Source organism: Erinaceus europaeus, chromosome 17 (assembly GCF_950295315.1).
Source record: "Erinaceus europaeus chromosome 17, mEriEur2.1, whole genome shotgun sequence".
NCBI lineage: Eukaryota > Metazoa > Chordata > Mammalia > Eulipotyphla > Erinaceidae > Erinaceus > Erinaceus europaeus.
In genome coordinates, this window is record NC_080178.1 from 64,880,573 (window position 1) to 65,083,149 (window position 202,577).

Consider the following 202,577-nt stretch of genomic DNA (forward strand, 5'->3'; position numbering starts at 1 on the left):
CCCAAGAGCGATATCTTGTACCTCAGGGGCCGAGTGGTGGCACCTGGTTGGGCACACATGTCATCTTTTATCTCCAATACTTTTTTTTTTGCTCCTCTCACTCCTGCTGCCCAAATTTCCTTCCCCATCCCACACTCCAATCTATCCCAGTCTCCACCAACCGAAGCGTTAGTTCCCTATTTATCTTGCAACAACCTTCACTTGTCACCTCCTTGAGGGAGGCCTCCCTTCTCCCAATAAGAACTGTATCCTCCCGAGACTGCATTTTTATGTCCTAACTGTGCCAAGCACCGGAGTAGCACGGGCTAGATGCTAATTGATGCTCATTAAACTATACAGGTGAACATTCCCAGTTTACAGATGAGGAAACTGAAATCCCCAAAGAAAGAAATCCTCCACCATGCAAACTCCTGGTCTGATGCCTCTGCTGCTTGTGTCCATGGGCCTCGTGAAAGCAGTTCAGGTAAGGCCCTTGCACTGACCCTGCCCGAGGGAGTGGAGCTGTGTGCTGCTTCTGCATACGGGGAGCAGCGGAGGAAGCAGAGCAACCTGGTGCCTCTGGCCTTTGGGGACCGTCCCTGCACAGGGGACAGCCACAGATGCTGATCCTGAGGAGTTTGCAGCTGCCAGTTTCCATCCTATCTCCTCCAGGTGAATCTGGGATCCTGTCTTACTTAGCTCAGTGGAGGAGATGCTGGCTGATGAGGTGCCTGGGTCATGCCCCCACTCCAACCCCCTTTCTCTAGGCCTGTCCCCAGGAATTCATAGGTCAGGAGCTGACACAGAAACGTGAGGTAGCACTTTATGCTTAGAACAGGAGCAGAGGAGCAGGACACACACATTACCATGTGCAAGGCCCAGATTCAAGTCCTCAGCCTTACCTGCAGGGGAAGAAGCTTCACAAGTCTCTCTCCCACTCTCTCATTCTACATATGTATTGCCTCCAGGATTGTTGCTGGGGCTCAGTGCTGGACTATGAATCCAATGCTCCTGGTGGCTATTTTTTCCATTTTATTGGATAGGAGAGGGAAATTGGGGCAGGGGAGAGAGAGGGAAAGAAAAAGACACCTGTAGAGCTGCTTCGCTGCTTGTGTGGGGAGCCAGGGGCTCCAACTCGGATCCTTGAGCAGGTCTTGAGCTAGGATTATGTGTGCCTAACCAGGTGCACCAAGGCTGGGCCTCTCTCTTAAACATTTTTTAAAAATTTTATTTATTTTCTCTTTTGTTGCCCTTGTTTTTCATTGTTGTTGCAGTTATTGATGTCGTTGTTGTTGGATAGGACAGAGAGAAATGGAGACAGGAGGGGAAGACAGAGGGGGAGAGAAAGGCAGACACCTTCAGACCTGCTTCACCGCCTGTGAAGCAAATCCCCTGCTGGTTGGGAGGAGGGGGTGCTCGAACTGGGATCCTCACACCAACCACTTAACCCAATGCCTGACTCCCTCTCTTATTCTTTTTTATTGACCTCAGGGTTATCGCTGGTGACCAGTGCCTGCACAAGAAATCCACTACTCCTTGCGGGCCTTTAAATTATTTTATTTATTTATTTATGTTTGTTTTGTAGATGGAGAACAGAGTCTTGAATTCAGGTCCTTGTGCACTGTAATTAATGTGTGCACTCAAGGTGCCCCTGTCTCTCCCCCGTTCTATCACCCCTTCTCTTCTCAATTAAAAAAAAATTATATTTATTCATTCCCTTTTGTTGCCCTTGTTTTACTGCTGTAGTTATAGTGTTGTTGTTATTGATGTTGTCGTCGGATAGAACAGAGAGAAATGGAGAGGGGAAGACAGAGAGAGGGAGAGGCCTCCGCCTGCCGATCCTCTACTCAATGTCTGGCCTGTTAAAGAGAAAAAGGGCAGAGAGATGGCATAACAGTTATGCAAAAAGACTCTAATGCATGAGGCGCCAAAGGTACCAGGTTCAGTTCACCAACATAAACCAGAGCTGAGCAGTGCTCTAGTGTGAAAAAGAAAACAAGGGAGTCGTGGTCCGGGAGGTGGCGCAGTGGATAAAGCATCGGACTCTCAGGCATGAGGTCCTGAGTTCGATCCCCAGCAGCACATGTATCAGAGTGATGTCTGGTTCTTTCTCTCAAAAAAAAAAAAGGGGGGGGGGAGGAGTTGGGCGGTAGTGCAGCGGGTTAAGCGCATGGGGCGCAAAGCTTAAGGATCCCGGTTCGAGCCCCCGGCTCCCCACCTGCAGGGGAGTCGCTTCACAGGCGGTGAAGCAGGTCTGCAGGTGTCTGTCTTTCTCTCCCCCTCTCTGTCTTCCCCTCCTCTCTCCATTTCTCTCTGTCCTAGCCAACAACCACGACAATAATAACCACGATAGTAACCATCCTGCAGGCACAGAAGCCTGCTGCCCTAATCAAATCAAATGCAGTCAACACGGGCGCCCCAGGGAGTGAGGCAGCTTCCGCAGGGGTGACCGCTGCTTTCCCCCAGGCCCAGCATCTCGCCGTCACACGCCGCGATCTCTTCTCCCAAGAGACGCCCCTGGACATGGCCCCGGCCTCCTTTGACGACCAGTACGCCGGCTGCTCGGCAGCCATGACGGCCGCCCTGGCGGAGCTCAACCGCACCGAGTTCCAGACCAACCAGGTCTACGCCGACGGCTGGGCCATGGCCAGCGGCCAGTGGCGGGAGCGCCGGGCCTGGGGGCCCGAGTGGGGGCTCAGCCCGCCGCGCCCGCCGCCCGCGCCGCCCGGCTTCCGCGAGGAGCACGGCGTGGCCCTGCTGGCCTACACGGCCAACACGCCGCTGCACAGGGAGTTCAACGCGGCGGTGCGCCAGGCCGGCCGCTCCCGCGCGCACTACCTGCAGCACTTCCGCTTCAAGGCGCTGCACTTCCTGCTGACCGACGCGCTGCGGCTGCTGCGCGGGGCCCCGGCGGCCGGCTGCCGCCAGGTGTTCCGCGGGGTGCATGGCCTGCGCTTCCGGCCCGCGGGGCCCGGCGCCACCGTGAGGCTGGGCGGCTTCGCCTCGGCGTCTCTGCAGAACGTGGCCGCCCAGCAGTTCGGCCAGGACACCTTCTTCGGCATCTGGACCTGCCTCGGGGCGCCCATCGGGGGCTACTCCTTCTTCCCCGGCGAGGAGGAGGTGCTCATCCCCCCCTTCGAGACCTTCCAGGTGGTGAACGCCAGCAGGCCCCCGCACGGCCCCGCGCGCATCTACCTGCGGGCCCTGGGCACGCGCAGCACCTACAACTGCGAGTACATCCGAGGTGCGCACGGCCGCCCGCACTAGTGGCGGGGGACGGAACCACCCGGGTGGGAGACGCGCGCACGCGCACGCGGTGCCCGAGGCCGGGGTTCGAGCCCCAGCACCACCTGGGAGCTCCGTGGATGGTGGAGCTGTGCTGGGCGGTCCCTCTGCTCTGTCTCTGCTGGAAAAAATGCAAGAACTGGGCCCGGGAGTCAGCGAAGCAGTTCCACGCGTGAGAAATGCTCTGGCACTGCCAAAAAACAAAGGAACCAAGAGGCCAGGACCCAAGTCCATCTTCCCCACCTGCCTTATAAAGCATAGCTTTTTGAGGTGGCACACTTATTATTTTCTTAAAAAGATTATTTAATTACATGAGAGAGGAAGAGAGGGAGTATCTGCAGGAGAAAGAAGAGAATCAGATTATCACTGGCACGTGCGCTGTCAGGGACAGAGCTGGGACCTCATGCCGCCAGGCCCAGGGCCCTAAGCCACTCTGCCACCTCTTGGGCAAAGGTGTTTTGTCCTTCCTTCCTCCTTTTTTTTTTTTTTGTTTGTAATTTTTAAAAATATTTATTTTCCCTTTTGTTGCCCTTGTTGATTTTTATTGTTGTTGTAGTTATTATTGTTACTGATGTTGTCGTTATTGGATAGGATGGAGAGAAGTGACTCTACTCTCCTGCAGGTGGGGAGCTGGGGGCTTGAACCAGGATCCTTAAAGGTCCTTGTGCTTCACACCATGTGCGCTTAAAAACAGTGCACTGTCCAAGTGAGCTATTTTGTCAGATACTTACTTTTAAAAAAATTCTCGCTTTATTTTTTATTTTTATTTATTTATTTTTGCTTCCAGGGTTATCACTGGAGCTCGGTGCCTGCACTACAAATCCACTGCTCCTGGAGTCCGTTTTTTCCCACTTTTGTTGCCTTTGTTGTAGTGGTTGTTGCTGTAGTTGGATATGACAGAGAGAAATCGAGAGAGGAGGGGAAGATAGAGGGGGAGAAAAACAGACACCTGCAGACCTGCTTCCCCGCTTGTGAAGCGACTCCTCTGCAGGTGGGGAGCCGGGGGCTCGAACTGGGATCCATGAGCCAGTCCTTGTGCTTTGCGCCGTGTGCTTAACCTGCTGCACCACTGCCCAGCCCCCATCAGACACTTTTAAAATAAGAGTTCTTTCCTCAGTGGGCAGGGAGGTAACTCGCCCAGTAGAGCACACTTTGGTCATGCACTGTGTTCCTCATTGATGAGCAGTGAGGAACATGCACCAAAAACATCCTTGGCCAGGACTAAGCGTAGGAGCAGGAGAGTAGGGTGAGCAGTCCCAGCAGAGGTAATAGTCAGAAACCCCAGAACAGACCAAATGAGGATCATTTTGAGGACTTTTTCTGCTCTGTCCCTGCTGATCATGGGCCAAGACAAACCTAGACAAGGGAGGCTCTCCCAAGGAAGAATTGGAAAGGGTACACCAGCATTGCCTAGACTAAGCTGAAGATGAACCACAGGAATGTGGACTCCTTCCTGTCCTGAAACCCATTGAGTCATTTGTTTATTTATTTACTTATTTATTTATTTATTTACTGGAGCACTGCTCAGCTCTGTTTTATGGTGGGGCTGGGGATTGAACCAGGGACCTTTGCTGCTTCAGGCATGAACATCTTTTTGCATAACCACTATGCTAACTCCATCCCAAGCCTTTGACTCTTTGCTGTTCTTCCCTGCAGATAAGGAGTGCAGGTCAGGGCGCTGCCATCTGGATAACTCAGGTAAGGGTTGTGGGCATTGGTGCCAGTCAGTTTAGGTGTAAGAAGGCCCTTACCTGGAGATTAAAAGAAAAAGGAGGTGGCGGTGTAGCCCAGGTGGTGGTTCAGCACTTGCCCTGTGAGCATGACATCCTGAGTTTGATCCCCAACATTCCATGTGCCAAAGAGATACTCTGGCTCTCTCTCTCACTCGTTAATAAATACTTTTAAAAATTACGTTCATTGGAGCCCCCAGCTCCCCACCTGCAGGGAAGTCGCTTCATAGGTGGTGAAGCAGGTCTGCAGGTGTCTTATCTTTCTCTCCCCCTCTCTGTCTTCCTCTCCTCTCTCCATTTCTCTCTGTCCTATCCAGCAACGAACAACATCAACAGTGGCAATAATAATAACCACAATGAGGCTACAACAACAAGGGCAACAAAAGGGGGAAAAATGGCCTCCAGGAGCGGTGGATTCATGGTGCAGGCACCGAACCCAGCAATAACCCTGGAGAAAAGAAAAAATTACATTCAAAGGAGAGGGGAGGAGAGAGCACAAGATAGCACACCCAGATAGGGAACTGTTCCATCATGCACAGAAGTAAGGCTCCAGCCAAGCCCCCTCCCATGCTTCTGTGCTATGGAATCCTTCCCTCTGTCTCTGTCTGTCTGATAAAGTCAACCTGGAGCAGTGAGGCCCCGTGACTGCACACAAAACAAAAACAAACAACAAAGCGTGGAGGTTTGGAAATAGTTTACATAATAGGGCACACATTTTGTCATTCTTGAGAGGCCCAGGTTCAAGCCCTGAGCCGCCATGCAAAGGGAAGATTCATGAGCGCCTGCCCCGACCCACAGCAGCCAGCCGGCCCCCAGACAGCCAGGGCTCACTTCCTCGTGTGCTTCACTTCTGCTCTGTTTCTGTCTCTGTCCCCTGCAGCCACCGGTCAGGGTTCCCTTTCCTTGGTCTGGTCACTTCTACTGCTGCTCTGGTTCCTTGAGTGGGCGCCCTTCCAGGAAGTCCAGACCCCTGATCTGCCGCATGGAAGAGCCCACCTGCCATCTGTGCCCCATACCAGGACTCTGGCCACCGCCAGTGACCCAAGTGCACTGGGTCTGTGCCAGCTCCATATCGCGGAACTCTGGAGCCTTCTTAGGTGGCTGCCAGGCTTTGCTGGTGGAGATAGAGGAGACCATTCGGTCCTGAGCTTTTCCTAGGGCTCTTCGAATGAGAGCTGAACTGAGGGGCATATGTGTATATGTATAACTGAGGCCTGGCCCATGTGTTCTTACACTGCACACACACGCTCGTGTGCACACACACACACACACACACACACACACGGAGACACAACACAGCACTAAAGCTTCTCTGTTGCCTTAGCACCTCCCCACCCCATTGTGGGTCTGGGTCTGGGGCTGGGGCTGGGTCTGGGGCTGGGGCTGGGGCTGGGGCTGGGGCTGGGGCTGGGGCTGGGGCTGGGGCTGGGGCTGGGGCTGGAACTTGAGTCTTACATATGGAAATGCTGGCACCCTCCCCGGTGTGAGCTCTCTTTCTGGCTGGCCCTCACACTTCTCTGTAACACAGGTCCTTGTCTATCTCCTTCACCAGTGGCAGGGTCTGAAGCACAGATGTGGTGCCAGGAAAGGTGGAAACCAGAAAAGAATAAATACCTTGTGGGTGGCCGGTCTCCACTGTCTCTACCCTCACACGCCTCCAGATGTCATGTGTGGGAACGGTCAACTGGTTCTAACTCTAGAGAATGGAAAGCAGGAGAGGGGACTGGGCGGTAGCGCAGTGGGTTTAGCACACTTGGCATGAAGCAAAAGGACTGGCACCTGCGGGTGTGGGGGGGTGTCACTTCACAAGCAGTGAAGCAGGTCTGCAGGTGTCTATCTTTCTGTCCCCCTCTGTCTTCCCCTCCTCTCTCGATGTCTCTTTGTCCTATCCAATAACGACAGCAATAACTACAACAACAATAATAACGATAAACAACAAGGGCAACAAAGGGGGAAAAACTAGCCTTCAGGAGCAGTGGATTCATAGTGCATGCACTGCCCCAGCGAAAACCCTGGAGGCAAAAAAGAAAGGAAGGAAGGAAGGTATGGCAGGAGATCTGGGGCCTCTGCTAGGGGCTCTGTCAAACCACACTCAAGAGTAATTTCTGCTCTGACCTATAAGCCCTAAGCTTCCCCTCTCTAGAGAGACAAACCTGGGTCACCAGCTTCCTTATGTATTCATATGGCACTGGAATGAACCCAAGGTTTTGTGCATATGTGAAACCATTACTGAGCAGTCTCCCTGGCCAATCATTTTTAAAATTTTATTTACTTATTGACTAGAGAAAGAGAGTCATCAAGAGGGAAGGTAGAGATAGAGAAAGAGACATCTACAACACTGCTCATGAGGCTTTCCCTTTGCAGGTGTGAACCAAGGGCTTGAACCTGGGTCCTTGCAAACTGTAACAAGACTGCTGTACTGAGTGCACCGCCTCCTCACCCCTGCCCCCCCCCCATGGTTTTCATTATTTCTTAGAGAGAGAGAGAAAAACAGATAAGAGACACTGTAGCACTGCTCCTCTGTCCATGGTACTCCCAATGTTCTTTTTTTAATATTAAATTTATTTATTTACTTACTTATTTATTTGGATAGAAACAGCCGGAAATTGAGAGAGAAGGGGGATAATAGAGAGGATGTGAGACAGGTGGTCCGGGAGGTGGCGCAGTGGCTAAGGCACTAGACTCTCAAGCATGAGGTCCTGAGTTCAGTCCCTGGCAGCACATGTACCAGAGTGATGTCTGGTTCTTTCTTTCTCTCCTATCTTTCTCATTAACAAATAAATAAAATCTTTAAAAAAAAAAAAAGAGGATATAAGACAGAGAGATACCTGCAATACTGTTTCACCACTCGCAAAGCTTCCCCCTGCAGGTGGGGACTGGGGGCTCAAACCTGGGTCCTTACACATTGTAACGTGCACCCCTCTCCCCTTTTTAAACTAGCTCTGGTTTATGGTGGTGCAGGGGATTAAACTTGGGACTCTGGAGCCTCAGGCATGAGAGTCTCTTTGCATAACCATTATGCTATCTACCCCCTGCCCTTCCCTGATAATCTTCATCTGGTGCTTGGGCTTAAAGTCAAAGCCTCAGTTATGGCAAGGTGTGGGCTCTACCAGATAGGCTATTTCCCATCTCTGTGTCCCCAAGTTCTCCCATCATGGGTCCCAAGGGTTAGGGTCCCAAGACAGGACAGGGAGGAGAGCCACCAAGGGTGAGACAGGACATTATTATGACTTACAGCTTTGGAGGCAAACCAGTTACTCCAGAAGCTAGACCATGAGTCCTCGCTCTGACTCCTCAAGCAGGAACAGGCAAGACCCATAAGTCTCTGTGACAGAAGACAGGAGGTGTGGGAGTTCTATTTCTTTTCTGCTCTTTTTCTTCTTTTTATTAGTGACTTAATATTGATTTACCAGTTTGTAAGGTGATCAGGGTGCGGTTCTATTTCTTACATAACCTGCACTTCCACCTGAAAGCTCTGGCTCCCGCTTCAGGGTCAGTTCCCCCACTCCAACACCGGGCTTTGATTTTGATTCATGGTTCCCCCTCTTTCGGAATTAAGGAGCTCAGACAAGCTCTGGATTTTCCTTAGAAGTTAGGGTACACAGACACCAGGTGTTTGTGATGCTAGCAGTGCTGACTCTGGAGAGCGGGCATCTCCAGCTCTTAGGATGTGGGGAGAGAGAGGAGGGTCCACCCCAGGACCAGTCATGGGCCAAAGAAAACCTCTGCTCATTCCCTCTCTGGCTGGGTGTGCTGGGCCAGCTGGGCCTCACAGGGCCTGAACCAGCACCAGCAGGCTCATGACCAGGGCCATGGAGAAGAAGATGCCCAGGAAGAAGCGGTCCATCACCCGGGCCAGGCGTTTCCAGTCCTCGTGGCGGCGCTGGGCAGCCCGGTGGCTGCGGAAGGTGTTGGCAATAGTGGCCACGTGGCGCAGCAGCGCTTCATGGTGACACAGACACCTGGGCTCCAGGCAAGGGCCTGCTGGGGGGCCAGCCCCTCCCTCAGAAGGCTGGGGGCTGGGGGGTGACTCAGGTGGCCTAGCCTGCCCACAGGGCTCCCCCCGCTCCCGCACGCACAGGCCCCTGGCCAGGTGTCCCAGCAGGAGGACCCGAGCCCAGGCTGGCACTGGACGGGCACTAGGACCACAATAATGCAGGTTCATGATGAGTATGGTGAGTGCCGTGGAGAAGGTGACCATGGTCATGGTGGCCATGTAGTACTTCCCTGAAAAATGGGAGAGGGAGGGGAGGGAGAGAGAGGCTTTGACTGGATCCAAAACAGAAACTCAGAGTCCTGAGTTCCCCCACACAACTCAGCACACATGGAACCAATTTCAGAAGCAGGAAGGTTAGGGGTGAGGTCTCCCACCCTGCCCTGCTACAAAGGGGCCCTCTGAAGCCACCTGCTCCCCCAACTGTCCTCATAGCTAGAGGCTGCACTCACCCACAGTCTACCCAAGTCAAACTCAAATAGCACTGCCATGACCTGAGACAAGCCAGCCATTCGTTTTGGTATACTGTTCATGGTGATGCTCTTTAGGTTAAGAAAGGTGAGGTAGGAATTAAGGAGTCAGCCTAATGGTTATGCAAAAGGACTTTCATGTGGGAGGCTCTGAGTTCCTAGATTCAATCCCAACTATCATCATAAGCCAGAGCTGAGCAGTCCTCTGGTAAAAATATATGTATATTTATTCATTCATTTTATAAAGACAGAAATTGAGAGGGGAGGGGGAGGTAGAAAGGGAAAGACACCTGCAGCACTGCTTTACCAATTACAAAGCTTCCCCTCTGCACGTCGGGACCAGAGGATCTGAATCCAGGTCCTTGTGCATTGTAATGTGCACTCAACCGGTGAGCCACCCCCAGACCCCTAAGCGTTAAGCACACTTGGTGCAGAGCGCAGGGACCTGCATAAGGATCTAGGGTTCCCCACCTGCAGGGGAGTTGCTTCACAGGCGGTGAAGCAGGTCTGCAGGTGTCTGTCTGTCTCTCCCCCCCCTGTCTTCCCCTCCTCTCTCCATTTCTCTCTGTCCTATCCAACAACCAACGACATCATCAACAACAATAATAACCACAACAAGGCTACAACAACAAAGGCAACAAAAGGGAAAAATGGCCTCCAGGAGCAGTGGACTCATAGTGCAGGCACTGAGCCCCAGCAATAACCCTGGAGGCAAATAAATAAATAAAAATAAGTAAATAAGTGGTCAGGTTGGCGGTGCAGTGGATAAGGTGCTGGATTCTCTCAAGAAGGAGACCCCCAATTTGATCCCTGACAGCACATGTACCAGAGAACCATGGTCTGGTTCTCATTCTCTCTTCTTTCCTAGATCTCTCAATAACTAAGATACTGGAGGACCTAAGCTGGAAGTGAGAATGTTCTGCAGAAAACTAAGAAATTTTACACATGTACCAACAATTGTATTTACTGTAAACCATTAATTGGTCCCCCAATAAAAGAAAAAGAAGGGGGCCGGGCGGTGGTGCACGGGGTTAAGTGTACATGGTACTAAGTACAAGGATCTCGGTTCGAGCCCCCCACTCCCCACCTGCAGGGGGGACGTTTCACAGGCGGTGAAGCAGGTCTGTGGGTGTCTGTCTTCCTCCCACCCACCCCCAATTTCTCTCTATCCTAATAAAATGGGGAAAAAATGGCCTCCGGGAGCAGTGGATTTGTAGTGCCAGCACCGAGCCCTAGCGATAACCCTGGAGGCAAGAAATAATAATAGTCAAGTGCCTTCACCCAGCCAGCCTCAGCTGCGACACCCTTTGGGGTGGTGGGGATGCTGCCTGCCCCTAGCCCCAGAGCAAAGCGTGACGCCCTCGGGAGCGGCGTCCTCCGGGGCCCGCTGGCGCCCCCTGCAGGCGGGCGGAGGGGCGGGCGCGGCGGGGCTCACCGATGAGCGGCACGCTCTCCGCGGGCGGCATGCTCTCCGCCAGGATCAGCTGGAAGACGGTGAGCGCCAGCAGCACGGTGACGCCCAGCGACACCTTCTCGCCCGAGTCGGCGGGCAGGTGGAAGGCGAGCGGCGCGAGCAGCGAGATGAGCACGCAGGGCAGCAGCAGGTTGCACACGTAGGCGGCGGCGCGGCGGCGCAGCAGCAGCGTGAAGGTCACGTCGGGGTAGGGCTCGGAGCAGCAGCCGTAGGTGAGCACGCGCCGCCGCGCCGGCATGCCCAGCACGCGCCACTCCACGTTCTCCACGAAGTCGGCCAGGCTGGCGGCCGCGCCGCGGGGACGCACGTCCAGCTGGTGGCCGCCGTGTGTCCACGAGCCGAACGTCAGGCCGCAGCGCTGCGCGTCGAACGGGAAGGCCGCCACGTCCACGCGGCACGAGCTGCGCGTGATGGCGGGCGCGTCCCAGCGCACGGCGCCGTCGTGCCGCAGCACCACGTTGGTGCTGGCCGCGGCGGGCGGCTGCGCGTCGGCCCTGGGGAGGGGGGGTCTCGCTGAGGCGGCGCCCGGGCCGGGGGACACCCGCCCCCACCCTGGGGGACACCCGTGGGGGAGAGGTCGCTCCCAGCCCTGCCGCCTGCCGCCTGCCGCAGCCGGAGCAGAGCTCACGGGCGCCCTCTAGGCTCAGGCCCTGGAAGCGGCGCGGACCCCCCCCACCGGGGCGGAAGGGCGACGGCAAAGCTCGCGGGGGAGGCCAAGCACCAGGGGAGCGCCGTGGACGGAGGGACGGTGCTACAGTGTCTCGTCTGTTACTCCCCAATGTCTGTCTCTTTTTCTGTCTGTCTGTCACTCTCAGAGGAGCCCGGGGTGTGGGAGGCAGCTGATCTGGGCCGAGGGGGAGGCCCCGAGACAGGCCCGGAGGACACCCCAGAGTCACGGCCAGTCTGGAGGGGCGCAGGGTGTCATTAAGACACTGATGTCGAGCCCCCGGCTTCCTACCTGCGGGGGGGGGGGGTTGCTTCACAAGCAGTGAAGCAGGTCTGCAGGTGTCTGTCTTTCTCTCCCCCTGTCTTCCCCTCCTCTCTCCATTTCTGTCCTATCCAACAACAACGACATCAGTCATAACAATAATAACCGCAACAACGATATAAAAAAAAAAGGGCAACAAAAGGGGGAAGGAAAAAGCCTCCAGGAGCAGTGGATTTGTGGTGCAGGCACTGAGCCCCAGTGATCACCCTGGAGGCAAAAAAAAAAAAAAAGACACATGTCCTTACAATCTCGTAAACCACTGTTAATCACAAATAAAAAATGGCGGGAGGCAGGGGGAGAGTAGGGGACAATCAGAACCCTCAGAGATACAGAACTAGCTCACGGGCTTCCAGGGGACATTCAGCTTTGGTTAGATGGGACCAGCCAAAAGTGAGGGTCCTCTGAGGAAGCTGTGAGCTCCCTGCAGGTTTGAAGGGTCCATGTGGAAGGCCCCAAGGGCAGCCTAGCTACACACTTAGATGGATGGGATGGGGCAGGCTCAGCGCATTGCCTGCCCAGGACCAAGGGCATCCAGTGGGGAGGGGCGCCCAGGCAGCCAGTACTTATTATAGAGCACAATGTCTGGCCGCCACACGAGACTGCTGGGGATGCGGATGGCATCCAGGCCGCCATAGGCACTGGGGTCCCACCGCAGGTAGGCATCTGTCCACTCCTGGCGGATCCACAGGTACAGGGTGAGCACCTGGTTCCGCTCATCCTAGTGGGAAGTGAAGAGAGAGCACAGGTGTGGACACATGTAGGTGGGCACTCTCCCGTGTGCACCCATTCACCCACAGAACTCTTGTCAGCACCCACAAACTCGCACAGTCTGCTTCCCACAGAGGTCTGCCAATGCTCTGTGACCTCAGCAGGCTCTGTGTTCTCAACTTTGGCCTTGGTGGTAGTTCCTGCTAGGCAGGAACCAGGGATTTGGACCTGCAGAGTTTTGGGCTCACCTTGAGCACTCAACAGTTAATATCCAATCCATGAGGAAGCAGCTGTCATTATTGCTGGGTTGTTTTGTTTTTTTTTTAAGATTTTTTTATTCCCTTTTGTTGCCCTTGTTGTTTTATTGTTGTAGTTGTTGTTGGACAGGAGAGAGAGAAATGGAGAGAGGAGGGGAAGACAGAGAAGGGGAGAGAAAGACAGACACCTGCAGACCTGCTTCACTGCTTGTGAAGCGACTCTCCTGCAGGTAGGGAGCTGGGGGCTCGAACTTAACTCGATCCTTAACTCCAGTCCTTGTGCTTTGTGCCACGACTCCCGTCATTGTTGATGTTAATATTAATATTTACATAAAATAATTGTTCAGAGAGGGAGTCGGGCGGTAGCGCAGCGGGTTAAGCGCAGGTGGCGCCAATGCAAGGACCAGTGAAAGGATCCCGGTTTGAGCCCCCGGCTCCCCACCTGCAGGGGAGTTGCTTCACAGGTGGTGAAGCAGGTCTGCCAGTGTCTATCTTTCTCTCCTCTTCTCTGTCTTCCCCTCCTCTCTCCATTTCTCTCTGTCCTATCCAACAACAGTGACATCGATAATAACTACAACAATAAAACAACAAGGGCAACAAAAGGGAATAAATAAATAAATATAAAAAATTAAAAAAAAGATTGTTCAGAGAGTAGTCCAACACACACACACACACACACACACACACACACACACACACACACACACACACACACACACACCTTTCCTGGACACTGTTACAGGCACACTCCACAGTGCTACCACCACCTCAACGCACCATATCGATGATCTGGGACAGTGTCACCTCCAGGGTCACATTCAGAGCCTGGTCTGTGTCCGCCACAGGTCTCAGGGCACTTGTGTAGTTGGTGAAGAGGTCTCGGAACAGCTTGTGTGCCAGCCTGCCCTCAGCTCCCAGGCACTCTGGGAGGTACAAGAAAGGTTGTTCCTTGCGACTTAGAGCCTCTGCTGGATCACACCCCTAACTCTGAAGTCGAGGACTTGTCCCCTGCTCCATCATTTTACAGCTGTCTGGTGGTGGACCCTCTGGCTGTGGCTCTTGTTCCTCGCTGGCTTGCCTCCAGGAATGAAGGCCTGAAGGCCAGAGGGATTGGTCCTGTCCTCTGGAGCAAGCCTATAGGTTCCCCACCTTACACGTCATTGCGCTTTGAGCCATGTGCACTTAACCGGCTGCGCTACCGCCCGACCCCCAACCTCTGGATATCTTACAGGCACCTTGAAGCCCTGTAGGTCCAGAATATGAACTCAGTTCTTCCCTGTCATGTTCTGATCATTGGTTCTGCCCTGCTCCCTATCTCCGCAAGCAGGGAATGAAGCCTACTCTTTCTTTCTCTTGCCCCTTCCCCTGCAGTCCATCCATGCCCAGGTCTCATCAGGCTGTTCCCCGTCTCTGGATTGTGTCATCCTTGCAGCTCAGGCCTCATAGCAGAGTTGTTTCCTCACTGCACCCCACCTCACACTTGGTCTGTCATCATCCTCCACTCTCAGGATGTGTCAAGCTTTTTCCTTCAGTTTTTTTTTTTTTTTTAAACAGAGCACTGGCTGCCCAGCTGTGTTGTGGTGGTACTGGGATAGAACCTGACACCTCTGGTGCCTCAGATATGAAAGTCTGTTGCGTTCCCTATGGAATGATCTACCTGGTCCTGAAGATTTTTTTTTTTTTTGGTATCCCAGTGCCTGGGATGAAGACAGACTTATGCTGACCTCTTAAGCAGCCTTCCCAGCCCAATCTTCATTATTTCAATTGTGAGAGGAGAGAAGAGAGAAGAGAGGAAAGATAACACACCTACCCACCATCCATGACGCCTTCCTTTTGCTATCCACAGAGTACCAATGTGGTGCTTGGGAGTTTGAATCCAGGGTTTCAGGCATGGAAGATATGAGCTCTCTTCTGGCTCCCATTCACTTTTCTTTTCTTTCTTTTTTAATATTTATTTACTCCCTTTTGTTGCCCTTTTTATTTTTTAAATGTTCATTTATTCCCTTTTGTTGCCTTTGTTGCTTTATTGTTGTAGTTATTGTTATTGTTGTCGTTGTTGGATAGGACAGAGAGAAATGGAGAGAGGAGGGGAAGACAGAGAGGGGGAGAGAAAGATAGACACCTGCAGACCTGCTTCACCGCCTGTGAAGTGACTCCCCTGCAGGTGGGGAGCCGGGAGCTCGAACCGGGATCCTTATACCGGTCCTTGCGCTTTATGCCACCTGCGCTTACTTAACCCGCTGCGCTACCGCCCGGCTCCCCACGTTTCATTTTCATGAGACCAGAGCATCACTCTCCATCTTATGAGGCACCAGAGGTCAAATTCAGAGCCTCCATCACTGCAGGAAATCCAAGTTGAACCACCTCTCCAGGCCTTGATTCATCACGTTTATTTTTTGCCCATTTAGGCTTTGTGCCTGCCCGACTTCAGTGGTCCTGGTGGATTTTTTGTTTCCCCTTTTAATTTCAGATAGAGACAGGGAGGGAAAGGAGAGACATCACAGCATCATGAAGATTCACCTATACTGCTGGGTCTTTGAACCCAGGTCCTTGTACAGGACAAAGCATGTACTCTACCCGGTGAGGACAGAGCATGTACTCTACCCGGTGAACCATCTCCTGATCCTACATCAAACACGTCCAGTCAGGCCAGCCAGTAGCTGCTTAATATCATTCAGTAGCGGGGCCAGGCAGTAGTGCAGCGGGTTAAGCACACAAGGCATAAAGTATAAGGATCCCGGTTCAAGACCCTAGCTCCCCACCTGCAGGGGGCTTGCTTCACTGCTTTTCTGATTTCCCCTTTTCCGTTTTCCCCTTCTCTCTCGATTTGTTTGTCCTATCCAGCAATAATAACAAGGGCAACAAAATAGAAAAGATGGCATCCAGGAGCAGTGGATTTATAGTGCAGGCACCGAGCCCCAGCGATAGCCCTGGAGGAAAAAAAAATTCAGTAGCTTCCCAGAGCCAATTGAATAAAGTCTCTCAGAGAACTGCAACCTCCACCACCACCACTTTTTTGTTTATTTATTGCCTCCAGGATTATTGCTAGGGCTCAGTGCTGAATCCACTGCACCCGGTGGCCATTTTTAATTTTTATTGGATAGGACAGAGAGGAATTGAGAGGGTGAGGGGAAGATACTTGCAAAGAAAGACACCTGCAGTCCTGCTTCACTGCTTGTGAAGTGACACCCCCACCCACCCCACCACAGGTGGGGAGCCAGGGGCTCAAACCAAGATTCTTGCATGGGTCCTTAACACTTGGTACTATGTGCACTTAATCCGATGCTTCCCTGCCCAGCCCTCCCTCCCCCCAACTTCATACCTGGGAGGAGTGGGAGCAGAAGCATAAGGCCCAGACTGGAGACAGAGTAGCTGAGGCTGAAGTGGTGGTCCCAAGGCCCCATGACCCTGTCACATCAAGAGGCGGTCGAATCTCTAGGTGTGAATCTCCTGGGGCAGCTTCAGCCTGTGCTGGAGAGGGTTGTGTGGACAGTGTCTAAAACCAGAAGACTGCAAGGTTGGGCCTTCTAGTCCTCTGCTTGCCTGCAGGGACCCGCCCTTGGATTCTACTTGGTCTTGACAGCTACCCTGCCCCCCTCCCCGCAGGCCCTTCCTTCTGGCCTCTGCCCGTCAATCACTCCGTTCCTATCTTTCCTTCCATCACCCTTTCTTGATCTCTCATTGCTTTCCTCACTAGGATTTCCTCTGCGCTATTCTCTCTTCTTATAGCTCATCCCCATCTTCCCTCCCTCCATCCCCCAGACCTGGGTTCTGGATGAGCCTGGTCCATCGTTACTCATTAAGGGCAAGGGCATCTGTAAACCCTGAGCCTTCTGAGGCACCAGTTTCCATGAGCTTCATTACAGGGTTGGTACACCGGTGCCCTTGTGACCAGAACAACTGAAACTGACACCACAGGCCACTGGCCCTTGAATTATTCAGATTCTGTAAGTGGCACCCAGGTTCACCTCAGTCCGAGCAACTGGAAGGTATGGGGGTGCTGGGCCAGGTAACTATTCTTTATTTAAAATAGCTTTAAACTAGACAAGTGTACAATTAGAAAAATGTGATTTTAAAAAAAGCAGAAAATAGCAATATACCTACAAGCACATTCAAATGAACCAGTGTCGTTGACAGTAATTTAGGCTTCAGTTGATTCTGCAGAAAGGAAGCAAAGGTGTAGTATGTTTTTAGTAGCTCTGAATAGACTGTTTTCTGGTGACACGTGCCCAACTATTCTCCCGAAACATGGAGCCTTGAGAGGTTGGCAGTATTGTTTCTGACAGTAACCAGCCTCAGTTCTTAATGCTGAATCACAAGGGAGCCCCAGCCATATATAATGGAGCAGACAGTGAAGGCGCAAGGGAGAGAGAACATGTAAGATAGGGATTTTTTTTTTTTTTTTCCTCCTCCAGGGTTATTGCTGGGCTCGGTGCCTGCACCATGAATCCACCGCTCCTGGAGGCCATTTTTTTTCCCCCTTTTGTTGCCCTTGTTGTACCTTCGTTGTGGTTATTATTATTGCCCTTGTTGATGCAGTTCGTTGTTGGATAGGACAGAGAGAAATGGAGAGAGGAGGGGAAGACAGAGAGGGGGAGAGAAAGATAGACACCTGCAGACCTGCTTCACCGCCTGTGAAGCGACTCCCCTGCAGGTGGGGAGCCGGGGGCTCGAACCGGGATCCTTACTCCGATCCCTGCACTTTGCGCCACATGCGCTTAACCCACTGCGCCACCGCCCGACCCCCAATATAGGGATTTTTTATCTCTTTCAAAAACAGATAATAAAGGAAGGATTGGCCTTGAGTCTATCCAACACTAAGAGCTGCATTGTAGAGGCATTTTCAGTTTAAGGATCATCGGTAACAATTTGTATTCTGAAGCATAGTAGTACAATTCTATCAGAGTATATAATGCAAAGCAAATAACCACCATGGAGTTTATTAGAAGTAAAATCCTTTAGCGAGAGAATAAACTGGAACTATGGGTCAGATGGACAAAATAGCATTAAGTGCCTTAGTGGACATCATTGGATAAGAATGTCCAAACTCATGATCCAACAGTGGTTTTAATGAACATGTTGTCATAAGTTTTATTTTTCTTTTAAAAATAGATGATTTGAAGATAAAGGGAAGGATCACAGACATGCTGAAACAGCCAGAAGCAGATGCTGCACAGAAGAGGGGTGTGTGGTATGCAACAGAAAATGTAATTCTAACGTCAAAACCCAATTTGTTGCTTTGGACAAGGTCACCATAAACACAGTGGGAATGGTTATAAGGTTCTTCATTTGGTTAGCTAGGAGCTACTTCTCTTCTAATGAAAACCCAGAGTTTTTTTTTTTTTAAATTCCTAAGAATGGGACCTTCTCTTTAGTGGAGTAATTTTTCCCGAGGTATTTATTCTTTCCCTAAAATCTGCTGTGAGCTCACTGATTCCACAGCTTCAACTTACAAACAAACAAACAAAAAGGCACAGAGAGACTTGGGACAGAGATGGAAAATGCCCATGTACTGAACAAAGTTCTCTGCTGCAGGGCTAATTCATCTGACAAATTTCTGCAAGAGTAACAAAAATATTCACTGGGGTCTGCCATCTTTGTTGTTCTGAGATAATGTCTTTTCCTAAAGCAAGTTGAAAAATCAATATATATATTTTTCTAACTGAAAACCAACTTAGCATTGCTACAGAGATTAAAATAAGAAGCATCTAATTAGTGACAACCAAAATAGCTGTGGGATTCTTTTTAAAAAAATATTATTTTATAAAAAGTTTTCACAGCAAAACCGCAACTTGGGTCGTGGTATGGGGGTGCTTGGGACAGTAACTATTCTTCCAGCCTTCACTGTTGAACTCCAGGGATCCTCTTTATTTATTGTTTTTTAAAGAGTTTATATATGAAAAAGATGGGGTGATAGAGAGAGAGAACCAGGCATCACTCTGGTACATGTGTTGCAAGGGATTGAACTCGGGACCTCAAGATTGAGAATGCAATGCTTTATCCATTGCACCACCTGCCAGACCATAGGATCTCCTTTAAACAGATAACTCTGTCCCCTCTGATGGACTAGACAGACCCATCAGGCATGAGGCTTTCTGCCAAGCAAGCTCTCCCCTGCCGGTGATCGTAGTACTGAGCTTCAGGCCATTTCTAGTTGTCCCATAAAGCAGGAGACAGCTCTCTCCACCAAGTCCTTATAGCCAGGTCAGCTCAAGCCTGTTTCTCCCTGTACCCAAATGGCAGTGTGGGCAGTAGTGAAAGCAGAGGCTCTAGTCACCGTAAACTGTCTGGGTTTCAATTTTCTCAAATTAGATTAAGACTAACAGTATTCATTCCAAAAGTCGTAAGGATTACATGAGATAACCCAACAATGCAAGGCAGGCAGCCACCTCTGGCTGATGCACGCAATCAAGTTTGTACTGTTGAGTACGAATACCAAAGGTTGGTGGTTTCTGGGTGTCCATGACAGCATACATGCAAGGCACAGACTTCACCACAGAACTACAGTTCCAGGCCCTGGTCAAGGGGATCTCTAGCGACAAGCCTCCGGCTGCTGGAGACCATTCTACTTTCTTTCTTTTTAAATTTTTATTTATAAAATGGAAACACTGACAAGACCATAGGGTAAGAGGGGTACAACTCCACACAATTCCCAAAACCAGAACTCCATATCCCATCCCCTCCCCTGATAGCTTTCCCGTTCTCTATCCCTCTGGGAGTATGGACCCAGGGTCGTTGTGGGTTGCAGAAAGTAGAAGGTCTGGCTTCTGTAATTGCTTCCCCACTGAACATGGGTGTTGATAGGTCGATCCATACTCCCAGTTGTCTCTCTCTTTCCCTAGTAGGGTGGAGCTCTGGGGAGGTGGGGCTCCAGGACACATTGGTGAGGTCGTTCGCCCACAGGAGTCCGTTTGGCATCATGGCAGCACCTGATGGCTGAAGACCATTCTACTTTCTTAGTCAAAATAGCTTACATTAAGTACAGATTCTGCCCTTTAAAAAAAAACAAAACAGTAGTTTACATTCTAAATATCTTTTAAAAAAAATATTCCCTTTTGTTGCCCTTGTTTTACTGTTGTAGTTATTATTGTTGTTGTTGTTGGATAGAACAGAGAGAAGTGGAGAGAGGAGGGGAGACAGAGAGGGAGAAAGATAGACACCCGCAGACCTGCTTCATAGCCTGTGAAGTGACTCCCCTACAGGTGGGGAGCCGGGGGCTAGAACCCAGATCCTTGTGCTTTGCGCCAGGTGCGCTTAACCCGCTGTACTACCGCCCGACTCCCACAGATTCTGCCCTTCTGAAACAGGCTTACTGCACTAACACAATGTCCCAGAGGCTCTGGCATACTGCAGCAACTGTTGTGCCTGCTTAGATCTCCACATGATCCCATCCAGTGAATTTTTACTTTAGCTACTGTAGTTTTCTATTCCAGAATCTTTCACTTACTTATTGATTTGCCTCCAGGGTTATCGCTGGGGCTCGGTGCCTGCACTTCGAATCCATTGCTCCTGGCGGCCATCTTTTTCCTTTCATTTTTTAATTTTTAAGTACTTATTTCCTTTTTGTTGCCCTTGTTGTTGTTGGATAGGACAGAGAGAAATGGAGAGGGGAGGGGAAGACAGAGAGAGGAAGAGAAAGACAGACACCTGCTTCACTGCTTGTGAAGCAACCCCCCTGCAGGTGGGGAGCCGGGAGCTCAAACCCGGATTATTGTGCCGGTCTTTGCACTTTGCACCATGTGCGCTTAACCCGCTGCGCTAGCGACGGAACTCCCTTTTTCTTTATTGAATAGAATAGAGAAATTGAGAGGGAAGTGGGGGAGAGAGAGAGAGAGACAGACACTTGCAGACCTGCTTCATCACTTGTGAAGCAGCTCCCCTGCAGGTGGGGAGCCGGGGGCTCGAACCGGGATCTTTGTGCTTAATACTATGTGCATTTAACCAAGTGTTCCACCGTCTGGCCACCTGTTCCAGAATCTTGAGAAGGAAGTGGGAGACAGAGAGGGAGAAAAATCTACACCCCTATCGCACTGCTCATGAAGCTTCCTCCCTGTGAAGAGACAGGGCTTGAACCTAGGTCTGTGCGCATGGTGACATATGCATTCTACCAGGAGTGCCAGCACCTGGGCCCCCCTTTTAGGTTTCTTTATATCTCTTCATTGCTATTTCCATGCTGTTTATACATTTTCCCCTCTAGAGCAGAAAATCACATTTCCCCTGAGCTGGCTTTTTCATTCACTTAGACACCATAGCACCCTGGTGCCACGGTGACACTTTCAAAATATGGGAATATCATGAACAAATTTAAGGGTAAGATGTCTAAAAGCAGTTATTCTGCAGGCTTTGGCTCCACTAACCCAACATTCAGTCTCCAAGCCTCTGTTAAATTTGGCTTTTGGCATTACTTCAGCATTCTGCAGATGAAATACCCTTAATTGCTTTTATGCTTTTTACCAGAGCATTGTTCAGTTCTGGTTTATGGTGATGCAGGGGGACTGAACCTGGGGCCTTGGGGCCTCAGGCATGAGAGTGTCTTTTCATAACCATTATGCTATCTTGCCCAGCTGAAATACACTTAATTGTGGATTCCACACTTTCAGTGGATTTAGGGAGACATGAGTTTTTTTTTTCTTATATTTATTTTTTCCCTTTTGTTGCCCTTGTTGTTTTATTGTTGTAAGTTATTATTGTTGTTGTTGTTGGATAGGACAAAGAGAAATGGAGAGAGGGAGGGGAAGACAGAGAGGAGGAGAGAAAGATAGACACCTGCAGACCTGCTTCACCGCCTGTGAAGCGACTCCCCTGCAGGTGGGGAGCCGGGGTTCGAACCGGGATCCTTATGCCGGTCTTTGTGCTTTGCGCCACCTGCGCTAAGCCCGCTGCGCTACAGCCCGACTCCCGAGACATGAGTTTTTGTTTCTCGTATAGAAACTTTGAAATGTACAGGGAACTGTTCATCATCCTTATCACTTACTACGATGTGACTTAGAAGTCTATTTTCTTCCTCTTATTGGGGAGGTGGTTAATGAATTAAAGTAATTTGTCTACACATATGTATGGCTTCCCAGTTCTGCATAACAGAGAGATGTCTGCTAACTACTCTAGCTACCCAGTAAGGATTCCAAATTACCTCTCTTCCAAGCCCACTTATTCTATTCCCTCCCCAGAGTGCACTGATGAAAGTGTATTCTTTGTGCGATACAACAGAGCTGTTATGACACATATCTGAAGTGTGTGTACACACTTTTGTCCTAAGAGGAAGCAGAAATACTGTTCTGAAGATCGGTCATTTATATAACACACTGACTTTTCACAGTGCCCTTCTGGTAAGGAAGCCAGAACAGCAACTCTTTGGTGGAGAAAACATGACTGCTCTTCGCCAACCTCATGGGATCCTCTCAGAACAGCCCTGTGATGCCCCATGGGACCCTCTCAGAACAGTCCTGTGATGCCCCAGAAGGCGACACAGTGGCCAGAGCAAGAGGTCCTAGGTTCGAATTCTGGAACTGTATGTGCCAGAATGATGCTCTGATTTTTCCTCTTTTGTGTCAATCATTAAAACAAACCACAGCTCTGTGAAGCTGAAAAAGCAGGGGTCACTATCCACCCCCCCCCCCACACACACACAATAGAAACGAAGATTTAGAAAGCTCAAGTGTAGGATCAGGGAGATAGCAGGAGTTATACAAAAACACTTTCCTGTCTGAGGCCCCAAAGTCCCAGGTCCAATCCCTGGCAACACAAGCTAGAGATGAGCAGTGCTCTGGTGGAAGAAAGAAAGAAAGGAAGGAAGGAAAGGAAGGAAGGAAGGAAGAAAGAGAAAGAGAGGAAGAAAGAGGAAGGAAGGGAGGGAGGGAGGGAGGGAGGAAGGATAAGTCGCGTGTGAATGAAGACTTCAAAAACAAAGACTTCAGAGCAGACAGACAGGGAGGCTTTGAATAAGCACTATTTAACTGGACAGTGAGTCCCTTCCCATACTCTCAAGACTGAAAAAGTCAAATGCATAAAGATATGTATATTAGTCAGGATTAACCAACAATCAACTTTCACACACTAAACTGTCCTTAAAAATTTAGGCTGGGGGAGTCATGTGGTAGCGCAGTGGGTTAAGTGCAGGTGGCACAAAGCACAAGGACCGGCGTAAGGATCCTGGTTCGAGCCTCTGGCTTCCCACCTGCAGGGGAGTCGCTTTACAAGCAGTGAAGCAGGTCTGCAGGTATCTATCTTTCTCTCCCCTCTCTGTCTTCCCCTCCTCTCTCCATTTCTCTCTGTCCTATCCAACAACAACAACATCAATAACTACAACAAGGGCAACAAAAGGGAATAAATAAATATTAAAAAAAAAAAAATCTAGGCTGTTTCCCAGTTTAGCACCAAATTGTTACAGCAAAGCCACCTGACCTGTTCCCTGGATCAAGGAGGCTCAAAATCACAAAAGCAAAGTCAATACCACAAATGCTATAAACATTTCATTTTATTTTTTTTTTTATAAGAAAGTAGTTTCGGAAAAAGAAAATAATCTAGATCATTTATTTATATATATATACTTTTTTCTTTAATAAAAACCTTTACATAATCTTCATGCATAAAGACCCAGGGGTGACAAGATGTCTCTGTCAGCTGTCGCAGCCATTACCTGGGACTTCCCGCAGCTGGCAGAAGTGCAGGAAAGGCTCTCTGCCCGTTTGCTCCTACAATCCAGTTCCCCGTTTGCCTTACTGATGGTGTTAACTCTGGTACCGCAGATGGAGAGTGGGAAATGCTTTGGATTAGAACAACAGAGACATGCTTTATCCAAACTATAGGCAAATCCAGACAGAAGGCCTAGCAAGGTCTCTGAAAACCAGAGGTCATACTGAGTTTTGAGAGCTTTCCACAAACATGGGATCTGTGATGAAGGGCTCTTGCATGTAAGGGAGGTTTGGTGTCCATGGAACATTCAAGGCAGGAACAAATTCCTCCTTGGCAGGCACTCAACTACCCTTTGAGTCAAAAAGACCCTTCTGTGTTGTAAATCAGTCTAGCCCTCTTTTGACTCCACAAGTCATGTAAACTCATTAACCTATATAAAGGACAGTCTTCCTTCCTTCTCTCAAGAAGGAAGGTCCTAGGTCAGCACATGTGGTTTAATCACTAGTCCTTGTAAGATTTCTACTATAAAAAGGTTGGGGAAAACAGTAGGGTAGCAGGTTGGCATTGATGGTCACAAGATCCAGGATGGCTGGAGGTGGAAAAGGATTCCCTGGTTCTCCGGCAGGTAACCCGCCAAAGGTGTTTCACTGTCCAATTAAGGGGGAAAAAAAAGAGAGACGTGGCTTGTTTTTGGGTTCCAAACTCCTTATACTACGTTCAGTATCAAGTCCTGAACAACAGGACAATGCTGCTTGGGGAAGCAACAAGGCAGGTAGAGGAAAACCCAGATGACATCAACAGGGCCAATCAACTCAGTGTCGGGGGACCTGTGTGTGGTGAGTGTGAAAGTTGTGAGTGTGGCGGGAGGAGGTCTGGGCTCAGTGGGTCACAAAAGTAAGTTCTCGCAAGTAAGACTGTGTGAGGCTGCGCAGTTCCTCCAAGGCGTAGTCTTCAGGCATAGGGAGCCGGCCGATGTGGGGAGCTAAGAGGCGCAATGGGACTCTCTGAGGGTCTGGTGTGGACTCGGAGGCTGCATCAGGGGTGTGCTGAAGGCTCAGTACTACCCGAAGCAAATTGGCTACACGTTTGGCCATGTCTGCAAAGAAGAAATGGAGTAAACACCAAGGACGGAGTGCAAAGGCTCTCAGTCACAGAGATAAAGCAGGCAACACACTGAACGCTGCTAGAGGCTTACCTGACTGAGCCAGGCGGTCCTTGGCATTATAACACTGTATCTGCTCTATTCGGCTGCATAGTGAGATTACTTTGGTGTGTAACTGCTCCAGCTCATAACCAGAACAATCCACCTGCAAAGAAGCAGAAAAACCAATGAGGCCAAGAGATGCTCCCTCCACCTCTATCCAATGCACAAGCTATGAAAAACTCTGGAACAGAGACCATTCCAAAAGCTGAGGGTAGCGTCACATGGCCACCATCCAGCCTAGTCAGGAAGGATAGACACTAGCTCAGCAGTGAGATACTGGCAAGATAGTGCACAGAGGAGGCTTGGGGCTAGTGAAGTTTCACATCACCATCTCGGAACTTGTTAACTAGCTAGCTTTAACATGACAGAAAAAGGCTAACTAATCTGGGCTCAGAAAGGTGATATATACATAAATATACTATTTTTTGAGAGCTCTGAAAGATACCAGCACATCATTTTATCATTTTCTGCAACGCCTGAGACTGAACCAAATATCGTAGTCATGCAAGGGATGTACTCTACTGCAGAGTTAGCACCGTGGCATTTTACCTTAACTTTAAAAGCTGGTAAAAACACGAGATGAAGTCTTTGCTCTCGCAAAAATCTGGCTACGTCTTCATATTGGGAATAGGGAAAGGCTTTTGTTTTGTGAAGCAGGTCTTATCTGAGTAGAAACCTGAACAATAACAAAAATAGGTCAAGCTTTCCAGGCGAGGACATAGGTTTATGTGGTGACAAAGGGGATTAAGAGAATTCATAGAGGGGCAAAGCAGAACACAGTGACTAAGATCCTAGTGTGCATGAATTAAAGAGTAAAATAAGAAACGTTACAAATAATTTAGAGTAAGCAGAGCAAGCTTGGCAAGGCTGAAGTGTGGGATAATAGGAGAAGTTACAGCACAAATGAAAGAAGATCGTCCCTCACAGTACTTAAATCCTGCTCACAAATTTGGTCTCAGAGCTGTAAGCAATTTAAAAAATATTATTAAGTGGTTCTGGAGGTGGTGCAGTGGATGAAGCATTGGATTCTCAACCATGAGGTCCTGAGTTCGATCCCCAGCAGTACATGTGCCAGAGTGATGTCTGGTTCTTTCTGTCCTCCTATCTTCCGCATGAATAAATAAATACATTCAAAAAAATATCATCAACACGGATAGGGAGAAGGAACTACAACACCACTCATGTGAAACTATAGCACACACACGTGAAATCTCTTTTTTTTTTACACTTGTGTGTGTTTTAGCATTTATTTACTGGATAGAGACAGAGAGAAACAGATGGAAGGGTGAGACAGAGAGAGACACCTACAGCACTGCTTCATCACTAGTGAAGCTTCTTTGCTACAGGGACTTGAACCTGGGTCCATGCACATGTGCTTAACCAGGTGTGCCACCATCTGGCCCCAGGACTTCTTGTTTTTAAATCTAAAGCTTTCACTATTGCACCATTTCCCAAGGCCCACTGAATCAAGGTATTTTAAAGAAAAACAAAGACCAACAAAACCCCAAAACTGTAATACTTGCTATTTATATTTACAACATGCCAAATGATTAATGAAACAATTACCCTCGTCAAATCTGATGTTAGCTTTCTCATTTCTCACCCAAACTAGGACTACATAAGGGGAAGGAGAGTGACTATGCACAATCCTTAGAGATATCTACTATAAAGACTACTTGCTAATCAGTACCAGAGAGATGTGAAGTTTTGATACAGCTGTCAAAATGGCTATATCAAAACAGCCTCGTGAAAATGCTCCTCCTGCACTGACAGTGCTAGTTCTTTACAGTGAGTGTTGCAAGTGATTATTCAAGTCTTTTGAGGTGCAGGAAAAGGGAAGCTGGGTGGTGGTGCACCAGTTAAGTGCACACATTATCATGCATGAGGACCAGGGTTCCAGTCCACATTCTCTACCTGTAGGGCAGAAGCTTCACAAGTGGTGAAGTAGAGGTGCAGGGTGTCTGTCTCCCTATCTCCCCGCCCTCTACTTCTGTCCTATTAAAAAACCGAATAAACAAGTAAGTGGAAAGGGAAGGAGGTAAGGAAGAGAAAAAGTTAGGAGTGGTGGACTCACCAAGACCTACAGCTTAACTCCAGTGGCAGTTAAAAAAAAGAAAAAAAGGTCTGGGTGTCGGGCGGTAGCGCAGCAGGTAGCGGCATAAGGATCCCGGTTCGAGCCCCCGGCTCCCCACTTGCAGGGGAGTCGCTTCACAGGCGGTGAAGCAGGTCTGCAGGTGTCTATCTTTCTCTCCCCCTCTCTCTGTCTTCCCCTCCTCTCTCCATTTCTCTCTGTCCTATCTAACAACGACGACATCAATTAGAACTACAACAATAAAACAACAAGGACAGGAAAAGGGAATAAATATTTAAAAAAAAAAAAAGTAAGATACAGGAAAACAAAAACCAGTCATCGGGTCACTGGGGTTTAAAAGAACTTGGGGAGGCCTGGGGTCTGGGGCAGTGGATAAAGTGTTGTTAGACTCGAGGGTCGGGCGGTGGCGCAGTGGGTTAAGCGCACGTGGCACAAAGCGCAGGGACCGGCGTAAGGATCCCGGTTCGAGCCCCCAGCTCCCCACCTGCAGGGGAGTCGCTTCACAGGCGGTGAAGCGGGTCTGCAGGTGTCTATCTTTCTCTCCCCCTCTCTCTCTGTCCTATCCAACAACAAAGCAACGTAAACAATGGCAATAATAACCGCAATGAGGCTGCAACAACTAGGGCAACAAAAAGGGGGAAAAATGGCCTCCAGGAGCGGTGGATTCATGGTGCAGGCACCGAGCCCAGCAATAACCCTGGAGGGAAAAAAAAAAAAAAAAAGTGTTGTTAGACTCTCAAGCTTGCGGTCCTGAGTTCACTCCCTGGCATTAGATGTGCCAGAGTGATAAACTCTTATTTCTCTAGCCATACAGCCCGTTAATAAGTAAACGCAATTTTATTCAAGCCCCATATAGGACAAAAGCCTCTACTAAAGGGGTGATGCAATACTGTACGTATCTCTCCTTTTCTCCTATATCCTTCTTACCTCTCAATTTCTGTTTCTATCCTATATATGAGATTAAAAATTAATAATAAAAATAACAAAAGAATAGGAGTACCTGCTGTATGTGGTGCAGCATTTCAATCATCCGGATATAGTCCAGGTAAACAAGCCCAGAGGTTTCCCAGTCCTGGATTAAGCCACTGCGCTCCGGAGGTGCCAGATCTTCCAAAAAACCCTTCAGGTAGTCATAGTTCTCATTAATGATGGCATCTAAAGAAAGAAAATATGAACACTGTCTCCACACAACTATATGGTTCCCAAAAGTGCAAAGGACAGGGCAAAATTGAAAACAGAAAGGAAGGGGAAATGAAGTTGGGTCAGATTTGGTAACTGTTAAGATGCTTTGAAATTCTTTAAAGTATTTCTGGTGTCAGTTCCCCCAACAGATTGTTTTCAGTACTGTTGAATAAAATTCTCTCAATAAACAAACCATTTAATGTAATTAGTACATATCTAGGGTATCCCTAGTAGGTCCAGGAGATGAGATGACCCAGCAGGTAAAGTGCATGCTTTACCATGTGTAAGGCTCTGGGCTCAATCCACTGGCACCACATAGGAGAAAACTCCATGGATGTTAAAGTGTCGTGTGTGTGTGTGTGTGTGTGTGTGTGTGTGTGTGTGTGTGTGTGTGTGTGTGTGAAGGAAAAAAGCAGGGTAAAAAGTGGGTCAAAGGATGGCTCTGTGGTATCATATGTAAAAACTGCATAATTCCTGGCAAATGATAATATAGTAGTATTAATAACCCTGCCTTCCAGACCCTCACCCTAACTAGGCTCTTCTGCACTGTTTGATTTGATTCAACTCTGCCATTTCTTGCATTCAGTATTTTCTCTGGCAAAGGACATCATGGGGATTAGAGGCTGGAAATATTGGGGATGATTTGAGGAACTACATCTATAGGTCCTATCCTGAAGTACTCACCAGAAGCGAGGTGTCGGATAACAAGTTTGTGGCAGGGATTCCAGTGCCCAGCTTTAAATAAATAGAGGGCCTCCAAGTGCTTATCAGATTCCATATGTGCCCGTATTGCTTTGGCTTCATGAATCCACTCAGCAGGCACACAGAGTTTCTGGGTTAGAAAAGTCTCCTTAGCCCAAGATTCAGGGGTCTCCACTAGTTGGCAATGGCGAGTAAGTAGCTCTCGAACAGCTTTCTCACGCATACTAGGGGGAAAGAAAAAGGAAGGAAACTGGACTCAGTCACACTCACTGATGGAAAAGGCTGCCTTGGTCTTGAAACAGTCTGTTACGTCTTAAAACTTAAGAGAATCAAGACTTCTGACCAAGATATCAGCATACTAAGTCTGTTTGCTCATGCTACCACTAACACAATAACTAAAACATGAAAAAACCATCATAGAAACAGACTTGAAACTCAGATGAACAAGCAACAGAAGGAAAAGCCCCGAATTCACACAGGGAGGAATCAGGAACCCACAAGGCAGACTTTGAATACTACTGTGGCATCTGTACTATTTCGTTGATAGCCACTGTAGGGGAAGGTAACAAGAAAGAGAGTGACATCTCCAGCACTGCTTTACAGCCTGTGAGGCCCAACCCAGGTCTGGGAAACATCTGAACTTGTTCATCTGGACTACATCTGGATGACTGAAATGCCGCACCACATACAACAGGTACTTCAATTCTCTATTACTTTTATTATTGATTTTTAATGTTATATATAGGATAGCATCTACAGGACTGAGGGCTTTGTGAATGGAAACGTGTTCTGCCAGGTGCATCACCATCTGTCCTTCCATCTCAACTGAACTGTTTTTGTTTTTTTTTCTCCTCCAGGGTTATTGCTGGGCTCGGTGCCTGCACCATGAATCCACCGCTCCTGGAGGCCATTTTTCCCCCTTTTTGTTGCCCTAGTTGTTGCAGCCTCGTTGCGGTTATTATTGCCATTGTTTACGTTGCTTTGTTGTTGGATAGGACAGAGAGAAATGGGAGAGAGGAGGGGAAGACAGAGAGAGAGGACAGAGAAAGATAGACACCTGCAGACTCGCTTCACCGCCTGTGACTCCCCTGCAGGTGGGGAGCCGGGGGCTCGAACCGGGATCCTTACGCCGGTCCCTGCGCTTTGTGCCACGTGCGCTTAACCCACTACGCCACCGCCCGACCCCCCTGAACTGTCTTTTAAGATTTGTAAAAAGAATCGATTCAAACTTTATATATATTTTTAAAGATTTTACCTATGTGACAACCATCTTGTAAATTATTATTTCCCTAATAAAATGTGGGAAAAAAAATACTTTCCATGTTTCATGTAAGAGAATGAGAGAGCATGGAAATAGCATAATGGTTATGGCAAAGAGTCTCTCAAGCTTGAGCCTCTGAAGTCCCAGGTTCAATCCCCTGTACTACAATGAGTCAGAGCTGAACAGTGCTCTGGCTAAAGAGAGAAAGATAGACACACACAGAGAGAGAATATGAGAGAACCAGAACACCACTCTGGCATATGCAATGCTAAGGATCAAACATGGGATTTCATGCTTCCAAGTCCAAAATTCTACCACTGTGCCACATTCCAGATTGCTACCCAAAACAGAGAACTAGAGCTGAGTCTGGCATATGCAGTGCTGAGGACTGAACGGTGGTTCCAATACATGAAAGTCTCCACATCTACCAGTGACCCAGCCTCCCATGTCACTCAAAATACATTTTGAACATTTCCTTGGTAAACAGAACCCTAACAGACTGATTCTTTTGCCATTACAGTGCTAGACACAACCAGTAGCTTCAAGGGTTTCTCACCTTGAGTTTTCAATGTGCAGGAGGACAAAGATGGCCCATTCCCAGAGGCCCTCACTTTCCAGTTGGCCAGCGTAACTGGTTTGCAGCATACCCTCACACTGCTCTGAGAGATGAGTATAGTTAAGAGCACGGAGCACTTCCCACAAATGCCAGCTTAGGCGGTAATCCAAAGGATCTGAGGTTATGCTTTGAGGCTCCAATAGTTGGTTGAGATCATAATGTCTGCAATGGAAAATGTACTGAAAGTTACCATCAATGAATTCCACCTGCAATGAGTAAGTCAACAATGCTGACTGGCTAAGAAGGACAACAGAGCCAGGCATCTGAGAGCATTAAGTATTACAGATCTCACAGTATCCCTCTGAGACTATGTTGAATTTCTACATCTGGGTTAAGCCAGACTCTAGATCAAACAGAGGTAACAAAAACCAAGCAAGACATATGTCCTTCTGTACATATCTGATATGCCAGGTTTGCTAGTAGGTCTTAATACCCATGAGTCTTCACAACTCTCACCCTCCCATTGGCTGGTTGATTGATTGATTTTGTGTTGTGTGACTGAGGTTTCAGTCATGCCTGATTGCACCGCTCCTGGTAGCCTCTCTTCCCCACCCCCTTTATTTTCACAGAGAGAGACAGGGAGAGAGGAGACACCCACAGGGCTGGCAAAAGAGCTCACCTACAGTGTGCTGCTTTGTCATATGCATGACCCATGGGACTGAAGGAAGTTTGGCACTTTCGTCTCTTTCTTTCTCTTGAAGTTAATTAATTAAATGAAAAGGAGGAGGAGAACATGAGATAACACAGCACTGCCTGGCTGCTTGTGCATGGTGTTCCCATGTGGTTCTAGGGGTCAAACCTGGGTTCCCAAAGGTAGTAAAGTGTGCATTCTAACAGGTGTTTTATTTCTGCACATGCCACTATAAACAAACCTAAAACCAAAAAACCTGTAAAAACCAGATGCCACACCTGTAAGTTTTAAAGATATGAGTTTCCTTTTACTTTTAGGGACTTTAATCCCAGGAAACATATAATTTCCTGACACTTCTCTGAATAATGGGGTTTTTCTTGCTTAGAGCCATAAAATTAAACTTCCTATAATGATGGAAAAGATAAAACTTACAAACTACACACTTATTACATGTAAGCTGCTATTTCACTCAAGTTGATTACAATAATTTTTAGAATCCAAACTATCTCCAATGCTCTTTGTGTTCTGTTCTACTTTGCTAAATTCACAATCATGGTAATTTCGGAGTACATATAAGGAAAAAAGGAGCCCGTAAGACACACTCAAGCTGTGCACTGGTGGTCAGGTATGGCCTTATCTGTCACTGTTACCTGTCACTGTAGAGCTTTAGAAGATGAAAACACACATCTTGAAGTGGTCTCTCTGATTCTTGTTCTTCTTCTAGCACATAGCCCGAGCCCTCCAGGTATGAAGGAAGTGGGGAGCAAGCATATCTGTTGCCCTCAGAGGTATTCTGGCAGAAGGAATGTGATAAAAACAGTGCGTGAGCTGCTGGTATGTTTTACCAGATATTACCATGTCTCAATCACTAAGACATATATGTTATATAGCATGGAAGATTCCTTTGGTGCTGTGTTATCTGTCTGAATGAAAATGTAGCCTGATCAGTAAAATCACACGTGCAAAATAAAATGATAGGAAGCAGGAAGGTGGCTTAATGGTTATTTGCATGCATGAGAACCTTGGATGAATCTACTGCACTTTAGTATTGAAAAATTTGTTTTATGCTGTATTACTTAGCCTAAAGGTGAGGGGGGTGTCCTTTCTCTGTCAAAGGTCATTTGGATATCTATGATATCATTCAAAGATCATACAAAATTATCAATTAGAAAATTAGCAATCACTGTTGCTATGAACAAAAGGCTACTAAAAAAAATAATTTTTTAAAATTTTTACCAGAGCACTGATCAGCTCTGGTTTACAGTGGTACAGGGGATTGAATCTGGGACTTCAAAGTCTCAGGGATGACAGTCTGTTTGCATAACTATTATGCAATCTACCCCTGCCCAATATTGATTTTGAGTCTTGTCTGTAGGGGGGAAGAGGGAGAAAAGGGGGGAAAGGGGGGAAATCAAATGATTTCACAGCGGAAAATGGTCCTTGAGTTGGGATAATCCCCACCCCTACTCTAAAAAAAATGTATCAAAGATTTTATTTTCCCTTTGTTGCCCTTGTTTTATTGTTGTAGTTATTATTGCTGTTGTTACTGATGTTGTTGTTGTTGGACAGGACAGAGAAGTGGAGAGAGGAGGGGAAGACAGAGAGAGGGAGAGAAAGACAGATACCTGTAGACCTGCTTCACCACCTGTGAAGCGACCCCCCTGCAGGTGGGGAGCCGGGGCTCGAACCGGGATCCTAAAGCCAGTTCTGAGCTTCATGCCATGTGCGCTTAACTCACCGCGCTACTGCCTGACTCCCCTGTATCAAATATTTTAAACATAATTTGATCAATGATATATTCTAACTGTTTTCAATGAACTGGGAAAGAGGTAAGTTAGCTCTCACTAATCCTCCATAACTTTATTTACTTAGTATGGGGCTTGGAGGTGGCACAGTGGTTTAAGTACTGACTTTCAAACATGAGGCTATGCATTCCACTCCTACTATCCACGTGCTAGAGTGAAGCTACAGTTCTCTTCTTCCCTCCTCTCTTTCTCAAAAAATAAACTAATAAATCTTTAAAAAATGGGTTCCCCTCCTGGGGATATATCCTAAGGAACCCAACACAACTATCCAAAAAGATCTGTGTACACATATGTTCTTAGCAGCACAATTTGTAATAGCCAAAACCTGGAAGCAACCCAGGTGTCCAACAACAGACTAGTGGCTGAGAAAGTTGTGGTCTATACACAAAATGGAATACTACTCAGCTATTAAAAATGGTGACTTCACTGCTTTCAGCCGATCTTGGATGGACCTTGAAAAATTCATGTTAAGTGAAATAAGTCAGAAACAGGAGGATAAATATGGGATGACCTCAACTCTCAGGCAGATGTTGAAAAACAAGATCAGAAGAGAAAACACAAGTAGAACCTGAACTGGAATTGGCATATTGCACCGAAGTAAAAGACTCTGAGGTGTGAGGGAGTTGGGGGAGAGTACAGGTCCAAGAAGGATGTCAGAGGACCTAGTGGGGGTTGTATTGTTATATGGAAAACTGAGAAATGTTATGCATGTACAAACTATTGTATTTACTGTCAAATGTAAAACATTAATTCCCCAATAAAGAAATTTAAAAAAAAAAGGCAAGAAGGGGTAGATAACATAATGGTTATGCAAAGAGACACTCATCCCTGAGACTCCAAAGTCCCAGGTTCAGTCCCTTACACCACCATAAGCCAGAGCTGAACAGTGCTTTGGTTAATTAAAAAAAATTTTTTAAATGGGCTGGGAAGATATCTTAATAGTTTTATACAAGACTTTCATATCTGAGGCTCCAAGGTCAATTCCTAGCAGCAGCTTAAGCCAGAGTTCAGCAGTGCTCTGTTCCTTCTTTTTATGTCCCTCTCTCATTAAAATAAATATTAAATCTTGAAAATAAGAAACTGGACAATAAGAACTGGGGGAAAGATATCTGTAAAGTTAAAAAAAAAAGGAATCAAGGGTAAGGGACATACCATAATGATTATGTATACACTCATATGCCTGACCTGAGTTTCCGAAGCCCCAGGATTAATTCCCACCACAACAATATAAACCACAGCTGAGCAGTGCTCCCGAACGAGGGGAAAAAAAAAAAGGAAACAAAAGCAGTGATAAGAGGATGGGAGGTAGCACAGTGAGCATTGAACTTGTAAGTACAAGATTACAAGTTTGAGCCCCGCTACTATATATGCCATAGTAATATTCCTATTCTCTGTCTCAAACCAACATTAAAAAAAAATTCAGTACTGACAGAAATATAAAATATAGAAGCCCTCAATCAGGACTTGCATGGGTCTACTGGACACATACCTGAAATGCTTCTTCATACATGCTGAGTGCCTGGGAAATGGAAGCTGTTGGTGGGAGCAAATACCAAAGATGGACAGCCAGGGAGCGCTTCCAATCCAACTGAGAGCACACATTGATTTGCTTCTGCTCTGAGAGCTGCCACACCTGCCAGGGAAAAAAAAAAAAAGCATCATCATATCTATACATTGCTCATGATCTTATTATTGCCCAGGCCGGCAAATTAGTCATTCCTAAAAGTAGTCTGTTAGGGGGCCAGGCATAAGCATAGCAAGTTAAGTGCACATGGCGCGAAGCACAAGGGTTGGTGTAAGGATCCCGGTTCCAGCCCCCGGCTCCCCACCTGCAGGGGGGTCATTTCACAGGTGGTGAAGCAGGTCTGCAGGTGTCTCTCTTGCTCTCCCCCTCTCTGTCTTCCCCTCTTCTCTTCATTTCTCTCTATCCTATCCAATGACAATGACAGCAATAACAATAACAACAACAATGATAAACAAACAAGGGCATCAAAAGGGAAAAAGCTAGCCTCCAGGAGCAGTGGATTCATAGTGCAGGCACCAAGCCCGAGCAATAACCCCGGAGGCAAAAAAAAAAAAAAAAGTAGTATGTTAGCTGGTCTAGATAGTAACAATACAGATGAAAATATATAGTCTCTTGGTGCCAAGTGAGAGTGAGTAACTATGTTTTAATTTGAAAGCTGCCACATATTACAGTGCACAAGGACCCAGGTTCCAGCCCCTGGTCCCCACCTACAGAGGGAAAGCTTCATGAGTGGTGGAAAAGGCCTGTAGGTGTCTCTCTCCCTCTCCTCACAATTTCTGGCTGTCTCTATCCAATAAAAATAAAGACAATTAAAATAAATAAATAAAATGAACGCCACAAAGTAAAGATGATCTAACTGCTTACAGTGGTTAACTTACAAAATTTAAGGTGTGAAAAAATCATAACCAGTAATTTCATTTTAAAGCTCAATTTAAAATGGCAGCCAAGTGGGAATCAAAAAAGAATCTACTTAATAATTATAGGAATATAAAGTGGAAGAGAAGTGAGCATTAGAAGCAGCATGTGTAGTCCAGGAGGTGGCACAGTGAATAAAGCACCGGACTCTCAAGCACGAGATCCTGGGTTTCATCCGCAGCAGCAATATCTCAAGAGTGGTACTCTGATTCTTCTAACTCTCTCATTATAAATAATCTAAAAAAAAAAAAAACCACCAAACAACTTAGCCAAGGGATGTATAGCTCAGTGGCAGAAAATGTGCCCTGATTTGAAACCACAATTTGATTCTTGATACCAAAACCAAATAAATACAGTGATGGCATGGGGGAAAAGTTCTTCTACAGAAAGCTTGAAAAAGAAAAAAAGAAAAGGTATAGAACAGCCACATATATTTTACTTGGACACATATATTTTGATATAACATAAAGTATATCTACAAAGACAATTATTTGTTTTTACACTAATACACACACACACACACACACACACACACACACACACACACACATTTTTTTTTTGCCTCAGGGTTAATGCTGGGGCTCGGTACCTGCACTACGAATCCACTGCTCCTGGTGGCCACTTTTTGCGCCATGTGCACTTAACCCAATGTGTCATTGCCAGCACCCCTCTTTTTTTATTATCTTTATTCATTTATTGGATAGAGACAGGCAGAAATCGAGAGGGAGGGGGGTAACAGGGATAAAGACAGAGAGACCCCTGCAGTCCTGCTTCACTACTTGTAAAGCTTTCCCCATGCAGGTGGGGATAAGGGGATCCAACCCAAGTCTTTGCACATTGTAACATGTGTGCTCAACCAGGTGCACCACCATCCGGCTCCTACATTTTATACAAGATACTACAGCTTTGAAAATATTTTCATTAGAGCTAGGGAGACAGCATAATGGCTCTGCAAAACATCTTTCATGCCTGAGGTTCTGAGATCCTAGGATCAAACCCTAGCACAACCATAAGCTAGAGCTGATCCATGCTCTGGTTTAAAAAAAAAAAAAATCAATAATAATTTCCATTGAAATCAATTGTATGTTTGTCTTAGCTATAATTTTGAATTTATAAGAATATTTATGTGAGCTTATAAGAAAAGAGGCAAATACCGGCTTTCCAGCTAACAGGGCATAGATTCGTAGTCTCTCATCCTGGATGAAGCAGTCAGCCTGGAGCTGATGCCAGTCTATCAGCTGCAGTGTAAGTAGCTCCCGGACTGACTGACTCCCCACCAACTGGGATAAAAGAAGGGCAAGACGATGATCACCTACAAGAGAAACGGAGTTCTTTGGTGATTACTGACGGTGCAGAACTTGCAGAAACACATGGGAATACTGTGTTATTCTGTCAATCTTCAAGAGGAAGATATGTAACACTGATTTTTTTCGACATTAATGCTAAGATACTGATCCAAGAACTTACCATGTTCTGACTGGGTAGACAATTTTCATTGTTTAATCTAGTTAATTCTGCAGCCTGGCAAGGCACAATATCAAGAGTGGTGAAAGCAGTGCTGCAGAAATCTTCCTCTCTCGCTCGTTATCTCCCCTTCCCCTTTCTTCGCACTGTCTCTAACCAATAAATCAATCAATAAAGTATTTAAAAAGCAAAATTCCTAAAGACAAAGAGATAAAAACAGATTTATCTTAAGGAAACAAAAATTCAAAGAAATCTATGAACTCCTATGTTCATAGCAGAACGATTTGTAACGGCCAAAACCTGGAAGCAACCCAATGTCCAATGATAGATGAGTGGTTACGAAAGCTGAGGTGTAGCTGAACAGTGGAATACTACTACGCAGTTATTAAAAATGATAAAATCACCTCTGCTTTATCTTGGATGGAACTTAAAGTCATTATGCCACAAAGAGGACAAATACTACGTGGAATTTAAGGAATTTATAGGTGGAATTTAAGAAAAAGGACAGGAGAACACAAAGCTTAACTTGGACTGAGTGGGGTGTATTACACGAAAGCAAAAGATTCTGAGGAAAGAAGGGAAGGGATGAAGTTTCCAGTATATAAATCTTAGCATTATTATTATTTATATTTAAGTTGTTTTTTAAAATGTTATTGCAAATGCAATTTTAATGCTTTCATTTTTAGACTGTTACTAATACATAGAAATATAATTTAATTTTGTAAGCTGGTTATAAGTCACAAGATGTTCCTTAACACTACAACAATAAAATCAACAAGGGCAAAAAAAGGTAATGAATAAATTAAAAATAAAAAAAAGATGTCCCTTAACTACTTTCTAACAGGGCTTGACTCATAGATTAAATCAAACTATGGCATCCTTTATTTTTATCAAGACTTCTAAGTAGTTATTAAGTACTTGCTGAATGGTCCTCAATAAATGAAAGAGAACTAAAAAGGAACATACATTGGGAGCATCTTAGGAGGTAGCAAGAAGGCATGAGTTCACTTTCCGGTAGCACATATGCCAGAGTGATGGTCTGGTTTTCACCTCTCTTAAATAAATAAATCTTAAAATGAAAATACACAGGGCTGGTGAGACAGCATCATGACTACGCAAATATACTTTCATGCCTGAGGCATCAAAGGTCTGAGGTTCAAGCCCTAGTACTACCAGAAACCAGAGCGGAGCAATACTCTGGTAATAAAAAAGAAAGAAAAGGGAAGAGGAGAGGAGGGGAGGGAAACACATGGGAAGTTTTTAAAGAGAAAAAAGTTGAGAAATCTCAACTCAGAAATTAAAGTATTAGGGTATCAGCTTTAAACATTTTAAATAAATATTTACTCTGAATACATACCTTTACACAGACTCTAGATACTACAAGTAAACAGCACTATTTGCACACTGAAATGTTTACAGTGAATGGCAGCAAAAAATTAAAGGTATTTTTGGGTGATTGCTTTTCAATTTCCTAGTTTTATTTCAAATGCAAATATAGCAAATACAATTACTTTAAAAGGTGACTTAGTGTGCCAGATTCTAAAGAGAAAATCAGAAGACAAATGCAAATCCATAATGAATAGATAGGAAAAGTAAAAAGGTAGGCAGGAAGGAAGAGAAGGCTCATATAACCTACCTGACTGCTGGGCCAGAGAGCAGGCCTCACTGATCCTCTTGCCCGTGAGATAGCTGAAGACAGCTTCCACCGGACTGTCTTTCCGGGTTAAGGAGACTTCCTCCTCAATTTGAGGTGCAGCAGTATGGGATAACCATCGAGAAAAAGCTCTTCTTCGCTCTAAAATCTGCATGTATTCACTGGGTTCTTCCTGCTGGCCATCAAGCTCCTTCAGATGACCCCAGAGAGCTTCACACAAGGTCCATGTTAGGCTCCAGTGTTTCACAACTATGGAAGAAGAAAAACATTAACAAAATCATGACACATTTAAAAAAGAATTCTACCAGGGATACTGCTGGGGCTTGGAGCTGGCACTACAAATCCATGACTCCTAGATATTTTTTTTTTAAACAAGTAATTACAACTTTCTAAATTTTTCTATTTCATTTGACACCAGTGAAGCATCACGCATGTAGACAGGGAGCGCGGGCTCAAACCCGGTTATTCCTCCAGTAGCAATGTGCTCTCAACTGGGCGTGCCAATACCTGGCTCCCGGTGACATAGACTGTTATATAATCCCAGAGAGGAGGCCATTATAATTTTGACGTAAGAATACATAAATTAATAAGCTCAAGTGGGTTTCCCTTGCCCTGTATCCACCTGACTCAGCTATTTTTTTATTTATTCTCTTTTTGTTGTCCATTTTTTATTGTTGTAGTTATTATTTTTTTAATATTTATTTCCTTTTGTTGCCTTTGTTGTTTTACTGTTGTAGTTGTTATTGATGTTGTCGTCATTGGATAGGAGAGAGAAATGGAGAGAGGAAGGGAAGACAGAGAGAGGGACAGAGAGAGAGAGAGGGAGAGAGAGAAAGACTCCTGCAGACATGCTTCACCACCTGTGAAGGACTCCCCTGCAGGTGGGAAGTTGGGGGCTTTGTGCCACCTGCGCTTAACCCGCTGCGCTACAGCCCGACTGACTCCCTGTTGTAGTATTATTGTTATTGATGTAGTTGTTGTATAGGACAGAGAGAAATGGAGAGATGGGGAAGAGAGGGGGAGAGCAAGATAGACACCTGTAGACCCCATGCAGGTGGGGAGCCGGGGGCTCAAACCAGGATCCTTATGCCAGTCCTTGCTCTTTGCACCACGTACTCTTAGCCTGCTGCGCTACTGCCCGACTCCCGGTTCAGCTATTTCTTACAAGCTCCAATGGCATGTGATATACCTGCTTATTTCATGTTTGTGTGAAATATTATTCTATGCTTAATCAAATAGGATTCTTTAACTGAGAACAGTGATCTGCTCAAACCCATAAGCAATATGAAACAGAGTCAAAAGATTTAAATCAAAGTAGTTTGAATCCAACTCTATATCCTCAACCACTATGGATAAAGGCCCTTAAGAAGGAAAACAAAGGTTTAGAATTTTACATCAGTTTTTTAACCCATTCCCTTTGAGGAAAAAAAAAAAAGTGCAGTTTTGTCAGTGATCATTTAATTCTACACAAACTTGCTGAGACTGAAGCAAATCTGGAGTTCTTTCTTTCTTTCTTTCTTTCTTTCTTTCTTTCTTTCTTTCTTTCTTTCTTTCTTTCTTTCTTTCTTTCTTTCTTTCTTTCTTTCTAACAGACAAGCTGCAGTCCAAGCTCAGGCATCCGCCTGGTATACTGACACAAAGAAATGTGTCCTCCTACGAACATGTGCGTAATCTGTTCCTGGGACATCCAGCGATGACTAGCAACAGCGCGTACTCACTTTGTACTTCCTGTAAATCTTGTGAGGCTTCTTTAACCCAATCCGCATAATCATGAATGACAGCAACTCCTGGGTTTGGGACAATGAGAGGACACAGCTCATCCACATGGACAGTGCTATGCTTTAATTTAAGCTCCAGAGGTATTTGGTATAGTTGCAGGTCTTCATCCAGTTTCTTCTGTCTCAAACTGAGTTTCTCCAAGTGAACTTTGAATGGGGACTCAGTTAAACTACAATGGCAAGTGAAGACAGAAAATGAAGATAAGATAGATGCTATCAGGTCCCTATAGCAAACTTGTAATTTTAACTGTTTTTTTATATTTATTTATTCATTTTCCCTTTGTTTTTGCCCTTGTTGTTTTATTGTTGTAGTTATTATTGTTGTTGTTATTGATGTCTTCATTGTAGGATAGGACAGAGAGAAATGGAGAGAGGAGGGGGAGATAGAGAGGGAAGAGAAAGACAGACACCTGCAGACCTGCTTCACTGCTTGTGAAACGACTCCCCTGCAGGTGGGGAGCCGGGGGCTTGAACCGGGATCCTCTCGCTGGTCATTGTGCTTTGCGCCACCTGCGCTTAACCACTGTGCTACCACCCGACTCCCCTATAGCAAACTTCTGTCTCATGTTATGACCAGCAGAATACAAAACATTTTGTTGGGATTTTTAAGACACTACGATTCCCACAGTCAAACTTTAAGAGCCTACTCTCTACATATACTGAGTAAACATAATTTGATCTATGCATACAGAAACTCAAGGGCAAAAATGCACAGGAATCAGTACCATTCATTAGACATGGAACTAACTTCAGTGTATGTAGATATTATGAAACGCAAGGCCCAAAAGCTATTTCTCAAATTATTCTTCATTATCAAAAACCACAAAGCTAACCTTATAAACATTAAAGAACTTAAATATGGGGAGTCGGGCGGTAGCACAGTGGGTTAAGCGCAGGTGGCGCGAAGCGCAAGGACTGGCAGTAAGGATCCCGGTTTGAGCCCCCGGCTCCCCATCTGTAGGGGAGTCACTTAACAGGCATTGAAGCAGGTCTGCAGGTGTCTATCTTTCTCTCCCCCTCTCTGTCTTGCCATCCTCTCTCCATTTCTCTCTGTCCTATCCAGCAATGACGACATCAATAACAACAATAACTACAACAATAAAAAAGGACAACAAAAGGGAAAAGAAAGAAAGAGCTTAAATATACAGTACTTTGGCCTTACGTATGCTCATGTCCACAGCTCCCAAGGTGATGTTTTTCAAAATCTTTCTTTCCTTTTTTTTTTTTTTTCAACTTCAGGTAAACAGAAAAAAAGGAAGAGACACCACAGCTCTGCTGCTCCTCCCAGGGAGCTCCTCCCAAGTTGTGGTACTTCCCTCTGGTGTTAGGATTAGAATCTGGCTAGGAGTATGGATCGACATGTCAACGCCCATGCTCAGCGGAAAAGCAGCTACAGAAGCCAGAACTCCTACCTTCTGTTCCCCATAAACAGCCCTGATCCATACTCCCAGCGGGGGGGAAAAGTGATAGAATGAAGATAAGAGGATTCTGCACTCCAGCTCCACCAGGACCCGGAGAGAGAGAAGAAAAGGAGAGGGAAGTAGCTTTGATGTCATGAGGGCTTAGAAGGAAATAGGACTGAATAAGAAAAAGAAGGGGCAACTACGTATAAATGTGGACAGATAGTTTAAGAGAAGATGGTTGGCCCATGTCTAAATCTTTAGGGGAACTGTGGTGGGTTACAGTAGGGAGAGTTAAGATTCAGAACTCTGGTGGTGGGAGTGGTGTAGATTCAAATCGCTGTCGACATGTAATTCTGTAGTATAAAAAATAAATATATAAATAAAAAAAAAGGAATCCCGATTTGAGCCACTGACTCACCTGCAGAGGTGGTCACTTCACAGGCAGTGAAGCAGGTCTGCAGGTATCTATCTTTCTCTCCCCCTTTCTGTCTTCTTCTCCTTTCTCAATTTCTCTGTCCTATCCAATAATAATAACAACAATAAACAACAAGGGCAATAAAACGGGAAAAATGGCCTCCAGGAACAGTGGATTGGTAGTGCAGGCACAGAGCCCTAGTGATAACACTGGAGGTAAAAAAGAGAGAGAGAAAAAGAAAGGAAAATAAAGAAACAGAGGGAGAAAATACTATGCATTTGCAGGCAGTGAAGCAGGTCTACAGGTGCCTCTCTCTCTCTGTCTTCCCCATCGCTCTCGAATTCTCTCTGACTTATTCAGCAACAAGGGCAACAAAAAAAAAGGGGGGGGGATGGCCTCCAGGAGCAGTGGATTCATAGTGCAGGCACGAAGCTCCATCGATAACCCTAGAGGCAAAAAAAAAATCACTTTAAAAGGTAAGGATAGGGGAGTCGGGCTGTAGCGCAGTGGGTTAAGCGCATGTGGCGCAAAGCACAAGGACCAACGTAAGGATCCCGGTTCGAGCCCCGGCTCCCCACCTGCAGGGGAGTCGCTTCACAGGTGGTGAAGCAGATCTGCAGGTGTCTGTCTTTCTCTCCTCCTCTCTGTCTTCCCCTCCTCTCTCCATTTCTCTCTGTCCTATCCAACAACGACAACAACAATAATAACTACAACAATAAAACAACAAGGGCAACAAAGGGAATAAATAAATAAAATAAATATTTAAAAAAAAAAAAAAGGTAAGGATAGGCAACCTAAGAGGTGGTATACTGGATTCATCACTGGACTCTTAAGCTTGAGATCTTGAGTTTGATCTCACCTTCCAATAAATAGGTAAATATTAAACAAAAATACTAAAGATAGGTGAGGAGGTGGCTCAATGTTGACAACTGACCTCACATGTATGAGGCCCTGGGTTTGATTCCGCAGACAGGAGACTTCCATAGATTATGGGGTAGTGCTTTGCTCTCTTTCATTGTAAAGAATAGAAAAAAGCTGTGCTATGAGACAAGTCAGTGGGAATGCACAGAGACCCTAGGTTTGATCTCTACCACCATGAAGAAAAAAAAGAAAAAAAAAAACAGCAAGCAATTTAATGTACAACTGAGAGACAACAAGTGGGACCTGGGTGGTGGCACACCTGGTTAAGTGCACGTTGCCATGAATAAGACCTGGGTTCAACTTCCTGTTCCCTACCGGTGGGGGAAACCTTTATGAAATAAATACTATAGGTCTCTCTCTCTCCTCCCCCTCTCAATTTTTGTTCTATTCAATAAAAAAGATTAAATAAACAAACAAACAAGTGGTAGCATAAGCTTTTGGCCTGACGGTGGTACAGGGGTACTGGACTTGCAGGCATGAGGTCTAGGTACTAATTCAATAGGGCATCTATAATAGTTCTCTCCCCTCTTCTAATTAATTGATTCCAAATATAGCTACAGTGTCACCTCCTGGGCTATGATAGCATGATTTTCTACAATTCTAAGAACTACACAGCAAAATGTTACATATTTCACATAAAGCAGCATGTGAACTACACAGTAACTTTTGGGAACACTATGGATGTATAAAAAGTCTGAATGGCGGGTGGGGGTAAATAACATAATGATTATGCAAACAGACTCTCAAGACTCAAAGACTCAGGCTCCAAAGTCCCAGGTTCAATCCCCCACACAATAAGCCAGAGCTGAGCAGAGCTCTGGTTAAAAAGTCTGTATGACATGCATCTGCTTGTATATAAAATATACACACACAGAGCTCTGTGCGGTACCAATGACTTGTCTTTCATTTACTTATGTGACTCTTAGGGATTGGGATCAATAGGACACAACCTATATAGATATCAAACATCACCTCACTTCCAAATACTTCAGGATTATTCACATTCTTGACTGATATAATATACAAATATTCACCAAAGTATAAGATATAGGAAATGTGGGAGTCGGGCGCAAGGACCGGCTTGAGCCCCTGGCTCCCCACCTGCAGGGGAGTCGCTTCACAAATGGTGAAGCAGGTCTGCAGGTGTCTGTCTTTCTCTCCCTCTCTCTGTCTTCCTCTCCTCTCTCCATTTCACTCTGTCCTATCCAGCAATGACGACGACAACAATACAACAAGGGCAACAAAAGGGAATAAATATATATTTTAAAAAAAGATATAGGAAATGTGCTTACTTGAGAATACGACATATATGGAGGAACAGTAAATATCTAAGCAAGAAAATGATTAATGCAACAACAGCAACAACAAGAAAAAGATAATGAAAACCCAGACCGCGCTAAATAGTATTATACAAAGAGACTCTCATGCTGGAGGTTCCAAAGTCCCAGGCTCAATTCTCAGCAATACCATAAGCCAAAGCGTAGAAGTGCTCTGGTAAAAAAAAAAAATAATAATAATAATAAAAAGAGAGAGAAGAAAACTCAAGAAGTATTTCAACGTTAACTTTGAGTTTATAACATTAACTTTGAGTTTATAACGTTAACTTTGAGTTTATAACTCTTCTAATGATCAAATATGATTTGTTCCAACTTGATAGTAGATAGTCATCTTATTAATCACTTTTTTTTAACCAGAACACTGCTCAGCTCTAGCTTATGATGGTGTGTGGGGTGGACTGAACCTGGTTCTTCGGAGCCTCAGGCATGAGTCTCCTTACATAACCATTATGCTATCTACCCTCCACTACCACTTTAGTTTTTAATTATGTAAATATATCTTCTACTACCTAAAACTATGCTACAAATGTGTTAAAGTCCAGAAAGCAGGTCCCTAAGGCTGGGTTAACTGGTAAGTATTTTTTTAAAAATATTTATTTATTTATTTTCCCTTTTGTTGCCCTTGTCGTTATAGTTATTGATGTCACTGTTAGACAGGACAGAGAGAAATGGAGAGGGGGGGGGAAGGCAGAGAGGAGGAGAGATAGACACCTGCAGACCTGCTTCACCCCCTGCAGGTGGGGAGCCGGGGGCTTCTACTGATCCTTGTGCTTTGCGCCATGTGCACTTAACCCGCTGTGCTACCGCCAGACTCCCTACTGATAAGTATTTTTATCACCTATATTAAAAAAAAAAAAAAAAAAAAAACACTCACGATTTAACAGCCATTGGATTAGGCAGGAATCCATATTCCAAAGAGTTAGTATTTTGGTGATTTTCCAGTTCATGAGAGCCACTCAGCTGTTCTCCACTATTTACAAGAGTCCAGTTTGGGCCCCAGCCAACCCTAAATGAGCGTCCCATAAACAGGGCCATGTCCATCAAAAGTTTCCCTTTGCCATAGGTGACAGATTTTTCAAGAGGGACAAGGCCTGGTTGTCTACGTGTGCCCACAGTTTTCAACTGGACCTCAGGGGCTGGACTAGGAACTGTAAACACAGAAGTGAGGGCTGGAGGGAGAGACCAAGGAGACGTGGATGCAATATTCAACAAAGATGATGCTTTGGGAGTGTGGCATTCTTGCACAGAGGCACTTGGTGAAAGAAAAGCTCCATTTGTAAATTTTGATTGTAGTAATCCACCAACTAAAACAAAGGGGTAAAAGACAATTAGAAAACACAGGCTATGGCTTTTTGAGTAACAATCAGTGAGGCTGACCATACAGCTTAATCAAACCAATTGGATCAATTTCATGAACAAAAAGCAGGTCAAGTCAGAATCTGCAGAAATATTTTAACCAGAAAATCAAGGTTAGAATGCTAGGTGATGTGAACAATATTAACAAAAATACCACCGCCAGCATCATTCAAATTATCTGGAGACTTTCATGGTGGCTCAGCGGGTAGAGTTCATGTGTTCCATACACGAGGCTTTGGGTTTAATAATAAAAAAATGAGTGGACTGGAACATGAGGGAAGAGGACCTACTGGGGGTTGAATTGTCAAAAACTAGGAAATGTTGGGAGTCGGGCTGTAGCGCAGCGGGTTAAGCGCAGGTGGCGCAAAGCACAAGGACCGGCATAAGGGTCCCGGTTCGAACCCCGGCTCCCCGCCTGCAGGGGAGTCGCTTCACAGGCGGTGAAGCAGGTCTGCAGGTGTCTATCTTTCTCTCCTCCTCTCTGTCTTCCCCTCCTCTCTCCATTTCTCTCTGTCCTATCCAACAACGACAACAACAATAATAACTACAACAATAAAACAACAAGGGCAACAAAAGGGAATAAATAAATTAAAAAAAAAACTAGGAAATGTTATGCGTGTACTTACTGTCAACTGTTAAAACATTAATCCTCAAATAATTACAAAAAAAAAAAAGTGGAATCCCACAAATGATGGAACTGTTTTAGTGTTTCTTCCTCTCCCTTGTTTTTACAGAGCCAGGGCCTCACACATGCACAATTTTATTGTACCTGGGCTAACTTTTTCATTCAGAGTGAGGCAGAAAAGCTAGGGTCGATTTCTCAGTGAAGAAACATGCGGGTGGGAGGGTTCAGTGGTGGCACACCCAGTTAAGCGCACATAGTACTTTAACCTGTGCGAGGACCCAGGGCCGAGCCCCTACTTGCCATATGCAGTGGGAATATTACACGCGTGGTGAAGCAAGTCTACAGGCATCTATCTTTCTCACCTTCTCTATCTACTCCCTCCCCTCTCAACTTCTCTCTAATGAGTGGCGGATTTGTAGTGCTGGCACCAAGCCCCGGCAATAACCCTGGAAGTGAAAAAGGAAGGAAGGAAGGAAGGAAGGGAGGAAGGGAGGGAGGAAAAAAGCAGATAATAGCGATCTTTCCCCTCCTCTCATCATAAACAGGGCTTTGTACAGCTGTAATGAAAGTGGCCTTGACTAGTGGCCTTAGACGTTGTTACTTCTGCCCGTAAGTATGCTGATAATCCAAACAAGTATTACTCTCTTTATATAAAAAGAAAGAAAAAACCCTGTTAAGCTTGTTACTGCAGAGAAGCTGATAACTGTATAAAAGGGCAAGCACCATCACACTCAGGGCTCAGCTTCTTTATGGACATGTGTCTGCTGAGCTTGCTGGCATTAAGTAATAAGCACTGCTCCCTGCATAAAGTCTCGGTATATCCCAGCTCTCTTCATGAGAACCATGCAACAAGAAACACCACAGCACTAGTGTGTCCCCTGGTGCCAGAGGACTCCCAAGAGGTACCAGGGCTCAAACCCGGGCTGAGTGCCCAGCCAAGGGAGATACACTATCGAGTAAGCATACTTCACATTAACATACAGACTAAAAATTGGGCCAGGAAGTTAAGCCAAGTGCTAGATGTGTGCCTGATGTACTTGGATCAATCCCTAATAAAAGCTTTATCTAGCACTTGACTGTGGAATCACTCTTTATATGCCATTTGCATACCTTGTATACACTTTAATTTGACCCTCAATAACTCTCTTTTGAGGGGGGACATAGTGAGGGAGAAAGACATCTGCAGGCCTGCTTCACAGCTTGTGAAACACCACCCCTGGCAGGTGGGGAGCAGAGGCTTGAACCCCAATCCACGCACATGGTAATGTCTGTTCTTAGCTGGGCATTCCACTGTTACCCCCCATCACACTCATTCTACAGGTGAGAAAACAAGTCCCATGTGACCGGTTCAAATGCACGAGCTACTTTGTGGAAGGACTGAGAGATAAACTCGGGTTAAGTTTGACACCAAAGCTCATTCTGGAATTAGAACACCATTTGCCTTTCTTAGCTAATATGGGGGGGGGGGGGGAGAGGGAGTCAGGCAGTAGCACAGGAGGTTAAGCACACATGGCGTGAAGCACAAGGACTGGCCTAAGGATCCTGGTTTGAGCTCCCGGCTCCCCACTTGCAGGAGAGTCACTTCACAGGCGGTGAAGCAGATCTGCGGGTATCTGTCTTTCTCTTGCCCTGTCTTCGCCTCCTCTCTCCATTTCTTTCTGTCCTGTCTAACAACCACGACATCAATAACAACAATAACTACTAAAAAAAAAGGGGGGGGGACAACAAAGGGGTGAAAAAAAAGACAAACTAGTAAACTCAAACTTTAAATTCCTCTAGTCAAATGTTCAAGACTCAAATGGCCAGGGCAAAAAAATACTATTACAGACGCGCTTTTCAGAAGAACAGTGCTTTGTGCCATCTTTCTTTTTTTCACGCCAAAGCACTTTTCTGCTCAGACTTATGGTGGTGTTGGGCATTGAATCTGGGACTTTGTTGCCCCAGGCAATAAATTCTTTCTGTACAATAAATTCTTTATGTTATCTCTTCAGCCCCAAATACCAAGTTTTCATGTAGTAGCCATTATGACAAAAATTATAGAAGTGTAAATTATGCTTATTTGTGCACCAGGGCTTGGTGCCTTGTACACTGTTCCTGAAGGGCTTGAGAGAGAGACAGAGAAGGGAGAAATGACAACACAATATCAGCTGTAAATGGCGCCCCTTTGTGATGGGGGGGCTTAAATTCAGGCCTTCAGGAATGGTAAAGTGTATGTTTTGCTGGACAATCTAATAGCACTTCAAATCTATCTAGAAAAGTGAAAATATGATCCTAATGGGATCTAAGATGGCTCAGTGGATAATGTGTGTATCTAATTATGTCTGAATCCTATGTTCCCAAGTCTGTGATCACATGGAAGCACCAAGGGCACTCAGATGAATAGGATGCTGCTTTCATTTTCCCAACAACCCTTTCGCTCAAAGGATATAGAAGGAAAACTAGTCGGGGAGAGAGCTTGGTGTTATTACATGTACAAGGCTGAAGGTTCATGTCCTGTTACTGCCGTAAAAATGACAAAAATAGATAACAGCAATTTTGTTCATTTCCTCTTGTCCTATCTTTAGGAAAAGATTCGCAAAAGAAGGTGGCTCAGAAGATATGTGAACGTGGGAGTTTACAGCTTTCTTGTAAACGAGCATCTATTACAGTACCTAATAAGCGGGATTTTGATGAGTGGGATGCAGAAATGGGGAGTCTGGGAGAACAAATTTCTTGAGAAGTATCTGCTTTAGAGGGAAGGCGACTGAAGCGCTGATCCAGGGTCATATCTACATCTTCTTCATCAGCAAGCAATGATGCTTTCATGATCTAAAAAGGCAACACCTACAAAATCAATGTGATCCCCCAAATCCAAAGGATTAAAAAAAAAAAAAAAAAAAAAAAGCAAAGCTGTCACAACAAGTAAATAACCCTGCCTCAAGGCTGTTATACTTTATGTCCCAATATTCCACTTGATTTTTTTATTGCCACCAGTGTTACTGCTAGGGTTGTGCCTGAATGGCAAATCCTTCTTTCCCAGAGGCCATTTCCCCTCCTCCCCACCCCACGCCCTTTTCTTTGCTTGAAAGGAGACACTTGCACTTGTAAAGCTCCTCTCCTGCATATGGAGACCAAGGACGGTAACATGTGCATTAAACTGGGCGCATCAAAGCCCGGCCCCAAAATATTACTTGTTTTTTTATTAGGGTCCTCCCATATATAGCTTCCCACATAGCAGTTACTCACATATCTCCTGAATGAATAATGTTAAAGTTAAACATTAATTAAACCAGATGCTAAACTCGTAACACGTCAAAAGCCTGGGTACAGAAAAGTTGAGAGTACAGAACTTCTTACTTGTAAATATTTTTTTAAACTTTTGTGGTGTACCTTCTAAAGCCTTGGACCAGGCTGTGATAAAAACAAGTGATATTTTAAAGGGGGGGGGGAATGTTCACCGATGTTAAATGATTTGTTCAAACCAACAGTGAGAGAATGAAGATTAGATTCTATTCTCGGGAATCGGGCGGTGGCGCAAAGTGCAAGGACCGGCATAAGGATCCCGGTTCGAGCCTCCGGCTCCCCACCTGCAGGGCAGTCGCTTCACAAGTGGTGAAGCAGGTCTGCAGGTGTCTCTCTCTCTCCCCCCTCTGTCTTCCCCTCCTCTCTCCATTTCTCTCTGTGCTATCCAACAACAACGACATCAATAACCACAACAATGTTAAACAACAAGGGCAACAAAATGGAAAAGAAATAAATATAAAAGATTCTATTTCTCAACACATTCTCCCTTCCATGAATGGGAAAATGAGGCCCAACAACTGGCCACATTTCTTTATGTATCAATCCAGTGAGTAATCAATGCTCTGAAGGGAATAATCACAAGTTTTATGTTATACAAAGGAGATACTTAGTTTGTGTCCTCTAAGTAGAAAGAATGGGGTAGGACGTCACCTGTAATACATGTGGATTAATTCCCAGTGAAGACGCAATGTGTGTTGAAGCAGACACAGGTTCCTGATCTTCAGGAACATTCTCTTCTAGCATGGAATCCAACGCCGGCTCCTGGGTGATATCAACCATGTCACTATCCAGTTCCACAACCCTTCCTAACTGTTCCACTTCTGGACTCTGGCTCTGTAGACAGCAGAAAGATCAAGAAAGCAAGATTAAATAGTACCAGACAGTTTTCAGAATGCGACAGCACAGTATTAGGTTCTGCTCATTTGGTCACAACGTAAAGTAGCATAATTGCTAAACAACAAATACTCCACAAAATTCTCCTGGAAGTACCTAGTATCCAAACAAGGGTTAAGGAAGTTTTGTTTTTGTTTTTAAATTTAGTATCTTTATTTATTGGATAGAGACAGCCAGAAATGGAGAGGGAGACAGAAAAAGAAAGAGACAGAGAGACAACTGCAGCCCTGTTTCACCATTTGCAAAGCTTTCTCCCTGCAGATGGGGACCAGAGGCTTGAACAAGGGTCCTTGCACACTGTGACACTCAACCAGGCGCACCACCACCTGGTCCCATTTTTTTTTTTTTAATATTATGATACAATGTATGAAATCTAGGCCAGCATTCATACAGAAGAAATGGTGGTCTTCAGACACTGAGATTATGCCTATGTGATTTAGCTAGCAACTACAATTTTCCACTTTACATCAGGTCACCCTGCTCTCATGGTCTTATATGTAGGATCCACTGGGAAATGAAAATACAGTTTGGGGTCTGAAATTTATCTTTTTGGGAGACTGAATACTAAGTTTTGCTGGCATCTAATTGTGTGGTACCATGGCATATGAGTAGTGTCTACTCTAATTTCCAAAAAGAAAAAGTAATAATTAAGAATAATTTAAACACAGAACGACTCATTTACATTTTTACTTGTCAAGAGTTGTATTTATTAAGTTGTTTTAAACAGTCATAGAGCGGATTATTTAAAAAAAGGTACTGTTTTAAAAGTGAATTTATTTTATTATGGAGAAAGAATTTAAGGAGAGAGAGATGAGATATGCAGGGTCAAAGTGAGGAATTCATGCTTAAGAGTTCCAATGCTGGCAGCCACGGCCGTGTACTACCCGATGACCGTTGGCCTTAACAAGGGCCAAAAAGTCACCAAGAACATCAGCAAGCCACCACTGTGGGTGCCTCACCAAGCACACCACGTTCATGTGGGACATGATCCAGGAGGTCTGTGGTTTTGACCCCTGATGAGCGTCGTGTGATGGAACTGCTCAAGGTCTCCAAGGACAAGTGGGCGCTCAGATTCATGAAGTGTCTGGGGAGACCTCACCAATGTGCCCTGGAGCCCCATTTGTCTGGAGCCCTGCTCCACTAAGGAAAGAAACAGGCTGGGAATATGGATCAACCTGCCAACCCCCATGGTTCAGCGGAGAAGCAATTATAGAAGCCAGACCTTTCACCTTCTGCTCCCCATAAAGACCCTGGGTTCATACTTCCAAAGGGATAAAGTATAGGAAATCTAACAATGGAGGGGATGGGATATGGAACTCTGGTGGTGGGATATATGGAATTGTAACCCTCTTATTCTATGGTTTTGTTGCTATTTTGCAATTTATAAATAAATTTTAAAAAAGAAGTGGTTGGGGGACCCACATCCACGCTAAGAGGAAGCGGAAGGAACTGAGCAAAGTACTGGCCAATGACTGATCCCCATTTTTCTAAGGAAAAAAAAATCTAGAGTTCAATGCTTTATCCAGCAAGTCATCTCCTTGGCTGCAAAGGCAAACACTCTTTAAAAGCACACTGCAAAATAACTCATTCAGTACAAATCCATTAAATACGCCCTAAACTTCCTATGACTTAGTAAAGTAGGAACAAGTGGCAATTTATGAAAAGTTCTGAAAAAAGGTTCTAATATTCCATATTATATCTATCACCTATTAACCTTCTAGGATTCTGGCTTAGTTTTCTTTTCATTTATTTTTATTATTGGGGTTTGGTGATGAGAAGAGTACACAACCATCTACTCCAGCACATGGTGATGTGGAGACTGAACCCAGGACCTCATGCTATGAAGCCCAGTGCTTTACCCACTGTGCCACTCCCAGGTCTTGGCCTATTTCTTCCACAAGTATCTTACTTTATGCCAAAATGAAGGCAGATAGCATAATGGTTATGCAAAGAGACTCTCATGCCTGAGACTCCAAAATCCCAGGTTCAATCAAGAGTTCAATAAATCAGAACTCTGGTTAAAAAAAAAAAAAAAAAAAGAAAATCACACACAGCCAAAACTTTTCAAATGGGTCACATTACAGAAAGTAGCTAAGGAAGACTTCATGATTTCTTTGAAAACTAAACTGTCAGTGAAACTGTTTCATCTTTAGGTAGCAAATTTGCTACTGTTCCCTAGCTTGCCGGCCTCGACACCAGGGTCATCGCTGGGGTTCGGTGCCAGTGCCCCCCCTTTTATTTGCTAGGACAGAGAAATTGAGAAAGGAGGGGTAAGCGCTATCTGCAAACCTGCTTCACTGCTTGTGAGCAGCATTTTAATTCTAATTCTCCCTTTCCAATACTGTAATATCTTCAAAGTAGGCTGTGTTCATATCTAAATGCCAGCACAGTACCACAGTACTGTGGTACAATAACCACAGTACTGGTTATTGTAACCAGTAAGTACACAAGCAATATCAGGCAAGATGACTAAATTTAGATAAATGAAGAGTGAAGATTCACAATCAAATCCTTCAAAAGATTTGAGAAATTTTCCACTCTTCTGCTCCAGAACTCTCATCAGAAAGCTAATGATGCCATAAAAATAAGGCGCCTCAACACGGAAGGTAACGTAAACCAAGAAGCTCTTAACCAACAAAGTGTGGCTGGTCAGCCGGCAACATCTTTAAACGATTCATAACTGCCCAGCCGCCACACTGCACTGAAGGTGGCTTTGGTGCTGGGCTCTCTCTAACACAGACGGTCTCTCTTTTCCTCAAAAATTAATTATAAGTACCATTCTTGCCTGTCTCTTTAAAAAAGTACTTTCTCACATGAACCCGACAAAGGAAAATAAGTAGTTAACTCATTTCTCAGACTCTGAGGAAACTGTGGTGGTGGTGATTATGGGGCGTGGGCACAGAACTTTAGTGGGTGGAGTAGTATGGAACTACACACCGATTATCTTACAATCTTGAAATTACTATTAAATCACTAATTAAAAAATTTTATTAGAAATAAATTGAGATGGGGGAGATGTAGAGGGAGACAGACAGACACACACATACATACACACACACACACACACACACACACACACACACACTTGCAGCACCCACTTCACTATTTGTGTAGGTGGACACCAGGGGCTTGAAAGCTGGATCCCTGTGCATGGTAACACGTGCAATCGGGTGTGGTGTGCTACTGCCTGGTGCCCACTAGTACTTTTTTTTTTTTGGTGCCTCCAAGGTTATTGCTGGATAACTGCACTACTACAAATCCTATGCTCCTAGTGGCCATGTTTTCAATTTTTTGTATAGGAAAGAGAGAAATGGAAATGGAAAAGGAAATTAAGAGAGGGAGAAAGATAGACACCTACAGACTAGCTTCACCGCTTGTGAAAGAACCATCCTGGAGGTGGGGAGCCAGGGGCTTGAACCAGGATCCTTATTCTGGCCCTTATGCTTTGCACCATGTGTGCTAAACCACTGTGCTACCACTCAGCCACCAAAATATACTGATTTTTAAAGTAAGCTTAAAATGTTATTTATTTTAAATCTATACATAAAATGAAGTTGTTTTTTTTTAAAAAAAAGAATCCTAATAACTTTTTTTTAAATTGGTGGAACTGTAACTGAGGCCTTAAGCACACAAACTTTACTAATCTCAAGCAGAGTTTTTAAAATGACATAGAGTTAAAAGGAAAACAAGAGGTGTGTGTGCATGGGGGCTAATGATTATGCAAACAGACTCTCATGCCTGAAACTCCAGGTCGCAGGTCCAATCTCCCATACCACCATAGGCCAGAACTAAGCACTGGTTAAAAAACAGAAGACATTAAGAGGAAAGAACAAACCACCAAATCCAGGTAGTCTCAGGACTCAAACCAGGGCCATAGGCATGGCGAGGCAAGCACTTTCTCTCTCTGGCCTTTTCCTTTGAAATTTTTACAACTTATTTGGATGAATTCACCAAGCTGGTGATAATTACAACTAGTCAGCCTCAATAGTACTGAAAAAAATATAAGGCTGTGAAAATGGGTGCTACCGCCCGACTCCCAACAATAAACCTTTAAATTATCGGGAGTTGGGCAGTATAAGGATCCCGGTTGCAGGGAAGTCGCTTCACAGGCGGTGAAGCAGGTCTGCAGGTGTCTATCTTTCTTTTCCTGTCTCTGTCTTCCTCTCCTCTCTCCATTTCTCTCTGTCCTATCCAAAAACAAGGACATAAAAAACAACAATTACAACAATAAAAAAACAAGGGCGACAAAAGGGAAGAAAGAAAGAAAAAAAATTTTTTTTTAATTTTTTTAAGAGTTAAAAAAAAAAAGCAGCCCACAGGACCGGGAAATAGCTTGCCTCCTATAGCGTACATTATACTGAGCAACAGTCCAAGCTGAACATCACGTGCAAGCACCAGGGCCAGGGGACATTTCCTGAATGGTAGAGCAGTGCTATGGCACCGCTCCACTATCTGAGCAAATAAAAGCAATCTTCTGGCAGTGTTCCAAGTTGCACAAGTGCAAAGCACCAGCAGAAAAAAGAACAACCTGGAAAGAGGTAACAGAGGATATCTAAAAATTAGTGGAGGGGGGGCGGTGGTACCCTCAGAGGCAGGTTACCATGCTCAAGGACCTGCGTTCAAACCACGGTGTCCACACACAGGGAGCTAGTTTCCCAAGTAGTGAAGCAGTGGTGCAAGTCTGTGTCTTTCCTCTATCTCAGGTCACCGACCTTTGCAATTTCTATTGCTATAAAAAGCAGCAAAAAGGGAGGGCAGGAAATGAGGGAGGGGGAAAAAGGCCACCGGGAACAGTAGAGTCACCACACAGGCACCAAATCTCAGTGATAACCCTGGTGGCAACCAAATTAAAAATGGAAGGAAGGAAGGAAGGAAGGAAGGAAGGAAGGAAGGAAGGAAGGAAGGAAGGACAAAATACGCAGTACAATAAAATGAAGGGGGAGAAAAAAAAATTTTCCCTCAGTAAAGTTTATATGTAAGGGCTGCTGAAACAGTTTACATGAATAAGCACTCAGTACTCAGCTGTAAAAAATGGCGACTTAAACGTTTTCAGCTGATCTTGGATGGACCTTGAAAAATTCATGTTATGTGAAATAAGTCAGAAACAGAAGGATGAATATGGGATGATCTCACTCTCAGGCAGAAGTTGAAAAACAAGATCAGAAAAGAAAACACAAGTAGGGGAGTCGGGCTGTAGCACAGCGGGTTAAGCGCAGGTGGCGCAAAGCACAAGGACCGGCATAAGGATCCCGGTTCGAACCCCGGCTCCCCACCTGCAGGTGAGTCGCTTCACAGGCGGTGAAGCAGGTCTGCAGGTGTCCATCTTTCTCTCCTCCTCTCTGTCTTCCCCTCCTCTCTCCATTTCTCTCTGTCCTATCCAACAACGACAACAACAATAATAACTACAACAATAAAACAACAAGGGCAACAAAAGGGAATAAATAAATAAAACAAATATTTAAAAAAAGAAAAAAGAAAACACAAGTAGAACCTGAAATGGAATTGGCGTATCGCACCCAAGTAAAAGACTCTGTCTGGGGTGGGTGGGCGGGGAGAATACAGGTCCATGTAGGATGATAAATGACATAGTGGGGGTTGTATTGTTAAATGGGAAACTGGGGAATGTTATGCATGTACAAACTATTGTATTTACTGTTGAATGTAAAACATTAATTCCCCAAAAAAGAAATAAATTTAAAAAATAATAATAAGTACTCAGGAGTGCCATTGTGTGAGACCCAGGTTCCAGTCTGGCCCTGCAACTGCATTGGTGCTGTAGTCCTTTCAATCTCTCAGTGTCTGCCTTTCTTTCTGTTTCTATCTTTTGGGGAAAAAAAAAAAAGATATATAAAGCTTGTATGTAAAAGGAAGGCTTAAAGAAATGGGTTTTCTACAATTTTTACACAAAAGGATTTTTTAATAGTAGTTATGCATACATTTATGTGTATATTGACATCTAAAGCTCAAACCAGTTTATAAAATAGCCAACAAGACATACTTAAAACAGGTCATTCATTCAGTATTCTGTTAAGGACCTGAACTGACATTCTCTGATCATAAACATCGACGATGGGAATTTAGTATTGTCTAAGTAGTAATTTGCAGCTCCCCACTGAGTTTTAGAAAACAACCCAAATCTCTAGCTTTGTTCTACTACACTATACTGTCTATTTTTGTCTTCTCTTCAAGGAGGTGTGTGATCAGTGAACATGATCAGGAAAAGTCATTCCCCAGGTCCTAAAGCAAGTGGATCAATAACCAGTCACTGATCAGACTGAGATAAATTTCATATAAAGAGAAAAGGGAGGTGGCTTAGTGGGTAAAGTGTTGACTCTCAAGCATGAGGTCCTGAGTTCAATCCCCAGCAACACATGTGCCAGAGTGGTGTCTGGTTCTTATCCTGTCTCCTCCTACTTTCTCATTAATTAATAAAATCTTAAAAAAAAAAAAAAAAAAAAGTGTGGCCCATGAGGTGGTGCAGTGGATAAAGCATTGACTCTCAAGCAAGAGGTCCTGAGTTTGATCCCTGGTAGCACATGGACCAGAGTGATGTCTGGTTCTTTCTCTCCTCCTATCTTTCTCATTAATAAATAAAATATTTTTAAAAAGATTTTAATTTAATTTTAATAATTAATAATAATTTTAATTTAATTTTAATAATTGTTGATCACAATTTCTGACTAAAATGAACTTTCTAAAGAAAATTTATTTTGTGTGGCATACTGCACCAAAGTAAGACTCTGGGGTGGGGGTTGGGGGAGAATACAGGTCCAAAAAGGATGACAGAGGACCTATTGTGGGTTGTACTGTCATATGGGAAACTGGGAAATGTTATGCATGTACAAACTACTGTATTTACTGTCAAATGTAAAACATTAATTCCCCAATAAAGAAATTAAAAAAAAAAAAAACTCCCTAGAACCGTAAGAACAAACCCCAACCCAAGTCAGAACATAAGAAAAAATTTTACAATAGACTGAATGAAATCAAACTCTCGAGGGGCCAGTTGACAGTGAAATGGCAATTGTCTTGACACATGTATAAGACTATGCTGTCCATTTCTTTTTCATTCACTTAAGCTCTAAGATCTTCCTCATTCCAGGTAAAATGTAGGATTCTGATGTTAATAACTAAGAATTTTATTACCCCAGCTTTTCCTTACACCTTACCCAAGCTTCTGGCTAACAAAAATAATGTCCCCATGTCCCACATTCATGCTATATAGCGTATTAGTCTAAACAGCGGAGTATCTCTTACTCAATTCTCTGCTTTCTGAATCTAAATGTCAATGACTACCATTCCCCTAAAGGCAGTACATGAAAAAGACCCCTGATTACTGCATTCTATTTTCCGATTTGATCCATAACACCTCCCTTTTTCAGAGAATCTTGTTCTTATAATTCTTCTCATCTTTTTGGTAAAAACACTACGTACGCTCTGGCTATTGGTATTGGAAGTTGAACTGAAAAGTACATGTGTAAACTACTTTTGTAAGTATCTCTAAATTTCTTGCTCTTGTCACTGGGACTTCATCCCAGAGGGCTAAGTTTTTCAGCTAGAAAGAAGGTAAAACATAGTATTATAGCACTGAAAAACTTCCCCAGTGCAGCTGGGACTGGGGTGTGAACCAGGATTTTATGCATGGCAAAGCAGGCACCCTCCCAGGTAAGCATACAGATTACTTTGTTGGGGAGTCGGGCAGTAGCGCACTGGGTTAAGCACATGTGGTGCGAAGCGTAAGAACGGGCGTAAGGATCCCGGTTTGAGGCCCCAGTCCACCACTTCACAGGCGGTGAGACAGGTCTGAAGGTGTCTGTCTTCCTCTCCTCTCTCCATTTCTCTCTGTCCTATCTACCAATGATGACATCAATAACAACAACATCTATAACAACAATAAAAAACAAGGGTAACAGATTACTTTATTGGCAGAAAAATAAGCTACCTGACCCCTTATGAAATCTCTATGATAGAAAACAGCATCAGACATATGTGCATATATAAAAATGCATGTTTCAAAAAAAATTAACATGGACAATCCAAGTCCATTTATAGCTTTCGCTTAGAAGAGATTTCTCAGGATAGTCTAAAAACAGAGAATTCAACATTCCGTTTTCTAGTCTATCACACCCACCTTCACCATGTGCGCGCATAAATGAAAATACATACACAATGTCAAGAAAATGCCTCCCAAGCAATTATTTAATAAATCATAATAAAATTGCACATTTTAGCAGCCATTAGAATTGTAGCAAGGAAAACTTCACAAGTCCTGCTTTTAGCAGTCAAGAGGTAGAGGATGCTTTACAAAGAAATTCTGTATTAAGAACTCTTCTTTGAGGGAGAGTATGGCAGCAAAGAAAAAAATTTTAATCACTTGATTGAATTAAAAGGACGTACAAATTAAAGACTCCTTATAAATTGGGGTTCAGATAACCAGTATGTAAATCACAGATCTTTCCCTACAAGAAAACGGTTGTTAGCTTAACAAACTGAAAAAAAAAATGAAGTTGTAATATAATACAAGTAAACTGCAGTACACAATGCAGCCTCTATGCTCTCCCAATCAAGTAACGCTATCTGCATTCTAGAATGTTAGCTACTTGCATAAATATTACTTTGTGAAAATGTACACGCTAAAGTTACTACTGCCTTTCATGCATGATCCCTGGAAGATGCAACTGCAAGTACTCCCGTGTGCGTACACTGTACAGACAGACGCACACACACCCACATATGTGGTGACCGGAAGTATAAGCAAATATCTTGAGAAAAATAGAATTAAAACTTTTATGGTGGACAAACTCGAATTGCACATCATCAAAAGTAGAATTTATGTTGCACACAGACAAAAATGCTAATTAATTCTGATCACTGAGAAGAACATTTAGTAAGTCCAAATAGGAGGAGGAGGAGGCTAAGAATGAGTCTGTAGAAGGGATGATCCAAAGAACAATAAAATGCTTTCAATTTCTTAAGAAAAAAAATAGATGCCACTACTACCTCCCCCCCTCCCCCCTCATATTGATCTCAACATGATTGCTAATACATCTGTACTCTTCAAGGTTCCAGAGATCATAAAACAGATTTATGATCTGTAACAGCTGAATGACTTGCTTTCAACTTCCGTATCACGATTCTGTTCAAACTCACTGTCCTTTCTCTACCTGGGGTGGGGGTGCTGGTTTGCCATTTACAGCCATCTGGAATGGGGTGGCCTGGCCTGCAGGAGGCAAAGGAGCAGTCTTCAACTTCTTCATACTAGTTTTAGAAGGCCGTTCCTCATCCTCTTCATCAGAATCCTGAAGGCCATACTTAGAAAAGTGGGAGACCTAAAAAAGAATCCAACAAAATCAATTTTATCAATGCTATATTCAGAAAAATCTTTTAAATAATAATTAAAAAAAACAGTGGCCAGGTGGTGGCACACTTGGTTAAGCACACACATTACAGTGCACAAAGTCCCAGGCTCAAGCCACTGGTCCCCACCTGCAGGGAGAAAGCTTCGCAAATGTTGAAGCAGGGCTGCAGGTGAGTCTCTGTCTCTTTCCCTCTCTATCTCTGTCTTTATCCAATAATAAATAATTTTTTTTAAATCTTGTAAAGTTACCTTTAAAAAAAAATAGGAAGAGGAACCTGGATGCTTTAAACAAAATTAACTATGAACTATGACAATTTACCACTTTCCCAAGATTTAAATACCTGGTACATACACAAGATGCTCATATAACTATAAATTAATTAAACTAACATAAGAAACTTAACCGAAAACACTTGTTACTGTTTTCACATCTATATAAAGTCTAACTTGTTCCTACCCACACAAGGGGATTCAAAAAATTAAATATTCTGAATACCCTAGAAAAAGAAACCACTGGACTAAACTAACGAAGTAAGAAAGAAGTCTATCTCTGCACCTGCAGAAGGTATTAAAAGTCAATTACTAAGTTAAGGGTTCACCTAGCAGAAGACAAAATTTCTGAAGCTATTCCTAAGTATTACTATAAAACAGAAAAAGGTATTATCTTAGAAGTATATCTAAATGTTCACAGGCAACAAGGATGATGGAGTTATGCTATAATATCTCTGTCCCAGAAAGAAGAAAGAACCAAAGAACAAAGATAAATAGATTGGTCTGGAGCAGTACTGTTCATCATGAGTCTAACCTTATCATCACATTTTAAAAAATGCTCAGGAGGGACTGGGTGGTGGTACACCTAGTAAGCACGTTACCATGTGCAAGGACCCAGGTTCAAGCCCTCAGTGCCTCCCTACCTGCAGGGGGAAACCTTCACACGTGAAGCCGTACTGTAGGTATTTGTCTCTCCCCCGTCTTATCTCCACCTTTCTCTTAATTTCTGGCTGTCTCTATCCAATAAATGATTATAAAAAATTTTCTTTAAATGTGCTGGGCGGCAGCACACTTAAGTGCACACAGTATGAAGTGCAAAGGACCTGTGCAAGAATCCTAGTTCAAGCCTCCACCTACCTGCCCAAAGAAGAGTCAATTCACAAGCAGTGAAGCAGGTCTGCAGGTGTCCATTTTTCTCCTGCACTATTTTCCCCTCCCAATTTCTGTCTTATCCAAAAAAAATCAGATAAAAGTAAGTACAAGTGGTGAAAAGCACAAGGACTGGCATAAGGATTCCGGTTCGAGCCACAAGCTCCCCACCTGGAGAGGTGTTGTTTCACAGGCGGTAAAGCAGGTCTGCAGATGTCTATCTTTTTCTCCCCCTGTCTTCCCCTCCTCTCTCCATTTCTATCAACATCAGTAACAATAATAATTGCAACAACAACAAAAAAAGGGCAGCAACAAAAGGGAAAACAAGTAAATAAATAAATAATAAGGTCACCAGGAGTAGTGGATTTGTACACAGTGCAGACACCAAGCCCCAGCAATAGCACCAGAGGTTTAAAAAAAAAAAAAAAAAAAAACATGGGCTGGGGACACAGCGTAATGGTATGCAAAAATATTCTTAAGCCTGAGACTCTAAGGTCCTAGGTTCAATGTGAGCCCCACCGTAAGCCAGAGCTGAATAGTGCTCAGGAGATGGCAGCAAGGATTTGAATCATGAGTCCAGGAAGTTTAGATTGTTTAAGTCTTTAACTACTTAGAAGGTTCACTAGATGTGAGTCGGGCAGTAGTGCAGCAGGTTAAGCACAAGTGGAGCGAAACACAAGGACTGGTGTAAGGATCCCGGTTTGAGCCCCCGGTTGCCCACCTGCAGGGGCGTCATTTCACAGGCGGTGAAACAGGTCTGCAGGTGTCTATCTTTCTCTCCCCTCTCTGTCTTCCCTTCCTCTCTCTCCATTTCTCTCTGTTCTATCCAACAACAAGAACATCAATAACAATAATAATAATAACTGTAACAAAAAAACAAGGGCAACAAAAGGGAATAAATATTAAAAATGTTTTTTAAAAGTTCACTAGAGGGAGTCGGGCTGTAGCGCAGCGGGTTAAGCGCAGGTGGCGCAAAGCACAAGGACCAGCATAAAGATCCCAGTTCGAACCCCGGCTCCCCACCTGCAGGGGAGTCGCTTCACAGGCGGTGAAGCAGGTCTGCAGGTGTCTATCTTTCTCTCCCCCTCTGTCTTCCCCTCCTCTCTCCGTTTCTCTCTGTCCTATCCAACAACGACGACAACAACAATAATAACTACAACAATAAAACAACAAGGGCAACAAAAGGGAATAAATAAAATAAAATATTAAAAAAAAAAGTTCACTAGATATAAAGCTGACAGCAAACCATGATAAATATCTATGCCATTTATCTAATTTGTAAGACAAAAGAGAATTTAAAAGAGAAGTTTCTTCAAACACAAACATTCTGTGATTCTTTATCTCTAAAAAAAAAGCCAGAGACTACACTATACCTTAAACACCCAAGACCCTGTTTCTGGACGGTATTCTTTGAACTGAGCTCCCTGTTTTCTTGAGACTGCTTCCAGTCTTCCCTCATAGTTTATATCAGCAAGTCGATCTGGGCTCTTTATTAAACAACGAGATGTTTTATCTGTTGGCCAAACTCCATCCAGTGTAACTTCAGCTTTCCTGTAACATATAAAAAGTACATTATAACCAAGAGCAGGAAAACTTAACAGTAAAGAAAGCTATTAATAATATATAGTTTGTTTGTTTGTTTGAAAACAGAGTATGGTGAATGTAGATAGCATAATGGTTATGCAAAGGGACGCTCATGCTTGTTGAGGGTTTGAAGTCCCAGGTTCAATCCCTCATACCACCGTAAGCCAGAGCTGAGCAGTGCTCTGGGAAAAAGGAAAGGAAAAAAAAGTAAAGGGAGTCAGGTGGTAGCACAGTGGGTTAAGCGCACAAATGACCAGCGTTAGGAGGTTCGAGCCCCCAGATCCCCACCTGCAGGGAGTCGCTCACAGGCGGTGAAACACATCTGCAGGTGTCTATCTTTCTCTCCCCTTCTGTCTGCCCCTCTTCTCTTCATTTCTCTCTGTCCTATCTAACAATGACGACATCAGTAACAACAATAATAACTACAACAACAATAAAAAACAAGGGCAACAAAAGGGAAAATATTAAAAAAGAAAAAAAGTAAGAATCCCTATGGTAGTTTAGATCGAATATAGTACAGAAGGTGGACCAGTCCTTCTGTGTCTCTTCATTTCTCTCCCCGTCTCAAAGTTAAGTACATAAATATTAAATACTGAGGGGGAGGCAGTTTCACAGAATCATGAATATGTTAAGTCCAGGATTCATTCCTTGTCACAGCATTGAAGAAGATTCAAAGCATATTTTCCCCCTAACTACTATGGTACAACTCTTCCTCCCTCCCTCCTTCCTTATTTTAACCAAAGCAATCAGTTCTGCAGGTGGGGAGCCAGGGGCTCAAACCAGGATCCTTACGCCATGTGCGCTTAACTGGCTGTGCTACCGCCCAACTTCCAACAATAAACCTTTAAATTTTCGGGAAGTTGCACAGTAGTGCAGCGGGTTAAGCGAACTTGGTGCAAAGCACAAGGACCGGCATAAGGATCCCGGTTCGAGCCCCCGGCTCCCCACCTGCAGGGGAGTTGCTTCACAAGCAGTAAAGCAGGTCTGCAGGTGTCTATCTTTCTCTCCCCCTCTCTGCATTTCTCTCTGTCCTATCCAACAACTACAACAATAAAACAAGAGGAACAAAAGGGAATAAAGAAATATTTAAAAAATAAACCACTATTAGTCATTAATCATAAACAATAGCTTAGAAAAAACAAAAACAAAACAGATGGAGAGGGGTATGAGGTGACGCACCTGGGTAAGTGTACAGGCCCCAGGATCAGGGCCCCTGATCCTCACCAGCAGGGGTAAGCTTTATGCTGGTGTCTCTCTGTCTCTCCTTCTGTATTCACCCCCTCCCTTCAATTTCTGTCTACTCAGAATCAATAAAAAGTATTTAAAAAAGAAAGCTAACAGGTCTAATAAGGAAAAGATGTGGAAAGTCAGAGTAGCATGTAGTTATTTATATTTTTAAATGTGGAAAAACAAAAATTACATAAGAAAACCAAATAACAGAGAATATACTATAAACACTTTTTATAGAAAAAATTTTATAGAAAAAAATGATTGTTTTCTAAATAAGTACATCAAGTCATACCTATTTAGCCCTTCACCCACAGGTGGTTTTAGGTTATCATCTAAGTAGACAATCACTTCTTTCCTTCGGATATGCACAATTTCATCCAAATTTAGATTTGTTAAATTCACATCTCCTTCAAAATAGATTGAGCCATAACCTAAAAGATAGAGCAAAGAATTAAAGTGATTAATCAGAGGAAATTAGCAGCTATCAACATAATATTTTTAAAATACTTATTTATTCCCTTCTGTTGCCCTTGTAGTTGTTGTTATTGATGTTGTTGTTGTTGGATAGGACAGAGAGAAATGGAGAGAGGAAGGAAGGACAGAGAGGGGGAGAGAAAGAGAGACACCCGCAGACCTGCTTCACCACCTGTAAAGCGACCCCCTGCAGGTGGGGAGCTCAGGCTCGAACAGGGATCCTTACGCTGGTCCTTGAGGTTTGCACGACTTAGCCTAACCCACTGTGCTGCCGCCCAACTCCCTACAAATTGCTCTTTTTTTCCTTTTCTTTTTATTGTTGTAGTTATTATTGTTGCTATTATTGATGCTGTCAGTTGTTAGAAAGGACAGACAGAAATGGATAGAGATGGGGGACACAGGGGAGGTTGTGTGTGTGTGTGTAGACAGACACCTGCACATAACTCGCTGTGCTACTTACTGCCCAACTCCCAGTAAATTGCTATTTTTAAAGTACTGAGCAATACCTTGGATCTGTATTTCCTCAATAATTGCTATTAGCGACAATGATATTGTCCCATGGTTTGACGTAGTTTACAGCATAGTCATCCTCAAAGCAGTATTCTTTTGTTTAAATAGCTGTTTATTTTTCCCTTTTGTTGCCCTTATTTTTATTGTTGATATCGTCGTTGTTAGATAGAACAGAGAGAAATGGAGAGGAGGGGACGACAAGAGAGAGAGAGAGAGAAAGTGAGACACCTGCAGACCTGCTTCACAACTCCCATGCAGGTGGGGAGCCCGGGCCTCAAACTAGGATCCTTACGCTGGTCACCTCCCCAGTGTTTTATTTTATTTATTAATCCCCTTTTGTTGCCCTTGTTGTTTTATTGTTGTAGTTATCATTGCTGTCGTCGTTGTTGGATAGGACAGAGAGAAATGGAGAGAGATGGGGAAGACAGAAAGAGAGGGGGAGAGAAAGACAGACACCTGGAGATCTGCTTCACCGCTTGTGAAGTGACTGCCCTGCAGGTGGGGAGCCGGGGCTCGAACCGGGATGTTTATGCCAGTGCTTGTGCTTTGCGCCACCTGCGCTACAAGCCTGACTCCCTCAACTCGGTATTCTAAAAACTTGTTTCCGGGAGTAGGGTGGTAGCGCAGTGGGTTAAGTGTAGGTGGCACAAAGCACAAGAACCAGCGTAAGGATCCCGGTCCGAACGCCGGCAACCCACCTGCAGGAGAGTGCCTTCACAGGCAGTGAAGCAAGTTTGCAGGTGTCTGTCTTTCTCTCCCCCTCTGTCTTCCCCATCTCTCTCCATTTATCTCTGTCCTATCTAGAAATAACAGCAACAATAATAGCTACAACAATAAAAAAGCGGATTCGACTTCCGGAGGCGGAGCTACGAGCAGCAGATCGCTTTCTCTTCTCTCCTCTCCTCTCCCGGATCAACTAGGAATACCAAAGGAGACCACCTGGACTGAAACAAGACAGGACTAGAATGACCACAGAAACCCAGTAAATCACCCGTGAGTACAAACACGCGTGGCTGGTGACAGAGAGGAGAGAGGGGCCTAAGGAGAGATTAAGTGACTGCTAACAGTTCGACAGTCTGTCAGTGGAGACACCACCTCCAGTCTGCTCCACCAACAAGGGGACAGCTGAAGGGAGGAAAGGACTCCCCAGAGACTCACCAAGTACAACTCTGAGTCTCCATTGCTACTACCCTCAGAATCTGGAGCAGCAACAGGGAGGGACACCAGGGAACAGAGATCTAACCGGGAAACTCAGGAGAAGACCTATACCTCGGTGGCATAGCTGAAGGGCTGTGAAAGTCTCTTTGCATAACCACTGGATTATCTCTGCCACACCCTGCTTTATCTCTTGGTCAGGAGTCATTGATTAAGCCAAGAAGCCTATTGATAGTTTAAAAGCCCTCAGGCTACCATAGCCTACAGGGGAAAAAAAAAAAAAAAGGCTTTTACACCACTGAACTGCAACTCAGGGATTGAAAAAACTGTTAACTTATATAAAATGGTTAAAACAACAAGAAAAAATAATGGAGACTCGAACCAGGACAAGAGTCCAGCTAAAAGTCCTCCAGAGGGCGAAGCACAAAACAACGAGTTCAACATCCAAACATTAGCTAAGGAAATAATAACAGGAGTGAGTAAAGAATTTGAAAAAATTGTAATCAGAACTGCAGGAACAACAAATGAGAATATGGAAGAAAATTCTAATTATCTCATGGTTATTAGAGAGCTGAAAGCTGAAATTGCTGAGCTAAGAAGGCAACTAGCTGAACAAGCTAAAACAGTATCAGAGCAGGGCAACAAAATAGATGAACTCCAGAAAGCAGTAGAGGGCAGAGAGAATAGAATCAATGAGGCTGAAGACAGAATTAGCAAGATTGAGGATGAATTAGAGACAACTAAAGAAGAAGTAAGAGATCTCAAAAAGAGATTAAGAGATGCTGAAAACAACAACAGAGTCCTATGGGATGACTTCAAAAGAAACAATATACGCATTATTGGCTTACCAGAGGAAGAAAGAGAAGGGGAGGAAGAAAGCGTTCTCCAGGCCATAATAGCTGAAAATTTCTCTAGTCTAGACAACACCAAAGACATAAAGATTCAAGAAGCCCAGAGGGTCCCAAACAGAATTAACCCAGACCTAAAGACACCAAGACATGTCATACTTAGATTGGAAAGGAATAAGGATAAAGAAAGGATCCTCAAGGCTGCAAGAGAAAAACAAAGAGTCACCTACAAAGGAAAACCCATAAGATTAGCAGCAGACTTCTCCATACAAACACTACAGGCCAGAAGAGAATGGCAAGATATCTATCGAGTGCTCAATGAGAAAGGCTTTCAGCCAAGAATACTATATCCTGCTAGATTGTCATTCAGACTAGATGGAAGCATCAAAACCTTCTCAGACAAGCAACAGTTGAAGGAAGCAACCATCACCAAGCCTGCCTTGAAAGAAGTTCTGAAAGGTTTCCTATAAACAACCAGACCACCACAAATAGAACATATATCAAAACACTCTAAAACTCTACAAGAATGGCGTTAAAATATCTTCAATCTTTGATATCAATAAATGTGAATGGCCTGAATTCACCTATTAAAAGACACAGAGTAGGAAGATGGATCAGAAAACACAACCCAACAATATGTTGTCTACAGGAAACTCACCTAACGCAACAAGACAAACACAGACTTAAAGTGAAAGGATGGAAAACTATCATACAAGCCAATGGCCCACAAAAAAGGGCAGGAACAGCTATTCTCATATCTGACATGATAGACTTTAAAATACATAAGATTAAAAAAGATAGGAATGGACACTACTTAATGCTCAGAGGATCAGTCAATCAAGAGGACTTAACAATTATTAATATCTATGCACCCAATGAGAAGCCATCTAAATACATCAAACTTCTACTGAAAGAGCTACAGCAATATATTAACAGTAACACAATCATAGTAGGGGACTTCAACACCCCACTATCTCAACTTGACAGATCATCCAGAAAGAAAATCAGTAAAGACATAAGGGAGCTAAATGAAGAGATAGATAAACTAGAACTATTGGACATTTTCAGAGTCATTCATCCCAAGAAACTGGAATACACATTTTACTCAAATCCACATGGATCATTCTCAAGGATAGACCATATGTTAGGCCACAAAGACAGCATCAGCCAATTCAAGAGCACTGAAATCATCCCAAGCATCTTCTCAGACCACAGTGGAATTAAACTAACACTTAACAATCAACAAAAGATTAGTAACAGTGCCAAAATGTGGAAGCTAAACAGTACACTTCTTAACAACTTCTGGGTCAAAGAGGAAATCAAGGAAGAAATCAAAATGTTTCGAGAGTTCAATGAAAATGAAGACACAAGCTATCAAAATATTTGGGACACAGCTAAAGCAGTCCTAAGAGGGAAGTTCATAGCTATACAAGCACACATTAGGAAACAAGAAAAGGCACAAATAAACAGCCTGATTGCACATCTTAAAGAACTAGAAGAAGAACAACAAAGGAACCCTAAAGCAACCAGAAGGACAGAAATTACTAAAGTTAGGGCAGAAATAAATAACATTGAGAATAGGAAAACCATACAAAAGATCAATGAAAGTAAATGTTGGTTCTTCGAAAGAGTAAACAAAATCGACAAACCTTTAGCCAGACTCACAAAACAAAAAAGGGAGAAGACCCAAATAAATCGGATAGTCAATGAAACAGGAGATATCACAACAGACACTGCAGAAATTCAACATATCATGCGAGGCTTCTATGAACAACTATATGCCACCAAGTTAGAGAACCTGGAAGAAATGAATGATTTCCTAGATACCTACCAACTTCCAAAACTAAGTAAAGAGGAAGTGGACAACATGAACAGGCCCATCACAGCTAATGAAATTGAAACAGTTATCAAAAATCTTCCCAAAAATAAAAGTCCTGGACCAGATGGTTTTACAAATGAATTCTACAAAACTTTCAAAGAAGAACTAATACCTCTACTTTTAAAAGTCTTCCAGAAGATTGAAGACACTGGAATACTCCCTGCCAGCTTCTATGAAGCCAACATCACTCTGATACCAAAAGCAGACAGGGACACAACCAAAAAAGAAAACTACAGACCAATATCTCTGATGAACATAGATGCGAAAATATTGAACAAAATTCTAGCCAACCGGATACAGCAGTATATCAAAAAGATTGTTCATCATGACCAAGTGGGGTTTATCCCAGGCATGCAAGGTTGGTTTAATATACGTAAATCAATCAATGTGATCCACCACATCAACAAAAGCAAGACCAAAAACCACATGGTCATATCAATAGATGCAGAGAAAGCCTTTGACAAAATACAACATCCCTTTATGATCAAAACACTACAAAAAATAGGAATAGATGGAAAATTCCTGAAGATAGTGGAGTCTATATATAGCAAACCTACAGCCAACATCATACTCAATGGTGAAAAACTGGAAGCATTTCCCCTCAGATCAGGTACCAGACAGGGCTGCCCACTATCACCATTACTATTCAACATAGTGTTGGAAGTTCTTGCCATAGCAATCAGGCAGGAGCAAGGAATTAAAGGAATACAGATTGGAAGAGAAGAAGTCAAACTCTCCTTATTTGCAGATGACATGATAGTATACATGGAAAAACCTAAGGAATCTAGCAAGAAGCTTTTGGAAATCATCAGGCAATACAGTAATGTGTCAGGCTATAAAATTAACATTCAAAAGTCAGTGGCATTCCTCTATGCAAACACTAGGTTAGAAGAAATTGAAATCCAGAAATCAGTTCCTTTTTCTATAGCAACAAAAACAATAAAATATCTAGGAATAAACCTAACCAAAGAAGTGAAAGACTTGTATACTGAAAATTATGAGTCACTACTCAAAGAAATTGAAAAAGACACAAAGAAGTGGAAAGATATTCCATGCTCATGGGTTGGAAGAATTAACATCATCAAAATGAATATATTACCCAGAGCCATCTACAAATTTAATGCTATCCCCATCAAGATACCAAGCACATTTTTTAGGAGAATAGAACAAATGCTACAAATGTTTATCTGGAACCAGAAAAGACCTAGAATTGCCAAAACAATCTTGAGAAAAAAGAACAGAACCGGAGGCATCACACTGCCAGATCTCAAACTGTATTATAGGGCCATTGTCATCAAAACTGCTTGGTACTGGAACATGAACAGACACACTGAACAGTGGAATAGAATTGAGAGCCCAGAAATGAGGCCCCACACCTATGGACATCTAATCTTTGACAAAGGGGCCCAGACTATTACATGGGGAAAGCAGAGTCTCTTCAACAAATGGTGTTGGAAACAATGGGTTGAAACATGCAGAAGAATGAAGCTGAATCACTGTATTTCACCAAATACAAAAGTAAATTCCAAGTGGATCAAGGACTTGGATGTTAGACCAGAAACTATCAGATACTTAGAGGAAAATATTGGCAGAACTTTTTTCCGCATAAATTTTAAAGACATTTTCAATGAAACGAATCCAATTACAAGTAAGACTAAGGCAAGTATAAACCTATGGGACTACATCAAATTAAAAAGCTTCTTCACAGCAAAAGAAACCACTACCCAAATCAAGAGACCCCTCACAGAATGGGAGAAGATCTTTACATGCCATACATCAGATAAGAGTTTAATAACCAACATATATAAGGAGCTTACCAGACTCAACAACAAGACAACAAATAACCCCATCCAAAAATGGGGGGAGGAATTGGACAGAATATTCACCACAGAAGAGATCCAAAAGGCCGAGAAACACATGAAAAAATGCTCCAAGTCTCTGATTGTCAGAGAAATGCAAATCAAGACAACAATGAGATATCACTTCACTCCTGTGAGAATGTCACACATCAGAAAAGGTAACAGCAGCAAATGCTGGAGAGGATGTGGGGTCAAAGGAACCCTCCTGCACTGCTGGTGGGAATGTCAATTGGTCCAACCTCTGTGGAGAACAGTCTGGAGAACTCTCAGAAGGCTAGAAATGGACCTACCCTATGACCCTGCAATTCCCCTCCTGGGGATATATCCTAAGGAACCCAACACATCCATCCAAAAACATCTGTGTACACATATGTTCTTGGCAGCACAATTTGTAATAGCCAAAACCTGGAAGCAACCCAGGTGTCCAACAACAGATGAGTGGCTGAGCAAGTTGTGGTATATATACACAATGGAATACTACTCAGCTGTAAAAAATGGTGACTTCACCGTTTTCAGCCGATCTTGGATGGACCTTGAAAAAATCATGTTGAGTGAAATAAGTCAGAAACAGAAGGATGAATATGGGATGATCTCACTCTCAGGCCGAAGTTGAAAAACAAGATTAGAAAAAAAAAACACAAGTCGAACCTGAAATGGAATTGGAGTATTACACCAAAGCAAAAGACTCTGGGGTGGGTGGGTGGGTGGGTGGGGAGAATACAGGTCCATGAAAAATGATGAATGAAATAGTGGGGGTTGTATTGTTAAATGGGAATCTGGGGAATGTTATGCATGTAAAAAAAAAAAAAAGAAGAAGAAGTAGAAACGCAAAGCAGAAATTGACTGAGTTTGGAGTATGGCACCAAAGTAAGAAAGCAGAAGTACACTAGAGTTTGCAGTGAGTACCTCCCTAATACTACCTCTCCACTTTTCCAAGCTTTGGGTCCATGATTGCACAACAATTTGTTTGGCTTTGTATGTTAACTCTCTTTTCAGTCACCAGGTTCCAGGTGTCATCAGGATGCCGGCCAGACTTCCCTAGATTGAAGACACCACCAATGTGTCCTGGAGCTCAGCTTCCCCAGAGACCCATCCTACTAGGGAAAGAGAGAGGCAGACTGGGAGTATGGACCGACCAGTCAACGCCCATGTTCAGCGAGGAAGCAATTACAGAAGCCAGACCTTCTACCTTCTGCAACCCTCAATGACCCTGGGTCCATGCTCCCAGAGGGATAGAGAATGGGAAAGCTATCGGGGGAGGGGGTGGGATATGGAGATTGGGCGGTGGGAATTGTGTGGAGTTGTACCCCTCCTACCCTATGGTTTTGTTAATTAATCCTTTCTTAAATAAAAAATTAAAAAAAAAAAAAAAAAAAAACAATAAAAAAGCAACAAGGGCTACAAAAGGGAATAAATAAATATTAAAAAAAGAAGAAACTTAAGTAAAAGTAACGCTGTTACATAAATAACCCTTAGCCCCTAGTCAGCAGTATGAGTTGAAACGTTTAGCATTTAAAATTTTTTATTTGCTTTTATACTTGTTTTTTTATTTGCTTTTTTTTTTTTTTTAAATATATTAACGAGAAAGATAGAAGAAGAGAATCAGACATCAGTCTGGTACAGGCACTGCCACTGATCGAACCCAGGACCTTATGCTAGAGAGTCCAACACTTTATCCACTGGAACACCTCCTGGACTGCTATACTTTGAATTTTTCCATTTTTTAAATTATCTTTAATTTCTTTATTGGATAGAGACAGCCAGAAATTGAGAAGGAAGGGGATAATGGAGAGGGAGAGAGACAAAGAGACATCTGTACCCTGCTTCACCACTAGCAAAGCTTTTCTTCTGCATGCAGGTGGGGACCAGGAACTCGAACCTGGGTTCCTTAGCATTCTAACATTTGCGCTCAAGCAGGAGCACCACCACCTGCCCCCCACTTTTTATTCTGAGAGAGAAACAGGTGGGCTGAGCAGTGGCACACCTGGATAAGAGCAAATAATACTATGAACAAAGAACCACATTCAAGCCCCACTCCCCACCTGCAGTGGGATGATTCACAGGCAATGAAGCAAGCCTGCAGATGCCTATCTTTCCTCTCTCTCTCTCTCTCTCTCTCTCTCTCTCTCTCTCTCTCTCTCCCTTTCTCTCTCCCCCCTCCCGTCTCAATTTCTCTGTCCAGAACAAAATGGGAGGGTGGTGGAGGTGGTGGAGAAGCAGAGACAACAGAGCCCACTCTAATATATGAAGTGCTGGGGTGAAAACCAGGGCCCACACGCATTCTGCTCACCGATCTACCTAGCTGCTGGGACATTTTTTTAATAAAAAACAAGATGAGATTCGTACAGGGAAAAAATTTCTTCCTGTAATAACTTGAGTATTATTAATCTTTTATCAACCACTCAATAGCATATTTCCAGTATTTTATTTAATTATAAGCAATAAACTGAAGTTACCAAAGAATATTTATGGTTGGAGTATTTATCAATCATTCCATTCCAGAGAGTGAACAGGACCTCACTTGTGTGGGATACCAATTAGCATTTACCTTTTTTTTTTTCCCCCTGCCACCAGGGTTATCATGGGGGCTCAGTGTCTGCACTTTGAATCCACTGCTCCTGGAAGACATCCCCTCCCTCCCTCATTGCTGCTGCTGCTGCTGCTGCTGCTGCTGTTGCTGGATAGGACAGAGAGAAACTGAGAGAGGAGGAAAAAGAGAGAGGGAGAGAAAGATAAGATACCTGCAGACCTACCTCACCGCATGAGAAGTGACCCCCTGCAGGCGGGGAGCCAGTGGTTTGAACCAGGATCCCGGTGCAGGTTCCTGTGCTTCGCACTATATGCTTTTAACCTGGTGCACTACCACCACCCCCCACCTGCCAATTGTTTTATTTTCTTGTATTTGAAAGAACAGAGAAATTGAGCGAGAGAGGAAGGAAGGAGACACACCTGAAGCACTACTTCACCACTTGTGAAGCTTTAGCCCTGCGGGGGGAGCAGGACACAACAGACACCAGAAGCTCGAGACCCCGTCCTTGTACATTTGAAACTTGTGCCATCAATCAGGTGTGCCACTGCCCAATCTGCACGGGACAGTTTCTTATTCTTTATGCTTTGACAGAAGCAGGAGAGAAGAGGGAGGAAAGGTATACAGAGAGGAGGGATTTCACTGCTCTACCACAAAGAGAACTCCACTAGCTCAAGCCCGCATCTAACAGAGTAAGATGTGACATGCTTCAAGACAGTGGTCTCCTAGATGCCTCATGTTTCTTCTCGCTATGTCAAGTGCTCAGGCCAAGATGGTTCCAATATAGAGGAAAGGGCTGAATTCAGGAGCTGGTGCAATGACTCACTAGGACAGGGTATGCCGTATGTATGACCCAGGGGCAAGCCTGGCCGAAACAGCACTGAATGAAGCTTCAATGCTATGGTGCCGCTCTCACTCTGTGTCTTTCTACATATCGTTAACAAAATAAAATAAAACGGACTGAATTAAGATCTCAAGCTAATTTCAAAGCCAAAGTGCAGGTCTCTGGCTTAGGACACAATAAACTCCAAACCTCACTCACCTTTACGACCAATCGTGAAATCAGAGACAATGCATTCTCCTTTGTCATTGGTGATTTTTGCAAGGTCGCTCATAGATGGAATAGTGTAGTAACCAACCTTAGTGAGAACAATGCCTGTAACAAAAGAAAGAGAAAATAATTTTCCCTGTAGGAATTTTCAGTAATGTTTATTTCACTATTTTTTTTTTACTTTAAATCACTTTGTACAAAATATGAAGTGAGCTTAAATAATCAATACCTAGCAGTCAGCAGCTGGTACAGTGGCTAGAATATTGGGCTTTTCTTCTTTCTCCCATATCTGTGATTAGATCTTTAACAACTCGACACTGTATCCAGAGAACCACCTACTGGGCCTCACACATGCAAGCTCTGCTAAAATACCTAGATGATGGCTCCCTTACAAAATGCTTTATTTTTATTATTAATACTATTATTTTATTCTACAACATAGGAAATCTGACGTGCAATGCCTCAAATGAATAGGGGGAAAGGACCCATGTACCACTGAATCTGACCTGCTGGATGCATGTGGCAAGAACTGTTTTCTGCTTCTTCTCGATCATCCTGCAGTGACTCTTCGTGAAAAGAGGCCTCTTCGCTGCTTCCTTCCAGCCCGTTTCTTAGGGCAGCACGCATGTTTAATGCAACGATGGTATCATCCACACTGCTGCTATTGTCCTGCTTATTTCCAGCACTCTCTGGGGTTTGAGGAATAGGTTTGGCAATAGGATTAGTATAAAAACGTGATACAAGAGAATCATCATCTACGTCCTGCTGGTGGTTCTCATCAACAGGTTTGCTCAGGAAACTGAATCTGAAATGGGAGAAAAAGAAACAATCTCTTAAATCTCTGGTAGTACTTGTACCAAAAACAACAGTTACACTTTTGCTATGATGTTATTAAGTGTCTAACACTGCTAGTTAATGCTACATACTGAAAATTCATTTCAGACAGATAGTAATCCTGCTAACGTTGATACTGTTCTTGTATAGAACACTAGTTCAAAACATGAAGCAGGTTAAGATGACAAAGCTTCATACATTAATTTATATATGTTTTTTTATCGTTGTAGTTATTGTTGTTATTGATGTTGTCATTGTTAGATAGGACAGAGAGAAATGAAGAGAGGAGAAGACAGAGAGAGGGAGAGAAAGATAGACACCTGCAGACCTACTTCACTGCCTGTGAAGTGACCCCCATGCAGGTGGGAAGCCAGGGCTCAAACCTGGATCCTTAACACTGGTCCCTGCACTTTGTGCCATGTGCGCTTAACCTCATGCGCTACCGCCCAACTCCCCTATGTTTTTGTTTGTTTGTTTGTTTTTTATATATAGTTTTAAATAATGAGAAAGACAGGAAGGGAAAGAAAGAACCAGACATCACTGGTACACGTGCTGCCGGGGACTGAACTCAGGACCTCATGGTTGAGAATCCAGTGCTTTATCCACTGCAACACCTCCTGGACCACTATGCGTTTATTTATACCACAGTGCTGCCCAGCTCTAGTTCACTTAGAGGTTAGTGCAGGGAATGAACCTGAGACTCTGGAGCCTGACATGAGAGTCTCTTTGTATAACCATTATGCCATATCTCCTAGGATTTAACTTTTTTAAAATTTATTTTTAGTATTTATTTATTCCCTTTTGTTGCCCTTGTTTTTTATTGTTGCAGTTATTATTGTTGATGATGTCACCATTGTCGTCGTTGGATAGGACTGAGAGAAATGGAGACAGGAGGGGAAGACAGAGAGGGGGAGAGAAAGACAGACGCCTGCAGACCTGCTTCACCGCCTGTGAAGTGACTGTGGAGAGCCAGGGGCTCAAACCACTCGTGAAGCTTTCCCCTGCAGGTGGGGACCAGGGGTTTTGACTTGGGTCCTTGTGCACTGTGATGTGAGCACTTAACCAGGTGCGCCACGACCTGGCCCCCTGTGCTACTGCTCCTTTATATCTTTCTCTCTGCTGCTATCTGAAAAATCAGCCAGAATGGTAAAACCCAGGAGACAGCCCCAACCCTGTTCTCCCCCCGCAACCCACCATCTAAAAGTGCTTATGCTACTACCTTCTCCTTTAAGCATTTCTCCAATAATCTTGACTTGGTGTGGCCCCATGTGAGTAAGTATCACTACAATAATTATCAAAGCATAATTTTTTTTAATGGAGTGGACAAATTCTTCTACTTCTTTTTAAATACTTTTGCCAGGGTTATTGCTGGGGCTCATTACCAGCACTATGAATCTACAACACCTGATGGCCAACTTTATTTATTTAAAAAAATTTTTTTTCCTTCCCTGTTTGATAAAGATTGAAAAAGGGGGGTAGATCCACCTGCAGGGGGAAAGCTTCATAAGTGGTGAAGTAGTGCTGTAGGTGTCTCTCTGCCTCTCGCCTTGTCTATCACCCTCTTCCCTCTCAATTTCTGGATGTGTCTAGCCAATAAATAATAAAAAAAAAATTTAATTTAGGGGAAAAGGGGGAGTAGACAGGGAGAGTGAAAAGAGACACCTGCAGACCTGCTTGATGGCTCCTGCAGTGTTCGTGCTACAGGTGGGGGTTAGGGGCTTGAACTTGGATCCTTCTGACAGAATGTTCAGCTTACCTCTCTCCATTTTCTGGATAATCAGATGGTGAGGCTAGATCTTCTGAATCTCGATTAACAGGAGAGAAGAGGCTGCTATTGTTAAGGTTTTTTAAAACCAACTTCTTAATGCTCTTCCTATAAAGATCAAAAGGAGGGGGAATAATCAAATACTGTTATCTGTGTACAAGTCTGGAAGCTTACCTGCTGAACCCCACCACCACATAATACATTTAAAATTGGAATAGAAAAGAGCATTCTTGAATGACATAACAATTCTACTTCACAAACTCTTCCTTAGAATACAAAAAGCATAGTAACAAATAATGCACACAGCTGTTTGGAAGAAGAAAGCTAAATACATTCAAAGTATGTAGGGAATGCTGTTATTTTTTTCTTTTCATTTTTGTTATACGGCTCAACTCTGGTTTATGGTGGTACTATATTGTGACTGGTGACTTCAGAGCCTTAGGCATTTAAGTCTTTTGCATAACAAAGGCCAAAGCATTATTAAGGTTCTCAGACTTAGTCAATCTACTAAACCCATCTTTGGAAAGCAAAGTACTATTGTAGTGTTAACCATAGTCATAAAAGTCCTTCATGAATGCTTTACCACCTATGGTATAATAGTTTTATCTAAAAACTGGAGCAATACACAGATTAGTATGGTCCCTGCACAAGGTGGACAGAAAAATCCATGAAGTGTCCTATATATTTTAAAATGAGAGTACAAGAAAAACAAAAAACCATACTTTCCCATTTAATCCTTGCTGCTTGAAGATTTCAGAGAGGGAGGGGGGTTAAGCACAGCATATTGGTTATGCAAACAGACTATCATACCTGAGGCTTTGAGGACCCTGGTTAAATTTCATCACACCATCTTAAGCCGCAGCTGAGCAGTGGTGCTCTGGCTAACATACACAACTACAAATACTAAGGGATCGGTTGCAATTTACCTCAGAGTTGATCCCAAAGCCCTTTCAATCTATGTCAAACAGCTTGCTAAATCCAAAATAAAACAATGAGGCTCAAAGAATGTTGTTTAAACTCTTAGTGAACCTGCCACGGGCCAGCTGGATATCAAATACAAGGAAGGACGTGGATTCAAGACCCTGGTCCTCACCTGCCAGGATGTGTGCGCATGGAGGGGTAAGAGGAGAAGAGGACTGTACTGTGTGTGTCTCCATGGGATCAAAGATGATGGTAGACTATTGGTTTGCTGGAAAAGCCATGACAATATTTGGTTGTTTTTTTTTTTCCATGTCTTTTTTTGTTTTTCTTTTCGTTTTGTTACCAGAGCACTGCTCAGCTCTAGCTTATGGAAATGCATCAGGACTTTTCTGATAAACCAATACTTGCACACACACACCCTTCAGCTTCAAATAACATCATATAAGCACTGGGGCTGGGCGGTAGCGCAGCTGGTTAAGCAGGCAAGGACTGGCGGACTGGCATACGGTCCCAGTTCCCAACCTGTGGCGGGGGGGGGGGGGGGGGGAAGGTCCGCTTCAGTAGTGGTGAAGCAGGTCTACAGGTGTCTTATCTCTCTCCCCCTCTCCTCTCTCGATTTCTCTCTGTCCTGTCCAATAATAATAAACAACAAGGGCAACAAAAAGGAAAAATAGCCTCCAGAAGCAGTGGATTTGTAGTGCAGGCACGGAGCCCAGCAACAACTCTGGAGGCAAAAAAAAAAAAAAAAAAATCATACAAGCACTATTTAAAAGAACTTTAAAGTGATGCATTTAGAAAGCTGAAAGCATATTAAAGTATTTTTACTATATATAGTTACTCCCTAGGAAGATCAGGTTTTTTTTTTTAAATATTTATTTATTCCCTTTTATTGGCCTTGTTTTTTACTTTTGTGGTTGTTGTTGTTGTTGTTGTTGATGTCATCATTGTTGGATAGGACAGAAAGAAATGGGGGGGGGGAAGACAGAGGTGGGGGGAGAAAAAGAGACTCCTGCAGACCTGCTTCACTGCTTGTGAAGTGACTCCCCTGCAGGTGGGGAGTCTGGGGCTCTAACCCAGATCCTAACACCAGTCCTTGCGCTTAACCCGCAGCGCTACCGCCCGACTCCCGAGATAAGTTCATTTTTACACTTCCCTGTGATCTAGTTTTCAAATGAAACACAGTAACTTATACTAACAGAAGTGTATATTAAGAAAATAATAATTATATATATTTTATAGTAGTATTTTATATTAATTTGTTTCAACAAAAGTAGACTTACTTGGGCATAAATGCTCCATTGGCTAAGGATGGTTCATCATCATCCAGTCCATCAAAGAGCTGCGATTTGGCTGTCCCTGTGGTTTGTAAAGCCTTTGGTCGAACTCGGGTAGCAGGGCGAGGTGTTAGTTTATAATGTGTGGGTGTAGTGAGAGCTTTCTGAGCTGCTGGATTTGTTGGTTTCAATCTCTGAAAAACGAAATCATTGAAGAACATTAAAAGTTAAAGGAAATGGTTCTGACCTTAATCAGAAGACTCCAAATATTATTACTGTACTTTAATATATTCGTGATGAAATCTAGACAACATTTTTTTATTTTGCCGCTTAAAGGCAATATTATTTTAAGGAAAATCAAGTCTTTATGAAATGTATATTTGCTCAAATATAAAAATAAGAACAATATCTGACTTATTTCAAGGATGCTAAAAGGTTTACACCTTTGTTTCTATTTCACTGCTTATATTATGGTTAGTCGTGCTGTCTTGTGTAAACAGGGAAAATAATTTTACTCCTAGCGCAGTGAAAAATAATGTGGTTTCCAAGCTTTGGGTCCATGATTGCTCAACAATTTGTTTGGCTTTGTATGTTAACTCTCTTTTCAGTCACCAGGTTCCAGGTGTCATCAGGATGCCGGCCAGACTTCCCTGGATTGAAGACCCCACCAATGTGTCCTGGAGCTCAGCTTCCCCAGAGACCCACCCTACTAGGGAAAGAGAGAGGCAGACTGGGAGTATGGACCGACCAGTCAACGCCCATGTTCAGCGGGGAAGCAATTACAGAAGCCAGACCTTCTACCTTCTGCAACCCACAATGACCCTGGGTCCATGCTCCCAGAGGGATAGAGAATGGGAAAGCTATCGGAGGAGGGGGTGGGATATGGAGATTGGGCGGTGGGAATTGTGTGGGGTTGTACCCCTCCTACCCTATGGTTTTGTTAATTAATCCTTTCTTAAATAAAAAAGAAAAAAAAAAAAAGAAAAATAATGTGGGAGGCCAGGAGGTGATGCACCTGGTTAAACGCACACATTATAGTATACAAGGAGCTGGGTTCAAGCCCCTGTTCCCCACCTGTAGAGGGAAAGCTTCCGGTGAGGCAGAGCTGCAGGTGTCTTTCTGTCTCTTTCCCTCTCTACGGCCCCCTCCCCTCTCAATTTCCTCAATTTTCCAATAATAAATTAAGGAGCTAGGTGGTGGCATACTTGGTGGTGTGCACACGTTACAATGTGCAAGACCCAGATATGAGCCCCTGATCCCCACCTGCAGGGTAAAAGCTTTGCTAGTGGCGAAGTAGGGCTGCAGGTATCTCTTTCCCTCTCAATTTTGGCTGTCTCTATCCAATAAGTAAATAAGGATAATTTAAAAATCTTTAAAAATCTATCAGTTAATTAATTAAAATATTTTTTTAAATAGGGGAAAAAAACATAATGTGTAATAAAAAAGTACCCCTAACATTCCTTGGCACATACTAGGTAAGGAATTACATTCTGTACATTATTCTCCTGTTCTGAGAATACATTTTACAGAAACATTCTTAAGATTACCTCTTCTTTTTTCTTGGGATCTGACATGGGATTTCGAAAGAGAGGCGAGTCTCCAAAAGGTGAGTACGTTAGACTATTGATGTGCTGCTGAAGAGCTGCCTGCTGGGCAGCAGAAGCATTCGGATCTGTCAGAGCTTTCAGAAAAGAGAAAACATGGTGTCAATCTAAGGGCGCAGTTTGCTGAGAGCAAAATAAAGCAACACTTCTGAAGATGTTCTTTACAAAACATTAAGATTTATTCAATGAGGACCAGAAAAGTAAACTGAAGAAAAAAAGCAAAGGGATGTGTCAAAAACATGAAGAGGCATTTCACACATGGGTAATTTCTCTTGGGTATTCACCATTACTAATAAAGAATGAATTGAAATAACCTTGAAGAGGCACTTTCTACTTATACCTCATTATAGCTGTTGTACAATTAGCAATTATGACAGTACTCAGGTAAGTGAGATTTTTTAATCTTTTGGTTTAGTAACTAGGCATGCTGATTTAACTGAAGGGTTTAAACTAACAAATATGAGCAGATGTTTAAATATGTTTAAATGAGGGGGTCAGGTGGCTGCCAGGTACCCATAACTCCAAATTTCTGTCTGCTACCAAGATCTGCATGGAGCACAAAACAGAGAAAATAATTTGTACTAATAAATCAAGGCAGAAGCCTAAAAACAAAACAAAAAAATAAATGAAACCAAATAAAACTGTGCTACATAAACTCATGAATAAGACTTTTAAAGCACAGCTCGAGAGCTCACCACACAGGCCCTGGCAACCTGACTCCATGCCTGACACCACCATATGTCTGAGCTGAGCAGAGCTCTGATCTCACCCTTCCTGCCCTCCATCATAAAAATATATGTGAACAAAATTATAAACTGGATGCCTTATAAGGAAGCCAACAAAACCAATGTGTTTGGTTTGGCTGCTCCCCCTCCATTCCTGGATAGAAGAGGAGAAAGAAGAGAACAAGGAGGAGGAAGGGAGAGAAAGAGATAGAAAGAAAGAACACTGGTAGGGAGTCGGGCTGTAGCGCAGCGGGTTAAGCGCAGGTGGCGCAAAGCACAAGAACCGGCATAAGGATCACGGTTCAAGCCCCCGGCTCCCCACCTGCAGGGGAGTCGCTTCACAGGCGGTGAAGCAGGTCTGCAGGTGTCTATCTTTCTCTCCTCCTCTCTGTCTTCCCCTCCACTCTCCATTTCTCTCTGTCCTATCCAACAATGACAACAACAACAATAACTACAACAATTAAAAAAAAAAAAAGAAAGAAAGAACACTGGTATTTTCAGTAAGAGTGGACTCACATGAGCACCTTACAACTAAGATTCTAAAAAATAATTATAAAAGTCAACACAAGGGTAAGGGAGAAAGCATAATGGTTATGCAGAAGGGCCTTCATGCCTGAGGCTCCAAACTTGCAGTTTCTGTCCTGTACCCTGTACCACTACTATTACTACAAAGCACAGCTGACCAGTGCTCCAGTAAAGGAAGGAAAGAAACTACTCCGCTATTAAGAATGATAAATTCACCTAATTCACATCATTTTAGATGGAACTTGAAGGAATCATGTTAAGTGAGATATGCCAGAAAGAGAAGGATGAATATGGGATGACCACATTCATAGATATAAGAACAGAGTGTTCTGGAGCTGACACAGTGTAGATAAAGCATTGGACTCTCAAGCATGAGGTCCTGAGTTCAATCCCCAGCAGCACAAGTATCAGAGTGATGTTTGGTCCTTTCTCTCTCTCCTTCTATCTTCATCAATAAATAAACTAAATCTTTAAAGAGAGAGAGAGAGAAAGAAAGAAAGAAAGAAAGAAAGAAAGAAAGAAAGAAAGAAAGAAAGAAAGAGAAGGGAGGAAGAGAAGGAAGGAAGAGAAAGAAAAGATAAACACAAGGTAAAGCTCGGACTAGGTTTAGTGTACTGTACTAAACTAAGACTGGGGGAGGAGGGGCACTTTCAGGTCCAGGTGCACGAAAGGGGAGGACCTAGGCTGGGGGTAAGATTGCTTTGCTGAGCCTGTGCCGAAATAGCTCAGTTGGGAGAGTGTTAGACTGAACAAGATTGCTTTGCTGGAAAAAAATTTTACATATGTATCAACAACTATTTATTGTAAACCATTAACCCCCACGGCACTTAAAAAAAAAAAGAGAGAAAGTTTTTTTTTCCTAATGTTTTTTTAAAAATATTTATTTATTCCCCTTTGTTGTCCTTGTTGTAGTTATTGTTGTCATCATTGTTGGACAGGACAGAGAGAAATGGAGATAGAAAGGGGAGTCAGAGGGGGAGAGAAAGACAGACACCTGCAGACCCGCTTCACTACCTGTGAAGGGACTCCCCTGCAGGTGGGGAGCCAGGGTCTCGAACCAGGATCCTTATGCTGATCCTTGTGCTTTGCGCCAGTGCGCTTAACCAGCTGTGCTACCTGCAGCGCTACCGCCTGACTCCCATTTTTTTTCTTTTTAACCAGATCACTGCTGAGGTTCTCTATTTCTCTCTGTCCTATCCTACAACAGCAGCAGCAGCAATGACAAGGGCAACAGTAAGAGCAACAAAATGGGAAAATGGCCTCCAGGAGTGGTATATTAGTGTAGGGAGAGCCCCAGTGATAACCCTGGAGGCAAAAAAAAAAAAAGAGGATGCAATACAGAGATACAGATAGATTAGGAAGGCAGGCAGACCAATAGAGGAGCTGGGTGGTGATATTCTTTTTTGAGCACAATGTGCAAGGATCCAAGTTTAAGGTGAAGCACTGCTGCAGTTGTCTCTTTATCTGAATACAATATAGTACTTCATTGAAAGGTAAGAACTTAGCTATCAGTTAAGTTGTAGTTATAAACTGTAACAAAAATGGGCATATTTGAGAAACTAGGCCCAGGATCCGGGAAGCAGTCTAAGTTAGGATCTAGTATGAGCTCTCCTACTGCAGGATTGTTCAATGACAAGCATGTGTGCACTATTTTGGTATGGACGGTACAATGATGGCGTAGAAAAATCAGGTCAGTCAGTATTAACAAGAAATAAAGGGTAGGGGTAGATAGCGTAATGATTATGCAAACAAACTCATGCCTGAGGCTCCAAAGTCCCAGGTTCAATCCCCTATAATACCATAAACCAGAGCTGAGCAGTGCTCTGGTGAGAGAGAGAGAGAGAGAGAGAGAAAAGAAATTCAGTGAAGCCTTTTAAAGTGACTGAAACTTACCGACTGGAGCCTGGGGGGCTCCAAAGCCCAAACTAGCTGTTGTGGTATTAAACCCAGTGGTCCCAAAGGCTCCTGTCCCAAGAGGCGCTCCAATCTTAGGCTGGCTGTTCCCAAACAAAGATGCCTGTCCAGTACCAAGAGCTATATAAAGAAGAAAGAGATCCCTGAAATTGTTTTCTTGCACTTCATACCACATGTGCTTAACCTGGTGAGCCACTGCCAGATGCCAGAAGTTGTTTTCTTACAAGTTTTCTTAACCATACACAGTGCTCCAGGAGGTAGCACAAAGGCTAAAGTAGTGAGGTCTTCAATTCAATTCAATCTCTGGCACTGCATGTACCAGACAGAATCTGTTTTCCTCTCCCTCTCTAATAACTCAATCTTTTAAAAACACAATTAGGTACTTCATAATTATCACTTAATTAACAAAAACAAAGAAATAACAGTAAATACTGACTACATACCAGGCACTGAACTGAGTATTCTGCATACTTCAGGGCTAAATTAACAGCTCTATATACTTCAGTTACCTTGACTATATAACATGTAAGTTATCTACCCTAAGATCAAAATAAATATGTATTAAAGAAGTTAGTACGGGGGAGTCGGGCAGTGGTGCAGCGGGTTAAGCGCATGTGGCGCAAAGCGCAAGGACCGGCATTAGGATCCCAGTTCTAGCCCCTGGCCCCCCACCTGCAGGGGAATCGCTTCACAAGTGGTGAAGCAGGTCTGCAGGTGTCTCTTTCTCTCCCCCTCTCTGCCTTCCCCATCTCTTTCCTTTTCTCTCTGTCCTATCCAATAACAACGTTAAAACAACAATGTTAAAACAAGGGCAACAAAAAGGGAAAATAAATAAATAAATAAATAAATAAATAAATAAAAATTGAAAAAGTACTGGCACAAGTTCCAGGAATAATCCTGGTATCAAAATAAAAAAGTAGGGGCTGGGTGGTGGTGTACCTGGTTGAGTGCACACATTACAGTGTGCAAGGACCCAGATTCGAGCCCCTGGTCCCCACCTGCAAGGAAAAGCTTTGCAAGTGGTGAGGCAGTGTTGCAGGTGTCTTTCTCCCTCTCTATCTCCCCCTTCTCTCTTGATTCCTGGCTGTTTCTATCAAATAAAAGATAATTTAAAAAAATTAAAAGTAGAAAGTCAAGTTATACCTGACATTCATGTTGAGACCCTTACCTGTCCCGAATCCTGGAGCAAGGCCAGTTCCCAGAGTCCCTTGTCCTGGTTTACTTCCAAAAATACTACTACCACTGGTATTTGTGTTGAAACCTGAAAGTACAAAAGAATAAATGGACTGTACTTTTTACATAAGTCTCAGTCAACTGTATAAGGGAATTTAAATAAAAGCAGTCTGACCTTAAGTTGTTCATCCTTTCAGTTATTGATACTGAGAAACCCCATATGGCAAGCTTTTTTTTTTTTTAGAGACCCAGAACCCTTCCTATTTACATATATATATATATATATATCTCAGGCATAAAATATCAATTCAATAAAGACCTAATATTAAAAAGCAAAGTGATTGTGCTTGAGCATTGGGAAAATTTCCTTTGTATGACTTTAAGCTTCTATCTGATGTGTTATGTGTAAATACTGGAAAACTCAAGTTTCAAACCTTGTTAAAAATAAAATAATTCAGGTTAGAGAGACCTCAGCCAGTGGAGTACATACTTTACTATGTGAGACAGTTCTCATGTGGACTCCCTATCTCCCTCAAACTTACACATATGAAAGAGGAGAGAGAGAGAGAGAAAGAAAGAAAAGAGGTAAAGAGGTGCCAGGTGGTGGCACACCTGGTTAAGTGCACAAGGACACAGGTTCAAGTCCCTGGTCCCACCTGCAGGAGGGAAGCTTCAGGAGTGGGAAAGCAAGGCAGCAGGTGTCTCTCTCTCTCCCTCTCCCCTCTCAATTGCTGTTTCTATCCAATAATAAGTAAACTATTTTTAAAATATAAAGTAAAAATATAAAAATAAATGAAAAGAAGAGAGGAAGGCGAGGGGAAGAGAAAAGAAATCTACTGAAAGTTGTAGAGTTGCTTGCGCTCTAAGCCTCAAGACTCAGCGTGCTAAAAGTAAGTCGACAAGTAAAGGCACTTTGTAAAGTCATACCTAAAGTTCTTAAAAACAAACAAAAACAAACAAAAAAAAACCCTCAACCGCTTTTAAATTTTGAACCAGTATAAATAGTAATGTGTGGTTCACTCTGTGAGGATTTGTAGCGATAAAAAATTTAATCATATAATAATAATAATCATATAATTGAGCTGATACTAAAAACAGAAAATGATGTCTGAGTAACTTCATAAATTGAACTTTTTTAGTATCAGAAATGAGTTTTTAAAAGCCACCGTCTTTCATACTGAGCCCCATAAAGAGAAAAATCTTACAATTTCCCAAGTCTAACCATAAAAGTATCTACACTGAACTACTATTTCTCTTATTTCTCTTATTTATACAGGTTCAATATTTTCCAATAAGGAGAGAGAAATCAATTGTTGGTTAGCAAATCTTCTTTTACAACAATTTAAAAGTATAATGGGCAACATCACAAAAGAAAAAAACCTGGCAGTGGCACACCCAGTTAAGCACACAAGTTACCTGGGTTTGAGCCTCTGCTCCCCACCTGCATGGGGATGTAATAGGTCAGCAGGTGTTTATCTTTCTCTCTATCTCCTGTTCCCGTCTCAATTTCTCTGTGTCCTATCCAATTAAAAAATAGAATGAAGGAAGGAAGGAAGGAAGGAAGGAAGGAAGGAAGGAAGGAAGGAAGGAAAGAATTGTCACTGGGAATGGTACATTCGTAGTACAGGCACTGAGCCCCAGCGATAAACCTGATGGCAGGGAGAAAAATTAAATAAATATATAAAATAAAAAGTTAAAGACAGTTCATTTAAAACTCCACGGAAGTAATTAACTGTGGTGACACAGTATACCAGTCAGCACAGTGCTGACTTCAGCCTTGCCGAGAGAGCATGCAGTGTTCTGCAGAGGCGCATGGTAGACTGTGGGAGGACCCAGTCTGTGCTGGTGTACAAAGCATTGTGGGGATGAACAGACTTAAAAAGTACAGCCAGCTGGAAGTCCGGTCTCTCTGGAGGCTGCTGCTTCTCCTGGTCAGAAACATCTTGGCGGAGGTGCTCCAGGTATCCACCATGGCTACTTCTGGGAATGGAACATGTGTGACTCTGCTAACCAGGAAACTCTTAAGACTTACCTACAGCCAGAAGCAATCTTATACCTCGGCTGATAATTGTTTATCTCAGGAGACTGAACTTTTGATAACTATTCATAGACTTTATAGACTTAGCGTATTCTTACCCCCTGATAATTGCTTATTTTGTGTATCTAAAAAATATGTCCCATACTTTTGTACTGCCCTTATAAACCTCTCTTTTGCTTTACCTTAAATGAAATCACTCATTTGCAGCACCTAGATAAATGTTTGTCTTTTACGGGATTAGCCCAAAGAAAACCTCTATTGTTTAAACCTGTTCTCAGCTCCCCTCTGTGAATCTGTGAATTGCGCTCTGCTCCCCAAACCCTTTTTAAGTTAAATTACAAGTAACCTAACTCAATCGCAACACTTTTAAATCATGAGTTCATTAAATCTGTTCTTCAGTTGTGCCAAACATGACACACTGCCTACTCAAGCACAACCAGCTTTCTTTATAGAAAATATACTTGAGAAATTCTTTTTCTTTTTGAGTTAAAATTTAACCAGGATCTTCCAATCCCATAAACCACAGAAGACACAGTATTTGTGAACTACCTCAAACCCATGAGGGAAATAAGTCCCCAACTTACACTGTTTATACCACACATTTTCTCTGATTTGTACTGACAAAACATTATCAAAATTAAAATTGCAGACTATTTAATTAACATTCAATTGATTTATGACAAGAGTCAAGACTACATAAAGAGAAAAGAACAGATCCTATAATAAGTAGTACAGGAACACTGGATGGCTAGATGAAAAAGAATGAAGTTGGAACTCTTACACAACACAAAACAATTTACTGACAATGCATTATAGAACTGAATGTGAGATAAGAAACATCTAAAAGAAAATACAGGCAACAAATTCCCAGGTTCAATAAGCCAGAGTTGATCAGTGCTCTGGTTAAAAAAAAAAGGGGGGGGGGGAGGCAGTAGTACAGCGGGTTAAGCACGCATGGCACAAAGCTCAAGGACTGGCGGTAAGGACCCTGGTTTGAGCCCCCGGGTCCCCACCTGCAGGGGTGTCGCTTCACAAGCAGAGAAGCAGGTCTGCAGGTATCTCTCTTTCTCTACCCCTCTCTGTCTTCCCCTCCTCTCTCCATTACTCCCTGTCCTATCTAACAACGACAACATCAATAACAACAACAATAATAACTACAATAATATTTAATAAATATTAAATTTAACTGTTTAAAAATGGGCAATGGTTTAAACACATTTTTTTCAGAGGCAACCTTCAGACGGCCAAAAGGTATATGAAGATGCTGAGCAGAACTAGCCATCAGAGAAAAATCAAAGTGATAATATGATATCAACTGGTAACTCTGAGCCAGCAAATAGCTTACCAAGAAAAGCATACCCCTATCATGTATGAGAAGCTGCGCTCAAACCCTTGGCCACCACACTGAAATGTACCACCATGTAAAGGGGTGCTCCACAACTAGTAAAGCCTTGCTTCTCTCTCTCCCCGAGAGGAAAAAGTTTGCCAGAAGTGCTATAATCATGCAAGCATAAAGCCCCAGCAGTAAGCCTAGTGGCCAAAAAAAATAATCTTTTGTAGGAATGCAAACAGATGTAACTAACTATGGATAACAATACACAGTTTTCTCAAAATATTAAGAACAGAACTATGACAGGATCCAGCAATCCTAGATCTGGATATTCTCTTTAATTTGAAATAAAAAAATATTAGCAAGATATTAGCACTAAACAAGACATGTACACCTATGCTGACAGTATTATTTAAAATAACCAAGATACAATGACAAATGGTAACTAAGAGGACGTGTCCATCTCACAACATACAGATACACTCGATCTTGTTATACACAGTGAACAAAATGTCTATCAGATTAAAAAAGTCAATTAAAAAATGTATGATCGAGTGTAAAAAGCGATTCCTAAACTGCTCCCTCAACCATACAGCACAGAAGATCTGGTGATTCACACTCTAGCTCCATCTTAATATCCAAAGAATATTCAACCTCTTTATTGGTTACTGTCCAATGTTAGCATCCTGTATATAACTTTTTCTCTTAAAACAATACCATTCCATTCATTTAAAGTCAGATAATTTCATATACTCAACCTTAAAACTTGTGTCTGTCAGAAATATTTACTAAGAAACTGAACTAAAAAGTGAAGACTGACCTACACCATCAACAGTAGCTGATAAACCACCAACACACTGAAAGACAACTCCATACAGGATACTGTGACATGAGATAACAGTACTACAAACTTCTGTATACCCTTACTTCATTTCAATATTCTTATGTCATGTTTCCAAATCAGAAGATAATTTTGTGCACAAAATTGAGTTTCCTAAGAAAGCAGGAACATCAAAGAAAACCTTACTGGTATCTATTGGGGTGTCAGAAGTCATGTGTATTTCTGCATAGAAAAACATTTAGGTGGGCCAGGTAGTGACGCACCTGGTTAAGCATACACACCACAGAGTGCAAGGACCTAGGTTCAAGCCCCTGGTTCACACCTGCAAGGGGAAAGTTTCACAAGGTGTGAAGCAGGGCTGGAGATGTCACTCTGTCTGTATCTAATAATAAATAAATAAATTTATTTAAAAGAAAAGCAGTGGGGGAGGGACCTGGAAGGGTTTACATGTTAAAATATAAGTTTCTCTGTCATTGTACAAACAAACAATGTAGAAGGGGTCCGCGTGGTAGTGTGCCCAGTACAGCACACACTGACATGCTCAAGGGTCCGCGTGGTAGTGTGCCCAGTACAGCACACACTGACATGCTCAAGGGCCCGGGTTTGGGCCTCTGCTCTCCACTTGCAGGGGGGAGGGAGGAAAACTTCACAAGATATGAAGCAGGTCTACAAATGTTAAGTTTCTTACTCCCTCTCTAACCCCCAATTTCTCTGTCTCCGGTCAAATAGGGAAAAAAAAAAAAAAAGAATGAAAGAAAAAAGGAAGAATGGTTGCAGGAGCAGCAGATTCATAGTGTTGGCAATGAATCCCAGCAATAACCCTAGCGGCAATAAAAACTAGATAAATAAATTTAAAAAGAAAAAGAAAAAAGAAAAACCAGAAATATATGTCGTAACTTTTCTGGCAACCCAATAGATCCCTCATGGACAATAATGGAGTAAGCTCAATAAGAATGTTTAAAAAAAAAATTGGGGGAGTCGTGTGGTAGCGCAGCAGGTTAAGCGCAGGTGGCGCAAAGCACAAGGACCAGTGTAAGGATCCCCGTTTGAGCCCCTGGCTCCCCACCTGCAGGGGAATTGTTTCACAAGTGGTAAAGCAGGTCTGCAGATGTCTATCTTAGTCTCCCCCTCTCTGTCTTCCCCTCCTCTCTCCCTTATCTACGATGACATCAATAACTACAACAATAAAAAACCAACAAGGAAAACGAAAAATAAAAATAATAAATAAAAAGATTCAGCATTTAAGGTATTATCAGATAAAAATGAGAGCACTTTTTCAATTCACTGAACACTAGTATCAATATATTCAGGCAACAAAAAAATCTCCATATAGTCCAGAAATCTGCAACTCTGAAAAAATAAACATATTTCAAAAATCCAGTCCATTTCATCAAATTTAGTCTACACAAATATTAATCACATAGAAGTAAAAATTCTGAATATAAAGTATGTCATAAAAAACATGAATTTTTAAAGGTTCTTTAAACTGATTCTAAGGGGGTTAAAATTTTCTACATACTGGCATATGGTCCAGGAAGTTGAGAGTAAATAATTAGTAAGTTAACAATACAATCTCAAAAGGCAGTGAAGCAGGTCTGCAGGTGTCTATCTTTCTCTCCCTGTCTTCCCCATCTCTTTCCATTAATCTCTGTCCTATCCAACAACAAAACCATCAATTACAACAATAAAACAAGGGCACAAAAGGGAATAAATAAATAAATTTAAAAAAAAAAAAAAAAAGGGGTCAGGTGGTAGCGCAGTGGGTTAAGCATACCAGACGTGAGGAGCAAGGTTCAAGCCCCTGGCTCCCCACCTTCAGGGGAGTCATTTCACAGGTGGTGAAGCAGGTCTGCAGGTGTCTTTCTCTCCCCGTCTTCCCCTCCTTTCTCTATTTCTCTCTGTCCTGTCCAACAACATCATTATCAATGACAACAATAATAACCACAACAACGATAAAACAAGGGCAGCAAAGGGGAAGAAAAAAATAGCCTCCAGGAGCAGTGGATCCATGCTGAAGGCCCCAAACCCCAGCGATAACCCTGGAGGCCAAAAGAAAATACAATCTCAGAAATAATGGAGAGAAAAAATGACTTACTAAGTCTTATACTCCTGTGCAGTCTAGAAAGCTGTGCAGTGAATGAATTGCTGGGCTATTAAAATAAAATCCCAAGTTCCACCACAACCATCTAAGTATCAGAGTGATACACTGGCAATCTCTTTCTCCCTCTCCTATGAAGGGGTGGGGGGAAGCGTGCATGCACGAGGGAGAGGGAGAGGGAGAGGGAGAGGGAGAGGGAGAGGGAGAGGGAGAGGGAGAGGGAGAGGGAGAGGGAGAGGGAGAGGAGAGGGAGAGAGCGCACAGCTAATCGGGAGATGGTAATTGGGAGATGATAAAGCATTGGAATCTCACGCATAAGGTCCCACGTTCAATCCACAGCAGCACATGTACCAGTGTGATGTCTGGTTCTTTCTCTCTCTCTCTACATGTCTTTCTCATTAATAAAATCTTTAAAGATAGAGAGAGAAAAGTAACAGTCCAGGCCATACAGGAGATAAAAACACTGGACACTCTTGGGGCCAGGTGGTGGCGCACCAGGTTGAGTGCACATGTTGCACTGTACAAGGACCTGTGTTCCAGTCCCTGGCCCCCACCTGCAGGGGGAAAGCTTCACAAGTGTTCTAGAACTCTGGCAAGGTTTCTAGCATTTATTTCACATCTCTATCATTAAAAAGCTGCAGGAACAAAATAGTAATAGGATTAGGTGACAGGATTTTTGTCCAGGCTGGCACCTGCTTGACAAATACAAAGTTACATATTTTCTGCAGTATATTGTCATGTAGTATATGTCTTTCTACATAAAGTTCTGTCTCTTCTGTGGTTCCCTGTCATGTAGAAGATGTCTCTATGTCCTGACTACATAGACAGCTGAGTTTTAGTCCTTCCTATGAATGCATTGCTGAAACCCAAAGCAATTTCTTTTCTTTTTTATTTAAGTATTTTATTTAGCTCTATTTTAATGAGATAGACAGACATTTGCTCAGCTCTGGTTGAAGCTGGACTCTCAGACTCTCAGGCATGAGACTCTTTTGCATAACCATTATCTATCTACCCCAAGCCAATTTCCACACAGTCTTCCATTCCCACAGTAGAGAAGGAAAACAGATCTGCTGTTTCTTTGTCTCAATCCTGCCCAAACAATGTCTCTATTAAAGAGCTCGGTCTTTCCTACACATTTGAATTTTTTTCTTTTTTTTTTCTTTTTTTTAAGATTTTATTAATTTTATGAGAAAGGAGGAGAGAGAAAAAACCAGGCATCACTCTGGCACATGTGCTGCCGGGGATTGAACTCAGGACCTTGTGCTTAGAGTCCAAAGCTTTATCACTGCACTACCTCCCGGACCACCATTATTTTTATTTTTTTATTTATTTATTTTTGAGGAAACAGAACCTCACCCATTCCTCATTTCACAGCTCCAGAGAGAATGCTTTTTTTTTCCCCAGATATGTAAATTGAAAGCCACAGAAATTAAAAAATAAACAAGAAAGCCACAGAAAGGGAGAAAGAGAGGGAGAGACAACATAATACTGATTTTCTATCTCTGCTGCATCCCTCCAAGTCATGGTCATAGAACCCCCATACTGCCAGAGTGTAGACCTGGGACTTCAAGGTATTTGCTATATCCCAGTCACTAAGGCTCTTTATTGCCAATCTTTGAGTTATTTTCCACACTTTTTCTTCTTATACAGCTAGGCAAGTACTGAATAATGCCCTAGATTGGAAAGGCCTCAACTTTAGATAAGAATCATCAAATCTCAAAGACAACAAAATTGTAAATCAAATGTCACCTATGCACAAATTTCCAAGTTTAAGGCCTGATCTAACATTATGTTATCACAATCAAAAGTACTTCATTTATGGTCTCTTTAATCATTGCTGAGAAAATCCAGTAAAAATGATGCTTCCTTTTAACCCATCTGCATTAGAGAAACAACTTTCTGCAAAGTAACTAGCACATATGTTGAATGGCCCATTTTATCCAAAGCAAAAAGTCAAGAGAAAATGAGTAAAGAAAGTCAATTTAAATATCTTCTAAGTATCAGACCATGTTCATGATTTTAAACTTTTCCGTCTGGAACCCCACATCAAGTCACAGCTTACCTGAGAAATTTTAAATATTCTCAAATCTATGGATCAGGAGAATGATGTGTGGTATAGTCAGTGTAACTTTAAGAGAGTCAAGCCTGCTTTTTATATGTACCAAAATTAGAAGTGTTTGTATTGGTTCCTAAAGTCAGGGTTGGTTTGTTACCAAAGAGCCCGCCACTGGTTGTGCCAAATGAAGGAGCACTGGTCGTGCTGGTTCCAAATGAAGTAAGCTTGTTATTGGCAAACAGGGTCTAAAAAGAACAGAATACAGGAGAATTTAAAGTGATGTAAAGATACACTTCAAACAGTAAACAGTTACCTTAGGTATACTAGATTTGGTGTGGTGCAAGAGAGAGAAGTCATGACATCTATGAAAAAAGATAGACAGGTAGGGTTGGAGAAACAGCATATGATTATACAAAAGATTTTCAAGCCTGAGACAAACCCCAGCACCACCACAAGCCAAAGATGAGCAGTGCTTTGGTCTCTTTCTCTCAATTAACCATAAGTGAGAGTTGAACAATGCTCTGGTAAAAAATAAAATTGGGGGCAGGGAGACAGCATAATGGTTATGCAAACAGATTCTCATGCCTGAGGCTCTTAAGTCCCAGGTTCAATTCCCCACACCACTATAAGCCAGAGCTGAGCAGTGCTCTCGTATTTCTCTGTGTGTGTCTCTCTGTACCTCTCTCAAAAATAAAATTTTTTAAAAAGTTTAAAAAAATAAAATTGAGGGTGGGGCATTCTGGGCAGTAACACAGTGGGTTAAGAGCACATGATGCATAGTGCAAGGAACAGTTTAAGGATCCAGGTTTGAATTCCCAGCTCACCACCTGCAGGGGGATTGCTATGCAGGCAATGAAGCAGGTCTGCATGTATCTTTTCTGTCTTCCACGATGCAGGAGTCTTTATTTATAAATCAAATACTTCCATAATTGTAATACAGGGGTGTGTAACTGACTCTGAGTGCATGCTGTGTCATTTTCAGTCTTGATCAACATTTTAATGAATATATTTGAAAAAAAAAACCATGATAAGAATAAAGCCATGGAAGCTGAAGCATCAAGTGGCAAGGGAAGATTTTTTTTTTTTTAATTTACCTTCCCTTTTGTTGACCTTGTTGTTGTTGTAGTTATTATTATTGTTGTTGTTGATGATGTTGTCATTAGAAAGGACAGAGTAATGGAGAGAGGAGGGGAAGACAGAGAGGGGGAGAGAATTATAAGACACCTGAAGACCTATTTCACCACCTGTGAAGCGACTCCCCTGCAGGTGGGGAGCCGGGGGCTCAAACCAGGATCCTTATGGCGGTTTTTGCACTTTGCGCCACCTGCACTTAACCCGCTGTGCTACCACCCGACTCCCAGAAGACTTTTTTTTTTTTTATTGCCACTAGGGCTGTCACTGGGGGTGGTGATGGCACTATAAATCCACTGCTGTTGGGGCCATTTTTCCTTTTTTTTTTCTTTTCTACTTTTACTTTATACGATAGAACAGAGAAAAACTGAGATGGGAGGGAGGGAGAGAGAAAGAGACAGCTGCAGACCTGCTTTCAACACTGGTGAAGCATGCCCCCTGCAGATGGAGAGAAGGGGCTCAAGCCCAGGTCCTCATGGTACACTCAGCCGGGTACACCACTGCCCAGCCCAGACAACTGTTTACTATTGCTTCAACAAATTATAACCAACTGTAAAAACCTACCGAACTGACAGCACCAAATGCAGCATTGGTTGGCCCAAAGAGGCCTGTTCCTGTTCCAAATGCTGTCCCGCTGCTGGTGTTTGTAGATGTCCCAAAGAGACCTCCCGGCTGTGACGCTTGTGTTACTCCAAATAAACCCTACAAAAAGTTAATCAAGGTTAAAAGATATTCTATAAGTAGGTTTTTTTTTATGATTTAGGTCTGTGACAAGTATTATGCTAATTACTTTACATAGGCCATTTCTCTACTTCTCACTAACACCGAAAAGCATGACCAGACTCCAATAAAATAAAATTCAGTTTAAAAAAAAAAGCACTCACGAGATTTCACAACTACTGAAAAGAACTAGAATCACACCAAGGGAACTCAGAAGGCTTTGCTGTTGTGCTCTGTAAGATACCACAGTCACAACACACACACACAAAAAAGTGTGACAAGGTGATTCATTTTCAAAGAATCATGCCAAACAGGTTTATAATGAAATACATGTTTAATCATCTAACTAAAATATTCCAACTGATCTGGAGGCATGATTGTGGTGTTAAAAAGTATTCACAAGGAGCTGGGCGGTAGTGCAGTGGGTTAAGCGCAAAGGACCAGCATAAGGACACCGGTTCGAGCCCCCAGCTCCCCACCTGCAGGGGAGTTGCTTCACAAGCAATGAAGCAGGTCTGCAGGTGTCTTTCTCTCCCCTCTGTGTCTTCCCCTCCTCTCTCCGTTATTCTCTGTCCTACCTAACAATGAGGACATCAACAACAACAGCAATAATAACTACAGTAACAATAAAAAAGGGCAACAAAAGGGAAAATAAATATAAAAAAAAGTATTCACAATTCAAGTGGAGTGACTATTCTCATTTCAAATAAGCAGAGTTTACACAATGCTTAAGATATTTCATTCATGTGTTAGTCAACAAAAGGTAAATGAACTGTTCAGTGAAGTATCTTTTAAGTTGTTAAAGCATAATTCGCATACCATAAAATGTATTCATCTGGGAGACAGTTGGTGGCACACCTGGTTAAGCACAAATATTACTATGTGCAAGGGCTGGGGTTCAAACCCCCCCCCCTTCCCACATGCAGGGGCAGACTTCACAAGTGGTGAAACAGGTCTGCAGGTGTCTGTCACTTTTCCTCCCCTCTCAAAAACAAACAAACAAACAAATAAATAAATGATCTGGGTCTCTTCCCTGATGCTGTAAAAGATTCTCTGGATCTCTTTCCCTTGTTCTCCTCCCATTAGCTTTTTTTTTTTTTTTTTTTTTTTTTAGGAAACAAGCTGATAAGATTATTCTGAAATACAGCCAGTTAATTTAGAAGTACTTTCTTCAGGGTCAGGTGGCAAAGCACCTAGCTAAGCACCCATATTACAAATGCACAGGACCCGAGTTCAAGCCCCTCCCTGCTCCCCACCTGCAGGGGGAAGCTTCCTAAGTGGTGAGGCAGAGTTACAAGTGTTTCTCTTTGTGTCTCACTCTACCTGTCCCTTCCCCCTCAATTTCTGTCTTTATCCAACAAACATATTTATTTTTTAAAAAGAACTTTCTTCTACTTTCTTACTTCTACCCTTTAACAGCTATTAAGTGTCAAAATCCGCTAGGAAAGGACAATGACCCACTCAATGGCCCATCAATGATTATAAAGGCTGAACTAGAATCAAGGATTTCAATTTTCAAAGACTTTTGCTTTCTTCCATTCATTACACACTATCATTTTTTAAAAATATTTATTTCCTTTTTGTTGCCGTTTTTTTTTTTTTTTTTTTTGGTTGTTGTACTTATTGTTGTTGAATAGGTCAGAGAGAAATGGAGAGAGGATGGGAAGACAGAGAGGGAGAGAAAGACACCTACAGACCTGCTTCACCGCCTGTGAAGCGACTCTCCTGCAGTTGGGGAGCCAGGGGCTCGAACCAGGATCCTTACGCCAGTCCTTGTGCTTTGTGCCACATGCACTTAACCTGCTGCGTTACCACCAATTTTAAGAATATAGTAGGGGGGCCAAGAGGTGGCACACCTAGTTAAGTACACACATTACAGTGCACAAGGATCTGGGTTCAAGCCCCTGGCCCCCACCTGCAGGGTGAGAGCTTCACAAGTGGTGAAGGAAGGCTGCAGATGTCTCTGTCTCTCCTTCTCTGTCTCCCTCATCCTCAATTTCTCTCTGACTCTATCTAGTAATAAATAAAGGGATTACATTTTTTAAAAAAGAATACAGTAGGAGTAAATCTTATTTTGCATCGTGAGAAGGCTCCTTACTTATCTCGACAAATAAGAACTAGAGTTAAGTAAGGGTAGATCCTTACCATGGAATTGGTGCTTGGCTGCCCTAGAGTACCGGTATTACCAAATGAAAAGCTGGTGTTCTGAGTAGTTGTGGTCTGTCCAAATGGTTTGCTGAAGAGGCTTGATGTCTGCTGATTTGGCTGGCCAAACAGATTACCTGGATTTGTCCCAAATCCAGAGGTACCTTTCAAGAAAAAGAGATAAAGGAAAAATAAGTGGGGCCAGGGTGGGGAACCCTACACAATCTAGTAATTTTAACGATTTGATATTGACTGCATATGTAACCTAATCCTATATTCACTGAGTACTCAAACTGGATAATGGTTTACAATATATTTCCCCAATATCCCCATCACTAAGTCTGTGTCACATCCCTACACCATAACCAGTTTCTCCCACAACCTTAGATACAAGTTGACTTTTTTCTTCCACTTTCATGTGTTCAATTCTCTATATTCCACATACGAGGAAAACCACTCTGTAGTTGTTCTCCACCTCCTTATTTGATGCACTGAGAATAATCTTCTCCAATGTCATCCACTTTATCCCAGAGGATTCAATCTCATCTTTTTCACTGCGGAATAACTGTTGAGTATATGCTCCATACTTTTTTTATCTAGTCATCTTTCTGCTAATCTTTTCTGTTGCTGTTGTTTGTCTTTTATTTTTTAAAGAATTTATTTGTTGTGGTCAGGGAGATGGCACAGTGGGTAAAGCATTAGACTCTCAAGGATGAGGTCCTGATTTCAATTCCCTAGCAGCACATGTACCAGGGTGATACATAGTTCTTTCTCTCTCCTCTTATCTTCCTAATAAATTATTTGTTTTTTTTACCAGAGCACTACTCAGCTCTGGCTTGGGGGGGGGGGTTTTTGAACCTAGGACTTTGGTGCCATAGGCATATGAGTCTCTTTGGAGAACCATTATGCTATCCTCCCCCCACCCAGTCATCTTTCTACAGGCATTTTGGTTGTTTGCAAGTTTTTGCTATTGTGAACAAAACCACTATGAATATGGAGGTGCATATATCTCTTTGAATCAATGTTATTGTATCTTTTGGGTAAATGCCTAGGAGAGGAATTGCTGGATCATAAGGCATTTCCATTTGTATTTGTCTAAGGATTCTCCACACTGTTCATAATGGCTGCACCAATCTGCACTCCCACCAGCAGTGTAGTCGAGTCCCTCTCTCTCCACATCTTCTCCAACACCCATCTTCTCGTTTTATTCATAAAGCCTATTCTCACAGGTGTGAGGTGGTTTTCATTTGCATTTCTCAAATGACTGGAGCATTTCCACAGAGGTCTGTGGGCCCATGTGTATCTATCTCTTTATTAGAGAACTGTTCATTTATAAATCTTCTGCACACTTTTTATTGGGTTGTTCTTTTTCTTTTTGGTGAGCTGTTTGAGTTCTTTATAGATGTTTGATATCAACCGCCTGTCTGAAGTGTAGGCACAGAGACAATTTGCTATTGATTACATATCTAAAATCATCCCATATTCATTCAGCACTCACACTGGTTAATAGTAAAGTTTTCCTTCATTTTTCGTGTAACTCCAGAAATGTGGTTCAGATTTTAATTCCTACAATACTCATATTCCAAGAATCTTTCTGGGATGAATGATTTTTATTTTAACCTTGTTGTACTAAGTTTTGTTTGAGAAGAATGTATCTGATATAGAATGTCAAAGAATAATACCTAATAACATGTGCTCTGGGATGCGGATGATAGGATGGACACTAAACTGCAGGCAGATTTACAGAGACCAGGGGCGGAGGTGGTATGGGGCAGGGCTTTAGGCATGCACGCATGAGGTGGCAAGTTCAGACCCTAGCGTCATATAAGCCAGAGTGCTATCCTGACCTCCAATTCATGAAATCTTTTGAGTATTAATTACTACTTATTTGTGTTAAGTATATATACATCTCTAGAAGGATACAAAAAAAAAAAAAAAGCTAACTTCTGCTTGTTTCTAGAGACAAGGTGTTGGCTGAGGTAGGAAAAGAAGATATTTTAGTTACACACACACACACACACATTTTAATTTCATGGAACTGATACCACATATAAATATATTCAATACTGGGTATATTAAATTTGCAAAAGCGCATTTTTTTTAAGGGTAAGAGAGAGATATCTGCAGTCCTACTCCACTACTCATGAAGCTTTCCCCCTGCAGGTGGGGGTCAGAGGCTTCACCCTGTGAACTGAATGTGAGGGCTGAACTGGGTGAGCCACCACCTGGCCCCACAAAAGGAAAAATTTTTTAAAGATTTACTTTCCTACTTATGAGAGATAAGCTGCGCATCATTCTGAATGCAGGGAATAGAGCTCAGGTTCTTGTGCCTGAGTCCAACATTCTGCCTACTGAACTGCCTTCCAGGCTGAGGAAAAACTGAATTTTGTAAAATAACTAGTCTTTTTTTTTTTTTTTTTTTTTTGCCTCTAGGCTTATTGCTGGGGCTCGGTGCCTGCACCACAAATCCACTGCTCCTAGAGGTCATTTTTTCCCTTTTGTTGCCCTGGTTGTTTTATCATTGTTGTGGTTATTATTATCGCTGTTATTTATGCTGTTGTTTTTTTGGATAGGACAGAGAGAAATGGAGAGAGGAGGGGAAGACAGAGGAGAGAAAGATAGACACTGCAGACCTGCTTTATTGCCTATGAAGTGACTCCCCTGCAGGTGGGAAGCCGGGGGCTCAAACCGGGATCCTTATGCCAGTCCTTGCGCTTTGAACCACATGCGCTTAACCCGCTGCCCTACCGCCCAACCCCCAAAATAGCTATTCTAACCATCTGTGTATTTCCAAATCAAATAATTCCACTTTTCAATATTCATATTCGGTCGAATATCTGGCATTTTTACTACTCTATAGCACTAATACATGAGCCATCATTCTCTCTCATGTGGACAAGGCTCTGTGACTTGTTTCTTTCCTTCGGTGTCTTTACTATCGATTTTCACAATAATCCTTTACTAGTAATCAGGACGTCTCTTTCTAAACCCTAAGTGGCTCTCCAACTAAAACTTCTCATCTTGGGCCTGGGAGACAGCACATGGAATGAGCAAGGTAGCAGGTTTAATTCAACAACAGCCAGTGCTATGCAGTACTCTCGTCTCTAAAATAAAAGTAAAATATTGACTTCTTCCCCTATACCGTACAGTTCCTAACTGCCACAGTACTTCACCTTGCCCTTTCCTCTTTGCAAAAACCAAGAGGTGTTTTTTTTAGCTCTGGAAGTAGATAAATGTGGTGCCGACTCAATCCCCAGCATCACAAAGCCAGAAAGATGCTCTGGTTTTCTCTCTCATTAATAAATGATCTTTAAAAATTAGAGAGATTTTAGATTTATAATCTTAAGATGTTCTTCTCCCAGAAAACCATACATCTTTATCCATCTCTCAACCCTTTTTTTTAAATTTAAAGTTTTTTTTTCCCCCCTTTTGTTGTCCTTGCTGTTTTTCATTATTGTGGTTATTGATGTCGTTGTTGTTAGATAGGACAGAGAGAAATGGGGAATGGAGGGGAAGACAGAGAAGGAAGGGAAAGATAGACACCTGCAGACCTGCTTCCCAACTTGTGAAGCGACTCCCCTGCAGGTGGGGAGCCGGGGGCTTGAAACAGGATCCTTTCGCCGCTGCGCTACTGCCTGACTCTTGAACCTTTTTTTTTTTTGCTGCTCAAATGTCATCTAATAAAGTGTCACATGGATCATACAAAGACGTGTTTGCCAGTCCCCCCAAATAAGGCCTAGACTGATGTCAAGTACTTACTAGTTCCAAACGCTGTTTTATTCTGACCATACGCAAAGCCCGAATTTGTAGTTGAAGAGCTAAAGAGTCCTGTGGCACTGGAGGTGGCTGGAGAAGACCCAAACAGGCCAGGTGTGGTGCCCGCCCCCACCTGATTCTGTGGGCCTTTCCGGTTCGCTTGATAGTCTTCTAAACGAAGTTCCTAAAAACAAGAAAATCGTGTGTCTGATATTACTATATATCCAAAAACAGTTATTTAAAGTACTTAGGTTCTATATTCACATAGAAAGCTGTTTTCCAATAGAATACAAAGAACAGACTGATGTTCTGTATTGCAGTTTACTAACCTCTAGTGACTTGCTTTCATATTCTTTCATAGCAGTAATACACTGGTGCTTGGTACTTATGTTAGTGCTAACTCCAGCTTTAACCATAGTATCTGTACCAGTTGGAGGCTGCAAAGAAAGATAAAAAGACAAATTCAAAAGTCTGAAGCAAATCTGTAAGTCCAAGTTCACTTACACAGACACAATTTTTCAGCCACCTAGAGGGGTGGATTCACTGTACTGGCCCCCAAACCTTAGTGGAAAATCTGATAGGAAAAAAAAATCTATTATTATCAGTTTTCTTGATTAAATAACTAAGACAATAAACAATATCCTTAACTATCAGCCCCCTTGTAGGCAAGGAAGAGGGGGAAATCAAGCCCAGGTCTTTTGCATGGTAATATTCGCACTTCAGTGTGCACTGCCACCCTGATCCCTAAGGATTAAAAATTTAGCATAATGGTCCCAGCCCTGCCTAAGAAAATACTTCATTTTCTGGAATAACTTTTATTGGGGTGGAACTGGGGCCTGTTCATGTGTAATTTCACTGCTTCAGGCCACTTTCTCATTCAAAGAGGGACAGCACAGTACTGAAGTTTATTATGTAGAACATTATCTCGCCTGAGGTGTCAGGGCTCAAACATGGGTCAAGCACATGGAATGTAGACAGCTTGCCCAGTGAGTTATCACTCCAGGTCTCTAGAATTAGTTTTGCCAAGCCTTATTCTAGCCAGAAAGTTCTGCTAGCAAAATTACCTACATATCCTAAGTATTTTCCAATTAATCACAAATGGTATTACAAGTAGTTCTATAAAAAAAAAATCCTCTACTCTCAAACTTTTCCCCCTCTTCGTTACCAATGTTATCTTTGGAACTTCATGCCTACACAACTCCACCACTCAGTATAATTATTTTCTTTAATGGGGTGACAAGGAGAAGGTGGAGATATACCACAGATCTGTGCAACACTTAAAAAGTATCCACTGTGAAGGTGCTCCTATGTGTTGGCCAGAGACAAGAACCCAACTCCCTGCATATAGTGAAATATGCATTCTTTCAGGTTACCTAGCTCCCAACTCCTTCAAATACATGTATTTTATTTTCATTTAAAAAAACACATATATGTCTATGGTGTACCTTCTTCATGTCTTCACTTCTGTAACAAATGGTAGGTCAAATAACTAGATATAAATACAGTAAATATATATATATATACTTCTAGTACAATTAACCTAAATACAAATTTGATTGGGTTGTGCATATTTTCTTTTTTAAAAAAAATGTATTTATTCCTTTCTGTTGCCCTTGTGCTTTACCCGCTGTGCTACCACCCGACTCCCTGGATTGTGCATATTATATATATATATATATATATATATATATATATATATATATATATTTCAAGACTTTTCCCGTGAATAGAACTATTCACAGATTGTGTTACCATATTTTTCAGGAAGTTTTGAGACCAAGCTGTAAGTAATTGAAAAAAGGGAAATTCTGTGATTCAGCCTACAAAGAAGTAACACAAATGAGAAACACATTCCATAAAGATTAGATGAAAAAACTTACATTAAATTTAATAGTTGTCCCAGTAGGAGCAGCTGTAAAACTACTTGGCCCAAAGAGGGAACCAGATGTGCTACCAAAAGGGTTGGAAGTGGTATTTGTAGTTCCAAAGAGTCCCCCACTGCTAGTACTTGTTCCAAAATCTGCAATTCAGAAAGAAAAATGAGATGGCAACAATGAAGAGTGTAAGAATCTATAAATATCTTAGAACTGATCTGTGGTACTAAAGCATGTATTTTTTATTCTCAAATCCCCTATCATTCATATGAACAGAAGCAAAATTCTAGGCTCACAATTTTTAAATCAAATAAAATCTGAATCCTTTAGTTAGTTAAGTGTCTGTAAACAAACAGCAGTTTCCTTCATCAAAAAATGTTATCTCCCCACTAGGGAAAGAGAGAGGCAGACTGGGAGTATGGATCAACCTGTCAACGCCCATGCTCAGCGGGGAAGCAGTTACAGAAGCCAGACCTTCCACCTTCTGTACCCCATAGTGACCCTGGGTCCATGCTCCCAGAGAGAGAAAGAACTGGAAAGCTATCAGGGGAGGGGATGGGATATGGAGCTCCTGTGGCGAGAAATGTGTGGAACTGTACCCATCTTATCCTCTGGTCTTATCAGTGTTTCCATTTTAAATAAAAATTGAAAAAAAAATTATATCTCCAATAGCCAACAAGGTAGTTAGTTCAGCGACTAGAGTGCAAGACTTGTAAGCATGAGGCTCTGGGTTTGATCCTTCATACCACACATGGTGAAGTTGAGTTCTGGTCTTTCCATCTTACTCCAATCATAAATAACCCTCTAAATATAAATAATTTCTTTCAACCCACAATGAATGACCCTGGGTCCATACTCGCAGAGGGATAGAGAGTGGGAAAGCTATCAGGGGAGGGGATTGGATATGGAGATCGGGTGGTGGGAATTGTGTGGAGTTGTACCCCTCTTATCCTACAGTTTTGTTAATGTCTCCTTTCTTAAAAAAATTTAAAAAATTACTTTCATCTGTATATGCGTGTGTGTGTGTGTGTGTGTGTGTGTGTGTGTGTGTGTGTGTGTGTGTATGTGTGTATGTGTACCTAGGTCACTAGGACCTTATACATATACAACTAAATCACACCCAGATTGAGTTTTTTCTTTTTACTTGGGGGGGGGGAAGAGAATCATCTGGAGCTTCCCTTAATGTCACAGCACTCTCGTGTGGTGCCAGGGCTGAAAACAGGCCACATACATGGCACGCATCCCCCTAGGTGAGCAACCCCTTGGCCTCCAGAACTGTCATTAATACACACATCCATGTGTGTGCATGTGGAGCCAGGGCCTCCCTTTTTATTTTATTTATTCATTCCCTTTTGTTGCCCTTGTTTTATTGTTGTGGTTATTACTGTTGTTGTTGCTGGATAGGACAGAAAAATTTAGAGAAAACAGGACGACAGAGGGGGAGAGAAAGATAGACACCTGCAGACCTGCTTCACTGCTTGTGAAGCAACTCCCCTGCAGGTGGGGAATCGGGGGCTCAAACCAGGATCTTTAGGATCTTTATGCAGGTCCTTGCACCTTGCACCACGTGTGCTTAACTCGCTGCACTACTGTCCAACTCCTGAGGGCCTTCCTTTTGTGATTTCACTGCTCTGGTCCAGTTTGTTTCTATCACCAGAGTACTGCTAAACTCTGGCTTTTGGTGGTATCAGGGACTAAATTTGAGATCTCAGAGCCTCAGGCAAAAACATCTTTTTGCACAACTATTATGCTATCTCCCTACTCTGGGCTGTTTTTTTCCCCTCATTATAGAGGAACAGAAGTCTTGCCTATAACCCTTCTCTTTCTCCCTCATGTATTCAAAAAAGGTGGTTCAGTGGATCAAGCACTAGACTCTTGAGCATGAGGTTCTGAGTTTGATCCCTGGCAGCACATGTACCAGACTGATGCCTGGTTCTTTCTCTCTCTCCTCCTGCCTTTCTCATTAATAACTAACTGGATAAAATCTTTAAAAAAAAAAGAAGTTTGCCAAGCACCAGTAAAGTCTTATGACCACCATGAATAAGTCACAATACTAGAGGAAGAGAGAAGGGGAAAAAAAAAAAAAAAAAACACCACATGCTCTGAGTCAGAATGATAGCTCTCACTGGGTACAGTGCCAAAACTGTCATGGACATAACTCAGCTTCAGGTTTGAAGCCCAACACATGGGAGCTGCTATAACTATGAAGAAGCTGAATTTGTGTGGCTGTTTCTCCTCCTCCTGCTCTGTATCTGAAAAAAAAAAAAAAAAAAAGCTGTAAAACAGCACGTGTGCAAGGAAGGAAGGAACTGTATGTTAAACTTACTAGTCTACTTGGGGGAAAAAAAAAACAAACCTAACAATAGACGTCTACATTGGTGACTATATATTTTACTAATTTAATGTTTCTTTCTAAACTCAAACTATAGAATTTAACACATGTTTTATCCCTGGCATCATTTATGCCACAGCTACTGAATAGTATTCTCATCTGATGGAAAATAAACTTCATTTTTTGGCCACTAAGGTTATAACCAGGGCTTGGTGCCAGCACTATTCTCAACGACTTTTTTTTTTTTTTTAAGAGAAAGAAAAATCTTGAGTCCCAGTACTACATGAGAGCATCACAGATGACCCAAGAAGCTAGAGCAGTGCTACTGTGTCTCTACTCATAATGGAACAATGAGTTGAGGAAAGTCACTCAGCAATGTTACTGAACATGAACAGTGGTTCTGGCACCTCATATAAATAACAAAATAAATATATCTTCTGTCTTAGTAGCCAAGATGCTATCCTGACTTGGTTTTGGTGCTTGTTTTACTGATTAGAGACAAAGAGAAACCAAGATGGAAGCTGGAGTCAGGGATGGGGGAGGGGAAAATATAGGCATCCCAGGGGGCTTGAACCTGAGTCCTTGCACATAGAAAGCTGTGCATACACCAGGTGGGCCGCCACCTGTCCCTTGACCTAGTTTTTCGTCTATACCCAGGTTTCTTTATCAGGTACTTCCCTCTATAGCTTATTCCTTAATACTAGCACTCTCCCCGTTTTTAAAAAGGATACATTTTTTCCATTTTTAAAAGAGATAATAAGCATCTCACCTCATTTCTAGCCTATTTAACACTTTGTCAAGTTTCCCTCTCCCTAGATTGCCATCTGATGAGGGGAAAGTTGCTAAGCAAAGAAAAAAGGAGAAAAGCAAATATTCAACACATATATCAAATGGTTAGCTGCTGAAATCCAGTGATGTCCTACTTACTCCCAAAACCAGTTGGTTTGTTTTGTGCAAAGGCATTGTTTTGGGATGAGAAGAGACTGGTTCCTGTGCTTGCAGTTCCAAATAAGCTATTTGATGTCCCTGTAGATGTGCCAAACCCAAAACCAGTACTTGTGGATGTGGCTGGCTGACTAAATGAATTGGTGCCAAATAATCCTCCTGGGAAGATGGAGAAGAAAAGAAACAGTTAAACAGACATACTGGCACTACTACATTACATCCTATACAAGTTACACTGGTCCCAGTCAGTGACAGAACCAGAAAAGTGTATAAGTTACAACTACAGATAAACTGGACTCCAATATAAGACCTTACCTGGCTTGGTTTGTGAATTTCCAAACAAGCCTCCAGTATTGTTGGTAGAACCAAACGCAGATGTTCCAAATGCCCCTCCACTAGTAGTACCAAAACCAGTATCTGAAAAAACAAAATGCAGGATCAGAATCAAATCTAAATTAGGTGACACAACAAAATAAAGAGCTGAATATTTCAATGTTCTCACTTACATGGCTATGGAATTAGTTTAGTGGAAAAGCCCAGGACTTGTGTGTGTAAAGGTCTCAGGTTCAATAGCTGGCAATGCATGTGCCAGAGTACCCCTCCACTGAAGTCCACCGGACCTTCTCTGCCCCTGCATACCCCATCTTACCATCTGTTTCCCCTACTTCACACTCTCATTATAAATAAAGTTAAAATTGGAAATTGGACCAGCAAGGAATACATGGGAATGGATATATACATATGCACACATATTTTTAAATACCTTCACCAACAATCTTAGAAAAAGCATGAAAACTGGGCTGGGCTGGGCTGGGCAGGGGAGACAGCAAAATGGTTCTGTAAGAGACTTTCATGCCTGAGACTCTGAGACCCCAGATTCAGTCATCAGCACCACCATAAGCCAGAGCTGAGCAGTGCTCTGGTGTGTCTCTCTGTATCTTCCTCTCTGCATCTCATCAAAATTGAGTAAATAGGGGAGTCGGGCGGTAGCGCAGCAGGTTAAGCGCAGGTGGCGCAAGCACAAGGACCAGCGTAAGGATCCCGGTTCGAGCCCCTGGCTCCCCACCTGCAAGGGGATCGCTTCATAGGCAGTGGAGCAGGTCTGCAGGTGTCTATCTTTCTCTCCCCCTCTCTGTCTTCCCCTCCTCTCTCCATTTCTCTCTGTCCTATCCAACAACGATGACATCAATAACAACAATAATGACTATAGCAATAAAACAAGGGCAACAAAAAGGAATAAATAAATATTTTTAATAATTGAGTAAATATTTTAAGAGAAAAGGTATGAAACTCATTAATTTACCACCATGTTCTTAGACAATTTTAACAAGAGCTTATCCTGATCATTTTTCAAGAAGACTTTATTGTGAAAACCCAAGTATTGTTGAGGGAAACAGGTTTTCCTGGCTAGAGGGGGTAGGGGTGGGGGTGCCACTTGCTCAGGGACTCAAAAGCCCTCCTGAGTGCTTCCAAGCTTCCTGATGTGCCCTCGAGGATAAGTGGTGCAGCTCTTTTAGGAAAAACCCTAATGGGCCTCCTCTCAAAAGTCAGGTCTATCATAGGAGAGTCAGAGGGACCCCATGAGTCAGGAAAGACAAATTTCAATAGCCAAGATGGACAGAAACATAAAAAGACATGCACAGTCACAGCCGCCACCACAGGCAGCGACCAGCCTGTCGCTGGGCAGCTCCTTTTCAGTATTTTCTTGTTTTTTTTAACCACAGCATTGATCAGCTCTGGCTTATCTTTCGGTATTGCCAAGGACTGAACCGGTGACTTAGGAGCCTCAAGCATGAGAGTCTCTTTGCATAACCATTATGCTATCTACCCCCACCCCAGGACAGTTCCTTTTATTTCATGTGTTGTTTCCCCCTACCCCCCCCCCAGGTTGTTGATGGACTCAAGAACCTTCAGGAACCTCAGTCACTGGTCCTTTACAACCAACTGAAACTGCAACTTTATAATCCCTTGGGTTATCTTGGGGCACTTTGCACCTCAACCCGTAATAGCAATAGTTGTTCTTGGTCAGTGCCTCTGGGGTTTTCAAGTTGCTGGGACTGGAAATTGTGCCCTAAATGATATCAAGGCCTGCAAGATCAGGTAACGTCCCGTGTCCTCCTAACCCTTACCTGCCCCTAACATTGTATATTAAATTCCTAACTGAACCTACACAGTGGACTTATTCTTAAGAATATTGATTTCCCCCCACGTTTTTAAAAACTTACTCTGTCCAAATGTGGAAGTTGTGCCAAAGCCACCTGTGCCACCCCCAAAGGGTGTTCCAAATGATTTATTAAACATCTTCAAAGTAAGTCCTTGCTTCAGAAAACTGACAAGAAAACACAACATTTTTAGGAGTTAGAGAATGGAAAACTGAATGATTCTACAAACTTAGCTAACTCTGTTTAAACCGTTAACATGATGACTCTCATTCAATATATAAAACTGTATGATGAAAAACATACACAACTGAGTTGAATTAGTACCATAATTTGAACTTAGAAATCAAGGGGTCAGGCAATGGTGCACATGGTTAAGTGCACACATTACAGTACACAAGGACCCAGGTTCAAGCCCCTAGTCCCCACCTGCAGGGGGAAAGCTTCATGAGTAGTGAAGCAGGGCTGCAGGGGTCTCTCTCCCTCTCTATCACTCCCTCCTTTCTCAATTTCTGGCTGTCTATATCCAATAAATAAAGATAATTTTTAAAAATTAAAAAAAAAACCTCAGAAATCAACAATCATCCCTTTAAAACAGTTTTCGACCTTTTTTAAAGAGTTACTTCCCCCTGACCCCCCCCCCTTTTCGTTCTACTATTTGGTAAGACAGAGAAAATGTGGGGGGGGGGGGAGATACCTGCACCACTGCGTCACCCACCATGAAGCATTCCTCTTGCAAGTGGGGACATGGGGCTTAGACTCAGATTCTTGTGCAGGGTAACATGTGAGCTCAACCAATGCACATGCCCTCAACCCTTCACCCTTCTTCTTTTTTTTAATTGATATCTCTTTTATTTATTTATTTATTTATTTTTTACCAAACCACTGCTCAGCTCTGGTTGATGGTGGTGCAGGGATTGAACCTGGGGCTTTGGAGCCTCAGGCATGAGGGTCTCTTTGCATACTCATTATGGCATCTATCTCCGTGCTTGATATCCCTTTTAAACGGAGGTCTTAACAGCGAGAGAGCTGGCTCAGTGGTAGTGCACAGGACTTGCATACATAAAGTTCCAAGCTGACTGCTGCACTTCACGTAGCAGAGTAGCAGAGTGATGTTCTTGTTTTTAGCCTTCCAACAATTTTTTTTAAGTAAAGTTATTTATGAGCAAAAGAGAAGAGAAACACAGCATCACTCTAGCATATATGATACAGGGATCAAACTCAGGCCCTCATGTTGAGAGTCCAACACTTTATCCACTGTGCCACCTCCTAGGTCACAAAATCTGTTTAAAAAGTAAATCCTGGATGGAAGAAATAACATAATGATTAAAAGAGACAGACTCTCAGGCCTGAGGTTCCAAAGTTGCAGATTCAATCCCCCACACAACCATAAACCACCATCAACCAGAGCAGGCCAGTGCTTTGGTAAAAAATGTAAATCCGGGGAGTAGTGCAGCGGGTTAAGCGCACGTGGCACAAAGCATTAATGGACCGGTGTAAGGGTACCAGTTCAAGCCCCCGGCTCCCCACCTGCAGGGGAGTCGATTCACAACCGGTGAAGCAAGTCTGCAGGTGTCTGTCTTTCTCTCCCCGTCTTCCCCTCCGCTCTCCATTTCTCTCTGTCCTATCTAACAACGATGACATCAAGAACAATAATAACTACAATAATAAAACAACAAGGGCAACAAAAGGGAAAACAAATATCAAAAAAGGAAGAAAGAAATCAAGATTTTTGGAAAGATACTCATGATTTTTTAACCAGAGCACTGCTGGAAACTGAACCTGGCGGTTGAGCTTCGGGCATATGAATTTTTATAATTGCTAGAAATCGTTTTTTCCCATCTCAAAACTGCTAGAAATTAAGAGTGGTTAATACAATCAATCCTTTGCTCTTCAAACAATTTTAATTTCCTGACTGCTAAAGTGTCACTGACTCACTGGAAAAAAGCTCCCATCTCCACTACTGCTCTACCAAGTAACAAATTTCATTTTCCCAAGTCTAGCTCAGACCTTGTCTATAAGCTTCCTAACTCCCTCCAGTCAGTCCCTCCTCTGGGTTTCCACAACACATTATGATTGTTTACACGTATCTATCTTGGTCCTGAATTCCTATGGCAGGCACTATGCTAACACCAATGACAAAGATCTCTTTTTACGACACAGCTATTTGTCCCAACTGCTAAAAAGAACAACCAGGAAGTCAGCACCCAGCTGTCAGTCCTCTTCAGAACTGCCTAAGCTGAAGAGTTACCTCAGGCAAAGTCATATCCACTTCCTAGGATAGCATGACCATTATAGTTATGTCCCCCTGACATAATGTGAGTTAACCAAAGTGTGGGCCAACAGTCAGAAGAGGGACAGCATCAGGGGACATACTATAATGGTCATGCCATTATGCCAGAGCCTCTGACATCCCAGGCTGAATCAATAAACCAGGACTGAGCAGTGATTTGGTTCACCCTAGGTTTTTTGTTTGTTTGTTTGTTTGTTTTGCCTCCAGGATTATTTTTGAGGCTGGTTGCCTGCACTATGAATCCACTGCTCCTAGAGGCTATTTTTTCCCTTTTGTTGCCCTTGTTTTTTGTCGTTGGTGTGGTTATTGTTATTGTTGTTGTATAGAACAGAGAGAAATCTAAAGAGGGAAAGACAGAGAGGATGACAGAAAGATAGATACCTGCAAACCTGCTTTACCGCTTGTGAAGTGACCCCTGCCCCCGCAGGTGGAGAGCAGGGGCTCGAACCAGGATCCTTACACCTGTCCTTGTGCTTTGCGCCATGTGCAGGGAGGTCACTTCATAAGCAATGAAACAGGTCTGCAGGTGTCTTTCTCTCCCTCTATCTTCCCCTCCCCTCTCATTTTCTCTGTCTTGTCAAAAATAAATAAATAAAAGGGGGGGAATCAGGAGGTAGCACAGCGGGTTAAGCGCAGGTGGCGCTAAGCACAAGGACCAGTGTAAGGATCCCAGTGTGAGCCCCCGGCTCCCCACCTGCAGGGGAGTTGTTTCACAGGCGGTGAAGCAGGTCTGCAGGTGTCTTTCTCTCTCTCTCTCTCTCTCTGTCTTCCCCTCCCCTCTCCATTTCTCTCTGTTCTATCCAATAACTACAACAATAAAACAACAAGGGCAACAAAAGGGAATAAATAAATAAATATTAAAAATAAGGAAAAAAAACACAAAAGCAGTGGATTCACAGAGCAGGCACCAGAACCCCAGTGATAACCCTGGAGGCAAAAAAAAAAAATAACCCTAGAGATTAAAATGTGGAAATTACTAAATCTATTCAAAACTAGATATCACACCTTCAAGTCTTTATTCTTTGTAATATATTAGCTAAACTGAAGGGAAAATCCTAGATTATTAGCTAACATCTGAGCTCTCACTATGTCCCAGGTACTGTTCTAAGTAAGCACCGTCTATAAATCATCCTGGGGCAGGGCAGTAGAGCACACACACTGCCATGTGCAAAGACATGGGCTCAAGTCCTCAGTCCCCACCTACAGGGGACGTTTCATAAGCAGTGCTGAGTGCTGCAGGTGTCTGTCCCCTATTCACTCTCAAGTACTCCGTCTTTATATAAAAAGGGGGGTGGTGACACCAGACGCCTTGGATTCATTATGCTGATACCGAGCCCAAGAGATTTCCTGAAACAACGAAGATAATCTCACATAAATCTTCCAAGCACCCAATACTTTTTAAAAATATTTATTTCCTTTTGTTGCCCTTGTTGTTTTATTGTTGTAGTTAGTGTTGTTGTTGATGTCATCATCACTGCATAGGACAGAGAGAAATGGAGAGAGGAGGGGAGCACAGAGGGGGTAAGGGAGATAGACACCTGCAGACCTGCTTCACCACTTGTGAAGCGACACCCCTGCAGGTGGGGAGTCCAGGCTCAAACTGGGATCCTTACGCTGGTCCTTGTGCTTTGCGCCACCTGTGCTACCACCCAACACCCATAATTTTTTTAAAAAAAACCATTAATGCACAAAATGAAGCCAAGGCACAACTTACCCAAGATTACAAAGCAACTGCTAATGCTAGAAGCTGTGCCACAAGAGCAGTGGAGTCACAGTGCAGGCACCTGGGGACAGGGTAGGTGGTATAGTGCTCAGAGAAAAACACTGGCAGCTAAAGGGAAGTAACTGTGCATCCAGGGGAAGCTGATAAAGCCAAATTTGGCAGTGTTGACTCAGCACTATCAAAGGAAAGAAACAGTTCTCTAGCAAACATGAGTGGTTTTATTACCAGCAAAATAGCCCATGGGGCTGGGGAAATATCTTAATTATGAAAATATCTTAATTTTTGAAAAAAAGACTTTCATGCCTGAGGGACCAAAGGTCCCAGGTTAAATCCCCAGCACCACTATAAGTGAGAACTGAGTGGTGCTCTGGAGTAAAATACATAAATAAAATAACATCCATTTAAAAAATGTAACTGAAGGGGCCGGGTGGTAGCGCACCTGGTTGAGCGCACATGTTACAATGCACAAGGACCCAGGTTCAAGTCCCCGGTCCCCACCTGCAGGGGGAAAGCTTCACCAGTGGTGAAGCAGTGCTGCAGGTGTCTCTGTCTCTCTTCCTCTCTATCCAACCCTCCCCTCTCGATTTCTGGTAGTCTCTAATCAATAAATAAAGATAATAAAAATTTTTTAAAATGTAACTGAACATATGTGAATTTGTAAGAAAGGCATCCCATGACCTTTACTATAAAGATGACTTCATCTATGTAGGAGTTTAATTATACTCAGAATGCTAATGCTTTTTTCATATAACACTTAAATAACACTGAAATAGGGCTGCTATACAAACAAAAGACAATGCTCTTAAATTCACTCTGCTCTCGGGAGTCGGGCAGTAGCATAGCCAGCGGGTTAAGCGCAGGTGGCGCAAGGCACAAGGACAGGCATAAGGATCCTGGTTCGAGCCCCTGGCTCCCCACCTGCAGGTGGTGAAGCAGGTCTGCAGGTGTCTATCTTTCTCTCCCCGTCTTCCCCTTCTCTCTTCATTTCTCTCTGTCCTAACAACGACATCAATAACAACAACAACAATAACTACAACAATAAAACAACAAGGGCAACAAAAAGGAATGAATACTTAAAAAAAACAAATTCACTCCGGGATAAGCGCAGGTGGCGCAAAGCACAAAGACTGGCATAAGGATCCCGGTTTGAGCCCTGGCTCCCTCCCACCTGCAGGGGAGTCGCTTCACAAGTGGTGAAGCAGGTCTGCAGGTGTCTCTCTCTCTCTCCCCCCTATGTCTTCCCCCTCCTCTCTCCATTTCTCTCTGTCCTATCCAACAACAACTACAACAATAAAACAACAAGGGCAACAAAAGGAATAAATAAAATATAGCAAAAAAATTCACTCTGCTCTCTATGCTCAGTCTTCTAATGAAAAATTCAGGTTGACTTAACAGACACCAGTAAGTACATATACTTGAGGAAACAGGTTCTAGCATATATGTCCACTATTCCCCACTGAAAACTGAAAGTCAATAAAAAAATATCCTCTTCATACATTCAAACCTTTTTAAGTTTTGTGGGCTCTGGCACAATGCTAAAAACCTTAGTTTTCCTCCAGAAAGTGGTGGGCAGATCCTGACATGAAGTTAACCACCTAACAACTGGCAACTTCTGTTATCTGAATGACTAAGCAGGCTTGCAGTTCTCTGACAACATAAAGTTACACAAGTGGGAAGTGACTTTTTTTCTTTCTACTTCACTAAATTCCTTTGGATGGACTCAGTAAAGAGCAAAAAACAAAAACAAACAAACAAAAAACCTGTGTGTCAGATAAATAGACTAGTACAATACTTTCCGAAGTCCTGCTTTTCAGTTTACAAATTACTTTTTCACAGTCTCTAGACTAGCCTTCACAAAATTACAAGGAAATACAGGGATTATCATTCAGTTACTGTTAAATTGGAGAGCAAAATAACCCGCTTTTTTTTCTTGAGTGATAGGTAGAATTCCATGATTATGAGACTAGCCTTATCTTAAACACCTAATATCAAAGTCCAACAAAACTATCTGCTATACTTGTCTTACAATATTGTGAGATTCCCATATCAAGTCTTATCGTTGGCTAATCTTTCTTTGTTTTCATTATCTTTATTTATTTATTGGATAGAGACAGCCAGTATTGAAAAGGAAGGGGTGATAGAGAGGGAGAGAGAGTGGTCCAGGAGGAGGAGCAATGGATAAAGTACTGGATTCTTCAAGCATGAGGTTCCAAGTTCAATCCTCGGCAGCACATGTACCAGAGTGATAACTGGTTCTTTCTCTCTCTCGTCCTATCTTTCTCATTAATAAGTAATATCTTTAATAAAAAAAAAATTTTTAAAAACCCTGTGAAGCTTTCCCCCTGCAGGTGGGGACTGGGTGTTCGAACCTGGGTCCTCATGCACTGTAGTATGCGCATTAACCACATGCACCACCACCCGGCCGGCCCCCCCATGGGCTAATCTTTCTAAAAATTACGTCTCCTTTTCTAAAAAGTGCTGCTCATGCCTAACTTAAAAATCTCTCAGAGTAAGGGGGCCAGGCAGTAGCGCAGTGGGTTAAGTGCACATGGCACAAAGAGCAAGGACTGGCCAAGGAATCCAGTTCGAGCCCCTGGTTCCCCACCTGCAGAGGGGTCACTTCACAAGTGATGAAGCAGGACTGCAGGTGTTTATTTCTCTCTCCCCCTGTCTTCCTTTCCTCTCCATTTCTCTCTGTCCTATCCAAAAACAATGACAGCATTAACAACAATAATAACAATAAACAACAAGGGCAACAAAAGGGGGAAAACAGCCTCCAGGAGGAGTAGATTCAGAGTGCAGGCCTGAGCCCTAGCGATAAACCTAGAGGCAAACAAACAAAAAAAAACCTCCTAGAGTAGACCTGTCAGACTCTTAGAATAAATTATTTCCCTCCTCTCTTCAAATCTTATTACATAAGCTTGTGACTCCCAGCTGTTTTAGTTATACATTTGTTGTTCTACCTGTTATTTGAAGCTGTTTGGTACTCTAATTAAAAAAAAAAAAAAATTTAAAAAAAAACCTTGATTTTGCTCTATTTCACCCACTTATATAAATCTGAACTAATCCAAAGACCTAATAGAGCTCCTTTTTCATAATGCTCAATACCATTTTTTCATCACATTAGAATAACAAACATTTTACAAACAAAATAGTAAGAAAGGATTCTAAATTGTACTGTGTCACTGAATTCTTACAACACATACCAAAAATGTACTTTAGGGATTTGGGAAGTGGCTCACCATTAAGTGTACATGAGTGAAGACCCTGGTTCAAGCCTCCAGTTCCCAGCTGCAGGGGAGAAGCTTCTCAAATGGTTGGAGTAGGGCTGCAGGTGTCTCTCTTACTTTCTGACCTTCTCTCCCCCTCTCCCATCTCTATTTCTGTCTCTATGAAATAAGAGAAAGTAACTAATGGTCCCTAGGAGAGATGTACTTCTTGCCTCAGTGATAATTCTGGTGGCAAAAATAAGAACAAATTAACTAAAATAAAGGTCTACCTCGAAAAATCCACTCTCACCTGAATGCCCTTGATAAAGGGCTAGAGAGAGGGCAGGGGGTAGATAGCATAACGGTTATGCAAAAAGACTCTCATGTCTGAGGCTCCAAAATCCCAGGTTCAATCCCCTGCACCAACCATAAGCCACAGCTGAGCAGCACTCTGGTTAAAAAAAAAAAAGTCAAGCTGGAGCAGTGGAGCCCCAGTGATAACGAGAGAATAAAAGAGGAGAGACAAGCACTTATCTCAGGCATACAAGTTCCGTGTTCTAATTAGCTAAGCAATCTACCTAGCCCTGTTATTTTTAAGAAAGCTGAACACCTATGTTCATAGCAGCACAATTCACAATAGCTAAAACCTGGAAGCAACCCAGGTAGGTGCCCAACAACAGATGAGTGGCTGAGAAAGCTGTGGTACATATACACAATGGAATACTGTGCAGCTATTAAAAACAATGGACCCACCTTCTCTGACCCATCTTGGACAGAGCTAGAAGGAATTATGTTAAATGAGCTAAGTCAGAAAGATAAAGATGAGTATGGGATGATCCCACTCATCAACAGAAGTTGAGAAAGAAGAACAGAAAGGGAAACTAAAAGCAGGATTTGACTAAATTGAAAGTAGGGCACCAAAGTAAAAACCCTGTGTGTGTGTGTGTGGGGGGGGTGGACATTCGGCTTCCCAGGACGGCAGGGGGGCGAGGGTGGGGGTGGGTGGGTGAAATGTGACATAGTCTTTTGGTGGTGGGAATGGTGTTTATATACACTCCTAATAAACTGTAGTCATATAAATCACTATTTAATTAATATGAGAGGGGAAAATTCATTGTATGTCTCCAACTTTTTAAAACACAGACTGAATCTTTTTAATACATAGGCTGAGTCTTTGATATGTTGACTCTCTCAAAAGCCTAGACCAGGGAGAACAGAAGCAACTGGTGGCACAGCTATATACAAGATGCTGGGTACTATACAGCAAACCCTAACAAAGGGGCATTTCAAAGTTAACCCAATCACCAATGTGATGATAACAATAACTGTCCATTGTCTTCTTGAACCTTAAGACAGCAGGAACCCCATATTTCCATTATAGAGCCTATATTTCTCTCAGTCCTGGAACCTTAGGGTGGGGAGCACTTTCCTGCATGCTTCTCTCATTTCATATCAATAATATTGCATCTGCCGATCGCAACCTACTCAACGCAACGAGTGCCACCCCAGCATGCTTCACTTCAGACTGTGTCCAGAGACTTCAGGTGTGGAATGACAACCCTTCAGCTTCATTACTCAGGTGAGACCTTTCCTTTCATAGTATTCTCTAATTCCATTCCAGGTGGTCCACTTCTTAACAAAGTCCCAAAACCTTGATATAGACCAGGTCCCCTGAGATAGAACATATGTTCACACGTATACATAAACTATAAATTTCAGGCAAAATATATACCTGAAAGCAGAAATACACAATACTCTGCAGTGAGTTTCCCCCAACACTTCATCTGCACTATTCCAGCCTTCAGGTCCATAATGGTTCAACAATTTGTTTGGCTTTACATGTTAACTCTCTTTTCAGCCACCAGGTTCCAGATGCTAGCAAGATGCTGACCAGACTTCTCTGGACAGACATCAATATGTCCTGGAGCTCCGGTTCCCCAGAGCCCCACCCTACTAGGGAAAGAGAGAGACAGACTGGGAGTATGGATTGACCTGTCAACGCCCATGATCAGCGGGGAAGCAATTACAGAAGCCAGACCTTCCACCTTCTACAACCCCCACAATGACCTTGGGTCCATACTCCCAGAGGGATAGAGAATGGGAAAGCTATCAGGGGAGGGGATGGGATAATATAGAGACCAGGTGGTGGGAATTGTGTAGAGTTGTACCCCTCCTATCCTACGATTTTGTTAATGTCTCCTTTTTTTAATAAATAAATAAATAAATAAATAAATAAATAAATAAATAAATAAGAAAGATGAATTAGTAGGTCAGGCAGTGGCACACCTGGTTAAACCCACACCCTACAGTGAGCAGAGACCCAGATTCAAGCCTAGTCCCCACCTGTAGGGGGGTCACTTCACAGGAAGTGAAGCGGGTCTGCAGGTGTTTATCTTTCTCTCCACCTCTGTCTTCCCCTACTCTCTTGATTACTGTCTGTCCTATCCAACTACAAGACAACAATAAAACAATAATAACAACAATGATAAACAAAGGCAACAAAAGGGAAAAATAGCCTCCAGGAGCAGTGGATTCCTTCGTAGTACAGGCACCAAGCCCCAGCGATAACCCTGGAAGCAATAAATAAATAAATAAAATCTTAAAATCTTAAAAAAAAAAGAAATCTGAATTAGCTGATTTTCTCATGGATCACTATACTTATTAAATAAATAAACAAGCAAACAAACATGGATGATGAGACTGGGGGCCGGGGTGGCACATCCAGTTAAGTGCACATATATCTATGCACAAGGACCCAGGTTCAAGCTCCTGCTCCCTACCTGCAGGGGGAAATTTCCTGAGCAGTGAAGCAGGTCTGCATATGTTTATCTTTCTCCCTAGCTCCCCTGCCCCTCTCAATTTCTCTGTCCTATGCAATAAAATGAAAAAAAATTTCATAGTGCAAGAACCAAACCCCAGAAATTACTCTTTGAGGGGGAAAAAGGGATTAAAAACAAAAAGCCCTATGTTTCCTGGGACCTCACCTCTCCAGAGCCCTACCCCACTAAAGATAAAAACAGACAGGCTGGATGATGGATGAGCCTGCCAACATCCATGTCCAGAAGAGAAACAATTAGAAAAGCCAGAACTCCCACCTTTTACACCCCATAAAGAATTCTGATTTAGGGGCAGGGGTAGATAGCATAATGGTTATGCAAACAGACTGTCATGCTTGAAGCTTCAAAGTCTCAGGTTCAATCCCCTACACCACTGTAAACCAGAGCTGATCAGTGTTCTTGGTAAAAAAAAAAAAAAAATTATATCTATATCTATATATATCTGATTTTGGTCCATACCCCAGAGGGGGAAAAATGTTAGGGGAAGATAACCAGAGGGCTCTGAACTCAATTCAATCAAGACCCAGAAAGTGAAGAGAGTAAAAAAGGACATTCAGAAGTATTAACAGATATAGGCAAGACCATAGAAAAAAATGGGCAAAGGGGCCAGGCAGTGGTGCACAGTGCACAAGGACCCAGGTTCAAGTACCTGGTCCCCAACTGCAGAAGGAAAGCTTCATGTGTGGTGAAGAAAAGCTGCATGTGTCTCTCTGTCTCTTTCCCTATCTCCCTGCCCCATCAATTTCTCTCTGTCCAATAATACAACCCTTGCCATGTGCGCTTAGCCTGCTGTGTTACCGCCCAGCCCTCTTGCAGCCATTTTTTCTTTCTTTCTTTTTTTAACTGGATAGGACAGAAAGAAATTGAGAGAGGGAGGGGGAGATAGAGAGGGAAAGAGAGAGATAATGGTCTGGGAGGTAGTGCAATGGATAAAGCATTCGACTCTCAACCATGAGGTCCCAAGTTCAATCCCCAGCAGCACATATACCAGAGTGCTATCTGGCTCTTTCTATCTCTTCTATATTTCTCATTAATAAATAAATAAAATCTTAAAAAAAAAAAAAAGAAGAGAGAGAGATACTTGCAGGTGGGGAGCCTGGGCTCAAACCTGGGTTCTTGCACTTTGTACTATGTGCATGTAACCCAATGTGCTACTGCCCAACCCCTGTGAACTAGTGATTTCCAAACGACCAATGCAAGTTGCAAAAATCATACACAGGTAAAAAATATTGCTCTAAGTTTAAGAGAGGTGCCAGTGATGTAGATGGTTCAATTTAGTACAGAACTTGGATATGATCTCCCTGGCAACACACAAGGTATTATTTGGTCTTTCTCAAATATTATAAATAAATAAATGCGCTGTAGAGGTAGTATAATGTTTATGCAAAAGCACTTATGGGGCCAGGTGGTGGTGGCTCACCTGGTTGAACACACATTACCATGTGCAAAGGAGCCAGTTTCAAGCCCTCAGTCCCCATCTGCAGGAGGAGAGCTATGCAAATGTAAAACAAAGAAAAGAACCCTCATGTCTGAAGTTCTGAGGTCCTAGGTTCAATCCCCAGTAACACTGTAAGTCAGAGCTAAGTGTATTCTGGGGAAAGAAAATGAGTGGAGAAGCAGGCATGATAGCACATCCGGTGGGGTGAGCCCCTTGCCATTCACAAGACCTAGGTTTGAACCCCAGATGCCAGGGGCCAGCCTCGACAGGTCACTAGGGTCCCTGAAGGATGAGGGCGAGGCACATCAGCTGCTTCAGGAGCAGGAGAGAGGCATCTTGCTTTCTCTCCGCAGAGCTTTCTTATGTTTTCCACCCCGATGCAACATTCATTATTTTCGCAGAATTCTTTGCACAACTGTTTACCAGAAAATTCATTTAAGCAGTTAATAATACAAACTTTTATTGTTACCTATTGATCTATAAATTATAAGCTATTTTTCTTGAGCAAGCTTCTTGGAATATCATGAGGTTGCTGTAAAGCATCTATTTTTTTTTTAATTTATTCCCCTTGTTTTACTGTTGTAGTTATTATTGTTATTCATGTTGGTGTTGTTGGATAGAACAGAGAAAAATGGAGAGAAGAGAAAGCTAGACACCTGCAGGCAGACCTGCTTCACCCCCTGTGAAGTGACTGCACCTACAGGTGGGGATCCTTACACCAGTCCTTGCAACTTTGCACCACCTGCTCTTAACCCACTGAGCTACCGCCCAACTCCCCTATTTTTTTTTTTTTGCCTCCAGGGTTATTGCTGGGCCTGCACTAAGAATCCACTGCTCCTGGAGGCTATTTTTCCATTTTGTTGCCCTTGTTGTAGTTATTACCTGCTGTTGTTGGATAGGATAGAGAAAAACAAGAGAGACTGGACAGACAGAGAGGAGAGGAGAAAGATAAGACACTTGCAGACCTGCTTCACCACCTGTGAGGCGACCCCTGCAGGTGGGGAGCTGGGGGCTCGAACCAATAGGATCCTTAATGTCGTCCCTTGCACTTTGCGCCATTTGCGCTCAACAGGCTGCACTACCGCCCAGCCCCAGCATCTATTGTTTCTAAAAGGTCAGTTTCTACAAAGCAAGTTATCTTGTTTATAGCCTCTCGATTAATGTCTATTTATGAACTCTTCTGTTTCAGGTAAGCGATAGATGTCACATCCCTGCCTTTCATAGTATTTATTTAATATTTTTTAATATTTAATTATTTTCACTTTGTTGCCCTTTTTTTGTTCTAGTTATTGTTACTGATGTCGTCATTGGATAGGACAGAGAGAAATGGAGAGAGGAGGGGGAGACAAAGAGGGGGAGAGAAAGACAGACACCTGCAGACCTGCTTCACCGTCTGTGAAGCGACTCCCCTGCAGGTGGGGAGCCGGGGGCTGGAACCAGGATCCTTCCGCCTGTTCTTGCGCTTTGCACCACGTGCTCTTAACCCGCTGCACTACTGCTGGACTCCCCACAGTATTTATTAACCTGTTTAATGGTATCCATTTTCTGTTCTTGGGAAAGCAAACACCAAGGGGGACGGGACCTTGCTAGTCTATTTAGAAATGGCAACTTATTAACCTCGACCCATTTGCCCTTAATGTTTAACCACCTGACCACAGTATTCATCACAGATGCCTGTACACCGAAGTAGGTGTACTTTGTGTAGGGGACAGTTGGTAAGGGTCCTTATACTTTGGGGAAAACCACAGTCTACCGCCTATTCTATAAGCTACCTAAGGCAGCACTTGTGCCGTGGGAAAAACCCAGCGCTCTCTGTATTTCTCCTGGCCTTTTCTGCCAGGGATGTAGGTACTGGGGAGCAAATAATTCTTTCAGTCAGCTTATCTGAAAACTGGCCAACTGTTATGTTTTGGACCTCTTTAGTCTGGGGAGGTCTTTAAGGGTTGGGTTTTTTGCTAAACAGCATTCCCTTATGGAACTTTCTTTTTCCTCAGGTGTCATTTGGAAATAACCAATATGTCCTATAAAATAGCCAATAATACCCAATGCTAACAATATGAGTAATGGAACAAAAAGGCAGAGTGGTGTCGGTTCAGTCCAGGGCCTCTCACCTTGCGGAGGTCCCCACCATGCTTGGACCTTGTCAGACAGCTGGTGTGACATCGCCTTCGCCACCCAGAACCATATGGAAACAATATAGCACACCAAAAGATGATTTTCTTTCCTATTCTACATGTAAAAGTGAAAAAGTCATCCGAGGGGTGCGAGGTGATGGCGCACCTGGTTAAGCACACAGGTTAAAAATGTGCCCCAGATGGGATCGGGTTAAATGCACGCGGCGCCAAGCGCGAGGACCGCATAAGGATCTCCTTGAAGCCGCCGGCTCCCCACCTGCAGGGGAGTCGCTTCACAAGTAGTGAAGCAGGTCTGCAGGTGTCTATCTTTCTCTCCCCGTCTTCTCCTCTCTCCATTTCTCTCTGTCCTGCCCAACAACGATGATATCATCAACAACAACAATTATAACTACAACAATAAAACAAGGGCAGCTCTTTGGCTGCTGCCGCTGCTTCTCCTGTGGTCAGAAGCATGTCAGCAGAGCCAGGTATCGCATATGGCTACTGCTCCTGGAACTGGACACGTGTGACTCCGCTAGCCGGTGAACTTTTAGACCCCTCTACAGCCATGAACAACCTTTGCCAGAGCTGATAATTGTTTATCTTATGGGACTAAACTTTTGATAACTATACTCAGACTTCATGGACCTAGAGTACTTCGTAACCTTTCATGATAAGTGCTTATTTTGCCTTTTACCTGTTTCACCCTAATAAACCTTGTATTGTGTTAAAAAAAAAGGGAGTCAGGTTAAGCGCAAGTGGCGCAAAGCGTTAATGGACCGGCATAAGGATCCCAGTTCAAGCCCCCGGCTCCCCACCTGCAGAGGAGTTGCTTTACAGGCGATGAAGCAGGTCTGCAGGTGTCTCTCTCTCTCTCCCCCTGTCTTCCCCTCCTCTCTCCATTTCTCTCTGTCCTATCCAACAACATCAATAACAACAACAATAACTACAACAATAAAACAACAAAGGCAAAAAAAGGGAATAAAATTTTTAAAAAGGGAATAAATATATAGTTTTTCAAATGTGCCCCCAGTTCCCACCTGCAGGGGGAAAGCTTTGCAAGTGGTGAAGCAGTGCTGCAGGTGTCTCTCACTCGCTCACTCTCCTCTCTTGATTTCTAGCTTTCTCTGACCAATCAATAAGTACAATTTTTTTAAATGAAAAAAAAAAAAAAAAGTAAGAGTCAGCCCAGGAGCAATGGAGAATCACTTGTATGTGGCCTCAGTGGGGGTTGGGGGTAATTAATTAAAAGAAAAATTTTGCAGCCCAGAGGTGGCAGCGGATACAATGCTGGACTTGAAGCATGATCCTGAACTCAATCTCTACCTTGCATGTGCCAGAATGATACTCTGGCTCTCTCTCATTAATATATAAAAAATTATATACTTATTTATTGGATTGCACTTGGTTAAGTGTACATGTACAATACACAAGGGTCTAGGTTCAAGTCCCTGCTCCCTGCCTGCAGGGGGGGGAGCTCTGTAAGCAGCAGAATCAGATCTGCAAGTTACTCTCTCTCTCCCTCCTCTCTCAATTTCTCTGTTCTATCCAATAAAAAAAAAAAATATACTGCCAAGAGCAGTGGATTCATAGTGCAGGCACTGAACGTTCACCCAGTGATTTTGCAGGCCAAAAAAAGTTTTAAAAAAAATTATGGGAAAAGGGCAGGCGTACATAGCATAATGGTTATGCAAAGAGACTCTCAAAGTTACTCTCAAATGGTTATGCAAAGAGACCCTGAGGGTCCAAAGTCCCAGGTTCAGTCCCCTGCACCACCATAAGCCAGAGCTGAGCAGTGCTCTGGTGTTTCTCTCTGTCTTTCTCTCTCTTCATCTTATTCAAAAATAAAAAAATAAAATACTTTTAAAAAATTGTTAAATCGGGGAGTCAGGCTGTAGCGCAGTGGGTTAAGCGCAGGTGGCGCAAAGCACAAGGACCGGCATAAGGATCCCGGTTCGAGCCCCGGCTCCCCACCTGCAGGGAAGTCGCTTCACAGGCGGTGAAGCAGGTCTGCAGGTGTCTATCTTTCTCTCTCCTCCTCTCTGTCTTCCCCTCCTCTCTCCATTTCTCTCTGTCCTATCCAACAACAATAACTACAACAATAAAAACAACAAGGGCAACAAAAGGGAATAAATAAAAATAAATATTAAAAAAAAGAAAAAAAATTGTTAAATCGTGGGAAAAAAAGAAAATTTTTATATCCAACTGGTTCCTAGTTTGATTTCAGTACTAAAGTGTTGCTCTGGCTTGTCTCTCTCCCTCTCTGGTCTCATGTGAATCACTCTCTTATCTGTATTAAACAAAAAATGATTTTTTTAACTTGTTTTGTTTACCAGAGCACTACTTAACCCTGGTTTAAAAAATAATAATAATGGCAACGGCAACAAAATGAAAGAAATGGCCTCCAGGAGCAGTGGATTTGTGGTGCAGGCACCAAGCCCCCGCAATAACACTTGAGGTAAAAAAAAAAAAAATCATTTATCCATTTTTTCAAAAATTTTTTTTTATTAATTTTTTTTATTTTTGAGAGAGATGCAGAGAGAGAGAGAGAAACACCAGAGCACTGCTCAGCTCAGGCTTATAGTGGTGTGGGGGATTGAGCCTGGGATTTAGGAGCCTCAGGCATGAGAGTCTGTTTGCATAACCATTATGCTGTCTCCCCCGCCCCCATTTATCCACTTATTAAAGAGATTTGGAGCTTACTGTTCTGTACAATGTCAAAGGTCAAACTCAGGACCTTGATCATTCGACCTGCTGTACCACCTCTTGAACCACAGAAAGTAAATAGGGTAAGACTGGCAAATAACTTTTAGATAATGTTTTGCTTTACCACATGCAAGACCCAAGTTCAAGCCCAGCCCACTCTGAATTTCAGTGCTGCAGTGTCTTTCCTTCTATTTCTTTTCTTTCAATTTTTTAAATTTCTTTATCTTTTTATTTATTCCCTTTTGTTGTCCTTGTTTTATTGTTGTAGTCATTACTGTTGTTATTGATGTCGTTGTTGGATAGGACAGAGAGAAATGGAGAGAGGAGGGGAAGACAGAGGAGGAGAGAAAGACACCTGCAGACCTGTTTCACTGCTTGTGAAGCCATTCCCTTGCAGGTGGGGAGCCAGGGGCTCGAACCGGGATCCTCATACTGGTCCTTGCGCTTTGTGCCACGTATGCTTAACCCACTGTGCTACCACCCAACTCCCTTTATTTCTTATTGGATAGAGACAGAGAGAAATTGAGAGGGAAAGGGAGATAGAGAAGGAGACAGACACCTGCAGCACTGCTTCACCACTCAGGAAGCTTTCCCCCTGCAGGTGAGGACTAGGGGCTCGAACATGGTCCTTGTGCAATGAAGTATGTGCGCTCAGCCCGGTAGCCACTCCTCCTCTGTTTCTATATGAAAAGTCAATCTAGAATAAAGGCCCAGAGGCTGGGAAGAAAAGGAAAAAAAAAAGTTGTTTTTTTTTTTGCTTTCCTTCTGTAAGGAGGGGTGGGAGAACCCTACCAGGCTCAACCAGTGAGACAAATTTACCATGCTGTATATGTATGGCTCAAGTACAAACCCCGAACAGACTGACGTGCCAAAGCCCATGTCCGGCAGAGAATACAGAAGTCAGACCTCCTACCTTCTGTATCCCCATAAAAGAATTTTGGTCCATACTGGGGGGGAGGGGGTTTGTTAGGGGAAAATGACTACAGGGCTCTGAAACCCAACTCCATTAGGACCCATAGTGAAAAGAGGGAAAAATGAAAGACATTTGGAAGTAGTTATAGATACTGATGTGATTTAGAAGGCAGGACCATAGAAAAAAATGAGCAGAAACATATATACAGTTATAGAAATGAGTCAATCCAGGGAGTCGGGTGGTAGCACAGCAGGTTAAGCACACTGGTGCAAAGCACGCGGACCAGTGTAAGGATCCTGGTTCGAGTCCCTGGCTCCCCACCTACAGGAGAGTGGCTTCACAAGCAGTGAAGCAGGTCTGCAAGAGTCTGTCTTTCTCTCCCCCTCTCTATCTTCCCCTGCTCTCTCCATTTCTCTCTGTCCTATCCAACAACGACGACATCAACAACAATAACTACAACAATTAAAAAAAAGGGGGGCAACAAAAGGGAATAGATAAATATTAAAAAAAAAAAAAAAGAAAGAAGAGTCAATCCATGTCTATCCTTGAGAGAACCAATGCAGTTTCCAATGGAGAGAATGGGGACACAGAACTCTGATGGTGGGAATGGTGTGGAACTGTACCCCTATTATTGTGTAATTCTGTAAAATCATTAAGAGAAAAAAGTACAAACCCCCCTACTCCACGTGGCACATGGGGAGGGTCTGGCAATGTGGTGTCTATCTGGAATGAAAAAGTTAGGTGGGGGAGATGGCATAATGGTTACGGAGACTCTCATATGCCTGCAGCTCCAAAGTCCCAGGTTCAATCCCCCATAACAGTGTAAATCAGAGCTCTAGTAAAAATAATAATAAATAAATTAGCTGGGTGTGGTCAAGATGCTCATGTGAGTGGTCCGGGAGGTAGCGCAGTGATAAAGCTTTGGACTCTCAAGCATGAGGTCCTGAGTTCAATCCCTGGCAGCACATGTACCAGAATGGTGTCTGGTTCTTTCTCTCTCCTCCTCTCTTTCTCATAAATAAAAATCTTAAACAAATAAATAAATAAAAAGATACTCATGTGAAATCAAGAAAAGAGTGGTCCAGGTCGTGTGCAGTGTATAAAGTATGAGTTTCCAAGTTTGCTCCCTGCCATCACATGTGACAGTGGTGCTCTGGTTCTCTTTCTCTCATTTAGACATCTTCAGTGGGGCGTCGGGCGGTGGCGCAAAGCACGGGTTTGAGCCCCCGGCTCCCCACCTGCAGGGGAGTTGCTTCACTGGTGGTGAAGCAGGTCTGCAAGTGTCTTTCTCTCCCCCTCTCTGTCTTCCCCTCCTCTCTCCATTTCTCTCTGTCCTGTCCAACAACGAACAACATAAACAATGGTAATAACGATGACCACAACAACAAGGGCAACAAAAAAGGGGGGGGAAATGGCCTCCAAGAGCTGTGGATTCATGGTGCAGCCACCGAGCCCAGCAATAACCCTGGAGGAAAAAAAAAAGAAAAGAAATCTTCAGTGGTTCGGGAGGTGGCGCAGTGGATAAAGCATTGGACTCTCAAGCATGAGGTCCTGAGTTCAATCCCTGGCAGCATATGTACCAGAGTAATATCTGGTTCTTTCTCTCTCCTCCTATCTTTCTCATGATTAAATAAATAAAATTTTTTTAAATCTTATAAAAAAAGAAATCTTCAAAAAATAAAATAAAATAAATTAATAACAAGTGGCTCCCAGCTCTGCACAGAAAACAGCAGTCAAGGATTGGCAGGATATCAATAGCTCACCCAGATGGTGCACCTGCTTTGTCATGCGCAGTGGAGGAAGCTTCAGTGCTATGGTCTTTCCCAAGCTCCCACTGTGTCCCTGTCTATCTGTAATAAGCTGACCCAGAGCACTGAAGCTCCAGTGATGACAAAAATAAGTAACATTCGTGTGCGTGTGTGTAAGATAAAGACTAAAAGGGGCCGAGTGGTGGCATACCTGGTTGAGCACACATTACAATGCTTAAGGACGCAGGTTCGGTTCGAGCCCCCCGTCCCCACCTGCAGGGGGAAAGTCATGAGTGACGAGGCAGAGCTGCAGGTGTCTCTCTCTTTCCCTCTCAATTTCTGGCTGCTTCTAGCCAATAAATAAATTAAAATTTTTTTTCAAAAAAAAGATAAAGACTAAAGACAGAGGCAGAAAGAGTTAGATCACAATGAACCTTCCTTCCTTCAATGCAGTGGGAGGGAGCCGGGTTCGAGCCCGAACAGCACGCTGGCAACTACTGATATTCCACCAGTCCTCTCTGCTGGTGATTTCAACATCTCAACTTCTCCCACCAAACTCACACAACACAAACTAGCCAGCCTGTCACAGGACACAATCACTGCTTGCTCTTTCCTTCCAGTTAAGTCTCTTCTTCCAAAACGCTGGGAGATTCGACTATCTCAGCTTATTCCGCTACAACACTTGGAATCCTAAGCCGGACAGGAACGTGTCCGTCGGTCTTTCCAGCCCTGTCCGTGTACTCTGTCCCGCTTTCTGCCCCTGCACTGTGGGCTCCCTAACTGGACCCGCAGAGTCACCGCCGGCGCTGGGACATTTGCTACGGGCGACGACGGGCCGATGGCCTGCTTTCCTCATTTGTGCCCAACACTTCACATCACTTTCTTTTTCTTTCTTTCTTTCTTTCTCTCTAGCGCAGCCCATGAGGACACTTGGGCCCTGATGAAATGGGGATCCCTAGCGAGGCGGCCACGGGACCCAGACCCTCGGCGGCGGCGGGAGCCCCGGGCCGACCCCGCCCCGGAGCGTGCGGCCAGGACGGTGTTGGCGGCCGCCCGGGCCCTTGGCGGGGCCTCGGCTGCTCCAGCTTTTCAACCTGCCGCCGACCGCCGCGGGGGGGTGGCCACAGGGACCCCGAAACCGCATCTGCCAGAAGCTCGCGCTTCACGTCCACCACGTGGGGCCCGAGAAGAGTCGCCGCGCACAGCCACCTCCCTTCTCGGAGACTTTTTGTTTTTTTCCCTTGAAACCCAAACAAACTCCCGACCCAGCCATTCTTAAGCCACGGGCGAGTAAATCGTCCCGAGCAGAAGAGACAGCGGGGAGCACAGTCGAGCCCGGTCTACACGGCGGCCGGGGGGTCCCCGAGGGGAGGGGCGGCCGCCGGCGCAATGAATGAGGGCGGCCGGACAAATGGAGGTTCTCACAGAGGCGGCGGCGGCGGCGGGGACCGGGGACCGGGGACCGGGGACCGGGGACCGGGGCTGCCCGGCCCAGACCTCCCCGACCTAACGTCTCCCGCCCCGCGGCGCCCGCCCAGACCCGGGGCCCAGGGTCGCCAGCCCCGCCCCTCCATCCCCTCCCTCCGGGCGGAAGGTGCGCGCCCCGGCGCGGGGTTCCGGCGCCGAGAAGGCCTCGGACGCCCCGCTCCCTCGCCCGCCCTGGATGGAGGAGGAGCCTACCGCCCCCGCCGCCGCCCCGCCGCCCCGCTGCCCGACTTACCGCGCCGCGGTGGGGGAAGGGAAGTGTCAGAATCGAGGGCCCGGGCCCGCCCGCCACACGCCGCTCAGAGAGCAGCGCGCGGCCGCCACGAAACCGTCGCCGCTGCCGCTGCCGCCGCCGCCGCTGCAGCAGCCGCTACCGACCGCAGCTTCGGGCGCAGCGCGCACAGGGCCCGACTGCGTCACACGCCGCCCGCCGTCACAGGCTCGCACCGGGGCTCCGCCTTCGCTGCCTGGGCATTGGCGGACGTCGCCGCCACTCCAGGCCCGCCCTGCTAGTCATTGGGCAGCCAGTCTTTTGAAACCGAACGTGAGGGGCCGTCGTCGGGAGAAGGGGAGAAGGGGAAGAGGAGGAGTTGGGGAAAGGAAAGGGGAGAGGCGACGGGAGGGACGTGGAGTCCCGCCCCTCACCGCGGCAGTTGGCTGAGACAGAGTCGTGACGTCACACAAGGCCTCTCGAAGGGGGTCGGTGACTGGCTGCCGTGGGAGACGAGCGGTGACGCTCCTAGCAGGCTCCGCCCCCTTCCTTGGCGGGGAGAGACGCTGGCTGCTGAAGCTCGGGCCAATCAGAGGGGAGGCTGCGGGATGGCATGGTAACTATTCTACCCTTTCCCGGCCCGGGTCCGCAGGCAGTGATGGGAAGGCATCCCCGCGGTCCTGCCCGCAGGACCCAGCCAGACCACCAGTAGGAGCTGGAGGGTCATTCTGGGTGTCCCTCTGTCCACCTGGAAGGCGGCTTTGGAGGCCCTAAAATCTGCCCTACTCTCCTGACCTCTTGCAAGCGCTGCACATGCTTTTCCTCAATGAATTCCTAGAATAAATAGACATAATGAGCAGTAGAGATGTCCTAAGGGATTGGTCCAAAGTACGATCTTGAAACAGTTTTCCCATCTACATTTTTAAAAGCCTGTTTGGGGGGCTAGGGAGATCCGCAGCAGTTAAGCACAATATTTGCATGGGAAAGGTCCTAGGTTTGGGGCGAGGAAGACAGCATAATAGTTATGAAAAAAACTTCCTTTCCTCTCTCCATTTCTCTCTCATATCCAACAACGATGACATCAATAACAACAATAACAACAACAATAAAACAAGGGCAACAAAAAAGGGAATAAATAAATATTTTTTAAAAAGGAAAAAAATAACAACACCCCCCAAAAAAAGATAGTCTTTTTTTGCCTCTGGGGTTATCATGGGGGCTCGGTGCCAGGACTACAAATCCACTGCTTCTGCTTCTGGTCGCCATTTTTTCCACTTTTATTGAATAGGGCAGAGGAAATTGAGAGAGGAGAGTGAGGTAGAGAGGGAGAGAGAAGGATAGACACCTACAGACCTGTTTCACTGCTTGTGGGGTGACCCCCTCCAGGTGAGGAACCAGGGGATCCTTATGCATTTTGGTAATTTGTGCGCTTAACCCAGTGTGCCACCATCCAGTCTCCCCCCCCCCCCAGCAACCACCACCAAAAATAAAGACTATTTTTTATTACTGAAGAGCTCCTTACTACACATTTGTGGAGATTTCCCAGGGAGTTGTGCTAAAACTCAAGGGCAACCTTCTGTTACAAACTTTTTACTTTGTATCCAACTATTTACTTGCCTATTTCTATGTCTGAGATCTCAGAGTGCTGAGCTTAACTTGGTGTTCCTTCTGACTAGGCCAGAACAGAAACCTGATACTACAAGGAAGATTGAGAATGTTCTAGAAACTATACCTAGTGATTAAGAGGTCCATTTAGGACATGAGGAATTGTATTCGGAGTATTCAGTCTGTGGCTCCACCACCATCTCCTCCTGGGACATCAATATAAAATTCAAATGGGCTCTGCCAGAACTTGAGTTAATTTAAAAACAGTCTAAGTTAGAGAAATATGTGACTAAGTTGCCAAAAACTGGCTGATAGTAATTATGAAATAAAAATGGTGAGGGGTGGGCTGGGGAGACAGCATAATGGCTATGCAGCTTTCCTGTCTGAAGCTCAGAGGGCTCAGGTTCAGTCCTAAACTCTACCATAAACCAGAACTGAACAGTGCACTGGTCTCTCTCTCTCTTTCATTAAAAATAAATACTGGGGAGTGGGGAGAGGAAGAGAGACACCTGCAGACCTGCTTCACTGCCTGTGAAGCTACTCCCCTGCAGGTGGGGAGCCGGGGGTTTGAACGGGGATCCTTAGGCCAGTCCCTGTGCTTTGCGCCACTTGCACTTAACCCACTGTGCTACCCGCCCAACTCCCCTACATTTTTTTAAACATTATTATTTATTTATGGGATAGAGACAACCAGAAATTGAAAGGAAGGGAGAGGGAGAGAGACAGAGAGACACCTGCAAACCTGCTTCACCATTCACATAGCTTTCCCCCTGCAGCTGGGAACTGGGGACTCAAACCTGCATTGTAAGACGTGCATTCAATCAGGTGCACCACCACCCGGCCCCTAAAATAAATGTTTTTAATTATTCATTTATGAGAAAGAACCAGACTATCACTCTGGCACATTTAGTGGTAGGAATTGAACTTGAGACCGTATCTGAGAGTTCAATGTGCCAACTCCCAGGCTAATTGTTGTAGTATTATTGTTGTTATTGATGTCATTATTGTTGGATAGGACAGAGAGAAATGGAGAGAGGAGGGGAAGACAGAGAGGGGCAGAGAAAGATAGACACCTGCAGACCTGCTTCACCGCCCGTGAAGCGACTCCCCTGCAGGTGGGGAGCCAGGGGCTCAAACAGGGATCCTTACGCCAGTCTTTGCGCTTTGCTCCACGTGCACTTAACCTGCTGTGCTACCGCCCAACTCCCAAATCTTTTTTAAAAAAATTATTTATTTATTCTCTCTTGTTGCCCTTGTTGTTTTATTGTTTTAGTTATTTTTTTAAAGATTTTATTTATTAATGAGAAAGATAGGAGGAGAGAGAAAGAACCAGATATCACTCTGGCACGTGTGCTGCCGGGGATCGAACTCAGGACCTCCTGCTTGAGAGTCTGATGCTTTATCACTGCACCACCTCCCGGACCACTGTTTTAGTTATTGTTGTTGGATAGGACAGAGAGAAATGGAGAGAGAGAAGGGGAAGACAGAGACGGGGAGAGAAAGACAAGACACCTGCAGACCTGCTTCACCGCCTGTGAAGCGACTCCCCTGCGGTGGGGAGCCGGGGGCTTGAACTGGGATCTTACGCCTGTCCTTGTGCTTTGCACCACGTGCGCTTAACTTCACAAGCGAGGAAGCAGGTCTGCACGTGTCTATATTTGTGTCCCCCTGTCTGTCTTCCCCTCCTTTCTCGATTTCTCTCTATCCTATCCAACAACAACGATGGCGACAACAGCAACAAAATGTAAAAAATGGCCGCCAGGAGCAGTGGGTTCGTAGTGCAGGCACAGAGCCCCAGCGATAACCCTGGAGGCAAAAAAGAAAGAAAAAAAGATAGATAGATAGATAGAAAGAAAGAAAGAAGAGACAAAACTAGAGCATCACTGGCACATACAATGCCTTCAAGTCCACCTTCCAGACCACACACAAAGTGATACCTAAGAATGGCCTCTGCTCAGCACTCTAGTAGTCACGTGACCAGAAGACTCATTCTCAGAGAGTTTTGCCCGAGTAATGACTGCTTTAGGGCTCAAAGGTCCCTAGATCCATATACTCTTATTCTACCTCATTTTCCTAATATACCTCCCACCCACACATTCTCATCTTCCTCTCTCTCTCTCTCTTGTTTCCTCCTTCCCCTCCAGAGCCAAGCAGTTTGGTGTGTGTTTATTAAACTGCAAGGCTTCACCCTTTCGTAGACAGAAGGTGCACAGAGTACAAGTCAGCACTCTGTGCCGGCAAAGAAAGAGCGAAGTCCAGCTTTGTCCTGGCTGCTGCCAATGTCAGTCTCTCACAGACATGCCCTGAGAACTCTCTGCAGCTGTAAAGGACTGGTGTGCAGAGAGGAGACAAACTAGACTCCTGGAAGAGCCAGAGATTTCTTTGCAAACAGTGGTGCTCTTGATAGATCCGTGGTGCCCCAGAAAAAGCAGCAAGAGGGGATGAGTCTGGCAGTAGTGCAGCGAGTTATGCGTACATGGCGTGTGAAGCGCCAGGACCGGCCTAAGGATCCCGGTTCGAGCCTCCTGCAGGGGGATGAAGGAGGTCTGCAAGTGTCTGTCTTTCTGTCCCCCTCTCTGTCTTCCCCTCCTCTCTCCACTTCTCTCTGTCCTATCCAACAATAAGGACATCAATAACAACAATAAAAACAAAAGGGAAAAAAAATATCCTCCAGGAGCAATGGGGTGCAGGCACCGAGCCCTAGAAGCAAAAAAAAAAAAAAAAGTTTTAGGGAGTCGAGCTGTAGCGCAGCAGGTTAAGCGCACATGACACAAAGCTCAAGGACCCACGTAAGAATTCCGGTTGGGGGGGGGGGGGGGGGGTCGGGCGGTGGCGCAGTGGGTTAAGCGCACGTGGCGCAAAGCGCAGGGATCGGCGTAAGGATCCCGGTTCGAGCCCCCGGCTCCCCACCTGCAGGGGAGTCACTTCATGGGCGGTGAAGCAGGTCTGCAGGTGTCTATCTTTCTCTCCCCTTCTCTGTCTTCCCCTCCTCTCTCCATTTCTCTCTGTCCTATCCAACAACAAAGCAACGTCAACAATGGCAATAATAACCGCAAGGAGGCTGCAACAACTAGGGCAACAAAAAGGGGGAAAAATGGCCTCCAAGGAGCGGTGGATTCATGGTGCAGGCACCGAGCCCAGTAATAACCCTGGAGGAAAAAAAAAAAAAAAGAATTCCGGTTTGAGCCCCTGGCTCCCCACCTGCAGGGAAGTCACTTAACAGGCAGTGAAGCAGGTCTGCAGGTGTCTATCTTTCTCTGCTCCTCTCTGTCTTCCCCTCCTCTCTCCATTTCTCTCTGTCCTATCCAACAATGACGACTTCAATAACAACAATAATAATAACTACAACAATAAAAAACAAGGGCAACAAAAGGGAATAAATAAATAGATATAAAAATACTTAATGAAATCCCATAACAAATATATATATATATATATATTACATCCCATGGGCTGGCAAAATAGTTCATTCGGATATGTGCTGCTTTGCCATGTATTTGACCCAGGATCAATAATAGTCCCCACTGCGGGAGTCGGGCTGTAGTGCAGCGGGTTAAGCGCAGGTGGCGCAAAGCACTGCATTGAGGAAGCCTCTACAGTGGTCTCTCTCATTCTCCCTTTGCCGCTCTCCCTCTTTGTCTCTGTCTTAAAAATTAAAGATAGAAGAAAAAAATAAAAAATAAAAAATAAAAAAAAAAATAAAAAAAAAATAAAAAAAAAAAAATAAAAAAAAAAAAATTAAAGATAGATTAAGTGCACGTGGTGTGAAGCACAAGGACCAGCATAAGGATCTCGGTTCGAGCCCCCAGCTCCCCACCTGCAGGAGGGGTCGTTTCACAGACAGTGAAGCAGATCTGCAGGTGTCTATCTTTCTCTCCCCATCTGTGTTCCTTTCCTCTCTCCATTTCTCTCTGTCCTATCTAACGATGACGAGGACATCAACAACAATAATACAACAACAATAAAAAAGAACAAGAGCAACAAAAGGGAAAAATAAATATAAATAAATATTTTTTAAATTAAAGATAATTGTCAGGGAGGTGGTCCAGTGGATTAAGAATTGGACTCTCAAACATGAGATTCTGAGTTCAATCCCCGGGTGCACATGTACGAGAATGATGTCTGATTTTTTCTCTCTCTCCTCCTATCTTACTCATTAATAAACACATAAAATCTTTTTTTAAAAAAATAAAGATAGGGCGGAGGGTAGATAGCATAATGGTTATGTAAACAGACTCTCATGCCTGAGGCTCCAAAGTCCCAGGTTCAGTCCCTCACACTGCCATAAGCCAGAGCTGAACAGAGCTCTGGTTAAAAAAAAAAAAGCTTTAAAATAAAAAATAAAGATAATAGGAGGCCAGTCTGTGGTGCACCTTGTTGAGCACACACGTTACCAAGGACCAAGATTTAAGCTGCTGTTCCCCACCACAGATGAACAGGCTTGAAAGTAGTTCTATCTCTCCTTTTTTTTTTTTTTTTGCCTCCAGGGTTATTGCTGGGTCTCAGTGTCTGCACTACATATCCACTGCTCCTGGAGGCTATTTTCCCCATTTTGTTGTAGCCCTTATTGTTGTTATTGTTGTTATAGCTATTGTTGTTGTTGGATAGGACAGAGAGAGGAGGGGAAGACGGAGTGGGGAGAGAAAGAAAGACACCTACAGACCTGCTTCACCACTTGTGAAGCGGCTCCCCACCTGCGGGATTTAAAATTTTTTTTTTAATTTATTTATTCCCTTTGTTGCCCTTGTTGTTTTATTGTTGTAGTTATTATTGTTGTTGTCATTGTTGGATAGGACAGAGAGAAATGGAGAGAGGAAGGGAAGACAGAGAGGAGGAGAGAAAGATAGACACCTGCAGACCTACTTCACCGCCTGTGAAGCGACTCCCCTGCAGGTGGGGAGCCGGGGCTCGAACCGGGATCCTTATGCCGGTCCTGCTTTGCGCCACCTGCGCTTAACCCACTACGCTACAGCCCGACTCCCTAGGGATTTAAAAATTTTTTAAAAATTTTTTAATGTTTATTTTCCCTTTTGCTGCCCTTGTTGTGGTTATTGATGTCATTGTTGTTGGATAGGACAGAGAGAAATGGAGAGAGGAGGGGAAGACAGAGAAGGGGAGAGAAAGACAGACACCTGCAAGACCTGCTTCACCGCCTGTGAAGCAACTCCCCTGCAGGTGGGGAGCCAGGGCTCGAACTGGGATCCTTACGCTGGTTTGGCCTTGTCTCTCCTTTTCTACCTCCTCCTCGCCTCTCAATTTATCTTTGTCCTATAAAATTAAAAAAAAATGTAAAAAATGATTGCTGGGAGTGGTGGATTCCTAGATTTGTCACTAAGTTCCAGTGATAACCCTAGAGGAAATAATAATAATAATAATAATAATAATAATAATAATTTAAAAACAGTGGTAAAAATTACAGCCCATATTCAGTTCCCCTCTTCTCTCTCCATCATGCTACTGGAAGTGGGAACATGCTTATAAACCCTTTGGGTCCCACAGCCAGGAGTGGCCAATGTTTGTGTGTGGGTAAGGGAGGAGGGTAAGAGCTGTCATGTGGTTAAAACTGAAAACTGATGGTGCTGTTCCAGGCACAGGCCTCTGTGAGTGATGTCCGAGCAGCAGAAAACCAGGCAGGAGGGCAGGAGCCACTGGGAGGCTTCAAGTGTGGCAACAGCAGCAGCTGCAGCTCCTTGGACAGAGGACAGATGCCAAGTCGGCAAGCACTGAGTGCCAACTGGATGAAGGCAAGGCTGGCTGCTTAAACACTTGTTTGACTTCTTTTACTGTTAAAGAATATTTTCCCAGGGCCATGTGATGGTGCACCTGATTGAACGCACACATGACAGTGCAAAAGGACCCAGGTGCAAGCCCCTGCTCTTCCCTAACTGCAAGGGGAAATCTTCATGAACAGTGAAGCACGTCTGCAGCGCTCTCTCCATGTTGTTGTTGTTTTTAAATGTAAGTTTTCTTTCTTTTTTAAATTTTTTTTATTATCTTTATTTGCTTATTGGATAGAGACAGCCAGAAATTGAGAGGATGGGGGAGAGAGAGGGAGAGAGAGAGAGACACCTGCAGCACTGCTTCACCTCTCGTGAAGCTTTCCCCCTGCAGTTAGGGGCTGGAGACTCGAACTCAGGTCCTTGTGCACTGTAATATGTGCACTCAACCAGGTGAACCACCACCCGGCCCCTGTTTTTTTTTTTTTTTTTTTTAACCAAAGCACTGCTCAGCTCTGGCTTATGGTGATACAGGGGATGGAAGTCCGGAGCCTCAAGCATGCGAGTCTCTTTGCATAACCATCATGCTATCTACCCTGCCCTCTCTCTCCCTATCTCCTTCTCTCTCAATTTCTGTCTCTATTCATAATAAATAAATACATACATAAAATAAAGGATATTTCCCATCACATTTAGTTTACCAGATTGTTGACAGGATCAAGTAAAAGATGTACATAACAGCCTGGAAGGTACAGTGGTGGGTACAGTGCTGGCATTGCAAGCATGAAGTCCTGAGTTCAATCCCTGCTACCTCATGTGTGCTAGAGCAATATTATGGGCTCTCTCTCTCTCTCTCTCTCTCTCTTTCTCTCTTGTGTACACATGCTTCTCGTAAAATGGAGCCTTTTCATTGTATGTATTTTAAAAATCTATTTATTATTGGATAGAGGCAGAAATTGAGAGGGGAGGGGGAGATAGAGAGAGAAGGTGAAAAACAGATGCCTGCAGTCCTGCTTTACCACTTGTGAAGCTTGCCCCCTGCAGGTGGGGACCAGGGGCTTGAACTTGAGTCCTTATTTAATGTACTGTGTGTGCTTAACCAGGGCACCACTGCCTGGTCCCTTAAAATTGAGCCTTTTCAAAATGAGAATGTTCAGGGGGTCAGGAGATGACTCATTCAACTCAGTGGAGTTCACACACTTTGCCAGGTGTGAGGACCAAGTTTTGAGCCCCCACTACCATACAGGAACAACATGTAAAGGGAAGTTTCATAAGCTATGGAACAGTTCTGTTGTGTCTCTCCTCCTGTCTTGTCTGTCTTTCACCTGCTACCTTATTTATTTATATATTTTGCCTTCAGGGTTATCTGGGACTCAGTGCCGGCACTACAAATCCACTGCTCCTGGTAGGTATTTTCCCCCCTATTTATTAAAATAGGATAGGACAGAAAGAAATTGAGGGGTGTGGGGGGGGGAGAAGGAGAGAGTGGGGCTGGGTAGTGGTGCACCAGGTTAAGCACACATAGTACAAAGTGTAAGGACCGCACACATGAAAGTTGTTTTCACATTATGCTGTCTTCCAACTTGTGCATGTTTTTTTCATGCGATAACTAGAGACTAGAGCCTGGGTCTTTGAGCATGGTAACGTGGCTACTCTACCAGGTGAACTATATCCTGGCCCCATGGAAGTAGTTTTTAGGATAAGACTTGGGTTCCCTGAGATCCCTCTGGGTCTCCTGACCTTACCCAGTCCAGGACTTGCCGCAGATTGAGAGAATGAACAAGAATGAATGCATACAAAAAGAACTCTGGCAAGTGATCAGACCTGAGCCTCTTTCCCATCTGAAAGTAATTATAGCTAGCCCGTGAGATGAACAGTGCATAGTGATTAATAGAATGAACAGAGGTGCTGACTGAGAATCCTGGTTCTGGGGCAGGGGAAATAGTGTAATGACTATATATAAAGACTTTCATGCTTCAGGCTCTGAAGTCCCAGATTCAATCCCTCACACCATCATAAGCCAGAGTTGTGCAGTGTTCTAGGGGGGAAAAGAAAAAAAAATTCTCGACAACAAGGGTAACAACAAGGGCAACAAAAATGGGAAAAATGGCCTCCAGGATCAGTGGATTTGTAGTGCAGGCACTGAGCCCCAGCAATAACCCTGGAGACAAAAAAAAAAAAAATTCTGACATTCACTAGTTATCTGAGCAGGGGGCTGGGTGGTGATGCACCTGGTTGAGCGCACACGTTACATACAGTACACAAGGGCCCGGCTTCGGGCTCCCGGTTCCCACCTGTAGGGGGAAAGCTTTGCGAGTGGTGAAGCAGGGCTGCAGGTATCTCTCTGTCTCTTTCCTTCTGTCTCCCTCTTCCCTCTCAATTTCTGGCTGTTTTTTAAAAAATTATCTGAGCAGGTATTTCTCATTCTTTCTTTCTTTCTTTCTTTATTTCCTTTTGTTGCCATTGTTATTTTTTTATTGTTGTAGTTATTATTGTTGTTGTTGTCCATGTCGTTGGATAGGACAGAGAGAAGTGGAGAGAGGAGGGAAGACAGAAAGGGGGACAGAAAGACACCTGCAGACCTGCTTCACCACCTATGAAGTGACTCCCCTGCAGATGGGGGGAGGGTCTCGAACCAGGATCCTTGTGCTTTGCGCCACCTGCGCTTAAGCTGCTGCACTACCACCCAGCTCCCTCATTCTCTCTCTTTATTTTTACCAGAGCATTGTTCAGGTCTGGTTTGTAGTGGTGTGGGGGATTGAACCTGGGACTTTATAGAGTCTCAGGCATGAAAGTCTCTTTGTGTAACCATTATGCTATCTACCCCCACCCACTCTTTTTCCTTTTGCCACCAGGTTGTCACTGTGGCTTGGTGCCAGCACTACGAGTCCACTACTACTGATCGCCAATTTTTTCCTTTTTTTTTTTTAATTTAAAAAAATAGTTATGTATTTATTCCCTTTTGTTGCCCTTGTTGTTTTATTGTTGTAAATATTATTATAGTTGTTGATGTCATCGTTGTTGGATAGGAAAGAGAGAAATGGAGAGAGGAAGGAAAGACAGAGAGAGGGAGAGAAAGATAGACACCTGCAGACCTGCTTCACCGCCTGTGAAGCGACTCCCCTGTGGGTGGGGAGCCAGGGGCTCAAACCCAGATCCTTACTCTGGTCCTTGCACTTTGCGCCACCTGTGCTTAACCCGCTGCGCTACCACTCGACTCCCTTTCTTTTTTTTAACTGGGTAGGACAGAGAGAAACTGAAAAGGGAGGGGAGATAGAGAGAGGAAGAAAAGATAGACATCTGCAGACGTGCTTCACCACTAGTGAAATGTCACCTCTGCAGATGGGGGAATAGAGGCTCGAAACTTGGTCCTTGTGCTTGTTAATATGTGTCACCACCCAGCCCCCTCTCTGTTTTCCATTGCCAAAACGAGGATATGAACAACGTGTACATTAAGTTTTTAATTCTATTTATTGTTGCCCTTGTTACCTTTTTATTGTTGTAGTTATTGATGTCGTTCGTTGTTAGATAGGACAGGGAGAAATGGAGAGAAGAGGGGAAGTCACAGACGGGGAGAGAAAGATAGACACCTGCAGACCTGCCTCACGACCTGTAAAGCGACTCTCCTGCAGGCGGGTTGGGGGGTAGGGGGCTCGAACCAAGACCCTTATGCGGGTCCTTGCGCTTTGTGCAATGTGCGCTTAACCCGCTGCACTACCGCCCGACTCCCACAATGTGTACATTTTAGTCACTTCTTGAGGACTAATTAGGGTAATATGAAAAGTGCTTGGGACACAGAGGGTGCTTAAACTTTGCTCATTATTGTTGTGAAGGATTTGAATGGTGGTGGCTTTTGGCTGCGGGAGGCGATGGTCAGTGGTTGCCCATCTGCCACTTGTGTTCTGACAGCGCCAGGCTGTGCTTGCAGGGAGGCTGACTGGTCCCTTCCTTCTCCTGTTAGGTCGGAAGATCTGTGGGACTGAGGCAAAAGTTCCCCTTTGTTTCTTTATGGCTCACTCAGGGTAGAATTCTGAAGATCAACACCCTTGGGGTGAGACCCAGGGGTTGGAGTGGCCCTCGGTGCGCTGTGTCGAAAGAGCCAGGGCGCCCTCTCCTGATGAAAGGCCGGAACAGCGCTGGCCCGGAGCTACCAGGGTGGGCCTCAGTACGCACTACCTGCAGGCAACTCTTTCCTTTATCCAATTACCCCCAACTGGCTCTGGAGAACAAAGTTTGGGGGCGCCAGCACTGGGGCAAAAACAAAATAAAGCAAGAAAACGGCGAGATTGGCAAATGCTGCTAGAATGGGGAGGGGGCAGGGCGGAGCAGAAGAGCCTAGAGTCAGGACACCAGAGCCCTGGAGATGATGAATCATTTCACATTCTTCCAACAGGTGATGGGACGCAGGTGAGAGGTAAGGTGACTAGCTGGCTTCTCAAACGTGGACAAACCCCTGTGTCCAGGGCCCTTCCGGTTCCCTCGGGATTGCGGGGGCTAGGGGGGCAGGTCCGGGCTGGAGGGGCCTCGCAGGAAGGGATGCGGAGGAAGGTACAGGCTATGGGGGTCCTGAGGGTCCCGGGCCGCGGAAGCCGGGAGGGGCTCGCATAAGATCTGGGCGCAGTTTCCTCCCCAAGTTCCGCCCTGAGCACGCCGGCCCCGCCCCCGCCGTTCCCGCTCGGACCCGCCTCCGGCCGCTAGCCCGGGGCCCGGGGCAGGGTTCCTTCGGGGACCCCCAGAGCCCCCCGCCCCCCGGGTCTGCGCCCCCGCGTCCCCCCCTCCTTAGTCGGCAGAGACTGGGTGAGTACGCGCGTGGCGGCGGTGCCAGATCGCTGGGCAGCCCGGCTGGGCAGTCCACGCGGTTCGGCCTCCAGGGGTGCTGGCCCCAAGCATGGGGGTCCCGGCGTGGTTGTTAGTGCTGAACTGATTCTTCCTCCTGGTCCCCTGAGAGGGCCTGGCGTGAGTTCTCTCGCTCTTCACTCCGCAGGGACTCCTAAGGGGGTGGTGAAGGGAGATTAAAGGTGTGAGGGGCCCTGGGACCCTCCCGATGGGTTTCAGACCCCAATCTTGTACTTATTAGCCTGTGGCCTTGAGCAAGTGTCTGTCAGTCCCTTTGCCCTAAGTTTCCTCTAAGGTGCAGAGCTCATAGATTCACAATGAGGATTTAGAAAGAAAAAAAAAGTGTATGAAGTGCTACACCCAGTATACAGTTAACACCCACTGAGTATGGAGTGGACTGGAAGCCGAACACTGTAGGTCTCTTGGAAGGAAGGAAAGGAGGGAGGTAAAGATTACTCCTAAAAATCAGTTTTCAGCTAAGAAGTGTATGTAAGAAGTGAAAACTGTCCGGGCCTGAATATTGCCCTTCAGTTTGCTTTCTTTCCTGAGATCTGGAGGAATTAAATGACCAAGTTGGAATCGACCTTAGAAACAACCAAACTGCATGATCCTAGTGTTGCACAATGGTGGAAAAGGGCCCAGAGAGGTCAGGTGACTTGCTCAAGGTCACACAGCAAATGGGAAGGCTGATAATACCTCTAAGAAGTGGAGCAAACCTATTCCTTCAAGTTCCTTAACACCTTCCCCCTTTGGCTTGGCCACTTCCTCTTCATCCCTAGAGCTTTTTAGGAGACCCTAGTGGTTCTTGAGGGGTTGGGAGTAATTGGCTTCTGGGAGGGATGATGCAGGAGGTGAGTTATTGTAGCCCCACGCCATCTCTGGGTTTGGGCTGGGTGCATCAAGGCCTTCCTTGCTAGGCTCTGGAGAGAGTTTTTGCCCGTTTGGGAATGTGTTTGTTTTGGGAAGGTCATCAGAGCTACTTCCAATTCACTGGGAGACACCTCTCCCTCCCAAAGAGAGAAGGAAATGTGGATGGTTGGGGCAGGTGCCGTCACCTGACAGAAATGTGGGTGAGGAACGTAGGTGAGCATGTAAAGGCCCATTTTCCTGGCTAGCTCTTGACAGCCAGGAGCCCTGTCTCCCTGAGGCTGCAGTCCTTCCTGAGGGTGGGGCCTGAAGAGCTGGGACTTGATCTGACTGGCTGGAGAGTCCAGAAGGACTGGTTCTTATATGTCTTTGGAGTCAGCCCTAGTTTTGGCCACAGGAAGCCTAAGTACCAAGAACAGCTTTTCCTCAAGCCTAGCATATATGGCTCTGAGGGAAGGCCATTCTTACTTTGAAATATATATATTAGAGAGAGGGACACCCCACAGCACCAAAACTTCCTCCAGTGCAGTGGAGGCTGTGCTAAAACCTTGCTTTGGGTCACATACATCCCAAAGCAAGACACTATCCAAGGGAGCTATTTTGCTGGCCCCGGAATGGCCTTTCTTTCTCTCTGTCTTTGTTTCTGTTTTTTTTTTTTTTCATTTGTTTGTTTTACAGTGGGGATGGGACTAACTCATCCAGTAAGGCCATGGTCTTCACCTGTAATGCTTGGGGCTCTGGCCTCAAGAGGAAAAGATCAGGGAAGGCCCGGGTGCAATGTATGACCCTATAAACCCTCAGCGCCCTACTGCCTGCTCTGCCTCTGTTAACCATGTAATGCTGGACAGGAGCTTCTCTTGCGGGATGTGTCCCTAGAACTGAGGGCTGCTGGGCCGGGATCCTGAAGTATACTCAGCTATTCTGCCTCTCCTGGGCTTCAGTACCGCTGTGTGCCCTGAGAGCCGCAGTCCATGGGCACCTTCACCCAGTTTCTGGGAGGGACTGCATAGGTCCCTGGCCTCTGGGAAGCTTCCAGAAGCTGACCAGGCACCTCTCTCCAGCAAACAGCATGTCCAGGCTAGCAGCAGGCCTGATTCCGCAAAGCCTTTTAGCCTCAGAGCACGTGGGGCTGCCGGCAGGGATGAGTAGGGCTCAAGATTGTCTGGGCTTCCATGGACTTCCATGGAATCAATCCATACTGCTGGGGACTGTGGCACATGTCCACAGGGCTCAGGAAGCCTAGGAAGAGACTGTAGGTGAAGAGGGACCCCCACAGGTGGGTGAGGCACTAAGAGCTGGTGGGCAGCCTGGAGCCTCGGCAGCCCAGGGGAGGAGGTGGACCATTCAGCTCACCTGGGAGTTTTCTGATTAACTCCTGTAACTAGAGAGACAAGTTAAGCTCTGCACCCATAGTCTGGGCCCGTCAGGACAAGTGTAGGCAGGCCTGGGGTCCTAGTGTCTTGGGCTTCACTGGAGCATGGGTTTGGAAACTGAGAGTGACTGTTCTCATGGGGCACAGGGTTTGTCTTTGCCCAGGGCAGAAGCTGTCTGAGCTTAGGGTGAGGTGGCTTCCTTCTCAGACATTTGAGCTTAGGACTGAAAGAAGGGACTAGCTTTGCCACTGAGTCCCAGGCTGGCTGCTGAGGGCCCTGACTTCTTGCCATTCCCTCCCCAGGTCTGACAAGATGTACCAGGTCCCACTGCCACTGGACCGGGATGGGACCTTGGTCCGGCTCCGCTTCACTCTGGTGGCCCTGGTTACGGTCTGCTGTCCACTTGTCGCCTTCCTCTTCTGCATCCTCTGGTCCCTGCTCTTCCACTTCAAGGAGACGACGGCCACACACTGTGGGGTAGGGCTTGGGGGGCACTGATGCCTCTGATTCAGTTGGAGCCCTTTTTTGGGTTCTGATTTTTTTTGTTACACAGCATCAACCAGCTCTCCAGCAGGGTTCATCAAACTTAGGAACTACTGGGGAAGTGCCTGCAAATTGAGGTCTAAAAAAAATTCACAGCACAACAAGGGCAACAAAAGGGAATAAATAAATAAATAAATATTAGGGAAAAAAGTCTTAAAAAATTCACCTGGGGGTAGCTAGGAGCTGTGGTTCTTAGAGTTGGGCAACCCCGAAACACAGAACCCAGCACTTACTTCACAAGGGGTGGACTCAGGAGCCCCCAGATGGGGTCTTTCTAAGGGGCTGGATTGAAAGAGCAGGACGTGCTGGGCCACTTTGGGTGTCACTGTGGTGTTGTGACTGTCTCTGCAGCAATGCTTACGTGTGTGTGTGACCGTGAGGGACGTAACTGTATGTGATGGTTGTGAGTGGGATGTGTGTGACAGAGACTGTCTCTGTGCCTGTTTGGACGGAGACTTGATTATGTGTGTTGTGGGCTGAGTTCCAAGCAGAGGGTGAGAGGCAGAGGGGAAGAGTGACAGAGAAGGAGAGACAGCATAGCATTACTCTGTTGCTTTTGAGGCTTTTCCTTTGCATGGTGCCCCCATGTGGTGGTTGGGGACTTAAACCTGGGTCCTTGTGTATGGTAAAGAGTGCATTGTACTGGGTGAGCCACCTCCCCGCCTCCAGTCAGCAAGCTTTTAGTGTGCGTAGGCTTGCTTTGTGGTGAATCTCCAACCTTGGCCCTGGCTTAGAGAGTCTTAGAGCTCCTCTTTCCTCCTGGATTTAAGGAAGCCCACAGAGCTGGGAGGGCAGAATTGGGGGGGGGGGGTGCCACCGTCTTCTACTCTTTGGTGCACAGCTCCAGTTCCTCAGGCAGTCCTCACAGGACCCATGTCGCTGGACTTGGCTCAGTGGGGCACCATTCTCCTCATTCAAGGCCCTGATCTGGGCACAGGACATCACAGTGCTGTTCCATTGCTGGTGCCTGAGCTGCTGTTAGCAGGTGTGAGCTGAATACTTCAGAGACTCCCTCTGAAGACCAGTGTAGATCTCATTTCATTTCATTTCAATTACTTTCTTTGGTCATCACTGGGGCTTTACTGCTGCTGGCTGACTTCTTGTTTGCACGTTTTTAAACCAGAGCACTGTACAGGCTTATGGCGGTATGGGGGACTGAAGCTGGGACTTTGGAGGCATTGGAGTCTTTTGCATAACGGTTATGGTATCTACTCTGATCTTGGGTAACTTTTTTTCTTTTCTTTTCCTTCTCTTTCTTTATTCCTTTCTTTTTTTGTTCCCTAGATCACTGATCAGCTCTGGCTAATAGTGGTGTGAGGGATTAAATCTGGGACTTTGGAGCCTCAGACATGAGTCTCTCTCTTTATTATTATTTTATGTTATTTTTGCCTCCAGGGTTATCGCTTGAGCTTGGTGCCTGCACTATGAATCCACTGCCCCTGGAGAACATTTTTTCCCATTTTTGTTGCCATTGTTGTTGCTATTATTATTGTTGTTGTTGGATACGACAGAGAGAAATCAAGAGAGGAGGGGAAGACAAAGAAGGGGAGAAAAAGATAGATACCTGCATACCTGCTTCACAGCTTGTGAAATGACCTCCCTGCAGGTGGGGAGCTGGGGTCTTGAAATGGGATCCTTAGCTGGCTCCTGCTCTTTGCACCATGTGCGCTTAACCCGCTGCGCTACTACCTGGCCACCAGGCATGTGTCTCTTTTTGCGTAACCATTATGTTATCTACCCTTACCCCCCGGATGACTTTTACAGATAAATACAGGGACAGAGACAAAGAAGCAGAGAAAATGAAAGCGGCCATAACACCGAAGCTTTCTTCAATGTGGTGAGGGTTGGACTTGAACCTGGGTTACACAAATGGCAAAACAGTGCACTATGTGAGTGAGCTATTTTGTCACTCCTCATTTCACTGTTGTCATCATCATCATTATTACTTGTTGTTCTTGCAAAGGACACACAGTTTATTTTATTCTATGTTTTTTTTTTTTTAAGATTTTATTTATTTATTAATGAGAAAGATAGAAGGAGAAAGAGAAAGAACCAGACATCTTTCTGGTACATGTGCTGCCAGGGATCAAACTCAAGACCTCATGCTTGAAAGTCTAATACCTTATCCACTGTGCCACCTCCCAGACCACTTATTCTATGGTTTTTTTCTTAAAGATTTTATTTATTTATTTATTAATGAGAAAGATAAGAGGAGAGAGAAAGAACCAGACATCACTCTGGCACATGTGCTGCTGGGGATCGAACTTAGGACCTCATGCTTGAGAGTCCAAAGCCTTATCAATGCACCACCTCCCGGACCACTTATTCTATGTTTTTTAAAATTTTATTTATTTTTATTTATTTACCCTTTTGTTGCCCTTGTTTAACATTGTTGTGGTTATTATTGTTGTTATTGACGTCATTGTTGTTGGATAGGACAGAGAGAAATGGAGTGAGGAGGGGAAGACAGAGAGGGGGAGAGAAAGATAGACACCTGCAGACCTGCTTTACCACCTGTGAAGTGACTCCCCTGCAGGTGGGGAGCCCCGGGCTCAAACCGTTATTCTATGTTTTTAACTGGGAATTTTTTAAATAAAAAAAAATAGGTTACGAGGGCCCAGAAGGTGGCACACCTGGTTAAGTGCATGTATTATAGTGCACAAGGACCTGGGTTCAAGTCCCTGGTCCCCACCTGCAGGGGGAAAGCTTAATGAGTGGTGAAGCAGGGCTGCAGGTGTCTCTCTGTCTCTCTCTCTCTACCTCCCCCTTCCCTCTCAATTTCTCTGTCTCTATCCAATCATAAATACATAAAATTAAAAAAAATAGGTTACAGGATTGTAGGATTGTAAGGTACAATTTCATTTTGTTATTTTATATATTTATTTGTTTATTAATGAGAAAGAGAACCAGAGCATCGCTGTGGTACAGGGGATGCCAAGAGTCAGACTCAGGACTTCATGCCTGAAATCCCAATGCCTTAACTACTGTGCTACCTACCTCCTAGGTCACTTATTATTTGTTAGAGTTATTTTGTTTATTACAGATGAGAGAGAAAGAGAGAGACTGACTCACATAAGGCAAAACGCTGGAGAGACAGAAAAAAAAAATCAAAGCCCCACTCTGGTATCTGCTGTGCTGGGAACCTCAGACTTGAAGGTCCTATGCTGTCTAGCTCTACCCAGCTGCTTTTATTTTGTCTGTGAGAGAAAAGTGTTAGAGAGCTGGGGAGACAACAGATGTTTGTGCAGAAGACTTTTATGCCTGAGGCTCTGAGGTCCCTTGTTTAATTCCAGCAATACCATCAGCTAGAGCTGAGTAATGTTCTAGTAAAAAAAAAAAAAAAGGGGAGTCTGGCAGTAGCGTAGCGGGTTAAACACACATGGCGCGAAGTGCAAGGACTGAGTAAGGATCCTGGTTCGAGCCCCCGGCTCCCTACCTGCAGGGGAATCGCTTCACGGGTGGTGAAGCAGGTCTGCAGGTGTCTGTCTTTCTCTCCCTCTCTTTGTTTTCGCTTCCCCTCTCCATTTCTTTCTGTCCTAACAACAATGACATCAATAACAACGATAATAACTACAACACTAAAAAATAAGGGCAACGAAAGGGAAAATAAAAAAAAAAATCACCGGAGCACTACCTCAGCATAAGTGGTGGTGGAGAGCAAACCCAGGGCCTCCTGTCATGTGTACCTGCCAGGCCACCTTCACAACTGCCTAGCTCTCTTTCGTATCCTGAATTTGCTCTCCTAACATTAACTGGCTTTTCAGTAGGGCTGGGCAGACATGCTCAGTTTTACTCCAGCAGAAAGGAACTGGATCCTTTGCTCTGCTATCTCTTGCTCTTCTCCCAGAAGTCTTCCTGTGTCCCTGGACACAGACCTCAGAAAGCTTCCCTCCCCCAGCCCTGGCAAGGAAGCTGCTGTGGGCTGACCACCACTATCGCTTCTTACCTTTACAGAGTGTTCTGGAGTTTATGGCATGGCCTTGTTGATCTTCGGAAGGCTCTGTACCTGGGCAGGCTTGGAGATCTAAGCTCTGTGGGTGGGACCTGAGCTCTGTGGGTGGGAGGACAGGCCCTGGAGAGCTGGGGGTGGGACTGTCTTAGAACAGTCTCAGTCTGCTTAGAGCCCTCAGCCCAAGGCCCGGATCCTTCAGCACCCAGTGTGAGTGTTCCTTAGTGATCCTTCCCCCCCCATTCCCAACCCCATTCTCTTGATTCTCAGCTAGACTGATGGACTGGGGGTCCCATAATGGAGAACCCAAAGGGGTTTAGATCCTAAGCTTTTTTAAATACAGAGATATCTCTGGCTATGCCATAAAAGGGATCCCAGCTTGAAGGGTCATGGTGGTTGGGACATTGGGGTACAGGGGGTGATTCTCTTGCCTGGAGGAAAGACAGGGTGAGGGAACCCAGTTGCCTGTGTCCTGACCTGTCCTTCTATCTGGCCAGCAGAGTACATGCAAGCTGTGCGAAGAAGGTTCCTATGACCCTCAGATTCCCCTAAATCTTGGGCTGGGTAACATAGTTTCAGAATCTAGGGTTCTGCAGGAACCCTGATATCTTGATGTCAGGATTACTACTAGCCTGAGGCTTGAATTGTTCTTTATTATTATTTTTTAATATTTATTTATTTTTACCTTTTGTTGCCTTAGTTTTATTGTTGTAGTTATTATTGTTGTCGTTGTTGTTGTATAGGACAGAGAGAAATGGAGAGAGGAGGGGAAGATAGAGAGGGGGAGAGAAAGATAGACACCTACAGACCTGCTTCACCGCTTATGAAGTGACTCCCCTGCAGGTGGGGAGCCAGGGGCTCAAACCGGTATCCTTATGCCGGTCCTTGTACTTTGCACCACGTGCGCTTAACCCACTGTGCTATCGCCTTTTTTTTTTTATCTTATTATTTATTATTGGATAGAGACAGGGGGTCAGGCAGTGGTGCACCCGGTTAAATGCACATAGTATTAAGCACAAGGACCCGCACAAGGATCCTGGTTTGAGTCCCTGGCTCCCCACCCTGCAAGGGGGGCAAAGTAGGCCTGTAGATGTCTATCTTTCTTTCTCCCTCTATTTTACCCCCTCTTCTCTCAATTTCTCTCTGTCCTATCCAATAAAATGGAAAAAATGGCCACCAGGAGCAGTGGATTTGTAGTACCAGCACTGAGCCCCAGTGATAACCCTGGAGGCAAAAAGCCAAAAAGAGACAGAGAGAAATTGAAAGGGGAGGGAAAGATAGATAAAGAGACAGAGAGATACCTGCAGCCTTACTTCATTTTTAATGAATTTTTCTCCCTGCAGGTGGGGACCAGGGGCTTGAACACGGGTCCCTGAGCACTGTGTGAGCTTACCCAGGTGCACCACCACCTGGTTGAGGCTTGGATCATTCTAAGCCTGGGGGCAGAATGGCTGGCAGCCCTTGGCCCCATGGAAATAGATTCTGGGAGCACTCCCACTGTTCCTAGTTGAACTTGACTGAAGAGCAGGAATGTGGTCGGGCAGGGTCAGTGGGAGGGCTGGGTCCAGCCCAAGCTGAGGGTCCTTTGTCCAGTTTACTTGGCCTGAAGGGAAACCTTTACACGGAGCTTTAAGCTGTTAGGTGGCAAGAGGTCTTGGTCCTAAAGTTCAATCCAGGGTAGCTGTGAGCCTTGGTCTGCCCTCCTGTGGAATGGGAAGAGTAACCATTTCACTTCTGACCCTTCTCCCCAGTGGGTATAAGTATTGTGTGTGTGTGGGGGGGGGGTGCAAAGAGGGGTCACTCTTGAAGAAGTGGACTGGCCCCATCTGTCACTACTGCTTCTACCCCCTCTTCCCTGTGTATCACCTTCTACACATTTTTCCTCTTCTTTCCTTTCTGCTCTTCCATTTATCCTGAAGTTAAGGCTGTGTTTTCCCAGACCCAAGTATTCCACTGGCCCCCGAGCTGTCTCTTCACCCAGCCCAGACACCACTCCCTACAGGATGTTCTCTGCGGCCTTCCAGCCCTTGGACCCCGATGGGACCGTGTTCCGGCTCCGCATCACAGCCATGCTTTCGTGGGTCATCACTTTCCCTTTGTTCGGCTTCTTCTTCTGCATCATCTGGTCCCTGGTGTTCCACTTTGAGTACACAGTGGCCACTGACTGTGGGGTGAGTGTGACACCGCCAGCACCCGGGTTAGGAGGAGCTGCTGATAAGGGTGACATCGGGGAGTAGGAGAGAGTGGGGGTCAGAGAAATGATATGCAGAAAAGGCAAGCATTGGAGCGGAGAAGGGGTGGGGGGGCTGAGAAAAAGTGGAGTTACATTCCTTCAAGAGAAGAGGATTGCAAGGGCTCAGGAGAGAAGGGGAAGGGAAGGGCTTGGGACTCAGCAAGAGAGATCATAAAAAGGAGAGGGGGGGAGCTGAAGCAAGCCCACACTGGGAAGGGAGCCAAGACTGAGGAAGTGAGACAAGCCAGGAGGCAGAAGTTAACAGGAGGCTGTAGTTGAGACTGGACTTTCTGCCCTGGAGAGCAGGCCTCCAGACCTTTCCTGTGGCACCGGTGTTGGGGTTCTGTGGCAGGCGCATGGAACCCTACCTGCAGCTGTCCTTAGCCTCTGCATCACGCAAGGCGCAGCCCTAGACACAAAGCACTCACAGCACAGATGGGATTCCTGGTGTGATAGAAGAAAATACAGGGATTGTGGGTCCAGAGGAAGCATTGACCCTAGCTGGGACACTGGGGAAGATTTTCCGGAGGCACTGCAGCTGTGGGGATAAAGAAAGCATTTTGTGAGTGCCAGGCTGGCAGATTTGTTAGTTTTTATTTTATTTATTTGCTTTAAATATATTTTACAAGGGGCTAGATGGAGGCACAGCTGGTTGATTGCACACATTACCATGCAGACAAACTCAGGTTCAAGCCCCTGGGCCCTACTTGCAGGGGACAAGCTTCATTAGTGATAAAACAGTGGTGCTGCAGGTCTCTCTCTTTCTCTATCTCTTTCCCCCTCCTTCTCAATTAATTAATTAGTTCTTTTTACCAAAGAACTATTCAGCTCTGGCTTATGGTGGTACAAGGGATTGAATCTGAGACTTTGGAGCCTCAGACATGAGAGTCTCTTTGTATAGCCTTGATGCTATCTACCCCTGCATTCCCCCTCCCTCCCTTCATCCCTCTCAGTTTCCCTGTCTCTATCCAAAATATGTAAATTAAAATTTAAAAATGTATCTTTTTTTTGTTTTGCCTCCAGGGTTATTGTGGGGGCTCGGTGCCTGCACCACAAATCCACTGCTCCTAGAGACCATTTTTTCCCCTTTTGTTGTCCTTATTGTTTTATCATTGTTGTAGTTATTATTATTGTTGTTGTTGCTGTCGTTGGATAGGACAGAGAGAAATGGAGAGCTGAGGGGAGACAGAGAGGGGGAGAGAAAGACAGACACCTGCAGACCTGCTTCACAGCTTGTGAAACGACTCCCATGAGGTGGGGTGCTGGGGACTCAAACCGGGATCCTTACGCCAGTCCTTGCACTTCGTGCCACTTGCGCTTAACCCACTGCACTACCGCCTGACTCCCTAAAAATATATCTTTTACAAACATTTAATGAGACAGAGAGGCAGGAGAGATAGGGAGAGAGAGATACTTGCCATGCTGCTTCACTCGTGAAGGTGTGTCGTTTCCCCCCCACTGCCACACACACGTGGGAGCCAGGAACTTTACCCAGGTCCTTGTGCATTGTAAACTGTCCACTCAACTTCTAGTGCCACCTCCCAGCCCCAACTTTATTAAATTATTATTATTATTACCAGAGCACTGCTCATTTCTTGTTTATGGTGATGCAGGGGATTGAACCTGGGATTTTGGAGCCTCAGGCATGAGAGTCTGTTTGCATAACCATTATGCTATCTACCCCTGCCCCCAACTTTGTTAATTTATACTGGATCACTGCCCTTTTCTGGCTTTGGGTGGTGCTGAGGATTGAATCTGGGACCTTAAAGCCTCAGTCATGAATATATCTGTGTGACTGCCAGGTTATATCCCCAGCCCCAAGACTGGCAACTTTTTATTTTATCCAGAGGGTAGTGTGTGGAGCTTTGAATACATTTAAAGGAGCAAAGTCAACAGTCTGATTGGTGCTTCTTTCGGGAGTCGAGTGGTAGTGCAGCGTGTTAAGCGCAGGTGGCGCAAAGCTCAAGGACCGATGACTCCCCACCTGTAGAGGAGTCGCTTCACAAGCTGTGAAGCAGGTCTGCAGGTGTCTGTCTTTCTCTCCCCCTCTCTGTCTTCCCCTCCTCTCTCCATTTCTCTTTGTCCTATCCAGCAACAACGACATCAGTAACAAGGGCAACAAAAAGGGAATAAATAAATAATTAATTTTAAAAAAAAGATCAGCTCTCTGGAGTCAGGTGGTAGTGCAGCCGGTTAAGCACAAAGCACGAGGACCTACATAAGGATCTTGGTTCATGCCCCCCAACTCCCCATCTGTTGGGGAGTCACTTCACAAGTGGTGAAGCAGGTCTGCAGGTGTCTCTCTACCTCCCCCTTCCTCTCAGTTCCTCTCTCTATCCAATAATATACAAATAAAAATTTAAAAAAGGGGGGGCCTGTTGGTTGCACACCTGGTTGAGTGCACATGATACAGTGTGCAAGGGCCTGGGTACGAGCCCCTGGTCCCCACCTTCAGGGTGAAAGCTTCATAAGTGGTGAAGCAGGGCTGCAGCTGTCTCTCTGTCTCTCTACCTTCCCCTTCCACTCAATTCCTCTCTGTCTCTGTCCAATAATAAATAAATAAAAACTTAAAAAAGAGAGAGAGAGAGAGGGAGTCAGGTGGTAGCGCAGCGGGTTAAGTGCAGGCCGCACAAAGCACAAGGATCGGCGTAAGGATCCCGGTTTGAGCCCCCGGGTCCCCACCTGTGGGGGGGGGGCTCGCTTCACAGGCAGTGAAGCAGGTCTGCAGGTGTCTATCTTTCTCTCCCCCTCTGTCTTCCCCTCTTCTCTTCATTTATTTCTGTCCTATCCAACAATGATGACATCAATAACAACAACAGTAATTATAACAACAATAAAAAACAAGGACAACAAAAGGGAAAAATAAATATAATAAAATTAAATTAAAAAAAGAAAATCTTAAAAAAGAGAGAGAGAGCGAGCTTCAGAGTGCACATGGCACAAAGTGCAAGGACCTTAGTAAGGATCCTGGTTCGAGCCCCCTGCTTCTTACCTGCCCCCTCACAGGTGGTGAAGCAGGTCTAAAGGTGTCTATCTTTCTCTCTCCCTTTATTTTCTTTTTAAATTTATTTCTTTATTTTTAAATTTATTTATTTATTTATTCCCTTTTGTTGCCCTTGTTGTTTCATTGTTGTAATTATTGTTGTTGCGGTTGTTGTTGGATAGGACAGAGAGAAATGGAGAGAGGAGGGGAAGACAGAGAGGGGAGAGAAAGATAGACACCTGCAGACCTGCTTCACCGCCTGTGAAGCGACTCCCCTGCAGGTGGGGAGCTGGAGGCTCAAACTGGGTCCTTGAGCTTCGAACCACGTGCGCTTAAGCCACTGTGCTACCGCCCAACCCCCCTTTCTGTCTTCCCCATCTCTCTTGATTTCTCTCTGTCCTATCCAACAATAACAGCAGTAACAACAATGATAAACAACAAGGGCAACAAAAGGGAAAAAACAGCCTCCAGGTGCAATGGGCTTGTGGAGCCCCAGCAATAACCCTGGAGGCAGAAAGAAAGATAGATAGAGAGAGAGAGAGAGAGAAAGCTTCAGGAGTGATCATGCATTGCTGTAGGTCTTTCTTTCTCTTCACTCTCTCCTATCCTCTTTCATTTCTTTCTGTCTTTATCAAAAAAAGAAGGGGAGGGGTCAGGCGGTGGTGCACCTGGTTAAGCACACACACTACAGTGCGCAGGGACCCATGTTCAAGCTCCTGGTCTCCACCTGCAGGGGGATAATTTCATAAGTGGTAAAGCAGGGCTGTAAGTATCTCTCTCCCCCCTCCTCTCAATTTCTGTCTCTATCCAATAATAAATAAATAAACAAATATTTCTTATAAAAGAAAGGAGGGGTTGGGTGGTTGAGCACACATGTTACCATACGCAAGGACCCGGGGTTCAAGCCCCCAGTCTCCACCTGCAGGAAGGAAGTTTTACAAGCAGTGAAGGTGATCTGCGGAGTGTCTCTCCCCCTCCTCTCTTGATATCTTTCTGTCCTATGAAAAAGAAAGGGGGAAAAATGGCTTCCAGAAGTGTTGCATTCTTTGTGCAGGCACTAAGCTCCAGAAATAACTCTGGTGGCAATTAAAAATAAATAAGTAGGGAGTCGGGCTGTAGCGCCGCGGGTTAAGCGCAGGTGGCGCAAAGCGCAAGGACGGGTGTAAGGATCCCGGTTCGAGCCCACCTGCAGGGGAGTCGCTTTACAGGTGGTAAAGCAGGTCTGCAGGTGTCTCTCTTTCTCTCCCCCTCTCTGTCTTCCCCCATCTCTCTCCATTTCTCTCTGTCCTATCCAACAATGACAGTTATAATAATAACTACAATAATAAAACAAGGGCGACAAAAGGGAATAAATAAAAAATAAATAAATAAAATAGGATGGAGGAAATAGCATAATGCTTCTACAAAAAGACTATCATGCCTGAGGCTCTGAGATCCCAGGTTCAATTTCCTGCACCACCATTAGCCAGAGCTGAGCAGTGCTCTGATAATATATAAATAAGGTAAAACTAAGGGGCCGGGCAGTAGTACAGTGGGTTAAGCACACAGGGTGCAAGGCGCAAAGACCACACAAGGATCCTGGTTCAAGCCCCTGGCTCCCCGCCCGCAAGGGATTCGCTTCACAGGCGGTGAAGCCGGTCTGCAGGTGTCTTATCTTTCTCTTCCCCTCCCTGTCTCTCCATCTCTCTCTGTTTCTCTCTGTCCTACCCAACAAAGAAAAAAAAAGGTAAAATCAATAAATTAAGAAAAGGGGAAGGCCCCTCTGGCTCCTGACTGAAGAACAGATTTAAGGACAGGGGGAATCAGTGAGTGAGCTAGTGTTCATGCTGCCAAGGAAACCAGAGCTAAGATGGTGATTGTGAGGATGAAGAGCATGGAATGGAGTCCAGAGGAGAATACCAAGTAGAATGGACAGAAATGAGCCTTGTTCAGTTCAGTAAAGGATAGAGACAGTACAGTAGATAGAAAAGTCATCCTTAATTTCTAAGGATTTTTTTAAATTGAAGACAAAAGTAATCAGTCTCTAATGGTGAAATCTGAGATGCTGTGATAAGAAATTTTTTTGGATCCTCTTTGTATCTAGTGAATATCTGATCTTCTCTTCTGAAATAGATCCAATAAGCCATGTAGCCCAGGTCAAGAAGTATCTATTCTTGCGGGGGAAGGGCTTGTATTTCCTTCCATTGGTACCCTTCCCTCTGAGCCGTGGACCTGGTCTCTGAGAACAGCTGACAGTGCTCGTTGCTGGCAAACTTGGTGAGTGGGAGATTTGCGTGCTTAGTGTTCAGTGTGTGTGTGTGTGTGTGTGTGTGTGTGTGTGTGTGTGTAATGAGAAGGGTAACACCTGCTCTGAGGATCCTGCCCTTATTTTCATGTGAGAGGAGCTTGTGAGAACAGCAGCTTGTAAGAACCCTGATTCTCTCTTCCTCCTAACACCTCCCTCCTGCTCATTACCGTCTCTCCCCTTGACCTGTTTCCAAGCACTAACTGGTCAGGGCTCTGGATGCTTGGATGCTCTGGCCTTGCCCAGCCAAGCCTTAGCTTCTGACCCTCTTCCTGTTAAGTAGCTGAGAATGGGGTAGAGGTTTTCAGAATGACTGTTCTAGGAAATGGAGGCAACACTCCTACTCACCCTACTCAGGGGACCTTTTTAAGTGAAAATGTCAAGGAGGCATGAAAGTCTCAAAAGTGGTGAGGGCTGGTGAAACGGCCCGTTTGGGTAGTGTGCTGCTCTGCCATGTGTGTGGCTCAGTTTCGAGCCCGGACCCAACCACACTGACGAGAGCTTCTGTGCAGTGGTCTCTCTCACTCTCTCTCCGCCTCATTGCCTGTCTCTAAGAAACAAACAAAACAAAACAAAAACCCCATAAACAACAAATAAGTGTCTGGTGAAGATGTAATTCGCACCGCACCAGGGGCTGATACCTAGGCCTCCCGGTGTGCAACAGCCATGTAGTTCATTCTGTTCCCAAGCTTTTCAGGGAAATCTACCTTCTGAAAGCCTGTACCTACACTACTTGCTAGGTGCCAGGACACTGCAGATGCTGTGGATATATCTGAAACATCCAGGTAGGTAGATGGGGTCACCTTAGTTTGCCCATGAAGAAACTGGAGCTCAGAGAGAAGTGATGTGCTGTTTATCACCCAGCTAATAAAGACAGAGCTGGGTCAGTGTAGTCCCAAAGCCTGGTCTTGACGGGTGATATCTAACGCCATGGCTTTCAGTGTAGTGCCCTTCTAGAACTGTGCGCTTAACTTCTGATAGTGCTGAAGGGAATGTATTTTTTTTTAAATATTTTATTTATGTATTTAGGATAGAGAGAGAAATTGAGAAGGAAGGGGGAGATAGGGAGAAAGACACCTATAGCCCTACTTCACCACCTGTCAAGTTTCTCCCTGCAGGTAGGGTGCCATGCACGACCCAGGTGCAAATTCCCAGTCCCCACCTGCAGGGGGAGCTTCATGCACGGCATAGCGGTGCTACAGGTGTTTCTTTTCCCCCCTCTACCCCCATGCCCTTTTTTTCCTGTTTTTTTTTTTTCCCTTTATTGGGGGGATTGTTTATAGTCAACAGTAAAATACAGTAGTTTGTACATATGTAACATTTCCCAGTTTTCCACGTAACGGTTCAGCCCCCACTAGGTCCTCTTCTGCCATCATGTTCCAGGACCTGAACCGCCCCCACCCCAACTTCAGTCTTTTACTTTGATGCAACACACCAAATCCAGTCCAAGTTCTGCTTTTTGTGTTTTCTTATTTTTCAACTTAAAAAAAAAACTTATTTATTTTTATCAGAGCACTGCTCAGATCTGGCTTATGGGGGTGTGGAGAATTGAACTGGGAACTCTGGAGCCTCAGACATGAGAGTCTCTTTGCATAACCATTATGCTATCTACCCCCACCTTCATTATTATTAGTAGGGTCAGATGGTGGCGCACCTGGCTGAGTGCACGTTACAGTGCACAAGGACCTGGGTTCGAGCCCCTGGTCCCCACCTGCAGGGGGAAAGTGTCACGAGTGGTGAAGCAGGGCTTCAGGGGTCTGTCTCTTTCCCTCTCCCCTCTTGATTTCTGACTGTCTCTATCCAATAATAAATAAAGATAATTAATAAAAGTAATTATTATTAGTGATTTAATAATGATTGACAAGATTGTGGGATAATAGGGGTACAGTTTCATACAGTTTCCACCACCAGAATGCCATGTCCCATTCCCTCCATTGGAAGTTTCTCTATTCTTTATCCCTCTGGGTGTGTGGACCAAAGATCATTATGGAGTGCAGAAGGTGGGAGGTCTGGCTTGTGTAATTGCTTCTTCAAAGGACATGGGCATTAGCAGGCCGATCTCGACCCCCAGCCTGTCTCTACCTTTCCTTTTTTTTAAATTTATTTTATTTATTTATTCCCTTTTGTTGCCCTTGTTGTTTTATTGTTGTAGTTATTATCGTTGTCGTCGTTGTTGGATAGGACAGAAAGAAATGGAGAGAGGGAGGGGAAGACAGAGAGGAGGAGAGAAAGATAGACACCTGCAGACCTGCTTCACCGCCTGTGAAGCGACTCCCCTGCAGGTGGGGAGCCGGGGTTCGAACCGGGATCCTTATGCCGGTCCTTGTGCTTTGCGCCACCTGCGCTTAGCCCGCTGCACTACAGCCCGACTCCCTCTACCTTTCCTTTGTGGCTACCCCCACACTATCTCACCCTGTATCAAAAGAAAAAAAAAAAAACAAGCATTATTACCGGTGTTGCTGTGTAGGCAACTAAGCTGCAGCAGTAACCCTGGTGGGGGGAATCCTCCTATCTGGGCTTTCCTGTCCCCACTGAAATAGCTGCTCATTCACCCCCACCCCATCCTCTTACCATCTCATACAAGCAGTATCCAAGTCTTGTAGTTGTGTGAGTATTAACTCATGAAGATAGGGTTGTTTTCTTAGACAACTCCAGATTAGGAATACTTTGTGTTTTTAAAAAATATTTATTATTTATTGGATAGAGACAGAGATAAATTGAGTGGGAAGTGGGGAGATAAAGAGGGAAGGGGGGGGAGAGAGAGAGAAAGAGACTGACTTGCAGCACTGCTTCACTACTAGTGAAAATTTCTCCCCAAGGTGGGAACCACTACTTTGAACCCAGGTCCTTGCACTTCTGTAAATGGGTGCACCATCGCTCCCCCCCTTAATTATGAAAATGGGGGAACACCCACTTTCTTACACATGAATCAGTGGAGCTGGCAACAGAGGACTAGTTTGGCAGCAAGTCTAGTGTTGTCCCTGAGGAAGTGCAGAGGGCCTGCGACTCAGTTGAATCTGGGGCCTTGGGCTCACGGGACCTCCCTCAGGGCCTCTTTGAGGACAGAGTCTCAGAGAACATCTGAAGCTTCCTGCCAGTTTCTCAGCCCTGTGTGGGGAGGTGGAGAAGCTCCCACCTTTTCCCTGTACAACTCCAGGCTGGCAGAGAGAGAGAACCAAACAAATGGGGGTCCAGAGCCTGGATGGGGTGGTTCCCCTGGGAGTTCTGGGGGCACTGGCAGGAGGACTTCCTGACAAGGGTAGGACGCCTTCTGGGGGGCAGGGCAGGGTGATGTTGACAGCTGCAGAGAAGGCTCTCCCGGGCTGGGGCTGAGAGAAGTACTGGCAGCGTTCGGCACCCAGACCCAGACGACCACAACTCTCCAGGTGCCCAACTACCTGCCGTCCGTGAGTTCAGCCATCGGTGGGGAGGTGCCCCAGCGCTACGTGTGGCGTTTCTGCATCGGCCTGCACTCGGCTCCCCGCTTCTTGGTGGCCTTCGCCTACTGGAACCACTACCTCAGCTGTGCCTCTCCGTGTCCTGGCTACCGCCCCCTCTGCCGCCTCAACTTTGGCCTCAATGTTGTGGAGAACCTGGCGCTGCTCGTGCTCACCTACGTCTCCTCTTCTGAGGACTTTAGTGGGTGTCCTTTGAGGGGAGGAGGAGCAGGGAAGGGCTTTGCATGGGCTACCTCCTCTTCCTCCCTTTACCCAACCCCTGGATCCCTCAGAGAAGGGTTTGGGCCCTCCCTGTGGTGAGTGCCCCCAACCCGCCTCTTTCCCCTAGCCATTCATGAGAATGCTTTCATTGTGTTCATCGCGGCCTCCCTCAGTCACATGCTCCTCACCTGCATTCTCTGGAGGCTGACCAAGAAGCACACAGTAAGTCACGAGGTACGGCTTCCCCCTAGTGCGGCTCCAGGGAACCCAGGAAAACCAAGGACGCCTGTCCTCAGGATGGTAATGGTGAGGTGGGAATGGGAGTTCTGATAGCATCGGGGCCAGGGCTCAGAGACAATTGCAGAATGATTAGGATCTGGGACTGTGTTTGGGTGGTAGCAGAGAGAAGGGACCAGAAAGAGAAGTAAAGGGTGCAGCCAGCTGCAGTGGGTCAGGAACACAGCAACAGTCTGTGAGACCAGCCCTCTGAATGCACTTTTCTTCTCCCCACAGTATCTGAATGTGTTGGGTTGGTGGGTGATTCCCCCCCCCAAAACTGGGAGGGGTAGGGAGAGTAGTTCTTTGGCCTCATTACTACCATCATTCCTGCTCCCCCCATCCCTTCTCATAGCAAGGGGAGGGGAGCCTCAGTGCTTAGGGGCTGGGGCTGAGTGAGGAGGCCATCCACATGGCTAGCAAGCTACAGAGTGATCACACAGCTTTTCCTCCAGGACCGCAAGTCCTACAACTGGAAACAACGACTCTTCATCATCAACTTTGTTTCCTTCTTCTCGGCACTGGCTGTCTACTTCCGGCACAACATGTATTGTGAGGCTGGAGGTGAGGCCCGGCTAGGATCTACAGGTCACAGTGGCTATGGGACAGTCAGTTTGTCGACTCCCCTGTAGGTGGGGAGCCGGGGGCTCGAACTGGGATCCTTTCCCTGGTCCTTGCGCTTTGCGCCACGTGCGCTTAACCTGCTGTGCTACTGCCCAACTCTCACTGGTTCATTTGTTCCTACCTGACCAGAGCACTGCGTAGCTCTGGCTTCTGATGGTTTGAAGGACTGAATTTGGGACTTTGGTGCTTCAGGCATGGAAGTCTGGTATACTACCTACCTAACCTTTCTTTACCAAAAAAAAAAAAAAAAGTTAAAAAATATTTATTTATGGTTGAGGAGACAGCATAATGGTTGTGCAAAAGACTTTCATGCCTGAGGTTCTGAGATCCCAGGTTCAGTCCTTAGAACCACAAAAAGCCAGAGTTGAGCAATGCTTTGGTAAAGAACAAACAAAAAGGGGGCAGGGGTAGATAACATAATGGTTACGCAGAAATTTTCATGCCTGAGGCTCCAAAGTCCCACATTCAATCCCCTATACCACCATAAGCCAGAGTTGAGCAGTAGTCTGGTAAAAAATAATAATAAACAATAAAATTTAAAAAATAAATATGTAAGTGAAGAAAGAGGAAAGAGAATCCACTAATCCACCTCTTGGGTTGTTTCTTGGTGGAGCCAGGGTGATTCTACCATTTCAGGTCATTAATTTTCTTTTTCTTTTTGCCTGTTTTTATCACTGGGGCTTGATGATAGCAGTATGAATCCACTGCTCCTGGTGGCCATTTTCTTCCCTTTCCCCTCCCAATTTTTATTAGATTGGACAGATAGAAATTGAGAGGGGGAGGAGAGGTAGGAAGAGAAGGCTTGAACCAGAGTCCTTGAGCACGATAATTTGTGCACTTAACCAGGTGGACCACTGCCTAGCCCCCCTCCCCTATTTTCTTTTTTTAAGTATTTTTTTCTTTTGAAGAATTTATTTATGAGGAAGATAGGAGAGAAAGAACCAGACATCACTCTGGTACATGTGCTGCCAGGGGATTGAACTCGGGACCTCATGCTTGAGAGTCTAGTGCCTTAGCCACTGTGTCACCTCCCGGACCACAAGTATTTTTTTCTTTTTACTTTTCATAATTTTTGTACTTTTGGATAAAGACAGAGCCAGAAGGGGGAGACAGAGAAGACACTCGTAGCACTGCTCTATCGCTCGTGAAACTTCCCCACTGCAGGTGGGGATAGGGGGCTTGTGCGTTATAACATGTGTTCTACTGTGTATACCACTGCCTGGCCACCACATCCCTTAAAAAAGAAAATGTAACCAGAACACTGTTCCGCTCTGGTTTATGGTTGTTCTGGGGATTGAAGTTGGGACCTTGTAGAATCAGGCATGAAGGTCTTTTTGCATAACCATTATGCTACCTCTCCAGTCCTCCAGGTCACCTTTTACTCAGCTAGACAGAGAGGGGAAAGACACCACAGTACTAAGTTTCCTCTTGCTACTGCCTGCCTCATGTGGTGCCAGGGTTCAAACCTAAGTGACACGAATGGCACCCTGCCCAGTGAGTTGTTTTTGCTTCTAGGGACGGAAGCCTGGACCTCACACGTGCTCCACCACTGAGCTACACTCCTGGCCTATTGTGATGTTCTCTGTCCTGTGCAGTGCTCCCAGTGTAGTGATGTAGTGGTGGGGGTCCATCAAGAAGCCCCCCCAGAGGTGGCAGGGTGCTTACCATACCTTTCTTGTGTCCTCACAACAGTATATACCATCTTTGCCATCCTGGAGTACACCGTTGTCCTAACCAACATGGCATTCCACATGACGGCCTGGTGGGACTTCGGAAACAAGGAGCTGCTCATCACCTCCCAGCCTGAGGAAAAGCGATTCTGAACCTTTCTCTTCTGCTGAGGAAGAGGAAAGAGAAGGTCCACTGCCCAGACACTAGAAATAAGACACCATCTGGCCTTCCTCACCCACTTGTGTGCTCAGAGGGGTCCTACTGAAGCTGCAGGGTGTGGGTGGTGCTGGTGGGGGGGGGGGTATAAGACAAGGCTCAACCCAGCCTACTTGGTTGGGGCCTTCAGGCAGCATCCCGACTACCAGAAAGGCCCCGACGAGACTGAGCAGGCAGGAGAGCTCCGCCTCTGGTGCTAAATAAAAGTCCTGAGGTTCATAACCACCATCCGGTTCTTGGCCTTTACATAGCCCACACGCGCTGAGGTCAGGGCCCACTGAGTAGCGGCTGCTACCTGAAAACCACAGCCCCTTCTCCCTGTGGGTCATTCACTCGACTGCTGTCTCACAGTCTGTTGCACACAGCCAGGCCGACGTCCACATGCTTCCAGGAGTTCTAGTCCCAGCTTCACCTCTTCGATTTGGTGTGTGCCCTTCCCCAGCAGAGCCTCCATGTGTCCTCCATGATGGCACAGGGTGGTTGCACTGAGTGATTTGCAAGGGCTCCGTCAGTCTGGCTCCGACACCATCTTGTGGAGATCTTCTGTGCTGAAGGCTGGCCTGAGCCAGAGAAAGCACTGGTAGTGTGGAGTCCCCTCCCTCTGCGATCTCTGGCTCTCAAACTCTCTTTCCTTTGCAAAGGTGTCTGGTGGAAGGGTCAGAGACCCAGAGGCCTACCCCAAGGCGGACCAGCATTCCTCGATCTCCACATTAGCCTAGGCCCTGAGCTCTTTCGCTCATACATTTCACTTCAAAGGAAAATAAAACTTTCGTCAATGGTTTGAGCTAGGCTTGCTTGTCTTGGGGGTTCATTGCTTTGTTTTATAGACTTGAGGTGAGGAACTGTCTCTTGGGTAGAAGGCTAGTAAGTCCGTGGGTATGATTTTCTCCTTTTCTTTCTTTCTAACCAAGATAATATATCACCGTGGCTCCGTGCCAGCACTACAAACCCAACATTCCTGGCAGCCATTTTTCTATTTTTTTCCCCTTTTTCTATTATTTGATAGGACAGAGAGAAATTGAGAGGAGAGAAAGATACCTGAAAACCTAAGTCAGCTTTTTTTTTTTTTTTTTTTTTTAAATCTAGAAGGGTCCGGGATTGAGGCTAAGGCCCTGGTTCTAGCCCCTGTTCTGTCAGTTAAGAAAGGCCTCCTTGGAGCAAAAGGCACAGCTCTTGATGCCTCACTGAGAACAACTTTTTGCAGGTCATGCCTCAACCACTCACTCCCTCTCTGAGCTCCAGATCAGGAAGTCTGCTCATGCTTTGCATTTTTGGCCAATACAGGATCTGTAGCTGGGCCCTAGAGCAGTACTGGCCCCTCCAAGGAAGCCCAGAGCTTTATTAGGGAAATTGGGGGTGGGGGGATCACAATGAAGTCTATTGTCTCTGGTCCCCTCTTATACAGAACAAAAGGCTCCCAGTCTCTGGGGAACCCTAGTCCATGTCCATCCCCTACCCAGCCCCCAATGCTCAGCACACAAGGAGGAGCCAGGGCCACTGGAGACAGGAGGTTTTATTGATGCTGATGGGGGTAGGAATGGTCCCCACGAGCCTGGGGGGGGGGGAGGCTGAATCAGTCAGCGGATGCATAAGGCCTGGGCACATGGGAGCAGGTTAGGGCACATTCGTCTCAGGATTCCATGGCTCTTTTGAGGAATGGGCAAGAGCATCTGGGGGCGGGGGGGAGGTTAAATTCAAAGAGCAGCGAGGTTAAGGATAGCTAGGCGCTCCTAACCTGACAGAAGGCACCACATCGGGCAAGCAACATCTGTGTGGAAAGCTAGGTCAGTAGGGGAGAATGGGCAGGGGTCCAACTTTGGCCTGGGTGAGCTCTAGAATACCTGGTGTTCCCAAGTAAAAGTGGGTAGGGCCCAGAACCGCTTTCCTGATGGGCCTCCTAATGGAGAGATAGGCATTCAGGGAGCCCCCTGGCAAGGGATGCCAAATTAGTCCTTAAGGCACAGCTGGGGGCAGATGAGGCGCCAAGGCACAAATGGTGGGGGGAGGAGGGGGAAGGACAGCCTCCAAGCTGGGTGCAAGGGTCACAAGAGGACACAGGACCGCCCGCGCTTGACCGGCGTGGGGTTGAGCACGGCCCGCACAGCCTCAGCGAACACTTCCTTGACGCCGTCCTGCTGCAGGGCCGAGCATTCGAGGTAGCGCACCGCATGGATCTGCTTGGCCAGCGCCTGGCCCTGCTGCGGGGTGATGGGTGCTTGGCCCTGCTCCTTGAGGCGCCGGAGGGTGTCGGGCTGGGCTCTCAGGTCCTTCTTGGTGCCTACCAGGAGGATGGGCACGTCAGGGCAGTGGTGGCACACCTCTGGGTGCCACTTGTGCCGCACATTCTCATAGGAGGGCGGGCTGGCGATGGAGAAACAGATGACAAAGACGTTGGTCTGAGGGTAGGAGAGTGTGCGCAGACGGTCGTACTCCTCTTGGCCCGCTGTGTCCCACAGGTTCAGGTTCACTGTGCGCCCGTCCACTGCACTCTGGGCGCTGTAATTGTCAAACACCGTGGGGATGTACTCCTTAGGGAAGGCGTTAGTCGTGTAGCAGATGAGCAGGCACGTCTTGCCCACGGCCCCATCTCCCACAACCACGCACTTGATACTCTGCATGGTGGGTGCAGCTGCTGCAGTGGAGGCCACGCCTCCTTCCCCTGCTGGGCCCCTCTGGATGCAGTGACCTATGGACAGATGAGAGCCAGACACTCTTGGTTAGGGAGACCTCTATCCCAGGGGAGAAAGAGTGGGGGCATGCAGAGGGGAACTGCTTCTGTTCTCTGCAGGCCCATTAGACACACACCCGAGAAAGGTCCGGGAGGTGGCGCAGTGGATAAAGCACTGGACTCTTAAGCATGAGGTCCTGAGTTCAATCCCCAGCAGCACATGTACCAGAGAGATGTCTGGTTCTTTCTCTCCCACCTCCTATCTTTCTCATAAATAAATAAATCCTTAACAAAGAAAGAAAGAAAGGCCCTGGGACTGAGCAAAGGGTGTAGCACTCACTATAATGTGCAACAGATCATATGAAGTGCGTAGACTCATGCACTAGACTGTCTGAGGTTCTGCTGACCCCTGGGCATGGCCCCGACAAATTCCTTACCCTCTCTGTGTCTTGGTTTTCACTTGTAAAATGGATGGGTGGAGAGGGGTGTGTGTGTGTGTGTGTGTGTGTGTGTCCTATTTCAACAAGTTGTTGAGAGGATAATGCTATTACCTGCGAAACGTTTAGGAAGGTATACAGATAGAGATCTACAAGGCTGTCTGTCAGATATGACTTGGAGTCAACCAGGAAGTTCTGGCACAGGGCACCTGTCTAGTCACTGAGATGCCACCTGGAGTGGGGCCTTTTAAAAATATATGTTTATTTTGGATAGAGAGAAGCTGAGAGAGGGAAGGGGGAGATAGACAGGAAGCTTCTCCCCTGAAGGTGAGGACAGGGGGCTTGAACTTGGGTCCTAAAACACTGTAACATTGCAACTGTAACTGTGTGCACCACCACCCATCCCCGAGGTATGGAACTTCTCTTAACTCAAGGTCCATTCTGCCCAGTGTCCTGCTGTTTTAGCTATAAATCACATCTTGGCCATGGAGCGCAAACCAAGTAGCATAATGAGCAGACTGCTAAGTCAGGAGGCTAATTCTCTAGAGAGCTGCCTTATTCCAATTCAGGATACTGTCTATGGCCATAACACCCTGAATATGTCTGACCTTGTCCGATCTCAGAAGCTACGCAGGGTTGGGCTGGTTTGTACTAGGATGGGAAACCAATTCAGGGTACTCTGGGATAGGGAACGGAGGGGTAACATACCCCCTTGTTCTTGTAAGCATGATAACCCCATCTGGCTGGGGTTTGGCCTGGAATCTGGGTATGAAGTGAATGAGGCGGACTGTCCAATACCAACCAAGATGGGTGAACATTAAGAGCAAAAGGAAAAAACTTCATCTCTCCTCAGTCTTCTGTCATTTTCCTGAGACCACAGCATGTGCCTTTAAAGAATTTCAATGTCAGGGGAGGGAGTTTGGGGGTGGTGCACTCGATTTAGCACACATAGTACAAAGCACAAGGACCCAAGCAAGGACCTGGGTTCAAGCCCCCAGCTTCTCACCTGCAGGGGGGAAGAGCTTCATAAGTGGTAAAGCAGATCTCCAGGTTTCTTATCTTTTTCTCTCCATCTCTATCTCCCCTTCCCTTCTCAGTTCTTCTCTGTCCTATCCAATAAAATGGGAAAAATAGCCACCAGGAGCAATGGATTTGTAGTGCTAGCACCAAGCTCCAGCAATAACCCTCTAGGGGAAAAAAAGGGCGGGGGAAGGTCCAGGTGGTGGCGTACCTGGTTGAGTGCACACAGTAACTGAGGTTCAAGCCCTTGGTCCCCACCTGCAGCGGGAAAGCTCCAGAAATAGTTAAGTGGAGCTGTCTCTCTCCTCTATCTCTCCACCCCTCTCAATCTCTCTGTCTCTATCCAGTGATTAATAAATAAAGTTAAAAAATAAAAAAGGGTCCAGGTGCCTAAGGAACCAAACACACCCATCTGAAAAGATCTGTGTTTACCTATGTTCCTAGCAGCATCATTTGTAATAGACAAAATCTGGAAGCAACTCAGGCGTCCCAACAACAGACGAGTGGCTGAGAAAGTTGTGGTCTATACACACACAATGGAATACTACTCAGTTATGAAAAATGGGGAATTCGGGGTGGTAGCGCAGCGGGTTAAGTGCAGGTGGCACAAAGTGCAAGGACCGGCGAAAGGATCCCGGTTCGAGTCCCCCAGCTCCCCACCTGCAGAGGAGTTGATTCACAGGCGGTGAAGCAGGTCTGCAGGTGTCTGTCTTTCTCTCCCCCTCTGTCTTCCCCTCCTCTCTCCATTTCTCTGTCCTATCCAACAATGATGACATCAATAACAACAACAACAATGATAAACAAGGGCAACAAAATGGAATAAATAAATATTTTTAAAAATGGTGAATTCATTTTCTTCACCTCATCTTGGATGGAGCTTGAAGAAATCATGCTAAGTGAGATGTCAGAAAGAGAAAGATGATTATGGGATGATCTTACTCATAGGCAGAAGTTGAAAAACAAGAACAAAAGGGAAAACACAAAGCAGAACTTGGATTGGAGTTGGTGTACTGCACCAAAGTAAAAGACTGAGGTGGGGGGGGAGGCTCAAGTCCTGAACATGCTGGCAAAGGAGGGCCTAGTGGGGGCTGAATTGTTATGTAGAAATGAGAAATGTTACCCATGTACAAACTTTTGTATTTTACTGTCAACTATAAATCATTAATTCCCCCAATAAAGAAATGTTACCCCCTTCCCTCTTGATTTCTGGCTGTCTCTATCCAATCAATATATAAAGATAATTAAAAAAATTAAAAAAAAGTTCAATGGCTCAAGGTCCAGAGAGAGAGCTGGCACAGTAGATAAGGCACTGGACTATCAAGCGTTTAGGCCCCTAGTTCAAGCTCCAGTCTCACACATACCAGAGTGATGATGCTCGGGTTTTCTCTCTCTCCTCTCATAAATAAATAAATAAATAAATACACCTTTAAAAATGTTTTTAAGACTTTTTAGACTTGAGTAAAGAGCACAATGCCATTAAAGCGCTGTTACTGAGTGGTGCAGAAGGTGACTCAGTGGCTAGATGACAAGACTTCCATGCTTGAGTTCCAGTACTCAGTCTCAGTACTCCATATGCACTGCTGGGTCTACTGCTAGAAATAATCATCATAAATACTTGCCTGCCTTCGGGGGGAAAGCTCCACAAGCAGAGAAGCAGGTCTGCAGGTGTCTATCTTCCTCTCTCCCTCTCTAGCTCCCTCTCCCTTCTCAATTTCTCTCTGTCCTATACCCCCCCCAAAAAAAAAAAAAAGAAAAAGAAAAGAAATAGATTCATAGTGCCGGGGCCTAGTGGAAGGAGAGCAGAAGTCCCAGCTTCAGCCAGCACTTGGTGCCTCTCTGCAGCTCACGGGGACACAGGGAAAGGAACTGCTTTGCTGAGTTCAAGAAACAGAGCTTCCGGAAACCCTTCAATTACTTATATTGCTGTGGTTAAGGGTCCTCTTTTCACTGGTGACTTCCTCCCCCCACCCCCACTCTCTCCCACAATGGGATCTCTGCACCCTGAGGGAAAAGCCCTGTTTTCAACACACCAGATTGCTAAGTGTCCCTCGTTCTCATTATGCACTGGTATCTTCTCCATTTCACTTTTTTTTTTTTTTTTTACCAGAGCACCACTCAGCCCTGGCTTATGGTGGTGCAGGGAATTGAACCTGGGACTTCAGAGCCTCAGGCAAGAGAGGCTTTTTGCATAACCATTATGCTATCTCCCCCCGCCCCTCCATTTCACTTTACACAATGTAAGGGTGCACCCTAGCCTCAAGTCCCCTAACTGGTAAGCCTGATCAATCTACTGCTGGTTCAACAGCCTCAAATATCCTGGCATGGGAGGGAACACAGTAGCTAGAGCACTGAATTTTCTTTTAAAGATTTTATTCTAGTGAGAGGCATATATAGAAAGAAAGCTACAGGGGAGTCGGGCGGTAGTGCAGCGGGTTAAGTGCAGGTGGCGCAAAGCACAAGAACTGGCATAAGGATCCCGGTTGGAGCCCCTGGCTCCCCACCTGCAGTGGGGTTGCTTCACAGGCGGTGAAGCAGGTCTGCAGGTGTCTATCTTTCTCTCCCCCCTCTCTTTCTTCTCCTCTCTCCATACTATCCAACAACAGAATAACATCAATAACAACAACAGAAAAAAACAAACTAGGGCAACAAAAGGGGATAAATAAATATAAAAAAAAAAAAAAAAAGAAAGAAAGAAAGAAAAATACAGAGAAAGACCAGAGCACTGCTCAGCACTGGCTTATGGTGGTGCTGGAGATTACCTGGGATCTCAGAGCCTCAGGCATGAAAGTCTTTGGCAGAACCATTATGCCATCTCTCCAGCCTGAGCACTGGACTTCTGAGCATGAGGTATCAAGTTTGATCTCCAATGAAACACCTACCAGGATGACGCTCTACTTACCCCACTCCCATGAATTAGTAAATATTCTGTTTAGAGAAGAAAAAAGCCTCAAAAATCAATATTGGATAGTCAGAAAAGTAGCTTAGTGGGCTCAGGAGGTGGTGCACTGGTCGAGCACGCATGTTAGAATGTGCAAGGACCCAGGTTCAAGCCCCCGGTTTCCCCCCATGCAGGGGGAGAGCTTTGCAAGTGGTGAAGGAATGCTGCAGGTGTCTCTCTCTCTCTCTCTCTCTCTATCACCACTTTCCCTCTCGATTTCTGACAGTCTCTAGACAATAAATACAGTAAAAATTAAAATATATATATATATATATATATATATATATATATGTAGCTAAGTTGGAAAGCATAAGACATGAATGCAAGAGGCCCTGAGTTCAGTGCCTAATGACACCTGTACAAGAATAGTTCTCTGGATCCCTTCTCATGTGAAATTCTCAATCTCATATGAAATCAATATCCATAAAAAAAATATTGGGAGTCAGGCGGTAGTGCAGCGGGTTAAGTGCAGATGGCGCAAAGTGCCAGGACAGTCATAAGGATCCCGGTTCGAGCCCCCGGCTCCCCACCTGCAGGGGAGTCTCTTCACAAGCGGTGAAGCAGGTCTGCAGGTGTCTCTCTTATTCACCCCCTCTCTGTCTTCCCCTCCTCTCTCCATTTCTCTCTGTCCTATCCAACAACAATGACAGCAATAACAACAACAACGATAAACAAGGGCAACAAAAGGGAAAATAAATAAATAAATAAATGTAAAAAAATAAAATAAAAAAAAGAATCCGGGTTCATGCCTCCCAGTTCCCACATGCAGGGGGAAAGCTTCCTGAATGGTGAAGCAGCAGTGCTCCAGGTAAATTGTACAGTCTGGAAGGTGGCTCAGTAGATGGAGTGTTGGATGTCTAAACCTGGAATCCTGAGTTTAATCCTTGGCAGTGCATATGCTCCAGTGATGTTCTGCTTCTCTTTTTCTCTCAAACCTTTTTAAAAAAATATTTATTTGTGTGGTCCGGGAGGTGGCACAGTGGATAAAGCACTGGACTCTCAAGCATGAGGTCCTGAGTTCAATCCCCGGAAGCACATGTACCAGAGTGATGTCTGGTTCTCTCTCTCTCTCCTATCTTTCTCATGAATAAATAAATAAATAAATAAATAAATTTTTAAAAATATATTTATTTGTGGTCTGGGAGGTGGCGCAGTGATAAGGCTTTGGACTCTCAAGCATGAGGTCCAGAGTTTGATCCCCGGCAGCACATGTGTCAGAGTGATGTCTGGTTCTTTCTCTCTCCTTCTATCTTTCTTATAAATAAAATTAAAAAAAAATATTTATTCCCTTGTGTTGCCCTTGTTGTTTTATTGTTGTAGTTATTATTGTTGTTAATGATGTCATTAAAAAAGACAGAGAGGCACCTGCCGACTTGCTTCACTGCTTGTGAAGCGATTCCCCTGCAGGTGGGGAGCCGGGGACTTGAACCAGCATCCTTACGGCTGTACCTTGTGCTTTGCTCCACGTGCGCTTAACCCGCTGCGTTATCACCCAACTCCCATAAATAAACCTTTAAAAAAAAAAATCATTGTCTGGGTGGGGTGAGTAATTCCCCTATCAGGAACCAGAGCAGGAACTCTGGTCATGTGGGACTAGAGTTTGGTCCCAACTACCCCCCTCTCTGACCAACTGGGAAGGAAATGGTTTTACTTTGTGAAATTGCCTCCCCCCCGCCTCTGGTTTGCATTCAGAAATATTTTCATCTGATTTGATGAACAAGTGTATTTTCAACCTCAGGAGAGTGGGTAGAGAGCCTGGAGGAATGGGTCAGGGAGGAAATAAGGGCCCTTTAGGACAAGGGAGAGAACTTAAGACTGGAATTCAAGAGACCTCACTTAAGTTTCAGCCTAACTCGGCCCTGTTGTTGACTCACTGCCACCAAGCATGAGGCATTTACCGACTTCGGCTCTCAGTTTCTCAGTCCCTGAGACAGAAAGAGGAGTGCCGATGGCAAGGGACTAGGTGGGGGAGACATTAGAGCATCAGAGGCTAGGATGGTAGGGATGCAGGGTGGGGTGAATGAGTCAACAAATGCACAAAGGTTGGACATACTGGGGCAAGTTAGGGCATATTCTCCTCAGGATTCTGTGGCTCCTTCCTTGGGAGAAGAGATGGTGCCATCATCACTTGAGTTCACTGGGTTATCTGGGCGACCCTGGTATTTTAAGGGCTTCTAATTCTCCAGCCTCCACAGAGCAGAGCAGTAGAACTGTCCCCCATGGGGCCCAACACTGTCCCCAGCAGGAGGCCTGCAGTCACCAGGCCCAGAAGATAGAAGCATAGATGGCTCTAGCAGCTCTCTAGGGAGGGGTTATCAACCAGCAATCTGTAAATCTTCCCTCAAAGGAGAAGGGAGCTTCCGGGCTGGCAAAGGAACAGGGACCGACACCGGAAAAGGCTCCTTTCGCCCGTGAAGTTGCCCAGAAGCAAGGCAGGGGTAGCATGGGACAAGGCGAAGAGCGCTGGACACTGGACTCTGACCTCTGGGGCTCAAGTGCTTGATACAAAAGCCCTTAGAGAGTACAATGCTTTGATAGATCATGTGGTGTTGTGTCACTTGATTCTCGTAATAACTTGTTGATGTCTTTCTATTTACATATGAGGAAACAAATGCAGTGCTGTTGCAGTAAACCAAAACCACAAAGCTAGGTGGAATGGAAGCCAGAAGGAAGATGCAGACAGACAGACACACACACACACACACACACACACACACACCCCAATCTTCTAGCCCAAAGTCTGGCCTTTGCTTTAACACATTATATAGCCTTCAAGTTACTCCTTGCCACTGGAATTTTGTGACCAAATCAGTCACTCCCTTCCTGGAACCTCAATTTCTTTCATCTGCACAAGAAGAGTGATGATAGGGGGCTGGGCAGTAGTGCAGCACATTAAGCGTAGGTGGCACAATGTGCAAGGACTGGTGGGTGTAATGATCCAGGTTTGAGCCCCCAGCTCCCTACCTGCAGGGGGGTCGCTTCACAGGAGGTGAAGCAGGTCTGCAGGTGTCTGTCTTTCTCTCCCCTCTCTGTCTTCCCCTCCTCTCTCCATTTCTCTCTGTCCCATCCAACAACAATGACAGTAATAACAGCAATAATAATAGCAACAACAATGATAAATGACAAGGGCAACAAAAGGGAAAAAATAGCCTCCAGGAGCAGTGGATTCGTAGTGCAGGCACCGAGCCCCAGCAATAACACTGGAGGCAAAAAAAAAAAGAGAGATAATACTCATCCTTCTTCTCTGAGAGAGCAGCAGGGAGGATCCTGGGTACACACTGAATGTACTTAGTGGACAGAGAAGTGCTGTTCACAAAGCAGGTGACAAGATCAAAGTCTTTTGCCCCCAGAGGCAGGTGTCTTGAGTGGTGGCACAGTTCTCCCTACTTAGAGCTAGTCCACACACCCTCTCCGTCAGCACAAGCACTAGTGTTTTCCCAGAAACCCCATGGCCTGATCTGGGTGGAGTGAATCCCCAGTCATTTAAGATGGGCAGATGTTTAAAGGCAGTGGCTCCCCCATGTGACAGTGGTAGAGGGGACAGTCCGTATACAGGGAAGGGACAGCCCATGCTGCAGGAGGAAAAACAAGGACAACAGCTCAACTGTGACTTATTCAACAGGTGAGATATTGTCTTAAAAAAAAAAAGTGGGAGTCCGGCTGTAGTGCAGCGGGTTAAGCGCAGGTGGCGCAAAGCACCAGGACTGGTGTAAGGATCCTGGTTCGAGCCCCGGCTCCCCATCTGCAGAGGAGTCGCTTCACAAGCAGTGAAGCAGGTCTGCAGGTGTTTATCTTTCTCTCCCCCTTTCTGTCTTCCCCTCCTCTCTCCATTTCTCTCTGTCCTATCCAACAATGACGACAACAATATTAACTACAACAATAAAACAACAAGGGCAACAAAAGGGAATAAATAAATAAATAAAATATTTTTTAAAAAAGTTTGTCTAGTAAATAAATGCTACTGAATTACAATGACCTGTTCTTTCTCCTAATTTAATTCAGGCCATGCTTAGTTCCTCATTTTGGTGTACAGAGTTCTTCATAATCTGGTAGGGGTTTTGGAGTCAGACAGACTTGTATCTGAATCCTAGTTCTGCCACTTCTGTGCTAAGTCTTAGTACCAACTATTGTTATAAGGACTGTGTTAATATGCAAAGTATGTGGACATTGTAGGTACCTCGTAAGCATAAGTGTCCAGCTCTGTGCTCCAGAGGGGTATTCAGTGGCCCCAGTCATTAAGTCAGCATTGCTCCTGCCTCTACGAGGTTCTTCTCCAATAACCACCCCAGTCTCTGGCTGGCTGGCGTATCCTGGGCCCCAGTGCTAGAGCTTCGAGGAAAGCTGGCAGAGGGTTGGGCAGACAGGAGTATGCAGACACAGCCTCTGACTCTCTTGTTTCTGTTCCCACTACTGACATCTGGGCAGAGGGCTCAGAAGCTCTCAACTGGGCTAATGCCCTCACCAATATGAACAGCAGACTAAGATTTGACTGGGATTGCAGTGGATAAAAGCATTGGACTCTTTTTTTTTTTTCCCCCTAAGGTTATCGCTGGGGCTTGGTGCCTGCACTATGAATCCACTGCTCCTGGAGGCCATTTCCCCCATTTTGTTGCCCTTGTAATTGTCATTATTACTGTTGTCATTGCAGTTGTTGTTGGATAGAACAGAGAGAAATCGAGAGAGGAGTGGAGACAGAGAGGGAGAAAGACACCCGTAAACCTCCTTCACTGCCCATGAAGCAACCCTCCTGCATGTAGGGAGACTGGGGCTTGAACTGGGATCCTTACACCTGTCCTTGTGCCTTGCACCATGTGTGCTTAACCCGCTGTGCTACCGCCCAACCCAACCCCCAGGTGTTGAAATCTTAAGCAGGAGGCCTTGTGTTCAACCCCCCAGTATTGCCAAGTACGGGAGTGATGCTCTGGTTTCCCTCACAAATCAATCAATCTTACAAAAAGTAAGAAAAAGTTTCGACTGGGTAGGCAAAACTCTTGTTACCAGCTTGACCTGGCTCCAGCAGGAACAGATGATGGGGGTTACAGCTGTGTGAGTGTGGTCTCTGGAGTCCAGCTTACACCTCCAGAGGGAGCCTGGTCTTGGGGTGTGGTCCAGGAAGGCACATAGGGGGGAGGGAAAGGAAGCAGTGGATTGCCTGATAGCCAGATCTCTGTGGCCGTTATAACAGGGGAAGTGTCCTAACTGGGAGTGGGGGAGGGGAGGGATGAACCCTAAGAGCTGGAGGAGGGGGCTGGTTTGGGGGGCTGGGGAGAGAGCATAATGCTTAGGTACAAAGATTTTCATGTCTGAGACTCTGAGACCCCAGTTCACTCCCCAACACCACTGTAAACCCCAGCTAAGCAGTGCGCTGGTCTGTTTCTCTTTCTCTCGCTCTCCTTCTGCACTTCTCTCCTTAAAATAAATAAAATATTAAAAGAAAAAAAAAAGCTTGTGGAGGCAGTAGGAACTCAACCTTCTAATCTGCCTCCGATACAGGGCTCTTCTTCTGTGGCCCTGCCCCCAAACACATCCTAACCATTGATAGAATCTCTCTCTGCTCATTCTGTCTCCAGGCTCTGGCTGCACACCCTGTACACACTCAAGCATCCTTCACATTCTCTTCTCCCAGACACAGCAAACTGAAAGATTTGCTGTCCCCATGGGAAGCCAGCATCTCTCCCTGCTTCCATCTTCCAATCCTTGCCTGGCAGCTCAGAAAGATCCAACTGCCTTGAGAACCCTCAGGTGCCTCCAGACCCAAGCACCACTGGCACCTTCTTCAACAAAATGGTGAAAAATCACCCAGGTGCTGAGTGACTTATCTCATCCAAAGTCTGGTCGCAAGTCGCAGTTCTGCTCCCCGGCACACTCCATCTTGCCTGTGAGATGCCATGGAGCTTGAACAGATTCTTATCTCTGTTGCTAGACTGGGAGGGCCTTGAGGGCAAGGTCCTGGTTGGCCTGTCTCCCTAGGCTGAGAACAGCACAAGGGCTGTCAGCACATTAACTGAATTAATCCACCAGCCCTTTGTGTCTCTGTATGAGTTCCCCTTTCTGACATTTTGCTCACGGCCTTCAAGTTTTCCTGGCCACACTGCACACCCCCCTTCCCCGGCTTCTCCAGTCTGTATTGTAACTACCCTCTCCCCTGCCCTGCCTTGCCCTTCCCAGCACAGTCTTCACTGTGCACCACGTTCAACTAGCTGGTTGCCTTACTGGGGGCAGAGAAGGAGGAGACATCTGTCCTGCTTATTCCCAGCCCTGAAGATGCTGAGTAAAAACTGCAGAAGGAGGGGGTAGGGCGATAGCACAGTGGGTTTAGCACTGTGTAGGGAACCCGATTCGAGCCCCTGGCTCCCCACAAGCGGTGAAGCAGGTCTGCAGGTGTCTGTCTTTCTCTCCCCATCTCCCCTCCTCTCTCAATTTCTCTGTCCTGTCCAACAACAACAGCAATGACAATAGTAATCATAATAACAACAGAGACAACAACAAGGACAACAAAATGGGAAAAATGGCCTCCAGGAGCAGTGGATTTGTGGTACAGGCACTGCACCAAGCCCCAGCAATAACCCTAGAGGCAAAAAAAAAAAAAAAAAGAGAGAGAGAGAAAAAAAAAAAGGAAAACTACAGAAGGACACAAGCTTCCTTCCCCATCAACTCTCAGGGTGGTGCTGGGAATAAGGAAGAATCTTTATGCCCAGGACACACAGAACAAGCGCCACCAACTTCCTCTCTCCCCAGGGAGCACAATTTAGAATAATGCTCATACAAGCTGTATTATCCTGGCTTCAAATGGAAGGGTGAGAGGAGACTCAGACGATGGGGATGATGGGTCGGTAAAGTGGTCCTACGGTCTTGCCAGGCTAAAGGCTCGGACTGTCTAAAGACCCCTTGGTCAGGGAGAGCTGCAAAGGGGAGTGTTTTTCTTCAAGTCTGTCTGTGTTTGTTTGTTTGTTTGTTTAGAAGGGAGAGGTGGAGAAGAGGTGGCAAAAAGAGGCTCCAAAGGGCTGCAGCTGGCTGCAGCTGGACTGGGAGGAGGAAGCTTGGGGAGACATGAGGTCAGTATGGGGCTGGGACCAGGCCAAGGGCTGAGTCTATCGCTCTTTCTTCCCTTTCTCCCCATCAGCAGGGACAGAACCCAAGAGAGCCTGGTTCCCAGCCTTAGCATCATTATCAACAACCACCACCAAAACCACACTCCAGAGCCTTCCAGTTCCCCACCTGGGAAGAAGCCTGCTTGCAGCATGAGCTGGCTGTGCTAGGAAGGAGGCAGAGGGTGTGAATCCTTTCATTCTCTCCCAGTACACTTCCATCCTTCTACATCATCCCAGCAAAGGAGGGACATGCAGAAAGTGCCTCTGGGCCCTGGTGGGGGTCCTGGGGGAGGCTGGAGGCCGCCCTTTCCCCCACCACACACAGGGAGGCTGGCTTCCTCCTGCGGCTCTGTGGGCCTGTGAAGGGGCACTTCCTTTGCCTCTGCTCTGTTCACACGAGGCTGTGCTCAAGTTCCCTTCTCCTGATCCTGCCCTCCCCATCTACCTAAAAATGCCCCCAGAGTCCCAGGGCCACCGTGTCCTCCAGTCCCACCTCAGGCATGAGGGGGTTTCCACAGGGGGAAAGAAACACTGGTGAGGAAATCCCAGCAGGCGTGGATTTTCCGCCTTCAGAGAGGGCAGAGCTGGAGTCGGCATGGGCATCACTCCCTCACCTTGCTGACCTCTTGTCTTCCTCAGCCTGCAATAAGTCTTGGGTGCCAGGGCAAGGGGCTGGGTCCTGAGCCTAGACACACACTAAGAGCCCACTCAGGCCTGAGGATTCAAGGCTGGTGTGACACAGGAGGGCCCACAATGGGTGGAAGTGCTGCTCCCAGGAGCCTCTGGGGGGGAGATTCATTGGTGTCAGTAGTATTATGTACTTTGTGGGATCCTGAGGCAACCCTGTAATACAAGCTGGCCAGAGCTATACACAGAGGTGAAAGCCAGTCCAAGACACCAGCCTGGGTCTCCTAGCCTCCCAGTGGAGGTCACTTTCACAAAGAGAAGAGGACTGCTACTTTGGCTGGGCAGTGGGCCCACCACTCTCACCCTATCTATGGTAGGCTCAGGATGACCCTGCCATAGTTGTTCATCCACTGGGACCAGGGCAACCTCCGTTCCCAGGCTCTTAGAGCCAGCTCAGCCTAGGGTGCCCAGGAGCGAGGATGGATAGTACTGGACAGGCAGTGACCAGCCCCACCCGCATAAGGAGCTCCTCTGGTCTGCAACTCTTGAGGACATGCCCTCCCCCCATGACATGAAGACAAAAGAGGAAGCCGGGCCCTGGACAGGAAAACCAATCTGTTCTAGGGAGGTGGCCGGGGCTTTGTCTTTGGTTTCCCTGCTCACTGACCCCCTCCACATTTCACCACTAGTGGGTCTACACTGAACGTGGAGGGAAGGGTATGAGCTCAGGCCCCCAACTCTTCCCTGGCTGCTTGGCCACCACCATTCAAATATCTCCACAACCATCTTACCAAAGCCACTACCTCTCAGAGCTCCAAGCTCCTGACCTCGTTGACGGCTCACACCAACCCTCTCACTCGCCTTTCTATTTCCCCAGAAACAACTCTCCCCGTTCCAGGTGCCTACCAGGAGTCTGCAACCATCACACAAGGGCCAATTCTTTTCAAATCACAGCCTTGGCTGTTGTTTCTTTAGTCAACTCCTAGGTAGCCTCCTAGGCTGTAAGCACCACTCCCCATCCCTTTGATCTTTGCTCACTTCCCTCTCTCCCATTCTCCTATTTTTTCCAACAAGGGCTTTGTTGCAATTAGTGCCAACCTCCAGTGGGTCCAGCTGTTGCCTGGGAAGGCCTTGGTCTCATTCATCCTCTGTCTTCACCCTCAGACCCCTGTGGATTCTCAGTTATGCAGAATCCTGACTGGTATATGGTCTGACTTGGCAGGACGGCAGTCAGGACTCTAGGGTGGTCATTTTCTGATCTGTAAGCTAGGCAAACCCCTGTGTGTACAACCTCCCCTGACCAGAGATCTCACTCTCTGGGATTTCCACCTGGGGTCAAATCTCCTGTCCCTCCCAGCAGTTAAGAGTAGGAGAGAGAGGGGGTGAGGGGAAGGGTAATGCTGGAAAAAAAAAAAAAAGGACAATTCATGGTAAAGGGACAGCTCTAAGAAAGAAGAAAGTCCTTAAATCTAGGCGTGTTTGGGAATGCCCCCCCCAAAAGGAGCCTTCTCGTGCCTTCCGCTTCTCTTTTCTCACAGCGGAGAGAAATAAGAGTCAACTGAAGGAGGCAGAGAGGCAGGATCTTTCAACATGCATCCATTAGAGGAAGAGGTTCCAGAACGGGGACCGACAAGACCTTTCCACAGTCATGCTAGACTTAAGTTAGACTTTAAGGGGGTAAGGTGCTGCTGAGAGGGGAAACATGAAGAATGCCTGAAGGCACAGAGCTCCAGAGGGCTTCCTGCCCAGGGAATGTGGGTACTCAACCTGGGCAGACCTGGATGCAGCCAGGAGACATGGGTAGCAGACCCAGAATGTATCAAAGAAAAAGGGGCATAGCCTTCTTTCCCTAATTTGGAACTAGACAAAGTTAGTTAAGCTGAAGTTAGACCAGCTATAGCCCCCCCCCCCCAATCCTGTCCCTCCCACATCAGTTAGCTATGTTGGAACAACAGGCTGGAGGCAGGAAATCTCAGTCTGTCCCCCAGTGTCCAGGCTTGGATGCTTGATTGAGCATCAAGAGGCTCGGTGATTTGGTGTTCCCACGACCTCTCTCTCGCCATTCTTATTCTTGTGTCACCCTACCCGAGCCCTGCAGACTGCTTCCTCCCACCTAACCACAGCCTCACCCACAGCAGGCGCCCTTCATTCTGCTGGCTTCCCCTCTCAGAGCCCTCTCAAGGCTGAAGGCAGTTATTTTGTCTCTAAGAGATAAAGATGGAGACACACAGGCACTCGCACGCGCACACACCCATCCAGTGGGTTTCTAGTCCTTTAGTCATCTGTTACTGTGAGGCTGCAGCAGCTCTGAGACACAGAGGTTTGAAAAGGCTCTTGCACTCACCAAGTCTTCTAGAGGAGACCCCCGCCCAACCCAAAGCTGGAGAAAGGGAAGGGACATAGAGGGGTCCAGAGGAATGAAGGGGGTGGAAGCCTGTGTAGGGGGGAGGAGGGGACGAGGGAAGTTTCAGGGGGCAGAGATGGACAGAGGGGCGGGGTTGGTGAAAGGTCAAGGTCTAGGAATAATAGTGCTTGGGGAAAAGAGAAGGTAAGAATGAGGGCGGCTTGTGGGTGCAGGGTGAGAGAATGACAATGTGGAATTCAGCAACTAATGGAGGGAGGCACCGGGAGATGTCTCCCTAGCGTACCCAAAGGTCAGAGCCTCTGCTGTCTCCCATCCCTCACTTCCCCCAACTCCTAAGGAGTCCTGCTCTGTGATGCCATCTTGTCAGATGGCATCACAGCAGTTCTGGTGTGAGCCCTTCCATATCTCACAGCCCAAGACTGCGACCTGTGCTCTCTCCCGTCCTCCCCTCCCCCCAGGGGTGAGTGAGGCCTGGCACACGCCAGCTAGACGCCGGCAGAAGTTTGTTCACTAAGTAACTTGTCGCTTGGTTCTAGGGATGGAAGAGGATGGGAACTCAACAGAAAAGCACCCAAAGAACCCCCTTGGGCTTCAGACAGCATCGCTGCCCCAGGGAGGACGCTCTTTCTCTGCAGTCCAGGGCTCCAGAGGCGCCCCCGCCAGCCCCACAAATGTCACCACTGAGGGAGCAGGAGCGCCCTCGCCAGCGCCCAGGCGCCTCGCCCCACACGCTTCGGAGCACCCCCACTTCTGGAGTTCCCGATCCCGCCTCTTCCACTTCCAGGACACCCGGATCTCAGGGTTCCCCAGCGCGTCCCGAGAGCCAGGGCAGCCAGGCCGGGCAGGGGCACTCGCCCTCCCCGAGAGGCGGCCGGTTCCGGGGCCCGTTCCCCGCCCCGCCCGGCCGCGCCCGCCCAACTCGGAGCCAGTCGGGCAGCTCCCGCGCGCCCTCCCCGACCGGCGCCCGCGCAGCCCCGACCCGCCGCGCCCCAGCCCCGGCCCCCGGCCCCGGGCCCCGGGCCCCCGGCCCGCCCGGGCCTCACCTGAAGCCCTCCCCGCGGCGGGGGAGCTGGGGGCGGCGGCAGCGGCTAGGGGCTAGAGAAGGAAGTGAGAGCGGGAGGCCGGAGGAAGTGGCGGGGGCGGGCCGGCCGGCCGGGGCGGGGCGCGGGGGCCGGCCGGGGCGGGGCGCTACCAGGAAGTCCGCGGTCGGTACCCCCGGCCTCCCCCCACCTGCTCCGACCCTCGCCCCACTTCTGGGCAGCCCCCTCACCCCAGGCCCGGCCGGATCTGAAGGTCAAGCCGCACCCGCCCCAGGGCAGCCCTCCGTCTGGGCGCTAGACTTCGGATCCGTCGGGTCTTTCGCCCCCGCGGGAAGATGCTGCGGGCCGGCGGGCGCCCCCAGGCCTGGAGTGCTCCCCAAACTCCTGGGATCGAGCTAGGACCTAGGCTGGGACCCGATTAGGGCTGGCCGGGGCAGTCCCCACCCCGGCCCCGAGCCCCGGGGGAGTGCTGGGGTGGGGGGTGATTTAGCTGTGGGAAGGCCCCAGACCCCTGGGGAGGGAGGGGAGACTGAGGGGAAAGGGAGCTGGCGTCAGCACCCGAAGAAAGACAAGATCAGCAGAGGCGCAGGCGGAGCCGCGGGCCCCAAAAACAGGATGTCGTGTCCTGGTTCCGCACCCGGCGCGCCTGGGCTCGGGGGAGGGGCGGAGCGGGGCGGGCGGAGATCGTGGGGCTCCTCGCGCCCCTTCTTCTCGCCGGGGCGCGCCTCTGCTTGGGGCAGAAGGGGCCGCACCCAGGCCTGACATCCTGCGAGGGCCCCGGAGACCAGCGGGTGGGCGGGCTCGAGGGCGCCCCCTGCCTCTGCTGCTCCCACGCTCCTGGGCTCCGCACAACTTTCTGAGCGCCGACCACGTGCGGAGCTCTGTGCCTGGTGCTAGGGAGAAGAGGGGACACGGGTTCCCTAGCTGCAAGACACTTTGCAATTGTAGAGGAAGAACCCTGAGATTTATAATGCAACTTTTTGGAGCCTCGGTTCAGTCTTTGATCAAACAGCATGATCTCTTTCATCCGGCAGTTCAAGAGATGGATGTGAAGCCTTTGTCAGTTGTCAATTTCTACCTGAAAATTCAAAGAAATGTCTTCATTGTTAATATTTTTTTAATATTGATTTTATTTGATTGTTCAGAAAGAAGCTGAGAGGGGAAGGGGAAATAGTGAGGGAGAATGAAGAGAAACCTGCAGCATTGTTTCGCCACTAGTGAAGCTTCCACCTTGCAGGCTGGTACTGGGGACGTGAACTTGGGCCTTCCACATAGTGATGTGTATACTCAACTGAGTGCATCACTGCCCAGCCCTTGTTCTTATTTTAAATTCTACTATAACAGGTTGTTGGCCATCTTAGGTCTTTGAATTTTCTGTTCTGCTTTGCCCAACTGACTGCATTGACTTGTCAGGTAGAATGGACTTAGCCTTTCACATATGGGCCTACTGACAACTCCTTAGCTTCCTTCGTGTTGCCTTTAATAACACAGAGACACACACACATACGCATTCATCCAGATACCCACACCACTGAACACTGAATAGACTCTCTCAGTGTTGTTCGTGGAAAAAGACCGCAAACCATATATGTAGCTTAAAAGTTTCTAGTGATCATTTGTTTTTGGAAAATAAATAGAGAAACATCCCAGGTGGTGGCTCGGTCACTAGAACTTTGGACTTAAAAGTTTCGGGAGTTGGGTGGTAGCGCAGCGGGTTAAGCGCATGTGGCGCAAAGCGCAAGGACCAGCACAAGGATCCCCATTCGAGCCCTCTGCTCCCCACCTGCAGGGGAGTCGCTCCACAGGAGGTGAAGCAGGTCTGCAGGTGTCTATCTTTCTCTCTCCCTCTTCGTCTTCCACTCCTCCATTTCTCTCTGTCCTATTCAACAATGACATCAGTAACAACAACAATAACTAAAAGGGCAACAAAATAACTACAACAGTAAAACAAGGGTAACAAAAGGAAAAATAAATTTAAAAAATTACTAGTTCATTTAGATATAGAAATAGCTGCAACAAAGCTTTTGGGTGGAGAGGGGGATGTGGTCCTGAATTCAACCCCTGTTATATGTACTACTTGATGCTCTGGTTTTTTCTCAGATAAATAATAAATTTAGAGACAGAGAGGCAGATGGAGCCGGGTGGTGGCACCCCTGGTTGAGTGCACATGCTACAGTGCTCAAGGATCAGAGTTCCAAGCCCCTGGTCCCCACCTGCAGAGGGAAAGCTTCAGGAGTGGTGAAGCAGGGCTACAGGTGTCTCTCTCCCTCCTCCTACCTTCTCAATTTCTCTCTGTCTCTATTCCAATAATAAATACATAAATAAAACTAGAGAGAGAGAGAGGACTGGAAAGAGACTACCACACCAAAGCTTCCTTCAATGCCATGGGGGCTGGTTGGGCTTGAACCTGGGTTGACAGATGGCAGAGCAGCACAGTGAGTTATCTTGTTGACCCTAAATACATATTTTTTTAAATTAATTTAAGTTTTCTTTAATATTTATTCCCTTTTTTGGACCTTGTTTTATTGTTGTAGTTATTATTGTTGTTGTTATTGATGTTGTCGTTGTTGGACAGGACAGAGAGAAATGGAGAGAGATGGGGCAGACAGAAGGGGAGAGACAGACAGACACCTGCAGACCTGCTTCGCTGCTTGTGAATCGACCCCCCTGCAGGTGGGGATCTGAGGGGTCTAACCAGGATCCTTACATTGGTCCTTGCACTTTGCACCACCTGTGCTTAACCCATTGTGCTACCGCCTGACTCCCTCCCTTAAATTCATTTTAATACTGTATTTAACTTTGCCCAGCACACTCAAAATATTACCATCTAATATCTGTTTGACATAAGATTACTGATAATAAAACTAAGTTGCGTTGTATAGCCACATTTTGAGGGTTCAGTAGTATGTGCATTTTGTGGGGGCAATATGGAACAGTGAAATTAGAATGTTCCAGATTCGGGGTCTGAGTAGTAGCACACCAGATTAAGAGCCCATAGTACAAGGATCCTGGTTCAAGCCAGGGACTCCCCACTTGCAGGGGTCACTTCATGGGCAGTGAAGCAGGTCTGCAAGTCTCTGTCTTTCCCTCCTCTCTGTCTTCCCCTCCTCTCTCAGTTTCTCTCTGTCCTATCCAACAACAGCAGCAACTATACAACAACAATGGAAAAATGGCCTCCAGGAGCAGTGGATTATTAGTGCAGGCACTGAGCCCCAGCAATAACCCTGGAGGCAAAAAAAAAAAAAAAGTCCTAGATTCAGGCGGCAAATATTTGAGTAGATGAATTCTTCATGGCCAGAGTTTGGGTGATTCTTCTTGGCCCCCACATTACTTGGGGTAAATTCTCTGTGGAGGAGAGAACAGAAAAGACAAGCGGTACGATCTCACTTTCGGGAACACAGGGCTAGTGATGTATGTTTGATGGAAAACAGTGTTCTGAGGAGGACCAATCACTAAAGCAGCTTCCCTGAAACCTTTAAAATTGTGTCCCAGTTGGGATGAAGCTCACACGGTAGAGCACACACTTTACCATGCATGAGGACACAGCCGCCAGGTGGGAGCATTATATAAAGGGGAAGCTTCATGAGAAGTGGATCAGTATGTGGTATCCTGGTTCTCTCCCTCTTTGTCCCTCACCCATGACTCTAACTGGGAAGGAAGAAAGAAGGAAAGAAAACAAGAGAAAGAGGGGAGCCAGGGGATGACACACACACAATATGAAATTCAAGGATCCGGGCTGGAGCCCCCATTGTCCACATACAGGTGGAAAGCTTCGCCAGTGGTGAAGCAGGTCTGTAGGTGTCTCTGTGTTTCTCTCCCTGTCTATCCCCTATCCCCTCTTAATTTCTCTCTGTCTCTATCCAACAATAAATTTATTTATTTATGAGGGTGATCCAGAGCATCACTCTGCCATATTCAGTGCCAATTATTGAACTCAGGGCTGTGGGTCAGATGGTGGTGCACTGGGTTAAGCACACATAGTAAGAAGCACAAGGACCAGTCCCTGGCTCCCCACCTGCAGAGGGGTCGCTTCACAAACAGTGTAGCAGGTCTGTTGGTATCTAGCTTTTACTCTCCCTCTCTATATCCCTTCCTCTCTCAGTTTCTCTCTGTTCTATCCAGTTAAAAAAAAATTGATAAAATGGCCTTCAGGAGCAGTGGATTCATAGTGCAGGCACAGAGCCCCAGAGATAACCCTGGAGGCAAAAACAAGTCGATCTCAGGACCTCATGCTTAAGTGTTTAACACTTTATTTCTCTGTTCCACCTCCCGGACATAGCTAGCTCTCTCTCTCTCTCTCTCTCTCTCTCTGTGTCTCTCGCTCTTGAAATACATATTTATTTTAATTTTATTTATTTATTATTGGGTAAATACAGGGAACTTGAGAAAGGAGGGGAAGATAGAGAGGGAAAGAGACAGACACCTACAGCCCTGCCTCACCACTCATGAAGCTTCTCCCCTCCCCTGCAGGTGAGGAACAGGTCCTTGCTCACTGTAATGTGTGTGCTTAACCAGGTGCACCACTGCCTGACCCCTAAATATTTATTTTATTTATTCCACTAGATAGAGCTAGGGAGGTAAGAATGAGGCCAGAGCAGCAGATCAGCACTCTGGCATATGCAATACCTGGGGATCAACTCTGAGACCTCATGTTTCCAAGTCTAGAGTACTATACTGCTTAGCTTTGTATATGGTGGTTCTGGGGTTTGAACGTGCCTCTGTCCTTCCTTCCTTCTTTCCTCCCTTCCTTCCTTCCTTTCTTTCCTTCCTCCCTTCCTTCCTTCCTTCCTTCCTTTCTTCCATCCTTCCTTTTGGAACGAGGGTCTTACATTTGATTTTGTCCTTCGGACCTGTTTTTCTTGACATAGAGAAGAGAGAGAGACGGCAAGTATAAACCTATGGGACTACATCAAATTAAAAAGCTTCTTCACAGCAAAAGAAATCACTACTCAAACCAAGAGACCCCTCACAGAATGGGAGAAGATCTTTACATGCCATACATCAGATAAGAGTTTAATAACCAACATATATAAAGAGCTTGCCAGACTCAACAACAAGACAACAAATAACCCCATCCAAAAATGGGAGGACTTGGACAGAATATTCACCACAGAAGAGATCCAAAAGGCTGAGAAACACATGAGAAAATGCTCCAAGTCTCTGATTGTCAGAGAAATGCAAATCAAGACAACAATGAGATATCACTTCACTCCTGTGAGAATGTCATACATCAGAAAAGGTAACAGCAGCAAATGTTGGAGAGGGTGTGGGGTCAAAGGAACCCTCCTACACTTCTGGTGGGAATGTCAATTGGTCCAACCTCTGTGGAGAACAGTCTGGAGAACTCTCAGAAGGTTAGAAATGGAACTACCCTATGATCCTGCAATTCCTCTCTTGGGGATATATCCTAAGGAACCCAACACATCCATCCAAAAAGATCTGTGTACACATATGTTTTTGGCAGCACAATTTGTAATAGCCAAAACCTGGAAACAACCCAGGTGTCCAACAACAGATGAGTGGCTGAGCAAGTTGTGGTCTATATACACAATGGAATACTACTCAGCTGTAAAAAATGGTGACTTCACCGTTTTCAGCTGATCTTGGATGGACCTTGAAAAATCATGTTGAGTGAAATAAGTCAGAAACAGAAGGATGAATATGGGATGATCTCACTCTCAGGCAGAAGTTGCAAAACAAGATCAGAAAAGAAAACACAAGTAGAACCTGAAATGGAATTGGCGTATTGCACCAAAGTAAAAGACACTGGGGTGGGTGGGTGGGTGGGGAGAATACAGGTCCATGAAGGATGATAAATGACATAGTGGGTGTTGTATTGTTAAATGGGAAACTGGGGAATGTTATGCATGTACAAACTATTGTATTTACTGTTGAATGTAAAACATTAATTCCCCAATAAATAAATTTTTTTAAAAAAGTGAAAAAAAACACACACACAAAAAAAAACAAGAGCAACAAAAGAAAATAAATAAATAAATACTAAAAAAGAAAGAGAGAGAGAGAATAAAAGAGGGGGGTTGGGGAAAGACTGCTGGAGTGGTTGATTCATAGTACAGGCACCTAGCCCAGGTGATAAACCTGGTGGCAAAAAAAAAATCTTTAAAAAATCAGTATATTATTTGGGCTAGTGAAATAGCTCACTTAGATAGTGTGCTGCTTTGCAGTGTGCATGACCCAGGTTTGAGCCTGGGCTCTACCTCATTGAAGGAAACTCTGGTGCTGTGGTTTCTTTTATTCTATCTCTGCCTCTCTGTATCTATCTTTAAAAAAATGTTATTAAGAAATCACTTTAGGGGGCCAGACAGTAGTGCAGTGGGGTAAGCACACAGACCGGTTTAAGGGACCCAGTTTGAGCCCTGCATCCCCACCTGCAGGAGTTGCTTCACAGGCGATAAAGCAAGTCTGCAGGTGTCTGTCTTACTCTCACCTCTCTGTCTTCCCCTTCTACCTTGATTTCACTCTGTCCTATCCAGCAACAACGACAGCAATAACAACAACAATAATAACAACAACGATAAACAACAGGGGCAGCAAAAGGGAAAAAATAGCCTCCAGGAACAGTGAACGTAGCGCAGGTACTGAGCCCTAGCAATAACCCTGGAGACAAAAAGAAAAGAGGGGGTCGGGTGGTGGCGCAGTGGGTTAAGCACATGTGGCGCAAAGCGCAAGGACCGGCGTAAGGATCCCAGTTCGAGCCCCTGGCTCCCCACCTGTTGGTAGTCTTCATATTGGTTTGGTCCTCTTCCCCCTACCTCTGGGAGATTGTGGTTTAGCCCTGTTAGTTTCGCGGGCCCGCTTGTCCCCGCCCCAAAAAAAGAACCCCTACAGACGGGCAGACTTGTTGGCAGCAGCCGCAGGAGAAGGATGCAGGGCAGATCTGTGTGGTGACTGGTTTTAGGTTAGTTTTTGAATCGTTGCTCGTGAATAAAGAAATACAGATTTCCTACCCAGCCACGTGTCCTCGAGTCTCTCTCTGTTCTCTGCTGCGAAGCTAGCCCAGCCTGCTCGAGCCCCGAACTTTAACGACATAAGACGCCTACAACGTGGGACCGGACCTGCGCATCTCTCAGATAAGTGAAGACAATTTGGCTACCTATGCACTATGGCCTTCTCTTCTGCTTGTGAAGAGATCTCCAAAGGCCTCTGCCCTTTCTTCACGAGACTGTTTTGCTGTTTCTGGAACGTTTATCTCTGGACCACTCTGTGGTTTCCGCCCAACACCAGCCCTCAAGAGCCCAATGCCAACCTGCATGAGCCGGCTTTCCAGTGCGTGGTGCGGGGCATTGGGCGTGGGCTCCCTCCACACTGCTCGGCTGCCGGAAGCAGGGCAGCAGACATGGCGGCCCATCATGGCCGCCACCCTGGGGCACCTGGGCCGGCACCTTCTGCACGGCTGGCCCGCCCGCCCTCCTGCTATGATGTCTGGACAGATCCCGGACTACCCAGAGACCACGGGCTCCCTGTCAAAACTGGGCCCCCTGGCAGAGATCCCAAACTTGGGTCTGAAGGCAAACGAGCTAGAACACGCAGAGATTCGTCCAGAGATCGCAACCTACAATTCCTAGAAGTGGAGCTGCACGGGAGGCCACCTCCGGATGGTGACCCCCCCAACAACTAAGACACTACAGATCTAAATTCGTGTTTAAAATGACATGTCTTCGTAACAAAGGTTGCTCTCCTTGTGTATTAATGACCATGTTTACGTGTGTGTTTAAAGTTTGGTAAACATTAACTTTAAGGTTAAAAATATAACTTTAAGGCTATATTCTTACCAGGCAAAGTTAAATGAAAAGGGTTTTCAACGTAATTCTCATAAAGATAAAATTAACTTACATTTAAAGTCTGAGGTAAAAATTAGTTAAATATCAATATATTTTAACTAAGTTGGTCTAAAAAAACAACCGCGCACACCTAGGGTGTGTCTCCATCTTGAATGGGTGTAACAAAAGGTTAAAAAGACGTTGTTGATATGTAAAAGTCTCAAATTCCTTCTCAATTAGAAACATTAGATTGTGCTATGGTTATGCTAATGATTCTCATGCCTGAGGCTTTTTTCTTTCTATGGTTCATGTTTTCCTTTCCACATTTTATTGTTTGAACTTTAAATAGCCTTGGAATCTTGCTGGAAGGGACTTCCAATTGTAATAGAGTTGTCAATTGTGGTAAACTTCTAACCTGCTACAAGTTTTGTTTCATAGTAAGTAAATTGCAGCTGTCAAGTTCTCTACAGAAAAGTGGAATTCCAGCAGCTGACCTTCCTCATACAACGTTCCTGGCATTCTTCCGTGGACATCTGCTTTGGACTGGCACCTCTATTGGACTCACTGGTACACCTCTGGGACACTTTGCACAAAACTAGCAGCTTCCCTTTATGCTGCTGGGTTTCTCAAAGACTGACTGCAGCCAACTGCCTTGGGACTCTAGGCCATATCCCTGCCCCCATGCAAGGTAATGCCCACAGAGAAAAAAAAATGACCGTCGAGGCAACTAACGCCCCCCAGAGGCAAAAAAAGGTCCCCCTCAGGCCTTCCCTTGGCAGCACACTGGTTCTTGTTGCCCACTTACATGTTCCTCCATGTTTGTGCCAGTTTCTTTTTTGAAAATGCCTGTACAATATAGATTTCTGTTCACCCCACAGCCCTGATACTGTGGTCATTTAGTTAAAAAGAAAAGGGGGAATATGTTGGTATTCTTCATATTGGTTTGGTCCCCTTCCCCCTACCTCTGGGAGATTGTGGTTTAGCCCTGCTAGTTTCAAGGGGCCCCGCATGTCCCCGCGCCAAAAAAGAACCCCTACAGACGGGCAGACTTGTTGCGGCGGCCGCAGGATGAGGATGAAGGGTAGATCTGTGTGGTGATTGGTTTTAGGTTAGTTTCTGAATCGTTGCTCGTAAATAAAGAAATACAGCTTTCCTGCCCAGCCCCATGTCCCTGAGTCTCTGTCTCTGTTCATCGCTGCGAAGTTAGCCCGGCCTGCTCAAGCCCCGAAATTTAACGACACCCATCAGCAGGGGAATCGCTTTACAGGTGGTGGAGCAGGTCTGCAGGTGTCTATCTTTCTCTCCCCCCTCTGTCTTCCCCTCCTCTCTCCATTTCTCTCTGTCCTGTACAACAACGAACAACATCAACAATGGTAATAATAATGACCACAACGAGGCTACAACAAGAAGGACAAAAAAAGGGGGGGGAATGGCCTCCAGGAATGCTGGATTCATGGTGCAGGAACTGAGCCCAGCAATAACCCTGGAGGAAAAAAAAGAAAAAGAAAAGAAAAAAAAAAAGAAAGGGGGCCGGAGGTGGCACACCTGGACAAGTGCACAAGTTACAGTGCTCATGGACAAAAATTAAAGTACAGGGTCCCCATCTGAAGGGGGAAAGCTTCACAAGTGGTGAAGCAGGGATGCAGGTTTCTCTCTGTCCACTCTCATTATCCCTCTAAATGTCTGGCTGTCTATCCAATAAATAAATAAATAAAATTATATATATATATATATATATATATATATATATATATAATTTGAAAAAAAAAGAAAGAACGAATAGAGAAAGAAATGAAAGAAAAGAAAAGAAAAGAAAAGAAGGGAAAGGAAAGGAAAGGAAAGGAAAGGAATGAAAGGAAAGAAAACAGAAATCACTTAAAAATGTGAATGAAGGAGTCAGGAGTTAATGCAGGGGGTAAAGTACACGTGGCGCGAAGTGCAAAGACCGGCATAACCCTAACCCTAACCCAACCCTAACCCTAACCCTAACAATAACCCTAACCCTAACCCTAACCTGAGCCCCCGGCTCCCCACCTGCAGGGGAGTCTCTTCACAAAAGGTGAAGCAGGTCTGCAGGTGTCTATCTTTCTCTCCCCCTCTCTGTCTTCCCCACTCTCCATTTCTCTCTGTCCTATCCATCCAACAACAACGACATCAATAACAACAATAATAACTACAACAATAAAACAACAAGGGCAACAAAAGGGAAAAAAATAAATATTTTTTTAAAAAGAAAGAAAGAAAAAATATATAAATAAATCTTTAAAAAAATAAAAATGTGAAGGAAGGGGGAAAATTTACTTTAAACAACCCTGAAAATACTACTTTGGAGATAGTGGTAAATAAAAAGGGTGCACATCAGATGCAGACCAAAGGTTTGACAGTTCAGAGTGGGCCTTGACCCCCGCCTTGTAAGGCTTGCACCCCTAGTCAGGAACACGTGGGTGTTCCTGGCTCTGGCTCAGCTTGCTTGGTCACATGGGAGGCTCTGAACAGGACTAAAGGATTCCACACACTGATGTTATAGGAGTGATGTTATATTCCACACACTGATGATATAGGACTGTTGCCTGGCAGGCTGTGAGAGTCCGAGAAAAGTGCCAGAGCCAGTCTATGGAGGTCTAAAGCTTGGCTGTAACTATGAGACTTAAGCCCCTGCCCGAGTCTGGGTCTGGAACTCTTGCACTGGGGCGCAAGATGTTAAGTCTGATGATACCTTTGTGCCCTGGCCTTTGATGATGTGCTTTTCAGAATGGTAATTAAGTAATGAGTGTTTATGCCGGTCATGTATGGCTCAGAGATTTTTGAATACCGCTTGGGTCATCTTGCTTTATGTGCTGGCTGATTGTATCTATGCCTGGTGTGGAACCCCACCACTTGGGTCATCTCACCTTATATGCTGGCTGATTGCATCCATGCCTGGTGTGAATCCTTGGAGCCCTCGTCTGACTCAGTCCTGCGTCCACCTCTACCAACGCAGGCAGGCCTGAGCAAACGTTTACTTCCAGAATCCGTCTGTGTGACTCAGCTACCTTAACCGAACACTAATTAATATGTCTGGGACCATTAGACCTGGAGTCACCTTTGTGGCATAGGTGTAGGAAGGGCCAATCTAGGCAGAGGGGTGGGAGACAAGTGGACAGGTGGGGCTGTCTGTAGTAGCTTCTTGGAGGAGGAGGTGGAGGGTGCTGTGCTGAAGAGGATAGGAATAAGACAGGAAGCCAGATGGATGGTTTTTTCTTCCTGCTCCCTTATTTGCTTTCCCCAAGGAAGTGAGTTCTCAGTAGGTGGTCTGTCCAGGAGTCAAGGATACCAGCCCTGGATCTGTTACAGGGACACAACTTTTAGAAGCACTCACTGGGACTAGGATGGAGAAACTGAAGGCAGGTTTTGGAGCCAAGGTGCAGAGCCTGGAGGTTCCACTTACAGTGTGGTCTTGAACAAGTCATGTGTTCTTTTTTTCCTTCCTTCCTCTCTATTTTTTTCCTATAGGGTTATCACTGGAGCTTGGTGCTGACACTACGAATCCACCATTCTCTGTGGTCATTTTTTTTTTCCATTTTATTGGATAGGTCAGAGAGAAATTGAGAGAGGAGGGGGAGATAGTGAGGGGGAGAGAAAGTTAGACACCTGCAGATCTAGTTTGCTGCTTGTGAAGTGTCCCCCCCCTGCAGGTGGGGGTCAGGGGGCTTGAGCCTGGATCTTTACAGTTAATGCTATATGTTCCCTTAAATGGGTGCATCAGTGCCCAGACCCTCATGTGTCTTTTCTCAGGCATCCATTCAAAGCACACTTATTTATCACCGTCTCAGGGCCAGGTGTGGTGTGACTCGCCAATGATGAAATGGTAAACACAGACAAGTCCTTTGTAATTAGTGAGAAAAATAGAGTTTAAATGGTGTAACTGTTTATACAAGAGTATAAGGTGCTATAGGGTAGATAGTAGCCAATTAGTTTCCTCAGTGTAAACTATTGTATTTTTGTTTCTCTTTTATTTTAATATTTTATTTATTTTGAAAAGAGACAGAAACTGACAGGGAAGAAGAGAGAAAAAGGGATAAAGAGAGACACCTGCAGCATTTGTGAAGCTTCTGCTCTGCAGATGCAGACTGGGTACTTGAACCTAGGCCTTTATACATTGTACCACGTGCACTCAATTGGATGAGCCACTGCCTGCCCCTTTATGTAATTTTTTAAAAAATGTTTTATTTATTTATTCCTTTTTATTGCCCTTGTTTTATTGTTGTAGTTATTATTGTTGTTGTTATTGATGTTGTTGGATAGGACAGAGAGAAATGGAGAGAGGGGGAGAGAAAGATAGACACCTGCAGAACTGCTTCACCGCCTGCGAAGCGACTCCCCTGCAGGTGGAGAGCCGGGGGCTCAAACCGGGATCCTTACGCTGGCCCTTGTGCTTTGTGCCATGTGCACTTAACCCGCTGCGCTACCGCCCAGCTCCCTATGTAATTTTTTAAAAAGATTTATTGGCAACAAAAGGGGAAAAATAGCCTTCAGGAGCAGTGGATTCAAGGTGCAGGCACTGAGCTCCAGCAATAACCCTGGAGGCAAAAAAAAAAAAAAGATTTATTGGGGGAGTTGGGTTGTAGCACAGCGAGTTAAGCGCACGTGGCGCAAAGCACAAGGACCAGCATAAGCATATTGGTTCGAGCCCCCAGCTCCCCACCTGCAGGGGAGTTGCTTCACAGGTGGTGAAGTAGGACTGCAGGTGTCTATCTTTCTCTCCCCCTCTGTCTTCCCCTCCTCTCTCCATTTCTCTCTGTCCTATCCAACTACAATGACATGAATAACAACAACAATAACTACAACAATAAAACAACAAGGGCAACAAAAGGGAATAAATAAATAAATATAAAAGAGCAGGTGAAGTTAATTAAAAAAATATTTATTGAGTTGGCAAAATAGCTTACTTGACTAGAGTGTTGCTTGCAGGCCAGTTGGTGGCATACTGGGTTAAGCACACATAGTACGAAGCGCAAGGACCTGTGCAAGGATTCTAGTTTGAACCCCTGGTTCCCCACCTACAAGGGGGTCACTTCACAAGCAGTGAAGCTGGTCTGCAGGAGTCTAGCTTTCTCTCCTCCTCTCTGTCTCCTCCTACGCTCTCAGTTTCTCTCTGTCCTATCCAACAAAATGGAAAAAAAGGCTGCTTAGAAGCAGTGGATTCTTAGTGCTGGCTCTATGCCCCAGTCATAACCCTGGAGGCAGAGAGAGAGAGAGAATTTTGGTTCATACTCCCAGAGGCATAAAGAATAGGGAAGAGGTGCCGGGTGGTGGCGCACCTGGTTGAGCGACATGTTACGGTGCACAGGCTCCAGCCTCTGGTCCCCACCTGCAGGGGGAAAGCTTTGAGAGTGGTGAATCAGGGCTGCAGGTGTCTCTCTGTCTATCTCCTCCTTCCCTTTTGATTTCCGGCTGTTTCTATCCAATAAATAAAGACAATTTAAAAAAACAGGGAATCTTCCAATAGAAGGGATAGGATATAGGAGTCAGGCGGTAGAGCAGCGGGTTAAGCGCACATGGCGCAAAGCACAAGGACCCACGTAAGGATCCTGGTTTGACCCCCCCCTCCCCACCTGCAGGGAAGTCGTTTCTCAAGCAGTGAAGCAGGTCTGCAGATGTCTATCTTTCTCTCCCTGTCTCTCTGTTCCTCTCCTCTCTTCATTTCTCTCTGTCCTAACCAACAACAGTGACATCAACAACAACAATAATAACCACAACAATAAAATAACAAGTGCAACAAAAAGGAATAAATAAATAAATAAATAAATAAATAAAAAGAAGGGAGAGGACATGGAACTCTGGTGGTAGTAACTGTATGGAATTGTGCCCCCGTTATCTTACAATCATGTTAATCATTATACAATCACTAATAAAATTTTTTTTTGAAATTTTTGATGAAAAAATAAATTAATAAAGTAAAAGATTTATATATGTATTAATAGCTGGAGTACTGAGAGGAAACTCTCAGGTCTTAATCTGATGTTCTATTTCTGCTTGTCTCATATTTAGAGTATCATTAAAAATAAATATATAGGGAGTTGGGCGGTAGCACAGCGGGTTAAGCTCACGTAGCGCAGCGGGTTAAGCTCACGTAGCGCAAAGCGCAAGGACCAGTTTAAGAATCCCAGTTCAAGCCCCCAGGTCCCCACCTGCAGGGGAGTCGCTTCACAGGCGGTGAAGCAAGTCTGCCGGTGTCTATCTTTCTCTCCCCCTCTCTGTTTTCCCCTCCTCTCTCCATTTCTCTCTTTTCTATCTAACAATGACAACAAAAATAATAACTACAACAACAATAAAAACAAGGGCAACAAAAGGGAAAATAAAATAAAAAAAAAATAAAAAAAAGTAAGATGAGGGCCAGGTGGTGGCGCACCTGTGAGTGCATATGTTGCAATGAGCAAGGACCCAGGTTAAAATCCCTGGTCCCCACCTGCAGGGAGGAAGTTTCACAAGCAGTGAAGCAGTGCTGCAGGTGTCTGTCTCTCTCCCTCACTATCTTCCCCTTCCCTCTCAATTTCTCTCTCTGTCTATCCAAGAGAGGCAAGAGCACTTCTCAGCACTGGGATCTACCCGGGATCAGGCCTGGATCCTCAGGCATGCAAGTGTTGCGCTCCAATACACTAAGGCGCTAGAAGAAGAAGGGTCTCCCTGGCTGCAGTCGCATTTTAAAATGGACATGACAGATACTGAGCGCTTTGAGGGACTGAGGAGTTCATGAGACAACCCCGGAAGAGGGTCAAACAGATTGCCGAGGGTACAACACATAAACAGTAAGCTGCCCATACCTCCATCATGTTCTGGGGATCCTCCTCCACTATCTTTCCACTTTCTCCAGGTCAAAATGCTAAGGTAGGGAGTCGGGCTGTAGCGCAGCGGGTTAAGCACAGGTGGCACAAAGTGCAAGGACCGGCATAAGGATCTCGGTTCAAGCCTCCGGCTCCCCACCTGCAGGGGCATCCCTTCACAGGTGGTGAAGCAGGTCTGCAGGTGTCTATCTTTCTCTTCCCCTTTCTGTCTTCCCCTCCTCTCTCCATTTCTCTCTGTCCTATCCAACAATGACATCAATAACAACAACAATAACTACAACAATAAAACAGCAAGGGCAACTAAAGGAAATAAATAAATAAATATTAAATAATAATAATAATAATAATAATGGAGAAACTGAGTTGGTGGGGAGAGATAACTCACCCAGTAGAGTGAATATTTGACTTTGTGCTGGAATCCAGGTTTGAGCATCCAGTCACCACATGAGAGTACCCTGCCAAGGCGGGGAGGTCTTCATGGGTGGTGGAGTCATTCTTTTCCCCCTATTTCTCACCCTCCATTTGAGAAAAATAAATGAATAAATAAATAATTAGTCTGGGAGGTGGTGCAGTACATAAAGCATTGGACTCTCAAGCATGAGGTCCGAAGTTCAATCCCTGGCAGCACAGCCCTCTCCTTATATCTTTCTTATTAATAAATAAATGAGAGGCCAAGTGGTGGCACACTGGTTAAAGGGACACATTACAGTGCTCAGGGATCCAAGTTCAAGCCTCTGGTCCCCACCTACAGGGGAAAAACTTCACAGGTGGTGAAGCAGGTCTGCAGGTGTCTATCTTTCTCTCTCCCTCTCTGTCTTCCTCTTCCCTCTCAATTCATGTCTGTCTCTATCCAATAATAAAATTAAATGAATAAATAAATGAAATATTTTTGAAAAAGAATAAATTTAAAAAAGAAGTAATTAATGAAGTAAATAGGGAGTCGGGCGGTAGCGCAGCGGGTTAAGTGCAGGTGCTGCAAAGTGCAAGGACCAGCATAAGGATCCTGATTCAAGCCCCCGGCTCCCCACCTGCAGGGGAGTCATTTCACAAGTGGTGAAGCAGGTCTGCAGGTGTCTATCTTTCTCTTCCCCTCTCTGTCTTCCCTTCCTCTCCCCATTTCTCTCTGTCCTATCCAACAATGATGACATCAATAACAACAACAATACTAACTGCAACAACATTTTAAAAAAAGGCAACAAAAGGGAATATAAATATTAAAAAATCTAAAAATAAAAAAGAAGTAAATAAAAAGAGTCTATCAGAAGCAGTAGGACCCCAGTGAAGCCCTGGGTTCCAAGTGATAGCTCACATTCCCTTTACCCTGCAGGAGTCCTGATACCATGTGGAAGCATCATGGCACAGGGGGCACTCCACAGCGCTGGGACAGTGCTGTGGTGTCTCTCCTTCTCCATCTGTCTGTTTCTCTCTGTGAAATAAAATGGAAGAGAAAAAAGTTATCCTGGTAGTGGTAGAATCCTGTACACACTCAAGTCCCCAGTGCCACAAAAAATAAATAAATAAAAGTAGGAACTGGGTTGTTAAACACAGGTGCTCAGATGTTCAATAAGTGAAAAATCACTGGCATTACGATTCTAGAGTTGATTCTGGAAAGGGGAGATGAAGCTCTGTGAAATTAACTTGGGAAAATTTCTCAGCAGCTGAGAACCAGGGCAGTAGCTCAGCGGTAGTTGTGCTCACCACTTTTGGACACTAGGGGGACCAACTGCTTGATTGAGACTCTTCTGAGTAGATACTCTATTACACGTCTACTGAGAAGAGTCTCTTATTTTCCAAATAGAAGATATTAGTAAGCAAAAGTTCTGTGGTGCAGTGGAAGGACAGATGTACAGACACACATTGCTCATCCATTGACTTTGAGTAACAATTGGGAATTTGATACAGTTCTAGCCTGGGAGAGAAAAAAAGATTTTTTTCTTTATTTTTTAAAATTATCTTTAGATATTTATTGTATAGAGATAGCCAGAAATTGAGAAGGAAGAGGATGATTGAGAAGGGAGAGAGACAGATAACGATAAACAACAAGGGCAACAAAAGGGAAAAAAATAGCCTCCAGGAGCAGTGGATTGGTAGTGCAGGCACCGAGCCTCAGTGATAACCCTGGAGGCAATAAATAAATAAGTAAATAAATAAACACTCTAAGGTCAGCTCAAGGAAGGTGCCAATAGAAGACAGCAATGATGTTTGAGCTGCCATTTCTTTCTTTTCTAATGATAAAATAATTAATCAATCAATTAATTAGTTTTTACCAGAGCACTGATCATCTCTGGCTTGTGGTGGTGTGGGGGATTGAACTTGGGACTTTAGAACCTCAGGCATGAGAGTCTCTTTGCATAACCATTATGTTATTTACCCCTGCCCATAAAATTAAAATTATTTATTTATATATTTTAATGAGGAAGGAGGGGAGAGGAGAGCTCTGTTCAGTTCTGTCTTATGCTGGTGCTTAGGACGTCAGAGACTCAGGCATGAAAGTCATTTGTATAACCATTACATTTATTTCATTATACTTATTATTATTTCTCCCCAGTTCTGAGATTTTCTTTCTTTTCTTCTTTTTTTAAAAAATATTTATTTAATTTATTTATTCCCTTTTGTTGCCCTTGTTGTTTTATTGTTGTAGTTATTATTGTTGTTGTCATTGTTGGATAGGACAGAGAGAAATGGAGAGAGGAGGGGAAGACAGAGAGGAGGAGAGAAAGATAGACACCTGCAGACCTGCTTCACCGCCTGTGAAGCGACTCCCCTGCAGGTGGGGAGCCAGGGTTCGAACCGGGATCCTTATGCTCTTTTCTTCTTTTTATTATTATTTTACTATTATTATTATTTACCAGAGTACTGTTCAGCTGCGGCTTCTGGTGGTATGTGGGCTTGAACCTAGGACTTTGGAGTCTCAGGCATGAGAGTCTGTTTGCATAACCAGTATGCTATCTCCCTTCTGCCCTTACTTTTTAAAAAAAATATTTAAAAATTTATTTATTTATTCCCTTTTTGCTCCCTTTGTTGTTTTTATTGTTGTAGTTATTATTGTTGTTATTGATAGGACAGAGAATGGAGAGAGGAGGGGAAGACAGAGAAGGGGAGAGAAAGACAGACACCTGCAGACCTGCTTCACTACTTGCGAAGCGACTCCCCTGCATGGGGGGAGCCGGGGGCTCGAACCAGGATCCTTATGCTGGTCCTTGCACTTTGTAGCACCTGCGCTTAACCCACTGTGCTACCGCCCGACTCTCTTTTTGTTTTTAAGATGTGGTTTTATTTATTCATGTGATAGCTAGAAGGAGGGAGTGAAAAAAAAAAAAAGCAGACAGCACTCTGTTACATGCATGGAGAGGGACTGAACATAGGACTTTTTAAAAATTTGATAAGACAAAGAGAAATCAAGAGGGGAAGGGGAGACTGAGAGGAAGAGACAGAGACTTGCAGCCCTGCTTCACTACTTACGAAGTTTCTCTCCTGCAGGTGGGGACTGGGGGCTTGAACCTAGGTTTTTTTTCCCTCCAGGGTTATCGCTGGGGCTCAATGCCTGTACCATGAATTCACTGCTCCTGGAGGCCATTTTTCCCCCTTTTGTTGCCCTTGTTTTTTCACTGTTGTGGTTACTATTATTACTGTCAATGATGATGTTGTTTCTGGACAGGACAGAGAGAAATGGAGAGAGGAGGAGAAGACAGAGAGGTAGAGAAAGATAGACACCTGCAGACCTGCTTCACCGCTTGTGAAGCGATGCCCCTACAGGTGGGGAGCTGGAGGGTCCAACCCAGATCCTTACTCCAGTCCTTGAGCTTCGCACCATGTGCGCTTAACCCGTTGTGCTACCACCTGGCCCCCTGAACCCAGGTTCTTGTGCATAGTAATGTATATGCTCAACCAAGTGCATTATTGTCCAGCCCCTGAACTAAGGACTTTGTGCCTGAGAGTCTAATGTTTTATCTATTGCCCCAACTCCAGAACACTTCTCTTCTCCTCTCATCTTCCCTCCCTTTGCTTTTTGTTTCCTCCCCTCTCAGCTCTTCTCTTCTTCTTATCTCTTTTCTTTTTAAAAATTTTCTTTCCAATTATAATCACAGACAATCATAATTTATTTTTTAATAGTTTATTTATTTATTGGATAGAGACAGAGAAAAGTTGAAAGGGGGGAGAGTTACAGAGAGACACCTGCAGCATCAATTCACCACTTGTGAAGCTTTCCCCCTGCAGATGGGGACTAGGGACTTGAACCCAGATCCTTGAGCATTGTGACATGTGCCTTCAACTAGAAGCATCACCACCTGGCCCTTTTCTCTTTTATTTATCATAATTGCCATCATTAGTCAAGGGATGGGTGTTATTTCACTTGAGCTAAGACATGGGGGCATGGAGAAAATCTGAAAGGAGAGGAGGAGTTTTATTTGGTTGCTACTTTATCACCTCAGCTTGATTTCCAGTTTCCTTATCTGTAAAATGAGACTACCCACTGTCTTAAGCACACAAATCTTGTGATCTACCAGTGAGCCTCCAGGAAGCCATGCCCTCTGACTTATCTACTGTGAGGGAAGAGGTAAGATAATAGATGTGAAAGCTTTTGCAAATAGTGAATTGTTAATTCAGGGGCTGGGGAGATAGCACAGGATTAAGCAACATACTTTCATGTCTGAAACTCTGTCATTCCAGGTTTAATACTTAGCACTGCCTTAAAACAGAGTTAAACAGTGCTCTGTTTACAAAGAGTGTCTTGGGAAGTGAGTGACAGAGTTTATCAAGTGTTGGACTGTCAAATATGAGGTGCAAGTTTGACTTGGGCATTGCATAGACCAAATTAATGCTTTGTTTCTTTCTCTCTCTCATTTCTAAATACATAAAACAATTTTTAAAAGGATTTTTTTATTCTATTGTGTTTAACTAAAACCTGCAAAATGTTCTCAAGACACAAAATGATGTAAGGGAAGTACACCTTGCACCTTATAAAGACTTGGTATGTAGGTCTTATTTCATTTTTTAAAACTTTTTAAAATATTTATTTATTCCCTTTTGTTTTTGTTGCCCTTGTTGTTTTATTGTTATAGCTATTATTGTTGTTGTTATTGATATCGTTGTGTTGGATAGGACAGAGAGAAATGGAGAGAGGAGGGGAAGACAGAGGAGGAGAGAAAGATAGACACCTGCAGACCTGCTTCACCACCTGTGAAGTGACCCCCCCCCCCCCCCCGCAGGTGGGGAGCCCGGGCTGGTCCTTGTGCTTTGTGCCACGTGCGCTTAACTCACTGCGCTACCGCCCGACTCCCCTTATTTCATTTTTTAAAAACTATTTCTAAAAAAGATTTTATTTATTTATGAGAAAGATAGGAGGAGAGAGAAAGAACCAGACACCACTCTGGCACATGTGCTGTCGGGGATCAAATTTGGGACCTCATGCTTGAGAGTCCAAAGCTTTACCAGTGCGCCACCTCCCGGACCACAGTAGGTCTTATTTCATTCACTCAGTTGTTTTCTCTGCTTTATTTATTTATTTATTTATTTATCTTCCTTTCTTATTAGAGTTTAAAATTAATTAATTAATTAAATTTTCTTTGCTAGTACAGAGAGAAGTTAAGAGAGGAGGGGGCGATAGAGAGGGAGAGAGAGAGAGACTTGCAGCTCTGCTTCAGCACTTGTGATTCTTCCTCCCTGGAGGTGGGGTCTGGGTTACTGAACCCAGGTCCATGTCCGTTTTACACAAAAGTAAAACTGAATGGGATTAATAATCTGGTACCTACGTACCCATGTCATAGAGAGATTGAGATCTAGAGGGAATCTGACTTTTCTGATATCACAGTATGATCTTGGAAGCAGAGAATAGACGACGTTCTTTTTGCTGTCCAGGACATACTCCTGACTTCCAGACATTATTCAGTTTTAACTGTTTAAATGCTTAGGATTTATCATCTTGGGGCTGGGCAGTGGCACACCTAGTTAAGCACAAATAGTACAAAATGCAAGAACCTGCACAAAGGTCCAGTTTCGAGTCTCCTGCTTTCTACCTGCAGGGGGGGAATGCCTCACCAGTGGTGCAGCAGGGCTGCAGGTCTCTCCTTCTCTCTCTCTCTCTCTCTCCCCTCCATTCTCCATTTCTTTGTCCTATGCAATAAAATGGAAAAAAAATGGCTGCCAGGTGTAGTGGATTTGGTGTAGTGCAGGCACCAAGCTAAATAAAAAAAACTAAAATTAAAAAAATAAAATTACCACCTTCACCACTTTTTCTTTTCTTTTCTTCTTTTATTTATTTATTCCCTTTTGTCACTCTTGTTTTTTTTAAATTGTTGTAGTTATTATTATTGTTATTGATGTCATTGTAGATAGGACAGAGAGAAATGGAGAAAGGAGGGGAAGACAGAGAGGGGGAGAGAAAGACACCTGTAGACCTGCTGGGGGGGGGTGACTTGAACTGGGATCCTTATGCCAGTCCTTGTGCTTCACGCCAAGTGTGCTTAACCTGCTGTACTACTGCCCGACCCCCTCTTCTCTCTTTTTTTTTTCCATCACTGTCAGCACTGGGACTCAGTGCCTGCCTTATTCTACCATTTTTGGCAGCCTATATTTTTTTTATAAAGACACACACAAACACACACACACACACACACAGAGTATGTGTGTTGGAGGGAGAGACACCTGCAGCACTGCTTCACTGCTTGTGAAGTTTACCTCCTATAGATGGGTTTGGGGACTTGAACCCATGTTTTTGAGCATGGTAATCTATGTGCTCTACTGGTGAGCTACTGCCTGGCCTCCATCTTAACTGCTGTTAAATGTACCTTTTAGTCATGTTAGATTCTGTGTACAGTTTGATAAGTTTTTAAAATATTTTTATTAATTTACTATTGGATAAAGACAGAGAAATTAAGAGGGGAAGGGGGAGATAGGGAGAGAAGCAGAGAGACACCTGCAGCCCTGCTTCACCACTTATGAAGCTTTTTCCCTTGAAGATGGGGACCGGGGTTTGAACCTGGGTCCTTATGCACTATAATGTGAGTGTTTAAGGAGGTGAGCCACTGCCTGGCCCCCAATTCAAACAGTTCTTACAGGAAAAGCATATTCATGTTTAGCATATTCACATAGTCATCCTTTTCATCTTGCAAAACTGAACTATATTCATTACAAAATAATTCCTGGGAGTCGGGAATTACAACATCAGTAACAACAACAATAAAACAACAAGGACAACAAAAGGGAATACATAAATATTAAACAAACAAACAACAATTTCCTAAACTCCCCTTCCCCGAGCCTCTGGCAACTACTATCCTACTCTCTTTCTTTTCTTCTTTTTTTTTTTTTTAAATATTTATTAATTTCCTTTTTGTTGCCCTTGTTTTTATTGTTATTGTCATTATTGTTGTTATTATCATTGATGTCGTTGTTGTTGGATAGAACAGAGAGAAATGGAGAGAGGAGGGGAAGACAGAGAGGGGGAGAGAAAGACAGACACCTGCAGACCTGCTTCACTGCTTGTGAAGCTACGCCCCTGCAGGTGGGGAGCCGGGGGCTGGAACCCGGATCCTCATTCCGGTCCTTGGGCTTTGCGCCATGTGCGCTTAACCTGCTGCGCTACCGCCCAACTCACACTAACCTACATTCTGTGTCGATGAGTTTCACTAGTCTGGGCACCGTATGCAAGTGGAATTATAAACTTGTCCTTCTGTGACTAGTTTATTTCATTTGGCATTATGTCCCCATGGTTTGTTTGTTTGTTTATTTATTTATTTATATTCAGAAGTTCCTGACTACAGGATTTCATAACTCCTGTTGGACTTACTTTTTTTTTTAAGTATCTAGATAGAGGGTGAGAGACAAAGAGAGAAATAGAGAGAGAGGAGGAGAGACACCATAGCACTGCTGCGCCACTGTTGAAGCAGTGGGGGATGATTCCCCTTTGACTGTTGCTC

The 202,577-nt window shown here is 45.0% G+C and overlaps 5 protein-coding genes and 1 non-coding gene across 24 annotated transcripts in view; 3 read left to right on the forward strand and 3 right to left on the reverse strand.

The window, feature by feature from the left end:
- ART1 (ADP-ribosyltransferase 1) overlaps window positions 1-6,326 on the forward strand; it is an 8,481-nt gene extending 2,155 nt beyond the window's left edge. The window contains exons 2-5 of one of the 2 annotated variants that reach the window (XM_007527538.3): window positions 340-463; window positions 2,446-3,223; window positions 4,921-4,962; window positions 5,875-6,326. In XM_007527538.3, the coding sequence (XP_007527600.1) occupies window positions 401-463; window positions 2,446-3,223; window positions 4,921-4,962; window positions 5,875-6,152 (1,161 nt within the window). In that variant the 5' untranslated portion in view covers window positions 340-400 and the 3' untranslated portion in view covers window positions 6,153-6,326. Of the gene's footprint in view, window positions 1-339; window positions 652-2,445; window positions 3,224-4,920; window positions 4,963-5,874 lie in introns of both variants that reach the window. The other variant, XM_060176914.1, reaches the window with a different exon arrangement.
- Window positions 6,327-8,763: 2,437 nt separating this feature from the next.
- On the reverse strand, window positions 8,764-14,046 carry CHRNA10 (cholinergic receptor nicotinic alpha 10 subunit). Its single transcript, XM_016190161.2, has 5 exons — window positions 14,040-14,046; window positions 13,663-13,853; window positions 12,484-12,638; window positions 10,894-11,426; window positions 8,764-9,221 (listed from the first exon to the last, which is right to left on the reverse strand). The coding sequence occupies exons 1-5, from the start codon at window positions 14,044-14,046 to the stop codon at window positions 8,764-8,766; spliced, it is 1,344 nt and encodes a 447-aa protein (XP_016045647.2).
- Window positions 14,047-23,341: 9,295 nt separating this feature from the next.
- NUP98 (nucleoporin 98 and 96 precursor) lies at window positions 23,342-129,391 on the reverse strand. Its single transcript, XM_007527507.3, has 33 exons — window positions 129,056-129,391; window positions 108,421-108,524; window positions 106,511-106,612; window positions 106,178-106,354; window positions 102,925-103,064; window positions 101,374-101,481; window positions 101,048-101,228; window positions 97,289-97,452; window positions 94,988-95,125; window positions 93,450-93,537; window positions 84,925-85,017; window positions 83,736-83,876; window positions 80,536-80,669; window positions 78,995-79,182; window positions 76,785-76,901; window positions 74,701-74,999; window positions 74,186-74,299; window positions 64,184-64,322; window positions 62,451-62,628; window positions 59,744-59,908; window positions 50,337-50,519; window positions 49,055-49,211; window positions 45,297-45,726; window positions 40,287-40,516; window positions 38,551-38,817; window positions 36,605-36,762; window positions 34,500-34,643; window positions 31,856-31,998; window positions 30,515-30,736; window positions 28,680-28,921; window positions 27,814-27,968; window positions 24,713-24,824; window positions 23,342-24,613 (listed from the first exon to the last, which is right to left on the reverse strand). The coding sequence occupies exons 2-33, from the start codon at window positions 108,494-108,496 to the stop codon at window positions 24,396-24,398; spliced, it is 5,403 nt and encodes a 1,800-aa protein (XP_007527569.2). The 5' UTR covers window positions 108,497-108,524; window positions 129,056-129,391; the 3' UTR covers window positions 23,342-24,395.
- Window positions 77,378-77,480, forward strand: LOC132534143 (U6 spliceosomal RNA). The gene has a single exon (XR_009545819.1). It is a non-coding gene; the product is annotated as a U6 spliceosomal RNA (small nuclear RNA).
- Window positions 129,392-129,497: 106 nt separating the features above from the next.
- On the forward strand, window positions 129,498-162,656 carry PGAP2 (post-GPI attachment to proteins 2). 18 transcript variants are annotated; one of them, XM_060176916.1, is made up of 9 exons: window positions 136,387-136,594; window positions 137,714-137,758; window positions 140,747-140,767; window positions 143,732-143,906; window positions 149,861-150,092; window positions 158,808-159,060; window positions 159,208-159,314; window positions 159,812-159,920; window positions 161,673-162,656. In XM_060176916.1, exons 1-9 carry the CDS (start codon window positions 136,540-136,542, stop codon window positions 161,801-161,803), a joined length of 1,128 nt encoding a protein of 375 aa, XP_060032899.1. In that variant the 5' UTR covers window positions 136,387-136,539; the 3' UTR covers window positions 161,804-162,656. The 18 variants fall into 18 exon arrangements, with proteins under 18 accessions (XP_060032903.1, XP_060032905.1, XP_060032910.1 ...); XM_060176920.1 differs by lacking the exons at window positions 136,387-136,594; window positions 137,714-137,758; window positions 140,747-140,767 and adding exons at window positions 129,498-129,647; window positions 136,225-136,380; XM_060176922.1 differs by lacking the exons at window positions 136,387-136,594; window positions 137,714-137,758; window positions 140,747-140,767 and adding exons at window positions 129,498-129,647; window positions 136,225-136,380 and having other exon boundaries at window positions 149,946-150,092.
- Window positions 162,657-163,362: 706 nt separating this feature from the next.
- On the reverse strand, window positions 163,363-180,253 carry RHOG (ras homolog family member G). Its single transcript, XM_060176928.1, has 2 exons — window positions 180,057-180,253; window positions 163,363-164,553 (listed from the first exon to the last, which is right to left on the reverse strand). Exon 2 carries the CDS (start codon window positions 164,483-164,485, stop codon window positions 163,910-163,912), a length of 576 nt encoding a protein of 191 aa, XP_060032911.1. The 5' UTR covers window positions 164,486-164,553; window positions 180,057-180,253; the 3' UTR covers window positions 163,363-163,909.
- Between the last annotated feature and the right edge of the window lie 22,324 nt (window positions 180,254-202,577).

Bases quoted from the DNA above. Each gene is read 5' to 3' on its own strand.
- RHOG (XM_060176928.1), bottom strand. From the start codon at position 164,485: ATGCAGAGTATCAAGTGCGTGGTTGTGGGAGATGGGGCCGTGGGCAAG.
- PGAP2 (XM_060176916.1), top strand. From the start codon at position 136,540: ATGAACAGTGAAGCACGTCTGCAGCGCTCTCTCCATGTTGTTGTTGTT. The intron at 140,768-143,731 runs GTAAGGTGACTA...TTCCCTCCCCAG, and splicing joins TGATGGGACGCAGGTGAGAG to GTCTGACAAGATGTACCAGG. The intron at 143,907-149,860 runs GTAGGGCTTGGG...GTGTTTTCCCAG, and splicing joins CGACGGCCACACACTGTGGG to ACCCAAGTATTCCACTGGCC.
- CHRNA10 (XM_016190161.2), bottom strand. The intron at 12,639-13,662 runs GTGCGTTGAGGT...ACTTCCCACTAG, and splicing joins TGTCCCAGATCATCGATATG to GATGAGCGGAACCAGGTGCT. The intron at 11,427-12,483 runs GTACTGGCTGCC...CCCCCTCCCCAG, and splicing joins GACATTGTGCTCTATAATAA to GGCCGACGCGCAGCCGCCCG.
- NUP98 (XM_007527507.3), bottom strand. From the start codon at position 108,496: ATGTTTAATAAATCATTTGGAACACCCTTTGGGGGTGGCACAGGTGGC. The intron at 36,763-38,550 runs GTAGGTTATATG...TTTCTCTTGTAG, and splicing joins CTCTCTGGCCCAGCAGTCAG to GTGATCATCGTCTTGCCCTT. The intron at 24,825-27,813 runs GTACTCCTATTC...GCTTCTTTGCAG, and splicing joins TGCTGCACCACATACAGCAG to GTGGATTGTTCTGGTTATGA.